We start from the raw sequence: 288,358 nt of genomic DNA, 5'->3' as shown, positions 1-288,358 counted from the left end.
TCTTCCACAATCCTTATAACTCTGTAGTGTTGTTCCCAAGTATTTAAACTCCTCCAACTTCGGCAACTCTACTCCCTGAATCCTCACCATTCCACTGACCTCCCTCTCATTTACACACATGTATTCTGTCTTGTTCCTACTGACCTTCATTCCTCTCCTCTCTAGAGCATATCTCCACCTCTCTGGGGTCTCTTCAACCTGCTCCCTACTATCGCTACAGATCACAATATCATCAGTAAACATCATAGTCCACAGGGACTCCTGTCTAATCTCATCTGTCAACCTGTCCATCAACATTGCAAATAAGAATCCCTGATGTAATCCCACCTCCACCTTGAATGCATCTGTCACTCCTACCGCAGACCTCACCACTGTCACACTTCCCTTGTACTTATCCTGTACAACTCTTACATACTTCTCTGCCACTCCCGACTTCCTCATATAATACCACAACTCCTCTCGAGGCACCCTGTCATTTGCTTTCTCTAGGTCCACAAAGACATAACGCAACTCCTTCTGGCCTTCTCTATATTTCTCCATCAGCACCCTCAGAGCAAACATTGCATCTGTGGTGCTCTTTCTTGGCACAAAACCATACTGCTGCTCACTAATCATCACCTCACTTCTTAACCTAGCTTACACTACTCTTTCCCATAACTTCATGCTGTGGCTCATCAATTTTATTCCCCTATAGTTACTACAGTCCGGCACATCCCCCTTATTCTTAAATATCGGCACCAGTACACCACTTCTCCACTCCTCAGGCATCCTCTCACTTTCCAAGATTCCATTAAACAATCTGGTTACAAACTCCACTGCCATCTCTTTCTCCTAAACACCTCCATGCTTTTACAGGTATGTCATCTGGACCAATGGCTTTTCCATTCTTCATCCTCTTCATAGCTGTCCTTACTTCCTCCTTGGTAATCCATTACGCTTCCTGATTCACTATCTCCACATCATCCAACCTCTTCTCTCTCTCATTCTCTTCATTCATCAGCCTCTCAAAGTACTCTTTCCATCTGCTCAACACACTCTCCTTGCTTATGAGTACATTTCCATCTTTATCCTTTATCACCTGTCACAGATGTACGGGGACACTGCCCGGCCGGGACGCCTGGATAGTCCCCGACGTGGACAATATTACTCCTCGACCACGAGAGGGCAGCCGCCCGGGCCTATTTGGGGGCCACAAGGAGGGACCTGGGACATTTGTGAGAGGAGGTGGCCACCGCCAGGGGGCGCCCGGACAGTGAGGGAATCCTGGATGGCAGCACTTCCACCACACCAGGAAGTGCTGCCGGAAATAATTCCAAGAAGACCTGGAGTGCTTCCAGGTGCTTTCCAGACACTTCCGCCACACCAGGAAGTGACATCAAGGGGAGCACCTGGGGCTCATCCGGGTCATGATAAAAGGGGCCGCCTCCTTCTAGTAGACGAGCCAGAGTTGGGAGGAAGGAGACGAAGCCTGAGAGAGAGAGAAAGAGAGAGAAGAAGAAAAGAGAGTTGGTGAGAGAAGGCATTGTGGTGCAGTGGAAAAATAAAATAAAGGAGTGTGCTTTGGACATCCTGGTGTCAGTCTGTCTGTGTTTGGGGGTACGTTTTCCACACACCCTAACCTGCTACACATCTTTCCCAGCTTGGTCCCTCTGTCTAGCCAATTGGTACAGGTCCTTTTCTCCCTCCTTAGTGTCCAACCTCTCATACAACTCATCATACACCTTTTCTTTAGCCTTCACCACCTCTCTCTTCACCTTGCGCCTTACCTCCTTGTACTCTTGTCTACTTTCTGCATCTCTCTGACTATCCCACTTCTTCTTTGCCATCCTCTTTCTCTGTATACTCTCCTGTACTTTCCCATTCCACCACCAGGTTTCCTTTTCCTTCTTCCTCTTTCCAAATATCATGCCATGCACCCTTCTTGCTGTCACCCTTACTACATCTGCTGTAGTTTCCCAACTGTCTGGTAATTCTTCACTACCACTCAGTGCCTGTCTCACCTTCTCCCTAAACTCAACCTTGCAGTCTTCCTTTGTCAACTTCCACCATTTGATCCTTGGCTCTGCCCTCACTCTCTTCCTCTTCTTGATCTCCAATGTCATCCTACAGACCACCATCCTGTGCTGCTTAACTGCACTTTCCCCTGGCACCACTTTGAAGACTTCAATGTCCTTCAGATCAGCTCTTCAGCATAGGATATAATCTACCTGTGTGCATGTTCCTCCATCTTCTTAAAATACGTATTCACCACAGCCATGTCCATCCTTTTGGCAAAATCCACTATCCTCTGACCTTCTTCATTCCTCTCCTTGACACCATACCTACCCATCACCTCCTTGTCTCCTCTGTTCCCTTCACCAACATGTCCATTGAAATCCACTCCAATCACCACTTTCTGTCCCTTGGGTACACTGTTCATCACTTCATCCAACTCACTCCAGAAATCTTCTTTCTCATCCATTACACACCCAACTTGCAGTGCATATGCACTAACAACATTCATCATCACACCTCCAATTTCCAGCTTCATAATCATTACTCTGTCTGACACTCTTTTCACTTCCAAAACACTCTTGACATACTGTTCCTTCAGAATAACCCCTACCCCATTTCTCCTCCCATCCATACTATGATAAAACAATGTGAATCCACCTCCGATCCACCTGGCCTTACTCCCCTTCCATTTCGTCTCTTGCACACACAATATATAAACCTTCCTTCTCTCCTTCATATCTACTAACTCTCTCCCCTTATCAGTCATACTGCCACCATTCAAAGTTCCTACCCTCAGTTCCACTCTCTTTACTTTCCTCCTCTCCTCCTGCCTCAGGACACGTCCCCCATATTCTCTTTCTTCTTCTTCTTCAGCCAACAGTAGCCCAATTTCCGCCAGCACCCTGTTGACTAACAGTACTGGTGGCGGTCATTGTTAACTCAGGGCTCGACCGATCTGGTATGGAAATTTGTATTGTTGTCCGCATATTGATATGGCAAAATTTTACACCGGATGCCCTTCCTGACGTAACCCTCCCCATTTATCTGGGCTTGGGACCGGCACAAAGAAACACATTGGTTTATCTTTAGTCAAGTGAGAAGTCTTTTTCTTCTGTTTTTGTAATTCTATTGTGTGTATGTGATGGATGTTATTGTTGTTATATTATTTCTAGAATTTCTGTTAAAGCTAAATTTCCCCTTGAGACAAATAAAGTACTATCTATCTATTATGAAATGCCTGCTGACTCAGCGATTCAGTCATCTCTCGGCTAATGCAACTTGTCCAAGGCGTTTCAATGCCTTCATATTTGTGTTAACTCCATCTTTCATTCTGTGTTACCATTGCATTTCAAAGGAACTGAGTTGATATTCAAACTGCAAAGTGGTGAGACTGACAATTCTTTCATAGTGAGTTACTGCTTTCAGAAAATGAGTCTGTGATCTTAAACAGGTTCAGTATAAATTAGTGCAGACCTGTGAGTTTGCCATATGATTGTCTGGCATTACATTCAGGGTTTGTTCTAGCTTTGTTCTGCTGAATGATGACACAATAGGTTTCTGCTCTTCTCATGCCTGAACTGCAGTAAGTGGAATCAGAATGTGTGGATGGATGTCTTGTAGCGAGAGGCTGAAGAATGGGAATCAGCCCATTACCGATGAATGCTGGTGAGTGGCCATAAAAAGGACCGTTGGAATCATAAGCAGCTGCTTCCACCAAACTGCTTAGGTGTTCTGCCACTCCATGCACTCCCAGCTGCCTCTATCCATTACCTGCTCATACACGATACCCAGCTCTGCTTCACTCTGTTCATCTGGGGTGAAAGCCAACGTGTATGCCATTCTTTTCCTCAACTCTGTGTGCCAACCAAAGGCCAGAGTCCACATTTGAGACTCACTGGTGGCCACACATCAAAGCTGATGGATGTTAACAGCAGGGGCACGTGTCCAAAGTGCTCTGTGAGTGTTGTATCTAAATGCTGCTCATCAAGCTGCTTTTATGCCATATTCTCCAGGTATTCACACCCCATCAGACAGTCCACAGATACCTGAAGAGTGTTTCCCTCTCAGTTCCAGACCCAGGGGCGCTACACTGTCCTCTTCTCAGAGCCTTCATCCTCAAGGGTAACAGGGACTTGAATAACCTGAACATCTGAGGAGTGCAAGTTGCTCTGGTCTGCCGTACATGAAGAGAGCCATTGTCAGCATAACTGAGAGGTCCACTAGTGTTAGTGCTAAACCAGTCCTTTCTCTTGGGGTCATTAGTTGTTTTTTCTTCCATTCACTACCACCAGCGTAACAAGCAGAGGGATGTGAGAGTTGGAGGAATAGCATTATCCCCTTAACAGCAAATGCTGGTGAGTTGCTGTAAAAAGAACTGTTGACGCCTTCAGTGGCCACTTCCGCCATGCCGCTCAGGTGTTCTGTGACTCCATGCATCCCCAGCCACTTCAGTCCTTTGCCTGCTCAAACACTCTGCCCAGGTCCGCCTCATGCTGCTCATCTAGGGTCAGAGCGAACCCATATGCCAAACATCTACCCGGCTCCAGAATGGAAAATGTACATTTGGGAAATGTGTGCACTCTGTTTTGCAAAAAGCACCAGTAGATACAACTTATATTATACGGCAATGCTGTCTTTTTGTAGATTCTGAGTTTGATGGCATGTCTCTTTGAATGCTGTTAGCTAGAAGACTCCTGCACAATAATAACAATACATTTTATTCATATAGTGCCTTTCCCACACTCGGAGTACTTCACAGAAATTGAAAATGAACAACATTTTCATTCAAATGATGTAGCTCAAAGTGCTTTACTATCTATCTATCTAATGAAGAAAGAGAAAAAAGACAAAATAAATAAGAAAATAGAATTAGGGAACACTAAATAACATAGAATAAAACAATGTGGCATATACGACATTTGCCACAAAACATCCTGTGAAGCCCAGGGGTGTCTACAGCCACCCAAACCCGACACAGACAGGCACAGACATGAGTTTGCCACACAGCACATGTTTATTCACGTGGGAAGCGCTTTTTCTCTGCCCCCACAGCACAGTACAGAAAGCACCTAACACAGACCAGCACTAAAGCCTTTCGTGCTTCTTCTTCATTTTCTTCGACATCCTCCACTTCTCTCACTACAAGCTTCATCCGCTTCCTCACGACTCTAGCTTTCAGAGTAGTGGCCGCTGGCCCCTTTTATAAGGCATTTGGAGGGGCTCCAGGTGCTCACTGACTTGCTTCCGGCAGCACTTCCGGGTGTGGTGGACGTGCTGCAAACAAGGGCTCAGCAGTTCTCCAGGCGCCCCCTGGTGGAGGCCATGGGCCCAGGAGGGTTGAGCTTCAATGTTCCAAATCCGTGGCACTGCTGCATGCCAGGGGGCTACCCTCTAGCGCTCCGAGGGAGGTAATGGTCCAGAACACAGTCATCTCCTCCTGTCCTTCAGGAGCTACAGGAGCGTCCTGGCTGAGCAAGGGTTCTGGCCGTCTGTCACAATCCCCATTAAATACTGTGAACGGCACCCGGGCACAGACAGGCGGACATGTTGTTATCACACCACCACACGTTTATTTACCAAATATTTACAATTATTATGGTCACCAAGACCCCAGTCCATTGGTTACAAAGACCCCAGTTCACTGGTCACAAAGACCTAGTCACGTGCACAAAACCCCAAATACTCAATGTCCTGGCCACAATGCCTTTCTTCGGGCCGCCTCCACTCTCCACTGCTTCGTCCTCCTTCCACCCGACTCCAGCTCTGAATGAAGGAGGCGGCCCTTTATGGAGGACCGGATGAGCCCCAGGTGTTCCCGGCAATCTTCTGGCCACGCCCAAGTGTGGCGGAAATGCCGGCTGTCCTCCCGGCTGCTCTCCGGGCGCCGTCATAAATCTTCCCCCCAGCACTTCCTGGTGTGGCGGGAGTGCTGGGGAAACAAGTCCCAAGGCATTGGGCGCCTCCTGGCGGTGGCCACGGGCCCCTACAGGCAAGAGCTTCCAAGCCCGCGACCCGTGGCTCCCAAAGCAACCGGAAGGCGAACCCCACGTGGTCCAGGCAGGGCTCTGACCCTCTTCCGGTCCCTCCTGGCGTCCCGGCCGGGTCATGGCCCCTGGCATCCCTGACAGTGCCCCACAGCCAGCGAAGACCACTCGTGGGTAAGAGCGACCCGTCCCCGAGGGCAGCAGAGCCCAAGCGGGTCCCACTCGAGGATAGCCGGGTCCGGCCCGCACTCCTAGCAGGGACAGGGGCGGAGACACAATCTGAGCACCAACCCATGGTGCATCCCTGTGCCTCGCACAGGTTGTGCTCCCCCCTTTTACCGGCACCCGGGGCCTCCTCGGTCGGCACCCCCTCCGAGACCTCCACGCCCCTTTGTTCTGAGGCACTCGTTCCCCCGTTGGCTCCTCCAGCTGTGAGCGCACCTGCGCACCGACAGAGAGATCATTCTGCAGACGGCCCGACATCAGAGGGCTGTTCCGCCACGAAGGGGTTCCTTCAGCTCGCCCGGGGTCCGTCCCTACAAAAGAGAATACAGGGGCAGAACCGCTGCCAAAGCACCCAGCTCGTGCCACGCACGGGCAGCGTTCCCCCTCAACGGCACCCGGCACTTGCCTGATCGCCACCCTCTCCGCGGCTTCCGTGTCCCTCTCGATGATGGAATCGTCGGCACCGCCCGCTCTCTCTCCGCCGGCCTCAGGGATTCCCTCTGCTCTCCCAGAGGGCAGCCAGCCGCTGCGCGTGCACCCAGCAACGCTGCCTCACCTTATTGGAGGAATCGGCACCCAGCCTCTTAATCCTCCCTTTACTTTGGACGCCTTGGCGATATGCGGCTCCGTATTAATCAACACGAGCCCCTTTCCCGTCTGCGTCCGTAACATATCGGAGGAATCGGCACCCAGCCTCTTATTCCTCCCTTCACTCTGGGACGCCATGACGGTTTGAGACTCCTTATGGAATAAAAGGCGCCTCTGTCCCGTCTGCGTCCCTATAGTCGGCGCAAGACCCAGCCGACTCGGGCGGGCGCTAGGACCCGGGCACTTAGCAGCCCGTGTCCATTCGCGTCCTCGGACTCCCCTCGCCCAGCGCATACAGTCCGGCGCCGCACTCCTGTCGGAGGGCTGCTTACTCGGAACTGATCATTGTCATCACAGCCTTTTTCAGCAGCCCCTCCCATATGCTTTACAGAGTCGGCTGTACTCACCGTCTCCGCCGTACCTCTCCGGCTGGAGATTCCAGCGTCGCGCCGTCCCGTTGTCGATTGAAACGTTCTCAGCGCCCGCGCCTTCCTCTCCAGTACCAGCACCTCAGCCCGGAGGGCACATAGCACTACAACACACGCTGCCCGCGGGCTGAAGGGACGCCTCCAGCTCCGCCAAAGCAGCCGGCAAAGACAGGAAGTTAACCGACGCGAGCCTACCTGACTGTCGGCCTCCGGCGCCGCCACTTCCTGTGGGCCTTCTCCTCCGCCCAATCGGGTCTCCCCTGCCCGTGATGGACATTCCTTGGTCCCGCCTCTCTGCAGTCATCGGCGGGCACACAAGACACACCGTCCAATCGCGTGCCTGTCCGGGGAGGGACTTCTGGTCCGCGGCCATCTTGGCTCTCCTTCTGCGGCGGCGACGTGCTTGCCGGCAGCTTTGCTGTTGCCAGCACCTTTCGAGCTGCAGCGTCTCTTCCTCCGCAGCCCTCGCGGCTGCCGCCACGCTGCCGGAGCCCGCAGACCAGCATGCGCCCGCCACTGACGCGGATCCGGGAGGTCCCTGCCTGGAAAACAAAACACACGCCCGGCCCCCAAGGGCCGGCTGCCGATAGGCAGGGAACTCACCTCCCAGGTCCCGTCAAACCGAGGAAACGTCCTCGGCGGGGCCTCTCTGGCCGCCATGCCGTCCCGGCGCCTCCAGCAGCGGCGCGATCGGGAGCCCGCTGCACTCCTCCAATGCACGCCGCCCGCCCGCTTCAGGGAATAACGGCCCTCCTGCGGACCCCTGGCGGTCCGTGGGGTTCCTTTACCCCGCGGGACTGTGTGCACGCAGCACCCGCGGTACGTGGGTGGGGTCCCCTGCTGCACCGGGTCGTCCACAACAAATTGTTTAATAACAGGTCTCCGCCTTGAAACAGGCGGAGCATCCTGCCGACTACGCCAGATGTGAACGGCACCCGGGCACAGACAGGCGGACATGTTGTTATCACACCACCACACGTTTATTTACCAAATATTTACAATTATTATGGTCACCAAGACCCCAGTCCATTGGTTACAAAGACCCCAGTTCACTGGTCACAAAGACCTAGTCACGTGCACAAAACCCCAAATACTCAATGTCCTGGCCACAATGCCTTTCTTCGGGCCGCCTCCACTCTCCACTGCTTCGTCCTCCTTCCACCCGACTCCAGCTCTGAATGAAGGGAGACGGCCCCTTTTATGGAGGACCCCGATGAGCCCCAGGTGTTCCGGCAATCTTCTGGCCACAAGTGTGGCGGAAATGCCGGCTGTCCTCCCGGCTGCTCTCCGGGCGCCGTCATAAATCTTCCCCCCAGCACTTCCTGGTGTGGCGGGAGTGCTGGGGAAACAAGTCCCCAAGGCATTGGGGCGCCTCCTGGCGGTGGCCACGGGCCCCTACAGGGAAGAGCTTCCAAGCCCTTGACCCGTGGCTCCCAAAGCAACCGAAGGCGAACCCCCGTGGTCAGGCAGGGCTCTGACCCTCTTCCGGTCCCTCCTGGCGTCCCGGCCGGGTCATGGCCCCTGGCATCCCTGACAATACTAAATAAAGATAAATACAGGATACAAAAACCTTTGAATTAGAATAAAAGACAATAGCCGAGAATAAAAATACAAAATATACAGGGTGTCTCACTCGGGAGTACAACTTTAAAAATGTGAATTACTCGCGAACGTATAGGGGAGCTGTTAGAACTGAACAAACCTGTTGTGGCAGTAGGGGGCGCTAGTGCTCCCTTGAACCCTCAGGGATGACTCCAAACACCAGGTAAACGTCCAAGACCTTTTATTTTCTTTTAACACAAATGTGCACCAAACACCCTCCACACTAGTCATAAACAATCCACTACTAATAAACTCTCCTCCTCGCCCAGACACTTTGCTCCTCCACCTCCCAACTCAGCTCAGCGTCTGGACTGGCCCAGCGTCCTTTAATAGCCCCTGATCCAGAGGCGTTCCTGTCCAATCAGACCACAGTTCCTTATTCCTTCCGGGTCAGGGCAAATAGTCCTGTTCTTCATCCCGGGAGCACGTCGTTCCTTCCCGACGTAGTCTCGGGTTATATGGCACACCAGAGCCCATGAGCCCCCCTACAGCGACTCTCGGTGGTCCCCAAGGTATCCAGCAGGGCTGTGTAAAAACACTACATAGTCCATAAGGCCCTGCTGGAACTCGGGGCACGATCCTGCTGTCGTGAGAGCTCCTCCTGGCGGCCTGGGGGTGAGGGCCAGAGCACGAAGCCGGCAGTCCTCCACACTGTATTTAGTGGAAAACAAGTCCACATTACAAAAGGTGCTGAAAATGTCCTCCCCCAACTTCTGCACACAAGGAAACACGACGCTCCATATTTGAGAATGTCCTCTGCAACATGTCACCGTCGATGGCAGCAATTTCACGCTCGATGTTTGCTTTCAGTTGTTCGATGGTCCTGGGTTTGCTTGCATAAAGCTTGCCCTTTAAATATCCCCATAGAAAAAAATCTGGGGGAGTTAAATCGGGCGATCGAGGTGGCCACAAACCTTTCGAGATCACCCTGTTTCCAAGAAACGATCAGATCTCTTCCATACTGGCATGAGAGGTACGGCACGTTGCCCCATCCTGTTGGAAGTAACCTTCTTGAAGTATTGCATGCTTGTTTTCGTCACTCTGCAGGGTTGGTGTCTGGGGCTAGACGGCTGTCTGCGCCTCGGCCGCTGCCACATCTGGGGCCACCGCTTTAGTGCCCTGCCTCTTTATGACACAGAATCAATTCTTCATTAAATAAGGAATATTTTGAATCTTGTTGCATGATGATACATGCATGCATTGCAGAGTAATTCGCATTTTTAAAGTTGTACTCTCGAGTGGGACACCCTGCACAAATTACTACAAGAAAACCTTGAACCAATAACATAATATGTGATGCAAACATAAAACATCCAGAGCACCTGGACAGACAGGGCCAACTGAAAGAAGGGCCAGAGAGTCACCCAGAACAAATGAGTTTTAAGCTGTTTTTTCAAAGAGTGATTTGAGTCGGCTTATCTAATTAATTTAGGGTGGTCATTCCAAAATCTGGGCGCTATACAGCTGAGTCACTCATAGCACAGGTTAGCTTTGGGCACGAGGACATTACCAAAATCTGTGGACCTTAGTGGGCAGACAAGAGCATAGTGATCGATGATGGTACTGATGTAGTCTGGTGCCAGGCCATTTAAATCCTTATAGGTTAGTAATAGAATGTTATATACAAGACAGAGGGAACCGATAAAGGCACAGCAGGATGGCTGTTATATTGTATGCTTGCTGTTGCAGGTCTGTATAAGGTAAGGACTCTTGAAGAAGAGTTTTGAACCAACTGGAGCTGTGATAACAGATTAGAAGGGACACCCATCAGGAGAGAGTTACAGTAGTCAATGCAGGATGAATGGCTCCTGGTATCCGGGAGGTTGCTGGTTCGAATCCTCATTACTGCCAAAAGAGACCCTACTTTGCTGGGCCCCTGAGCAAGGCCTTTAACCTGCAATTGCTCCAGGGGCAGGTGCTGTCCAATGGCTGGCCCTGTGGTGTGGCCCGAAGGGGTATGCAAAAAAACTAACAAATTCCTGACACAAGAAATTGTATAAGGCAAAATAAAGAACAAATAAAAAAGCAATAATAAAAGCATGGACAATTTACCCCCAGCATTAAAAAAGGAGAATGTGACCAGCGGCAAGGATGCAGGCCTAACACTGCAAACCTTTGGGGCACCACCCCAATAACCCAGTTTATTTCTAAGTTAATAAGGAAAATGTTAACAGAAATACTCCATAAGATTAAATAACACAGGATCAAAGTTTGGATTGGATTTACTTTACTGTCATTCAAACCATACAGCAAGGAGTGCACAGCTGACCGAAATTGTGTTTCTCCAGGCTCAATGTATGAACACAATCATAAAGACAAGTGCATGTCATACAACAACAGACAGATATAACAGTCAGCTTTAACAGACAGAATATACGTATAATCCAATAGATGCTTTGACGAATAGTTGAAAAAGAATGAAATGGCAACAAATTATTCAAAGCTAAACCATGTAGCGTTTGTCTGAGCTCCTCTTTCGTCGGTGGTCCTCTCAAGAACAATGCTACCTTCCCGAGATTCTGCTTCTCACAGCACCGTGAGCAGAAGGAACAGGACTTCCAGTGGACCTTACTGCTGTGTTAGGTTGCCCTCACTGGCTTTCAAGGCAGCTCACTTTGACTGTAGAAGGGGCCTGAGCTGCCACAAAAGCCTGGACATTGTAATCCAGCGTTTTTCAACCTTTAAGTATTTGAGACCCGAGTTTTCATAACAGTTTTAATCGCGCCCCCCAACATTGTTTTGAAATGTAGATGCATATTTTATTATACCTGCTTAACTTTTATCGACATTTATCTAACTCTATATTTATTATTCTAGTATCAGAATGTAGTTCATTAGGGTTAGGGTTCATTTGTTTTGGTTTCAACTGATGTTTTTTTTCATATTTTTGATTCTTGTTTTCTTTTTTTCACATCTTCACGCCCCCCTTTTTGTTACTTCGCACCCCCCTAGGGGGGCTCGCCCACCACAGGTTGAGAACCAATGTTGTAATCTATTCAGTTAGTCAATAAAAGGTGTCATTTTTGCTTCACTTCTCATTAAGATCACTTCAGTTTTTTTATGTCCAGTGCTTCCTGTCTCACTGACTTACATAAAGTTCACCTTGTCTTGATGGCTCCCTCCTATTTTAAACCCTCTAGATTAGATTAGATGAACTTTATTCATCCCAAGGGAAAATTCAGATGCATACAGCAGCAGAAACATAAAAAACAAACACAAATAATAGCCAATCAATCAATCAACTGATATGTTAAATAAAATTTTTCAGTATTTCAAAATAAAACTTAATGAATACCGCAGGAGGAAATGCCTGACAGCAGTGGGCAGAAAACACCCCCCAGAGGCCCTACTTAGCACACTGTGGTGGAATGAGCCTTTGACTAAAAGTGCTCCAAGAAAAGCAGCACCTCCTGGGTAAGAAAACTCCTACATTTTAGGCCTGTGTAGGAATTTACACCCTTATGATGAAGAGTAAGCCAGAAGATGTCTTCAGCAAAAATGGTCAGAAGGAGTTGAAGTTATGCATGTCATATCAACAGACACCAGGGGTTCACACCCAAATGAGATACAAGGAGTCAAAATACCTTCTTTTCACAAAGTTTTGAAAAACCTTTGCCAAAATGTAAATTGATCTTTTTATGCTATTTCGACTGCGGTGGGTTGGCACCCTGCCCGGGATTGATTCCTGCCTTGTGCCCTGTGTTGGCTGGGATTGGCTCCAGCAGACCCCCGTGACCCTGTGTTCGGATTCAGCGGGTTAGAAAATGGATGGATGGATGGATGGATGCTATTTCGAGGTTGCTGATCACAATGATATTATTTTTGATATTTGATAATTAATCTGTGGTCCTAGCCCTTTGGGACCCACTCCCAGAATGTTAAAAACGACAAATTTAAAACATAAGCACGCAGGGTATCGTTGTAGAGTATTTCACAGTCAGTGATTACAAATATGATGCTATTTTTAATCCTTCACTTGGGATCTGTCCCACTATGAACTTCTATCAGAGGGTGAAAAATGACAAATTTCTATTACAATCGAGAATATCTTAACTTTAAACATTTTAATTGAGGCAAGTGTCTACTGTATGAGAAGGTGTTTTCAAATAATAATAATAATAATAATAGTGTAATTCAATACAAAATAATGATTACAATTAAAATTAAATGGTTATATAAGTATCATACAGGTTAGCAGTAAATGAAAAAATGTTCAGATTAGGGATGTTTTATTCTAAACATATTTAATATAAAATAATTATAAATAACTTAAAACACTTAACACATGACAGAAATAAAAGCTTTTAATTACATTAAATATCTTCGGCTAGGTATAATTGAAAAAATGAAAGCAAATTGTGTTGCTTCCGGTCATTGTAAAAGACAATATTTTGGTAACTTTTTATTTATTTCTCAAAAATAATAGGTTATAATGACTATGGTCTTTTCTGTGTTTTATTTCATCATTCTAAGATACATTATTAAAATTCCCCCCAATCCAGCTATACTCGTAAACATTTTTATTCACATGATAGATAATCCAGTACGTAAATTGTAATCAAATTGTGCTCATCTGTCATGAACCAACCGCACTGATGAAGATCACAGTGTTTACCCAGACCCTCGTTTCTGGTTCAAGGTTCAGCGCCTTAAAATGTTACTTCACCACTATTCTGCATAATACGGCAGAAAACTCCGCTGTTCTCCTCTGCTCCAAAGAGAAGAGTTGTCTCCAAAAGCTATCAGCAGCCTTTCTGGATTCGCCGCTATTCGGAGTAATAAGGTATACCTACACGCATGCTCATTTAGGTAACTGGCGTACTACTGAGTCACGTGCCTTAACGTTCTATTGACATGTTCCCGGTGCTATTAGAATATCACTATTGGATGTTTTAAATTTATGTAGCACAAAGCTGCACGTTGGTGTATAGTGTATATATTACTGTGTATGAAAGTACAAACCAGCGCTTACAGAAGTCACCGACATTTTTAAGAAAGGGAGATCTGTGTTACCGATGTGTCTGCCGCCCTAGGAAGCTTATAAAAGAATCTTGCTAACACAAATAGCAGCGTTGTTTAAATTTATCCTTGTACACGGCGAAATAAACTTTCCAAGGAGTTTCATTATAAGCCCTTTCGGCGTGTGTGCACACACTACTTGTTTGCATTATCAAAAGTACAAGCTCACTTATTTCCTGTTTTTTTATGACTTAAGAGTTGCTTGGAGATCCTGTTATTTGTCAGCTGACTGCCGCCACGCACAGAGGAAAGGAATACCGCTCTGGGTATGGCACCTTCTCTGGGGCTCTGCGTGCTCCTCTTCGCCACCACGGCTTGTTTGGGCCGGGAAGCTGCCTTAAAGAAGCCACCGAAACTCGTTGAGTCCAAGTATGGCTCGGTGTGGCCCGTCCCTCAAGCGATCCAGATTTCGGAAGTGTCCTTCGGGCTGCACAGCTCCAACTTCGAGATCACTCACTCCGCCAAGTCTTCCGCGGGGCCCAGGTGCTATCTACTGCAGGATGCTTTCCGCAGGTGAGAACTGCTTGGTGACAATAGGGGGGTGTGGGGTTGGTCGCGGAGAAGGTCGATTACAAGAACAGTAAATAGAGTATACGAGAAAATTGTTTATTTGTAAATGCCAGGGCTACTTCGTATATGTGTGATCGCCTTTCATTGTGTAATTCTTTTAGAAAGAATTGTTTCAGTCCTGCCGATTGAATTTTTTTCGTTTTAAAAAGGAAACGATTCCCACAGTAATCAAGGATTTAATGTGTAAATCGCCAAATGTGTAATTTTTTAAATGGAGCACCAGTCCATATATGGATGTGTAATTTGAAGTCACTAGTTTTAAGTGTGCAATTTGAAAAAATAAAAGAAACTGGCGCAGGTAGCACTGGTTCGGGTCATTTTGATTACTTTTTAAAGTTGTTTCTCTCTTATCAATGACTTTTTGAAATGCTGTTATTTCGTTACTGTAATGTTGCATTAAGGCAACAAGGCATAATGCAAACTTGCAGATTCTTTTTAAACTGTAGTGACAGTCACATGCTCTACCTTTTTTTGTCACATGCCTTTTCGATCATCATGTGAAAGCAGGTTTGCTAGTGTCCTGCAGGGGGAGCGCAGCGCAGCACAGCACAGCATCGCTGTAGCACCACAGGGCTCCCTGGAATGTGACGTTTCTGCCGTTATCAGCACATCGGTTTTATGAGTTCATTTCTTAGGAGAGTTTGTGGATTCAGCATAATAGATGTAAAAATAAAACGCATCTAAATAGGGACAACGGCCATCATTCTTTGGTCTCTTTATCACCACTTAACTTGTCAACTACTTGTTTTGGACAGCAAGGACAAAATCCTTTCGTGTGGCTTTATTATTGTGAAGTGTACAGAGTACAGTGGAATTCTTATTGGAATGAAATGAAAGACCGCTCCCATCTTCATCGTGGGGGGATTCAAATGAGAGTGTAGGAAATGGATTTATTAAAGACTTGTTGCAATCTAACCAAATACTGTACAGTACATACATAAAGTGATGTGTGCTTGCACTGGGGGAAAACAATATGAAACTCAGTTGATGCACTAAGCGTGCTGTCATCTCACCTTTGTAACCAAAAATGTGTGGGTTTTAGAGTCACAGGAACAGTGGTATCTGTGAGTAACAAAAAGGACCTTGTACTTTCTGCATTTTCAAAGGTTATTGAAACTTACAGTCCGTAATACAAATGTTAACACTTTCACAGTGACTTTATGTCAAATTTTGGCCATTTAATTCCCAGCTTATCATATTTTTCAATTACATAGCAGCTATACAGCAGCTAAATGTGAGCCTTTGCCTCTTTAATTTTTAGGTGAGTCACTGGATTTATGAAACTTGCTCAATACTAGCTCATTATGACCATCATAAGTCATGAACAGGAACTAAATTATGAGAAGTAGAAAGCTCTAAATCACAAGCCTGAAATACCACTGATCTAGCATTGTAAATATAACACTTAATCATAAGAGGGTGATACTTTTGAAAACATTTTTTCTGAAAATTGAATCTGGTTGCTGTTTGCTTTTGTAGGCCAAAGAAAAGTCACTGGGCGATGTGTCTTATGGTGCAGATAAATGGCAGAATAGTGAATGCAATTCCCCATTAGTTACAGAGTGACATATTTTTTAAAACAATTATTTTGTCTGTGAATAACAACGAAGACTTTGATGAGAATACCCATCCAGCACCCAAAATTAAAAAAAATTTCAGAGATACACCAGGCGATTTTAGTAACATTTCAGAGCCTTTACATTCCAGGGCATGATGTCAGCATATTTGAATTTCCCCTTGGAATTAATAAAGTATGTATCTATCTATCTATCTATCTATCTATCTATCTATCTATCTATCTATCTATCTATCTATCTATCGTATAGTGCCTGTCTATCTATCTATCTATTATATAATCTATCTATCTATCTATCTATCTATCTATCTAGATGAAAGTCTCATGGCTTATAAGGGCAGACTGTCATGCATACAGTACATCACATCAAAAAGTGCAAGATGTGGCATAAAACTTTTATGAGTTTTATGAATCTAAAAGAGTATACATTTGGAATTTGGTTCTGTACACAAGGAAAGGGATAATGTTTGAGCCAAAATACAATCAGTACGGCGTTGGTACGTCATCAGTGCCGACTTTGATAGATGCTCTTCTGGATCAATGTTACTGTGTAACCATGGACAATTTTTTTTTTTTAATTTTATTGTAATCATTCCATACAAATCGATCAATTTTTACAAAAAATAGGACTGAAAACAAGGCGACCCCCACCCCTGACAGAGAGAGCATGGCCAACAGAGTAAAACTTAAGGCTTTTAAACATACCTAAATTGATGAGTTTAATAGGCCAATAGAGATGAATGGAGAAGAAAAAGAAATGCGGAGATAATTGCTTCCTCTGTGCTTTAAGAGCTTATTCTAAAATATTATTGATTAGATCCTGTCAGGTTTTGAAAAAATTCTATACTGATCCTCTAACTGAATATTTGCTTTTTTCCAATTTCAAACAGTATAAAACATCAGTTTCCCACTGACTTAAAAGAGGAGAGTCAGGATTCTTCCAGTTTATCAAAATAAGTCTGCGTGCCAATAGTGTAGTGAAGGCAATCACAGTTTGTTTGTCCTTCTCCACTTTAAACCCATTTGGAAGATCACCAAAAACGTGAACAATTTATATACTTCGCCTGAGCTATTTGATATCTTGCTGCAAAGAAAGACTGACACATATGGAACAGTGTATCCCAACCATCATGGCATGCCTGAAGACTTTGGCAGAGCTAAATTACGGCGAGGTGCGCTATTAGCTTGGTCAAAAGTTAAGTGCTTGTGCTGAAATGGAAGGACAAGAAAGATGTTTGTCTTCTTAGCGCTCGCTGTACATAATGCGGCTACAGTCACTGTACAGGCAACAGTGGAATAGCACATTAGGAGTGCATTCGTGTTATACAAAAAAAAATGCTGCCAAAAATGTATCTCATGCAAACTTTCCATGCCAGCTTGTAGAACAACTCATTGCTGCACATCCACTGTCCACACTACCGCTAAAGAGACGCGGTTGACCCGGCACATCGCCGACCAATCCAGAGCGTCTTATTGGTAGACATTTCATTATAATTTGTACCTGTGCAATGTGCTGTTCAAAAACTGGAAAATCTGAAAAGAAATGAGCTATTAGTGTCCCGACTGTGATGCTGGATTGTGTCTCTCACTGTGCTTTAAGAGGATCCATTTTGAGATTTTATACTGCTTTGGCATCACTGGTAGTATTATTATTATAGTTATTATTGTTCATTTCATATTATTTTTATTCATCATTACTATTATTATTTGTATCATTATTATACTTTTAAGATTTAATAAAAATATAATTTTGTCATGCCAAAATTTGGAGTAAAATGCAATGCTAAGGAGGTTAAATTACATTTAGAGTGACATTTATTATTCTGATTAGGGTTGTCATGTCCAATTATTTTGTCAATTGAGTAATCTATTAAATGAAACATTTAAAATTGACGTAACAAAATGTTACACGTGATGAGCAGGATTTTACCTTTAAAACACCATATTCCACTCATTTCTGGTGTCGCTCCTTTGTCTTTGTAGCTTTCCCAAACAGCTGGGGCTCAGCTGGAAGGGAAGATGGAGTTTCCACTGAATAACTGACAGTAAAAAATGGGTAATGTTTAGCTTTCAGGTCCAAGTAAAAGAATTTGTGACAGCTTTTTACTGATTCTGTTGCTTGTTTTCACATTAAACTGAAAGTTGTTATTTCCCAATTATATATCTCAAATCTGACCTTGGCCTTCATCTGTTGCAACAGTCAAAATAAATGTGCTTTGTGATAAAGGGCCTTCTGTGCAAAAGCAGATTTATACTCTTGTTTACAGGGTCATTATTGTTACATATAAAGAGAAATTCTTCCTTGCATGTGCTAATCAACATGCCACACTTCACCACTCTCTGACACCATAGCTAATGAATATAATACTTCGGTTATTGATTTACCTAGAAAAACCCATATTACTTACCTGAAAAGTGTCAGAATATTTTATTATACATACTGTAAGTGATCAACATGATTCATGATAAGAATTGCAGCTTGTGAGAGTTAATGCACGTATGATGACAAGGGGACGGGTACATGCTGTTATTATCACTTTGTGAACTTGAACTGTATAGTGTAGCCTCGTAAATATAAGTAAAGCTGTGAGCAACAAAACAACAGTATGCAGCACTTGTTCTGTATGGTATTGTAAAGTATGGTGGAAACAAAATTGCAATATGAATTTATTTGTCCATCTGAAAGGGCTGCTCCACAAACTTCACAGTTCACAGCTAAAGAGGAAAATCCCATGTTTTTTGCAGCACGGCTTTCTCTTCTTTTTTTCTCCTGAGCTGTTATTTGAAATATGAATGCATTCAATCAAGAGAGTCTGAAATATTCTTTGCTATGATACACCATGTTTCAGTTTTGAACAAAGCAAAATTAACACAAAATGAGTCAGAGTGTGCATTAATTTGGTTTGATTTATTCTTGAAGCTAAAATGATTGAACATAAATATTGATGGTTTCATTTAGTAACAGTTCATAGCAACAGTTACAGGTAAGTCTAATAAAGTGCTAACATTTTTAACAAAATGTTGAGAAATCCTGAACATGAAAGGTGCAGTGGTTTTTACAAGGGACAAAATATGCCTCTTGTACTAAAATATGGGATTTAGAAGTGTTTAGCACTTGTAGCTTTTAATTTGAGCTTGTTATATAAAAACAAGTCAATATGGAAACTAACACTGGAAGTGCTTTTTTTTTTTCCTTTAAAAATTCTATGAATGTCTAACGCTAGAGAGCAGTACGCCCTTGGAGATTCGTTCTTGCATAGTCCGCTTTCACCAGGACTGGTCCTCTATATACGCAACAGGTGCTGCAGGGCCACTTGCGAGCCTTTCACATTTAGTGTTCGAAGGTGAAGCACGAACTAGTCATTAGTTTGAATTTGGAGAAATTTTAAGAAAGGTTTCTTAATTCAGAATAAAACCTGGAGAAATTAGTATAGGGCGGCACGGTGGCGCAGTGGTAGCGCTGCTGCCTCGCAGTTAGGAGACCCGGGTTCGCTTCCTGGGTCCTCCCTGCGTGGAGTTTGCATGTTCTCCCCGTGTCTGCGTGGGTTTCCTCCGGGCACTCCGGTTTCCTCCAACAAACCAAAGACATGCAAGTTAGGTGGATTGGCGATTCTAAATTGGCCCTAGTGTGTGCTTGGTGTGTGGGTGAGTGTGTCCTGCGGTTCATTGGCACCCTGCCCAGGATTGGTTCCTGCCTTGTGCCCTGTGTTGGCTGGGATTGGCTCCAGCAGACCCCCGTGACCCTGTATTTGGATTCAGCGGGTTAGAAAATGGATGGATGGAAGTTAGTATAACCCACAGTCAAAACAATGTAGGCATGGTGATTGTTCAGTGCTACAAAAAGTCAAGGCAAAAGCCAATGCGAGCATAACCATGAAAAGATTTTTATGATGGTAAAGTTTAATCCACTTTTAAAGGCCTAACTAGTCAGTATTTGACTGATTGGCTTTGGTCTTTTTTTAACAGTCCATTCAGGAGAATGTAGCAAAGAAAGTTGTCAATTATCCCTCTTCATCTTCATAGCAACATCTCATTCAAAGCTGCACAGGTTGCAAAGATACAGAACTCTGGACCTACAGAGATGCCAGACCCATGCTGTTCTCTAGACCAGGCACAGTTTACATCATGGGACACATCATTTCAATGAGATGTCAAATGAGCTACGGAGCAGCTGTTGCACAGGCGAGATTATTTTTGTAGAAATCCTTTGTGAATGTTATAGCAAATCATATCTAGTGTTTATGGTGACTACCTTGAGAGTAAAGCTTCTTTGTTTTTACTGGCATTTCTCTTAATAGGTCAGGATCAAAACCTTTAGAAGTGTATGTTATGTGTATGAAGTAGCTGTTTGTCTCAAATACCAGAACAGCTGATGCTTACTTTGACTATGATGTTTGGTATGTTACTGTTCAGCAATGCATTTTCCTTAACTTCTGTCTTTACTGGCATTAACTTAGGTATAGGGACAATATTTAATCAGTAACAAACCTGTTTTCTTCACAGGTATTTTGAATATATATTTAAGTTGCCTAACGCAAGGGAAGGAAACCTGAAGAAGCCCTACTCAAATGCAATAGCCTCCCAATTGCAGGTGTTAATCACATCTTCTGATCCAGAGTGCGATGGCTATCCAAACTTCAAGTCTGATGAGTCCTGTAAGTGATCAACATGAGTAACGTATTTTAATTTTGTATATACATATTTTCTTGTTACTTCCAGGGTTACTCCTGTGTTGTACCCAGTGCTGCTGGGATAGGCTTTAGCTCCCCATGATCTTGTACTAGAAAGGGTCAGTTCAGAAAATAAGTGAGTGTATTTGGAATAGATTTATATAAGTTGTAATTGTGATTTGGTACCAGAATAAAATAAAATTGAAAGTGGTCCTTTTATTATTCTTTATTTAGCAGATGCTTTTATTCAAGACAATTAAAAAGAAAATCGAATGACTTGCGTTTTAACTTATGATGATGATCATGTTATTCAAGTGAATTTTATCAAAAAGACATTTTATTACCCCCTGAACATGTTTGTGTTTTAGAGACCTTTACATTTAGGTAACATCTGCATATTAAACTGTATTTTATGTGTGGTGTCTCTCTACTATAGGTAACCTTTTACCATTCTGCAGTCTTTGCTTGAGTGCAGCTAGCTCCGGTTTAATAAGTCAAGACTCCCTTTATTTAAGTCTGTATTTGATAAATGTTCGTCATGTCTGGACAGTTCTTACGTGCTAATGTTACCTGAGTAGACAAGTTGCAAGGGGACACATTGCCTGTTTGTCCAGGTTTTTTCTTTTTAGTATTGTAAATTGATGCATACATTTACATAGACACCCTCTGTCTTTAAATATTCTGATTCACAAATTTCATTAAATTGAAAAAAATGTGTTTTGCTCGAGCTTGTTTTTGCTGTTGAACAGTAGAGTTTTTTTTCTCTTTTATATACAGTGGTGTGAAAAACTATTTGCCCCCTTCCTGATTTCTTATTCTTTTGCATGTTTGTCACACAAAATGTTTCTGATCATCAAACACATTTAAACATTAGTCAAATATAACACAAGTAAACACAGAATGCAGTTTTTAAATGATGGTTTTTATTATTTAGGGAGAAAAAAAATCCAAACCTACATGGCCCTGTGTGAAAAGTAATTGCCCCCTGTTAAAAAATAACCTAACTGTGGTGTATCACACCTGAGTTCAATTTCCGTAGCCACCCCCAGGCCTGATTATTGCCACACCTGTTTCAATCAAGAAATCACTTAAATAGGAGCTGCCTGACACAGAGAAGTAGACCAAAAGCTCCTCAAAAGCTAGACATCATGCCAAGATCCAAAGAAATTCAGGAACAAATGAGAACAGAAGTAACTGAGATCTATCAGTCTGGTAAAGGTTATAAAGCCGTTTCTAAAGCTTTGGGACTCCAGCGAACCACAGTGAGAGCCATTATCCACAAATGGCAAAACATGGAACAGTGGTGAACCTTCCCAGGAGTGGCCGGCCGACCAAAATTACCCCAAGAGCGCAGAGACAACTCATCCGAAAGGTCACAAAAGACCCCAGGACAACGTCTAAAGAACTGCAGGCCTCACTTGCCTCAATTAAGGTCAGTGTTCACGACTCCACCATAAGAAAGAGACTGGGCAAAACGGCCTGCATGGCAGATTTCCAAGACGCAAACCACTGTTAAGCAAAAAGAACATTAGGGCTCATCTCAATTTTGCTAAGAAACATCTCAATGATTGCCAAGACTTTTGGGAAAATACCTTGTGGACTGATGAGACAAAAGTTGAACTTTTTGGAAGGCAAATGTCCCGTTACATCTGGCATAAAAGGAACACAGCATTTCAGAAAAAGAACATCATACCAACAGTAAAATATGGTGATGGTAGTGTGATGGTCTGGGGTTGTTTTGCTGCTTTAGGACCTGGTAGGCTTGCTATGATAGATGGAACCATAAATTCTACTGTCTACCAAAAAATCCTGAAGGAGAATGTCCGGCCATCTGTTCGTCAACTCAAGCTGAAGCGATCTTGGGTGCTGCAACAGGACAATGACCCAAAACACACCAGCAAATCCACCTCTGAATGGCTGAAGAAAAACAAAATGAAGACTTTGGAGTGGCCTAGTCAAAGTCCTGACCTGAATCCAATTGAGATGCTATGGCATGACCTTAAAAAGGCGGTTCATGCTAGAAAACGATCAAATAAAGCTGAATTACAACAATTCTGCAAAGATGAGTGGGCCAAAATTCCTCCAGAGCGCTGTAAAAGACTCATTGCAAGTTATCGCAAACGCTTGATTGCAGTTATTGCTGCTAAGGGTGGCCCAACCAGTTATTAGGTTCAGGGGGCAATTACTTTTTCACACAGGGCCATGTAGGTTTGGATTTTTTCTCCTAAATAATAAAAACCATCATTTAAAAACTGCATTTTGTGTTTACTTGTGTTATATTTGACTAATGGTTAAATGTGTTTTGTGTGACAAACATGCAAAAGAATAAGAAATCAGGAAGGGGGCAAATAGTTTTTCACACCACTGTAAATATATACATACCTTGTCTAAGTTTTGGTACTGCATATTTTGTTTTGTTTTATGTAACCCTAGCTGTGCCCTGCAGCTCTGCCCACATAGAAGAGAAACACGACAGCGAGGGGGGTCCTGCCTGGCTCCTCACTCCTGACGTCATGCTTCCCCTTGGCCCTCAGCCTCTGTCTTGGATTAGCGCAAATATATCGCTCCTGCAAGTGAACTGTGATTCTTAGCGCAATGAGAGAAGTAGCAAAATCAACTGGAATGTTCAAGCAAATTCTAGAAAAAAAAAAAAAAAATCTAAATCCGTTAAGTAGTTCTCTTTTTCGCTAGCTAAGCGAATGTAAGATACACCCTGAGGCTGGTGTGTGGGGGGTGTCTGTGTGCTGTGTCTTTCTTGGATTTGAACAAATAAATCGGGAACCACAAGTGAACTATGATACTTGGTGCGATGAAATCAACCAGAATGTTGAAGCAAATTATAGAAAAAAGCCCGATCTGAATCTGTTAAGTAGTTCTCTCATGAAAGACAGACAGACGTACGTTGGATTTTATATATATAGAGCTAATTCTTAACAATTTCATACACTATTAAATTGTGACAGTAAATCTCTGAAGCCTTTCTTGGCAGAACGTATTCTACAGTCTAACAATTTAACCCTGTATCTTTTTTCTGAGCAATATGTACTACAGATTTGTTTTTTGTAGCTTCTTACAAAAGTGCTACAACCCTTTCTAGATATTGCTAGGGCATTGAGCGGTTTAAAGGAATACTTCATCCAAGATGATAATGTTTCTATCTTTTACTTGCATTCCATTTTTTGTAGTGATGACAAAAGAGAAAAGCTTTTAATTTAATGTTTTCTTGGATAATGGAGATTCTTCAGTCTCAGTCCAGCCTGAGCAATTACAAACAATTTCAAAACACCCATTAAACAAAAAGTCTCAGATTACTTGTGTTGCATAATGGATATGTCAGGTATCCAGGTGTATGCTCACAACGTTCCAGGCATATGTACAGTTCTGGACTGTACAGTTTGGACAACCCTAGCCAAATTTATATTATGTTGACTTTTGAAGTAAAACAAATAGTAAATACAGCTTTATTTTAGTTTGTTTGCTGTCAGTGACATTGTTTTTCTGAAAATGTACAATTATAATTTAATTTGATTAACTTAAAAAAAAAAAGACCTGCCTCCTCCTCCTCCATTCATTGGCCAGAGGTTTTGCTCTGTATTAGTTCATTTAATGGCTACCGTGATGTATCATATGATATCAACATTTACAGAGCCTGGTCTGAGAGAGGTGTACACATAAAGGTTAAAAGAAAATCATATCTAAACATTATCAGGTGGAAAGTATGCCTTGTTTGGTCATATCCAAGGTGTTTCAGCAAGCAGAAGGTAAATTCATTGGTGCGGTTTCACAAACTTGTGATGAAAAACCCAAAAGTTCTGTAGTTTAGCCTTATGACCAATAAATGAGTAAATAGTTCAGTCTGCATTTCAAAAGCTCAGTCCTATAAGAATGTGATTCTCACTCCTGTAATGGAGCATTTTCTAGAAATTGATCATTTTGCAATAGTTTTCAGCCATTGCTATAAACAATACAGGGTACGTAAGAAGTTTAAAACAAAGTAAAACCATTTTTGGTAGAGTATTCCTTTAAGAAACTTGGCTGATTATGTCTAAAGATTTTATTTTGTACTCAAAACATTTTGGCCTTCTTAGCTCACCTTGCACATTGCCAAAGTGGATGATATCATTATAAAGCTTAAAACTCGTATAGCTCTTCTGAAGGGTTTTTACTGAAGTTAGCCATACAGTTAACCTTATACTAGCACACTGTTCACCTTTTTGAGGCAAAGCCCCTAATTAATAAAAGATAACAGTAGACTAAAAGTTACAGATTTTAAATTAATCCTGCAATCATTATTTCCTTCTAAAAACAGAAGGCTGAGGTTAGCCGGTCATGCTAGCTTTTTCATAACAAATCACATTAATAAGTGCATTGTTTGGTCACTTTTAGTGCTCTTGTGAAGAGTGTAGTTAGCACTGAGCTTGGCATTACTCCATTAAAGCTCTTTACAGACCTCTTTTTATATTTAGAATGTAGGTGCAGGAATTTGGTACATTATTAGTCTGAATGGTTCTTAAGTACAGTACAACACATTCTGTGCATAGATAACTTTTTCTTTTGCTTTCCAAAGATACCCTTGTTGTTGATCAACCAGTATCTCTTCTGACTGCTGCCAATGTCTGGGGTGCTCTAAGAGGTAACATTTTTATTTTTGTTTTTAAATGTGATGAATTATGGAAGGAACATTGCTACAATACCTGGGTTACAACTCCATCCATATCACTGTCCAAGTGGTGTTGCATGTTGTACTTTGTGTTTGTGGATTTTTGTCAGGTGCTCCTGTACCCCCACATCCCCAAAGTTATATATTAGATTAAATGGAAACTAGAGATTGGTGTGATGGACTAATACCCATCCTATTTTGGAACTGGTGTAGGCTTTGGTCCCCATTTTCTAGAAATGCATATAGAGATATATCTGCTTTTTGCAGATGATGTTGTCCTGTTTGCTTCATCAGGCCGTGATCTTCAGCTCTCTCTGAATCGGTTCGCAGCTGAGTGTGAAGCGGCTGGGATGGGAATTGGCACCTCCAAATCCGAGACCATGGTCCTCAGCCAGAAAAGGGTGGAGTGCCCTCTCAGGGTTGAGAGCGAGATCCTGCCCCAAGTGGAGGAGTTCAAGTATCTCGGGGTCTTGTTCACAAGTGAGGAAAGAATGGAGCGTGAGATCGACAGGCGGATCGGTGTGGCATCCGCAGTGATGCAGGTTCTGCATCGGTCTGTCGTGGTGAAAAAGGAGCTGAGCCATAAGGCAAAGCTCTCAATTTACCAGTCGATCTACATTGCTACCCTCACCTATGGTCATGAGCTATGGGTAGTGACTGAAAGAACGAGATCACGAATACAAGTGGCTGAAATGAGTTTCCTCTGCAGGGTCTCTGTGCTTTCCCTTAAAGACAGAGTGAGAAGCTCAGTCATCCGGGAGGGGCTCAGAGTAGAGCCGCTGCTCCTCTGCATCGAGAGGAGTCAGATGAGGTGGCTTGGGCGTCTGATCAGGATGCCTCCCTGGCGAGGTATTCCTGGCATGTCCAACCGGGAGGAGGCCCCGAGGAAGACCCAGGACATGCTGGAGGGCCTATGTCTCCCGGCTGGCCTGGGAACGCCTCGGGATTTCCCCGGAAGAGCTAGAAGAAGTGGCCGGGGAGAAGGAAGTCTGGGCATCTCTGCTCAAGCTGCTGCCCCCGCGACCCGATCTCAGATAAGCGGAAGAGGATAGATGGATGGATATAGAGACTACAAATGGATGTATTAACGGATATATCTAATAATTAAGGGTGGCATTATGATGCTGTGGGTGATGTCACAGCTCTGGGATGCTGATTGGAATGATGTCTGGTGTCACTGAGTTAAGCTGAGTTCAGTGTTATCTTCTTTTCCTTACCATTTGGTATCAAGGATTATCCTGCTGAAAAATTCTGTTGACTGGTGGTTCAACTGAAGCCATAAAGGCATTTAACAGAAAAATATGATTAATTAGTTTTTTGTTTACCCTGTTACTTGTAAAATAGAATTTCAGCTATTTGTTTAAGAGTAAGTAACATGTCCACTACAGACTGTACCTGTAGACTTACTAGTCGGCACCAGGACCCCTCTCGTATTTTGACAGTAACTGAATGAGCTACAGGTGATTTAAAATTCTGGACAGACAAACGAACAGCCACGGTAGCGTATTATATATGAAGATCATTTTTTTTAGCTTATCATTAAAATGTTTTATCACGAAATACAGACGAAGAATTTCATTCGGTATCCTGGATCATCTGCCATATTGCCCATTACTACATATAATTATCCAGAGTAAACTATATCATACATTAAGTTTAATAAAGCTTGACTGTTCAGAAGACATTTGAAGTGTTTTAAGGGTCTATTTTTTAATCTGTGTATGGCAAGCAGTAGTACTATACTTTCTCAAACAAGCTCAATCCAATTCAGGGTTGTGGGGATATGAACCCAACCCAGGAAGAATTGAGCGCACATCAGGAAAAAGTGTTTGAAGGGATGTTAGTATATCTCAGGGTAAATACCTACACTCACAAAAATAGAAACCAAACTGTCCACAATAAACAGAAATGTGTAAGACTTGCAGCAGAACTTTATCAGTAGGATGCATTTGACTTCCTGCATATTGGCTTAGAAATATTGTTCTTCTGTTGTTACTATTGTCTTCTGAATGAAGTAAAGATGTCTTTGATATTGAACCCTCATGTTATGTAATGTGAACTATTTTTGTAGTGGAGTGCAGATTATTGAATAAATTGAATAAATAATTAATGAATGAATTGAATAAATACTAGATGTATTTAATGGGACTAGATTTGATTATTTACTTTACATTTAAATTGTACATTAAATTTGGTGCAGCTGGAATTATTTTAGTTTTATATATTTAGTATTGTTACTTCTTTAAAACATAGTTTTTTTTTTTTTTACGTTTTTTGTAACAGGACTTGAAACATTTAGCCAGCTTGTTTACCAAGATGAGAATGGAATGGTATGATAATTAAGCATTTATTGACTTTTCTCTATGTTACAGTAAAACTGTATAACCTTTGTACAATTATGTTTTTAAGGACTGTTTTTCATGCTTTTTGTTTTCTATTTACCTTTTTTGAATTTGACCTATTGTATTGTAAACTATCCATTCAAGATAACGTGGTATAGTGTATTTGAACTTCACAATAAGATAACAGTGGGTAACAAGAATCATGAATATGGGTCATTTCCTTTGGACACTGACACATTTCTTTTTAAAGCTGCTTTGTAAAAGTGTTTGAAGGAATACTCCACCCAAAAGTGTTTTTTTAATGTTGCTTAACTCATGTCCTTTGTATCGGTGACAGAGAAAAAAATTGAATGCCATGTTTTCATACAGAATAGAGAGAGAGAAGTCTATGACATAATAGAAGTTAATAGTGACCAATGCTGCACATCAGCAAATGACACATAACATGTTAGTAGAAAGAAAAAAAAAAAAAACTTGTTTTACTCATGTTGCATAATCCAAGTGTTATCTAGTTGTGTGCTCAAAATGTGCAAAACACATGCGTCTTTACAGCTAAAATATTCTTAAATAGTTCCAGAATAATCAGCAGACATCATAAACAGGGTGCCTAAAGCATCCTAGGAAGGTCTTTTTTAATAAACGAAGTTAATGATATACTGTTGTGCATGATATCTAGAAGTGATGACTGTCAACTAGTTCCCTGTTATCTCCATCATATTTCCTTTCTTGAAATTTGCTTTGTCCCTCTTCATGTTAATATGAATGAACTCAAAGGAGATATGATGGAGCTGCTTTTTTCGGCATATAGTGATGTGAAAATTGCTGCACGAGAACTGTGGCTTAGATAAAAAAAGGCTAATGTCAAAAAAATCACCAAGATGGCATATATCCTGTAGTGCTTAAGGAGGTTAGTAAGTACAAATAGAAACAGTTGATGCATTTTTTCAGAGATCACTGCACAATGTAAAATTGCAAGATGGCTAATGTTTCCCATCACATTAATGTGATTAGGCTGGTCGAACTAACTATAGTCCTAAAAACTGAACATGCATTATGAGTAAATTAATTAAAGCATTTCTTAAGAAATGTCAGCGTGGGTTCAGATGGTGAAGATCAAGTTTCACTGCTATGCTGGAATTCTATGAGGATTCAACAAAATGATGCAATCATATTATGTGTCCTGCTTTTCAGAAGGCTTTTAATAAAACCTCATGTGAGAGGCTAGTGATCAAACTGAAACAAGTGGGGATTACATGGGTGCAAAATTGGGTTAAACACTGGATGTATAGGGTTATAGTATGAGGAACTTCACAAATGCGCTGTCCATTCATCCATCCATCCATCTATCTAGTGTAGAAGATCTCACTGGTCATTGCAGAGTTTTATAAGATGTGAAGGATGTCACTGCCCATATTAATGATTAAGTAAAAAAAAAAAAAAGCCAAACTTACATGTAACATCCAGAATCATTAACCTTTGTTCAAGTAACATTGAATATTTACTTATTTTGAATTGAAATGTTCAAACCTTTTTTTTTGGCTAATATGATAGCACCAGTCTTTACTGAGGAATACTCTTGAGTCAAATATTACTAGTTTGCATATTTATTTTTCAAAAATTTTACTATGTACCTACAAATTGATTTAATATTAACAGCTTCTTTTTTGTTTTATGTTTTGTTTTTCCTACCAAATTATGGAAACAGCATCAGATCAACAAGACTGACATAAAGGATTTTCCAAGGTTCCAACATCGTGGGATTTTGTTAGATTCATCACGTCATTTCCTGCCACTTAAAGTCATTCTTGCTAACTTGGTGAGGAAACGTTAACATGATATTTTGATGAGATTCCATCAGTAGTTTCTTGGATTTTTTCATATTTGAACATGTTTTTGTTAGTTTCTTCATTTATTAAGAGTGTTGACTTCACAAACTATAACAATGCACTATGCTACAAGAAGTTTATTGCCTGTGTTAAATGTAGAATTGGGCTCAACTGGCAATTTCAAATTTTGTGGATACTGAAACGCACTTTTGAGTATAAAATAGGTACAGACTGCTGCTTTAAATGCTACAGATTTCACAAAGCAGCTACATGTACTCTACATATACAGTTTGCACATCCCTTGTGCTTTCTGAATAGAATTTCAGAATTACAACAACATGGGCGTTTGAAATACAGCAATTTAAGAAAGATCAAAGAAAGACAGGAGTATGAACTGCACAATGTTGAAGATTAAAAAACACAATTGGACTTGGTATGGCCTGAGGTGCTTCTAGTGTTAACCCAATGTGAGCTGCTTTTAGTGGGGATCTAAATAAGGCAGCAGTGAGTTTAAGTAGAAAGGCACATTGGAGAAGGGATACACTTGAGCCCACACAATAGCAGTTTTTACACACCAGTTGGTGCTGTTAAACTAGTTGTATCTAATATTAGCTGGAACTTATGCTACCTTTACTTTCTTTACATTTAATAAAAGATATAGAATTCTTTATACAGTCAATTCCTGTTAATCAGACCACATCGGGACGCGACCATTTTGGTCCTGATAACCGGCTGGTCCAATTACATGAACGTGCCCTATACATGTGCAACCAAGATGGGACGTGCTATAAGTAACATATTGAAATGTCATTATGACTTTTATTGTGCTGCACACGCGTATGGCAAACGTACAAACAAGAACTACGTACATTTACATGTATGGTTGCTTACAACTTTGTTTATTGAAAAAGAAATCTACAAATTCTACGAAACGATTTACACGATAACAGCATAAATTCTTCTGGAGAGCCCAGGGATCCTCCCGATGTCGCTGACCCGCTTTACATCTGCTTTCTGCGGGCGACTTGTGGCTTCTTTTTCTTATTCTCTGTCATGTTCTTTGGTCCAATTAAACAGAATTTTGGTCCAAATAAGCGAACAATATTAGGCTTATGTAATATGATCTGTTTCGGTTCTTTAGGATTCGGTCCGAATAAGCGGCTGGTCCGATTAACCGGTGGTCCAATTAACCGGAATCGACTGTATATTTAATTATATTTGTGTGTATCATTTGTTAGGTTATACTTTACTGTTAATGTTGTCTGTAAATCTGCTTAAGCCCTGTGAGCCTCTCCTCAGTAAAGAAAAACTTTGAAACAGAATTATTTGAAAACTGAACCAAATCCACAGACAGCTTTATAATGTAACATCCCTGCGAACTAAGCCACCATGATGGCCCAATCAGTCTTCCATCATATGTCACTTTTCACTGCATTTAGCTCATCCTACGTTTCTAGATTCCTAAAGAAGCTGTCTTAAATTATGATGCTCGTTCAGATTTCTTTTTAATGTAAAAACATTTTTACATATAGATGAATGCTCTTTGTTTAACTTGATTTTCCTGTGTCTCATGTGCAGTTCCTCCTTCCTTCCTTCCCTAAAAGACTGTAAAATACCTCTGCCAATTTCAATGCATAAGAAATAGAAATAGATGGCACATAAACTCCAATAATGTCAAAAAGTAGTTTCACTTTAACTGTAAATTAGTATTCAAACCGTGATTAACATCGTCTACAACATATTCTGCAGGATGTTATGGCTATGAACAAGTTTAATGTATTTCACTGGCACATTGTGGATGACCCGTCTTTCCCCTATCAAAGCACAGCATTCCCAGATTTGAGTGAAAAGGTATGTAAAGTTTATTATAACAGAACTTTTTTTGATGTGATTTCTTGTTTTTTCCCTTTAAAAGATCTTCTGGACTGTAACATTTTATGTGACTGTTTGCAAACAAATTATTGTACATTTCTGTAATAGAAGTGAAATGTGTGAGACTGTTATTAGTTGTATATTTTATAGACAAAGCATATTGAATTTTTAAAGTTATTTATTATGTAAGAACAATGATACACAGAAACATCGTCAATTTTTAGTCCTTCATTCATTTTAATCCTTATCTTTGTTTAACTGCTGGCTGATCTCTGGTAGAAGAATGTTTAAAGAGAGTACTATGGCTTAAAAAAGTTAAAGAATAAAAAAAAGAAAGTGAGAACAACACTATTTATACAATAAATATATATATATATATATATATATATATATATAATGCATACTGTATCTCGTCTTTATCATCTGGCAAAGGGGAAAGGAACAACATTATACATTTGTAGATCTGGAATAGACATTTGACGGGATGTCACGAGACAAGATGAGGTGGGCAGTGAGAGAATAAGTTGTGGGGAAATATTTAGTGTGTACAATCATGTCATTTTATTAAGAAGCATGAACAATGGCCAGAGCAGCAATTGACAATAATTAAAAGCTTTGAGGTGAAGGTAGGGATGCACTAGGGATCTGCTGATGATCTTATTTTGATGGCAAAAAGTGAAGCAGAATTAAAAGAGAAGAATTAAATGGAAAATGAATTCAATGTGGAAGGTCTCAAGATGAATGCAAGAAGACCAAAAAGTTGGTTGGAGACAAAGGGGCAGTAGGTATGATAGAGGTCAGTATATGGCTGTATGGCATGTGTGTTAAGTATGTTTGGGTTCAACTAAATCTAGTACATGTTTTGGCAGAAGTGGTTGTGTAAGAAAGATGGTCTACAGGCAGAAAGCACAATTTTTTTTTTGCAGGAAGTGTGCAAGAGTAATGCTCACATAGGACATGCACATTTAGATACTGGCAATGGAGGTGTTGTAGAGACAGCAGGGAAGTGCAGCTACTTTGTTTGACACTGAGTGCAGACAAAGGTTAAGGCATAGCAGTCACAGTCAGGGCAACAAGTGAGTTGAAGGAATTCTCACAGCTGTCCCTCATTCTCACTTCTAAAGATGTTTCTGTGGCACAGAAGGGTAAAGTTTACTGTTCTGAGGAGTAGTATGCTCAATGGAAGTGAGACATGGCCAATGAGAATGTAACATGAAGCAAACCTGGCAAGTGCAGAGATGAGAATGACCAGGTGGATGTGTGGAATATCAAAGGTGAATGCTGTGGAGGTGTGAGGTATGCTGACGAGAGGGTAGGTTTGTATGTAGGGGTAAAAAGCAAAGGAAGATTTGTTTGAAGAGGAACAACAAGAGTGAAATAGAGGGGATGAGGCCAACATGTAGTCCAAAGAAGATGTGGTTGTAAGAGGTGTTTGATGATATGAAAAAATGGGTTAACCACCCCCAAAGGATGTCCAAGAGCATAGACAGTGAAGGAAAAAAGTTTAGAGGTGATAGACTGACCTAGGTAAACCTGGAAAAATGGCTGTTCAAATTGGGGTGGTGGTGAAAAATATATGTCTAGTTTTAAGTAGCACTTAATTCAGTATTCACATGATTGCATATGTAAATGATACCGGATTTGCAGTCGATGATAGATAGTCACTCGGGTTATATCAACCACGGACACTATCGGACAAGATGTGGACTTCACAAAATCCTGATTTAATAAAGAAAAGGCACTAATGTATTGGTACTTCCACAACCACAATGGGATGGTGTGCAACACCAGTACAGTGGCCTCCTATGAACTACTAGTCTTCATTTATCCATAACCATAATACAGAAGATGCATCAATGAAGAAAGCATCTGGGACCACTAGAGAAAACTTAGGGAGTACAAACCCAGGGGCCTCTGCACGGCACCAGCACTTCAGAGGTGATTTGTGTGCCATGCCTGGAAGATATAAATAACCAGGACTTAAAAGCCCCTTGTGTCAAGGGCCTATTGAGCTAGGTGTTGGTCAGGTAAATTATTGGCAAGAGCTCAGTTGGCAGGAAGAAGAAAAGGCCAGAGTGTGGAGAAGGTTTTTGAACGATTAGTGAAAGGTGAGCAGGGAGTGCTTTGAGAGTACTAGTGGATGACTGGGCCGGTCAGCTCATTTGATAGTCATTTTCAACCACTTGCATAGTCCGAACCTGTGTAAGTCATGCTTTTTATTTTTATTTTGTATTCTCTTTCTAGTGTTAAACTTGTCTTAAAATTATTAAAACCCTTTTTGCTTTTTACATATTTAGTTTGGGGATAACTTGCCCGAAGCCACTATTCTGAATTATAGCTTTTAACAGTAACTTCAAACCCATTATTATTAAGTTATATTGCTACATCAGTGTTTAGTTTTATTCCATTAATACAGGTTTTTTGTTGATTTTTTGGATGCTCTGATTGATGACAAGGTGATCATCTGTTTAAAAAAAAAGTATGCCATAGTTCAAATTGGAAATTGTTTTATTGCCATTAAGGATCATTCCGTTTTATTTTAAAAAAAAAGAGAACAGATGTAGGTTGGTGAGGCAGTTTTCTGCCCTTTTTGGTGAAGTTTGCACAATTTTCCCTTGCATGTGTGGGTTATTCTTCAAGGACCCTGCTTTTCCTTCCACATCTGTAAAGACATACATATATGTGTTTGTATGGGGATGCCAATAACTTGACCAGTGGTAGTTATGTGTGAGTGGCTCTGCAGTGGATTGGCACCGTGTCCGTGGCTGGCTTCTACCTTGCACCCAGTTCATCTTGGATAGGCAGTGTCTACCTACAGGCCTTACCTGAATTAAGTAAGTATGAGAATATCTGAATATGTACATACATCTGTAAATTTAATCAAAGCATTGCTTTTGTAGGAATACCTACCCTGTAAATGAAGATTAATCTTCTTATGGGAGGAACCTCATGTGATGATGAAATTTGAAAAAACTAATTTAAAGAAATAGAAAAATATGTTCTCAGTGCAGCACTTGAAAATTAAAATAAAGTGTGAGTTGTGTACTTTGTCATTTCACAAAGCTGTTTACATGATGCATTTATTTTATTTCTTGGATGGATTTTCCACAGGGCTCATACCACCCATACACTCATGTGTACACACATATGGATGTGAAGATTGTAATTGAATATGCTCGATTACGTGGAATCAGAGTTATTCCAGAATTTGACACACCTGGTCACACTCAGTCCTGGGGCTTTGGTAAGTATACAGTCATATGATGCCTTTCTCCTCAGAAGGTCTTTCACATGTGATATGAAACCTAATTTTTGACAGTTTTCAAAGTCAACATAATGCTGCAATGAGAAAACGCATCCACATCTCCTTATAGGCACATTAACATTTTCACTTTAATTATCTAAACATAAAATATGTAAACAATCCTTTAAAGAGAAGAGATTTTTTTACACGCGTGTTTGATTTAAGTAAATGAGCTATCTTTATTTTATTATTTCCTAATTTAGCAGTTACCCAGAAATACATGTATGAACACAGAATAAAAATGAGACCTTGGATGAATCTTTTTTAAAATGGAAATGCAGGTATGAAAATACAGAGAATGAAAGTGAGATGTCAGATGAAAATGAGGCTTGATTCCCAATGCTTTCGCTATGTCATTTTTCTTCATTTTGGAATTAGCTTTATCCAGGATTGTAAATTTTTCTTTCAGTATAAACGGACACCGCTCCTCTCTTTTTTTTTTTTTGATCATCTCAAAGAAAACCTTGAGAACTACTATGAAACTTGAACAGTATAGTATTCACACACAACAGATCTACCCACGCAGATGCTAGGTGGAGCACTGACTAAGAATTCAGTTATGTGTATGATGTCACGCCTATACTCTCGCCGAGACCAGAAATTTCACAACAGATTCACTTTTTCTTTGAAAAAGCCTGTTGCAGAGTTCCTGACACTCAACATGGAATAGGCGCGGCATTAAGTATTGTTTGCACCACATTATTATCTCCAGTGACAATTTTTGGTCAAAAAAATTTACATTTTGTTTAAACGAAATTTGTTAAACATGATGTTGTATGAATGTTTGTTTGGGCCAACAAAACTGTTTGTTATTCTTAAAATTTCATTACTTTGGTATTCACTATAATGGGATTTAACCTATATATATGTGTGTGTGTATATATATATATATATATATATATATATATATATATATATATATATATATAATACAGTATATAATATATATTGTGGCGGATGGCCCTCTGAGTCTGGGACCAGGGGAGCAGCCATGGGATGCACACTGTGTCCCCTGGAACGTATGGGGCCAGCCCTCATGGGTTATATTGGGGCCACAGGCATGGGATTTCAGGGCTCCGACCTGTTGGGCTCCATGGCCACCACCGGGAGGAGCTGCACGGCTTAATGAGCCCCTGTGGGCGGGAATGCAGCCACACCCCGAAGTGCAGCCTAATTAGGCCAATTACCACCTGGAGCACTTCCGGGAGGGCTATAAAAGGAGTCTGCAGCCACTACTCAAGGTGCCAGAGTTGGGAGGAGGAGGACAAAACTGCCTGGGAGGAGTAGAGGAGAAAGAAGATTGTTTTTGGGTGTTTTTGGGACTGTGTAGGGCCTGTGGGACATGGGGAAGACATGCCCCACGGCTGAAGGTAAAATAAAATCTTTTCGTTTATTTTTACCTGTGCCTCCGTTGTCAGTCTGTGTCGAGTCAACGCCTATATAGCGCCTTTGCCACTATATATATATATATATATATATATATATATATATATGTACATATGTGTATGTGTGTATATGTATATTTCCACATAATCAAGCAAACAGTAAATTAGCTGTATAACTCATAGATTAAATACTTCATTTATTATAGAGATTTATAAATTCAAATATTCAACCAATAGGATAATTGAAAACCTCTTAACTACAAGTGTGCTGTCTTTTTTTTTTTATTATTGGTGTAATATTTTTAGATAATAATGTATTATTAATTACAGAGTTCCAACACCCATCTGCTTGTATAAATTGCTCTCCCTGTTGATCCCCATATGCGTGTCTGTCAGGTTATTTGGAGGCGCTATATTTTCCCAGTATTAGTAAATGTGTTTGTGAGTGTGCAACAGAGTGATATCTCTATTCACTCTTCACTTGTGCCCAGTGCCGGTAGACAGAATATATGGCTCAACATGAGGCCCTGAGTTGGATAAGCAAAAGATAAAAATGAAAGGAAGGGTGGATGTTTTCCACTTTATTTTGGGAATTGGCTGCGCAGTTTTACCAAATTTCATTCTTAAATGTCCAAATTATAATCTGTCTTCAGTATTAAGGTTTCTTCCACAGCATTTATAATGGCAACAGTCTGTTTATCTGGATTTAGTAGGTAGGTTGGTTGTGCCCAGATCTGTTTCCTACACTGTTTTTTTTTGTGATGGTCGTGTTCACATTCATCAATCATGTCCACCAAAGTGTGTGTTTCACCTCCATACTTACCTTACAACATTCACCACCATCAGAATTCACAGCAAATGTATCCTTAAAAACAAATAAATCAGCAACACAACTACAGTGTGCAGACACATGCGTGCAGTGACAGATACACTCACATCCATGGTATCATCTTGCTGTTTCTAACAATTCATGTTTGCCAGAGTGTGTTTTATACAAAACTGTCTTCTCAGCAGCACTGCTACTGGTTTCCATTTCCCATCTCTTACAGTGGCTGTAGAAAAAATGGGCCAGTGGACACATACAAAAATGACAGAAAGGTTCGCCTGCACGTTAAAATGTTATTAGCTTAAAGTTTCATGTGATGGCGATGGTGTGTCGGCTGTTTTTGACGAGATTGTGGATATTTCCCTTCAATAGAAATATAAAGAAATGTATAGATTAAAGGAATACCCCACCCAAAAATATTTTTTTAATATGTTACTTAGCCCTTTGTAGGGGTGGCCAAGAAAAAAATGTAATCTCATGTTTCCATACAAAATGGAGGGAAAAAAGTGTATGACCTAACAGAAACCAATAGTGACCAATGCTGTACAAAGGCAAACAATGAGAAAACATCCAAGGAAAAAAAAATCTTGCATTGCTTGCGTTTCATAATATAATCCACATGTCATTTATCCAGTCATTTGCACAAAACACACAAAATGCATTTTTTGGATAAAATATTGGTAAATAAATATGTCCGGATTTATCAGCGCACACAATCATAAACCAGAAACCCAAACCCTCATGGGAGTGACTTTTTGTCTGCAGATGATTTCAGAAGTGTTTATTTAACAATACATTTGCAGAAAAGCAATTTTGCATATGACTGGATAACTGACAGAAAGATTATGCGACAAGTGGAATATTCCTTTAATTACTATCTGCAACAGTTAATACCTAGCATATGGACAGGTGCTGCTGTTCAGCTGTTTGTAAGGAATTGCATGTGATGTTATAAATTACACAGTATAAGAATCCTTTTATTTACATGGCTTTGTGTTTTCCTTACGTTTTATATATAGTGTTGCTGCTCATATTATATGCTTTGTTTTGCTACATTTTCTTTTTTTTCTGTTATTTTCAGCTTTATCTGAAAGGCTTATATACTATAATTTAAATAATTTTATGTACTGTATATGTAATTTAGAAATTATTAACAGAGGAGGTTTATCTTGTTATTAACATACGAGTTTTAATGATGCACAAATAAATCCTATTTAAAGAAATCATTCAGTGCTTGTTACCTGCACACATAACCTTTTTTAACTCTTATGATGGTCAAAGTAAAGTTGTTAGCAGACTGTTAATATTTTCAGTTGTTTTTATTAGTTAAGTTGTAATACATATCATTTTTTATCTGTATAGTAAATAGGGCAAACAAAGCCTTTCTGCTGTCTCGGAAACTGAATGGTTTAAAATACACTGTATACAGTAGGTTATACTGTACATTAATGGGGTACTTGCAGGGAAGTCAATGGAGGCTCTGATCGGGGCGCTTGAGTGAAAAGTCTGAGTGTCTGGGCCTTTAATGACCTCTTGGGCACAGCCATCAGCAGTGTGTCTGTCTGCGGAGAGAGTGTCAACCTTGTCAAGAGATTTACTTACCTTGGCAGTGACATTCATGGGGGGTTCATGACGTCACTGGAAAGGTGTGTATGGGGCTCCCGATATCTATGCAAAAGGATGAAGGTCCAAGTCTTTAAAGTCCTGGTGCTTCCTGTCTTGCTATATGGTTGCAAGACATGGACGCTATCCAGTGATCTGAGACAAAGACTGGACTCCTTTGGTACTGTGTCTCTCCGGAAAGTCCTTGGCAACCGTTGGTTTGACTTTGTGTTGAATGAGCAGTTTCTCATGGAGTCCCAAATGAGGCACATTACCTGCACTGTGAGGGAGTGTCAGTTACGGCACTACGGCCATGTGGCGCGTTTCCCCGAGGGTGATCCAGCTCGTAGGATCCTCATTGTTGGGGACCCGAGTAGCTGGACCAGGCCAAGGGGTCGCCCACTAAACACCTGGCTGCGGCAGATAGAGGGTCATTTCTGGAGGGTGGGACTGGACCGCGTGTCTGCCTGGGGGATTGCAAACTGGGATCCCAAGCTGTTTCGTCGTGTGGTGGGTGGGGCAACGCACTGTACCAGTGCATGACCCCCAACTTGACTTGTGGGGAATAGTGGATTCAGCTGCATTAAGAGCCCTATCAGTGTTTCTAATTTTGTTTAATGTTAAAACGTTTTAACAGTTACCTTCAATCAACTTATTACAGTTGTACAACATAATATGCATTTTTCCTGTCCCATTCAGGTCAGAAAGACCTTCTGACAACTTGCTATTCTGGGGTTGCACCATCTGGAACCTATGGCCCAGTGAATCCCATCCTGAACACCACCTATGACTTCATGTCTGTTCTCTTTAAAGAGGTTAGCTCCGTATTCCCAGATGCCTATGTCCACCTAGGAGGTGATGAAGTGGATTTCAGCTGCTGGTAAGTCATGTCTTTAAAATGTTGTGTTTTTAAAATTCCTCCAAAGACAGGAAAATTTTAGTTTTGAAAATTAGACAAGGAAACATTTTACAGTAGACACTGCCATTCAGCCTGAAAATGAAGGGTGTAAGAAATGAAAAAGCAGGATTTTTTATTAATTTAAGTTCAGAAGCATTAAATAGAATGACCATGTTATTCTAAGAGAACCGGAATACATATTAATGGTAAAAATAACTATGCCTGCATCTTTGTACATGTGTACAAGGAAGATATCAGTCAAATCATAATTCTCTTTCTGTGCAGTTGAAACGTAAACCTGATTTTGCTTGGTTAAATACCTTGGCATGGTGGTGGGACTAGGATGCCCCAGAGATTACTAGCCAGAGGTTTTGGACTTCTGTTAGAGTTGCTCTTGCCAGTGTGGTCTAAGTAGAAAGGCTGGACAGAGTTATTTACAAGTCCTTGAAAGTGCGTTTTGCAGTTTGAATGGAGGTCCACCTCAGTGTAAGTCTGTGTGGCAGTGCGGACTGTTGATTTTCTGTTTGAGCTTACTGTCTTGTACTGGAACTTCCTTAAAGACACTTCAACGAGTATTTCAGCTGACTTTTACATTTTTTGGAGAGACTAAAATTGTTGCATAATTGCAATGATTAGTCCTTTTGTTAGATGGTCAACTGAACACCTACCCCTGGCTGGGTATTTTACAAATATTATAGCTACATGTAGAGAAGTTTAATAAAAAATCTAATGAGGAATTTAAATCCCTTCACGCTTAGATTCCAAGGCTTCTAATATCTCTCTCTCTCTATTTTTAATGTTGAAGAGTTAATAGCTTGGCTTTACAAAAATGACAACAAGTGCCACAACAGGATACTGAGGAGAGAAGAAGAACAGTGAGGGGTCAGTAGCAGTTTATAGCTGCTATGCTTGTATTTTTGTGCAAGTGACAAATCCTGAAATCATTACCAAACTGACATCCTAACATTTTATTGTCTTTTATTGATTGCTAAGTAAGTACTGTAAGGCCTGCCTAGGCCACATGAGGAACATTGTTTAGAAATCATCCCTAAACATAAGTGGAAGCCAGTGCAAGGAACTGAGGACAGCAGTTATATGGTAATACTTCTTAGCTGTATTGCTTTTTGAATGAATAAACTGAAGGATATGGAAAGACTGTCAATAGCACATTGGGCAAACTATTCTTTTATATACAAAATACTTTAATCTTGTTTTTCCCCATGGGATTAGTAAAGTTTACCTAATTGAATCCTTTTATATTATTAAAATGAAAAAAGCAGGTTTTGGACAATGATATAATGTGTGTATTAAGAAAGAAGGCCATAATTGCATTCCAGCCGCTTTTAAAACTTTGTAAACATTATTGTAATAGCAATCAAGCAGCAATAAATCCTTTAAAAAGCATGGCTAGCATTTCAATTCATTATTGCTTTTCTTTGTTGTCACCCTGTAGTCACACCACTGTGTTAAAAAGCACACACATACAATTCGCTGTCAAAAATGACTGAATTCACCATTATACATGAACAGTTTAGAAATAGTCACATGCTTTTTTGTGACATTTTAAAATAAACTGTGAAAAGGAAGTATAAAGAGCCTTTGTTATTCATTATAGGCGGAAATATCTACTCATTGTTGAAGTTGGCACTTCTGTTGTACCCACTGCAAAGGGTGTTTAACTGGAAATTTAATAAGAATTACCTAGAATGTAAACTTTTTATTTTTAAAGACTAACACTAAAGGGGCTCTGCTAAGCTAGTCTGTCAATAAGTGACTTTATTTGCTTCATTTCATTTATACAACTCACAGTCCATATAGTAGATTTCACCAATGCTGGTATCCAGAAACTGGAAGTGGTACTTTAACTTTAATACTTTAGCAAACTTTCAAGTAAACAATGGTTATAATTACAGATGGATGATTCAAATTTTGTATAGATATTTATAATAATAAAAAGCAAACAGATATGAAATTTGAGAAAAATTACTCAATCAGAACTAGTATTTTATTTAAACAACCATCCGAATTTTTTGTATCACGAAAATATAAATGCGTACATGATATTAAAAACTGTATTCAATATAATGCATATTCTTTCAATACCTATTATCTTCCTTTATACATCGTCAGTTTAACAATAACGTGTAAACGTTGAACATGCCATGTAAATATAAAGACGTAATTTGAACAATAAGCTGCTACGTCCCTGTTGTGTTCCTGGTAATACATTTAATTTTTATTTATTTATTTTTTTAAATTTCCGCCATCATTATCATAATTAAATGTTGCTAAATGCAGTTTAACCTATTGCAACAAAGATTATATAATACTAATACTTTTTCTATGCTTAGGTGACTATAATTCTTTTTACTTAATCACATAATCTAGGTAATGTATATGTGATCATGAAAAAAATTCGACCTCTCTGAGAAAATATCATTTTAATATAAAGTTTAAATATAAATAGAAGTAAATGATTATTTATTTATATTATCAATTAGTTATAATATGAAACAAAGACATATATTTGAGAAATATTGTGCAACTGGAAGACCTTTTCCTCTATCTCAGTATACGAGAAAGTCGTGGGGAGCACACACCCAATGTTTTTTCTTTTATATAAATTAAATTTACTGTGTGTTTAACCTGCTTTTTGTGTTTTTGTACATAATGCATGTATTCTTTAACGTTTTCTGCTATTCATCATAGTTTTAAACTTGTGCAAATGCACTTAGTCTTTTATTCATGAATTATTCAAAAATCAAACTGAAATATATTTATCTTTGATTAATAAAATGAAAAACCTATAAACCTGTACATTTTTTCCCATAAGGAATTGGTTGTTTACCATCGAATTTGTCAGACTTAATTAATGAGTTGATTTTAAGAATGGTTATAAAAGCAGAAGAAACTTTAACCTAATTTACGTTATCTGTCTATGCTTTTCATAGGAAGTCAAACCCTGATATTCAAACGTTTATGGATAAACAAGGATTTGGGAAAGATTACAGCAAGCTGGAGTCATTCTACATCGCCAAGTAAGAATAACCAAATTTCTAAAATCTGAAAGTTCTTATGTTAAGCTTTCCCTTCATGCTTCCATTCTCTTAAATACTCAGGTTGTTTGTTAAACTAGGATAAGATTTGCTCCCTTTGTGTTTTTTACATTTTTCTATCCACCCATTTCCTTAGCCCACTGTTCTCCATTACAGCGTCTATTCCAGTTGTGTTCACACACCCGGGACAGCATGACAGTCCATCAAAGGGCGTACATTCTCACACTTGTTCACAGTCACACACATTGGGGAAATTCACCTGACATCTACATTTTAGGCTGTGAAAGGAAACCAAACTACCTAGAGAAATATTGTAAGGTCAAAGAGGAGAACATGAAAACTCAACAGAGACAACCAGAAGACACACTGAAGCTTTGTAGAAGCGGCTCTTTGACTACTGTCACTTTGACTTGTTTTTTGTTACGGAACCAAAAAAGTAAATGTTTTACTTTTTAAAATACACAGACTTTAAGGTTACTTTTTGATTCTGCCAAAATAACATTTACAGAAATACTCAAGATAGGAGATCACTGTAGAAATTTTGTGACTTAAACTATATGGTATTCATTGTAAGCTTTTTTTATGCATTTTGTTTATATACTTTATCATTGATCATGTCTATATAATTTTGCTCCTGGAAGCCAGTGAAGGGAAGACAAAACCGAGGTAATGTGCTCATGCTTCCTTGTGCCAGTTAAAAACCAAACAGAGGCATTTTGCACCAGCTGTAGGCGAGCAATCGAAGCCTATAATCTAGACAAAAGATTATAAAAGCACATATCACTGTTTCAAGGTTGCGTTTAGACAAAACAGGCTTGATTTTTGGCAGCCGCCTCAACTGGAAAAAGAAAGACTTTAACACTGCATTCACATGGCTATCAAGCTTTTACTTAAATTTGTGATCATGGATTTCTCATATTGAGCCACAGTCGAAGCAGGGAGTCCCGCTGGTGCCATTGGGTCTAAATAGCATGACTTTATAGAAAATTGAATGCCATCTAACTCCTTATGTCAGCAAGGCAATCAAGCTGGGGCTGGACAGAGCATGGACCAGGCTGTTTCTGAGGGAAATAAACCTGACAGTCGTCCGCATAAAGATGAAAGGAAATACTGTGTTTCTGGAAAATACTTTATAATGAAAGATACTGAAATTGCTTCTAATTCTATTGCTTTTAATTCCGAAAACCCTTTATACAATACTATACTGTAGATTATGGTGTTCATAGAAGCCAAATAAGTCAGAAACTGGGGTTGACAATTTATGCAACAGCATATTTTAGTTTTTCTAACCACAATATTTAAATGCGATAACTGAACTTTCAGTGAAATAGTCAGACTGTGCTTAAATGTAAATCACATGACCACATTTTTTTCTTAATTCCTGCACTTCAAACTCTTTTTGTACAGATATTTAAATATGTTACTTTACAGTCTCGTCTACAAGGAGGCATCGTGTAGCCTGCTAACTACTGTTATGTCTGTTGATATTAGGATTTTGGACATTGTTGCCCAAACTGGAAAAGGATATATGGTTTGGCAAGAAGTGTTTGATAATAATGTAAAGGTAAGTGAGCTTGCTTCTATAATGATTAAAATGTGTCTTTTATTTCATTCATCTAAATAATTGCATGATTTACTTTCCAGATTTTATAATCTTTTGGTACATCTCCTGGTCATGATTTTCTTCAGATTTCTGGCTCTGTTCCAGTAGGCTTGAAATCATTTACTCATCTAATCTATTTAAAATGCTTTCAGCTTCATTACCATTCATTATATTTTTCTTCTTTAAAGATATAAACAGTATAGATTTTGAGTGCTCCTCATCATTCCAAAGCAGCAGCTACACAAAGTAATTTTATTAAAGTCGTAGAATTACAGGCAGTCAAATTGGTTTGATTAGATTTTTGGGCATTGAACCTTGCGTAGTTAAGGTTTGCAGTCTAGCCATACGTTAGCCATGAGACGACACAATGACAAGGTGGCTTTTATTTTATTATCATGCTCTAACAGTTTTGGGAAATAAATAGAGAGTTACGCGTAGCTCCATCGTGTAATCCATGGATTTCCGTTGCTTTCCAGATGTGTCTGATTTACGGCTGCAGGTCATTTACAAACATAGCTCCACTCTCCTTTGTGAAACCAAACCGGGGTGAATTTGGCTAACTGCATGTCACCACAGAGCTGTATAATTAACACAGTAACATTGGCCACTGTTATGTTTCCAGTACTGCCTCCTTTGAGGAGAGTGGATCCACTGCAGCTCCTCAAAGCCTTCTTTCCCCAGTCATTTATCTCCACGATCAAGATCAACATTTCTTCAGCTTCTTTGAGAACAGTTTGATATTATGCCTGCCTTGCTTGAGTCATTGAATAGCTTGCCAAACCCTCTTAGACGCAGTCTAAACCTTATAGATTTACCTAACTCCCACACTGATGTGGTGATCACTGGCCCCTGCTGCACTTATCACCTTCTTGGCTAGTCTCTGCATTACAAGTAATATCAGGATGCTATCCTGTAAACTGTGAAGTCCTTTCTTAAACTTGGCAGCTTCTGGTATCACTGATTTCCACCATAAAATCCTAGGATCACTTCCATGACAGGGACTGACCACTATTGAACAAATACCACATAGAGTCCATATCCCTGATCTTTCTCATTGTCGATGTGCTGCCTGAGTACACTGGCATATCAGGTAAAGTGCTGAGCAACATTATGTTGTTAACACTATGCAGAAAAAAGGCAACCAAGTGCACCCCAGTACTAAAGGACATGCCCTGTTCTGACAGAGAACTAAACCTTTCTAGTTTTGAGAAGAGAGGGCTGTGTGTTAATCTAATCCAAGTCACCAGAATTCTCAAAGATACAGGCAGTCCCCGGGTTACGTACGAGATAGGGACTGTAGGTTTGTACTTAAGTTGAGTTTGTATGTAAGTCAGAACAGGTACATTATTTTAATAAATGCTATTGTTGACCGACTGTAACCAAGTGCTCTGCCAATGAATGATGGAGTTTCACCTCTGTCTGACCTTTTTACTATTTCTACTTTATTTTCAATGGTGATGGGTTTTCTCTTCTTTACTATATCACCAGCTCTTGCATCAGATTTGTGTTTCAGAGACATTGTTGAAGGGTGAAGACAAAAGGCTAGGGTGAGCTCTTCAGACCAGCGCTGTACACGTTACCACAGCAGGAAGGCACCTGTCATCAACACATCTGATGTACTTACAAGAGACAACTTGCTGCTATGTGCGCAACAGTACAAGCAGGCTTGCTATTGAGAATGAGTTGGTGCGGTGAGGGGGGGTTCATCACTCGGCCCAACACACAGTCACCTCCACTACAATATGCTGCCTGCAGCGTCCACCCACCGAGAACGAACACAGTGTGGCCAAAGGTGTGTAGTGGATCTCCCAACCCCAGTTCAACAGACAGCCATCCGAGGCACACTACAATGCTACACCCGCTGCTCCATTCACCCTCAGTGGCCTCCGTTCAGCCACAGCCAGGTCAACGCTTGCAGCAGTACCAGCCATGTGTGCTGGGTGGGCAGTAAAACACCCCCCTCTCCTCCATCCAGCCTGCGTCCAGTCAGGAGCAGTAGCTGCGGTGGCGTAGTGGGCGGGCAGCGAACCATCGTCCTGCACATGAGCGATAGCTGTGGTCCTGGTGACTATGGACCATGGATCACCGCTTGCCGCCGGGAGCCGCCTGAGGGACACTACACTGCGCAAGCAGCGAAATCACTCCCCTCCCACCATCGTTTGCAGCATCCCCAGGCCGAAGATGATGGAGCGGCAGTTACTGAGGCGCATGCGTCGCAGATGTGGATTTGTTCGTAAGTCGTAGCTTGGATGTCTGTAACCTGGGGACTACCTGTATTGGTAAAGTTGATCCAGCAGAATTCTTTCGCTTAAACAATAAATACCATACTCAAAGACAGTGATGTAAATTAAGGGGAAGTGCATTTAAGGCCGAAGGTGGGAAACACACACAGGGTTTTGGGAATCTGGAACGGACTACCAAATCCTGCTGTTGAAGCAGAAACATTAACAACATTTAAAAAATATATCCCAATGAGGTATTAGAACAGCTTCGCTATTAGCTAACCAAACCCACCCACTGATGAAATGAATGACCTCCTGTTGTTCAGGAAACGTCTTATGCTCTAGCATGGCAGTTCTTATGGACATTCTAGTCCAGAACTCTCCCAGTGGTAGCATGGTTATAAGAAAGTACTCTTTCAATTGCCAGACCCTTTATTTCTAAAAATGCTGAATATTTTAAATAAGTGTTGAACTTCTCTCCTCTGTAACTCAGATTCACATTGCATTGACTATCTTTTCCACCCGTAAAAATAACAAAAAGAAAAAATTCCCACCGAATAGCACCTAATATGGGACAGTTAATATACTGGCACTTGGGGGCCCCCACATGGGTGCAAACTCAAGAGCAGAAGAACATGACCACTGCCAATCAAGAGTTGCTGTATGTCGAGGCGAGTGTGACTGTATCATATAGATGCACTGTATGGGCAAAAGTATTAGGCCACCTGACCATTACACCAACAAGGACTTTGCATAGACTTTAATATGCAGTTGGTCCACCCTTTGCAGCTATAACAACTTACATTCTTCTTGGAAAGCTTTCCACAAGATTTTGGAGTGTTCCTGTGTGAATTTGTGCCCATTCATTCTGTAGAGCATTTATGAGGTCAGGTAGTGATATTGGACGAGAAGGCCTGACTCACAATCTCCATTCCAGTTCATCCCAAAGGAGAGACATTAAAATAAACTATGGGAACCACAGGTAGAAACTCACCCAGCTCTTACTGAGCAGTTAGTAAAAGGTAACTTTTTAATTTTTGTTATATGCTAGATTTGAAAGCCATCTCAAGTGATGGAAGTTACTTATTGTTTCTTTGAACAACACTAAGTCATCGAAAAAGAAAAAAAGAAAAATGAGTAGGAGGTTAATCATAGAGGGATATGTGTATAACATGACGGACTTGAGAAGGTGGACATCATTGTCTTTTTTTTATTAATTAAGTTTTAAATAAAAATGTGTTGTCCTTTAGGGCAGGAAGAGTTTAAATTTGGAACATATCAGATTTTTAAAATATCTGTTAACCCTGAAATTGGCTATAGCTGTTAAAAAAATATAATATACTCAAGTGTAACCACATAGTTTCCTAATTTAAGTGCCGCGCAATCATTACTGTAATGTAGTAGTACCTCCTGCCTTCTAATCTTTGCAGCTCAGACCTGATGCCGTAGTTGAAGTTTGGATGGAAAACAAAGTTGAGGAAGAGCTCAATAAGGTGACGTCAGCTGGGTTTCCCACCATCCTGTCGGCACCCTGGTACCTAGATTACATTAGCTATGGGCAGGACTGGCAGAAATACTACAGAGTTGAGCCTCTTAAATTTAATGGTTAGTAGATTTGCTTTATCGTTGTACTTGAAATGTAAATTGAACACCTAATAGTATGAAAGTTTTATATTTGTATAGAAATGCACACAATAATTGTGTGTTTTCAATAAATCAACTCAAAAATGTTGAATGGCACACAAAATATAACACAAAATCCATTTTGTCTTTTCCTTAAACAGTAAAAGTTACCTTTGATTAGGCTATCACAGCAAATGTCTTATTGCAAACCTCCACTAAATCAGGAAACATCTGTTATAACTGGACATAAATTTATTAAAGCTGACCACTGAAACATTAAAAATAAAATCTCGTATGCAGTGCTTTTATTTAAATCGTGTTAGATCTTTTCCTCGCTGTTGTACCAATACTTAATAGTAAAGTTTTAGTTTCAAGTTCATTTTAAAGAAGTTATTTAATATACATCTGTTTTTTCATACCTATTCGGCTTCCTCATTTTTCATTTTACTTTGTGTCGAGGGTTGATGATCTTATCCTTTGACCAGGAGTTACTTAAATTAACATTTACTCTGTCAGACCCACTAGTGTCGTCAGTAGTAAAAAACTGTTTAAGTAACTAGAAAAGTTGAAAAATCAAAATGGAAATCATGTTGCCTTTAAGTATTTACATAATAATTAAGACTAAAAGAGGGGAAAAAATACAATTCCGATGTAACACACTTACTGTACATGCTAGCCACATTGCAATTTAAATTTAGCAAACCCAGTTTTATCATTTCTGTATTAGCACCCAACATAGAATCTGTAGAATAGCGGCTTACTTAATTAAGGTAAGAGACGAGAATATGCAGCCACAGTGGGCTGGACAGCACAGGACTGAACTTGAAATGCACGACTTTAAGAGTACGAGTCGTCTTGCATCTGTTCTGTGCTTCCACTTAAAGGATAAATTCACTCTTTCACTACTGGGACACATTCCAAAGTCAAACCACAACAGGCGAAGCACAATCTAATCAAACGTGTATAGCATTTCGTAAAATGAACATGCAATAAAAACAGTCCAAAGTTACCAGGCAACGCCAGTCCGGTTCAGAGAGCCACAGAGATCAGCGAGTTGTTGATTTTTTTTTCTTTTCTTTGAAAGATTTTATTTGTCAAAACTCTCACATTTTCTGTTTAGACTTTTAAATGTTCTATAGGAAATAGACAAATATTAGTGCAATTCTCTGAGTGTGGCCATATTTTCAGGAGGAAACCTTTCTGTGTTGCTGTCCAGTAAGATGCTTTAATTGTTTGTCTCCTTTTTACTGTTTTTACAAACAAACCAGTTCACTTGTTAAAAAAAACAAAGCTTCATTTAAATGGGACCTCTGATTTGGAGATTCCCAGAGTAAACATATTGTATTCTCGTCTGTAACACTTTTTATGATTGGGATTGACTACCATGTTCTTCTTCCCTTTGTAAAGTCACACAATCTTAAGCATCATTGAAGCAGCAGGGAAAATCATTCAGCATTTCATCCTTAGGCCAGCTGTGGGGGGACACTTGCATTCACATCCTTCTGTTAGTCCATTCCTTTTTCAAACCTGCTTAGCATTGAGTACTGATGGTGGAGGTGGCAATGTTATATGTCACGAGTATTATTATCTTTTAGCTATTTCTACGTATATTTCAGATACAAGCGTTTGTTTTAAGACTGTTTTAAAGCCAGGATTTGTTCTTATCTTCTCTTAGTGTCATCATTTTCTGCATGGCATTCTGCATGACGGGACTAACTCTCATTTCTTAGGTTCTTTTCATGATATCATTTGGCTCTTGATATGCTGATTATACATTCTTGTATATGGCATTGTACCATCTACCTTACAGACTTGTCCACCTCAGTAAATTTTTGGAATGAACTTGGCAGTGGCTGTTAGTAATCTTTAATTTTATGTATGAATCTTATTTATTAAAGTTGGCTGGTGAAGTTCTATCAAATTTACTTGTTAACTGAAAACATTATGCTCATCCTGTCACTCACTCTGTTGACCACCATTGCTCACAGTGCAGGAGTTGAGTTATATTCAGATGTTGTGGTTGAGGCTCGTATAAAATCAGGTAATACCAGTGGAAAGGATAAATCAGCCGCTCTTCATTACACAGAAGAGCAGTGCATGGCAGTTCTGTATCAGTTTATTTACTGATTGTGCCTCAAACCATCTGAATTCATAAACTTCAGAGCTGCCCTCTGTCGTCCCGGGGGAAGTTTTGCCCTGTGCAAGCTCCTTCCCTTGGTTCTTCCCTCACGGAGGTGTCCTGGCTGCCCATTATATACAACCTATATGTGCCAATGGGAAAAAAGTGAGGCAAAATGATCCCTGGTAGATATACTGTAACATGTGACAGATGTTAAAGGGAATGAGCTGTCAGTATTTTAAATGTGTATTTGTTTCTGTTAAAGTTTAAGAATGTTAGACTGTTTTACGTCCAGGATAGCCTGAAGATGGGACAAGCATCTCTAGGACAGTTCATCAGCACACTTAGCTAGCAAGTCATTTCGTGGAACAACAGTTAATGGAGTCCCCTTCGCATGTTTTACATTATGTCTGCACCCACCTCCCTGTATTATCTCACACAGCCCTCAACATCTCAGCTGGTTTACCAAGTTTAAAGTCCAGCATGAAAACATACGCAATAAAAAAACACATTTGACATGTTAGCTGAATATGTGCTCCTTGTGCAGTGACTAGGAACATTTTTCTTTCTATCAGTGTACATTCACTGCACCTGCACATTATGTGATCCACCATGACGTGGGCTTCCTCCAGACTTTCTTCCAAGAGTCTCCAGTCTCCCTTCGACCAGTAAAAAACCTACCATTGCATGGAGACATTTGGGGGCTGCATGTTTCACTGAACATTTAAATGACAAGAAGTTGGCACAATCATTTATATTTATTTGGCAGATACCTTTATCTAAGAATATGTATGTCTCCTTAGTTAATATTTATTTTCTGAATTTAACAGAATGGGGAAAAAAATAAAGCCATGAACCATGTGACTTGTGCAAACGTTTGGGCATCCTGTGAATCAGTATTAGGTAACTCCTCTTTGGGCAGGAACTGCAGATTAGCAAGCTTCCTTGTAGTCCGCTAACAATTTGGTTGTTCATACTTTAGAAATGTATACTCACTTACAACATGTATATTCTTAGTTGTTCAGAAATGAAAGCTGTGCAGGCCATTCTAAAATGTTAAAATGAACTTTAAAATACTTCTGAAAAGAATTTGAAGTTCTGTTTTAGCTCATAGGCTTAATAAAATATCCAAACTCTCTTTTAGCTTTATCTTCTTCACTGAATATTAGCTTCTTGGGTATAGATACATGTAGTTGATTTCAGTCTTTCTTCTATTTGCACAATATCCCTTTTCTCACAGTCTCTATGACACAACCCCAACATATACAGTAAATCCCCCAGCCCTTGTGTGTAACAGCTATTGGTCCACAACAATTTGTTCTGAAGTGTTTCCATAAATAAACTTTGATGTTTGAGATCCTCAGGATAATTCTTTAATGCAGCAGAGCACATCTGGGTAAACCGCACTGTAATTGAGATGTGTGGACCATGACTACGGGGGCAACCAAACCTGTCTACAGACCATCTGTCATAATGTATAGGTTTTCCCTTTCATGTCGGCTGAGTTTCCATGCAGTTTTATCAGAGTGTGTGTCTACCTCAGTATGGACAGTGTGGTGCTGTGACTGAGGCCCTCGACTGTAAGCCACAAGGCTGCCAGCTTCCCAATTCCACCTCATTGTGTGACTGTAAAAATATCTGTAAGTAGTTGGAACGTCCTTTTGTTGTAAAGCTGGCATTGCAGAACACAACTTCAGAGACCATGCCATGCTTAACAACTGCTGCCTTGAAGACATCTAATTATAGTGCTGTTAGAAAGTTTCTGCCCCCTTCTGATAATCCTCTGTTTTCAGATATTTGTTAAAATGAATGGCTTCAGATTTTCATGCAAAAATATTAGCTAAAGGGAACCAGAGTAAACATATGACATGTTTTTAAATTACTACTTAACATATTTAAGTAACAAAGTTATCCAAGTTGTTATTGTCTTTGTGAAAAGGTACTTGCTGTCTTAGTTACTTTACTCACTGAAACAGCTGGCCTAAGTCAAATAATAACTGAACTGTCGGAACAAAGCTTACATGTTTGTAGTCGGCCCTGTTGAATCTAAACCTCACCAAATACTGACCCTTACCATCAGAGTAACGTCACCACAAGGCTTCTAGAACGGGGTGGGCAATGTTGGTCCTGGAGGGCCGCAGTGGCTACAGGTTTTTGTTCCAACCAAGTTTCTTAATTGCTGATGAAGCTCCTATTGCTTAAGTGACATTTTGATGCTTCATTTTAGTGGTCTCACTTGTTAAGGTTCCCAATCCTTAACTGCTTATTTCAATCTTAAACAGCTGCATTCACTATTTTAATGGCTCCTTATTAGAAATAAGATGTAAATGAGAAAGCAGCCAGCAGTTCTCCATCTATCTTATTTCGATTTACATCTCAGTGTTCATCATGCACTGTTTGATTTATTAAAACACTTAATAGAAAATGTGACAAACTGAAAATGATCCATTTTAGGCTTCAAGTCATTTTGATGATATCCTTGTAAAGGAAAAAAATCTACGATATAAGAACCTACTATTGCAGACTAACCAGACATAAAATTAAATAAGGTCTGAGATTGGCAAGGATTGGTTTATAATTAAGCAAAAGGGTTGGAATGAAAACCTGCAGCCACTATGGCTCTCCAGGACCAACATTGCCCACCCCTGTTCTAGAAGAACACTATGTCTTGATCAAAGGAAATTCTAGAAGAAATAAGAAAAAAGATGGTTAAAACTTAACCAATCAGGAAAGGTTTGCAAAGCCATTTCTAAGGCCCTGGAACTTGACTGCACACGAGTGAGAGCCATTCACTCCAACTGGAGAACATTTGTCAAATCCCAGGACTGACAGAATGTCTTCCTTTGTAAAGATTTTGTACAGAACTTGTCTGTCAGTCCAAGGGTTTGTGGTTTGTCTCCTTTGTGGGGCATTTGTGTACATTTTGGGACATGTAAGATATATTTTGAAATTTTAAGGTAAGGCCCCCTTTCTACCTGTGAAGTTTGGGGTGAGGCTGCCTGGGGTGAGGCCTGGTTTGTGTTTGAATGCACTCATTTCATAACACCCTTCAAATGCTGCATTTTATCTGATGCCATTCATTATGTAAAATATGCAAAGACAGAGAATGGAAGGACTGAGGCAATTACACAACACCCTTTCAGTTTCTCAGCATAGTTTCAAATTTCCTATTGTACCAAAAAAGTTTGGCAAACAATCACCTTGGAACTCACAAGAATAAGAATTAATTCATTGCATGAGCGCAAATAAAACAATATTGAGACTTCTTTAATATAACCAGGCAGTATCTGCTGCCATCCTTGTGATCTCTGCTTTCGTTTGCACTGGTGTGGAAAAAAGAATGTTCTTTGTAAAGCTTGTAGCTGTTTGTCGTGGACAACAGAGATGCATGTGTTGTACTTTCGGCCCAGCGCTCATTGGTAGTCAACTCTTGCAGACTCGGAAGCCTACTTCTACAACCTGCAGTTTTTTGTCATGAAGACAGATTGCAGATTACAATGGCTGAGTTGCTGAGGATGTCGCACTGCATGACTGGAAATCAAAGGTAAGCCATGACTACCCATGGCTCACTAAGATTTTGTTAAAGAAGCCTACTGTGGATAAAAAGCAGGAGCCACATATGCAGTCATCTTTCTGGTCTTTCATATCTTGTCTTGACCTCAACAGTTCTACTTCCATTTCTTAATGATGTCCAATTTGTATAATCAGACACCTTTTTGTATTTGTTTCCCACTTTGCTTATCTTTATGTTCAAAGCCATGGTCAGCTGTTAATAGGAGCCTTTGGTTCATTGAGTGGTTAGGATCCAAGAATTTAGTTGGCAATGGAATTGTTCTCCTGTTAATTTATGGCCTAACAAGTCAATCAGGTATTAATGATTCAACTGGACGGATGCCTAAACTTTTGTGCATGCTGCATTCATGGTTTTATTTTTCAGTCAGTTAAATTCAGTCAATAAATCTGTTTTAATCAATCAAAGTTTTCACTGGCTTCTTTTTAGTTAGACACACAATACAGCATGGACTTTGCAACATGGATGAAATAGAAATCACAAACATGTTGTTTGCATCACCAGTTATGGAGGGAGTCCTGTTCTGGTTGGAAGTATTTTTTAACTCTTAATGCTTTTTAATGTCACCAGTTCAGTGGAGTCACAAGGCCAAATGGGAGATGACCGGAAGGACTGATTGAAGTGCAAGCATTTAATTTTGGATTGAAATGACGACACATGGCTTGATCTGTCATGAAAAAACTTGCCTTTCATAACAAGTGCACATAATCCCCATTGTTCACTTTCTGTCTCTAGTTAAAGTTAGACACAGTTGTTCATGTATGGAAGGGCAGCGGGGACCAACAGTACAAGATGGAAATGGCAGCTGTTACTGCTGCTGGCTTTCAAACTCTTCTTTCATCTCCTTGGTACCTGAACGTCATCTCTTATGGGCAAGACTGGCAGCAGATCTACAAAGTTGATCCACGCAGTTTCAACGGTGTGTTGGGTTTGTCTTTTTTTATTCCTCTGTTACAAGCTGCTTTAGCCTTAGAAGAGCTCATAGTTACGCAAGTAGAACTGTCATGAGAACACTGCTCTGCTTAAAGTGTCACCCGTAAACTCGGAAGCAGTTCTTTTAAACATTTAGCTCTTCTCTCTCCTCAGCCTTCTAAATCTGATAACAGTCAGCACATCAGGCCTCCTCGCAGAAAGCCATGCATTGGCAAACACAGACAGACAGTTATGGTCTCTCTTGTTGATGCAACAGTGGAAGGCAGCAGAAAACCAAAAAACTCCAGCTGGCAGAAAGCTGGAGAAAATAAACCTCTACAGCAGGGAGGTCAAACTCCGGTCCTAGTGAGTAGCCCATTACTGCTGAGGTTGACAGCCATGTTGTAAGAAACTCCAAGGCCAAAAGACAAGAGAGCCCCTGTGGGCATTTTACAGCATTTAAATGTACTCCAGTGATCCAGTATGGTTTTGATTGGCCATCCTGGAAGATTTGAATGCAGCAGGACTCATCAGTAGCAGTTGCAGTCATCACTAGCTCAGCAACAAACAAAGCGCTGAGTGCTCTGACCAGGTGGCACTGGCACTGGATGCCACCACAGAAAACCAGCAAAAAAACCAACAGTGATATGCAGAAATCTTTGAAGTATCTGACAGCGCAGTACCAGTTATAGTCTACAGTGCAGTCCATAAGTGGCACAACTGCTAATAGTGTGGCTCGACTGGCCAAGCATACTGGTTTTGAAATGAAACTAAGAGCTTTTAGCATTAAATTGAGGGTATTTACATAAAAAATGGAGTTGTCTTAACCGTCTTATTTAAACTAAATATTATTTAAATTAAATCTCCTAAAAAGCAGGTCACTTGCAATTAAGGCAGTTAGCAGCAAACGCTGCTCACGGATTAAGGCTCGGAATGAAAACCTCCAGTGCAGACCTCCAGATGCATGTCTTTATTTTTGTTTTTGCTTGTTTTGTTTTTTGTCTTGATGTACCTGTGCTAATTATATGTTTGTAACTTTTATTGTCTCTTTCTTGCCTTTTATACTGTATATAAATCACTTTGGTTAACATGTTTTAAAACATCCATTATCCAACCCGCTATATCCTAACTACAGGGTCACGGGGGTCTGCTGGAGCCAATCCCAGCTAACACAGGGCGCAAGGCAGGAAACAAATCCCGGGCAGGGCGCCAGCCCACCGCAGGGCACACACACCAAGCACACACTAGGGACAATTTAGGATCGCCAATGCACCTAACCTGCATGTCTTTGGACCGTGGGAGGAAACCCATGTAGACACGGGGAGAACATGCAAGCTCCACGCAGGGAGAACCTGGGAAGTGAACCCGGGTCTCCTAACTGCGAGGCGGCAGCGCTACCCACCGTGCCACCCTGTTTTAAAACATGCTTTATAAATACAATTTGGAAGTGTGCACATGCACTTAGGTTAGGGGTCTCCAACTCCAGTCCTGGAGGACTACTGTGGCTGCAGGTTTTCATTCTAACCCTTTTCTTAATTAGTGACCACATTTTACTTCTAAATAACTCTTTGCCTTAATTTTAATTGCTGCACAACTTAAGACTCAGGCCCCTTAATTATTTTTTTTCCTTAATTAGCAACCAAACAATATTAAGATACAAAATAAAGCAACATATAAACAACAACCCGCGTCCATCACATAGTAACTGAAAATAAAGAAAGGTGAAGGCCTCAGTAATGTTGATTTGCTCAAGTGCACAAAACATTTCGACAGCACTCTTAAAAAATAAAAGCAACAGTTCTGAAAATGTCTGCCATGGCAGAATGAGCGGCATGGAATTAAATAACGGTTTATTTAAGAATAGGAATTGGCTTCAAATTAAGAAAGTGAATGAAGGTTGGAGTTTGAGGCCCCAACTTAGTTGGTCATCTGTTGGCTCACTTCACATCAAATTTATATTTAGGTGCCATTTACGGAAAAAAGAATCAATTCAGTGGCCAGAGTCTCAAGAAAAGTCAATTAAATAAACGGACATAGCAGCAAAAACTGGTCATTAATTAAGAAAAGAGCTCTCCGGGACTAGAGTTGGAGACTCTGACTTGGACTATGTTCACACAAATACATTTACATTTAAAACCGCAGACATTAGTCTTCATTGTTGCCTTTCACTACCCTGCCCTGTTTAACCCCAAAACACAGAGACTTTTGAAACCGCTTTCCCAAGTCGTGTATTTCTGTAAACGGCCATTTGCTGTTGCTATGGTGAAAACATCGTTTTGAAAAGGCAGACTCTAATTGTGCTCTGATTTGTTGAAGCTTATTACAACAGCAACCTTTATTTCTATAGCACATTTTCATACAAATAATGTAGCTCAAAGTGCTTTACATGATGAAGAAAGAGAAAAAAGACAAAGTAAGAATTAAAATAAGATTACACTAATTAACATAGAATCAAAGTAAGGTCCGATGGCCAGGTAGGACAGAAAAAACAAAAAATTCCAGACGGCTGGAGAAAAAATAAAATCTGCAGTGGTTCCAGGCCACGAGACCGCCCAGTCCCCTCTTAGCATTCTACCTGACATTACGTGGCCCTCCTCTGATTGGATCCTGGTCATCATAACATCTCATTCTGATTGGCCACACTCCTTGACAGAAAACCAGATTCCAATGTAGTGTACATAAAGGAGTTCATTTTCAGGCTGTTTGTTGTGTTGCTTACCTTTAGGCATCAGAATTGCATTTTATGCAGTTGAAATGTGACACACGTGCACAAAAGGCAAATAATTTACTGGCAACTATGGTTTTGTGATAAATACCATGACTCGCGGCGTAATCATTCCTGTTTTGGCTAAAGCACACATGCCCAGGGTGTCTTATACAGCAGCTACATCTTATGCATTTTAAGCCATTTTACTTTAGGTGAAGATACTTTGAAAATGATGCGAAAACATGAGTGTAGACAGAGATGGTTTTTATTGTATAACTACTTTTTAATAAAAATGTAATACTGGGGATGTAGCCTTAGACACTGTGTGTGGAAAAGTTGCAGCTCCGCATTGTTCCTCTGATCTCCATCTTTCTTTAATCTGTGCACTGGTCAAGGCTTCCTTCCATCAACCCCTGCTGGGAATTGTCACACTGCCACGGGTTCGTCCCAATAAAGGACCTGCTTACTGAACAGCAACAGCCAGCAAGACTTTACTCTCAAATAGCCGAGTGACAGCAGTGATTTCACTTTTATGCGGGCCACGAAAAACCACGAATATGAAGCGGAGACGAGACTTGGCTAACTTCACACTGCGCCTAACCTGAACAGTGACAGTATTAGCAATCACCATCACACTCCTCATCATCACTGAGGTGACCCCTCATTGTGGGGCTCCAATTTGTTTTCTATGAAGCCCTCCACCCTTTTTCTCGAAATTCTCCTCATTTTAAAGGATGCGCTCTGCTTCCTAGCTATACGGTCATAGAACATTTGTGGTGCAAATGTGTTCGTCTGATGTGCTAGAGTGACAAATGAATGAAGAAAAATAAAAGCACTGCATAGGTGCCATTTATAAACACCTTTTTTTTTTAAATCCAGCCAGTAGTTCATTCGATTAAATGGTTTGCTTTCACCAAAAGTCAAAATGACTGGTCCTTTATAAAGTGTTGACAGTATTCATGTCTTCCATTCTCAGACATCTCCTTTTTTAACTGCTGTGTTCCTAAATTTCAAACCATAGGGACGGATGAGCAGAAGAAGCTGGTGATTGGAGGAGAGGCCTGTCTCTGGGGGGAGTATGTGGACGCCACCAACCTCATGCCAAGGCTCTGGTACTGTTGTCTTCTCTTTTCATAATTGTCTTTCAGTCAAATAGAAATGTCAGTTTGCTATTAGGCCTTGTAATTTGATGTCAAAATCCCGTATATTAAACAACCTGACTGTGGAACATTATGGCCCCAGTCCCATCTACACTCTCTGCTGTCATCTTGAGGATAATTTCATTTATTTCTCATGTAAACTCGCTCAAACTCGGCTCCAAAGTCCAGCCTTTCAGAAATGTGCGCTCTTGCAGTTTTGTGGGTGCCTTTCTGTGTGTGGTGGATTCTCTATCTGCTATTCCAGCTACAAAAAAGGCTTCAAGTGGGACAAAGGCTTTACTTCAAAGATCACCCCAGCAGAGTTGATGTTAATATTTACATTCATTATGAGAAGAAAGGCAGTGAGCCGCACTCGGTCTTTAGCAGTTGTTTGTTCACATCAGCAGGAGTAGTCACAGATATATTAATAAGCAGATGAGGAATTGCTAAGGCACGGCCAATCAACAGGCCTTCTGATGACATGATAGCTCCATGAATGGACCAGGCACGATGATGGGAAATGCACTCTGGAGAAGGGTTTCATCACCTCAAAGCCATACCATCAAACACCAATCACACCACAAATAATTATTTTATACCAACCTTCTAGGAAAACTCCATTGGTATTCAGCAGAACAAACACGAGGGCAAGCAGGGACTAGAACAATATAGAGTACTAATGTATTAAACAATCGATGAAAGTAGGTGAAACAATTGAGAGATAGAATTTATATATGTAATTCAATGTAACAACACTAGAGAAGAAATACAGTATATATAATGATAATCACATGAAAAACAAAGTACATTACAATGAAAATCCGATAACACCAGAAATATAAATCCTGATGCGCTGATCCGGCCAACGTGTTTTGAGGATTCACTTCTTCCTCATGTTACGTGATTCTCAACTTTATGATATAATTTCTATTATTGTGGACTGATTTGCTTCATTTGTGGCTCACCCTTTTATGTTTATCTGTATTATAGTGATCTTTCAGGTCATATTGACCTTGTGTGATATTTTGACTCTCGACTCATCATTTTCATTGGAATGTACTTTTCTATTCCTGTGATTATTATTATATATTAGGTAAAATTACCCAGCATTGCCCTTGAGAAAATTGATTGAGAAAAATATAATTAAAAAAAAAAAAAACTTTAAAAATAAATTAACAAACAATGAAGACTTACTAATGTCCTTGTCTTGTGGTCTTGTATGTATGTTATCATCCAGTTGACGCTCAGGACTTGCCAACTGTATTTAATCTGAAAAACAACAGGCGGGCGCGGTGGGCTCAGACATAAAGAATGCTGGCAGTCACCTCCAGTTCGCCCTCTGGTGGTCGTTCTGAGTGTCACCTGGGTGATAACATGCATACAAGACCACAAGATCACCCCCCAACCTTCCCAGAAGGGGGTGGGTTAGGGTTGACTTCACCCTACAGTATTTTTAGTCGACCAGTGAGGAACATGTCTACCAAGTTTCATGAAAATCGCAATAGCTATTCGGAAGTGATGGTGGAACATACATACGTACACACACACACATAGATTTTATATATATATATATATATATATATATATATATATATATATAAATAGAGAGAGAGAGAGAGAGATCTTTTCTTTAATGTTGTTATGCTGCCTTTGTAAATTGAATTACATATATAAATAGTATTTCATTGATTGTTTAAAACATAGTACAGTATATTGTTCTAGTGTCTCTATTACCATTACACTGCTTGATGTAAAGGTGTATGCACATGTGGATTTATTTTTAAACTCTCAGCATACTGCCTGGTTACCAGCAGAGTGTGCCTAGCATGACAGGCACAGCTCGCACAGAGTTTTCCCATCATGCACAGTTTGTGCTGTGGTCAGCTCACATTCATATCTCATGTGAACAGCTCCAGTGTTTGCTTGATACTGAAGGATATCGAGGTCAGTGTGGTTGCTGTCATCACAGTTATGCGTCCTAAACAAACCGAATGGATTAGGAAGGAAATGCTTTTAGGTTTATTATCTAATCGGTGTTTGACTGGGGACTAAACCTCTGGTAACATTGAGCAACCCACAAGAAGTGCTTTCTCACAAACTGATACAACAAAAGAAAAAAGCAAGAATTTTTATAATAAAAGAAAAAGAAAGCAGTTTAAACTTATAAGGGGAAATAATAAAATATTGTCTAAGAATATAATCAGTTTCTGTCTAGAAGTGCAAAGCCTATTAAATGCATTGACCACACATATCCTATTGACTGCTTACATATCTGTCATTGACGGCTCTTACTTCTTAGAGTTACACACATTTGAAGTGTTGTTAGTCACATGGCACATCAATGAAGCACTCATGTTCAGTCCTCAGTGTGCCAACCACAAACCTTGAAACAGTAACCAGACCTCTCAGAGCGGCTTGTCATAGCCCCAGTCTCTATCCTGAGTGAGATACTAGGTGAGATACGGTGTCATGCACAATGGTGATATTTGTTCAGTAAACTCCCAAACTTGTTTTATTAATAACAAACGTTTTTTTGTTTGTTTTTAAAGGCCACGGGCCAGTGCTGTTGCTGAAAGGCTGTGGAGTTCTGAGAACATAAAAGACCTCGGTGATGCATACAGTCGCCTGACTCTTCACCGCTGCCGCATGGTCAAGTAGGTGTTCATTTGCTGCCATTAATGAGCAAATAGAAAATTTACAAATCTGCCAGCTACTTGTAGTCTTAGTGATGTTTTAATGAAGCTTTATAAGCACAACTGGACACACTCCGAGTTGTGCCACAGGGCCAGTTTGACTTATTTGTAGACTACTTCACTTTGTGACATGTGCCATCTTTATACATTTATGTTATTTGCTGTATATGTCATGGCGGGTCAGGCACAAGTCACTAAATGTTAGCTGCTCTTCAACTGTAAAGATTAATTACGTCTGCTTTAAGTTACACAGCAGTCCTTTAAAAGTATTTGTTTGCCGGTACTCAAGCAAGGACAGCACTGAGTAATCAAGCTTATGCAGGGCATGTCTGGATAGCAGTGGCACGTATGTGGAGACCATGCTGATGTATCTCGTACGTCTGTCACAGCATGTACAGGCTGCGGAGCGCACGTGTGTATCTAATATGGAACTGAGTTCAGACAGCACTGGTGCTCAACCATGGAACTTTGGGTTGTTTTTACTTAATTTTATTTGCCCTCACCAATTGGAGTGTCCTTGGAGTCCATTGAGAACTGGTCCACTCAACAATGAAACCTTCTGGGATTTGTTGCCCACTGACGTCACAGTTACAGCACATTTGGGTTCAGTCGGTGGTGTGATTCCTACCTCTGTTGCCAAATTATTGGTTTACTTGAGGTGGGACGAGTGGTCATGCTGTGGGGTTTCTAACTTTTCTCATTTTCAACTGGCCCTTTTTATACCCGTTTACATTCCTTGATTGAAAACATTCATTACAAAAAAAGAAAAAAATAATAATAATCAGCCCCTTGGACTTTTAAAATGACTTACTTGTCTTAAGCCCCATTTGGACAGGGTTGGTCCAGATGGTAGGATAAAGTCATTATGACAGGCGGACATTGGCAATTTTAGTCCCAGCTGAATCGATCATGTCAATAACTCTTTATGGGCTGCGCTAAAGCGTCTGTAAAAGCTAAGCGCAGGTTAAACTGGTCCTGTGCAAATCCTTTCCTGTGGTGGACGAGTTTGTGGACAAAGGAGCTCCACACACAGATTTCCTATCAGAGGGTTCAAGCTTGCAGCTTTGGTAGGTTAACAACCTGCTTGAGTCTTCTTGGTCTAGATAATGTTTTAACAATTAAACAATAAATGCATACTGATTGCCTGACTTCAAGGTAAGTTTATAGTTGGTGAGCTAGAAGCTAACGCCAACGATACATTCTCATCGTTTTGTCCAGCCTCTTAAAGACTCTGTGACAGAAGGACATTTATTGCACAACTCCTTAACTGTGCCCTCCCATCCCAAATGGCTATGTTAGGTGAAGATAAGGCACAGAGTTTCAGCACTGCTCCACATGCAGATCTTCCTAACCCTGGTTGCCACCAATAGTTATGTAGCTACACCACATGAGGCTGTTTTAATGTGACAATAGCCATAGGAGGTATGCTTATCTTTGTAATTTTTTCCATGCATATCCCACACATATTGATGTTTAAAAATTCCTGACATTTTGTGGTAACAGCGACTTTACAGACATACGTCCTGAAGTCTGATCCTATCTGAACAGGGCTTTAGAAAACAAAATAAAGAACTTGAACAGACTGAACAGACCCCCTGATATGATGGCTTCTGGTTGAGGATAACAGTAATGGCTTGTTATCCATAATCAGACGGTACTGATTTATTAAGCGCCATCTTATTGAATAATGATTACATCTTTTGTTTTCCCTACAGGCGCGGTGTAAGAGCTGAACCCCTCTTTGTAGGGCACTGCGACTACGAGTATGAAGGTTTGTAGTGAATCTCCGGAGCGCCTCACAACAAAAGGGAGCACTGCACAGCCATTAGCCCATGCTTGCACTTTTCAGATGATGACAACATTTAAACAAGTCACTATGTTTACTGTGAAATGTTAAATTACAAATAAGTGTATCTAATGTGTAATGATTTCATGCAGATCAGGGTTTTTTGTTTCAAAATAAAAATGAATATGATTTCTGTATTATAAAGTAATCGGATGTCTCTTTTATTTACTCAATTACAGCTTTTTTGAAGACAGTGTAGAATAAGATAAGATTAGTACAGTTAAGTGCCTTTTAGCACTACTGTTGATCACATTTACAGTAAACATAGAAAACCATCCATTCATATCTTACACCCCTGCCCAATATCCCAAGTTCAGAGCTATGGGAAGCAGGAATTTGACAGCAGCATTGGGCACAAGGCAGGAACCAGCCTGGAATGGCCATTGTAATCAAGTCCAGTTCATTTAAGATCACAATTTACAAAACACACACACACCTGAGCTCCGAGTCCTAGTTAGTGCAGTGCAAAATAAAAGAAAACTCAGCCAGTCCAGTGCGAGGTACGGACTTCTCAGTGCCTCACTCTGTTCAGAAGGGCACTCTGGTCCTGCGACGTCATCACCTCATAGCTGGACAGCTCCAGCGTGAACGTGGCTGTCCCACTGGTTAATGTCCGGAGAACAGTTGAATAACCCTAGAAAATGGAGAAGGAGCCAAAAACATTAAGGCAATGGATTACACTCGGTGATGACACATCAGGGGACACGGTTATAAAGCGGACTTCAGACAAAGAACCACAGACGCATGGAATAAACAACCAAGTAGTGTGGTTGGAGAGCAGGACTTCAGGGACCTTCACCTCAAAACTTGATTTTATTGAGTGGATTTGCACCACTACTGATGTTTTTGCTATAGTTTTTAATCAATTTAAAATGGTAGGTTGGTTCAAAACAAAAGTAATCAATTTCTATCAAAAACAATTTTTGGGTGACTCCAAACTTAGTAACGCTGGTCTATTTCTGCATTTTATACTGGAAATGTAGGTTTGTCTTTATATGACAGATTGCACCTCATCCATCTCTAATCCCCAGTTTCATTTGGCTTGCTTCATTGTCAGTGAACAACAGTGTAAAATAAAATGTCAAGTTAAAGCTGTGATTCAAATTGAACACTCAGGTTACTAAGCTTTATATAATAAATAGGGCATGTTAAAAGATAAGTAAATAACCTAACACATCCTAAGACAAAATGAGATTATTTAGCACCATGGGGTGCCTCTACCACGGAGATGTTCTCCTTATTGTTACCAGGCTTATTCAAAAGGAGGGCTCAGTTATGGGACGCACTCTGGACCCCCAAATCTGTGCGCCATTATGAACAATGCTGCACATCCTCTCTCTGACACCGTAACACTGAGGACTTCCAGCCAGCAGTGTGTCAGTAAACACAAGGGGGGCTCCTTTATACCAACAGCAATACGTCTGCATAGAGCCTCACTGGGACTGTCTTTAGTCATTCTGGTGTATAGCTGAGAGGGACTTGTTGTTTGTCATTATAAAGTCATTATTTATGGAGATTATTTCCTCCTGAGGACAACTAACGTTCTATCAATCAATCAATCAATCACACACATTTCAAATCAAGAAATTCAGTGACAGCAAAAGCCTTTCTTAATGTTATACAGGGTGAGTCAAAATGATGTTAACATTTGAATGGCGGAAACAATCTATGTTCAACACGTAGCATATGCGGCACATAAATTCTGTAAGTATATACATAGCAGTACCATTAGTGTTAACATCATTTTGACTCATCCTGTGTTTAAAAATGACACGTGGCACAACAGTATGCAGTGAACAGGACGTCACGTATTGCTGATGGACAAAAAAAAAACCTAATACGAATACCTCCATGTCATTACTAGACAGCACCTACCATCATATTAGCGAGGGGCACAGATGCGGACACCACCTTGTTGTCTTGATAGCTTTGGACTTCTTGAATGTTGCCCCTTCTCTGCGACAGATCCCCCAGCACCAGGCCCAGATAGTCCTCATCCACGGTAATCGCCAAACTCATCAGTGGCTCTAAGATCTGACATCCAGCTTGTTTCAATGCCTGTACGCCAGAGTGGAAAATAAAACTATCTACTATAAATGCATGGTGGCTAGATTAAAATCCTTTAATTTTGGGTAAATGTGAATTTTTAAACTAATACAGTAAAACCTTGGATTGCTAGTGTTTTGCAAGACAAACAAATATTTTTAATAAATTTTAACTTGATAAATGATCAAGGTCTTGCAATGCGAGTATTACGTATACGCTTTGTCTGCCGAGCGTCACGTGATCACAACTGAGCCAATGGTGGTTCTCTCTCTCACTGCAGGATTGTGGGTAATTGTCTCCCATGCTCGGTCTCAGTCGGCGTGCCTCACTCATATAGTCAACATCCGTATGAACGTATACGGTTTACTATAGCATTGTGACCACATGTGCGTAAAGCATTTTTTTATTTTGTGTGCGAGTGATGAATCTGTTTAACGACAATGCAATGTCACATTTCCGCGAAATCCTCAAAAGGAGGCATTTGCACCCGTCATTGGATAGTCGCAAAAAAAGATTCCAGTGAGGCAGCACTGTCCTACACCATAAAATAATATTTTTGGGTTGTGGAACTAATCATCTGAGTTTCCATTATTTCTTATGGGGAAATTCGCTTTGATATACGAGTGCTTTGGATTACAAGCACATTTCCAGAATGAATTATGCTCACAAACCGAGGCACAACTGTACTCTTTACAGCCTAAATCAAAACACCTCTCTCCTAACTGGCTATTAACACTCAGCTGCTTTTTTCTTTTTTGTGTTTCCCCGAGTTCCAAATTTCAAAAACAGACACCTCCAGGAAAACCTGCTGTGCTTGGTCTTTTAAAATACAGGAAACTGCCTGAACAAGTTGATAAGAATGCATTACGAGGTACTTTGGGTATCCAAACACTGCAACAGCACGTCCACAGTTAGAAGTTGGGCAGTACTGCGTGTACGACTGATTTAATAAGACACAAATATACCAAAGTGCTAATAAATCGTCAGGTTTGGTGAGACTCTCACGACTTTCCGAGTAGAAATCTGACTTGTGTGGAGTTCTAGTTGGAACTCAGAAATGTTAACTTCCCGGTTCAAATGGAACGCAGCATAAGCACTGGACGCGTAACACTGGACGCGTAACACTTCCTGGTGATGTCAACTGAGCTCTCCCCTCAGTCCCCTCCACTCTACGATGTCGAGCATGGGTTTAAGACTGTGTGTGATTTTGGAAAAAAAAAAATTGTACCTTGTGTGTGCAGCGGGAAGAGCAGGCAGAAATCATGGCCAAAGACGTTCCTGGCTCTGCTGCCACGGAGAGCACTGTGACCTGCACGCCTTGCACTGGGAAGCCCAAAAGGGGACCTGGAAGACACAGCACATCGTCATTTAAAAATGTCTTTGTTTATTGGCACACACAATCTACCACTGGTCCCTGCTTGCTCTTTCATTTTCTATAATCTCTTTATAATCACCCAGTATCAGAACAACAGAAAACTTGTATCAAAAAATTGAAATGACAGTGCTGATTGCTTGCCAGTGGGCTTCACCATTGCTTGTCTATTAAAATAAAAGAGCATCAAAGTACCCCCCTTGGTGTAACTGCAGATTAGCACGGACCTTGAAGACATGAAGAGTGCATTCCGTTCTCCACAGCGTTCTTCATATCTTGTGCCAGTGCTGCTTCCTGTACACTTTCTGCATAGCTGATCACTGGGGTAGAAACTGACGCCTCCTGCTGCCAGGGTGACACCGTAAGCTGCACGTTCACCAAGTGTCTCTTCCCTCCGATCATTCTGTCCAGTGTGTCTGCTCAGAAAAGAAACATTGCATCATTTTACATCCTCATAAAATGTATTGTACTGGCTATAAAGAATGCAAAAAGAAATTAAAAGGGGCTTTTCTGGGTAGATGTGGCCTACTAGCTAAAGCAGGAGGTCAAACTCAGTTTTCTTGAGGGCCAAAATACCTAATGCAGGTCAGGAAATATCAACAGGCCGCTGTCTTATTAGCTTTACAAACGAGACTCATGGGTACCTGCATGCTCACCACAATCGTGATGTCTCTTGAAACGGCCTCCTCTTTTTATCAGCTTTTATTTTTCTTAGACATTGCAGTGGGTTAGGGAAACTACCAGCAGGCGTGGAATCAAAATCAACACGGAGTGAGAAAGTTATCTCAGTGCATAAAGTCAAATGAGAGCTGCTGTTGGGAGATCAAACAAAATATACTCAATTACACCTGCATTAACACACGCCAGTCTGGTGGCACCTGACTTTAAACATTAAAAAAAATATTTCTAAACACACTGGTGAGGATTCACACAGACCACATCTGGAGCTGCTCAGAAACAGCAATTACATTTAACTACTTCTTCTTTTTTTAGTTACTCCAGTTAGGGGTTGCCACAGCGGAAAATCTTTTTCCACATGCAATCGCATTTAACACGACCTGAAATTCAAATGTGTTTTCTATCCTCATGCAACACTCAAGTCAGCAGGAAAGACAAAAGCATCACGTAGGACGGTGGCAGCAGCCAGGCAAGTCTCAGAAAGGTGGCCTGCCCTGACACTGTGCAGCTTTAAAAAGTGAGCGGAGTGGAGTGTGTGTGAAGGTGAGCTATTGGCATCACGCTGTGCCCTGCCCTCTGCCACGGGTGCCCTGCTCGAGTCCACCGTCAGATTGACGCCATTCCAGTTGGCTTTGTTTACTGAAGCTAGTTGGGACAGACGAGCAAATCAAGAACACAGAATGACGTGTGAAATCCTTAGATACAAACTCACAAGATGTATTTAAACATTAAATTACATATTCGTTTCATATACAGGGTGGTCTAGATCTAATTATGCAATTTTCATTACGCTATAAATGATTAAGTTTATTACTCCAAGCCTGTATCCAACTGAATGGATGACAAGTGGGACATCGCATGGAAAATCAGTGAATTAATTCAATGCAAGTCCATTTTCGTTTATTACAAGATATTTTGAACAATTCTTTTGTCTTGTATTGTTTTCCTGCATTGCATTAAAAGTTGCATTATTAGATCTGGACCACCCTATACATAAAAATAAATAACATTCAAATGAATAGCAAACATCCTCTGTACATATTCTGGCACAGCTAATAAGAAAGTACTCTTGAATGCAATGAAAGCTTCCATAACAAGGCAAGTACAGAAATGTTTTAAATATTCCACTAAGAATGTTTAAATAGTTGTTTAACAGTCTCTCAATTATGCATGAATTTAAAGAAATAAACATTGGTGAAACGTTTCTACATTCAAAATGCCTTCAAAAGCCAAACTGAACTGAGGGTTTAAAGCTGGAGGCGCGAGACAAAAGTTTGCTCTCTGCCTGCATCAATGGGCTCAGCTCAATGACACCATTAATTAAAGTGAAAATGTGAAACGTCACCACTAGATGGTGCTAATCTATGACTTTAGTAATATCAACTCAAATAGTGTTCATCAGAATCACGCAGGCCAAAAACACTTAAGTTCTTTGTGGCAGTGTGGTGTGTCACCTTCTTGTCTTGTCACTTGTACAAGCCGTCAGTTTCCATTCTCTGCCCAGGTCAGGTGCAGTGTGGCACGCATAAGCAGACACTGGAGACGACTTTTAATTCTAAGAGTAAATGTCATCTGGCTAAATTACACATGGATACAATCTCTATATAAAATGGACGACATGGTAAAGGTGTGTTTTGTTTTGTTTTTTTTTTTGTTGAAAACAAGCTGTCACTGTGAGGCCTTAGGTAACGTATTTTGAATATTGATAAAGCAGGCTGCTTTGTAAAATGGAGAAGGGTCAGATCTGGCCTGCAGGTCTTGAGTTTGACACCCTTGAACTAAGACCTCTGACAAGGAAGCAAGTGTTTTATGTTTAATGACAACCCAGTGCATGTCACTTAAGTTTCATTTGCTCAAAGGTTTATCTCTTTGAGGTGCCGTTCACCATTAAAAATGCTAAGTCAAACAAAGTGTGCTTTTCCGTCAGAAATCAGCTTTAGCCAAAGTGTCTAGAGCCTCCGACATCCAGACTTAAACTGATACACTTAACCTTTTGAAAATAAATAAATGTGCTGAACATGGTCACTCTGGATGACGAGGGTTAAATTAAGTTGTGACAGCACTGGTTTAGTGAAGTGTTCACCCCATGGGTCAAAGTCTTTATGTGCACTTAAAGAAACATCTATATATATATATATATATATATATATATAATTCACTAAGGCAAGACACCCATGGAAAGCGGCATGGATTCACTAAGCCGCCTACAAGTAAGACACCTATGGCGCATGCAGGGAGGAGCCACGCCCACCAACTCCAAGACCATTGGATACGACGACAACTCGCAGAGCCACACCCACCAACTCGGACGCGACGACACAGAAAGAACGGCATCATTTATGCTCGTCTGTCGTGGAGGCCTCATGTACCTCCAAGCCACCTTGACTGTTCATAGAGGCATGTTTCTCGCTGAGGTGAGTCGCCATATGCAGCGTGTAAAACAGTTTGCGAGGGGTATCCCATGGGATCCTTAAAACAATCCTTTACAACTGAGGTTAAAACACAATGAAGTAAGCAGTCTTTAAAAACTGAGTTTTTGGTTACGACGCACGACCGCGTGCACCATAGCAAACTGTTTTACACGCTACATACAGCAATTCGCATCCGTGACAAACGTGCGTTTTCTTCACTCACGGACAATTATATGTTGCTCTCTCCAGAGTTCCATCTTTTCATTCACTTTCTGTTGTATCCTCAAACCCTCCCTTTTTAGACAACTGTGTCTTTCCAGAAGTGTTTAGCATTCAATAAATAATTATGCATGAGACTGAGCGTGTGTCTACCCGGCGCAGAGAGGCGTGGGTAAGCTGTTGAACCCCATTCGGGCTGCAAACCATGGAATTCCCCCTAAGTGCGACTCATACGTTCTCAATGGTTACGTCCCTACCCTTTGTACACACCTCCCTCACACCTCGCTACTACCGTGGTCGGGTGTCTTGGAGGATTATATATAGAAAAGCAGCCAAAACTGCACAGTGCAATGAAACATCTACGTGAGTCACAGGTGCATCTGGACTGTGTAAAGACGACAACGACTCAAGTGAAAAGTTGGAGGTGGGCACACGAGCGGGCAGTGCATACTGGATGAGAAATCAGCAGACTAGCATGACGGAGGGAGCTGAATGGACGTCCTTCTCCTCTCCTCCCATTCCACACTCTGCGACTGAGCGCCGTGCAAACCCATCCCTCCGTCTGGCAGGTGAAGGCGCGATTGCGGTCCGCCAGTTTTCAGTCACGGACGATTGTGTGTTGGTTCGTTCCGAGCATTGTTACAAAGTTGCTTTTCTTGCTGATTTATTACATTACTGATTTTTCAAATGTTAATTTTCGCCCTGTGCTTAAGAATCATTAAAAAAAACGGCCTGATTATGCACCGTATGGTATGCCGCGGGTTGGCTAGTTCACTTAAAATGGAAAAGAAAAAGAATTCAAAGATATATGGTAGCTCTGGCAATGGAGACGTCTTCAAACTTGACAAACCTCATTAAGACCCAAAACCCAAACAGTGAGCCCATTCAGTTTTCAACACAAGATTAATTGTATTTTATCCTCCTCTTTGCTTCTGCAATTGCATATCAATGTGACTCATTTTGAGACTCAAAACTAAAGATGAAGGTGTTGAGTCTATGCACATGCTAAAGCAATACAGCAGCTTTAAATTCCGAGTTCTACATCATCAGGCTGTTATCAGCAAGCTAAAACTCATGAAATACGCAACAAATACAACTTGATTCTGCTTCTCAAGATAGAACTGAAAACATTTGTTTTTTGGATAAATTTTACTTACTACTTTTATAAAAGCACAGAATTGCTGTGCAAACCGCTAATCATCAATCTAATACTTGGAGTTTCAGTCATTTACACACATTACAACAAAGAACTAAGCAAGTGTAGTAATGGCTCTCGTGAAACTCAAATTATTCTGCTGTTCAATTAAAAACATACAGATCAAACCACAAATGCATGAACTACGTGTCACTTTGGAGTTTGGTCCTTGATAGTCAGAAGCTATGCTTTCTACCTGGTGTGTCACAGTGTTCATGACAGCTGCTTCAGTACACCACCTCAGTGCTCTGTGTCAGGCCTGTGTGCTCACGCCCTGCGGGTGATTTTTCCCACAGGTTTTCACCCCCATTACACAGACACGCTAGGTTAACTGAAAGTTCTTAATTGATGAGTAAATGTAGACCTGTGTGTGTAATGTCTTGGCATCCTACTGTATATAGGGTTGGTCATTCTTCTTCTTCATCTGTTTAATCTGAAGAAAGCAAAATACAACTGAACTTTTCCATTTTTTAAAACAGAGACTCCACTTACAATGTCTTCATTTCCACTAGTCCATCCATTTATCAAACTTGCTTTATCCTGAGCAGGGTCATGGAGAAGCTGAAACCTATCCCAGCAGGAGCAGGGCATCATTGGACAGGGTGCCAGTCGATCTCAGGGTGAACTCACACACACAAACGGGTTAGTTTAGCAACTCCAATCCACCTAACCTGCACGTGTTTGGAGTGTGGGAGCAAACAGAAGCACCATGGCTTAATGTCATTTGGCCAGACCTGCTGTATCTGTTGCAGTGTTGCAGAAAGTTCATGAACAATTCAAGACCCTGTCACATACCTGAGGCAGTAGCCGCATTCATAATGGTTTCTCTGTATGCCACTTGCAGTGGCCCAAGGTCGGCCTCAATCCCAAACTCCCTTTTAATTCTGTCATGGATAATCTCAATGTGCAGCTCTCCCATTCCACACAGAACAGTCTAAAATGAAACCAGCAAACAAACAGACAAACAAACAAACAAATACATAAGCATTTCAAATATATGTAAATGCAATATTTATGTGTTTTGTCAAGTTTAAATTGCATCTGTACCTTAAACAAATTCATCTTAATACATTTATTATTCTTTTATGTTTTAAAAAATGGGCAAGCTTTGGCTCCTCGGCTAGAAACTGTAGGTTTTTCAAACTGAACAGACATCACAGATAAATAGTGTTAACATTCCTACACATTAAGGGGTCTTCCTGCTCACACACACCTGTGGCACAATGTGACATGATGGCAGGTTTTTTTTCCCAGCTGCACCTAATACTTGTCACTACTGCACAATTGTTCTGCTTTGGTTACTATGAAATGTTACTCAATTTGTTATGTTATGTTGTTATGTTATTGTTATGTTTTTTATATTACTATTATTTAAAGTACATTCTGCTGATTTGCAATATACTATAACAGATGGAGAGAATTCCAGTTACATTTAAAGCATGAGCTCAAAGATTTACACTCCACTTGCCTGTCCAGAGTCTGGATCTATTTTGACAATTAGGCTGGGATCTTCCCTCTGTAAACAGTTTAAGGCATGGTCCAATTCTGAAAGAAACGAATTTACAAGATTTCATTACATCCCAAAGATAAATCTATATTAACCAAAGACAAGCATTTTTTAGATAAATAGATAGATAGATAGATAGATAGATAGATACAGTGGTGTGAAAAACTATCTATTTGCCCCCTTCCTGATTTCTTATTCTTTTGCATGTTTGTCACACAAAATGTTTCTGATCATCAAACACATTTAACCATTAGTCAAATATAACAAAAGTAAACACAAAATGCAGTTTTTAAATTATGATTTTTATTATTTAGGGAGAAAAAAAAATCCAAACCTACATGGCCCTGTGTGAAAAAGTAATTGCCCCCTGAACCTAATAACTGGTTGGGCCACCCTTAGCAGCCATAACTGCAATCAAGCGTTTGCGATAACTTGCAATGAGTCTTTTACAGCGCTCTGGAGGAATTTTGGCCCACTCATCTTTGCAGAATTGTTGTAATTCAGCTTTATTTGAGGGTTTTCTAGCATGAACTGCCTTTTTAAGGTCATGCCATAGCATCTCAATTGGATTCAGGTCAGGACCTTGACTAGGCCACTCCAAAGTCTTCATTTTATTTTTCTTCAGCCATTCAGAGGTGGATTTGCTGGTGTGTTTTGGGTCATTGTCCTGTTGCAGCACCCAAGATCGCTTCAGCTTGAGTTGACAAACAGATGGCCGGACATTCTCCTTCAGGATTTTTTGGTAGACAGTAGAATTCATGGTTCCATCTATCACAGCAAGCCTTCCAGGTCCTAAAGCAGCAAAACAACCCCAGACCATCACACTACCACCACCATATTTTACTGTTGTTATGATGTTCTTTTTCTGAAATGCTGTGTTCCTTTTATGCCAGATGTAACGGGACATTTGCCTTCCAAAAAGTTCAACTTTTGTCTCATCGGTCCACAAGGTATTTTCCCAAAAGTCTTGGCAATCATTGAGATGTTTCTTAGCAAAATTGAGACGAGCCCTAATGTTCTTTTTGCTTAACAGTGGTGTGCGTCTGGAAATCTGCCATGCAGGCCGTTTTGCCCAGTCTCTTTCTTATGGTGGAGTCGTGAACACTGACCTTAATTGAGGCAAGTGAGGCCTGCAGTTCTTTAGACGTTGTCCTGGGGTCTTTGTGACCTCTCGGATGAGTCGTCTCTGCGCTCTTGGGGTAATTTTGGTCGGCCGGCCACTCCTGGGAAGGTTCACCACTATTCCATGTTTTTGCCATTTGTGGATAATGGCTCTCACTGTGGTTCGCTGGAGTCCCAAAGCTTTAGAAATGGCTTTATAACCTTTACCGGACTGATAGATCTCAATTACTTCTGTTCTCATTTGTTCCTGAATTTCTTTGGATCTTGGCATGATGTCTAGCTTTTGAGGTGCTTTTGGTCTACTTCTCTGTGTCAGGCAGCTCCTATTTAAGTGATTTCTTGATTGAAACAGGTGTGGCAGTAATCAGGCCTGGGGGTGGCTACGAAAATTGAACTCAGGTGTTATACACCACAGTTAGGTTATTTTTTAACAAGGGGGCAATTACTTTTTGACACAGGGCCATGTAGGTTTGGATTTTTTTTCTCCCTAAATAATAAAAACCATCATTTAAAAACTGCATTTTGTGTTTACTTGTGTTATATTTGACTAATGGTTAAATGTGTTTGATGATCAGAAACATTTTGTGTGACAAACATGCAAAAGAATAAGAAATCCGGAAGGGGGCAAATAGTTTTTCACACCACTGTAGATAGATAGATAGATAGATAGATAGATAGATAGATAGATAGATAGATAGATAGATAGATAGATAGATAGATACTTTATTAATCCCAAGGGGAAATTCACATACTCCAGCAGCAGCGTACATAAAGAACAATATTAAATTAGAGTGATAACAATGCAGGTATAACAGACAATAACTTTGTATAATGTTACTGTTTAACCCCATGGGTGGAATTTGTAGTCAACTGCAGGACATGTCCAATAAAAATGCACATGAACAGTGGAGCATGATACAGATTCTCCAAAACACATGAACTGTAGCCATCCCAGCCATTTTCTAAAGGCATGGCTTACCCTGATAGCGTTAGACACATCACTAGGGCTAAACCCGGACAAGACGGCAGTCCATTAAAAGGGCACACGCAACCACTCACACTGAGAGGGGCAGCAATCAAGAAGTTTAATAAAATGATTGTTCATCTAGGTCAGGGGTCTCCAATTCCAGTCCTGGTGGGCTCCAGTGGCTGCAGCTTTTCATTCTGACCCTATTCTTAATTAGAGACCAGTTTTTACTGCTAATTAACTTATTTTAAATTAATTTTAATTGACTTGTTTGTTACGATTTATTCTAGTGAATTTCTTAATCGTTCCTCTGAATTGCTTCATTTCTGTCCTTAAATGGCACCCAAACCAAAATGAAATGTGAAGCGAGGGAGCCAACATAAGACCAACTAAGTAAAGGACTCAAACTCCAACCAATTTCACTCCAACCAGTTGCTTAATTAGGTGGCGAGTCTTGTCGTTAATTAAACCCATTCTTTAATTCTGTGGCTTGCTGTTGCTCTTATTTGTCAATGGCAGACATTTTTGAAACTGTTGATTTTCTCTTTTCTAAGAGCAACTATTAAAATGTTTTGGGGATCTGAGCAGATCAGCATTCAGGAGACCTTCACCTTTCTTTATTTTCAGATAACTGTAGGATCGATATCGTTTGCTGGTCATGTTTTGGCTCATTTTGTATCTCAGTGTTGTTTGGCTTCTAATTAGGAAAAAGAAATAATTAAGGGGTCTGAGTCTTCAAGCGCAAGTCAATTACAATTAATTCAAAAGAAGTTCATTAGCAGCAGAAACAGGTCACTAATTAAGAAAAGGGTTAGAATGAAAACCTGTAGCCACTGAAGCCCTCCAGGACCGGAGTTGGGGACCCCTGATCTAGGTAATGTGAATAACAGTCAATGGAAAACAAGTTACAACTGAGCTTAGCAGATCAGTAAATTGCAGTCATAGAACAATAGTTTTACTGTTAGTGTATATAACAACTATCTGAGCTTTTATTCTTTTTTTCCAAGCAATGCTGGTGTGGCAGTCATTGCAAAATAACATCAGCTGTGTGCTGGCATTCATGCTCCCCTGTGAAATAAATGCTGTCCTCTTAGCAGAAAATGTCTGACCAGTAAAAGGAATACAGAACTCATGTCACAAAGAACATTACACCATGTGTTAAAAGAGTTTTTTGGTAAAAGTTGAAAAATCAGCCTCTGCCTGACTGGAGCTTCATTATCACAATTTAGCCTTCCTGAAAACACAGGCCTAAGAAAAGCCATAACTTGAACAGAAAAGCTTTACACAACGTTTATATTGACACTACTAGTCCATAAAACTAAACTAAGATTTTCTAAAACCATTAACTGGAGTTTATGTTGCAGTAAAAGTCTTCTTACATGGTGTACTTTGTGATGAACCCAGTATTTATTAAAGGATCTTACCTGCTTGCTTGGCCATTGACGGGGGCTCAATGGTACAAAAGAAGACGGGTTGTGGGACTTCAACTCCAGCGAGCATCAGCCTTTCCCTGTCTTGGTTTTTTCCCTGATCCTTCTCTGCTCTTCGGGCTGCAGCAGCTACAGATGACTTTGCTGAAACAACTGTATCTCCAGTGGCAGTCTAATGGTGACAAGAGAAAACATTAATGCTCCAAGGAGAGGTGCAATGTGCAAGTTAGACTCTGCATCTGTATCTTTGTTATAATAATGCACAAATTAGAAATTAATAAGGTTATCAAAATTTTGTAAAGAGATATACTTATAATGGTGAAACAATAGGTGTGAAAAAGATAATCACCACTATAATCCAACACAGCATAAAAATGGACAGACAGAATGGAAGTTGAAGATCTACCAGCTAAGACACAGAAGCAAAGCACAAATCTGCAAGTTAAATCTCCACTGAAGACTCAATGTATAATTCTAAGAAACTGATTAATGTGCAAGTGCAATTCTAGAAATACTTATATGTTTATTTTTATTGTATGTGTGAAGCATATTGAGACTGTGGTCAGTATGAAAAAGTACTATATAAAATGAGGTTTTGAAGTTTACTAGATCAATTACTTAACACTAGAATTACCAGAGCCTACGAAAAAACTCGTAATTCCGTCCCACCTTAAACTGCTTCTTAAATCCCTTCACACCTCTCCGCCAGCGCCCTTTGTCTTCTAAATGTGCTGATAAAGAGAAGCCGGCTATTCCATCCCCCCACCAATTTAGAACGTGCACGAACTTCTCTCAGCTCATGCCTTGATTGAGTATCTGGGAGTGAAGTGGAGTTTTAGAGTGGAAATAATAGATCGTTGTTTGGAACACACGCATTTCATGTCTGTTCCGTTTCTACAGTAATCTGTGTCAACACATTGTTAAAACAGAAACTTTTTTATATTCTAGTAGTAGATGACAAAATGTAGGCATAAACTATATAATGTATGAAGCCTGAAGTCCAAATAGCAAAGAAACATTTTCACAAGAATAACACAATTGCACTTTTATTCAAACATATAACTGCAGAAACAAAAAGCCGCCTTAACATGCGACATTGACACCAGTTTACTGTAACTGACTCCGTGGCTCAATAGACTCAGCCCCCGCTTGGGAATCAAGGGTCGCGGGTTCGATCCTCGCCCTCCGCTTTGAGAAGTAAACTGCTCTTGTCTTACTGTTTTAGAATAAAAGCATACATTTGATTTCAGTCTGTAACAGCCGGTGCAATTTATGATCCTTGTAAAGGTTAGCTTTTTTTTTTATTCACTTTTCATTCTCTCAGTCGTTCAGAATCAATCCATACAACCCCATCTGACACGGCTGTTTTCACTAAAGACGCGCTATAGCTCTGCAGTGTACCACGATGCATACTAACGCTACCAAGGTTTCTGACACACAAACGCTGGCGAAGCTGCCTTCTTCGTATCTCACCGTCACTTGCTTTTCGTTTTATTGAGTGTTCCTGCCAGTCCCGCATGTTGCTGTATGCTTTTTCTTTTGTACTACAGGACATGCAGAGGAAAGAATGGTAAAGACCAGTAACTTCGGCGCTATATGCAATCATCAGACACTCCCCATCTGCCCGTGTCGGTCAAGCACAGGAACATATATTGGTGTAAAAGTATAACAAAAGTGCACTTTTATTCAAGTGCACTTTTTCCATCGCCTTTTCCTGTAAGAAGCAATGTCTCTCTATGCTGTGGTTTCTATTACACACCTGAAAGAAAGAGACAATATATGTGAAAATATAATCGCACTAATGCAATATTATTTGAAAACGAACAGCGTCAGATCGGGTGTTAATTTATGCAGGAACTGGAAATTCTCTGATGCGGACCTTCCCCAGGGAAGAAAGTACAGTGTCAGGTGCTCATTCAGTGTAATAGAAACCATAGCACAGAGAGGTGTGTACACGGCAACAAGTACACGTGTCGTAAATGTAGGAAGGACGGTCCTTGGGTGTGTGGGAACTGTTAATATTTGAATGTGATGATTTCATATAGCACGGAATGAAAATCTGCACTTCTTAGCATTGCACCATGCAAGGTGTCGTATCAATCGCCTACTGTAACTTGCTTTCTTTTTTCTTCGGTTATACAGGTAGTTTTGAATAAAAGTGCACTTGTTTTGTTTTGAAATGAAGTGTCTGCGTGCACTTTTCGTGGCATTACACGTGTATTTTTTGAGCATGCCAGTTTGAGCAGTATAAAAAGTATTGAAAAGTATAACAAAACAACGGGCAGATGGGGAGTGTCTGATGATTGCATATAGCGCCGAACTTACTGCTCTTTACTATTCTCTCCTCTGCGCCCTCGAGTACAAAAGAAACAGAATACAGACGCGCTATAGCTCTGCGTTGTACCACGATGCATACTAACGCCCCCCCACCTGGTTCTGACACACAGACGCTGGCGAAGCTGCCTTCTTCGTATCTCACCGTCACTTGATTTTCTTTTTATTCAGTTTTATTGAGTGTTCCTGCCAGTCCCCGCATGTTGCTGTATGCTGGATAGAGAGAAGTGTGTACACTGCTTCTTACAGGAAAAGCGATGGAAAAAGTGCACTTGAATAAAAGTGCACTTTTGTTATACTTTTACACCAATATATGTTCCTGTGCTTGAACGACACGGGCAGATGGGGAGTGTCTGATGATTGCATATAGCGCGAAGTTACTGGTCTTTACCATTCTTTCCTCTGCATGTCCTGTAGTACAAAAGAAAAAGCATACAGCAACATGCGGGGACTGGCAGGAACACTCAATAAAACGAAAAGCAAGTGACGGTGAGATACGAAGAAGGCAGCTTCGCCAGCGTTTGTGTGTCAGAAACCTTGGTAGCGTTAGTATGCATCGTGGTACACTGCAGAGCTATAGCCGTCTTTAGTGAAAACAGCCGTGTCAGATGGGGTTGTATGGATTGATTCTGAACGCGACTGAGAGAGTGAAAAGTGAATAAAAAAAAAAAAAGCTAACCTTTACAAGGATCATAAACTGCACTGGCTGTTACAGACTGAAATCAAATGTATGCTTTTATTCTAAAACAGTAAGACAAGAGCAGTTTACTTCTCAAAACGGAGGGGTGCAGGATCGAACCCGCGACCCCTTGATTCCCAAGCGGGGGCTGAGTCTATTGAGCCACGGAGTCAGTTACAGTAAACTGGTGTCAATGTCGCATGTTAAGGCGGCTTTTGTTTCTGCAGTTATATGTTTGAATAAAAGTGCAATTGTGTTATTCTTGTGAAAATGTTTCTTTGCTATTTGGACTTCAGGCTTCATACATTATATAGTTTATGCCTACATTTTGTCATCTACTACTAGAATATAAAAAAGTTTCTGTTTTAACAATGTGTTGACACAGATTACTGTAGAAACGGAACAGACATGAAATGCGTGTGTTCCAAACAACGATCTATTATTTCACTCTAAAACTCCACTTCACTCCCAGATACTCAATCAAGGCATAAGCAGAGAGAAGTTCGTGCACGTTCTAAATTGGTGGGGGGATGGAATAGCCGGCTTCTCTTTATCAGCACATTTAGAAGACAAAGGGCGCTGGCGGAGAGGTGTGAAGGGATTTAAGAAGCAGTTTAAGGTGGGACGGAATTACGAGCTTTTTCGTAGGCTCTGGTAATTCTAGTGTTAAGATGAATTAACCTCAATAACCTGCATATAAATCACAGTAGCTTCAGAATATCTAAAAAAAGAAAGTTCACCACCACAGTGCCCATGATAATCCGTTTATAAGCAAAAACTGTATACAGACTCATAACATACCATTCCCAGACTTGAGTCTTCTAATTTAGAGTCGCCTCGGGGTGAAGTATATCCTGGCAGTACTGGGAAAACCAGAGTACCAGGAGGAAATCTCCACATAAACAACAACCAAGCATGGGATTAGAGCCACAACATCAGATCTGCTCTCCCATGGCACCTAACTTGTACAGACTGTCCAAAAATCTATTTACCTGCTTGAGTCCCACAGTAAGTGCAATATTTCCACTGGTCAGAGAAGAAATTTCTACATGCTGGTCAGCAAAGGGGAGAAGCAGACGACTCATTCTCTCTCTGAAAAGATACGTAAAAAAGCATCTTGAATACTATCACCAATATGTCTCTAACAGGTAATTCCCTTTCACAGGAAATTAATTTACTCTTATCTAGAGAGAGCTACCCGAGAATGTAAGAACATAACATTCTCAAAGCTGTTTAATACAATTCAGGGTTGGGGTTTGGGGCTGGGGGTGGTTGGACCTGTAAATTAGGGACCAGCCAGAAAAGGACACCATCCATCAGAGAGCTCACTCATTCTCACCTGGGCCTATCTGGACCTACCGATTAAACTCACATGCTCGTCTTTGGTCATGTGGAAGGAATAACAGAGTACCCTGGGTAAGGCCACATAAAAACTGGAAGAATGTGCAAATGTGACAATAGAGCTTTAGAGCTACTTATTTCAGAAATTTAAATCAGCATTTAAACTTATATTTATTCTCTAGTGTGCAAGCACTTTTTTTCCTCTTCCATCCATATGGAGGAGTGTGGAGATATTTTTGGACTAGTATTAGGCCCAAGGTAAAATAATCTACTTTTCTGAGAGTGTGTTTGTCGCCTGCAAAATAAGTTACAAAAACAACCAGCCAGGACTTAACAAATTTTGTGATGTGAATTAAGTTACGTAGTTGTGTAGTGCACTCACGACCATTCTAGGTGCTTTATTAAAAATCTTGGTTGTGAACACATACATCACAAGTACCATCTCAGCTGGATGTAGACCTGCTTCTTGGCATTGGTTAACCCTGGTACACAAGTGCGATGAGACAGGCAGTAGGTTATTTCAGACGTTTCTTCTTTTCTGCTTGTTATTGTCATAGGGTATTTCTATTGTTAATTATACAGATTTTTCCATCTTTTTATTGTTTAAGGTTATATACTGAATATGATACGAAAACACAATGACTGCAATCAAGTCCTAGTGGTTAAAAAAGGCAGCAATCGTCTGTTCTTGATGTTGCATTATATAAAATGTAGAAGGTTATGCTTTCAGGAAATAAAGTGTGTTTATAGGAAACAAACCACGGAGTACTAAAATGCACATTCTGCTTTTTTATTAAAAGAGACAGCTGTTGGGTAAGTACGCAGAAGTGGACAAATTTGCTAGTACCCCTCCATGGGAAAAAAAAGAACTCACAATTGCCTCTGAAATCAGCACCCATCATTGATTATTCTGTATCTAACAAAAATCAGACTTTGCTTTACTGTTTGGATTCAACAGAATATTTTAAATAATAACACAGATGAAAATGGTGTGGACAAAAATGATGGGACCCAAATATTTTGTTGCACAACCTTTACAGGCAATCGCTGCAAACAAGCAATACCTGGAGCTCTCCATGAGACTACTGCACCTGTCCACAGATAGTTCGGCCCACTTGTCCTGAGCAAACTGCTCCAGCTGTGTCAGGTGTGAAGGGGTCTTCTCCAGACTGAATGTTTCAGTTATTTCCATAGATGTTGGATGGGATTCAAATCAGGGCTCATAGAAGGCCACTTCAGAATAGTCCAATGTTTTGTTCTTAGCCATTCCTTTAGCTGTGTGTTTTGGCTCATTATCCTGTTGGTGGATCCATGACCTGCGACTGAGACAGAGCTTTCTGACACTGGGCAGTACATTTTCAGCAGGACTCAAGGCCCCCTGTGTCAGAGGTAGTTTCAAAACATAACAGAGCCTCCTCCATGTTTTACAGTAGTTATGGTGCTTTTTTCTTTGAAAGCTTAATTTTTTATCTGTGTATAGAGAGCTGACGTGTATTGCCAAAGAGCTTCAATCAAATTCCAGTCTGTTTTTTTAATGTTTTTCTTTCAACAATGGAGTCCTCCTGGATCTTCTTCCATTGAGCACACTGTCACTCAAAAAGTGACAGATGATGCGATCAGACACTGACGGACCCTGACCTTGGAGTCCAGCTTGTATCTCTTTGGAAGTTGTCCTTGGCTTTTTGTCTACCATTCCCACTATCCTTTTTTCCATTCTGGGGTCGATTTTCTCTTGCTGACGTAATCCAGTGAGGCTGACTTCTTAATAATATTTGCAATCGTTGTTGTAGGAACATCACACTGCTTGGAGATGATCTCATAGCCTTTGCCTTTAACATGACTGCATATAATTTTTGTTCTGATCTCCTCAGACAATTCTCTCCTTTGCTTTCTCTTGTTCATGTTCAGTGTGGGATACACAATGATACCAAAAAACAAGTTCTCCACATTCATCAATTAAATGACTGATTGCACAACCGGAAACGTGTGATACTGATGGGGGAGAAAAAAAAACAGCTATTTTGAAAAATCACTCCAATCTTCTCTAGGGGTAAGAACAAATGTGTATATCTTTGTAGAATAAGCAATACTTGATCTCTTTTCACATTTGCTTTGCTTTACTCAATGACATCAAAGGTATCCAGGTATATATTGGACAAGTGCTTTTCAATAACACTTTTTAATGAGCTGTAGGGGTACCAACAAATTTGCATTTTTCTAACGCAAGAAAAATAAAAAACACTTATATAGTGTATGTAGTAAAATGTCCACACTTTGTTTTGATCCACTAAAATCAAAAATCTTTTCTATATACAGTGGTACCTCGGTATACGTCCTTAATCCGTTCCAGATCCTTTGACTTATACCAAACAGGACGTATACCAAACAAATTTTTCCCATAAGAAATAATGGGAAAATGATTAATCCGTTCCCATGAAAAAAAATCCTATTGTTAATGGCATATTATACATTGACGGGGTTGTATAAAATAATTTAAACACTGCTTAATACTAAAATACATAAATACAAAAGCAATTAGATGAAATAAATGAAAATTAAACCTCACTTTACTTTTTAATAACGTCTTTGTTTTTCACAATCGTAGATACTGTCGGTCTCAGCAAACGGTATGCAGCAGCCATGTCCCGGATACGCATGCCACCTTCATACTTTTCAACAATCAATTCAAATTTACGTGAAAAAACACAAAATCACGTTGTGACGATGCGGGTTTGCTGTATGCTCCCATCTGCTGCCAGGGAGCCCTTGAATCCTACACTGTCGGTAATGTGCCTCACTGCTAAGCTCATCGGTAAGAACAAAGCAAGGGGATGGTGAAAAAGTGCAAAGTGCTTTTATTAAAACAATCAACAAAACAAGGTGTTCAAATTAAAGTGCAGTCTCCAAAGTTCCAATAAATAATCCATAAAATCAGAAGTGAAACGTGGAGGTTAAAAACAATAGAAAAAAGTCTTAAAAAAACAAAAACAACAAGGTTAAAATAGAGCAGGAAGCATTCCTAAAAAAAAAACAAGAAGAAGCCTGGAGCCTTTTTACCTGGCGACTCCCCTGCTTCCCAACCGTAACTCTGCCTACTTCAGCTGTTTCATACACACGCTCTCTTTCTTTCTTTCTTTCTTTCTCTTTCCCATCTGTTCTTTCTTTTTCCTCCCCTTCTAGCCGACTCGCGCTTCTATTTATCAAGATAAGCATCCCCAGGAACAATCACAAATGCGGATGGTCTCTCACCTGTGCACTTAGGTGAGAAATGCCCACATCACGAATCGCCCTGACAACCTTCAGCCACATAACCACCACGCCCCCTCACCAAGCCGCGAGCGGTGATTATTTATTTTAAAGATGGCCTTTGACAGGAGCTGTGGACCCGCTATACCACACACGTGAAAATTCACAGAGAGTTATAGCGCGGGTTGCTCACTGAATGCTAGCAACTGGCGCACTGATGCTCGTGGGAAGTCGTGGCTTTGTCTCGAGAGAGGTAAACAAGGGTAGCTTGTGAGTCGTATTCCAAACAAAGGTCGTATACCAAGCAAAGTTTTTCGTGTCCAAACAGGACGTATACCAAGTTGGACTTATTCCAAAGCAGACGTATACCAAGGTACCACTGTATTTGGTATATAGTATAGTATAGTACAGTACGATTCCTTGCCAAACACTACCCAGTGTTGACAATGCTTAACTATATGCTGCAAAGTAAAAAGTATCAAGTAAAAAGCAGTTTTGGTACATACGTGATGTTTTTGTTAATATTGTAGATGGAAGACTGTGGCTTCATAGTTCCTGAATAAATGCGGACGAATACTAATGGACCACGCTGTTTATCATGTAGGACTTTAAATGCCAGGGCACACAATTCATCTCCATAGTGCTTCCTACATGAAGATTAAAAAAAAGGAGAAACACATGTTAATGCAGCATTGGCAGTCGGTCAGACCAGCATGTTTTTAAAACTACTGAAATAAGGTACCATGTACTTTACACAAACAGCCCTGTCATGGCATAGATTTTATGGATCTACTTTTGGAAGGCAGGATTGAAATAAAGAGGTGTAGATTTGGATGCTCTTCTTCCATACACACACAAAAAACGGAATTATCTATCTGATCAGGAAAAAAAAGTAAAAGCCCACCGTTCTCGATAAAAAGACAAAGTGATAACTACTTGTACTTCTAATAAAGCAATAAGGATAAACAGAGCAGTAGAAAGAAACACTTGATATAGGCGGCCAAATTAACATTTATAGATTTAAAAATGCATTTTATGATATCTGACAGTGAATTACACTGTAGACATCTGAGAATATAAGTCTATTTCAAGCTAATTTAAATGTATTTTTTTCAGAATCCTCAATTGCATTTCAAGCTATCCTAAAATGATATTCTAGTCACTTTCAGTTTTATTAAGTCTCAGATATTTTTTCAGGTATCTTGAATTATGTTCTCATGCAATTTAAGAAATTCTTATTTTAAGATGTTTTGAAATGCATTTCAAAGACAGCTTTACATTGACTCACTTTTAAGATATCAAAATGGGTTTCTGCACCACTTAAGACATTGTCGTACTGTATGTACTTTAAGATATTTATAAAAAGACAAATGTTACTTCATGATATTAGAATGTTCATCTCCAGATATTGAAAATATAGTTAAAGATTTCTGTTTCCATTTATTTCAAAACAACGTTCTTTTCATTTTCTGATATCTGAAATATACTTCCCAATATCTCAAAATAGCTTCCTGTACAGTTTGAGATATCTGAAAATGATCAGAAGTGCTACTGAATAACTAGGAGAGTTTAAATTAAAGAGTGTAAATTAAAAATCTTTTAAATAGATATTTTGTCAGCACAGGCATTCAGGCCAGTGTAAAATGTATCAAACAGACACGCCTCTGTGTCAGTGGAATGTGGGAGAAACCCAAGGTTACTGTAAGAACACACACTCAGGCACATGGAAAATATTTAAACTCCACACAGGCAGCAAGTGGGACAGTATCTGAACCAAGAATTGTACAACAGTTCTACAAAAATTTGCCACCACTGCACCCTAAATTCAAATAGACAAATAAAAGGCAGCACTGATGAGCACAAAATGAATGTCACAAATCAGACAAAATATACAACATAAACCTACAAAGAAAGGCTACAAGGCATGTGATAGACAAAGTAAAAGTTGGGAATTGATTGATAACAAATTTCCAAAAACAGGTGTAACTTTGAAAGTAATCATTTTAATTTAATATTAGTACACAATCCAATTATGCAATATTATTACTGGGAACAGGAGGACCTACAGAAACAATTATAAAGCAAGTAAATTTCACAAAGAAGAGGCACAGACCATAAATACATTTGCACAGTTGCACAGAGGTGGGTGTGGCAAAGTGCTACCAGTGCATGCTGCCTGCCAACCAGCCAGCCAACCCACAGAATATCTCTGGGACAGCAGTGTGGCCACTGTTAGAATATCTTGGCTGCCTAACAGGTTTACATAGTGCGAGCAGCAGAGATAGTACTCTGGAGTGGTGAGAAAAAAATAGCTCTATTAGCTAGTAGTCCTGTTTTATAAACTTTTTTTTATTATGAACACAAAAGAAAGGCCAAGAGATATAATCTTACACTCTTTGATGTGGGGCTAGCTTCACAGAGATATCAGGCTCCAGAGAAGAACTTTACCACTAAAGAAAACATGTTCCCCAAATGACATATAAAACTAAAGTCCTTCTAAAATCCAGTAATATGATGTCCAAATAATAATAAAGAGACTGACCTCTTACAGCAAATCTATACTTTTGGTGCAATCTTCTTTTCCTTTTTTTGTGAGCATAACACAAAGTGTGAACAGAAGACTCTATAATGGCAAATATTGTAACGATGCCTAAATTATAAGCTTTGTAAAAAGCACACATGCTGTAGGTTCTAACCTGCTTCATCCTGAGCAGGGTCATGGGGGATCTGGAGCCAATTCCACAAACATAGGGAACAAGACAGGAACAAAGGAACAATTCCTGGATGGGGTGCCAGTGAATTGGAGGATGAACACACTCACCACCAATTTAGCATCCCCAATCCACCTAAGGTGCATGTCTTTGGACTGTGGGAGAAACTGGAGAATGTGGTGGAAACCCATGCAGACATACGGATAACAAGCAAATACCACACAGGAAACACCTGGGATTTGAACCCTGGACAGGAAACAGTGCTACCACTGCACCACTATACACAATGAAGAAAAAGACAGGGCCTGTAAGCTTCATTTATATTTCAAGTTGTTCATAGATTTTGTTTTATTATTTCAAGTCTGCCATTATGTCATCTTTCAAAATGAATCTACCTTCAATATAAATGTCAATGTGGATACATCCATCTTCAGATTACCTGCCTTAACAAAATAAAATGAAGTAAAATGGACTTTTTTTTGTTCAAATAGGTAGGAAGTTAACTGGACATGCTATGTGAGCTTTTTCAACTATTGTTTCCATAAACGTCCAAGTAGATCTCTCCTTCTGACAACACTGAATTACAGATTCAAAGAAATACCTACAACAACTCCTGGTTCCGCTCATTTGGAGCAGGCAAATACAAGGTGATGGCATCTAACAAGGGCTGAATTCCTTTATTTTTTAAGGCACTTCCACATAGGACAGGCACAGCTTTATGGGCCAGTGTGACTCTACGAATTGCAGCCTGGAGCTAAGTGAAAAACAAAAAAAAAAAAAAAAAAAAGAAGAAAAGTCAGAACTTCTGTTTTAATAAAAGAATAAAATAAGGAATGTAAGCCTACTTTATACTGAAATAATATACCAGTGTTATTAGATATGGGCTCTTTGCATGTAAGAAACAGAAAAGTGTAAATCATAATAGGTTAGGCAAAGTAGGAAATAGTCCTAGACAGGACATCAGCCCATGCTGGGGGCCACAGACAAGCGCAGGCAAAATTCTGAGTTGCCAATTCACCCAAATGGCTCAACTTTAGACATCTGGTAGGAAATTCACACAGACACAGGAACAACATGCAAATTCCACAAGGAAGATAGGGTATGGTGTTCAAACCCACCATGCTAGATCCATGAGACTGGGCAGCTACACCCTATCCCAGCAATCACAGGGCACAAGACAGAAACACTCCACAGGGCAATTTGTCAATGCCAATTCACATGACTTTCATGTCCTTTGACTATGAGCGGAAACCCACATGGACATGGGGAGAATATGCAAACCATACAAGGAGCACCCCAGTTTCCTCACTGCGAGGCAGGATCACTACAACTGTATCACAATGCCACCCAATACTTTTTATTTCTACAGTACACAATCAAATGCATTTCAGTGTGCTTATGCCATATCTAGTCTCTGATTAATAGAAAAAAAATCTAGACATAAAATTACATCAATCAGCCCTGGTTTGCACAATGGCACAACAATTATGTTTGCCACATTACAGCATAACATAACTCAAATCTGGCAATAATTATTTAAATGGAGAGTTAACATAAGTTGAAAGTGATCACACCAGTTTCCTCCCTCAGTGTAGATGAGGGACACACTGTTTGAGTGAGCGGTTAAGTGTGCCATCTAAAAAAAATGATGTGCCATTTAAAGTAAGTCGCTGCTTTTCACTGAGAGATGTTCTATTCTACAGCTGCCATTACCCCGTGAGGAAAAAGGTCTAAAAAGAAAACTGTACATAAAAACATTGTTTATTTCTATCATTCTAAATTTTCGTTTAATCTTCTTACTGTACACACAATGGAGAAAGGAAAAAAAAAAAAAAACAACTATTTCGAGGTGGGTAAAGTTTCTGAATTCATACTGCTGTCCAAGGACACATTTTTTAGGTTAGTAAAATGGTAAACACCAGCTTTATAAACTGTATTTCATACGAATGAAATATGTGTTCTTAATTTTAAAAAGTGTATTAGCCTAATAAAGCAGACTACTACTTCTATAATCAGTCTGTGAATTAAAAAGACTCATATGCTGCTGTCTTTAAACTTAATACAAACCTGTAAAGATGGCACTGCATCAATATTTTCACATAGGTCTCCCAAAATTACCTCGGCAAATTCATCATCAAGGTCAGCAACCTGATAAAAAAAAAATTAAACCTTATTTATACTATTGTCATTGACGGGGTTTTGAAGCTATGCCATGACCCTTCAAAATGCTGGTGCAAAAACAGTAATGCTAATGTGGTTTCTTGCAATCGGGTCACGGGGGTCTGCTGGAGCCAATCCCAGCCAACACAGGGCACAAGGCAGGAACCAATCCCAGGCAGGGTGCCAACCCACCACAGGACACACACACCCACACTCCAAGCACACACTAGGGACAATTTAGAATCGCCAATCCACCTAACCGGCATGTCTTTGGACTGTGGGAGGGAACCGGAGCGCCCGGAGGAAACCCATGCAGACACGGGGAGAACATGCAAACTCCACACAGGGAGGACCCGGGAAGTGAACCTGGGTCTCCTAACTGCGAGGCAGCAGCGCTACCACTGCGCCACCGTGCCGCCCCTTTATTCTATACAGCATATCAGAATTGCTTTTAATGCTTAAGCTGATTTTAAAAATTTGCATGAGTTCTTCTCAAGACAACAAACAATGACGACCATAAATTAATGTGATAAAGTTACCCATTAATGATCTGAGTGATAATCTTTTTGGAAAGTACCAGGAAATGCATGGCAACAGCTGCTCTTTAAAGACTGAAACAAAGATCTGATCATCTTAACAAAAGTCTGTGCTGACCCAATTAAAAACATTGTTGGCTTATTTGAGCAGAGCTTTCTGTGTCTCTAGGATATTCATTTGATGCAACAGAATCTCACTCTATTGAGGACTGTTTTTTTCCAGAATTTAAGAAATTAATTGTGTCACAAAGTTAATGAAAAGAATACTAATGCACAGTTATTCGGTGATATCCGATTTTTCTTCAGCTGCACACCAACTCAGTCATTCCAGAACTCCAAGTTATTTAGTATAAAATATCACTATATAGGTCCACATGTAGTCCTCCCAATGACAGAGCATTACAATGAACAGACAAGGCAGTGGATAAGAGAGCTGAGAAAAAGCCAGTACATTAGAGGGCAAAATGGTGGCCTGGATGCACATCACTAGTGATATTACTTCACAATAAGGAGACCAGATTTCACGCCCCAGGTGCTCCCTGAGTATTAGTAAAACACCTGGCAGAAATTATGATAAGCTTCAAAGTATGACTGTGCTTACGTTTAAGAATATTCATATGTTGAATTAGTAGTACACATTCAACACGCTTTGTAACTTTGTAAGCCACAGAGGAAATTCTCCAAACGCTGCAAGTAAGAACTTTAGTGAACTTTTTAAAAAAAAAAGTCACAGGAAGAGTTTCTCTTTTAATGTACGCAGCCCCGATCTAAGCAAGTTACTACGCTTTTCTCAAGTCTTATTTAAAAATGAAACCTTAAAAGAGACACAAAACAGTTGTTACAAATTATAAACTGGTTACCTGTTCTATTAAATTATTTCTGGCATCTTTGGCTTCCTTTAGAAGGGCAGGGTTATCTTTTGACGTCAAAGGTTTCCTTTCAAATACTCTTCCATCATCTTCATTGGAATTTGATTCCCATGTAACTTTTTCATTAGTAATAAGATCAACAACTCCTTTAAAGTTTTTACCTGTTCCAATAGGAACCTAAAGAAGACACACAATAGGAAGAAACGTACAACAGAGCATTCTCACATCACCTTAATGCAACTTTGGGTCATGGGGCTAGATCCACTCCCAGCATCACTTCAAAAACTAAAATTATTTTATTTTAAACAAACTGGAAATCATTTTCTTTTGTTTTATGTGTGTGGCATTTGTGCTGTTAGGAAAAGGCCTTTCCTGAGGTTTCTTCCATTTTTTCCCTACTGGGGTTTTTTTGGGAGTTTTTCCTTGTCTTTTTAGAGAGTCAAGGCTGGGGTGCTGTCAATAGGCTGGGCCTGTTAAAGCCCATTGCGGCAGTCCTTGTGTGATATTGGACTATACAAAAATAAATTGTATTGTAAGATACTACATATTAAAATTTCCTTTCCAAATTAGCTACACTGGGCTATATAATAGGAAAAGAACTGTCAACAAATATCAACCTTTGTATATCTGCATTTATGCCCTGTTAAGAATTGTTTATATTATTTATTAATGAATGTTAACGATGGTCTCTGCATGGAAAAGAATTTATAGAGTATTTGGAACATTGGGAGTACAGACAGGGGCATCACACCCAATATAGTATCTTATACTAGCAGTTACTGTTAGGTGTGAGAAAAGAAGACATCAATATAAAAGGAACACATCTAGACCAACTCTCTTTAATTAACATTTTCGACTGACTGTAAAAGTGCTAGTTAAAGGTGTTTAATATAGTCAAGTAGAGAGAGAAATACTAAAGAAGAATGGTATGGGGTGGGGAAGGATGATTTGAATGTGACTGCTGGACAGAAAACTACACAACTGTACTTAGAAAACATAACACTCTTAAACTGTCTTAGACGGTTTACCTAATTCTAACATGCATCATATCCTTTTGTTTATTTTCCATATTAATATAAGTGTGTAAAAATTACCTGTAGAACAAGGGGCTTGGTATGCAGTTTTTTCTTGATGCTCTCAACAGAGTAGGTAAAACTAAGCATAAAAAAATATAGTGACATTTCTGTGAGGGCAAAAAAAGCAACACATTAAATAACTGTTTGAAGAAGCCATCTAATCTGATGAGTTTAAATATGACGGCTTACAATATATGCTTGGAAACAGCTGAAAACCCTCCATAATTTCTCTCGATATTCAATTTGCAAAAAGGAAGTTGTAACAAAATATCACACATTAAAATGTAAAATAAAAAATATTTTTAGTATGAGTGTTAAAGAGAATGTGTTTGGCTACCTTGATCCAATTTTGTCCATTTTGTTAAGAAAGCAGATCCTTGGCACATGGTGTTTATCTGCCTGTCTCCACACAGTCATTGTCTGTGCCTAAAGAAAAATGGGAATCTGTTCAGTAGGCTCGAAAAATATAAATACTAGGACAAATCATAGCAATGTCTAAGCTCTTCCCACATGAAAAGGGCTAATAACTTCTCCTTTCTATATTGTACATAAAAGCTTCTGTATAATAAAAACTTTTGAAGCAGTTTAAAATAATTGACATCTAGAAATGTTTTATGAAATTTACGTGTAGCCAAGTAATTCACATAATAAACAAGTAAACCAGGACAGACTGTATAATATGCTAAATAAGGCATCTTAAACATTTTGAATTATTAATGCATTCTTATTGAATACTGCTGACACACGTTATATCTAGCGATCTGTTGATGTCCAAACCCAAAGAAGATGCCTCTTTTAAGTTAATTTTAGACAATGAGTCTTTAATCTATCAATTTATATTTATAAATTCATTTGTATTTACAAATCTGTTGTAGTTTACTCATCATTTAAGGTTTTCTTTTTTTATTAGAAGCAAAACATTCACTAGAATAACTAAAATATTCACTAAGAACACTAAATATATGACTTCAAGGTCTTGTGTAAAACATTATTTTTTAGTAGGCCTTTGCAATAAATAATTTGTTATAATTTTTTTAAGTTTAATTTACCATTACTAACATGAAGACGAGAACAGCAAGATAGATAAAATGTATCTACAATTTTAGTACAGCCCATACAGTTTCATAGATCTTCCACCAAAAAAAACATAAAGAAAAAAATTAAAACACCACACACTGGTGAAAACATTAATAGATGTTACCGGACTATTCCATAATGGAGTACACCACTGTAAAAAGAGATATCACGATTTCCTCCTGATCTTAATAAATTCTCTTTGCCCCTGTGGCTACAGGTTTTCAATCCAAGTTGTTTCACAGATCAATGGCCCAGTCTTACTTGTAATTCACCCAATTGCTTACTTAACTGGCCTTTTCTTTTTCTCATATTTTTATACAGAAAAGTGTACTAGTATGATATTTAAATGTAAAAAAAACAAAAGTATTGTCCATTTTTTTCCTCATTGCTTTTAATGTTTAGTGTTCTTTTACTATATTTGTTTTGTGGACTTTACTCCCTTAATTGTATCCAAATACAATTATTGATAAAAAGTGCAGATATATGTGCAAATGACAACGAATGCTAAAGACTTAAATTACTAGAACATGAATTAAGAAGAAAACAGTAAAAGGAAGTTAAGTATTTAAAGGCAAAAAATACTAATTTCTGATTTTTTTTCTAAACGTTACTATCATAGTAGGCCAGATAATTGAACAATTAGATCAACTAGATATAACAGTGACACATTTGTTATGAAATGTTTTGTAATGCTTTTTATTTTCTTCAAACTATTGTCAAAAGGGAGATGGGACAATACACCAGACAAAATGTACCACCATTTCATTGTGGATCAAGGATGCCAAAAACCCATCCAAACATGGCAAAAATACCTAAACATTACACACAGGTGAAAATATAAACTGATGTTAACAAACTATAGTTGAGCAGTTGTGGAAATTACATCACTGGTTTCTTTCTGATCTCAAAATATTGTTGATATTCAAGAAATGTATACTTCCTGAAAATAAGCTCCATTGTTCTATATGATTAGGACTAAATAACTCTATAATTCACTAAAACAAACAATCAAACGTAAAAATGATCCCACCTCAACTCCTGCTGATGAATCAAAAACTGTTACAGCTCCATCCAGCACTCTCAATGCTCGTTCCACTTCAACTGTGAAATCTACATGACCTGTCATGCAATGACATAATCATTTGTGAAAAACTGCAAAAATATTCTCATTTCACTTCAGTTCATTTTTGAATAGTGTTTTCCATGGAGTGCAGGCTGAGAACATTGTAACAAGTTCACAGGGGAAAAATGCAACGACCACTTTGCAAATTACTAATTACAGATTTGTATAAAAACAGCAAAAACAAAGCAGTTCCAAACTGATCACCTTAAAGGAAACCTATCAGTCTCTGTCCATTAAATTTATAATGGAATTATGGCTAGTTGACAATAGAGGAGAGGAAAACAAAAACTCCACTCAACAGCATACATTATCACATCAGTACTTTCTTCAGCCTAATTAGTTTTTATTACACTGAATCAAGGAGTGTATTAGGGTCTGGAGAGCTCAGAAACTGATATTATTTACACAAAATTTGATAACAACTTGAACTGTCATATTTGAAAAACAAAATTAATGCTAGAATCACATTTTTTATACTGTGCTAAAGTTAAAGAAACCAATTATTAAACACCTTGGTATCCGATTTCTACCTGGTGTGTCAATCAAATTAATGCGATGGTTATTCCAGTCAAAGGTTACTGCAGCAGACTGAATAGTGATGCCTCTTTCTCTCTCTTGCACCATGAAGTCTGTGACTGTGTCTCCATCATCCACATCTAAATAAATTAAAAAATACTGTTAAAAGGAATCTCAAATGACGTATTTAAATATGACAGGCAGAGTTTTGCTCTTATGTACTAAGAAAATCTAAGTGCACCTCTTTAGCTGTTAAGAAGCACATTTCAAATGAAAAAATAAATTAAGAAAAACCTCACTCCATAACATGCAAATAAGCACACACTGAAGAGAGGGGCAGATCAATACACTATTTAAAAAGAATTGAACTTTTTGAATGTGGCATGCTGTCAATATAATAATTATCACCTCCAAATGCCCTAATATATCCGGAATAGTAAAGGATTCTCTCTGTAGTTGTAGTCTTTCCAGCATCAATGTGTGCCATGATACCTATATTACGAATTCTGTCAAAATGGAAAAAAAAATAAATAAAATTAATTATACACATTCAGTTTATGAGTAAAATAATTACAAAAGAAAAAAAATTCTGTATAACCAACAAGTGAAACCTGGCTTTGAATTTATTGATAATTTTTCAGAAACCTTCCATAAAATTATATAGCACTTACATTATTACATATCTTGCCTGTATGTGCTTTTCTGCAAAGTGTAAACTTACAATTATTTACACAGATTTTTTAATATAATATCCATCTTGTTTGCATTAACTCCATGCACTTTTAAAAGAAAAGTACCTTGGGTACTTTAAGGCTGTATGAGTTAATGCACATCTTGGAAACTCTGTGATAAGAGAGGAATTCACACTATTATGCAGCATTAGTGTCATCTCTCCTTTTTTATTACTTATTTAAAAGCATTCAGTAAAGCCACACACAAATTAACTTAACTATAAATAATAATATAACTTAATATAAATATAGCTCCTTCAGGTTTTGATTATAAAATTACATTTATGTCAATATAATGAATTATTTGTAATAAAAAGGTCAAATAGCAAATACAGAGTGGCACACCGATTAGAATTGCTGCATCACAGCCCCAGGAAAGTGGGTTTGAATTCAGGCCTGGGAACCATCTGCATAAATGTTGCACTTTATCCCGAGGCCATTTTTCTTTCAGGTACTCCTGTTTCCATTACACTTCTCTAAGATATAGATGTGGGACTGACAGGTAAATCTAAATTAGTCCAATATGCATGTATGTGGGTGTGTGCCCTAGTGTCCCGTGTCACAGGCTATGACCATGATTGTTTGATCCTCGATTACTTTCATGTTTCCAGCACAGCCAGCACAGGCTGTAGGTCCCTGTGACTATGAAAGTTAAAAAGGTTTCATGCATTTTGAAAGCTCACTGCACGTTAAGTGTGAAGCTTCACATGAATAACATGGACGAAATTAACATCATGCTAATATACAATTTCAAATAACATAACTGATTATAGTGTCCCTTTCAGTTTGTATTTTTAACCATGTGCTGAAAATGTAAATAGTTTACTTAACATACTGAGGAAAAAAAATTAAATAGTTAAGGTAAAGGGAGACAGCACTGTTCACTCAGATTTTATAACTAAATTTACAGTTTTTCTCAATTGCTAAAACACTAAAACCCACTAGCTGAAGAACGTTCTCAGTTAGCTGACCTCATTTAGCTAAGTGTGCAGTCTGTTGTCAATACCTTAAACCATTTCACATGGTAAAACACAATATGCAGATCTTACTTAGACTTTTCAGCAAAACTCTAAACACATTCTCATTCTCAAAACACATTCTACACTCTAATGCACACGTCATCCATACTGGTAAACACAAGTAGCAACGCTCAAATACAATTAGAGAAAACATGTCATTGATTGAACACAGCCACTCAAAATTGATGTCACCTGTTTCAAATGATGTGACACAACCAATATAAGCCAGTTCAGAGAGCAAACAGGTTGTTGAAGGTAGAAAGGAGAAAGTCTGAGCATGGATAGAAGAAACAATGTGAGAGGACGAGTACATATGCGAGGTGGGCGACGAGGAGGAGGAGGACGACAAGAAAGAGGAAGAGGGTGAGGAAGAGGAAGAAGAGGAGGAGGGCGGCAAGGAAGAGGAGGAGGAAGACAAAGAGTGGAAATATCTGATGAAATTCGAGCAACAGTCATAGACCATGTTCTTGTCCATGGACTGACAATGAGGGAAGTAAGACTAAGAGTGCAACCCAATTTGAGCCGATTTTCTGTGTCCACCATAGTAGGAACGTTCAGAGAAGAGAACAGGTACAGTATACTACTCCATTTTTGTTATTGCAAGTTTACTGTACTACACTATATGCAACTGCTTCAATAGACATTTGTAAAGTTCATCACTGTATGTATAGTACTGCATGAATATTTGTTGTAACTGCACATCTACTTTTTGTAGAATTGCGAGGCTGCCACATGCAGGTGAAAGGACGGCTTTATTCACTCAAGAGCAAGAGGCCGTTATAGTGGGCATGGTTCTTCAAGATAATGTAATACGACTCAGAGAAATCCAGGAACGAGTGATACAAGACAACACACACTTCCAGGGAATCAACAGTTTTCCGATTTCCACAATTGACCGTGTCCTCCATCATAACAGGATGCGAATGAAACAAGTATACAAAGTACCCTTTGAGCGCAACTCACCAAGGGTGAAAGAACTGCGAGCTCAGTATGTGCAAGTAAGTGCACATTCAGAAACATTTACTGTAATCCAGATTTTCTACAGTACTAACACATACTATGTGAATGCCATTACTCTTAAGTACATATAATGTATGTGAATCAGAAGTGCATACAGTAGGCTTAATTGTACTCTACAGTATAGCACTGTCTCTGTATGACTTGCAAAATTCTAAATGCAGTATACTGTATTTCTACACAGACAATATTTGACATGGAATCCTTGGACAGACCCCAGGACTTCATCTTTGTAGATGAAGCAGGCTTCAATCTAACAAAGAGGAGACGGAGAGGCCGAAACATCATTGGACAGCGGGCCATTGTTGAAGTCCCTGGTCAACGAGGTGGCAATGTCACTATCTGTGCTGCTATTAGCAACCATGGTGTTCAACATTACCATGTTACACTCGGGCCATATAACACCCAGCACCTTCTAAGATTTATTGCCAATCTAAGAGAGATTTTATTTGAGCTGCAGGTTCAATACCATCAGGGTCAAGAGCTAAATGAGAATCCCATTCCCACCTATGTGATAGTGTGGGACAATGTCAGTTTCCACCGAGCTGCTCCGGTAAGGGAATGGTTTAACATCAATGAGCAGTTTATGAACTTGTACCTACCTCTATACTCGTCTTTCCTGAATCCGATTGAGGAGTTTTTCTCCTCTTGGAGATGGAAAGTGTATAATAGACAACTCTACACCAGAGTAAGTCTTCTGCAAGCCATGGATTTGCTTGTGGTGATATGGGTGAGGAATCATGTCAGGGCTGGATACGGCACACAAGAGGCTTCTTCCCTCATTGCCTCAGGAGGGACAATATTGCTTGTGATGTTGACGAAGTGCTCTGGCCTAACCCAGCCCAAAGACGAGAAGAAGCAAATTGATCACGTTTACTCCTTTGATTTTTGTCCCTTTTAGTATTGTATACTGTAGTACAGTGCATTGTATGCTGTTTACTGTACAATGAACAAATTGTATGGCCCAAAACATTGAGATTAAAATTTGCTTCTCCCTGAGAACTATATGTTTTGAACAATGTGTTTTCTGTTTTTTGTTGTATTGTTTACTGACTGCTTGATAGTGTATATCATTTTGATCACTTTGTTTTTGATTTGAGAGCAGTGCTTGATTTTGAACACAGGTAAAACTGTTTTTAGGAGAAAGTTTCATTTTGCAAGAGGAGTCAGAGGTTTTGTAAATAGTGCTTGAAGATAAGATTTTGCATTTAATGGTTTCAGAAAATGGAGCAAGGTTTCAGAAATTGTGTTTTAGCAATTGAGAAAAACTGTAATACAAAGCCAATAATTAAATTCCTGAATTGTACTCACTTAGATATATGTGGATTAACAACTGCTCTCACAGATTTGACTTGATCACCTGCAAATAGAATATCAGAGTATTAAATAAAACAAATTCATCTGCAAATAGAATATCAGGCTATTAAATAAAACTAATCTAAACTCCATATTCTTGTATAGCAGTTTCTTCAAAATGCTAGTCCAGATTACTTAAGTGTACAAAACTGTAGATTTTAAGAACTTTAAAATGATGTTCTTGCATAATTAAGGAAGCCAGATCAACAAGAAAAAGCAACAATTAATGCTGAAATAATACCTGGACATGTACTGTAATATTTTATTTCTTGAAGATTCCATCTGAAGCTTGATTTCAGGAACTACAAATAAAAAAATGAACAATAATAAACTATTTAAGTGCTCACACTTGCCAGAGTACTTTATATTAGCTCAACTTGTATGTGTGTGTGTGTGTGTATAAAATGAAATATCTTTAAAACAAATCCACACTGCTGAGCCGATCACTGCCAAAGGTTTCACAACTCACTAATGTGATCGGGGAAGACCACAGACTATGTCACAGTCCAAATTTTGGACCTGATACATCAGTACTTTGGGGTCTATATTGTAGCTATGCAAATGTAAACTGACTGTGCTGCACTAGGAGGGGAGTTTTTGCAAATTAAGTTGATACAACAAACAATTAACAGGCCACATGACAGCACCACTGTCTAAGAGTGTGCACAGATGAATGAAGACGGGTCAGGGCCCTGGACAGTGGTAAGTGGGGTGTTAAATGGAAGGAGAAAGGTTGGTAAAGCTCAAAGAAATACAAATTTAGCAAGAGTGCTTTAAAGCTTCTTAAGTACGGCTGCCAGAAGCTGTGACTGTGAGCTTTGATGTTGCTTCACTAGAATTAAAAAGAAAGCTAAGGAAGACCAGAAGAAAAAGTATTGTCCTCAGATCCCACATAAGCAGGGACTAACGGCATCTGTTTTAAGTTTACTGGACTACCACAAACTACTGCACTGAAATTTATGCCTAGATGCTGCTTGGCAGGACGTTTACAGTATAAAACACACACATTCAAACCTTCCTGAATAAATTAAATTATATCACACAACACCCTTGCTTAATACACTACTTAAAAAATATAACTGGTTTTCAGAAGGCTACTTTTAAAATACACATTAGTGTAAAGATAAACTTGGTCCAAAACTTACACTTGAAACTTTGGAAATTTGCGGTTTGCAGATTCTTAACAGCATCTTGTGTTCTCTGTAGATCATCACCACTATGAAAGTAAAAACAAAAAAAATCTCTAGTTAGTGGCTAATTACAGCGTACTGCTCAAGGTAAGTGGATTTGAAAATGGGTGGGTGGGTAGATGTTAAGAAGATAAATAATACTCAAAAAGAGACTTCTCCATATGTTTTAAACCAACCTAAACTTATAAATTAATCTTTGCCAAAAACACTTCCAAGTTTATTTTTATAATCTGTTATTATTCTACTGTTAAGTAGCCTCTTAAGTGCTATGTGCGTCCCTGGAAAAACAAGTCAAAAATGTTTAATTTTTTTTTTTAAACAAGAAATAATGTTATTATGTGTAACAAACATGAAGATATCAAAACGTTAACATAAGTAAAGTAGGCAAGGTTATGTCTAGTGCCCACTGCTGTACTGATCTATATTTTATACAAGCTCTTTTTGTGGCATATTTTGAAACAGTCACACACAGCCCAATATCATAATCAGGACAGCACAAGTGTGTTTCTCTGAACACTTTTCTTGTAAATTTTTTTTTGTTGCTCGAACAAGAGAGGGTAGAATGTCAGTGCCTGAACCTTATCATCAATATAACCCACTGTGTTATATTAGGCAACCATAGCACAAGGCTTATAGACTTGCTTATTTTCCCCTCCCGAGACAAATAACAAATAATTACTACATTGTGAGAAGTGCTTAGAGGGCTAACGTTTTTCTTTGTCCTTCTGCTTGATCACAATTATTTACCTTTTTGCCATGCACCTACTTACACCACGGTGTACCTCCAGGTGACCAAATTCACAAGTCCAATTTCGTCAGCTCAATCGTACAGGGCCATGTGCCCCAGTTTCACTATCCATGTAAAGGTCTTATGACCAATTCATATTGTTATCACTATCACGTGATTCATCTGAAGCTGACTTTACACCTTCTCATGCACACACCATTGTGTTTGGTTGAGGGCTCCGCCCCATTGAATATTGATGAGTTATCTTAGAGTAACAAAATACATAGAAATATTCATGACTTTTTTTTGCAGCATTGTGTTATTTTATTCACTAGATGGCTGCAGAATACTGAAAACACTGCTTAAGCAGATCATTACCATCACCCTCAGTCCAAGTTGCAAATAACCGTAATTAGACAGAATTTCATCTATCTAATTAATGCCAAGAAAGTAAACAGTTAGCTACTCCATTATACTATATATGCAGTATTGCTTTACCCAAGAGCAGTGAAATTAGTTCAATTCAGTGCTCTTTAAAGCTAGTGTTGTATTATATATTTTTTCCACATTTGTCGGTTACAACCATAATCTCTGTTTAATATTGCAATATGGACAAATCAGAGTTTAAAGTAAAAAAAAAAAAAGAAAAAATTCCATCCTAAAGTATCACTAAGCAAGTATTCAAACAAAAATGCAGTTTAAGTCTAATTATACAATTGGTTGTCATGAAAGACAGTATATAGTCTATGATTTAGAAGTATAACTGAACAGAAAAACAAATGAAACGGAAGATTTAAAAAAATTAGATTTCCCACTACCGGCCTATAAAAATAGGCAGTTGGTTGTTATTAAAAATCCAATGCTATTGTTAAAATTTAGTTGAAAAAATTACATTCAACGGTTTTTAAACAGTCATTTCAACAAGTCTTTAAACTAGCAGGTACTGTATTATTACTTTAGGTGGAATATACATCCCTCCATTTAAAATATGATTTAAGAGGCAATATGGATACCTCTTTTAGTTTTATATCATCTTTTGCCATGGACAATTAAATATATATACATATATATACTGTGAGATGTGGCCGGCTTGTCATCCCGGCTAATACCCCCAGGCCACCAGATGGAGTCCTCCCTGCAGTATGGAGGTGCCCCGAAGACCAGCAGGGACTCATGGGACATGCAGTTTTTATACAAGACCCTGCTGGATATCACAGGGGCCACAAGAGGGAGCTGCAGGCAGGGAGGACCGAAGACCTATTTGTGCCCTTTAACCTGGAAGTTCGTCAAAGGAAGAGCGACGGGCTTCCAGGGTGAAAAGAACAGACTTGTACCTGACCCGGAAGTGATTGAGAATCACATAGACTGTGGATTGGAACACTTCCGTGTCAGGAAATATAAAAGGACTATGGGAGCTCCCAGACTGCGAGCTGAGCTGGGTGGAAGGGTGGCAACGCGTCTGGGAGTCGGAGGATTGTATTATTGTTAGTATTGTGATTGATTTATATGAGTATAGTGGAGGAGAGGGTGTTTTGTGCACTGTGGTGATTTAATAAAGTCAACTTGTTGACTTTTACCTGGTGTCTGGAGTCGTGGACAAGGGTTCAAGGGAGCGAGAGCGCCCCCTCTCTGTCACAAAACATATATATACACACATATATACATATACAGTATATATACACACACACATATATATATATATATATATATATAAACATATATATCTATACTAATAAAAGGCAAAGCCCTCACTCACTCACTCACTCACTCACTCACTCATCACTAATTCTCCAACTTCCCGTGTGGGTGGAAGGCTGAAATTTGGCAGGTTCATTCCTTACAGCTTCCTTACAAAAGTTGAGCAGGTTTCATTTCGAAATTCTAGGCGTAATGGTCATAACTGGAAGCTGTTTTTCTCCATTTACTGTAATGGAGATGAGCTTGAACGCCGTGGGGGCGGAGTTTCGTGTGACATCATCACGCTGCCCACGTAATCACGCAGTACATAGAAAACCAGGAAGACCTCCAAAAAGCGCTGAAGAAAACATGCATTATATAATTGAGAAGGCAGCGAAACAATAAGAAGCGGCGAGTGACATATACAACCATATTCATGAGTTCTGCTACTGAAAAAGCACGTGTAAACCTACACTTTAAATTAAGTTCATAGACAGGCTGCCGCTGGCGTTTGTAATTTAGTGCCTGCCCATATAAGGCCGTCCGTCAGCGGCAATCCAATAGCAAACTCCCACTAAATATTCACGGGTGAAGGACTGTGTTTATGCAGAGGAAGATGAGATGGTCAGGGTGGTGTTTGACACAAACTCAGCGAAACTGCAAGAGAAAGTTTTAAGTGCCAGGACTAAGGTAACATTAAATACAGCCATGGACATAGCACGAAATAGCACCAGCACAGCTGGGAACCTTCGATGCATGTACACCGAGCGGCTCACGTGAACTGACGCAGTGCACAGATAAAAAGCAACAGTTCCAAAGAGCTGAACAAAAACCGAATTACACAATTGAAAAGGCAGCAAAAAATATGAAGCGTCTGATACATACTAGCATATTCATAAATCCAGCTACTGCGGAAACAAAGCACACGGTGGAAAAAGTCAATGTCCCGCTAAAGGAAGACAGTGTAAAAAACGTGCATGCAGTGTGTCAGGTCTCAGATAAAGAAGAAGACGAGCTGTTTATTGATGCAGTAAGAAACAAATCGATGAATGAAACCTGTCATCTTTACAACGATTGACAAACACGGAATGTAACTTGAACACAACACATCCTACAAATACGAACCTGATTGAAAGATATAATGATAATCAAATCCTTGATGACAGCAACACTCATTAACACTCACAAAACAAATACTGTATATTGACAGTCATGTTACGTTATTTTTAAAATGTTCCCTTTTCTTTTTCATAGCTTTTTTAACACACTACTTTTCCGCTGCGATACGCGGGTATATATATATATATATATATATATATATATATATATATATATATATATATATATATATATATATATATATATATATATATCCCGATCTACATACTCGAATAATGGATACTTTACTCGCCATCAATGATTGTTTTGGTAAAGCCATACTCAGTGTATTCATTAGATGAACGGTAAAAAGTAAGAGCGAGGGGAGGATGACTTATTGAGGCATGCAGGCTGTAGTGCTTGCGTCAACTCTATCTGAATTGTGCGATCACATTTGAAAAAATATATCTTTTCAAGTTCTATTTAGTCCATATGTGTCAAACTCAAGGGCGTATACATATATATACATATATACATATATATATATATATATATATATATATATATATATATACTATATATATATTAGTGCTGGGCGGTATACCGGTTCATACCGAAAACATTTTTTTTTTTTATTTTTTTTATGATATGGATTTCTCTTATACCGCAACACCGGTTTAAATTGCCTAAATGACGTTCGGAAAGTGGCACAGCGGGAAACTGCTTGAGTGGGGACCTTTTTCACTGCTACACCACTAAACACAGATTTGTTGCACTAGCGCCTTTTTCACTGCTACACCACCAAATAGTGGGCGGTAGCATAGGTATGCCGCGCAGTGAAAATGGACAGAGAGCATTCCGAAACCGAACTAAAAGTAAAGTTGAACATGATGAACAGAAGAACTTTTGCCGAAAAAAAGGAGTCACGTCCATCGCCTGGAGATAACTTTAGTTTTAAAAGGTCAGATGTGTAAATACTGTTTCTATACTACTGGATAATACTGCAAGCCAGTTGTACTTGTTTTATTTGTTTTCAATACAGTGTAATGTACCTGGATACTGTGTAATAGTGTGATGACATATTGACTTTATTTTCGTAATTTGACATTAAAGTAGACCATTGTAAACTAAACTTCATCGTAAAGTGAATATTTAATTTACTAGATTTTCTCAAACCCCGTCATAAGTTATATAGCACATTAAATGCTTTGTGTTAAGTGATTCTTAAACTGATTTCTTCATGCACTAAGAGGAGGCGCCGGCAGCGATCGCCGCACAGAATACATTCACTTCATGATCTTCCTGCTCTCTGAACATTTAGAATGCTAAGATAAATACTTAATATAATTTTCATGGTGAAATGCATTAAAGCATGCATTAATCACATGGGGGCACGGCGGCGTGCCTGCCTTGCATTTGCATGTTTTTCTGGTGGGTTTACTCGGCGTGCTTCAGTTTCCTTTTAAAGTCATGTAGGATGTGGGATTTTGTTGTGCTATATTGACCCTGCTGGTGTATGTTTTGCTTGTATTCATCCTGCGATGTGCTGGCGACTCGTTCAGAGATGGGCACAACTCTGAATGGTTGGCATAATTAAACATGTATAACGAAGATATTTTTAAAGTTCTGAACACTCCGTGGGCTAAGTTTATAACTAGTTTTAATTTCACAAAGACATTTATTGTGTGGTGATTGGTTATGTGGTGAAAGAAAAAGGAAGGAAAAAGGAACTGGGGTTTTGGTACGTCAGATAGAGACAGCATGCATGCAATAAAGATAGCCCGCTCAGAAGAACATGCATTGAATTCTGTGTTTGTGTCTCCGACCAGCAGATCAGAAACCCAACATTTGCACAATATTTAAGTTAAACCTGTGCGATAGCTATTCATACATCCAGTTTTTTGGAGCCTCGTCACACCTGCCATAAAGTTCTCTACACTGAACATACACCTGGGGACCCCTTACTGCGAGGGAGCAGCACTACCGCCTCACTACCGTGCATGTGTAATACCTGCTTTAATGCATTTCATCATGAAAATGATATCAAGTATTTATCTTAGCATTCTAAATTTTCAGAAAGCAGGAATATCATGAAGTGAATTAATTCTGTATGGTGATTGCTGTCTTCTCTTAGTGCGGAGGAAGTCAGTTTAAGAAGCGTAGTGATTAACCACTGGGTCGGGGAACATAACACAAAGCATTTAATGTGCTGCATTAATCTATGACGGGGTAAATTAAGTAATTGATTAAACATTGATTTTAGGAAGAAGTTTAGTTTACGACATTCTACTTTAATTATAAAGTAAACTATGAGAATAAAGTGGAAATGTCGACTTTAATCTCAACATAAACGGCGAGAATAAAGTGGAAATGTTGACTTTGTTCTCGACATATAGTTTGTTTTTTCTTCCCAGTATAGCTTAGTTTGAAGCAAGGTCCATATTAATGTAGTTTGACTAAATGATGGTTCAGTTGGTAAAGATGTCATCACCAAGTTGCACTTGTTTTATTTTATTTTAATTTGGTGAATACTGTGTAATGCACCTGGGCTTGAAGTCTTGAAGTAATAGTGCAACTATCAGTAATAATACTATTATTTATTTTATTGTAATTATTTATTAGTTTAAATATTATGCAGTTAAATGATGATAAAGTTGTTTAAAACGTCACTTTAATGTGTCAGTGGACAGAAGTTGTTAACATTAACAGGAAGTGTAGTTGGTTTACAAAAAGTATTTACTACTTATTCCTTTTCTAAGACATATTCGGTGCAATACAATTTTTGACAAGCACTTCTAAATGCCTCTTTGTATGGTTGAAAATATGTTGTCAAAATTATAGTTTGTATTTGCAAAATTTGTTCAATAAAAAGGTTCTATATTTTGACTGCATCTGTCATGCAATGTGATACCTTCTCCATTAGTGCCACCCCCTTGAAAACTATCACTTTATGGGGCAATGCAAAGCTGTATTAATACTTGTGTGCACATTAAAATGTTTTTTTTGTACAATACTCTTGACACTGGAATAGGTTATTCTTAGCCAGTAATTGCAGTGGAAAATGTGGTTAACATCCACTCATGCATGGGGAAAACAAATACCATTGAATACCGTGAAACTGGGATAATTTAGAAAAATATCGTTGATATAGAATTTTGGTCATACCGCCCACCCCTAATATATATACACACACACACATAAAAAACGCCACCAACATTCTAACGCTAGTGGCACACTACGCGACTTCTAGTCAGAGGGAATAAAACCCTGATAATTCCAATTGCTGATCTTTTCGCCTGAGGAGGTCAGATAACATGGCCAGTTATTGGAAGGAATGATAAATTAGACAATTCTGTGATGATTTTCCAACACTGCTTCACATTTCTAAAATTTACCAGCTCATCCCTCTTCCTTAAAACCAATAATGTGCTGCCCGACAGTGCCAGTGCTGTGTGAATGCTTTTGAAGTACGGCAGCTTCAGCCACAATGTCAGTCTTTTTTTTTTTTTTTTGCTTTTTACCCATAATGCTGTGGTACATGACGCAAAAAAAGATGGAAATCCTTTCTATTTGCAGAGTCCAATAAACCTATGTTCCTTACTCCTCAAAGATGGATTATATGAATTACACTTCAAAGTTAAGGCACATCGGACACATAAGCCACCACTACAGCTTAAGAAAAGCAAACCTGTTTGATATTGACAGGGAAGGCCACAAATAGTTTGCACTGAGTTGCTGGGGATGTCAGGTCATCTGAGCCATACATGAGGGCTTAGTTTATGGAGATTTTCAAATATGAAATTATAATAAAAAAATAACAAATCTGAATTTCTGAGAAGCTCCTTCAGACTTCTTAGACAGTAAAACTTTCTTAACCTATGCCTAAATCTAACACTAACACTACAGGATAAAATGACTGCTAATGAGCAACTAAATTTTTATAATCTAAGACCCTTCATTGAATAACTACTTCAACGTCTAACTAAAAGAACAAATTAGTAATTCATTCCAGATTCTTAGTGTTTTATAAATACCTGAAGAAACATGAAATCAGGAACCAGAAGATGGCGCTACTTCAGAGGCTCTCAAACGTGGTACTTTTGTGCCTACAGATTTTTGATCTCAGCAAACGTCATAATCAGTAAGTCTCGCATGCATTTATTTCAGCTCCTTGTTCTTCACCTTTTTCTGCTCTCATTCTACAGTCAGAAAAATAAACCATTTCGCAATTTACTTTTGCAAGAAAGTTTTGTATTTTTTCTTACAGCATTAAACAGAAAAGACACTCTACATATTGTATTACTTTGATTCCATTTTTTGCAGACTTTGCTTCTTTACTTAAATCCACAAAGTGAGGATGAACAAAGAGTGACAGGTGTAAATGCCAAAAAATGATATGGGTTACCACATAGTTCAACAGACATGATATGTAGAGTGGGGGAAATAAATATTTGATTCACTGCTGAATTTGTAAGTTGGTCACTTACATAGAAATGAACAGTCTCTAATTGCTATGGTAGTTTCATTTTACTGAAGAGAGACAGAATACAAACCAAAAATCCAGAAAAAACACATTCTATAAAAGTTATAAATTGATTTGCATATCATTGAGAGAAATAAGTATCTGATCGCCCTACAACTGCCCTGTGGTGGGCTGGCGCCCTGCCCGGGGTTTATTTCTTGCCTTGTGTTGGCTAGGATTGGCACCATCAGACCTCCGTGACCCTGTAATTAGGATAGGTTGGAGGCAGGTTGGATAATGGATGGATGATCCCCTACAACCCAGCCAGACTTCTGGCTCCCACAGATTGGCTGTGTGCTGACTGACCAAACACCACCCATTGATTGGATCACTCTAACTGACTATGACCGTCTCAGTACTCTGACTGATTGAATGAACCAGTATGCCCCTACTGGTCTGGAGCAGGGCCGTTCTTAGCAGTTTGGGGACCCTACGCGGTTCAGAAATCTGCAGGCCCCGGAAGGGGGAGGGGGGGGTCCAGGGAAGCTCAGGAAGGTGTTCTAATAAAAAAAGGTCTTAGATGACCAGTAGGCCTACATGTACGCTTGTGTGTATGCAGAGTGGTCAAATATTGATTTTGTTCTGGATCTGGTGAAGGCCGGTAATATTGGGATATTTCATGATTTTACGGGGATCTTTCTGAATGAATCTGAAATGAATCTCTAAAATTAACGCTTGCTATAGTGTATTTGACAAAGTTACAACGGCGTGACAATATTATTAGAGATTTAGGTGAAGATTACAATTATATATGGATAATAAATTACCATTGTTAATAAGACTAATAGATGCACTGAACTGAATTTCCTGAAGACTTTAATGTAAGAAATCTACTTTTCGCACTTTCATCCTGATGAAAACCTTAATCAGTTCCAAATAATCAAGGGTTTGGCCAACATCTTGCTCAATTGATATTAATGCCAAACCATTCAGTCGCTCTTGGGTCATGTGTGACACATGAAGTGAGGGACTGGCACAGACGGCTGCAGTGCCAGGGGACCCGGGTCCACAGCCCGACAAAAAAAAAAATTGTAAGTCGGGGGCAGGTAGGGGGCCTCCTTCATGGTCGGGGCCCTACGTGGATGTGTAGTTCGCTTATGCCTAAGAACGTCCCTGTCTGGAGAACCATTGCAAGTTTGTGTACTGAACTGCAGACAAGAGACTTGCAGTACACTGAATCTCAGTTCAGTTCAATGATGATATTTATGTATGGGAGATTGCTTCAGAAAGGACGGGATTGTGGGAGATTAATCCAAAACTGAAATCAGTTTAATTTAGTCATATTTCAATGTTCTCACAGTTTTATTGTTATATATGTGGTTCTATTTGTATAACTATTTTTTTTCTATTTATTGTTAAAATTCAACAGATGATTATTATTATGTGTGAATTACTTATTTTGTTGCTTGCTTTTATATTGTTTTTATTGTTTGGTGGTTAAAGTTGTTACACTATTATGATACTATTCTAGATTTAATAGCTTCTTCTTGTTTTTGAAGTGAACTAATCAGCAATTCAAAGATTCAAATCATTTTGGTGAAATGAACGAAATGAATCGGATCACTAAAAAGAATCGTGTGGTCAGCCAAACCTGGGACGACTGGTCTCCAAACTGAAAAAACAAAAGAAATGTAACCAAGTGTAAGTTGCCTTTGAATTAAAGGCGTCCGCCAAATAAGTAATACAAAAGAAGAATCACTCCCACAATTGGTCATACTGGAATAATTAACAGTTGCCAACCAAAATACTGCAGTTCATACTTAAATCTGCATGACTGAAAAACGTTAAAGAAACGTATCAAGTCCGAATAAGCACCTGATTAAAAGCCTGGTCGTAAAACAAATAAGCGCCCCGTCACTCTGGTGCGCAAATTAAGCGACTTTCAGACTGCTGTTCTATGTAATCACGGTTTGCTTTCTTTCCTTAGCTTTGAACTGTTTTGACGAGAACACTGCATTTAGCCCAACACTGCATGTATTTTCCTATTCAGCTAATATTTGCAAAATCGTATTACACCGAAATCTACAGAGCGCTAACGTGCTATTAACTTGGTCTTCTGTCCCGCGTTACCGATACCTCTGAATAAAAGTCCATCTTCTAGCAAAATAATGGGACACATCACTCTAACTTTATCACATTGACAGAGATGAACAGACAGTGATGCCAGATGGACCTTTAGCGGTCAGCTTACTGCTGGCGGGACACAACACTAAACAAGTCACAAATCCGACCGCCAGTCACTGGAGATCCGCCACTCATCTTACCTGCACTACGCTCCACTACGCTCTTTCATCTCTTGTTAAATTCACCAGTCAGGTCGGTAATTACTATCCAGCTGTTACACTGAAACTATTTTTTCCATTAACTGCGATGCGTTTAATTACATTTCCACTGTTTGGTGTAACTTACGTTATCATTACAGTAAAATCCGCAGAAAGCAATCATACTCTATGACAGTGGGAGGACACGTGTTGTGTAGCTGTAAAATAAGTCCCCTCGGCAGTAACACAAACTGACAGTCGCTGGTTCCGTTGTAATACATTAGCATCCTAGAGAAGAGTTGAACAGAAACTTCATATAGACTATATGTTTTAAAATGTTTATTGATTATAATTAAATCAATACAAATTAAAATTACACGTTGTATAAATTATTTATGGCATATAAGAGTAGCAAATAAAAACAAGAAGGAAAAATAGAATGTCAAAGAACATAACCTAAACTAATGCCACAGGAGGAACCTAGGATTTAACTTAAACCATCCATCCATTTTCCAACCCGTTGAATCTGAACACAGGGTCACGGAGGTCTACTGGAGCCAATCCCAGTCAACACTGGGCACAAGGCAGGAAACAATCCTGGGCAGGGCGCCAACCCACCGCAGGACACACTCACACACACACTAGGGACAATTTAGGATCGCCAATGCACCTAACCTGCATGTCTTTGGACTGTGGGAGGAAACCAAAGTACCCGGAGGAAACCCATGCAGACACGGGGAGAACATGCAAACTCCACACAGGGAGGACCCGGGAAGCAAACCCGAGTCTCCTAACTGCATGGCAGCAACGCTACCACTGTGCCACCCCTTAACTTAAACCATTGCATTAGAAAACATTTTTCTCTAGTGAAACGTTAGTGTTAAATAAGAGTACAGGGATAGATAGATAGATAGATAGATAGATAGATAGATAGATAGATAGATAGATAGATAGATAGATAGATAGATATGCACTGTTGTCTAAACACACAACAGAATGACTGTAAAGGAAGGAAATTTTAAAAAGAAAGAAAACTTCTGACTTGGCAATCCCAGTCCCAGTGAGGCACTATGCTGTATTGCTGTTGGTATAAAGAAGACCCCATAGCGTTTCTTGACACACTTCTGCTGCTTTATTGTCTGAATGTGCTCAGTGTTAGTGTGTCAGAGAGAGGATCTGCAGTATTGTTCATAATGGCACACAGTTTTGTTTAAACTCTCTCCTTTACTACGACCTCCAGGGGGTCCAGCATGTGCCCTATAACCGAGCGTTCCCTTTCATTTTATTTATTTGTCCTTGAAGGAAAATGTGGCTTTTTACAGAAGCTCAATGAATACATGTTATCATATTATAAGAAACAATAAACCCCCTTCTCCCAGAATGACAAAAAGGGAAAAAAGTAAACTTCTGATTTGGCTAAAGATAAAAATAGCAACCCCAGTAACGGTGAGGCATCATAAAGGGATATGGCTATAAATATGAAGGAGCAGACCTTGTATAGCAGATAGTCAATTGCAATTTCCACTCCAATCTTTGTCCGATAGGCAGACTGCAGTGGGTCCAGGTGGTCCACCACAAGAGGTCTCATATAGTCCAGGATCAGTCTCTCAAAGGTCTTCATGATGTGAGACACTGGTCTGCAGTGATTAGGTGAAGAGACGCCTGTCTTCTTTGGAACAAAACAATGAGGGATGAACTTTCTGAAACATTAGGGACAGACTGAGCAGGTGACAGAGGACACCAAAAAGTTGGTCAGCAAAGGCCTTAAGAACTCCAGGACTGACTCCATCTGGTACTGCAGCTTTTCATGAGTGTAGCCTCCACATTTCACTCTACACTTGCTCATCAGTGACGGACAGTCCATCCTGATAGTTAGTGGTGTACTCATCACTGGCTGTTCCCCTTCAAATGGTAGGAGTTGTTTATGGGTGGATGGTCATTGAAAGAAAATGTTGGTGGTGGAAGGACGGCTACTGTTTTGGCAGCGGCATTATCTCTTGCTATATTTATACCCAGGCAGCAAACTCTTACCCACATCACACTTACATTTTGTGACAGTCTGTAGTTTCTACAATAGAAAACCTTTAACTCCATTGATAATTCAGAGTAAATCGAGGGTGATCATACTGGCAGTGGCACATGAACTCTGGCTTAGCAACACTTTTTATCTTTTTCAACCCTAGACATTAAGTGATGTGACAAAGAAGGCCCTCGCAGAAGAGGTTTAAGCTAACAAAAGCTTCAAATCTTGAGGATGCACGTTGTTTGCATGTCCACATTCGTGAAGAAGTGATACTAATGATGATGATGAAGCTGTCTGGCCAAACAGTCCTGGTTGAATAACAAGTACTTCAAGTGGGTTGAGCACACTACCCTGAGGAGAGCCTGTGTTGATCAGTGCACAAGGGTCTTCCAGTTAAGCAGTTCTAAATCCAGTTGTAGAAATGCGATAATCAGGCTTGAGGAGTATTAAATTCTAAGCTGCAGAAAACTACAAGGATTCGGTTATGGCAGTTTGTCTTATGCAGCGGTCCCACAATAGTATGAAGAGCAATGGATATGGCATCCTCTGTGGACCAGTCGTGAACATATGCAACCTGGAAGTGTTTCTGCAATATTTTTCCATAATCATGGCAGAACATGCTAAGTTATCTGTAGTCACTGACTTTTCTTTAAAGTCAAAAGAGAATTAACAAATTATCTCTGACAGGCAATACAATTGCCATTAAAATGTCAGCTAAATGATGGGTAAAGGTTGTCAAAACACCCCCAGACAATTTTGTTTGACTTGACTCATGGATATAGCCAGGGTCAGATTTCCCATAAGGTCAACCTCGGCCATGGCCTAGGGCGCAGCAGTCGGGGGGGGCGTATATACAGAAGAAATAACAACCAAATATTTACAGATTTTTCAGTATTATTTTGAAAAGGCCATATAAAATGCTGTTTTTTAAATTTACATCCATATACTGTACATTGAATAAATTGAGTGGTACATTTACGTTGCCAAGACTTCTCCTGAACTTGAAGTAGAGGGAAGAAACCTGCTTTTGATTTTCATAGATGATCTGGAACCCACTCTTGTCCATCTGAAATCTCACATAACTGATTGCAACGTTGGGACTAAAAACCCTTTTAGCACTTTGCATGTGGCTACGAGAAAAAAGACTACAAACAGTTTATCCAAACGTTGACATTTTATTGAGAATGCTTGTCTGCACACCAGTGACAAATTCCTAGGCTAAAGGGTCTTTTTCTTCTCTGAAAAGAATCGAGGATCATTTAAGACCTACGATGCAGCAAAATAAGCTGGATGTCCTTGCACTTCTTTGCATTGAAGCAGATTTAACAGGATATGTCGACTTCAATAAAACGATTGAAGCCTTTTCATGGACAAAAGAGCGAAAAAAGAAATTCTAGTAGATATTTAAGACGGGCGGCACGGTGGCGCAGTGGTAGTGCTGCTGCCTCGCAGTTAGGAGACCCGGGTTCGCTTCCCGGGTTCTCCCTGCGTGGAGTTTGCATGTTCTCCCCGTGTCTGCGTGGGTTTCCTCCGGGCACTCCGGTTTCCTCCCACAATCCAAAAGACATGCAGGTTAGGTGGATTGGCGATTCTAAATTGGCCCTAGTGTGTGCTTGGTGTGTGGGTGTGTTTGTGTGTGTCCTGCGGTGGGTTGGCACCCTGCCCGGGATTGGTTCCTGCCTTGTGCCCTGTGTTGGCTGGGATTGGCTCCAGCGGACCCCCGTGACCCTGTATTCGGATTCAGCGGGTTAGAAAATGGATGGATGGATATTTAAGACGACTTGAAGAAATTCAATGGAAAGTTTTTTTTTAGGTGTTAATGTTATGTAATTTCATAAGTACAGTAGAGTAGTTTTGAATTAAAAATACAATGTGGTTCAAAGATTATAAAGATTGTATTAAGTGCTTATATGTTTAAAAAATAAACTATTACATATTAAATTGAAAATTATAAATCAACTTTTTGAGGGGGGGGTGCAGAATCATGTGCTTTGGGCTAGGGCGTAGAAATGTGTAAAACTGGCCCCATATATAGCTATGAAATAATGTGTTCATTTTCTGAATTACGTGTCTTAAAAGTTGTCACACCATTTTTACGACTCCTCACACAGCCACTCAATGGTCATGTGTGTGCGCTTAGGCTTTCATTTTGTTTGTAAAACATTTTTTTTTAACCAAATGTAGTTTAGATCTTGAAATGACCCGGTCAAACGTTACTTGCTGATAAACAGTCACTGGTTTCTGAAAAGGATTTCTATTTTTTGAACCCTTTACCAAACAAAGTTAAAGAAATACACTTCAAAACTACACATTTTACCCAATTAAATCATAAGTATAATATTAATTTAAGCACAAAGTGTACTTTCTGTACATAAAAAGAATATCTCTGACACTTTTTTTTTTTATTTCTGCACCTATTCTAAAATATTTTGGAATGGTATATTTGTATTGGGCAGCACGGTGGCGCACTGGTAGCGCTGCTGCCTCGCAGTTAGGAGACCCGGGATCACTTCCCAGGTCCTCCCTGCGTGGAGTTTGCATGTTCTCCCCGTGTCTACGTGGGTTTCCTCCAACAGTCCAAAGACATGCAGGTTAGGTGCATTGACGATCCTAAATTGTCCCGTGTGTGTGTGTGTGTGCGCCCTGTGGTTGGCTGGCGTCCTGCCCGGGGTTTGTTTCCTGCCTTGTGCCCTGTGCTAGCTGGGATTGGCTCCAGCAGACCCCCGCGACCCTGTAGTTAGGAAATAGCGGGTTGGATATTTGTATTACTTTCTAGAATTAACAAAAAACCTATCCTAGTCTGATTTTTGTTTATAAATCCAAAGATAAATTGATAGAAAATAAAATACATATGCTTTATGAACTTTGTAAACATAATATACATATCAGATGGAGAACTTTAGTTTCTTGGGGCAGAAGGAATTGGCTGCAACTAAACATCAGCTAAACCAAGTACTTGGGGTCCACATCAGTGGCAGGTTGGACTGCTCTCAGAACATGGAGGAACTATAGAAGAAAGGGCAGAGCAGATTATTTTTCCTTAGAGAGCTGCAATCCTTTAATGTGGGAAGTGACATCCTTCACATCTTCTATAACTCTGTCATGGCTGGTGCGGTTTTCAATTCTGAGGTGTGCTGAACTGTAATGTCACTTCCAGGGAGGCCCACCAAATCAACAAGCTAATTAAAAGGGCAGGCTCAGTTATGGGACTCCTTGGAGGTCATAGCAAAGGAGAAAATTGAAACAAAACTGAGTGCCATAATGAACAATTCTGCACATCCCCTCTTTGACACACAAACACTGAGGACTATAGAAGAGAAAAATGTCTATATTAGCATAAATATCATATTAACATAGCCATAAAAAGTAATTAAAAGCTTCTAAAACATTAGATTAAGTATAAATTAGAATGTTAAGCAAATAAGATAGGTCAAGCAAATAGTTAACTAAAAAATCAGGCATATTATATTTTCTAGTATAAAAGGAAAATTACCAGTAAGGATAGAACAGGACTCAGAATGACGCACAGAAACTACCCGAGGACAGCATAAGGAGGAATGAGAACACCTGTGTTCAAGGCTGGGAAGCTGAGGGACGATACCACAGAAAAAAATGGCTCTGGTAGGCACGTAAGAAACCAGCTGGATTGGTGAATCAGCAAAAAGGCAGCAAAAGGCTTTTGCTGTAAGTAAGGTCACAATGATGTAATGAATGAAAGAAAAATTAGTATATTCAGGCATTAGCAAATAAATATAGAAGAATATATTAGAAATTAACTTTAGCATAGAAATTAAGGCAAATTAAGCATGCCAAGCAAATGATTAAATAAATGCATACACCATATTTCTTTTTAATTAAAGCTTAGCTTCAGGCCACCATTATAACATAGTTTGAAAGGCTTAGAAAAGGAAATGACACCATAAAAGCCCAAAGATGGAAAAAGGAAAACATCTGCCCGGCCAAAGACCAATCAGAAATAAGCAAAACAGAAACTAGAGATGAACAATGGACAGTAAGAACAGGTGCTGAATGAGCTAATTGAACGAGGTCAAAGTGATAAGAAACGATATATAAGCTTTGGGTTTTGAACTGTTCCGGGCTCAGTTCAATTTGGCTGTATTGGGTTGAGTCCGTGTTATTATTTGTGTTGTTTTATTGCAATAAAGCTTTAAAACTCTGTTTGCCTATCCTGAGTCCTAATAGCCGTCATTTTCAGGTAAAAAGCCTTCTGGTGACAATTTTTCGCCACGACAAGACTTTCAGCCAAACAAATCATTCAGCAGAAGCGTGTCAAGAAACAGTATGGGGGGCTTCTTTTGTCCACTGTCAATACACCTGCATAATGCCTCACTGAGACTGCCACATCTTAACATATGGGCACTGGCTGGGGGCCCCAAAAGCATAGGGGTCTACAAGGTTTCTGATGCCTATGTATATTTCTGTTTTGCTGTCAAAACAGGGGTCCCAGCATATTACTTTATGTGGGGGCCTATGATGCTGTTATGACAGCCCTGCTGCCAAGTCAGAAGTTTTCTTTCTTTTTAATTTTCTTCCTTTTTAGTTATGCTGGTTTCTGTTCATGTGTATAAATATTTATTTTATTTAAATGGCTTCTGTAAAAGGCCAAATGTCTCACTGCAGACAAGCAAAGTCCTATCTATCAGTAAATATGCAAAAATTTCACAATGCTAGACCTTCTATTGTACTTTTCTGTATAGATATTAAAATGTTAGAAATGGCGCTAAGAAAAACTAGTAAAAATGTTTCTAATGTTCGTATGTGAATAGATAAATTATATTACTAATGCATTTGTAATTCTGACATAATAAGGTGTGATTTTAAAAAAAAAATGCTAAATTAACTTTCTCGACACAAAAAAATGTTGAAGTCGATAGTCTGGATTTGCGCTGGACTTTGATTTTAGCGACGGCGTTCCCATCTCTGCAACTACTAATTCAACGAACAACCCCGAAATTATGTTTAAATAAAAACAAGAAACACGTTTTTCAAGAGTTAACCACATAATTTGCAAAAACGTTTCTCGTAAAATACCTGGTTAAACCACTTTCTCCCATTATTTTTTTCTACACTGTCATTCTTTAGTAACAGTGCATACTGCGTTTCTTCTGACGGACCTCATTCGAGGTTGCAATGCACCGACGTTTTCATTTTCTTGTCGGACTCTTGCATCGGACCACTAGCTTCCAGTCGGAGGGATTTTACAAGCGTGCTTCCTTTTCAGTGAGGTTGCGGGGAGAGAAACAAGAATTAAAAATCCCTGAAAGGAAACATCGATTTAAAAGTCAAGTACCCTCCCCCAGCTCAGGCTTTTTTTAAGACGGTGATACGTGTAGGTGACCACATTAAACATGGTAAGTGTTCGGTACATTTCGGTAATACGTTTTTAAGTATTGGGTAAATGACACGTGCTGAAAGTTTACTTAAGAAACGGTGGTGCGAATACAGCGAAAATGACTTGCATTACCAAAGATAACACAGTTGTTAGAGTGTTAAACCGAGGCACGGTGGAAAATTTTGTCATGGAAACGAGTTACGAGGTTTCGGTGGCTATTTATTTGTTTATAAATGCAGCTGTGGAAAAGTAAACACCGTCATGGTGGGTGTCGGAGAGTCAGCTGTTAGTGTTTGGAGGTTAGCATTGGCGTGTCATCGGGTTCGAGTAGAACAGTTGAAACTTAATTTAATCAGCAATACCTAACGTCAAGAAAATCGGCAACATCACGTAATGTTCAATACAAATGATGAAAGGCAACCATCACGGATATTAACTTAAAAGTGTTGCTACGTGAAGCCAGCGTAGTCATCAGGAGAAAGGAGTGGAGTGACATGTACCCGCCTCAAATGGTTTACCCCCTGAGGTGCCACTGCCTTTTGAATCCTCTCTACCCGCTTGGAGACACATGCCGGTGTACAGCCCGCAGAGAGCTGCAGTAGTCCAGCCGGGACAAGAACAAAGTCTAAACTTGCGTTTGTTGCATAGGACAGACAAGACAGCGCTGTACATCCTCTCTTGCTGCCCATGAATTATTCTGCAGAAACGCTACTTGGGGCTCCTTCATAAAGTTTGATTTGATATACTTGGTTAATACGCGATTATAGTTTCTCACTCTTGACTGTTTTTATCTTTAGCCAACTCAGACGTTTTTCTTTCTTTTTAAGTATTCTGGTGTGGATTTGAGAGAGGGCTGTTACTTGTTCAAGTAGTATTTATATATTGTGAATCTGTAAGTAAATCCCACAAACGCCCCCCTTACATACACCCCATCCCACACGAGCAAATAAACAACTATCCATGTTAGGTCAGTTATTCCACCAAACACTTCAACACTAATAATATAGGGGCCCCGAATTAGGCCACAAGCTGCTTTTTCATTTTAGGTGGATGCAAATGCCATTTTCAAGCTAATTCAGAATGTAATCTTTATTTTGTATCCTAATTATTATTACTACTACTACCCGGAGTAATTTTTCATCATTAGTGTAATTATAATTAGTACGTTGCTGTCAAATGATTTCAGCACGGCCATGTGCCAAGCCTTCTACATCTTATAATTATGTTTGGCATTTGCTTCATTTACCTTTTGTTTTTATATCAGTTTTTTCTCCCCATTGGTGGTCTGTGGTTTATATCATTGTCCCGAGTTTGATTCCAGGTCAGCTTGATTGATGACATGTTATTTAGAAGAAGAGGAATGAGAATAATTTAACATCATGGATTTCTTTTTAACTGTCAAAAGTTTTTACAAAATCTTCACCTTTCCATAAGAAAATACTACATTGATTTTAGAAGAAAATATTCAAGCCAGAATGATGACATTTGTTGAGGTGTAGGATACGCTTCAATAGTAATTTGAAGAAAACGAAACCTAGGTCTCTGAAGACTTACTCCACATGAGGCATATTTTAAGATGGCGATTTTCAGTAAGAAGAGCATTGTAAATGTTTTTGGTTTTTGAAAAACCTGTAATAGCGTGAAAGTTAAAACTGAAAAAAGTAACCATTTTAATTTATGTACATTGTTTCTTAATCTTCAAAAAATTTGAAATGTCTCATTTTAGGAAAATACTGGGAACATTTAAAAAAAAATAAATGAAATCAAGCTGTAAAAGTGAAATGTTTCTGAAACTGAATATAGAAATGGATACATTTAAGAAAAGCATAACATGAGCTGGAAGAACTGTGAATTAATAATTCATAATGTAGCCCTTTATAGAAAGATTAAGAAATACTAAATCCAGAATAATTCTGTGAAAGTGCCAGCTAGCATACATTCAATTATTCATTTCCACCACTTATCTGGAACTGGATTGCAGGCGCAGCAGTCTTAGCAGTGAGACCCATACATCCCTTTTCCCCCGCCACACTTGCATACTCATGCTGTGGGATCCCAAGGCATTCCCAGGCCAAATCCTTCCAGCAGGCCCTACATCTTCCCTGGGGTCTCCTTCCAGTCTGAGAGGCATCCCTATCAGATGCCCAAACCACCACAGTTGGCTGTTCTCAGTGCAGAAGTTCAGCGGCTGTACTGTTAGCCTCTCCCAGCTGTCTGTATTTCTCGCCTTGTCTCTAAGGGGGAGCCTAGCCACCCTGCAGAGAAAGCTCATTGCAGCCACTTGTACCCAGAATCTTGACCCTCTCAGTCATGACCATAGGTGAAGGTCAGACCTAAATCGACTGGTAGATTGAGATCATTGCCTTCCAGCTCAGCTCCTTAGCTAACCTCAACAATCAAACAAAACCTCCATATTTGTAGAATGCAAGTAACCAGCAACTACTAGTATTTATAGATACTTTATTCATGCAGTGTTATCATTATTCTCTTATTCAGCCAAAGTGGCATTGTTGATGATTCTTACAATCAGAGTATCCTTGTAAACTTAATGTAGAGTGAACTGTCAAGTTCTCCACATCTGCACATCTTCACTTTCTAGCAGCAACATTCCTGGTATCCCTTTGGAAAGTTGAGTTACAGACTCTCATATAGGGTGACAAAGGGGGCGAAAGTTTTATCTCTCTATTATAATAAAAAAAAAAAAATCATGGGATGAGACGAGACTTTATCAGAGAGATACTTTCACGTTCCGCAAGATGAGACTTTGTACTTTAGATGGCAAAGTAGAACTTCGTAAAGAATTCAAAAACGTTTTCATGATACACATGCAGAGCAGGTTAGAGATAATGAAAGTACTACAATTCGAAAGTCTCAAAAAAATGATAGTAAAGATTGCATTAGCGCAAACAAATGAAAATTAGTACTCCGTGAAAGAACGGAACAGCGAAAAGAGATCGAATATCTTGTTCGGATTTAAACTTTACGTCAGAGACTTGTAGACTGTCTAATTCGTGTTGCCATCAGGGAAAAGTAGTGTTTCTTCCCAATGAAGAGGCGTATCCACGAGAATTAAAAGATTTGTTGTTTGGTGAAAGTGAAATCCATATATGCGAGTGGCAGAGACGTGAAGTGGGAGGTGCGTAGCGAGTTTTAAAATGTTTTTCTAGGTTTTAAAATGTTTAACTGTATTTTAAAATTACTTGTTTCAGCCACAGAACGATTACATTGAGTTACACCGTAAAAGGCATGGTTATCGCCTGGACTACCATGAAAAGAAGAGAAAGAAGGAGAGCCGAGAGGCTCATGAACGCTCTCATAAGGCCAGGAAAATGATAGGTTTGAAAGCCAAACTGTATCACAAACAGCGTCATGCAGAAAAGATACAGATGAAGAAGACGTAAGTATCAAAATCTGCACTCTGTTTGAATGTTGTAGTCCTCTTGTTTTAATGGAAGTTTCTTTAGTAAATTAGAAACTACATATGAGTGGCAGAGTGATGTAAAGAAAGTTGTTTTGGGAGAGTGAGGCTCCTTAAAATGATTGAATCCAAAAAGACTGTTTATCCATTATGAACTAAAGAGCTTTTTCAATTTCTTAGCATTAAAATGCATGAACAGAGAAACACAAAGAAAAAGGATGATGAGAAGACACCAGAGGGAGCAGTGCCAGCTTACCTTCTGGACAGAGAAGGTCAGTCACGTGCCAAAGTGCTATCCAACATGATCAAGCAAAAAAGGAAAGAAAAAGCTGTAAGTATAGCTATTTAGTCAGTTGTTTGAACATTAAGTCAAGGCTGTTCTGTTAATTAAAGTTGTACCCAAAATATTATTTAATACTGTCTTTTTTTTTTTCTGGTAAGCAAAGATGTTTTAGGAATATGCATACTAGATTTGTATATTTTAATATTTTCTCAGGGTAAATGGGAAGTTCCACTTCCTAAAGTTCGTGCCCAAGGTGAAACAGAGGTCTTAAAGGTAATTCGCACAGGAAAGCGACAGAAGAAAGCCTGGAAGAGAATGGTTACAAAAGTTTGTTTTGTTGGCGATGGATTTACTCGGAAACCTCCAAAATATGAAAGGTTCATCAGACCAATGGTAAGATATATAAAGCCACATGAATCTCTTTTTCATAAGATGGAACAGTGCCTTTATCATTTAGTTAATCAGCGTTTTCTTTTAGTTATTTTCTTTGATTACTAGGTGGGATTATGGATTTTTGTTACATCCTGTTGCTTTCCTTGTTCACAACTTAATTGGAAAAGAAAAGCTTCCCAGTATCAGTACATTTTAACTGTAGTAGTCTAGAATAGCCCCTTACAAGTTTGGTAACAGCTGCCAAAGAACAAATTTAATAGGATGGGAACTGCAAAGGCACAGTGAGCACTGCTATTAGCACTCATTTCTTGAGGCAGTTTTGATTCCTGAATGGAGTGCCTTCAGTTTGGACTTTGCATGTGCTGTCAGCTGTGGGAGGGTTTCATTTGGTGTCTTTACTGGCCTGTCTCTCTTGGTTGGCCCGGCTGATTGTGCACCCCGGTGATCTAGTGCAGTGATGGCGAATGTTTTGGGCTCAGCATGTCAAAAATTCTGAAAATGCCTAACTTGACTCTGCTGCCCTGCTAAGCAAAAGAGAAACAATTCTTTACATTTATTTATTTATTTAAAAAAACAGGCAAGTCGCCTGTTTGTATTATAAAAGTAAAAGAAAAATCAGTGACTTACAATAGAGAAAATGATATGTGCACTGGTAATTGTGCACTAAAATATTACCCTGCTTTTAATAGTAATTTTGAATTGAACTGAAAAAATATGGAACACATGGTATTTGATTTGACATGATTCATGAATTGATTTTGTTGCCAAGTTTTAGTAGATAAGTCTGAAATTGATGGTAGGTACTTTGTGCACTTCAAGCCCAAGCAAGCAGCACTAACTTCATCTGTCAGTCTTTTTTTTTTTTTTGTCCAATTTATTGTTGTTTAGAACTGAAAGTATAAATCAGAAAATAAGCCAATTTTAGGAGGAATTGAGAGGAACAGTTGAGATAAATGTAAAACAGTAGAAGTTTAGAAATGAAGACTACTTATACTTTGCAGAAGTGTAACGACAAAGAGAAAACAATGTCAGCACTTGACTTTGCAGACTTTTATCAAGACAGTATATCGAAATAGCCATTGAGGTTAATAACTTCCTTACCTCTGCACCAGTGCTTGTTTTATGGAAGCTCTGAATCACACAATCAAAAAACATTATAGGATAACCCTTATATCGTACATATCCATTTTAAACTCTGGGTGGTGTAGGGTTTCAGATGTCGTATATATATTTCTCTTCTGGTTCGTCCTGCTTCCATTTCAAAACCGGTCCCGCCCACACGGCATTTCTCAACAAGCCACTGAAGTACACTTACAAAATAAAGCAAACCCTGCAGTGAAAATGTACTTCTCCAGCTAGATTCCATGCTCAGAACCATCAACCCCTTCACTAAATCATTAAAACACATGCATGAAATCGCTCAGTCCAATTCAACAGCATCTGTATGAATGGTTTAAGGAACACCCTAGGCAGGATTTACAACGATACAATGCCCCGGACATGTCACACCAATGTTGCAGCGATTTTCATCGGAGAAGATGGCGAACCACCTGCCGAAAGGGACTTTTGCATCTACCCCATAGGCAACTCCTGTAGACAGATTTCCACGCTCACTATGAGTTGCGATCCTATGGTTTACCCACATTTATTCCCTTACAGAGACATTAGCTGGCACAAAGATTTACAACATGTTCCTGATTAAAGAACAGCCAAGCGAATAAGGCTTACTCAGTGCCAATTTTACGCGTACAGATTAGCAATGAGGAATACATTTAGTATTTTGCACTCCAGCGGCAAACTATTCCAACAGTACGTTGTAGATACGTATGTTAAAACAGAGGGTGCATGTCTCAACTATCTCAGATTAGATTAACAAGATCTGCGTGTGGAACAATACAAAGGACTATCAGACACACTGCAAGCAAACGCTGAAAATAACAATGTACATGTAGGCAAAATGATCATAATTACCGTCCACATTTCCATGAAATCCAAGATGCGTGCAACAAAACTATCAGGATGCCATGGCCATAGTACGTAAATTTGAAAAGCCTCATTTATTTATCACTTTCACATGTAATCCTGCTTGGCCGGAAATTCTACATGCACTGTCCGATACCCAAGGACCAGAGCACAGACCTGATATTGTAGTACGAGTCTTTTGGATTAAGCTGCAGGAATTACTTAGAGACATTCTACAACAACATCTTTTTGGGGCTGTTATTGATTATATTTACGTAATCGAATTTAAGAAGCGCTGCCTTCCTCATGCCCACATGGTTTTTATTCTTCATAATAATTCTAATAAGTCTTTAACCCCGGTCAATTGTACGTGGCTTTTTCTAGGGTTAGATCTTTCGACTCATTAGATAGATACTTTATTAATCCCAAGGGGAAATTCACATACTCCAGCAGCAGCATACTGATAAAAAACAATATTAAAGAGTTATAACAATGCAGGTATAACAGACATACAATATCTTTGTATAATGTTAACGTTTACCCCCCACCACCACCGGTGGAATTGAAGAGTCGCATAGTGTGGGGGAGGAATGATCTCCTCAGTCTGCCAGTGGAGCAGGACAGTGACAGCAGTCTGTCGCTGAAGCTGCTACTTTGTCTGTAGATGATCCTGTTCAGTGGATTCTCCATGATTGACAGGAGCCTTATCTGTCATCTCCACCAAAACACCTATTCACAACTGCGTCTTTCAAGAAGCATTTATTTCTTCTTGATTTCTGAATTCCTTCCTTGACGTTTTCCGTTCCTATTCTTACACTGCCGTATGCTACGGGCGTCGGCTAATTTCTTATATTTGGGTTTGTTCAGGTTATTTGGTAACTCTGGTCCAGAATGTTGTGGCCTTTCACCTTTGACACCCAGGTCATAGGTTCACCATCAGTGATCTAGTATCTTCACCAAGGGTTAGTTCCCCTGCCCTAAATTACACATATGCTCTGGCTCTCTGCAAACCAGCATTGACAAAAGCAGTTTCAGAAAACAGATCTGTTCTTCATATTGGTTCAACATTAAGAATTAGTTTATGACTGGCCAATAAAGCATACCATGTGGAATGCTGGGATTGAGCATTTGGAGAAATCATTCTAAACATATTGTGTGTTGAAGTAAAATCTTTATAAATATGTACAGCCTTGAATCATATCTCTGCTACAGAAATAATTTTCTTTTTCCTTTACTTTCCAAGGGCTTGCGCTTTAAGAAAGCACATGTGACGCATCCAGAACTAAAAGCCACATTCTGCTTGCCAATTCTTGGTGTAAAAAAGAACCCTTCATCCCCACTGTACACCTCTCTTGGAGTAATAACAAAGGGTACAGTCATTGAGGTCAACGTCAGTGAACTCGGTCTGGTCACACAAGGAGGCAAAGTAATATGGGGTAAGTAAGTGTGCTGTTTTAAACACAAGATGTTGTAGATAGATGTAAATACAAATACGCATTGCAGCCAACAACACATCAGTCGGTCCGTTCTAGAATAGTGACAAGACTTAAACTGATACTTAATCATAGGAGGCTACAGACTAGGCTTTGTTTATTTACTTACCTGTTTTTTAATTGCTCTCACTCCTAATACCTTTGCAATTAGAAATGTATGGCAGAATAATTGCTTATAAAATATATAATTGCTTCCAAAACCATTACAGCTCATTTTGTGGAAGTGGGGCATACACAAACATATCCTGTATTAATTATTTATGGGGTTGTGCGTGTTTTTAGCTTGATTTATACAGAAACGCGGTCTGATTTAGAGCTGATTAATTAATATCTGGAAGCATGTATACTGAGTACTGAAATATCTGAGGTGAAGTGGACATGGGAAGTATGATGTAGGTTGGAACTATGCATTCACTCTAAGTGGTACTATTACAGTGGGAAACTATAAAAGCACAAATGATGATGGGCTGAAATATGCTTATTACATCCTTGGGTACTCCAGCATGGATATACAAGTTAAAAATATTTATACACCTGTTATAACATGGAAAGATCTGTCATGGCAAAGCTTGACGATAGCAATTATATGGAGAAACAAATAATGGCAGATGACTCGGTTAAATGGCCTGTGTCCTATGTATTAGAAAAAAGTTGACGCTACAATTTTCTCAGTGAAATGAACCCTTGAATGATGTTATTTGATCAACATTAAGGGGATGTTTTTGTGGCACTCGGTATTAATCTAATAATTGCCAGTAAGTCCTTGGATGGAAAAATGTAAAACGTTAAAAAGTTGGCTGGAGGATCGAGATGAATCCTATTCCGATGGGATTAAATCACTGAAGGCAAAGTGGACTGAGTGGGTTGAAGTCAATGTAGATTACACTGGAAAGTAAATTACTGAAAAAATCAATTACTGAAGACCTCTCATACTAGAACTGATTTTGTCGACGGTTCTATTTGTCCACTACAAAATGAAATTAGAAAAATCTTCAGGCAAAGATGTTAAACCAAAAAGGCAGACATTAACTTGGCAGTAATAACTTTCACATTTAGGTGTCCATCATACTCCACACGTTCCAGTTGGAGAGCTTGTCGCTGTGCCTGTTGTATCTTTCTCTTTCACGGTATGACAAAGGTGTTAATCCAGGCTCCACAAACCTCGCCTTTGTTTGTACAGACCACAACACCCATTTGTCTTTGTTTCTTGAGGTTGTCATTACTTTTCTCTATTCTTCTTCTTGTAGATTTGATTGGGCTTTTTTTTACTTTTAATATTGTATGTATTGTCTTTCCAACCGAACGCTCATTGGATGTCAACTCTCTCACATGCACAGGAGCCCACCTCTACAACTTTTGTAACATTGAGTCACAGAGTACTCTGACTTGACTTAGTGGAGATGTCACACTACACAACTAGCAGTCATTGGGACACTGCGACTGACCACGATTTGCAAACACGTCAATGAACGCTACAACAGAAAAAGTTGAAAAAATATTTTGATGTGTTGAGGGGCTTTGGTGGTCTTAAGATGAAAACATATATGAAAGTATAATTGTTCTTTCTCCTGATTTGGGAACCAACATATTAAACCTTTTTCCCTAGTAACCAAAATAATTGATGTGGGCTTTTAAATATTGTCACCAAGTCTAGCTTTGCATCCTTATTTACCTTGATATTTTTTTTGTCTTGCAGGAAAATATGCCCAAGTTACCAACAACCCTGAAAATGATGGATGCATTAATGCAGTTTTGCTGGTTTAAAAACATCAAAGCTGTGTTTGAGGAACTGACCCGGACTTTTAGACCTTGGTTTTCACTGGGAACTGTGCTATTATCTGTCTGAAGCAGACTTGTGAATCATTTGAGAACATCAACAGTAAGATCGCTCATTGGAAGCCCCTTCCTTACAATACATATTATTATTGGTTAATTTCCAATAGTTATGTAATAAATGCAATCTTTTTTTCAGACATTGGTAATTGTTTGGTCTTTTCTGGTACTTAAGTGTTTACCACTTTCCTTTATATCTGCTTGCTTAAACAGTAATCCGTCACAACTATATACCAGTTCAGTATCATTATCATATATTTGACAGACCCCTTTATCAGAGTTGGTATACAAGGCTAAGAAACATTAAATCTGTTCACAGGCGTGTCACCAGCAGGAACTGAAATGCCATTCTTACAGTTTATTATTTATTCCATATGTCTCTGCCTTTAACAAGTGTCCATCTGTAACAGCTGGCATCTACTGTACTAATTCCCTTCAAAATGTGAACAGTTCGATCAGGTCATCGGTTAATCACCATTTGCTTAAACTAAAAATGTTCAGTTCCTCGTCTTCATCCTGGAGCCCGCCTAGTCGCTCTTCTCTGTACTTTCTCTAACACTGATATGAAGCGTTGTGTAATGTTTAGACCACAACTGTACTCCAGGTGAGGCCTCACTAGTTTGCTTATATAACTAAAGCTTGACCTCCTTTGAAGTACCTACACATCAGGCTGGATAACAATGTCTCGCTAGCCTACTTCTTGGCTTCTATATGCTGTCTGGACGTAGATTGCGATGAGTCCACTATGACTTCTAGGTCCTCCTCCTCCTCCTAAGGTGTATTTTCAAGTTTCAGACCTTCCATTGTGCATTTAAATCAAAAATTTGTACTTTTTGTGTAATACTTTAACTTACATTAAATTTCATCTGCCCAATCCTGCATTTTGTTCAGTTTCCTGGATAATGATCCACCTTATTCCAGATTCCCATTTCACCTGGTGTGGCATCATCTGCAAAGTCAACCGTCTTATGAACTATATTCTTATAAAAATCAAGTCAGGGAAAACCAGAAACCCCAGCGCTGACTGAGGGCCAACACTTTCAACAACACCTAATTCTGAACAAGTTCCTCGGACCATAACCCTTTTCCTCCGGCATTTAAGCCAATTTTCTATCTATATACACAATGCACCTTGAATTTGTACTTTTTAGCTTAATATCAAGCCTCTCATGCTGTCTTTTAATGCGGGGATCCTCAATCACAGTCCTGGAAGGCCGCAGTGGCTATGGACTTTCAATCCAACCTTAACTTTTTCTACATGTGGAGCTTACACATCATATGGCTACTGAAAAAATAATCTACCATTTAGGTGGAATGAGTTAAACTGATGAGTTAAGGATCTCACTTTTTCTTCCATGCATAGGTAGAGAGAATAAGAGTTGGCTACAGTTTTTATAAGAACATGTTAGTTGAGAACAGGGCCCCTTAGCACAGTATGGACTGTCCATTCCTCTTGAGTAAAGTGTCCAAAGCAACACTTTGAAGGATTACGCTATGCTGCTTTTACCATTTTTATAATCTGCACCATTTATCTAGAGTCCCTGAGATTTGTCAACTTTATTTTTTTTTATGATGGAAGTGTTTAAAACAATGAGAAAAATTAGTACAGGGGATAAAGACTGTTAGTTTAAAATGACTACAAGAAGGACACAGTGGGAAACTTGTTAAAACTTCCTCATGCGGAATTTCCCTATATCTTCACACAGAGCACCATAAACAAATGGAGTAAGTTACCAAGTAGTGTGGTAGAGAGCAGGGTTCTTCACCTCAACTAACAGTATGAAAGATCACAAAGTTTTTTTCCTTCTCTCAATCAGTATTCTACAGAGCCCTGTACGTGTTGAGCAAAAAAAAAAAAAACTGAACGAGATTTTTTGAACAGATTATTTAAAAAAAAAAAACTTATTTTAGTAGCTTATTTATTTTTCTTGGAATGCAGTTTAGTGAACAGGAACAGTATAGCGAGCCAATAATTTCAATCTATTCTACGCTGATCAGTGCCACTATCAACTAGATTTTAAACTTACCTTTTCTTCTATTAACCACTGACTCTGGAATATCATGTTCTTGGAGAAAATTCCATAAATCCATTCTCGTAACTACATTTGAAACTCATTTCTGGACTCCTCAAAAGAACCATTTCATCTACGGTGGCCTTACAACTAGTACCTCTTTCAGTTCACTGATGTTAACACACACCTTACAGTTCACCAAACGGTATACCATGAAAACTATGGAGCTCCATAATAACAACTGGTCTGCAAGGGGGAAAAATAAATTTTGTTTGGAACAAATTAATATCCACATTCAGACCACATGGTAAGCCACCCCCTGATGGCCTCACTAACACCTCTTCCAGCAAAAACCCAAGCTTTCATAGATGATCTCCCATCCAACTACTGGCCGGGCCTGAACATGCTTAGCTTCAGGTGGATGACCTCTTCTGAAGCACATGTGGTATGTTTTGCCTTTCTAAGACAATGTGTGTTGGACAGAAAGCAGTTTTTGTGTTAGTAATGTTCTCAGCCAATGTCACCACTTCACCAACCTCCACATCGACAAGTGGTCCTGAGCTGAACAGGAACTTTGCAAAGGTGTTGTACAACCACTAAATATGAACTCCATTGCACACCTGTAGAAATTTGAGGTAAGTGCAGGTGTCTTTACCTTCTCTGTGACACCCAAGAAAGTTGTTGGTAAACTTCCATGATAATAGCCAAGATGAGGTGTGTCCACTTGAGCTCAATTGTGTTGGTGACTCCAAGGAAATTAAAGTGACAAACCCTAACCACAGGATCCCATCCCACATATTGTGGTCTTCCTTCTGCTTCCTGATGTCTATGATCACCACTTTGGCTTTGTGGACATTAAAGCCAATGATCTTTTTCCTGGTACTGTAAGCCATCAAATCATTTTTGGTGCAAGCCTGTGCTGTTTTATGAGCAAACTTGATTAGTTTGGAGAAGGTGATGATACCAATCAATATATGCTGGGATCTGCCAAACTAAGTCCAAAACCCAGTGTGAGAAAGTTGTATAAATCCTAAAGATAAGGAAGAGGTTCTTCATTCCAGTCTAGTTAGTGCAACAGGTTGCATATCATTTTTTACAATTTGATCACAAAAATGCTATTTCTGGCAGACATTTTATTGCGTCACAACTCGGCTAATACAAGTAGCATTGCTGTCTTTTGATTTCCCATCTGTCCCACAGTATGTGAACGCAACATAAAATGAAAAAATGGAAAGAAAGTGTAAAGTCACCTGAGCCAGTGATCAACTCTTCTGAGGCTGTTACAGTAAGTGGATGTTTGTCAGCTCAGTTTTCTACCATTTTTAAATTTGGGGAGATGAAGTTGAACACCCATGCAGCAATACACCCTGAACATGGTGGCACTCAAGATTACAATACACACAACTGCACTCAAATATAATATTCCAGGACAACTGCCGAGTTTCCAGCTGACCAGCCTAGTTATGTCTCTGTGCTGTGAACAGAATTTAGTAATCTGAAAGAAACACGGATATGGAGACCAAAGAGGGAAGAAAGCCTAATTAAGAGCTGAAGTTGAACCCTGGGAGCTGAAGCGCAGCAAAGTGGCGCTGTTACTCGTAGAACAATTTTGAAATCTGGTTATTTCTACTGTACACTAGAAGAGTACACCAGTGACCAAATGAGTACATTAACTTGAGCTACATGTTTTATACTAGTGCAAGAAATGCCTGCTTTAGCTATGAAGTTAAAGAAATAAAGGAAAGAATTTTGTTTGTCAAGAAAAAAATTTAATCACTTCTATTTGGTGTTACAAATTACAGCATTTAGGGAGGAAGGGTAATTTTGTAAACACTGTTCAAATAGCACGGTCGTAGCTATGAAACAGTCTTTAATACGAAGGATGTTGTTGTTACTATTTTTGCAGAGATAAAAAAAATCAGTTTTTTTAACAGATCATGTCTGCATGTAAAACATGAAAAAAGAAAGGAACAGAGAGGATGAGTAGTTTGGCTCAACCGTTAATTCTCACACTCTACTCACATAATAAAAGGAAAATGAAGCAACAAAATGTCATTTTTAATGGAACTGTAGGTTTGCTTGTTTGCACACAGAATTGGTAAAAAAACGCATCACAGTGCTGATAAAAAAAGGACAGCATACAAAGGTGAAAGACACGACCTACAGTAGCTTCATCTGCTCTTACAACTGACTTTAGGGAATGGCTCAACAGTGAAAACGACTACGTGAATGAACACCTTACTAAAATGAAGCCATCAGCGTTACATTTACAGGGAAGTAACAACAGTGAGATCAATCATTCTTGTTTGTCAAACCATAGTCTCCCCACTCTCCTAATTATTAACTTCCTTTGTGGGAGGAAAAAAAAGACATGAAGTGTATTATTCCATTATTTTGGGGTTTATTTCCCATTAAGCACCTTCTTCAATTCAACCGCAGTTCTTTTGGAATGACAATGAAGTATCATCCGTCTTTAAAAGACTTGCTCAAGGGCCAGTCATTGTTCTTCCACTTATGATTAGCCCCATTTGTATTTAATTTTTGAGTTTTTTTTTTTGTTTTTACTGTTTTACAGATAACATTTTCCAATTTTTTGACTAGAAAAGGTTATGCAGGAAATAATAAATATCTCAAGCACACTGTTAACACAAACGGTTAGGCCTATGTGTTTAAAGTTCACTGCAGGGAGGAATTCCTACAGATTGTGAAAATTTCATTTTTTGTAACACTATGGAAGCACTAATGAGAACATACTCACTTTGTCTTTCAAGTTAACAAAATAACACTTTGTATAGCTCGTATATATTCAGCTATCCGTCACCTTTTTTTGACTGAAATGTAATTGAGTTTAACTGAAAGCTTTAATTATACTGGTCTGCAAAACGTTTTGGTGTTCTTTAAAACTGGAGATTTGGACTGTGCAACCTCAAATCTGTAAAGAGATGAAGATACAAAACGTTGTCACTTGGTACTTTCATCCCTCTTATAATCCAATGAGGGCGTTTCACTGTGGAATGACCAGCAGATTTCTGCTAACATGGACTCACTCCACTTTCCACTATAACAACTCTTTATTTGGGAGATCTCCCCTTTTTCTTCAAGGACCACTTCCACGGTCATGGAGAAAAATTCCAAACGAAAGTACAGGAAATTAATCTTTAAGGACCTGTTACACCCAAGTGCTAGGTATGAAGAGAGAAGTTCCTCACCTAGTTCTTCATAGTTTTTCACTTTTCTGTTCACAAGAAAATTGTAGCACATGATTCCAAATGTCTTTTTTCCCCTTTTCCACAGCTTGGATCTGAGATGTGTATTCTTGAAAAGCGCCCAGATTTGAGGTCCAACAAAGATACCTTCATTTATTTTTATTTTTCATGTATATATTTTGCTAATGCAAGGAAACTTCTGCCTGAGGTACCTCAATCCTTTCTTCCATACTTATCTGTTACCTGGTCAAGATAACGGATGGATCAGTAAAAACTATTAAACAGCAACATTCTCTCTTCTGGACGATAAAAAGGTATCTTCTAAAAAATACATTCCTGGGTATTTTAAAGTAATAAGGAGAAAGAAAACTACAGATTAAGAGCAAAAAGTGCATAGTAAAAACTTGACTTTCAGTTATTTCCACCTCAACTAACATTAACAATTAGGAAGACGGCCATTTATTAGCTCAAATTATACTTCAAATAATATTCTGAACATGAACAATATATAGGCCATAAAGCAAACAACATGTTTTTAAAAATAAATTTAGCTTTTTTGGTAGAGAAATTCAGAAATGTACTCAGTTCTTGTAAATCTATAAAGTACTCTGATTTTTTTTTTGCTGACCAGTGTAATATCAATCCAGTCACTGACATGTTCACTCTTTTTATAAACACAAACACAACTTTGTCCAACTGGAAGATCATAACTTTTCCAGAAACAAGAATAATGCCAACACATACCAGAATTTACGGTCCTCAGTGCACCCAGGCGCAAATGTAAGTATACAGTGGTTGTGCACTACAAACATGCACCTTCCATTAGGAGGTCTCCTTTACTTTCCCCTTTAAGCTGGCCTCCAGCCAGGCTGACCACCGGTGCAGCGCACCAAGAAAATAAAATGAATAAAAGTAAGCAAATAGTTATTTCTGAAGTCAAATTGATATTGCAGTGGTATAAATAAGTTATCGCTTACATTTACTTAATGTATGTGTTTCACAGAATTGATAAGATTTTACAGTTTAGGCTCTCCAAGTAATATAATGTCAGATGATGATGCTATATAAAGTAAAAATATCACTTCTGAAAAATATATTTTATGCATATAGAGTATATAAACAGCAATAAAGCCATGGCTCACACACACCCTGTACTCAAGTTATTTCACATTCAATATTTAATAAAAAATGCATCTTAAACAAAACCCCAGCCAGACACAGCTGCAAACAACATTATGGCTTACGCACCTTAGCTGTTACTTCTTGCCACAATCTGTAGCTGTCCTCCCTTGCAGTCATCTAAGCCTCTAGTCTGTAATTATGTTAGTATAAAAAAGGAGAAAGTTGAAGACAATGTATCAGTCTTTTCAATATAAAAGCAGATCAAAACCTCAGTCCTCATGATGCAAACACTAATCTCCAATAATAAAGACTTGTTAAAGAAATTTTCAGTTATTCTGAAAGAAATGCAGCTGATTGCATTTCAATGATAAAAAAAAATGATGAAAAGTAATCTCATATTCTTGATTAAACAATATCAGGAAGCAATTGACATTTTCATTGACTTATTTAAGGACATTGGATAACCAAGAACCCAGAAATAACCCTGACATAATATCTATGCATCACTTTTTTAACTTGCTCTTCCAGTTCAGGCACACATACTGTTGATGTTAATCATGTCAGCTTTGGAAGAAATGAGAGAAACCAATCCTGGAAGAGCTGAGTCCTGCAGGGCACACTCGCACACACCATACTCGGCCAATATGAGATATAGCAATTAATCTAACACACACTTTTTATGATGTGGACAGTGAAGGTGTAATGTTTTACATTAACATGTTTCACTGTAGGCCAAAGTGTAGACTCTTCAGTCCAAAGGCCATACTCTGAAATTCAGCACAATCAGGAGGAATACGGTATTTACCCAAGACACATTGATATAACAAAAGAAGCACCTTTAACTAACAGTTATAAACTGATTAACCCAAGTGCCATAGGATGTCCACAAATTTTAAACACTGATGCATTCAATGCTGTCTTAGTTCAGCCTGAAACTTGCTTAGGGTAATAGTGCTGGGCTCCCATTGGTACCTTGGCATAAATAAAGGAACCTTCAAATGATCCAGGTTTTCGATTAATTATTTAATGATGAGAAAATCCCTAACAATAGAAAACCACAGTACACACAAACATGAGGCCAATTTTTATAAAGTTCAAACAGGGAATGCCAGGGCAAAGCAGGAAAAAACATTAAAATGGTACCCTTTTCTTTATTATTTCACTTCTGAATTACCTCACTGTACTAACTCTGTGGCATCCTGATCTTCCATTCTTCTTTACATTTTTTTTCCCAAACTACAGGTATCTCATTTTCAATGCAGATTTCATGATGGCACTGTGGTGCTCTAGTGATAGACCTTTCAAAATAAATCTTTCATAGCATATCCGCTGCATCACTGATACTGACAATGGAACTCCCAAGATCCCACATTATTCCGGTTTATGAAATTACACCTGCATCACCACAGGAATGAAATGACCAAAGAAAGAGCTTGGAAAGAACAAACTACAATTGTTTTTGCAACATGTTATAGGTACTGGCCATGATGCATTTAGTGCTTTCATTTTGTGTTACTATCTTAAGTGTCAAACAATAATACCTTTTCATTTGTTCAGCTATTTAACGCTGCTCAAACAGAGATCAATTCCTATCAACATGTTAGTTTTATGTTTACTGTGCAATTTCTCTTTAAATGATTTTACTCACTTGTCTAAACATGTATGTGTTTATATCTATCTCTTTACATATACTCCACTATATAGAGTAGATTTACACATCCCTACTATATACTTTATTAACTTATAAAGTTTATGCATTGATTCACATCTCTTTGTAGTTTTGAAGGTTATATAATTGTAATATTTGTTTATTATGTACACTTCTCTTTTATAGAATCAGTCTCATAAAAATCAGGATCCTTTAACAGAAAATCTCCCTATCAGATTGATGCTTACACATGTTACCACCTGATAATCAAAAGAAGCAATGGCAGTTAATAAAATAACAAAACTGTTTATACATCCCAATTTTATTCCCTACCTTTCTTTCAGCATTCTGTAAAGTGCAGCAGTCAACAACCATTTCCATCTGAAATAATTGCTTATGTCTGTTTAAAACTCAGTACTCTTGACAAGGAGTGTGACTGGTATGCACAGTAAGTAATATATACTGTACAGGTGTGGCTTAACTCAACATTTTTGTGCTTGTTTAAATCTTAGTAAAAATGTAAAGAACGAACTGTGCCAATAAAAATACTTAAGTCCTTCAAAAATTAATTCTTTTTGTACTCAAGTGTGAAAAGAAAGACGAATATACATAAGAAATATTTCAGCTACACAAACAAAGCTGTCTAGTCCTGATCTGGACAGCATGCAATATTTAATTGTCAGGCTGTTCAAATCATTCTGGTTCCATCCCACAGATACTTCATTATTGTGCAGCAAGATTATCACCAGAGACAGAAAATGAGACTGTATATATATGTTTACAGCTGATTTTAAAATGCTTCTCACATATAAAGTCACAAATGGCTTTACCACCCTTACAAAACATAATAATGATATTAATTAGGCAGAGTGGTGGTCTCTGAGGCTAAGGATCTGTGCTGGTATCCCGAAGGTTGCCGGTTCGAATCCCCGTCACTGCCAACAGATATCCTACTCTGCTGGGCCCTTGAGCAAGGCCCTTAACCTGTAATTGCTCCTGGGGCGCTGTACAATGGCTGACCCTCTGCTCTGACCCCAAGGGGTATGCGAAAACTAACAAATTCCTAATATGAGAAATTGTATTAGGCGAAATAAATAACCAAATAAAAAAAAAAAACACACACACTCAAGATGAAAGCCTGCTTAAACTTCAAGGATACATAAAATTACTGTGCGAGGCAAAGGGTTTACAAACTGTAAAACTATCTACCTGCCAATGTTGCCTTATCCATTACTACATTTAAATCAACATTTCAGGCCAACATTTTTGCATAGCATACTCCTATTAGACTTGTTGCTGTGCCGGTTCAAACTGCTTTATGTTCTGTCCATTTATTTTGTGTCAACCAGTGTTTGAAAACGGTGCTCTTTCACAGTGGATTTAGATTTTGATTCAAATGGTTACCATTTATTTGAGGTCAGCTCATTGTTAATTCGACTGCTAGATTAATCAGACCAACTGTTTCATACAGTATCTTGGTGTACAATTTGAAGTTAATCAAAATTTTTACTGTTTTCACATAATTCAGTAATTCAGTACATACAGTCAAAAAATTGTACGCAAATTTTTGCTTCTGTAATGATGAGGTACAAATAAAATGGAGGCCAATAGCTAACCCAGTACTCTTTGCTTCACTGATTACTACACATTTTCACTCTCAAGAAAAAAAATCTGACACCTGAATACATTTTAGTATACTGCAGTCCACGGTACATTTTGTTAATTTTCTAAAACAAGAACTAAGCAATATTGGCATTAAAATTTTCAGCCACCGAGGCCAGTATAGACTAGTGCTACACTAAACATTAACAATGACAAGTACCACCATAAGTAGTTTATACAGCCTCTCCTCCAAGTTATCATGTGATGCTTCACATTAAATTCTCTCTGAGATAAACCTCCTGGCTTTGGAAAGGAACCTGACAATGATGGTTGACAATGAGAGCACCTGTGACTTTATATGCGTTCAGTAAATGCTCATCTGTTAGCTTGCACAGTAGTTGTAAGAGGTAATGAAAATGAGACTTTGGGTTTCCTAAGGAGTATCCGCAGTCCCCAGGCAGTTTTGTTTTTTTCTGCTATCTGCCTTTACCTCACTTTAGTCTACCTTAACCTAACTTTCACCATCAACTTTAAAAACATAAAAGACTACAAAAACTTCAACAGTACAGTAATGACTATGCATAGATATATAGCATACAATATGTGTATGAATATATTGCATGATATTTTGTCTTTTCATTGATATATATTTGTAACTTCATTCACCCTAATGAAGCTGCTTCAAGGGAAGGCTGCTATATAAGAACAAAAAGAACAGAATGTATATATCATGTGCTGTGAAAAAAATATATATATATATTCCTCACTTATTCATCCAATTTACAAAATTCACCAATACTGAGACAGCTTCACCTTGGCTCAAATCTGTTTCCCAATCAGTGCCGCCTGCTCATCTTAACTGTACTGTATATTTGTGAAAAGAAGTGTTTAGGTTCTGCAATTAAAAACATAACATTATCCAAATACAACATATACATTTCCATTATTTAACACCGAATTACAGCTCATTAAAATACCTTGATTTATTAAATACTTCAATTGTCAGATTTACTCAAAATATAAAATGACTTTTTGAAAGGGAATACTTTTTCACATTAAAGTCCCTTTTTAAACATCTAGTTAAAAATCAATTTATTTAAAAAAAGTTATTTTGGAGTTATATAAATGAAATAACAAAAAATATCTCTGGCAAATTTTGCCGTATGTTACTCTTTCTTGTTTCAGCTTCTTATGGATTTTATTTAGGAGGCAATCTTGCCTCTTTTTTTAGCTGGACCTCGGGCCACTTTAGATTTTCTCCTTAAATTTCTACGGTCTACAACAGGAGGCTCAATTTCAGCTTCTTCTGAGCTACTCTCAATAGTTTTTTTCTTTATGGGCAACTCCATTTCCTGAAGGGGTAACTCCTCTTGCTCCTCAGCAGATTCTTCTGGTTGGCTCTTCTCTTCTTCCAGCAATGGCTGAAAAGACACATCTTTTATCTCTACCAACAACAAGGTATTTTGACTGAGGTCCTGAATTAATTCTTGTTCTGTATCACTGGATTGCAAGTCAACTCCAATTAAGCTTGGTTTACTGTTAGGTTTTGTCTCTGTAGAAGGTATATTTTCTGCAGCATCTTCAGGTTCAGATTTATCCATCAAGTTCATAAGCTGTTCCTCAGTGGATTTGCCACAGGGTTCTGATGCAACATCAGCAGAGCTTTGTGGAGGGGCATGTTCAACAGTTCCCTGTATTTCATTTTCAACAACAGTTAATGATTCTTCTCCAAGTGCAACCAGATTGTCAGACTCCTGTATCTCTTCAGTTTCAGCAGTACTTGCAGTACCCTAAAAAATACATATAGTTACTTATTAAAGACACATACAAACTCACTATTTTTTTCAGATTTGTATAATATTTCTACCAAAAAGTGTTCTTAAATATTCCAGTCAGAATATAACAAATTTCTGATGATCACTGCCTTAACATTTTCCTCCAAATAATCCTACTACATCTCTAATTGTAATAGTGGGGAGTGACTTCTGTCTCTCTATATTTGTATAAATATATACATATATAAATATTATATATGTATGTATGTATATATCTCCATCTGTATACATGCACACATTGCTATTTAGATCTACTACCTAGTTTCCCTTCTGTGATCGCTGCCAAAAAGCCTTTATGCACACTGTTCACTACCATTTCCCCAGATTCTACCATTCTACCAAACCCCTCTATTTTCAGTAATTAAATACTCGGTTTTCTGTGTGAGCTTGTTCTGTCTACTTTGTCCCTATCATTTTCCAACTGCCACTAGCTTTTTTCAACTATATTTCATCTACTGCATTCATCTTTTTGAACTCAGAATTAGGAGTTCTGCACAGAACTTGCTTAAGCCCTACCTATCTGATCAATCTTTTCCGTATTCTATGGGACAGCACCCTGTTTTTAAATCAGAAGTCTCTACTTGTGTTGTTAAACAATCAATCTTGAGACCTCTTTGATCTGCATTGATGTTTTTCCTCTAAGTAATTTTAATTTTTCACATTTTCTGTTATGACTTCTATATAGAACTTTTCTTGTTTTACCATTCTTCTTTTACAGGTTTCAAGTCCAGCTCCAACTCCCTTCTGACCAGCTCCTCATAGACTCCTCTTTATTAAGTATTAGAATGACTATGTGGATATATGTGGATCCTCATGTACAAATCTACATAGCCATTTTTGGTCTGTTCTACCCCTCTACTTTACAAAAGATTGGCAGAAAATGCTAGAAATCCAATCTGCTCTCAACATACTGTTGACTAATTTATGAACATGATTAGTGAGAACTACAGCACTAAAACTTCTGCACATTACCAACCCTGTTACATTCTGGTAAATGTTAACTTTATTCTGTTTTACCAAATAAAAGCATTAGCCAAACAAACAATAATAAATAATATAGTGCTTTCTACCTTAAACGGTAACTTCTTTTGAAAAAATAAATGCTTAGTATAAACTTATTAAATGTATGATATTCTCTGATATACAGTTCAGTAGTAGAATCATGAAATATATTGTTAGCATTCCAAGTGTTTAAAAGAAGTGCAAAAAAGCAAATTAATTACTGGCATTTTTCTCAAAAACTAAGCATTTTTAGCACAGAAATACTAATGAGCTATAAACCCCAGAGGAAAACTATAATTGCACACCTTTTCTTCTGCATCATCTTCTAGCAGATCATTAGCAGTCTCTTTGTCAAGGACAACAGCAATATCTGTGAGACTATTATCAGATTGAATATTTGTCTCTGTATGTGATACTTCAATAGCTGATCTCTCAGCCACCAGAGACGTCTGGGTCAAGTCATCTGTCAGTTCACCATTAACTGGTTCCATATCAGAATTTTTAAATACCTCTGGTTCCTAAAATTTGAATAAATAGTACAAAATACATATATTAGAAAAGCAGGTAAAGTGTGTTTTAGATTAGATAAACTTTATTAATCCCAAGGGGAAATTCAGTTGCACACAGCAGCAGAAACATAAAAACAAGGATAAATAATAATGGGCAATCAATCAAACATGATATGCTTTTTTCAAAGCTACTAAAATATTAAAGTCACTCTATCAAGCATAAGTCATGTACCATATATTTTGCTGATCAACAATGAAAATAAGTATACACACATATGTATAAAGCACACATGTATTATGCAACTCTAGTTAAAAGCATTTCAGCACTGGAACGGCATCAAATCATACACGCTAAAAAGCATGCAGAGTTTGCCTGACTCATATACTAAGCTACTGTAATTTAGTTTTACATAGTTCACTGCACTCCATCCAATTAACCACAAAAAAGTATTGAAAGTTTTATGTTCAAGACATTCAAGACATGGTTCTTCCCTGATCCCCCCATTAAAACTGCTTCTCGTCTTCTTTGTGTTCCTTTCAATATTCTTCATTGGTTTCTGGTATTTTTATAACCTTGTTCTGTTAAATTATTATTTGACTAATCATGAAATACCTGTAAATGTTATTCAGTAACACATCAGTTTAAGTACTGCAAAAAGGCATTGTTTACTCTTAAGTAATAAGACTTTAAAAAAGATTTCACTTACACTTTCAAAGCATCAGTCAAGTGTTTATTCATCTCTGCAATGTGACCTACTAACAAAATTTCACTTTGGAGTGGTCTGAGGTGGCTTAACAGAGGACACATTTCTCTTGATATTACATATTTTGTAGAAGACCTGTGAATCCTTCATATTAACAAGTAATTTTATCATCATGTCAATACGCCACTCTGCACAGAGATGAATAGCTGATCTACTGATGTTTTATAAGCGTAATGAAGACGAAAAAAGAAGACTTTGTTAAGGTCTTGTTGCATAAGAGTAAATGAGTAATAGATGCATTTTTGCAATACCTAAACTAAAGTGTTACCTTTTACTCCAGTTAGCTTTTATGCTAATATGTGTAAAATATCACTGATATTCCCTTTATTTTGTGGGTGTCATGTCTCAGCCAGAGCCAATACTCCTTGGCTAGAGATAAATTCATGTTTTATGTCTCTTTTGTTCATTCTTGATTCTTTAAGTTATGTTGATTATGTGCATCATTCTTTATTTTTGGTTTTGTCTATGTGTATAAACTGTCTTTGTTATGTTTCATGTGTTTTGTGGGTGGTTCCCCTAGAAGTGGGGCCACATGTCAATCACCAGCATGAACTGCTTTCTGCCCTGTAAATCTGGAGGGTCATCCACACTTCCTGGCACTTTGTCAAATTTGCTTAGGAGTGGCGAATTCTTGTATTTTTTGTAAGTTCAATCTGCTTTGTCATTTTCTGGATTTTTTCGACTTGCTGCTCTCTGTTTTGAGTTTGCTATTGGAATCTGTATTGAGACTTGTTTGATTTGAATTACCTGCTTGTTATAGGCAATTCCATTTTACGTTTGTGCTCCACAGAGCATTATTGTCACAGATTTCTGTTTTTTGTATTGGGACTTGTTTGCTATGCATTGCCTTTTAGGCAATAACTTTTTCCTCTTGTTTTCTGTTATTTTTTTGAGAATTTTGTTATTTTTGCAATTTTTGTTAATAAATCCTCTTTTAAAAAGATTCTGGTGGGACATTGTCTCTTTATAAGCCAGAGTTTCACAGTATTTCCTCTTGTGTATTTGGAGAGTGACACCATTTTCATAATTTTGGCTCTATACACCACCACAATGGATTTGAAACAAAGCAATCATTATGTGACTTTAGTGTAGACTTTCAGCTTTAATTTAAGGGGTTTACTAAAATTATTGTATGAGCCGTTTTGGAATGACAGCCATTTCTCAGCATATCACTATCCAAATACTTATAGACCTAACTGTAGTTGGGTAATAAAAAAAATGTCAAGACACCAGCTGCAGCTGAGAACCAGAAGTCAAACAATAATTAACCACAAACAAATTCTCAAGAGGCTATCATGTAATTCAAAATACAATGGAATCTATAAAGTAAGCACACACAAAAAGCCTTTTGAAAGTATTGTCAAAGTTGAACATTGTTTGATGTGCAATGTCAGTTTAAACACCGTCATGGTGGTGAACTCAAGCAATGCAATTTCTGGGGGCATGTCCTTGATGAAAGATATTTACTGTACATCTTGATAAGTCACCCAAAAAATGTATTAAACTCAGAAAAAATGTAAAGATTATACATCGTAATAATGGATTCAAAGTTTTTAATTACATAAAAGAAACAATACATTTCCTTACATAAGTCATAATGTCTGTGCTATTAACAAATGCAAACAGTGGCAAATCAAAATAAGGTATGCAGTACGTAATGAATCAGAACTAGATATTAAAACCATTATTTTATTTTGCTAAAGAATAAATCCAAACTAAGAATAAACTCTTACTTTTCTTAGATTACAGCCATTTGCTTACCATGCTTTGATTCTGTTCATGATCATCAACCTGTGATTCCTCGTGTTCAAGTTCACTTTCGTTTATTTGAGGTACATCTTCCAATATGGGGATTTCAGTTGCATCTTCCCTAATATCAACCTCTGACCTTGGTAAAAACACCATTTAGTAGTAGCAATAATTACACTGGTCATTACACTGTTACAAAAATATAATACTTATTATAATACAATGTGCAGTTATACAAAAATAAGTAATGCTATACATTAGCTCTATTTCATTCTAGGAGTCATGTTAGCTACATGTATATAATTAAGTGGAACAAAACACCTATTTAAACAATATTACTAATGAAATACTGACAAGTACAAGCCTCTATTACAATATTGTAAAATTAATTAACTTCCCTTGGGGACAAATATGTACAGTACAGTAAATCACTATTAAGTCTACCAAGAGCATATTATCACACTCAATACTAGAGTTGACTAATCAAATAATCAATCAATTTTGCAATACAAACAAACAAACAATTTTGCAATAACTCCAGGTTAATTTCAATGGATCTAAACATTTTCCGACATCCAACACATTAACTCTCTGAAAAACATGGCACAAAGTTTATCTACTTGTGAATTCGGGAAAAGTGCACAAATATACAACTGAAAACTGTTAGAAGAGCTACAAACACAAAATATGACTGAGATATACCCTGGAAAGGGAAGTCAAATTTGGAGTTATTCTGCAGAAATGGCAGATGTCATATTTTGCACAAACTAAACACTTCTCCTGAATCGAAGAACTTCCTAATAGCTGTAAAGCTTATGCAAAGAAACTCCATGGTTTGGAGATGTTTTATGGTTTTGGGTTCTGGAAGCTTGTTGTCATTCAGTCAACAATACATCCCACTAAGTACCACAGAATACTTGAGTAGAATGCAGGAGTGCCTTTAAGAGGATAACGATTCAAAAACACACAAAACAAAAGTCAAGCTGCTATTTCTCTGCAATGTTCTTGTATTTTGCTCATTTCTATTTGCTCTTAGGTTTGTGTGGTGTGTTTTGGGCTGTCATTTAGTGGAGAAATAAAAAAAATGTACTTTTCAGGGAGCATGTGCACCCTAAAAAACTTGTACCTGCTCTCTAGCAGAATACCAATTGAGTTTTTTTCCTGTCTCTGAGAAAAACAATAGTTTCATTACACTGATTCACAATGTCATTTTTTTTAATTCTTTGTTACCTGTTTATAGCATTTAAAACTGGTGAATGGTGTACAGTTATTTCAGGAATCTCTTCATCCACTTCTGGCACCGGTTCTCTCAGTTTTTTACGCTTATACTGATTGCTCCTTGTACGTCTAGAAACTGGTATGTCCTCAGGTTTGGCTAAAAAGTAAAAAAAAAAAAAAAAAAGTTTATTTAAAATATACAGTATATATATAAAGCAATCTTACAGTATTCACAATATGAAAAGACTGTAAAAAACTGTTGCAGTGGAAAATGGTGGAATAATCACCTATCACTACTCAAACAGCAGGCTCAATAACAAAATTACCATATATAATTTGCTTCATCATACACCTTTGTGTTACTTGAATTTAGATAGATAGAACTTTATTTGTCCCCCAGGGCAATTTGGCTTATTACAGAAGCTCTTTAAATAAATAAATAAATACATAAATAGATAGTTAACTAACTAAATAAATACACACACACTTTGGTCTGAACATACACTGAAATGACTATAAAGCAAGAAAATGCAAAAGAAAGAAATCTTCTGACTTGACAATCCCTGTCACACTGAGGCATTATGCAGGTGCATTGCTGTTGGTGTGAAGAAGCCCCTGTACTGTTTCTTGATACACTTCTGCTGTATAAGTTGGCTGAAAATATTCAGTGTTAGTGTGTCTCAGAGAGGATGTACACAATTGTTCATAATGGCACTCCATTTTGTTTTAGTTCCCTCCTTCACTACCACTCCCAAGGGCCCAGAGCGTGTTCTATAACTGAGCCTGCCTTTTTAAATTAGCCTGTTGATTCGGTGGGCCTTTCTAGGATTCATGTTACCAGCCCAGCACTCTACAGCATAGAAAATTGAACTGGCCATCACAGAGTTATAGAAGATTTCAAGGATAGGCTCATCCACCTGCATATCTCTTAGTTTACCCCTTAAGAGAGATGGCTGGATGGTATTGGAAAAAAACATAATCCACCCCGCAAAAACAACATTTATTTGTATAGCACGTTTTCATACAAATGATGTGGCTCAAAGTGCTTTACAAGATGACAAAAGAAAAAAACATAAAAATTAGGCAATACGAATTAACAAAGAATAAAGTCCGGATTGATGGCCAGGGAGAACAGAAAAAAAAAAAAAAACTCCAGCAGGCAGGAGAAAAAAATCTACAGGGGTTCCAGGGCCATGAAACAGCCCAGCACCCACCTTTGTCCAAGTGAGAATAAACCTCATGGAACAGCCAAATAATTGCATCCTCCACTCCAATATTTGTCCAATAGGCAAACTACAGTGGGACCAGGTGGTCTACAAGAGGACTTGTATAGTCTAGGACCAAGCTTATGTGAGATGCAAGTGCAGGCGCCTGCCTTCTTTTGAACAGGAGCCATGTAGGATATTTACACAGCAGTGGCACTTTCTGAAGCCTTAGAGACAGATTGAACAAGTGACAGAGGACACTACAAAGTTGGTCTACACAGGCTCTAAGAACTCAAAGACTGACTCCATTTGCTACCGCAGCTTTTCCTGTGTGTAGCCTCCTCTGTTGTCTCCTTACTTGGTCTTCAGTTATGGACAGTCCACACTGACGGTTAATTGATGGTTAACACTAAACCTGTCACTTGTCAATGAAGGGAGGATATGAAAGGAGATTTATACAGATTAGTGAAAGTAGAAGGTAAAAGATCAAAATGAGTGCAGATCAAGGTCCCTTTCAGCAGGTGCGTCACTTGCACAAGAACCTCCTTGTCCCACCAGTCAGACACCTAAGGAAGTTGCTGCAGCATATGTACAACTAGCCAGTCCCTTAAGGCACCTCTTTGTGTTTGCTATTTTAAATAGTTGATACCTTTCTGAACTAGTTTACCTATTGAATTCATCTGTAACAGCAAGAAGCACAAAAAGAACCTACTACAGAAGGTGGATTTGTTTTTCAAGCAGATAGTGCTAGTTCTATTAGCTGCTACCTCTATAAAAGAATGAAAAAAATAAATATTATATATATAATGATAAATATGTTAAAATTTAGGACTACTTTAACCTACATTTCAATGAGGAAATATGCTTCTTGCCATCTGCTACAAGAGGTTTGCCAAATACAACTTGGTAAGATTCACCTTCAAGAATAGAAAGTACAGGTAAATGTTCGTTACAACGAACTCCCAGGGACCTAAAAAATATTTTGTTGTAACGAAAATTTAATTGTAATGAGATTCTGTATTTGTTACTATAGTGCTTTCTTTAACTTGCGCCCAAGCATTTGCAATCATTTCAATAGCTTCTTTCGAGTTAATTTTAATCTCTTCCTGCCTACAAGTTATGCGGACGAGAATTTTTCTCAGCATTTCCTTGTCGTAATACACTTTCAGGGTGCGAATAATGCCCAAATCCAATGGCTGAAGCACTGCTGTACAATTGGGTGGGAGGAATTCAACACGAACATTAGTTAAATGTGGAAGCATGTTGCAGGCAGCACAGTTATCAATCAGGAGCTGAATCATCCTTTTTGTTCTTCACATTGTGAGGTTTCTGAACTCTTTTGAGACCCCCCCTCACTCCCCACCCAATGGGAACAACACACTGAAGTGCGTCCCGAAGCGCGATTGCAGCGTCTGTGGAAGACTGTTTGTCCGTTGCTGGGGCAGGGCAAAAACAGGCTCATAGCATTGCAGTGAATTGCCACAGAAGCAAATCATAAAAGATCGGGGTCACACTAGAAGTCTCTTACTTGCACCCCCAAAACACAAGTCTGAGTCTCAGTACTTTAGCAAAACCAGCTTTATTCAGCTTGAAACAGGAACGGCACACTTATTTATTGTAGCGTGATCTGCCACTCTACTATACACAGACGTAGCAGTCAGGCAGGGTCGTGGCCAGATCAGTAATCAAGTAATCCTGTTGCCTGCATTGAGAAACGTTCCTTGCATATCACCCATCGATATCTTTTCTGTTTGCTTTGGTGGGCAGCATAGCTGAGAGACTCAGCACAACTTTGAGCTGGCTGTTGCTCCGGCAACAGATAAACAGTCTTCCACAGATGCAGAGTTTGGACTTCAGGACGCTTTTCAGCATGCTGTCTAGTTGGGGGAGGTCCCAAGAGAGTTTACAAACCTCACATTTTCTTGAATGAGTGCTGCATTAATAGGAATGTTTCTTGAGCATCACTGAACCACATAAAACTGCTAGCTCGACGTCTTCAAATGCAGCAGTTCACATATGTTGACATATGAAAGTTGACAGCGTCGATGGCGAAATTCCAAATTCACCAGCAACGTCTTTTTTCTTTTGGCCGCAGTCAAGAGCTGCAAAAATGTAAAGTTTTTTTTTTTCTAATATGAACAGTTATCGTTTTTTCGTGTCTGCCGTTTCTATAGGAGGGTGACAATGAGTTAAATTCCAATGGATGTTTTTCAAATGTTGATGAGCAATAAGCAAAAGGTATCACTGAAAACTGCAAGAAACAAAAAGTCAAAACAGTACGAGGAAAGTCTGAAGAAACAAAAAAAAAATTACAATGTTTCTGTTTGGGGGATCGTTGTGCACAACTGAGCTGCGGCCATAGAACTAACTGCTCTGTGGATAATTCATTCAGGCATTTCAAGGTCTTTTAGGCACTTTGTTGTAATGAAAGTATCTGCTGAATGTACATCGTACATACTGGCGTCATATGGGGAAATTGTCGGGACCATAAAAATACTTCGTTGTAATGAAAATTTTGTTTTACTTATATATCCTTCTTACACATTATATTTGAAAAAATCGAAATACTTCTATATATTGGGGACATATAAATTTTAAAAACTAGGGGGCTATGCACCCTGCTCCCTTCGATCTCCCACCTACTCACACCCTGGGGCGCACTGTGTGCCAGCCACTTCGTGTCTCTGCTGCTCCTGTTGTGAAAACTGGGGGTTGAATGCACGCTAAGGAGATGCAGTCAGATCAGCTGCTGTCTTGCTGCTGCTGCTGCTGCCTTGCTGTATGTTCTGCTTGTTGCACTGCGTGTCGATCATTTAAAAGCCTGTGCAGCAGCTATCCTTTTGTCTCACTGCCTTGTCTCGCATGGGACATTAAAGTGTCTCTGAGAAAATCACGTATCATCTCCTTTGAAGCCTTTCAAGATTTTTTTTTATAATAGAGAGACAATAAAAATATTTATCTGACTAGCCCAAGCCACCTTAATAAGACAGCAGCAAAAAAAAGCCAGTCAGTCATGTTTGGGATGTTGTGCGCATATATGACTGAATGACTTGACATGCAACATGAGTAACATCCCATTTTTTCATGGACATTTTTAATACTATTAGCTGTTGTTCACTGTTGGTCACCATAGACCCCTATTATATCAAAAAACACGCTATCTCCATTCTGAATAAAAACACGAAAATAAAAAATTTTCTTGACCATCACTACAAACAACATGGAGTAAGAAACATACAAAAATGAAAAACATAATTTTAGGGTTGAATATTCCTTTAAAGAAGAGGTAAGATCCTTCTTTCTCAGAGAGAATAAAACAGATGCAGTATCCTTCAATAATTAACAATGCCATGGTCCAAAGCAATCATAAGAGAAGCATAGCTCAAAACTCCTGAGATAACCATATATCTGATTTGAGGTTTCTAAGTTAAAATGGGCATATCCATAATGATTAAAATCTACACTTTAGCATTTTCTGTTGCAGTTTTTTTTTTTTTTTTAAATGAACAGGCATAATCAGAAAGCTGACCAACTAACAATACAGGCACGAAGGCTCTTAAAAATGAGGCCACCATTATAACTAAAGAAACCTTGAAATTGTATAGTAACTCTTTTAAATATTAAAAAACTGTGGTTACCCATCTCTTGTACACAAAAGGCTACAGATTAAGTAACCTATTTAGCTGTTGACCTTACTTGTGCATTGTACTAATGCAAAAATCAACACAGGCAACTGCACTTCTCGTTATGGTTTATTTCAGTATGCTATAGGTTTCTAATTTTATTTTTTCTTTACTAGTATCTGCAAAGTCTGATGATTTGTTCAAGTTTCCTTTTAAATCCAATGCAGTTTTTCACAGTTAAGTCTTGTATTTTCTGATATCGTTTGGATTCAGCAGCTTACAAATGCTATAATCAATTGCTGGAGAGGGTTAATATATATTCAGGGCACTGCTGAATATACATAAAGTAAAATATTCATATTAACAGTCTGAAATCAAACCTTTTCCCTGTATAATTTATATTTGGCTAAATAATTCTAAACACTTACCCTCCTCATCTGTTTTTTCTAAGTCTTTTTGTTCTTGCTCCATTATTGCCTTTTCCTGAAAATGTAAGACACAGTTAAATAAAATAATGCATAAAAAATAGGGGACATTAGCAGGCAAGTTGCAATTACAAAGAACTTACCAACTTAAAGCTGTTAGTTTACAGCAATAATACTGTAAACAGAACGGACAGCGTGTCAAGTACATTGCAGGGCCCTCTCTGGAACTTACCCTTAATACACACACACACTGACACTAGGATAACTTGGACTCATCAATTAACCCAATATGCACATTTTTGGGAATATAGGAGAGAAGACCAGAGGACACAGGGGAAAACAGGATCTATGATATAGCCATGCTAACATCACTGTGCCACCCTACAGAATATTCAGTGAATGCCAAAAGTCTACTGACTCTTACTGACATTCTAGCTGTTTGATGTAAAAGCTAAAATCAATGCAAATCAAGTTAGACCTTCCAACTTTAGTAGAACCTTTTAACCAAACAACCTTTAAGTAAAGAACTGATCATATTTAGAAAGAATAATAATACTAATAATAAAACCCTCAGAATTAATCCTTATACATCCTGTATGTATGAGGACTTTTGGATAAGTCTGTGTTATCTTTGCAAATGACTTCAACCTGAGTAAAATTACAAGGGAATCTCGTGTCTACAGGCCACTTTGGGCAAGACCATTTTGTACAGGAATGAGTTTCAGACTCTTGACTGAGCTATTTCAAGAAATTGATCTTATTTTTCAAGTTATTCCTTGGAATGAGTATTGAAATGTAAACTTCAGTTTTTGAGAAAATGGCAACAGAATCTGCTCTAAAATATATATTTTACACTCTATACCAGGGGTTCTCAAGTTCACCCCTGGCTATAGATTTTTTGTTCTGTGCTTATGTAGGGACAAAAACCTGAAGACAGTGCTACTTTCCATGGCTGAAATTGAAAACCCCCTATGTATATGGACTAGGGTCCCTATTCTTCACTGAAGAGGACCAGCCCCACATCATCATCATGCCGTGATGATCGATAGAAACAACTTTGTTCTTAGGGCGACAAGCTGTTTTGGCTTTATACTGTACAAGCAAATCAATTAGCTCATTCATGCAAGAGTTTCAGAGCACTCTGTCTGTATCTGTAAGAATATTAACCCATGACATATGACCTATCTTTTGGAATTACTGACAAAAAGGTCTACCTTGGTCTCATCAGACCACAAGGAAGTTCCATGCATCGTTTTTTTTTTTATATATACTGCATATGTAAAGTTCTACCTTATTCCTTTACCTTTCAACAATAAAATCCTATACATCTTTAGGTAGCTCACAGTGAAACGATTACCTCTGCACCTTGCATTGAAAAAAACTTCAAGATTTACTTGGGGCTAATAGGGCTAATCAGAATCACTTCAGCTAATGTCAGGTTATGGAAAATTAGCTTTGTAAATTAGCTTTGTAAATGATCTGGAATTTGATTTGTTAAATCTAAACCCACATACAGTGCATCCGGAAAGTATTCACAGCGCATCACTTTTTCCACATTTTGTTATGTTACAGCCTTATTCCAAAATGGATTAAATTCAATAGTTTTCCTCAGAATTCTACACACAACATACCATAATGACAACATGAAAAAAGTTTGAGGTTTTTGCAAATTTATTAAAAATAAAAAAACTGAGAAAGCACATGTACATAAGCATTCACAGTCTTTGCCATGAAGCTCAAAATTGAGCTCAGGTGCATCCTGTTTTCCCTGATCATCCTTGAGATGCTTCTGCAGCTTAGTTGGAGTCCACCTGTGGTAAATTCAGTGGATTGGACATGATTTGGAAAGGCACACAACTGTCTATATAAGGTCCCACGGTTGACAGTTCATGTCAGAGCACAAACCAAGCATGAAGTCAAAGGAATTATCTGTAGACCTCCGAGACAGGATTGTCTTGTGGCACAAATCTGGGGAAGGTTACAGAAAAATTTCTGCTGCTTTGAAGGTCCCATTAAGCACAGTGGCCTCCAACATCTATAAGTGGAAGAAATTAGAAACCACCAGGACTCTTCCTAGAGCTGGCCGGCCATCTAAACTGAGCGATCGGGGGAGAAGGGCCTTAGTCAGGGAGGTGACCAAGAACCCGATGGTCACTCTAGAGCTCCAGAGGTCCTCTGTGGAGAGAGGAGAACATTCTAGAAGGACAACCATCTCTGCAGCAATCCACCAATCAGGCCTGTATGGTAGAGTGGCCAGACCGAAGCCACTCCTTAGTAAAAGGCACATGGCAGCCCGCGTGGAGTTTGCCAAAAGGCACCTGAAGGACTCTCAGACCATGAGAAACAAAATTCTCTGGTTTAATGAGACAAAGATTGAACTCTTTGGTGTGAATGCCAGGCGTCACGTTTGGAGGAAACCAGGCACCACTCATCACCAGGCCAATACCATCCCTACAGTGAAGCATGGTGGTGGCAACATCATGCTGTGGGGATGTTTTTTAGCGGCAGGAACTGGGAGACTAGTCAGGATAAAGGGAAAGATGACTGCAGCAAGGTACAGAGACATAATGGATGAAAATCTGCTCCAGAGCGCTCTTGACCTCAGACTGGGGCGACGGTTCATCTTTCAGCAGGACAAGCAAGGACCCTAAGCACACAGCCAATATATCAAAGGAGTGGCTTCAGAACAACTCTGTGAATGTCCTTGAGTGGCCCAGTCAGAGCCCAGACTTGAATCCGATTGAACATCTCTGGAGAGATCTTAAAATGGCTGTGCACCGACGCTTCCCATCCAACCTGATAGAGCTTGAGAGGTGCTGAAAAGAGGAATGGGCGAAACTGGCCAAGGATAGGTGTGCCAAGCTTGTGGCATCATATTCAAAAAGACTTGAGGCTGTAATTGCTGCCAAAGGTGCATCAACAAAGTATTGAGCAAAGGCTGTGAATACTTGTGTACATGTGATTTCTCAGTTTTTTTATTTTTAATAAATTTGCAAAAACCTTAAGTAAACTTTTTTCACGTTGTCATTATGGGGTGTTGTGTGTAGAATTCTGAGGAAAAAAATGAATTTAAGCCATTTTGGAATAAGGCTGTAACATAACAAAATGTGGAAAAAGTGATGTGCTATGAATACTTTCTGGATGCACTGTACAATAACCATTATAAAGGAGAAGCACAATTACACCAACATTCAAAAATTTGGATTTACATACACATTTTTATATTTTTGATATATTTTGATATTTTCATCAAGGTACGATTACATTAATTTAAAAATGTTTTGTTTTGTTCATTTTTGAACCTCAAATTAAACTTTAAGCTTGCCAGTATGTTGAATCCCAAATAAAGACAATTTGCTTGCTTTATTCAACAGAATAACCAATTTCACCTGAGCTAACATACTGTAATTGCAAAAGGTTTCTCTAAATAACAATCAGCATTTAAATGTGATTAATTAAGGATGTCTGAGCTTGCTTACCTGACCATTCTATCCTCAGCAACATTCTCCAATAACTCCTGGGGAATTTCCAGGCACTCCAAGGTCAGTAGAAAAACAATCTATCCAAGGTGTCCTGGGTCTGATCTGGCTCTTCCGCCATTAAGCTATGCCTTGTACAACTCCAACAGGAGATATCAATGAAGCATTCTAGTATGCATGAACTTAGACAAAAGGGTCCTCTAAGTTCAGAAGCAGCTGTATACTAGGATCCTCACACATTGCTTGCTTCATGCTGTTGTGTGAGGCAAGCCCCCCTTTGTAGAAACCTAATTTCAGCACCTTGTATTTTTTCAGTCACTATCCAGATCTAATGTCCACAAGTGAGAATGGGGATGTAGACTGGCCAGTAAACTGAAAGCTTTGTTCAAGGACTTTGTTCACCATGGCCAAGCAAAACTACCACTTCTTTGATTCATTGGTTTATCTTACAATCACCTATTACCTTACTTGTAAACAAAACCCTTAATTGCTTGAACTCTTTCTTTTCTGGTGGCTGCTCACAGTTTATCTGAGGAGCAAAGGGCAATCATTTCCAAACAATTACCATGAAATTAGATTTGAAGGTACTGATTCACATTTCAACTGCATCACACTCAGTTGCAGACTATTCCAGCGCACATTAGAAATTAATCTGATAAAGCCAAGAGGATAACTTCATTTGCAAATAACAAAGATGTCATCCTTGGGTTACCAAACTGGATATTCTCCAATTCTTGGCAGCGGTTTGGTATCCTGTCCATGAAAATCATGAACACAAAAGAAACAAACCACTCTTAACAAAGTACAATGCTTAAAATAAACAAACTCAGTTTAATGCCACATTTGCAAACAATGATGTCATTTTATAAACACAAAGAACAAATGGTATGCGGTAGTGGCCACAGAAACTCATATACTTCAGACACCTTTGACAAAATACTGTGGGGTACACTGTTATAAGCTTTGTGCAAACTAACCTAGAGCATAAAAACAGGATTAGCAGATTCTCATGATCCCTCAAATATCAGTGTAAGAAGAAAGGGTTGGTCCACTGTTGAAGTGGATGGAATCTGTATTGTTCCTAATATGTGACAGAGTCTTTGTTCTAGTAACCCAGTATATCATTACCTAAGAAAGCTGAAGAGTGTGATGCCTTGGTGAGTGAACACACCATTTTTGAAAGTTCTTATAAAAAAAATGACGATTACCAATGTAGTTTCACAATCAGGAGGCACTGTCTCCACCTTCCATGCAACACTGAGGAGGCATGTGAGCTAGAACACCTCCTCAGTGTCCAGTGCATTTAGGATTTTACTCATATCACATCCAACACTGCAGTATTGCCATTATATAGTTTGTCAATTACTGCAGTGATCTCAGCCATTGGGATGAAGAGCCCTGACCAGTTTTCTCAAAATACCTCCTCCAAGAAAGGCACACACTCCGATTTTAGGAGTTGTCAAAATTTACCTTCCATCACTCTTCTACATTTCTCCTACCCATTCTGAGATATCAATGGTTTCCCAAAAAGCTGTTTCCAAGTTATTCTTCATGGTTGCACCTTAGTCTTCAGCCATTGGTTTAACTACTGCACTTAGGCTTGCTAGTACCTCTCAGTGAAATATTGAGATCCTCCTACTAACACTGCACAGAACTTAACAGCTTCCCTTACTGCTGGTGTAGGAAAAGTTAGCATTGCCCATTCTGATAGACTTTAGTCGTACACCAGGCCTGTTAAAACAACAGATTTAACAAGGATGAAGACATCCAGCTGTACCAAACCCCTACTTACATTCCAAACTAAGTGACTGAACTCTTCATACCAGTACTAGCTTGTAATTCTTCTGAAAACAAAGGTGTATATAGGGTTGTACTGACATCTTTACAAAGTCCTCTTTACAGAGACTCTTTCAGGTTAGAAGGCAAAAAATACACACCCAAGAAAAAAAGTTATAATTCAACAAATGATAATTCTAATAGACAAAATAATCTGCCACAGACAAGGCACTGGCTTTGTAACTGGAAGTGACTTTAATTAGGGCTGGGCTATGTGGAAAAAAATCTTAAGATAACTTTTTTCATATTAGTCAATATCTATATATATCATGATATAAATCTAATCACTATGAATTTCCCCTTGGGATTAATAAAGTATCTATCTATCTAGATATTGTGGCTTGTGCCTCCTCCAGACACAGAGGGGGCGTCCGCCCTGGTTATGTTGGGGGCCTCGGGTAAAGGGCTTGGAAGCCCAACCATGTAGGGACCAGTGGCCACCACCAGGCGGCGCCCCGGTGCATGGATATCCCTGGAGCCCAGCACTTCCGCCACACCAGGAAGTGCTGGGGGGAAGACGACAGGGGACACCCGGACGGCTTCCGGGTGCGCAGCCGGCACTTCTGCCACACTGGGGTGTGGCTACGGAGGAATGCCGGGAAGCAGCTGGAGCCCATCCGGGTTCCTATTTAAGGGGTGGAAGAGAGACGGAGCTGGAGAGAGGACTGGAGGCGGCCAGGAGAGAGAGGCATTTTGACTGTGTGGCCTGGACATTGGGGGAACGGTGCAAGAGGCACTGGGGAGTGCACTGTAAATAATTGAAAATAAACGTGTGTTGGGTGAACTTACGATGTCCGCCTGTCTGTGTCCGGGTTCAAGTCCACAATATCTATTTCTGTCAAGTTTAATGGTCCCTTTTTACTCCTAAGTGAGATGTGAAGGTACAAGGTTAATTCTGGTTTAAATATTATTTATTTTCTGACAGAGGTTGAACATGACAAATGTACCATAGAACATCATACAACTGTATTTCAAATAGACAAAATAGGTATATATAATAAACTAAAATATTACTGGTGATTAGTTAAAAGTTTCAAGTTTTACAGGAGAACATAAACAAAATGCACAACTACATTCCAGATAAATGAAAAGGGTAATACAAAATAAAAAGTCTCAATGCTTTTTTTTACAAAACACACTAAATTTTTTGGTCAACTCAAAATAAATAATATAAATTTTTAATTCTAAATTTTTAAATTCTTAAGTCTAAAACTAAAATCTTAAAGTTTTAAAATATCTTTCAAATTTTACAGGAGAACACAAAGTAAATTAATTTGTCAGTTTCAAATAAAGTAGGTCTTAATACAAAGTAAAATTTCAAATAAACTAAATGTATACTGTATTCTTTCTTTTGTATAGATTCAAACTGTTTTAAATGGTTGGAAAACAAACCCATAAATAAATAGATAAAAAAAAAACATTCTATATATATTCTCAGTACAAATTCAAGCAGCTTTTAAATGTAAACGAAACACAACACAAACAAAATTGACATATTCACTCAACTGTGGTCAGTTTATGCCCCAAGGCAGATAGATGTCTGCACTCATGGGACCCAATGCAGTCACTTGCAACATGGTACTGATTTTCAGTATTGCGGGTGGCAGTGGGTGGTCAACACCCATGTACAGACGAGAGCTAGAGTCTGTGAAATTAAAATTAAATTTAAAACAGAACTTATATTCATTCTAATATACTGTATATATATTGTATATATATATATATATATAGTATATATATATATATATATATAGTATATATATATATATATATATATATATATATATATATATATAGTATATATATATATATATATATATATATATATATATATATATATATATATATATATATATATATATATATATATAATTCAGGAATTCATATAATTAATTTGCTTAAGCAGTTAGTACACATGCATATACTGTCTCACACACAGCCTTCTGAAGATTACAGAGCCTGGAGACAGCCTTACATCCATAGTGGACAGCATTAAAATTGGACAGTACAAGACTACAAAACTCAGTAAAGGGAAGTCTGACATTTGACAGATATTTTCAATTGTTATTGATGTCAATGGCAGACAAGTGCCATTTACTTGCTGCGATAAATTTGCTAACATACAGTGGACACAAGTCAGGAACCTCAGGTTTAAAATGCCACGTGCGTGCAGTAGCAAAGGGTCAAACTAAACTGACATTTTTGCCAAACCTGTTAAAAGTAATAACTAACACTAAAGGCGAAGCAGAGGTTAAATGTGCAGATTTTATTTGCAAGGATTATAGGGCTTTAACAACACAGTATCTGGTGAGGGCTATATTCAACTTGAGTAGTACCTGGTTGACATAACAACCAAAACTGGATCTAAAACTTTGAGAAAACCTCTTTCATATCTGCTACCATCCATTATGTTAAAGAGAGTTACAATCTTATGTCAAGGGTGCTTTTGCAACACCGTTTGAAGAAAAGCACAATTAAAATGGCTGAAAATATTCACGCTTTATTGTTTAAAGAGTTTTTGGAATTGACTATTACTAACCAATGTGCAAACACAATCATTGCCTTGCGCAGCTATACCAGATTAAACTGTAGTGCCTATAATTCTTAACATGATTCTTTCAAGTGCTTTTACACCAACAGTGATAGAGAAACCATCAGAAGTTGCAGAGCTTCTGGCTAGTGTAAACAAGTTAGTCAGATATTTTAAACATACTGGACAACAAAGCAAGCTTATGAGGTCACTCAAACAGGTCTGTGTAGACAAGGTATAGTGCTGAATTCAATGTTGCAGCTATTTGACAATTGGCAGCATCAACAAAAAGATACAACTATGGCCTCTTCTCTGAAACCATTCAAAGATGTGACAACTGATTTAGAATCAGGTATTACTGAAAGGACCTGTCAACAAACTGTTTAGCACCCTTATATACATGCTCTACAAAGTAGCAAAATTTCTCAGCCCAAAGCTTCTGCTTCTATATATTTCATTTAAAAGGATCGCAAGATGAGATTTGTAATAACTTGTAATAACTGTAACTGAATGCAATTGCACTAAAGCAAAGAGTGCAGTGAAATTCACTGGTCAGTTTTAGTAACTCTTTCTCAGAGCTTGTGAGCAGACAAGGAGATGCCAGTATGTTCACAGTGCTTTGCTTGGTTACAGTGTGCTTGTATTGATAAGCAAAAAGTACTGTGAGAAAGAGTGTTTGTTAAGCTACCAGTAATATGCCGACTAGAAAAGAATGTTTAAAGCTTAGACTTACATGTGCAACTTGTACATAGACAGCACCTACATTCTTTCTCCATTCCACATTTATGTGATGTAACAATCACCTTATAAGAAGTGCAATCGCTACACTTCACCACCCAAGAGGGAAGTGGACGATGTTCAAAAGGTTTATTAGCATTAAAGAAAATTCGGTCCTTGAACACTCTTCCCCCCTTTCCACTTCCACCAATACTTGAAAAAAAAAATACCCAGATGGTAGTTAGATTGATTAAATAAGCAAGTGTATTGTAATCCAGGATCCAATGTTTATGCATTTACATGAAAGGTGACTGGGTGCTCATTAGTGATCTCTTTTTCCCTGGACACCCTCCCCAGCTTCCCTATCCCCCAGAACCCAAATCTTAATCCCCAGTATGAAACATACACAAAAGAAAAGGAAATCAAAAAGAGGAGGATTCAGTGTGAAACGGCAATGAATCCAGTTGTACAGTTCTCATTGCAGGATGTAGGAAAAAAACAGACCTCAGGCGAATATGGCTGCCTTCTTGCTATCCTGAAGAATTTAAAAACATGAGTCAGACTCACTAACGGGAGCACCCGGAGAATCACAGATCCATATACCAAAACCCTTGCCTCTTCTTAGGGATTCGCCTCACTGTTTCTATCTTCTGGGTGGCCACCCACAAATACCAGACATCCCTGGGTGAAATCTGATCGCGCTGTATTCTTAGGCGTAGATAGCTGAGCTGCTTGCCTTCTGCTTCTCTCCCTTTTTTTTCTTCTTGGTTAGCCATCCCCTTTAAAAAGAAAAGTTTCCCATGGAAACATCCATTTCCTGCTTAGGTCATCATAGCAACATAATGCCTGCTATAGGCAGCTGGAATCCTTATCGGGCGGGGTCCTCCCAGACTTAGTCGTCAACAATTAAGCCAGAAGGGATATTTCTTTATCATCCAGACCCTATAAATATAGTGAAGGCAGTCCAGAAAGCAAACCCTTTGGCTTGCTACAGTGTAATGAACAGCAATTATTAACATAGATTGTATTTTATTTCAATATAGAATAGTAATTGGTTGCCTACTTACAAAGCTTTAATAAGACATGTTGCTTACACTGCTTTTTTTTTATCCTGTGGAAAAGACGTCCAAACTTGTGCTGAGAAATTATTAAATTAAGTCCCATCAGAAGATCAGTATTAAATACAAATGAAGGAGAATCATCGCAAAAAAGTGAAAAGGTCAACTGGGCCAAAGAGGGGAAACCTTCAGCCACCTCCTTGTGCAAGATCATGTTAAATAGGATCGTCAACCATACATGACTTTTTTCCTTAATGGAAGCAATATGTTTTTTGCAGGCGGGAGCGAGCAAGCTTGGTAAAGTGTATTGTGGGAGCAGAAGACCTCCACTCAAAGGCAAAAAAGAAAGAAAGGCACAAGAAATCCCCATTAGTGCAGCACATGCTTGGGTCTGAAACTGTAAAGTCTTGCATTATGCGTACTGTAAAGGATGGCACCTGTCTTTGTGATGACATGGTTTTAACACAAATTTCAGTGCACGCTACTCTGCTTCTTGTCAGTCTTTAAATAACCAAAATATCTCCACACTACCGAATTCCTTTGACCCTTCTTTTCAACAATGTTGTTGTCCTTTGATCCTTGGGCTGTGTCCGTTGGGGTGCCGACTTCTGTAACACTTAGCTGTAAAAGTATTCCACCCACACAACTGGTTTCGAACAGTGCTATTTTCATTATAATTGGCTTTCAGTGTTGTCTGTCATAACATGGATGGAATGAGTGTTACCGACTTTCTATCAGCCATGTCTTATATTTCTATCGAGGAAATGTTATTTCGCAATAATTATCTTTATGGTTTTATCACCCAGCCCTAACTTTAATCCAATCCCAAAAAGCTAATTCCTTCAAAATCTAACTAAACTATACATTCTTTGGAAACTCCCTGGTGTACACACAGGGATACTCTACTCTCACATTCTCCAAATTGACCTCTTACACCCTCTGAAACCTGCTCTCTGAAACCAAAAAGCTGAAGAGCTGCACCCCCTCTTGGCAGTAGCTTGTATTTTTCAACCAAATTCACAAAGTCTCTCTTTCTTTCTCTCACTATAAATGTTATGAGCCAGTTTCCACTGCAACAGTCTAGTATGCCTGGATCTGTCTCAATCTTGTGTGTTGCCCAACTGGTATTACACCTGACTGGGATACTTGGACAAGATTCTGTTTCATTTAATCAAGACTATTATGAGGGCCATTGATGGAAGGATCTTTGGAATAGGAAGAGGGGCAGACAAATGGCCTTTGGTAATGAGGAGCATACATCCGTAGACAACTCCTACTACTGCCACTTTTATTTCAAGTAAATACTATTGGTAATAAAATTTTATTAGATATGAATAAAGATCTGATATATTCTGTTAGTTTCACCATTTTATCACATACCGTAAGTTGGAATTTGAAAAAGAATATGTAGACAGTTGATATCCACTGTTAATATTTTATCAATAAACTCCTTGAGCACTTTTATGTAAAAGTTTTTGGGCCTTAAAGTTTTTTTTACTTCAGCTATTTTAATTCTCTCAGTACTTCTCTCATTGCATGTGCAGCTCATTTAAAAAATTATTTACATTCTTTTTAACTATATGGTGGTTTCCAACTATGTTGTATTTGAATTGAAAGTATCTGCTATTTCCTTTTCTGTTTATTGTATTCCACTTCGTGTTCTTAAACACATGACCTCCTCTTTGATCTAGGTATTATTGTAAAAATGGCGAAAGAACATCCTGGGGTTGAATTATGTACTTTCAGCAATATTCTTCTCTAACTGCCTTTTGGCATTTCTAATTTCCTTTATAACTGCTGCTCTCATGTGCTCATAAGCCCCACAGATACAGCTGGAGTGATTTGATTTTCATTAAACAACTCCTTTTTTCTTCTGCAGTTTACTTCATAACTCCTTATTTATTCTATTAGGATTTTTTAATACTGCACCCAAATTTTGGAATTAACAAGTATAGTATTATAAAGTATACCTTTAAAAACTACTCCAATGGTGCATCTTGGCGCAACGTCTACCTGACTAAAATTAAATTTTAAAGAGTTTAAGCTTTTTTTTTAATATGCAATGTGAAACACATTGATCAGTCACAATATTAAAACCACTTGCCTAATACTGTGTTAAGTCTCCCTCATGCTGGAGGTGATATGTTTCAAAAGTAACATCCACATTGATGCCAAGATCCAAGGTTTCTCATCAGCAGAGCATTGCTCAGAGCATCACAATGCCTCTGTTAGGTTGCCTTTATCCCCCCCACAGAGGATTCCGGCAACCATCACTTCCCCAGGTAAACAACACACACACACACACACACACACACACACACACACACGCACACAACTAGCCATCCATGTGATCTTAAAGAAAACGTGATTCTTCAGACTTTCTTCAGACCTTCTTCCATTGTTCCGTGGTCCAGTTCTGATGCTTACGTGCCCATTGTAGACGCTGTTGGCAATTGATAGGGCACTCTGACCCGTCTGTGGCTATGCAACCCCATACATGGCAAGCTGCAATACACTGAGTGTTCTGATACCTTCCTCTCATGGCCAGAATTATGTTTTTGAGTAATTGATTCTATAGTAACTCTTCTGTGGGATCAGACAAGATGGGCTAGCCTTCACTCCCCACATGCATCAATGAGCCTTGTGTGCCCATTACTTGGTTGCCAGTTCACCAGTTGTCCTTCCTCCAACCACTTTTGATAGGGAGTAACCACTGCATACCGGGAACACCCCACAAGACCTGCTGTTTTGGAGATGCTCAGACACAGTCGTCTAGCCATCACAATTTGGCTCTTGTAAAGTCACTCAGATTCTTATGCTTGCCCATTTTCTTTCTCCTTCCAACACATTGCTTTCAAAACCGACTGTTCACTTGCTGCCCATTGACAGGGGCCATTGCAGCAAAGTAATCAATGTTATTCACTTTACCTGTCAGTGGTTTTAATGTTGTGGCTGATGGGTTTATGACATTCTGATTCAGAAAAATAATGCTGCTGGGAAAAAAAAAACTATGTCTATTATCTTAACAATTCAGTTCCTTACTATCACTACTTCCATCTCTGTGTCAATGTTTTTTTTTTTATTGTGCAGATATCAAAGTAGCATTCCAGCTCAGCAAATTGATAAAAAATTTTTGGATAGTGTGCACATCACACCCGGAAGGTTTGCTCGGACTACTACTCCAGAGTCACAAAACAACAATAACCAATAATTTTTATTTAACCTAACACAAAAGAAATCAAATGTGGCTTTCACAATACCACCTAATATTACTAGGAATGCATTTATTGATTTCACTAATAGTAAACCTAAAAGCATAACGTAAGATTCCGGACTAAACTTGGAGACCCTCTAGGCTCAAGCTGACTTAAAACCCCCAAACAGATTCACTTCATAGGTTCTCCCCAAGACAGGGGATATCACACTTCACATCATATACTGGAAATTTATGTAGAATCAGTAAAAGCACAATAAGATTAGGTGTACATAATATTATTTACCAAAATTTTTCAGAAGGCTTTAGGTAAAATACCACCTGAAAGGCTAGCTATCAAATTAAAAGAACCTGAAACTTGGATGTTGTGTGTAGGTGGGTACAAAATTGTTTAAAACACTGTAAACAGAAGGTTGTGGTGAAATAGCTTCAGTGCTAACATTGTCCTATTTCTTCTGGTCAGGAACCATATGCTAGAAGAAAATAATTAACAATTGATTTTCCTCACTACATGCAGCTGTTAATATTGATCTAAAAACCTGTGAGTTGCTTACCAACGATTTACCATTTACATTTGGGGCCAGTGTTTCCCTTGAATTTCTACACTACAACACCTACAGGCACAGTCAAATAACATTTGCAAAATAAAACATCCAAGCAGAAACAACAGGCAAAAACTTTATAGAACAGTTATCCTGCTGAATATGAAAAATCAGTGTTACTCTATTTTATCACCATTACAATGAATTGAAGAACATTTTTAAAAAATGAAAAAGAAAAAAAAAATTTTAATATCAAAAAGGTTGGGGCACTTTCGGTGCTTGTCCCAACAACAAGGAAAATGCTGGTAATAAACTAACATTGAAGAAGCTTTATTAAGGTTTCTCCAAGAATAAAATAAGCAGTTCCTAGCCACAAGCAAATTTCCCAAGTAAAACTTTCAGCCTTTGGGTATCAATGGAAGGCACTCTGGTTGCAATGCTAAATTAAAGAAAAAATACTCCATTTAAGAAGAAAATAACAATGGTGAAAGAAACACAAAATGAAAGCTTACAGGTTCCTTGTACATTTAAATTTCTACTATTTTTTCCCCATCAGTACAGAGTTAAATTATGTGTAAATTGTTTTTTTTTATTAGTGAACAAAATTATATTTGTACAATGCACTTATCTTAAAAATGTGAAACTTATCCTGGAATGTGTAATATAGCCGCTTGGAAATAGCAACTGAGTTAGAACTATGATCTCTATAGCAAAATGGAATTAGTAAACTTACTGTTGTTTTACTGAACTGCTGCTCAGCGTCTACTTCCATGTCATCTTCCAAAACTATTACTGTTTCTGTTTTAGTTGATGCCTGGGGCAATGGATTATCTAAGGTTTCTGTATAATTGCCTTAAAAACAAGAAACAAATTAACAATAATATTTTAATTATAACAAATATTAAATTACTCTTAGTAAGTGAGTAAAAAGAATCAATTATCATTAATTATCAAGTTTTATTAAAAGTGAAAAAGAAGTTTTTAGATAGCTTTAATGGCTTGAATTACTAATATTACATTGAGATAAAATATCTTTCAAGGAACAAAATTCATGCACCTGTAGCACTCCAATGCGATAATTTATTTACAGGTCTAAACCAGTGTAATAAATACTACTTGGCTTAAAATATTTTATAGTAACACTGATAAGCCTGAAACAGAGACATGCAAATAGAAAACAGACATACTGTCCAGAACCCATTTACTGACCTTTAGTTATTAAGAAGTAGAACTGGTGAACAAAATAAAACATTGTAATATTTTACTTAGTGGAATGGCTAAAAGTGTGGTACAAAGTAAACTTTCACTTATATAGCAATTTAGTAGTTTTTAAAAATTACAAAGTAAATTTCCAAATTGTAGTCAGTTTTGTCAATTTATCAACAGCCTAATAATAATCTGGATATTAACCAAAACCTTTTTTCTAAAATGCAGTACAAGAAATTCAGTTAAAGAAATTCTGTCATTTGTCTATAAACCAGGTTAATACATGTAGATTTCTTTGCGAGCAACCCGGTGATTTGGCCATGTACAACCTCAACTGGTTACAGTTAAGGATTTTGTAGTCTGCACATGACCACTACACTTTGTTCGCCTGCTTAGCTTTGTACATGCTTCCAGCAGCCATGGACAGAAGCGTCCAGAAGATAAACGTCCTGAGGCAAATGCTCTGGAGATATTATTCCTGCTCCTGGTTGAAGTAATCTGCCTCAACATTTCAGAAATTGATAAAATTTATATTGATACGTTGTACATGCAGTGCTAAGCTCAGCAGCACAATCTCAGGAGCAGTACTGCATTAAGAGTAACTTGTGTTACTTTAATAAGTAACCCAACACAATACTTATTATCGAAGTAAAAATACCTGTGTTGTTTTTATTCCAGTAGCACTGGGTGTAAGACAAGAATCACACATACCAGTGTGTTGATCCTTTGTAGGTGTCAATCATTCAGTCAAGCAGAAAAGAGTGTGCTGTATGTATTTCAGTAACAAAAACCCAGGTCAAGGATGTAAAAAGGGAATGGATGTTATTAACTTTACAGCACATAAAGGACTAAATAAATGTATGAAACAAAAAATATATATATATCACAAGCTTCATGCTTGTTTTCGAATTCACAGTGGCTGATTATGATATTTAACTCCTTTTTGTGCAGTTTAACGATGCTTTACAAGTGTACTTGTGCATATAAACAAAGGTTTTTAAGAAACCACTTTTCTATCTTAACTGGGTCACACACCTTATCCCGGATTTGTGTGTGCATATAAACACAATCAATGATTTCTGTTTCCAAGTAATGTATTCTCCTTTCTTGATTTTTTTTTTCAGGCTTATCCAAGTGAGTTTCTACTTAAACTATTTTTCCAAATTCACTGTATTAATGGCTTTGCCAGTTTAAAACTGTATAGTAATTTTATTTGCTCTGTTAACTGCCTTGTAATGATGCAAGCTATAATAATGTTATATAAAATAATGTAATGATTAATTGATTAAGTGTTAAAAGCCATTTTATTAACTTTTGATTGACTCTCATCTGCATTAAACATTCATACTTCTAACTGTTATGGAGCTCTGCCTTATCATTTTTTTTCCAGATCTTATGAATTTCCAAAACACAGCATAGTATTGGCTTCAACAATACAGGTTCTTTTTCTTTAGTCCATATTGTACTTTCAGCTAACAAAAAGTGGTTACCTTTCAAAACACCAGATTCTATTTTTTTGGCTATGCTGGCCCTCTGAAAAAGGCTTCCAACTCCTTCAACTTCCCACAAAAGATCCTGGTCTCCTGGATATTTGTCTAAGTAATGCTTGCATACTAAGGAAAACAAATAATAAAATTAAGTTTCCTTTTTCTTAGAGAAAAAAAATATTCCAATTTCATATTATTCAAACATTCAGTAAAATGTATTTTGCCTTATTTTTCAAGCCGGCATGAACAGTATTTACAAGTATGTACTTCCAAGCTGAATTCATTAAAACACTGTATAAAACTTATAAACCACTGATAAAAGCAAAAGAAAAAAGAAAAATATTCTTTAGGTGTCTCAATAGAATAAAAACACTACAATTTAATTTCAAAATAATGTACTCATTTTATGAATTGCAAGCAACAATGAAGACAAGGGACTTGGGGCTACTTATAAACATTAGGATGTATAACAACAGAATTTTGCTAAGACCGGAAAAGCCAACAGCTATCACAATTGAAATTTGAAGGATAAGACACTAAAAATACATAGTGTGAGAAAAATGAAAATGATGTGGGTAAACTGAAATAAGTTGAATAGGCATTAATGTTTAAAAGTAGAGAATTAGTATAAGTGAACCATGGGTGTATGCAGTACCAAACAAGCACAAGTTCACAAACAATCTCTAATTATGAACATAAAATTCCATCAATTCCTTTATTCAGGCAACTTAATCTAATTTCTGGGAAGGGGTTATAAAACAATACTTGAAACTCCAGCATACCACTATGACACTCATCATCTCCAAATGGAGAAAACTTAGAACAAAAGGTAAACCTGACCAAGAGTAGCCAGTCTAGCAAAATTACTCCAAACGTGTATAGAAAACCCATCCAGAAATTCACAGGAGTCAGACAAACATTTAAAAAACTGCAGGTCCCTCTCTGCTCAGCTGATGTCAGTATTCATGATTCTAGTATTATAAAGACACTTGGACAAAAATGGCATTCATGAAAAAGTTGAAAGGCAAAAACCATAAGTAAACAACAACAACATAAAGGCTTGTTTAACATTTGCCAGAAAACACTTTGATTACCCCCCAAAACCTTTGGGTTAATGTTCTGTGGACTTATGAGTCAAAAGTGGAACTTACTGGAAGACATGGGTCCCGTTACATCTGGTGTAAAGCTAAAACAGATTTACACAATTAACACTAGAATTACCAGCACCTACGAGAAAACTCGTAAATCCAGCTCACCTTAAATCCATTTGCACCTTTCCGTCAGTGTCTTTTGTCCTGTAAATGTGCCGATTAAGACAAGCAGCAAGCAGCCTGCTATTCCATCTCCCCAACGTCGCAGAACGTTCACAAACTTCTCCCACCTCATGCCTTGTTTGATTATCTGGGAGTGAAGTGCTGGAGTTTTAGAGTGGAAGTAATAGATCATTATTTGGAACACATGCATTTCATGTGTGTTCCGTTTCTACAGTAATCTGTGAAAACACATTGTTAAAAACAGAAACTTTTTCATATTTTAGTAATAAATGTTACAAAATGTAGGCATAAACTATAGAATGTGTGAAGCCTGAAGTCCAAAGATCAAATAAACACTTTCACAAAAGGTTCAAGGATGATACAACAGCTTTCGTGGCGTAGCGGTAAGATATGCTGACTTGTAATCATGAGTCCTGGGTTCAATCCCCACTGCCTCCTGTATTTGCCGTTTTCAGTAGTCAGCTGCTCTTATTGTTAATACTATACAGTACACACATACATTTGGTTTGCGTCTGTAACAGACCGTGTACATTTATAGTACTGTACTTGTAAAAGTTACCGTTTTTTTTTTTCCACTTCACGATCACGATACATACTACCGCCCTAGGGATCGGACGCTGTTAGTTTTTATTTGAAACTGGGAGTAACTGTAGATGTGAGTGGTGTTTTGAGGCAATGGAACTGGACATTCTCTGATCTGGAGGATAAAAGCTGACACACAAACGCTGGTGAATCTGCCTTCTTCGTATCTAACCGTCACTTTATTTTTTTTTTTATTTAGTTTTATTGAGTGTTCCTGCTCACGCAGAATTAGTATGCACCTTAGGGGTTATGATGTCAAAAAAAAAAAAAACAGACACGTAGGTATATATGATATTTGGAATTATTCATTTTATGACCTTTTATGAGGTCAGTTCAGCGCTATATGCAATCATCAAATTCAAATGTTAACAATTCACACACACGCAAGGACAGTGTTTCCTACATTTATGACATGTGTACCTGTTGTAATGCTGTGGTTTCTATTATACACCTGAAAGAAACAGACAATATATGTGACATTTTGAAGAAATCATTTTATGACCTGAATAGTACCAATCAGAAAACATCATTGCACTAATGCAATATTATTTGAAAATGAACAGCGTCAGAGCAGGTGTGAATTTATGTTGGCACTGTTCATAAGAGCCAGATCCGGATGGGGGTGGCAGTGGGCGGGGTTGTGTTAAAGAGTGTGATCGTCATTGAGAGAATAAGGACGGTTCTTGCAGCACGGAGAAAAAAAAATAAAGACAAATATATGGGACATTGGGAATAAATTTATGGTACTTGTAAAAGTTAGCTTTTTTCAGTTTTATCCTCTCAATGACGATCACGCTCTAACAACAACCCCCCAACCCTCCCCCCGCCTCTCTTGATGTGCCAGCATAAATTCACACCCAATCTGACGCTGTTCATTTTCAAATAATATTGCATTAGTGTAATGATGTTTTCTGATTGGTACTATTCAGGTCATAAAATGATTTCTTCAAAATGTCACATATATTTTTTTTTCTTTTAGGTGTTTAATAGAAACCACAGCATACAAAGAAGTGTGCGCATTGCAACAGGTACACATGTCATAAATGTAGGAAAGACGGTCTTTTTTTTTTTTTTGGACATCATAAACCATAAGGTGCATACTAATTCTGCATGAGCAGGAACACTCAGTAAAACTGAATACAAATAAAGTGACAGTGAGATACGAATAAGGCAGATTCACCAGTGTTTGTGTGTCAGCTTTTATCCCTCCAGATCAGAGAATATCCAGTTCCATTGCCTTAAAACACCCTTCACATCTACAGTTATTCCCAATTTCAAATAAAAACTAACACCGTCAAATCCATAGGGCGGTAGTATGTGTCGTGATAGTAACTGAGAGAATAAAAGTGAAAAAAAAAACCGCCACACCACGAAAGATGTTGTATTGTCCTTGAACCTTTTGTGAAAGTGTTTATTTGATCTTTGGACTTCAGGCTTCGCACATTCTATCGTTTATGCCTACATTTTGTAACATTTATTACTAAAATATGAAAAAGTTTCTGTTTTAAAAATGTGTTTTCACAGATTACTGTAGAAACGGAACACACATGAAATGCATGTGTCCCAAATAACGATCTATTATTTCCAATCTAAAACTCCAGCACTTCACTCTGAGATAATCAAACAAGGCAAAAGCTGGGAGAAGTTTGTGAACGTTATGAGACGATAGGGGGATGGAATAGCAGGCTGCTTGCTGCTTGTCGTAATCGGCACATTTACAGGACAAAAGACACTGATGGAGAGGTGCGAACGGATTTAAGGTAGGCCGGATTTACAAGTTTTCTCGTAGGCTCTGGTAATTCTAGTGTTAACAACATCATGCCAACCGTTCAACATGGTGGTGGTAGTGTGATGGTGATGCTGCTTCAGGGTTTTTGGGAAATGACACAATTTAGGGAAGCATGAATTCAGTTCTCTACAGAAAATACTGAAGGAGAATGTCTGGTCATCAGTTTATGATCTGAAGCTGAAATGAAATAGGGTTATACAGCAGGACAACAATCTGTAGCACCTGAGCAAGTCCACCTCTGAATGGCTAAAAAATAAAATTATGGTTCTGGAGTGGCCTAATCAAAGTCCTGACTTGAACCCCATTGAGATGTTGTGTTTACTCTGGTTTGACTTTTGTATTATGCTCAATTTGTTTAGAGATTAGAAACAATTAAGATATCAGGAGGGGGCAACTACTTTTTCATGGCACTGTAAATACATGTCTGGCACTGTAAATACATGTCAATTTAAAGTAATCATACACTATAAACATCATAGAAGGGCCATTAAAGAGAAAAAATTAAAAATTGGGACTGATGAAGAAAGAAAGATTTACATAATTTTTCCAAAGAGCAAAAACAAAGAAGTTTGAGAACCTGATGAGGAGTAATGAACATAAAAAACAGATTAAAATGATTACTGCAAACAATGCGATAAAAAACAAAAAAACGTATAAAGAAGATACTGCATTTGTACAGTGGATGAATCATGATATACAGTTACACATGCTAAACTGACAGATCTGACACATCTTTTATTAATATTTAATATCAGAGGAAAGCAGTATAGTTTATCTTTTCAGACTAGCAATTAGAACATGTACATTTACCAGGGACTTATGCTGCATTCCATTTGCCTTTATTTCCATTATTACAGGAGAGGAAAAAAAAGAGTTCAGTAGACTATCTATAGGAGTTTAGAAACAATGCATTTTGTTATGCAACATCCTAAGCTGACAAAGAAAAATAATACCCTTAAATGCAAAAAAGCTGCTAATTTTTAAAACAAAAATAAAATATCACAAATTAAATTCATAAGAGGAAACATTCTGTGGAACTTTCATTAGTGGGTTCTTGCAGTAAAGCTGAACATTGCATAAGGATCATGCATAACAATATTTCTGACCTCTGCTCAAAGTCATCAGTATAGTGTTAAAGTAAACACTTTTTTTGGAAGCAAAGAAATATTTTGTGAAAACAAACAAAGACAGAATAATGTTTTTTTTCATAATGGTTCCATAGTGGTGAAGGCACATTAGTGGTAACTTTCTTTCAGTCCCATTTTTCATAATAGAGATGAACAGTGCAATGTTCAGTTCAGAGCTTAAGGCAGAAAGACATTAGAATGCCCAAAACACTGCAATGCCATTAACAGCAAGCATAGTACTTTTCATTCAACAGCATCTGCAGAACACACAAGTCAAATAATAACCAAAAACCAGAACCCAAGTGGCAGAAGAAGAAAATAAAAAAAAAAACAGAAAAAGGTGGAATACTTAGTTTTACCTTTGTACATAGCTGGCGAAAGTGGAAATCGCAGACCCAAGGCATTCCCAGAGAAAGAGTCAACAAAATCTTCCAGAATTTGAAGGCCATATCCTTTGCCACGGTGTTGTTTCTTTAGAAATATGGAATTCATCACAGGGAGTTGGTAGCACTGTGTCAAATATTTATAGCATAGGGTCCCTATAATAAAGAGACAGCAATCATAAACAGTGACTTTAGAGTTGAAGCAATTATTAACTTTCTAACCAAAAACAATTTGTGTCTGACCTGCATAATACTTCAATAAACCCAAAAAAAATTGGATGTTCAGGTCAGCAACATCTCTGTAAATTGCAAATTACTGAACTTTTGAATTGCATTTAGCTTGGGGCAACGTGCAACAAAATTTAAGAGATCACAGTTGTAAAGTCAAAAGCAAGAATTCTACAAGTCTAAGTTGTCTGCCAATAGACCTATTCCCTAGCTCTCAATTTATTACAACAAAGAATAGTACCCATTTAAAAATTAATAATTTTTCTTGGCCACCAATTCAAACTATATGGGGTAACATAAAAAAATCCAATTTTGGATAGATAGATAGATGCAGTGCAAGTTAAAAAATGCAAAGTGGAGAGTGCGAGGCGGGTATAACAGACAATAATTTTGTATAATATTAACGTTTAATCCCCCCGGGTGGAAATGAAGAGTCGCATAGTGTGGGGGAGGAACGATCTCCTCAGTCTGTCAGTGGAGCAGGACAGTGACAGCAGACTGTCGCTGAAGCTGCTCCTCTGTCTGGAGATGATCCTGTTCAGTGGATGCAGTGGGTTTTCAATTATTTACAGGAGCCTGCTCAGTGCCTGTCGCTGATATCAAACTGTCCAGCTCTGTGTTTACAATAGAGCCTGCCTTCCTCACCAGTTTGTCCAGATGTGGTGTCCCTCTTCTTTATGCTGCCTCCCTAGCATACCACCGCGAAAATGAGGGCACTTGCCACAACCGTCTGATAGAACATCTGCAGCATCTTATTGCAGATGTTGAAGGATGCCAGCCTTCTAAGGAAGTATAGTCGGCTCTGTCCTTTCTTACACAGAGCATCAGTATTGGCAGTCCAGTCCAATTTATCATGCAGCTGCACTCCCAGGTATTTATAGGTATGCACCCTCTGCACACAGTCACCTCTGATGATCACGGGGTTCATGAGGGGCCTGGGTCTCCTAAAATCCACCATCAGCTCCTTGGTTTTGCTGGTGTTCAGTTGTAGGTGGTTTCAGTCGCACCATTTAACAATGTCCTTGATTAGTTTCCTATACTACTCCTCCTCCTGCCCACTCCGGATGCAGCCCACGATAGCAGTGTTGTCTGCAAACTTTTGCACGTGGCAGGACTCGGAGTTGTATTGGAAGTCCAATGTATATAGGCTGAACAGGACCAGAGAAAGTACAGTCCCCTGCGGCGCTCCTGTGTTGCTGACCACAATGTCAGACTTGCAGTTCCCGCGATGCACATACTGAGGTCTGTCTTTAAGATAATCCACTATCCATGCTACCAGGTATGAATCTACTCCCATCTCTGTCAGCTTGTCCCTAAGGAGCAGAGGTTGGATGGTGTTGAAGGCGCTAGAGAAGTCCAGAAACATAATTCTTACAGCACCACTGCCTCTGTCCAAGTGGGAGAGGGATCGGTGTAGCATATACTGTAGATGAAACAGCAGCCGCTCCATGGTCTTCATCACATGTGACGTCAGAGCAACAAGCCGGAAGTCGTTCAGCTCACTAGGACGTGATACCTTTGGGACTGGGGTGATGCAAGATGTTTTCCAAAGCCTCTGGACTCTCCCCTGTTCCAGGCTCAGGTTACAGATGCGCTGTAGAGGACTCCCAGCTCCAACGCACAGGCCTTCAGCAGTCGTGGCGATACTCCATCTGGACCCGCTGCTTTGCTGGCACAAAGTCTCCTCAGCTCTCTGCTTACTTGGGCTGCTGTAATTGTGGGTTGAGAGAAGTTCTCTCCTATGCTGGTATCAGCAGAAGGATGGGTGGAGGGTGCAGTACTCTGAGGTGAGAGTGAGTTAGGGTGGTCAAACCTGTTGAAGTTGTTCATCTGGTTTGCTCTCTCCACGTCTCTCTCAATGGTGGCACCCCGCTTCGAGCTGCAGCCAGTGATGATTTTCATCCCATCCCACACTTTCTTCATGCTGTTATTCTGTAACTTCTGCTCCAGCTTTCTCCTGTACTGTTCCTTCGCCGCCCTGAGCTGGACTTGGAGTTCCTTCTGCATTATTCCTTTATGTCTCCAACAACAGTTCATGTCATTCCCCTAAATTAGCACAAGTTTTGGCAGTGGAAAGGGATAAAAACAAGTCCCATATAAAATATATATATTAAACTGATAAATACTTGATTTACAGTTGTCAGATGTTTACATAAACTTAGGGTAAATTCTGTAAAACTTTATAAACCTTCTAGAGATTTTATACTAACAAACTATAAATTTGGCATATCTTTTAAGACATGTACTTGGTGCATGGCAAAAAGTAATTTTTTTCCAACAATGTTCACAGACCGAGTATTTCACATTTTATTGACTATATCACAATTCCAGTGGGTCACAAGTTTACATATACTTTGGTTAAAATTTGGTAACACTGCCTTAAATTTTTTAACTGGCGCAAAACATTTTGGGTAGCCTTACATAAGCTTCTTACAATTAAATTACTGGAATTTTGGCCCATTCCCTCAGGCAGAACTGGTGTAACTGTGACAGGTTCGTAGGCCTCCATGCTCGCACACACTATTTTAGTTCTGTCCACAAATTTTCAACTGTTGTTCTTAAACCACTTTACCAAAAATTTGGTGGTATGCTTGGGGACACATTTGCAAAGGAGCTTCAACTTCTTTGCTGAACTCTTGAGATGTAGCTGCAATATATAATATAATTTATATATAATACTATACCTTTATGATGTCATCTATTTTGTGATGTGCATCAGTCCCTCCTTTAGCAAAGCACCCCCACCACATGATGCTCCCACCCCCAATGCTTGACAGTTTGGGATGGTGTTCTTTGGCTTGTAAGCTTCAGCCTTTTTCCTCCAAACAGAATGATGGCCATTATGGCCAAATAGTTCGATCTTGGATTCATCAGACCAGAGGACATTTGTTCAGATGCAGGCAGTGTGGTGTAGTGGTTAAGGCATTAGACTTCAAACCCTAAAGTCGTGGGTTCAAATCCCGCTACTGACACTGTGTGACATTGAGCAAGTAACTTGACCTGCCTGTGCTCCAATTGGAAAACCAAAAGAAATGTAACCAATTGTATCATAAATGTTATAAGTCACCTAGGATAAAGGTATCAGCTAAATATGTAAATGTTCAGAAGGTAAGATCTTTGTCTCCATGTGCCACTGCCATCTGCAGTCTGGCTTTTTCTATGATGGCTTTGCAGCAGTGGCTTCTTCCTTGCTGAGCAGCCTTTCAGGTTTTGTTGATAAGACTTGTTTAACTGTGGATATAGATAAATATCTACTTGTTTCCTCCAGCATCTTCACAAGGTCCTTTGCTGTTGTTCTGGGATTGATTTGAACTTTTTGTGCCAAAGTACGTTCTTCTCTAGGAGACAGAATGCATCTCCTTCCTGAATAGTATGACAGCTGTGTGGTCTCATGGTATTTATACTTGTGTATTATTGTTTGTACAGATGAACATGGAACATTTGGGTGTCTGGAAATTGTTCCCAAGGATGAACCAGATTTGTGCAGGTTTGTAATATTTTTTCTGAGGTCTTGGCCGATTTCTTTTGATTTTCCCATTATGTCAAGCAAAGAGGCAGTGAGTCCGATTGTAAGCTTTAACATAAATCCAAATGTTGACACCAACTAGGCAAATTGGCTATCAGAATTTTCTGGAATTTTCCAAGCTGTTTAAAGGCCCAGTTAACAAAGTGTATGTAAACGTGTGACCCATTGGAATTGTGATATAGTCAATAAAAAGTGAAATAAACTCTCTGTGAATATTGTTGGAAAAAATTCCTTTTGCCCCTGCACAAAGTAGATGTCTTAAACTATATGCCAAATTTGTAGTATGTTAGTATACAATCTGTGGAGGGTTTATAAAGTGAGTTTTAAAGAAATCACTAAGGATTATGTTAACGTCTGACTTCAAATGTATTAAGCTGCACAACTTTACTTGGGCATATGTTGCTGCTGAACAAATAGGCCTTTAAGGTAGTATCATTGAGATTTACTTACCAAATTCTTTTGTGTACAATTGACTTACATTGATAATGCTTAGGCTTGTTCACTTGACCCAAAAAACAACTATGAAGATGACCAATTTATTTCAAGTATTACTAAGTACTTCAGTGGTGCTGCAGTAATATTTCTGTTTTACCTGTGGGTTTGACAGAATAAAATCCAATGGCTTCTCCATGTTGCCATAGAATTTTGGCAAAATCAGTTTCACTGTGGCAAAGAAAGGGCACCTCTGTGGGACTCCTCTCTTGGGCTCGATAAACAATGCGATTCAAAACATACAGAACAATCTTCTCTCCAAGGGATTCTACCTAAAACCAAAATAAATATACAGTCCTAACAATAAGCATTAGATATATGAATGTGCTAAAGCTAAACCTCTTATAATGAATTCTTCAGTAAAGATGATATCACTTGATTTCAACCTCTTTTTTAACTGCAGTTGCTTTATCCTAGCATTGTAAACAACACTTAATAGCCAAGAATTACAAAGTAAAAACTGGATTTTAGGAATTTCTGCAAATATATTAAAAATAAAAACCTGAAATATTATATTGACAAAAGTTTTCAGGCCCTTAGTTCTGGCATATGGCTCAGGTGTACCCCATTTTATTTATTATCACTTGAGATGTTTCTAAACCTTGTTTGGAGTCGGCCTGTGATCAATTGACTAAACATGACTAGGAATGGCACACACCTCTGTTGAAATTGTGTATCAGAGCAAAGCTGCCTATAGAGCTTAGAGTCACATTTGTGTCAAGGCACAGATCTGAGGAAGGTTAAAAAAAATTCTGCGTTGTTTAAAGTGGCCTCAATAATTCTTAAATGGAATAAGTTTGTAACAACCATGACTCTTTGTAGACAAGATGCACAGCAAAACTGAGAAATTAGTGGACAAGTGAAGTGGATAGAAAAGTGACCAAAAACCCAATGGTTGTTCTGGCTGAGTTCCAGAAAAATGGTACAGTAATGTGAAAAACTTCCAAAAGGACAGCCACCACTACCTCATTCCACTAATCTGGGATTTACGGAAGAGTTGCCAAAAGACACATAAAAACATCACTTTGAGCTTGCAAAAAGGCACCAAAAGGACTCTGAAACTATGAGAAACAAGATTTTTCAGGCCCGATAAAACAAACCTACAAATATTTGGGCACAATTGTAACTGTCACATCTGGAGAAAACCAGGTATAGCTCATCACCTGTGCAATAACAGTGAAGCATGGTGGTGGGAACATTATTAGGTCCTTTTTCTTATTTTTAGTAGCAGAGACTGGGAGGCTAGTCAGGGTTGAGGGAAAGCATAATGGAGTACTCTGGACCTCAGAATTGGCCAAAGAATCACCGTCCAACAGGATAATGATCGTAAGAACAAAGCAAATAAAACAAAGGAGTGACTTTGGGTCAACACTATAAATGTTCTTAAGTGGTCCAGGCCCAAGGAAAGACTTGAGCCCAACTGAATGTCTCTTGAGCGATCAGCAAGTAGATGCCCCCTGATGGTTTCTATACAACATAACAGAGCTTGAGAGCATCGGCAGAGAAGAATGGCAGGTGTTTGAAACTTGTTGCATCATACCCAAGAAGAGTTCTTGCTATAATCACTGCCAAAGGTAAATTAACAAAGTTCCGAGTAAATGGTCTGAATATTTGTGTCAATGTGATATTTCATTATTTTTTTTTAAATACATTTACAAAAAAATCCTAAAATCATGCAATAATAAATCTCTTCCTCAATCCTAAGTAAGTACAGTGCTCAAAAAATTAAAAGAACACTTTTTAATCAGAGTATAGCATCAAGTCAATGAAACTTCAGGGATGTTGATCTGGTCAGTTAAGTAGCAAAGGGCATTGTTGATCAGTTTCAGCTGCTTTGGTGTTAATGAAAATAACAACAGATGCACTAGAGGGGCAACAATGAGATGACCCCCAAAACAGGAATGGTTTAACAGCAGGAGGCCACCGACATTTTTCCCTCCTTATCTTTCTGACTGTTTTTTCACTAGTTTTGAATTTGAGTATGGTCAGTGTCACTACTGGTAGCATGAGGCGATACCTGGACCCTACAGAGGTTGCACAGGTAGTCCAACTTCTCCAGGATGGCACATCAATACAAGCCATTGCCAGAAGGTTTGCTGTGTCTCCCAGTATAGTCTCAAGGGCATGGAGGAGATTCCAAGAGACAAGTAGTTACTCTAGGATAGATGGACAGGGCCGTAGAAGGTCCTTAACCCATCAGCAGGTCTGGTATCTGCTCCTTTGGGCGAGTAGGAACAGGATGAACACTGCCACAGCCCTACAAAATGACCTGCAGCAGGCCACTGGTGTGAATGTCCCTGACCAAACAATCAGAAACAGACTTCATGAGGGTAGCCTGAGGGCCCAACGTCCTCTAGATGGCCCTGTGCTTATTGCCTGGCATCATGGAGCTCGCTTGGCATTTGCCATAGAATACCAGAATTGGAAGGTCCACCACTGGCACCCCTGTGTTTTTCACAAATGAGAGCAGGTTCATGCTGAGCACGTGACAGATGTGAAAGGGGTCTGGAAAAGCCGTGGAGAATGTTATACTGCCTGTAACATTGTTTAGCATGCCCAGTTTGGTGGTGGGTCAATGATGGTCTGAGGAGGCATATCCATGGAGGGACGCACAGACCTCTAAAGGCTAGACAATGGCACCTTGACTGCCATTAGATATCGGGATGAAATCCTTGGACCATTGTCAGACCCTATGCTGGTCCAGTGGGTCCTGGGTTCCTCCTGGTACACAACAATGCCCGACATGTGGCAAGACATTGTAGGCAGTTCCTGGAGGATGAAGGAATTGATACCATTGACTGTCCCCCACGCTCGCCTGACCTAAATCCAATAGAACACCTCTGGGACATTATGCTTCTGTCCATCCAATGAGGCCACGTTGCACCTCAGACTGTCCAGGAGATCACTGATGCCTTGGTCCAGATCTGGAAGGTGATCCTCCAGGGCACCATCTGTTGTCTCATTATGAGCATGCCCCGATGTTGTCAGGCATGCATACAAGCACATGGGGGCCATACAAACTACTGAGTACGATTTTTATTTGCTGCAATGAAATTTCGGCAAAAGGAACTAGCCTGCCGCAGCATTTTTCATGTTGATTTTCGGGATGTTTTTGAATTCAGTCCTCTGTAGGTTGATAATTTTCATTTCCATCAAAAAATGTGGCATCCTTTCACTCCTAACACTTTACCCAGTCCATATCAATATAGATATCCAGCATGAATTTTTCCCCCATTGAGATCTGATGTGTTTTCAAAGTGATCCTTTAATTTTTTTGAGCAGTTTATTTAAAATTATACTCAAATATTTTAAAATGTATAGCCATGCAACATCAATAAGATATTATAAACTAAAATGTAAAAAAATTAAATTAATAAAGGCTAAAACAGGAAAGCAGTCAACAAGATAGGTAAAAGGTAAAGATACATTTCACAACTAACCACTACACATTTAAAGTATTATGTTTTCCTAGATTTAAGGCTTAAATAGCTGCAGACTCTCACCTTTAATAGCCCGTCTCGAGTAGAATCAGAGGTTTTAAGGATATCCTGCACAGCCCACCACTGATCACCCAGGAAGAGGGCAACAGCTTTAGAAGAAATGGAAGAAAAATCGAATTATTTGGAAGTTCATGTGGTGTAATACCACAACACACTTCCCAGAGCAGTAGTACATAAAATGCATCAAGGCTTACCCCATTGGTTTCCTTAGTAAATTTATAAAATTATTTAGATATGAATGTTGGATATTAAATCAAGGTTTTTATATATACAAGCCAACCCAAGGCGTACCATACGCCGCATAATCAGGCCGGTTTTTTAATGATTTTTAAGCACAGGGAGAAAATTAACATTTGAAAAATCGGTAATGTAATAAATCAGCAAGAAAAGCAACATTGTAACAATGAACGGAACGAACTAACACACAATCGTCCGTGACTGAAAACTGGCGGACCGCCATTGCTCATGTGCCCACCTCCAACTCGTCACTTGAGTCTTTGTCGTCTTTGCACAGTCCAGATGCACCTGTAACTCACGTAGACTTTCCATGTTCCTGCAGGAGCATCTAAGAAGACGCATGTTTGTCGCGGATGAGAATTGCTGTATGTAGCGTGTAAAACAGTTTGCTATGGTGTCATGCATCGCAACCGAAAACTCTGTTTTTAAAGACTGTTTACTTCATTGTGTTTTAACCTCAGTTGTAAAGGATTGTTTTAAGGAAACCATGGGATACCCCTCGCAAACCGTTTTACACACTGCATATGGCGATTCACCTCCGGCATGGCTCCTTCCTGCGTGCGCCATAGGTGTCTTACTTGTCGGCGGCTTAGTGAATCCACGCCCCTTCTGGCATGCTTTCCATGGGTGTCTTGCCTTAGTGAATTATATATATATATTTATATATATATATATATATTTATATATATATATATATATATATATATATATTTATATATATATATATATTTATATATATATATATATATATATATATATATATATATATATATAGACACAGCGACTGGAAGCCCGATCGAATCAGGCTACAAATTCTACCTTTATGAAGTCCATAATTTCTCTGCAAAGAATTATTTATTTTTTTAAGTCCTTGAAATGATTTTGTTATGACACTGATATGTGCTTAATAAATAATAATAATTCATTACATTTATATAGCGCTTTTCTCAGTACTCAAAGCGCTATCCACACAGGGAGGAACCGGGAAGCGAAGCCACAGTCTTCCACAGTCTCCTTACTGCAAAGCAGCAGCACTATCACTGCACCACCTTTTCGGCCAATGTAATGAAGAGCTTCCTGTTTAAACGGGGCTGTGAGACGTGAACTCAGCTTTTCAGCGCACCTCATTTGATTTTTTCCGGCAAACAAATTTTCAAAACAAACCGTATTTTACGACTCTAATCATAGTTGGAGTAATAATTATGTTGGTGTGGTCATTTTAGATCTGAGATCGGCTAAAATTGAAACAATGACCATTGTTAATACCCAGCCGTCATTACACAGTTTGCCATTAGATGTCAGAAGGACGGATGCCAAAACCGAACTGCCCAAAGATAGATTTCAACGTACCAAGCAAATGGCAATACGTTCTAAATTACTTACGGTTCCGGAGCTATTGAAGGGTTTAAGTCAGTCGACGATGTTAGTCCTGGAAAGTACGCTTTTGAAGAGAGACAGAGACACTTTCACATCCCATGATACGGTCAAATCACATCATACTTACTGGCTCTGCAAGCAAGTTCCTTGATACACACGCAGAGCAGGTTAGAGATAATGGAAATAGGAAAATTTGAAAGTTTCAAGAAAAGGAGAGCAAAGATCGCATTTGCACAAACAAACGAAAAATATTACTTGATGAAATAACAGAACAGCAAAAAGAGATTAGTGTTTGAGGGTGTCTGGGGGAGAATAAAGACGAAATGCAGATCACGCGGCCCAGCAGAAGCAGCAAGATAGCAACTGATCAAGCAATGACAAGGTAAAAAAACTACTGTTATTTGTTTACCATTGCATCACCGTTTAAGAGGGGTTTTGGAGGAATGACCACGTCTCTATGAACTTGTGGATTTGCCTGCGAGTATTTAGCAACAGCGTGTTTATTAACTTGTGGATTTTTCTGCGAGTATTTGGCGGCAGCATCACGAACTTGTTTCCGTCTAGCTATATCAGAAAATGTACCACGACGTCTGACACGCCTCCTTTTTAATGTTTTCTCACAGTTTGGATTGCTGCTGTCATAATCGGTTTAAGTTTCAAGGTATGTTTCAATTACGTTAGTATTTGCAGGACTTGTGTTGAAGTGACATTCGGCATCTGTCAAGCATTGTAAGCATACAACTGGCTTCATCGATAACTTCTCTTCCAACTTTTGAGAGTTGAAACATTCATAAACATCAAAGTGTCCACTACTCAAATCGTCACCTGTGAATCTAAGATGTTTAAGAGGCATTGGCGGTTCTCCAAACGTGTAAAATATTTGGCCATTTTGGTACACTTGAAAGTGACTACTGAACAATTCAGCGGCAGCCATCAACTCACATGCAGAAGCATAGGTGAAGGGCTTAAGCATTTCACTCTTACAGTGCTCCTGTGTAGTATAATTATCTCCTGTACCGTCCACAATCCACACCTTGAACCTGTCCCAGTCATTCAATACATAAGACACAATGTTCCTCTGGATATCAAGATTTAGCCTGATACAGCCGTGCAATATGTAACACAGAGAATGTAAAAGGCAGGCGGCATCTCCGGGCATGGAAACCACTCGGTAAGTGACAGTTTCTTTGATCGATGGTGATCACCTCGATAGACATGTTAATGGAGGTACAGCTGGAACGGTAAAAGAAATGGGTACCTGAACAATGTAAACTAAGTCTAAAATACCTACACAATAACTATAAGCATAATAAATGAAAAATAAAACAGCGGAGAAGCTGTGGATTAAATAAAAAGGCCGCAGTTATCAGCACAATAAAACAGCGGAGAAGCCGTGGATTAAATAAAAAGGCTGCAGTTAGCAAGGAGACATGAATACTGTGGCGAAGCAAGGAAGGGAATGAAGAGACATGAGCAACGGACAACCTTATATGGGCAGGCAGCCAATTACGTGGGAGGCGTGGGGATGGGGACGCAATATAGGCAGGCAGCCAACTACATGGGAGGCGTGGGGATGGGGGACGCAACTCCGCCTCACACAGCGACCGAGCTGCAGGCTATGGACGTATATATATATATGTATGTAAGTAGGATTCAGTTATGCCCGTTACGCGTAGAATTTTGAAATGAAACCTGCTTAACTTTTGTAAGGAATGAGCCTGCCAAATTTCAGCCTTCTACCTAAACGGGAAGTTGGAGAATTAGTGATGAGTGAGTCAGTGAGGGCTTTGCCTTTTATTAGTATAGATGTAATTATTATTCCCACACATGCCTGTCATCTGAATGGAATTATACCTTACCAACATTATTTGACTTTCTACACTGTGCTGGTCTTAAGTGTTTAAGTTCCAACACAATCACAAGACCTGCCACCAGGAATAGGTCTTTCTATTCATATTTCATGACAGAATGACGAACTTAACAGAACAAGAGCATACCGGTTTAGAACTGCTGCTTTCCTGGATCAAGAGGAGCTAACTCAAGTGGTTCTGATATCTAGTGGAAATGTTCTACAAATAGGAGGACATAGGGAAAGAACCTGGACATATTAAAAGAATTATGACTAAGAGATCTGAAGGAGTGTTGTGGGAGACACGTGGTCTAGGCTGATCAACTCAGTGTGTCAACACCAGGACCCACACTGGAACAAGCAGATTGTGAATGACAAGTTCACACATTACCTTATGCAATTAACATAACTTGAGCATGGGTAAGGCACTATATAAAAAAAATGTATTATTATTGTTACTACAATAAAAACATAAAAAAACTGAAAGAGAATGATGCATTTACTTTACTCTACAGATAATCAATGACTATTAAATAAACAAGATAGGAAAAAAAACAAGTAAGTATAAATAGATTTTCCTGCATTAATCAGGCAGTCTTGTTACATTAATTGACAGCTTTTACTACATATTTTCTTGTAGGGAACTAGCATGTGGTGTTTTTCCTGTTGCAGGTATTTTTTACGTTGTATAATTGATTTTTAGTCACATTGGTTATGACTCCTGGTATTCTGCCAGCTTTATCTCTTTCAAATTGCTTCCTCGATTCAAATACTTTAGCCATCAGGATATATTTTTGCATTTCATTTTTACAATGCTGATGCTTTGAAAGAGAGACATTGTGTATATGCTTGCATTTTTACCATTCACTTTGTGTACTGTGCTTTAAATAGAGGTAATGCAAAACAGACAAAGGCAAAATCAGATCTTTTGTACAAAAGGTCTATTAAAAACTTTGAAATTAAGGTAAGGCCTAAAAAGAAAATTGCCAAATTACTATATTTCTAACCAAAGTAGAATCATAAAAACATGGTAATATAAGAAACATGGCAAGTAATTTTTATGGTCTCACCTGTAGACTGGTCCTCGGGTATAAACAGTCCTAGAACTTTGTGTGTGGCATCTACTCCATACAGTGGAACACTGCCAACTGTAGCAAGGCTGAGAGGAACCTGCAATTTATACACATTGGCCACAAATTAGAGAAATGAGATGGTGTAGACAAAAGCTATAGAATGCAGTTTTCTTAATTGGGTTTAATGAAAAGAATAATACAAAATAATTCATAAAAAAAACAAAGATTTACTTAACAAATTTCAAATCGTCTATAGTCAGGATTTTGATTTTAATGGGGGAATTTCTTTTTGTGGGATAACCATTTGCTTCTATACCTGCTGTTTCAGACATGGGAATAATTTTAAATAAAGTCTTATTAGCTACAACCGAGTTACCTCTGTTGTAAATCCAGTTGTTAAGAAAATCATCTCTTATTTGAGAATTTCCCTTTTGTCAGATTTCAAACAACTGATCTGCTTATTACAAAAAAAATCTACATTCAATGTAACTGGTGAACATTTAAAACAAAGGACTCTTCATAAATTGCAACAATCTACAATTGAATAAGAACCTTGAAAATTTGGAAACCAAATGCTGGATGACAGTAGAGGATGTTTTTCAGGAAGTATGTTACTTAGAATACCTTCTTTGAAGCATACTGTCTTTGTTTAAAGCTTTCCAAGTTATAAAATTTGATTTACCCCCAATTCAATATTTATCACATTCTTAAATTAATCACACAATACACAACTACACTTAAATAACAGCACCTTAATCGGCATACATTTTTGGCAATTACAGTACCATTTGCTTTTATTTTAATCTTTTCCAGAATACTCTCCTTGTTGTAGTTTACATTAGTGAATCTGTTTATACTTTAGTCCATCTACATAATGCAAGGTTGCTGGGTGCAGATGATTGGGTTTTCAATATCCTTGTATTCACTAGGTGTGATCTGATGTTTAATTTTGCATATGACCCGTGTTCTTAACACACAGACTCAAAAAAGTATTAAAAGGTGTCAAAAGGTAGGTATGCTGTTAGATAGACAGAGAGCTTTATGCCATTTCAGTGATGTATACAGGAGTGTGGTTTTACAAGTGAGAATGCTTTAAGATGAGCAAACATCCCATCCACAGTTCAACTGCAAGCTGGCTGTTGCCTTACTTCACTTACTACCAGGATATGTTTCAGTTCCCAGCATTCACACACTATCAATGTGGCGGGAACTGGGAGACTAGTCAGGATAAAGGGAAAGATGATTGCAGCCATGTACAGAGACATCCTAGATGAAAACCTGCTCCAGAGCGCTTCTGACCTCAGAATGGGGCGACAGTTCATTTTTCAGCAGGACAACGACCTTAAGCACACAGCCAAGATATCAAAGGAGTGGCTTCAGGACAACTCTGTGAATCTCCTTGCGTGGCTCAGCCAGAGCCCAGACTTGAATCCGATTAAACATCTCTGGAGAGATCTTAAAATGGCTGTGCACAGACGCTTCCCATCAAACCTAATGGAGCTTGAGAGATGCTACAAAGAGGAATGGGCAAAACTGGCCAAGGATAGGTGGCATCATATTCAAAAAGACTTGAGGCTGTAATTGCTGCCAAAGGTGCATCAACACTGTATTGAGCAAAGGCTGTGAATACTTATGTAAATGTGATTTCTCAGTTTTTTTATTTTTAATAAATTTGCAAAAACCTCAAGTAAACTTTTTCACATTGTCATTATGGGGTGTTGTGTATAGAATTCTGAGGAAAAAAAATTAATTGAATCCATTTTGGAATAAGGCTGTAACATAACAAAATGTGGAAAAAGTGATGCGCTGTGAACACTTTCCGGATGCACTGTACATCAACGCAACGTATAACTGCCCGTGATTGAATTTCATTTATTTCTATCTATTAAATAAAACAATTTTTTTAGAATGTGTGGCTCTGAGATTTGTTAGGGTTAACTGTTAACGTTTTAATACAAATGGCATATCAAGATCTCCTTTGTTTTCTAATGTTATCCGCGGAAGATGTACTACAATACCTTTCTTGGATCCTTCTTTCTACAGTAATTCATGCATTGTAAGACTGGACGTTGTTAACGGTTGTAGATATTCTTTGTGATATTGTAAGCTGTTGTTTTCATCTTCCGCACGATCACCACCAACTATTTCAGCATAGTCTATTGATATGCATGTAACCAATCTGCCGTGTAACCATTCTACGTTTTTGACGTCAATTTGTTTTTTCTTCCTCGTTTCTCAGTGCTAGAATAGCGTGTGTACTCATTTTTTCTTTTGATAATCCATCATGATGAAATTCTTCAATAAGATTTGGACAGAATACGTCTTCTTTAATTGGGAACTTAAAGTGAGGAAAACATTAAAATTCAGAAGAGCTGAGAGCGCAGGAAGTGTGTCTGACAAAAGCTTTCACATGAATGAGAGCTGAGAGGACCATGGTCTTGTTTGAAAATGTTTGAAAGAATGGCGTTACTTGAAAAAAATCTCAAGGCAAAAGTCTCATCTCGCGGGACTTGAAAAAATCTCTCTTCCAAAAACTCTTGTCGCGTTCATACACACATACATGTGAATAATGTTTAAGGTTATTTCAACGCTCAAAAGAAAAGGAGGTATAACATCTCATCTCTTTCTGTGTTGTTACAGCCAAACAAAATATAATTCACGTGGTTTGGAGGGCTGATTACTGAATTTGTCTAAATATAGCTAAATACTTTATTTATTAACAATGCATATTTGTTCTAATGTTTGGCAGGATAAAAGCAAAAACAATGCTAAGCAACTATAGGACAGACCATATACAAATATTTTCTATATACAGTGATCCCACTCTATATCGCGCTTCGACTTTCGCGGTTTCACTCCATCGCGGATTTTAAATGTAAGCATCTATACTAATAAGAGGCAAAGCCCTCACTCACTCACTCACTCATCACTAATTCTCCAACTTCCCGTGTAGGTGGAAGGCTGAAATTTGGCAGGCTCATTCCTTACAGCTTACTTGCAAAAGTTAAGCAGGTTTCATTTCGAAATTCTACGCGAAATGGTCATAACTGGAACCTATTTTCGACAATATATATGGCCATGGCCGGTGGCTCGGTCGCCGTGTGAGGCGGAGTTACGCGGGCAGCGTGATGATGCAGGACGCAAGTACGTAGAGAACAAGGAAGAGCTCCAAAGAGAACTGAAGGAAAAACGCATTTCACAATTGAGAAGGCAGCAAAAGATTATCAAGCGAGTGACGCATACAAGCATATTCATAAGTGCACCTACTGCGGAAACAAAGCTTGGTGTGAACCGTAAGTTTAAATTAAGTTCATAGACACACTGCAGCTGGCGTTTGTCATGCCCACGACACATACGATATTCGCAAGATACAAGTTTAATGAGAAGACGCAGGGTATAAACGAGACTTTGGATCACATTGTAACAGAGTTAAAATTGCTGTAGCGAGAAACTTTTAAGTGCTGGGTCTTAGCTAACATTAAATAAAGCCGTGGACATCGCGAGATCGCAAGAGCACAGCTGAGAAGCTCACGTCAACTGACTTTGCAGGACTGGAAAAGATTAAATTAAGTTCATACACACGCTACCGCTACATATTCGCAGGCAAATCAACAACTTAATACCGGGAATGCCTGTTGAACATCTTACATTCACGAGTACCGATTTGGGTGGTGAACACTTCAATGAATAAAAGCTGTTATCTTTACAACGGTTGACAAACACGGAATATAACTTGAACACAACACATCCTCCAAATACAAACTTGATTGAAAGAAATAATGATAATCAAATCCTTGATGACAACAACACTCATAACGGTCACAAGACTATTACATTGACAATTATGTTACGTTATTTTTAAAATGTTTCCCTTTCTTAGCACAAGCACAGCTGAGAGGCTTCGATGCATGTACTCCATAACGCGTTAAAAAAAATAACGCATTTAATCACACTTTGCATTCCAAGCAAAGGGGAACTTTTGTCAATACATGATTTCCTGGTACACCGATTACATTGATGCACACACACAGAGTCGGAAGAAAGCGCGTTGCCAGGACTGATCAGAGGCTAATTTCATTTCAAAAGACTACCTGGCGGAAGCCTTAATAAAAGCGTGGTTTTGTGCAAACTGTGCAAAAAGGAGTTTGCATACCACTGAGGCACTTCAACCTTACAGTACCATCTAAATGCAAAACATGTTACAGCGAGCATAGAAACTGTGTATGCTGTTAGCACTAGCAGTACGAGTTCGAGTACCAACAAAACGTGTCGGCAGTCCAAACCTGATGAAATGACTGGCTTCAGGACCAAAATTAGTAAGTCAACATCGGTAAAACTTACAAATTCTCTCGCAAAATGGATTGCTTTGGACAGTACACCACTAACAGTGGTGGAAGATAGGGGGTTAGAAAATGTGCAACAGTTAGCGTTAGGTGATCCAACTTTCCAACTGCCGTGCCGAAAGACTATTTCAAGTAAAATTCAACAGCTTTATGACACTGAAAAGCAAGCAAAATTACATGCATTACAGAAAGCGGACTTTGTGGCTCTTACTGGGGATCATTGGACTTCCGTGACCGTTAGTAATTCTAATTACATCAAATTACAAAATGTTCAATGATCACATTGTTTTAGGCTAATGTACAAAATAATTTTAGCTAAGGCTACTCAGAATTTAAAGGTGAAGCTGGTCAAATTACCTTTTATGTTTCTGCCTTATTCTTTTAAGATGAAAAACTGCACTTTATGTTGAAATTTTTGTTATTATTATTTAAAAAAAAATACCATTCTGAAACAGTACTTAAAGTACTTAAAATACCACTTTATTTTTAAGTCTGCCCAATTTTAGCCAGGGATGATATTTTTGTTTCTGTTTTGAATTGAAATGCGGTTTAAATGCATTTTTTTTATCAGAAATTAAAAGAGCTTGAGTTTACAATATTCATCTCCATGTATATTATTTCATTCTGTCACCCACTAAAACCCTTTTAAATTAAAAAAAACATTTGCGCTTTGAGGCAAATTTTCTTGTGCGATTACATACGATTAATCAAGATTAATTAATTACAAAGCCTCTAATTAATTAGATTAATTTTTTTAATCCAGTCCCAACCCTAATATATATATATACATATATATACACCTATATATACATATATACACATATATATATACACACATATATATACATATATACACACATATATATACATATATACACACATATATACATATATACACATATATATATACACATATATATATACACATATATATATACACATATATACATATCTATACTAATAAAAGGCAAAGCCCTCACTCACTCACTCACTCACTCATCACTAATTCTCCAACTTCCCGTGTGGGTGGAAGGCTGAAATTTGGCAGGTTCATTCCTTACAGCTTCCTTACAAAAGTTGGGCAGGTTTTATATCGAAATTCTACGCGTAATGGTCATAACTGGAAGCAGTTTTCTCCATTTACTGTAATGGAGATGAGCTTCAACGCCGGGGCGGAGTTTCGTGTGACATCATCACGCCTCCCACGTAATCACGCAGTACATAGAAAACCAGGAAGACCTCAAAAAGCACTGAAGAAAACATGCATTATATAATTGAGAAGGCAGCGAAACAATAAGAAGCGGCGAGTGACATATACAACCATATTCATGAGTTCTGCTACTTCGGAAACAAAGCACGATGTAAACCTACACTTTAAATTAAGTTCATAGACAGGCTGCCGCTGGCGTTTGTAATTTAGTGCCTGCCCATATAAGGCCGTCCGTCAGCGGCAATCCAATAGCAAACTGCCACGGGTAAATATTCACGGGTGAAGGACTGTGCTTATGGAGAGGAAGATGAAATGGTCAGGGTGGTGTTTGACACAAACTCAGCGAAACTGCGAGAGAAAGTTTTAAGTGCCAGGACTAAGGTAACATTAAATACAGCCACGGACATAGCACCAGATGGCACCAGCACAGCTGGGAACCTTCGATGCATGTACACCGAGCGGCTCACGTGAACTGACGCAGTGCACAGATAAAAGGCAACAGTTCCAAAGAGCTGAACAAAACCGAATTACACAATTGAAAAGGCAGCAAAAAATATGAAGCGTATCATACATACAAGCATATTCATAAATCCAACTACTGCGGAAACAAAGCACACGTTGGAAAAAGTCAATGTCCCGCTAAAGGAAGACAGTGTAAAAACCCGTGCATGCAGTGTGTCAGGTCTCAGATAAAGAAGAAGACGAGCTGTTTATTGATGCAGTAAGAAACGAATAGATGAATGAAACCTGTTATCTTTACAACGATTGACAAACACGGAATGTAACTTGAACACAACACATCCTACAAATACGAACCTGATTGAAAGAAATAATGATAATCAAATCCTTGATGACAGCAACACTCAGTAACACTCACAAAACAAATACTGTATATTGACAGTCATGTTACGTTATTTTTAAAATGTTTCCTTTTCTTTTCTAGCTTTTTAACACACTACTTCTCGCTGCGATACGCTGGTATATATATATGTATATATATATAACCCGATCTACATACTCGAATAATGGATACTTTATTCGCCATCAGTGATTGTTTTGGTAAAGCCATACTCAGTGTATTCATTAGATGAACGGTAAAAAAGTAAGGGCAAGGGGAGGATGACTTATTGAGGCATGCAGGCTGTAGTGCGCGTCAACTCTATCTGAATTGCGATCACATTTGAAAAATATATCTTTTCAAGTTCTATTTAGTCCATATGTGTCAAACTCAAGGGGCGGGCCACATCCGCCCGGCGTGTAATTATATCCGCTCGCGAGATCATTTTATATACTGTATTATTGTTATTAAAGCCGGGTATATGAAGCGCTGGTAACACAATAAACTACAGATCCCATAATGCAGCGCTTCAGCTGCCTTGCCGAACAGTTACCGCGTTAATCAAGTCTACCTTAAGATGCTGCAAGTTATTGCGAAGCTAGCTCACACGATGCTGAAGAGAAAAGTTGATTACCAAGTAATGTTAAACCAAGTCGTCACTACGGTGTTCCCAAATACGCACTTTGCTGATAAACTGAGCGCACTGCGCACTGAGTTTGCACGGCGCTTTGGTGACTTTGAAGAACAAAAAAAGTCCGTCTACATGCGGCTCGAACCTTGTGCATGTTTGGTAGCACATATCTGTGTGAGAAGCTCTTCACAGTGATAAAGACTAACAAAACAGCACACAGGAGTCGCCTCACTGATGAGCACCTGCAATCCATCCTGAGAATCTCCACAACACAGAACCTCACACCAAACATAAACGAACCTGTGGCCAAAAATAGATGCTAGGCGTCCAGCTCTAAAATGACATATGAGCAAAGACAACTGAATAATTTGATATGTTATTGCTGAAAGGAACACATTTTATTTATATTTCCAGGTTTTGTTATGCAGCATGTTCATATTTGAATTTGTATAATTTTGACAGGATATATTTTTATGGAGAGCAAAATCTTTTGGGATATTTAAAATCTAAGTTTATTTTTTATAAAATATAAAATTACATAAGAGTAAAGAAATTTGAATGTTTGTTCTTTTAATGTTTACTTTATTTCTAACTTGTATAATTTAGACAGGATATATTTTTATGGAGAGCAAAATATTATAAGTTGTTTAAGGTTTGAGTTGATTTATTCAGGAATAATATTCCTGTCTGTTTTTACCATTCCTACCAAAGATATTTCTGTCGACTAAATAAAAATTCCTTCTATTTAAAATTTAAATAGAACTTGAACAAATCTGATAGTTCATAATATCCACGCAGACTTGCACGTAAGAGTGGGTGTCATCCGTTTTAACAAACAGCGTATTGCACTGATACGAAATAGCTGTGTGTGTATATATGTAGATATGTACTGTATGTATATGTATATATATGTTTATATATGTGTGTGTGTATGTATATATATATATATGTATTTGTGTGTATATATGTGTGTGTATGTATGTGTGTATGTATATGTATGTGTATATGTATAGATATGTATATATATATGTTTGTGTGTGTGTGTATATATATATATATATATATATATATATATATATATATATATATATATATATATATATATATATATGACAACAACACTCATCACTCACAACAGTGACAAAACAATAACATTGACAATCATGTTACGTTATTTTCAAAATGTTTCCTTTTCTTTTTCATTGCTTCTTTAACACACTACTTCTCCGATGCGAAGCGCGGGTATTTTTACTAGTACATATATATACCTATACATATATATACCTATATATACATATATACACATATATACACATACATATATACACATATATATATACATATATACACATACATATATATATATACACATATATACACATATATATATATATATATATACATATATACACATATATATATATACATATATACACATATATATATATACATATATACACATATGTCTGCATTTATATATATATACATTTATGTGGATGTGTGTATATATATATATATATATATATATATATATATATATATATATATATATATATGTAAAGTATATATAAAGTATAATGGGTGTTTTAATTTATGGTACATGCTTCCTGTTTGTTTGCCCAGTTGATTTCATACAAGGGACGCTATTGGCGGATGGCATAGAAGCTACCCAATCGGAGCATGCATTACGTATTAACTAAAACTCCTCAATGATATACGATGTGCGGGGCTCTAATAATGTTAACAGTGTAGGAGAGTTTATAAGGGCTTAAAATATATAAAAATAACCATACAAACATATGGTTTCAACTTCGAGGATTTTCATCTATCGCGGGGGGTTCTGGAACACAACCCCCGTGATCGAGGAGGGATTACTGTATAGTATTATTATATATATATATATATATATAATATAACATCCCGAAAAAACTGGTTCAGACATTTAATGAAAAGGTAAGAGCCTAAACTAAACTCTGTGACACAGGATGGAGAACAGAAAAAACCTCTTTGCATACAGGTTGATGGGTGCGTGGAGAAGTTTCCATTCTCACTTAAGCACAGACGATGCCATTGTTTTAGGAAATGCCTACACAAAATTCTAAGAGAAAATAGCTAGTGTCTATGCAAATAAAATGGATGAGCAGCTATTTTTAAATTGGACGGCCTTATGAGATACAGTATTTTTGTGAGCTAGTATCCACAAACTTTGCTGACTGGTGATGATTACTCACAGTGGCAAAAATAAACTTTTCCATGATCAACTTGGTTGGGTCTGGAGCATCCAGTTTGGCTTAGGTCATTAGCTCCTGAAAGACAGCAGCAGCAGCCTGACTGACAATCGATGGAGCAATGTAAACAAGGCCCACATACTTTTAATTGGGGGGGTGGCATCTAAACAGTTTTTTTCTGCTCTGGTTTTTCTCATTTCTTATCAAAATTCTTTAGTCTAATGATCTTGTTTTTGCAGTAGTCAAATGTTAATTCTTAAAGTTCTGTAAAAAGAGATCTATCAGTACTTCTCTTGCGTATACCTGTGTATCACAGATCCAAGATGCCAAGGATAAAAAATGCAATCAGTTCAAATATTCCTTCGTCACAACTGTTAGTAATCTTCTAATAAGCTGCATTTTAACAAACATCCACAGACTTAAATTGTGGGATGGATATTTTCATTTATCATTAATCAAGTATTGATGTTGGTTTAATATTTTAGTTGTAATATGCAGAATCTGATGTAACATCATAAGAATTACTGCTATTCTGAAAAAGTTCCCTTCATTACTCTTTGCTTTCTGTGTCTGAGATAATTTAGTGCCCCATTACAGAACGTGCCCTGAATTCCCACTTCTTTTAGTATAATCTCTACTATAAGGGGATATTTGCTAGCCTCCAGTTTTTAGGAATAGGAGATTTTCAAAAAGATTGGGCCAAAGCTTTATATATGTACTCACTAACCTCCTTAAGCAGTGAAGCATAAATATTATCTGGTCATCGTGATTTGTTAGATTTCAGCAAATTTACATCAAGCAGAACTTCTCTGTCTACTATTTCTAATTCATTAAGTACCTCCTTAGTAGCCCCTGTTACTTTATCAGCTTCATCTGAAGTATAAAGGTCACTAGATGTTTATGGTTCAAACACTCCTACCTATTTAATCCTATCCCAATTATATTATATATATATATATATATATATATATATATATATATATATATATATATATATATATATATATATATATATATATGTATGTATGTATGTATATGTATATACAGTCCCGATCAAAAGTTTAAAACTTCAGTTTAATCGGTGTTTTCATTAAATTGCATGCTCAAAAAATGTTTTGTCTCACTCCCATTTCTTCTTGTTGCATGTTGAAGCTCTGCTTGGAACCTTGTTAAGATCCAACCATGCAAAATATGATTTTTTGCCATTTTTCAAGTGGTCTTAAACTTTTGATCAGGACTGTATATGTATATGTATATGTATATATATATGTGTATATATATATATATATATATATATATGTGTGTGTATATATATATATATATATATATGTGTATATATGTGCATAAAGTTACATTAAAACCAAGCACACCATTGTTTTTCTTGTGCAATTCCCAATAAGTTTGATGTGTCACATGACCCTCTTCCTATTGAAAAAACAAAAGTTGGATCCAAAATGGCCGACTTCCAAATGGCCACCATGGTCACCACCCATCTTGAAAAGTTTCCCCTCACATATACTAATGTGCCACAAACAGGAAGTTAATATCAACAACCATTCCCATTTTATTAAGGTGTATCCATATAAATGGCCCACACTGTATGTATATATATATATATATATATATATATATATATATATATATATATACTAGCAGAATACCAGCTGAGCGGAGAAGTAGTGTGTTAAAGAAGTTATGAAAAGAAAAGCAAACATTTTAAAAATAACGTAAGATGATTGTTAATGTAATTGTTTTGTCATTGATATGAGTGTTGTTGTCATATCTATCTATTTATATATATATATACATATATATATATATATATATATATATTGTCAACGACACCCGAGCACAGACAGGCAGACATCTTGTTTTTCACAACCACCACACGTTTATTTACACTATTTACAGTTCTTTGGTCACAAAGACCCCAAATAATGGTCACAAAGACCCCAAATAATGGTCACAAAGACCCCAAATAATGGTCACAAAGACCCAGTTCAGTGCACAAACCCCAAATAACACAAAGTCCTGGCCACAATGCCTTTCTTGGCGCCTCCACTCTCCACTGCTTGTCCTCCTTCCACCCGACTCCAGCTCTGAATGAAGGAGACGGCCTTTATAGCTGACCGGATGAGCACCTGGTGTTCCCGGCATTCCTTCGTTAGCCGCCCCAGCGTGGCGGAAGTGCCGGCTGTCCTCCCGGCTGCTCTCCGGGCAGCGTTATAAATCTTCCCCCCAGCACTTCCTGGTGTGGCGGGAGTGCTGGGGAAACAAGTCCCCAAGGCATTGGGGCCTCCTGGCGGTGACCACGGGCTCCTACAGGGAAAGGCTTCCATGCCCTTGACCCGTGGTCCCCAAAGCGACCCGGAAGGCGAACCCCACGTGATCCAGGCAGGGCTCTGACCCTCTTCCGGTCCCTCCTGGCGTCCCGGCCGGGTCATGGCCCCTGGCATCCCTGACAATATATATATATATATATATATAGCAAAATAGCTGCGATTGGCAGCGGAGAAGTAAAAAGAAAAGGAAACATTTTAATAATAACGTAACATGATTGACAATGTAATTGTTTTGTAATTGTCATGAGTGTTGCTGGCATATATATATATATATATATATATATATATATATATATATATATATATATATATATATATATATACACACACAGAGACACATATATAAACATATATATACATATAAACATATATATATATATATATATATATATATACACATTTATACACATATATATAGTTATATATATATATAGTATATATATATATATATATATATACATATACACACATACATATATATACACATACTGTATATATACACACACACATATATACATACTGTATATACAACATATACATATCTACATATATACTGTATATACACATATATATACAAATCTACATATATATATCTACATATATATATTAGGTGGGACTCGATTAAAAAATTAATCCAATTAATTAGAGGCTGTGTAAGAATTAATCTTGATTAATCGTATGTAATCGACACGTAAATTTGCCCCAAATCGCAAATGTTTTTTTTTTTTATTTAAAACGGTTTTAGTGGGCTTACAGAATCAAATAATAGACATGGACATGAATATTGTAAACTGAAGCTGTTTTAATTTCTGAAAAAAGCTTTTAAACTGCATTTGAATTCAAAACAGAAACAAAAATATCATCCCTGGTTAAAATTGGGCAGACTTAAAAATAAAGTGGTAGTTTAAGTACTTTAAGTACATTTTCAGAATAGTATTGTCTTTAAATAATAATAACCAAAATTTCACCATAAAGTGCAGTTTTTCTTCTTAAAAAAATAAGTCAGAAACATAAAAGGTAATTTGACCAGCTTACTCTTTAAACTCTGAGTAACATTAGCCAAAATTATTTTGTACATTAGGCTAAAACAGTGTGATCATTGAACATTTTGTAATTAGATGTATTTAGAATTACTAACGGTCACGGAAGTCCAATGATCCCCAGTAAGAGCCACAAAGTCCGCTTTCTGTAATGCATCTAATTTTGCTTGCTTTTCAGTGTGCACAAAACCATGCTTTTATCAAGGCTTCTCGGGTAGTCGAAATGATCAGTCGTAGGAACGCGCTTTATTCCGACTCTAACATTTTTGTAGCTGTGATGTGTGCATCAGTGTAATGGATGTACCAGGAAATCATGCATTGACAAAAGTTCCCGTTTGCTTGGAATTGAAAGTGTGATTAAATGCGTTATTTTTTAACGCGTTATGGAGTACATGCATCGAAGCTTCTCAACTGTGCTTGTGCTAAGAAAGGGAAAATTTTAAAAATAACGTAACATGATTCTGCGTTAACCTAATATTTTTCATACGTCCCAAACCAAGGAGATGGGAAGGTAAAATGAATCGGTAGCGCATACATAGTCAGTACATCCCTCTCGGGAATCGAACCTCGAATGTCGGCGTTAGAGGCTTAAGACTCTACAATTGCGCCACCGCTTGTCTATGCTAAAGTATATATTGTAGATCGGGCTATAGATATACATTTATATATATACCCGTATCGCAGTGGAGAAGTAGAAGTTATGAAAAGAAAAGGGAACATTTTAAAAATAACGTAACATGATTGTCAATATACAGTAATTGTTTTGTGAGTGTTATTGAATGTTGCTGTCATCAAGGATTTGATTATCATTATTTCTTTCAATCAGGCTCGTATTTGTACGATGTGTTCAAGTTACATTCCGTGTTTGTCAATCGTTGTAAAGATAAGAGGTTTCATTCATCGATTAGTTCCTTACTGCATCAATAAACAGCTCGTCTTCCTTTTTATCTGTGATGTGACAAACTGCATGCACGGGTTTTTTTTTACGCTGTCTTCCTTTAGCGGGACATTGACTTTTTCCACCGTGTGCTTTGTTTCCACAGTAGCTGCATTTATGAATATGCTTATCAGACGCTTCATATTTTTTGCTGCCTTTTCAATTGTGTAATTCGGTTTTGTTCAGCTCTTTGGAACTGTTGCTTTTATCTGTGCACTGCATCAGTTCACGTGAGCCACTCGGTGTACTTGCATCGAAGGTTCCCAGCTGTGCTGGTGCCATCTCGTGCTATGTCCATAGCTTTATTTAATGTTACCTTAGTCCTGGCACTTAAAACTTTCTCTGGCAGTTTCGCTGAGTTTGTGTCAAACACCACCCTGACCATCTCATCTTCCTCTCCATAAGCACAGTCCTTCACCCGTGAATATTTACCCGTGGCAGTTTGCTATTGGATTGCCGCTGACGGATGGCCTTATATGGGCAGGCACTAAATTACAAACGCCAGCGGCAGCCTGTCTATGAACTTAATTTAAAGTGTAGGTTTACATCGTGCTTTGTTTCCGAAGTAGCAGAACTCGCTTCTTATTGTTTCGCTGCCTTCTCAATTATATAATGCATGTTTTCTTCAGCGCTTTTTTGAGGTCTTCCTGGTTTTCTATGTACTGCGTGATTACGTGGGAGGCGTGATGATGTCACACGAAACTCCGCCCACGGCGTTGAAGCTCATCTCCATTACAGTAAATGGAGAAAAACTGCTTCCAGTTATGACCATTACGCGTAGAATTTCGATATAAAACCTGTCCAACTTTTGTAAGGAAGCTGTAAGGAATCAACCTGCCAAATTTCAGCCTTCCACCCACACAGGAAGTTGGAGAATTAGTGATGAGTCAGTGAGTGAGTGAGTGAGTGAGTGAGTGAGTGAGTCAGTGAGTGAATGAGTGAGTGAGTGAGGGCTTTGCCTTTTATTAGTATAGATAAAGTCAATGTGTGTATGTATGTTCCAGCATCACGTCTGAACGGCTGGAGTGATTTTCATGAAACTTGGTACACATGTTCCTCATTGGTCGACTAAAAATACTGTAGGGTGAAATCGGCCGTAACCCATCACCTTCTGGGTAGGGTGGGGGTGATCTTGCGGTCTTGTATGCATGTTATAATCCAGCTGACACTCGGAACGACCACCAGAGGGCGAACTGGAGGCAACTGCCAGCATTCTATATGTTTGAACACCACTGCACCCCTGTTGCTTTTGAAATTAAATAGAGTTCTACGCGTTTAAGTGTGTGTGTCTGTCCATCCCGGAAGTGAGACGTAGAGTCAGGGTGAGGGCTCCAGCTCCGAGGATACACAAGCAAGGCCAGTACACCGGCAAAAGGAAACCTCCTAAGAAAGACAATCACTTAGCTGCTAAGCACTTTGGCAACATGAATCTTTTCGAGCAGAGAGATGCCCAGAGTAGTTCTGACGATTTAAATACTTTCTAAGATCCCATGCTGGCTTACACAGTTAGTATATACTGCAGGCGACTGCCAGCATTCTTTATTTTTGAGCAGCACCGCGCCCCTGTTGCTTTTTAAATTAAATAAAGTTGGCCGGTTCCGAGCATCAACTAGATGATAACACACATACAAGACCGCAAGACAAGGACATTAGTGAGTCTTTATATCCATATATCCATTATCCAACCTGCTATATCCTAAATACAGGGTTATCGGGGTCTGCTGGAGCCAATCCCAGCCAACATAGGGTGCAAGGCAGGAAACAAACCCCGGACAGGGTGCCAGCCCACCGCAAAAAACCCACGCAGACATGGGGAGAACACACAAACTCCACGCAGGGAGGACCTGGGAAGTGAACCCAGGTTTATTGTTTGTTAATTTATTTTTATTTTTAAATTATGTTTTTCTCAAACAATTAAAAAAAAAAACAATTTTCCTCCTGGGCAACGCTGGGTATTTCAGCTAGTTACATAATACAAAACCTAGACAATGTTTGTGCTTTAACATACTGTGTTAAAAAACAGTCACTGATTACATCTAAAAACTCATGTTGTTGTGCTCCACTATTTGTAAGGTAAGCCGAGTTAAAATTTAGGTAATTAATGTCCGCAATAACTGTAATACCATCTTATAAACTTACCTTTTTATACTGCTAATATGAGGCCTTGATCACTAATGCGGTCTAGTCAAACCCAAACACTCTCACTAAGCTGTGGTACACTGTCTAATTGAAGAAGTCTTGTATATAAATTCTGTTTTACATAAATGGCGCCTCCCTCATCTTTTTGTTTTTGCCTGTGTTTCCTGAATAATGCCTGCCCATCTGTGTTAAATTCCTGCACGTATCGTAATTTAGCCTAGCTTCTGTTAATTCTATTATATTAAAGTTATGCACAGTTACATACAATTTCAAGCTATTTATTTTATTCTTAATGCTCCTAGAATAAAGGTAAGCAATTTAAATGTATTAGTTACCCTACTATGACACTTTAGGCTATAATTTAAGTTACCCTGTGTATTTTACATTAATGTTCAGCACTTGATGTGAAGTTCTAAGGTGACCTATCTTAAAATCCCTGCCCCTGTTCTATAGCTTAAACAATCCTCAACTAACCTATGCATAACTCCTCCCCAATACATTGGTACCCCATTTGTTTAAATGCAACCCGTCATAGCGGAACAAGATTCATTGATTCCAGAAAGATTCCCAATGCCTCATAAACCTATGCCCCTCTATCCTACACCAAGACATGAGCCACATGTTAAGCCTTCTAATCTCCTCAGTTTTATCTAAACTGGTACACAGCCCAGGCAGAACTACAGAGAAGACTACCTGGTTAGTGTTACTCCTCAATTTGGCACCCAAGTCTTTAAACTTGGATTGCAGAACTGAAAGGCTGCATGGACAATGACAACGGAATCTGCCCCGACTCCAGTCAAAAGCCTATCCACCCTTCAGGGATGCCCCTCACCTTTGCACCTGGAAGACAACACACTGCACAGATTCCTCAAACCTGCATCTCAATCTCCCTAATAATTGAGTACCACATTATCATTACTTCTCTCTTTTTAGAGACTGATTTTCAGGTGAGCAGTTTGAGCTTCCCACCCCAACCTATCCCCTCAGTGTTATCAGAACAACTGTCTATCTCCATAAGGTTCTAAAAATGGTTGGAAATCCCAAACTGTAGGGTTGATTCCCTTGGAGAATGTGTGTCTCTTACCTTGTGCTTACATTCGACTGTGACCCACCTATTTTTATATCTCTTTCTAGAGATCACTTTGGGATTATATACTATATCCCTAAAGGATGTCTAGGCAAAATCCTCCAATTGTTTACTACAACACAGGCTAGCCACGTTGCCCTCAAGTTCAGCGATTCCTGAGTTTGGTGGTCTGGATCAGCTGACATCTCTAGCAGATGCAAGAATCCTAAAAGCAGATTTCATCAAAGTCAGCTACCAAAAAATCCAGCATCATTCGGGACTTTCATTGTACTGGCGTTATGATTAAAATTGATTTGGGTGACAAGCCATTTTAAAATTATAATATTAAATTATGAGTTTAACAAGCTACAGTGCATGTTTAATAATTAATGACCATCTCTAAGCCTGTGTATTATTAATGTAATTATTTTACGTGCTCTCATTACGAAATGCTTTCTGCTCTCTCTCTTTTGCAGTCACACTTTAAAGTTTCCTGAAAGTGTTTTTATTTCTTACTAGAGGTTTCCTTAAGACTGCTTGAAATAAAGACTTTGAAAAAGTACCTACCTAATCTTTTTGTGGAAACCAAAAGTTTTAGGAGCAAACACTGTATTAATCAAGTTTCACACACACACACACGAAATGTAGCATTAGTCACTACAATCCACCAGCCTTTTTGACTTCAGCATGCACTACACACACTGTACAGCAGTAAAGCAACAGATGAATTGAGTGAGTATTAATTATTGTGAGAGAACAAAGGTTAATGATCAAGGAGTAATATAGTTATTGTGCACGAAGTGTTGTGGTAGGCAGTGCACATTAAAAAAAATGTATAGCATCTGTCTTAAAAACAACATAAACAGAATGGCTGAAATGACTAAGTAAACAACCAGAGTCTTCTAGGTGGTTTGAGAAATTGGCTGATGTCATGTTCTTTCATGTACTCAGTAAGACTTGACAGTTGTCATGTACACAGTTTTCCATAAAAGAATAGGAGCTGAACACAAGAGATATTTGGAAGAACAAGGCTGTAATAGAATACAGACTTTAATTTTGGGTATGTAAGCTGGCTACACTCTCTGCTGAGAACATCTCATGTCTTTTGAAAATGTTAGGCTTGTGAATCAATCAAAGTAAATGTCAAAGCAATAATTCAGCACTCTTATGTACTGTAAATTCAGGAATCTATACGTATGAGGCTCTGTCTTTGCTCTGTGATTATTCCTTGACATCTCTGCTCAGGGTATTATCCCTTAGCAGACTGCTGTACTAGGGTGCTACCTCTTCATGAATAGAAGTTAAAGATGCACGAAAAAGCTTCCTCCTGACTGGTTTCTGACTTAAAGGTCTTAGTGAGGGCAAATGTCTTTAATTACTGTAATTCCAATGTATTTCTTCCACACTATTACTGGACTTAACCAGTGTAGCTAAATGTTTAAAACATTTCAGCTAGGAAAGTAGTTAAAAGTTTAAATAAAAACAGTTTTCATTCAAAGAATTCAGAAAAACAAAAAAGGATGAGGAACACACAAACAGAAGCATGCCATCACCCCAATATTTTCAAATAATAATATTTTGTATTTATATACTTCCTTTCCCATGTATAAAACACGTTAAAGATATTCAAACAGACAAATAAGTTTAGAAAAGCCTTAATAAATTAGCACTGAGTAGAAATTAGTATCAAAGCATTAAAACCCAAATAAGTGCAGAAAAACCTAAATTCTGGGTTAGCATCAGAAATTAATAAACAGGAATACATTACAAAGTGAAAACAATAAACAAATAACATGGTTAGTGATAAAGAATACAATAATCAGGACTTGGACATATGAGTTGAATTAAGAAAAGGCAAAAAAGTTGTTATTGTAAGTTAAATGCTTTCCTGACTAGATATTCTTCAAAGTGCTTCTTAAAAGAATGATGCATTGTTTCAAGATTACATCAAGTTAAGCTTAAAATGAATTCATATTATGCTCAAGTAAAAGACACTTATTTACATAAATTACATACTGTATGTGATAATCTTGCCAGGCAGGAAAAATATGCATCTTTTGAAGTTGAAAATAAACTGTTCATTAACATCTTGATACATTATACTAAATCTATCTTAACATATTGATCTCATCAAAGGAATACAAGCACACTCGGGGCAATTTAAGCACAACCAGTTCTCGACAATAAAGAATTATACTTCTACTGTACCGTTCTTCCAGTGGGCAAAATGAAATAATCCAGATTGTCTGGATCACTGTGCAGGAGGCCAGATGTGTATCTTTTGGCTGAAAGCTCAAGGTCTTCATGACGCAACGATCCCAAGAAATCCACAGGGAATTCCATCCCTTTGAAAATTAAACAAGAAAAGTTTTGTCACAGATTGAACTATTCTGCACAGTTGAAAATGATTACCTTTACCATTCTTTGTTTGTATATGTTTTTGAACATTTTGCAGCACAGTATAATTGCTGGAGACTCAAATTCAAAAAAAATAAACAATAAGGTGCGGATTACTGAATAGTGGCGTGAAATTACAAACAATAAATGAATGAACATTTCCTTTATGTTAACATTATATAACTAAGACTGGCCTCTGAGAAGATACAGTATAAGTTTAAATATTATGTCAAGTGAGGCACAGATTTGATAGGATTCATTACAAAGTAGTTTAAACCAACATAACATAGCATGCACTGTACTCAACTCCAATATATATTCACCATGATGCTAAGAAAACAAATACAGTAGAGTCTCGCTTATCCAACAATCCATATTATTCGACGTCCGAAAGCAAAAAAAAAAAATACGCATCAATCGGCAACAAGAACTGCAAGTTGTGAGCATAGTCTACAGTATATTTTGTTGCTCCTGACTCTGCTGCAGCTAATTATAGTGGAACCTCGGTTTGCGAGCATAATTCGTTCTGGAAATGTGCTTGCAGTCCAAAGCACTCGTACAGTATATCGATGCGAATTTCCTCATAAGAAATAATAGAAACTCAGATGATTCGTTCCACAACCCAAAACTATTCATATAAAAATCATTAATACAAAATATAAAGTAAAATTACATAAAGAAAATTAACCTGCACTTTCCCTTTGAAAAGAATCACGGCTGGTGTGAGTGAGTTTCTAAACTCTTGTTGGATTCCACCCAACGGGACGACACGCGGAAGAGTATCCCAAAGCAATCGCAGTCTCGCAGCGCTGCAGCAAATCGATGTAAAAGCCAATCTGAAAAGATCGCAGACATGCGATAAGCGCCTGCCGTTGATGGGTGATACAAGGAACAAGGGACATTATAAATGTGCAGGGCACAGTATTAGTTTCCCCCTGACCCTGCCTGACTGCTGTGTCTGTGTATAGGAGAATGAAAGATCCCGCTACATTAAATAACCTCGCTGTTGCTGTTTCAAGCTTAATAAAGCTGGTGTTGCTAAAAGTACTGAGACTCAGCTTCGAGTTTTCGGGTGCAAGACAGCAACTCGTAGGTCACAGCATAAATACACACACGCAGTCACAATGCTGTAGTAAACAGTATACGCTCGTACGGATGTTGACTATATTAGTGACGGAGTTAAGGCTAGAAACTACAATTATTTACATTGAGCAACAAGAACAAGCTACAGGAATCGACATAATGATGCTGCAAAGATGGCAAGACTTCACAGAGAAGAAACGGCACTCATCAGGAAAGCAGACTATGATCAAAAATGTCTTTAAATCATCACAGGACTAAACATTTTAAGTACAGTACATATTGTATTTAACGTCAGACAATTCTGTAACTGTAAGTTCATTTTTTCAGTTAATTTATTCTGTTGTTTTGTTGTAAAACATGATTATTAGGTTCGTAATGTGTAAAATTATAACACAGTTTGACGTTTAACAGGTTTTTTTCTTAACACCTGTCATTATCCAACATTTTCACTTATCTGAAATTCGGCCGGCCCATTTATGTCGGATAAGCGAGACTCTACTGTACTGGCAAAAATGAAAAAAATGTACCAATTCAAAAATTGACCATATATTCATAATCAATAAACACAGTACAGTGCTCCCTGTAAAACATGGGTCAACAAGCAGAAACACCTGAGGAAATTACATCGCATGTGTTTTTTTTAGGTGCCTTACTATGTAATGCAAAAAGCACCTACTGTGATAGAGATGTCTGTCTGTCTGTCTGTCTGTCCACATTAAAACAACTCCGCTACTATGAACCAATTTTATTCTATTATTATTATTCTTCAAAGACATCTATCTGTTAAGACAGTTCAATTTTCATTGAGATACCTAAGACAGGTTGAGCCGTACATAGTTTTGAAATTTTTATTATGAAGCATTGGTGAATGTGCAAACTTATTTGTCTTAAAACAAAGGAATATTCTATGTGACTTCAACTGCAAATTAGTTCACTGTTTCAATTATACCTTAACAGCGGTTACATAAAGTGGTATATTTGTACATTTTCCTCTTCTTTACTTATCTGCAACTGCATGAATGTCCAATAAAATGCCAGCTGTCATGCTGCTTTAGGTATGTTAACCATAAAACACTAAAAAAAAGTTACTTCTCTAGAAGTGAATGAATGAAAAGAGAAATTATGTGAACATACAGTATGACTGAATGTTTAACTGAATTAATTTCAACTACAGTTTTATTACTGTCAAAAATTGATCTTATTAACCTACAGCTAAATGGTGTTTAAACCAATTCATGCAGGAAAGATGCCGCTATCTTAAGTAATATAAACATAGGATGGGCTTAGAAAGAAGACTGCAGTTGATCTACGTGCAGAATGCTGAAGCCGCTAAGCCTGCAACAACGGCTGTGCTGTACTGTACAGTTTCTACAGTGCACAAAGAGGCAGGCTGATTGTGCCACAAATCGCAGAGACAGGGCAGGATTACAGTTTGCACCGTGTTGAAAGGATGATTTAGTGGTAAAATACATGACAAAGCCTGATTTGGGGTTACAATTTATCAGTACCTGAAGAGGCACTTTTGGCTCCTTGTAAAAATCTTTAAGATAATTGTTACCATTGGCATTCCTGTTATGCAATACAGTAATCCCTCCTCGATCGCGGGGGTTGCGTTCCAGAATCCCCCGCGATAGATGAAAATCCGCGAAGTAGAAACCATATGTTTGTATGGTTATTTTTATATATTTTAAGCCCTTATAAACTCTTCCACACTGTTAACATTATTAGAGCCCTCTAGACATGAAATAACACCCTTTAGTCAAAAGTTTAAACTGTGCTCCATGACAAGACAGAGATGACAGTTCTTTCTCACAATTAAAAGAATACAAATATATCTTCTCTTCAAAGGAATGCGTGTCAGGAGCAGAGAATGTCAGAGAGAGAGAGCGAGAGAAAAGCAAACAATCAAAAAATCAATACATGCTTTTGGGCTTTTAAGTATGCCGAAGCACCGCGATAAAGCGCCATTATTTAGAGGAGCGTCCGTATCCTCTAGGCAAACAGCCTCTGTGCAACAGCCCCTCTGCTCACACTCTCTCTGTCGGGCGCAGAGAATGTCAGAGAGAGTGAGAGAGACAGAGAAAAGCAAACAATCAAGCACCGCGCGGGAAGCATATCGTATATCATTGAGGAGTTTTAGTTAATACGTAATACATGCTCTGATTGGGTAGCATCGAAGCCATCCGCCAATAGCGTCTGTTGTATGAAATCAACTGGGCAAACAAACTGAGGAAGCATGTACCATAAATTAAAAGACCCATTGTCCGCAGAAATCCGTGAAGCAGCGAAAAATCCGTGATATATATTTAGATATGCTTACATTTAAAATCCGCGATGGAGTGAAGCCGAGTAAGTCGAAGCGCGATATAGCGAGGGATCACTGTAAACCAAATCTTCTCCAGGTTCCTAGTTACATACATAATTTTAATGAATTGCAGAGTTTTAACTAGGTTCCTAGTTACATACATAATTTTAATGAATTACAGAGTTTTAACTATTAATAGGTAGATAGGGAAATTATTTTGGTTGCTTTTCGTCTTTAATAGGGTAATAATGACAGTGATTTTTTTATCATCATTGGTCATTCTGCATTAATAGTTATTTGTATTTTGGTAATTATTGGGTATTACTCAATTGAGTATACTTTCAAAAATGTTATGTTTAAGAAAATTGAACAATTAAGTTACAGATCCACCGCCACTAACACACATTAATAGATACCAATTCTGACATTATACAAATTGGAATCTGCTGTGTATTAAAGTTACTGATCCACCAAAAGCCAATTTGGGCTGTATTTTTAACTATAAATTGCAATGGCATTCTACTATTGTCACCACTGAATATGAGTCAATGTTACAAAACTATATAATAAACAAAAATGTGACAACTGACTCTTGGATGAAGTATCAAAAAAAATGTGAAATGCTTTCTTATCAGTAACCTTAGTCATTGAATGCCCCTGAATGTTACCTTGTGCATACATTTTCTAACTTGTTTTATGATGCAATGGCCTTGCATTCATGAACTCTGCTGCTTTCTGAAAAAATATTGTTGGGGTCACCCAATTCTAACCAAGGCAAAGTGAGCAATGAAAATAGATATGTATTTATAAATGTGAAGGCAAACCTTTTTCCACAATTTTTGTTTAATATGTTGCTATTAATGATGTTTTTGGAATAAAAATTCTGGTGAAGCTGACCTGAATGTTCCTTTATGTGTGCACTACAGACTTCTCTAAAGATAATATTAACTTGCTCATTTAAATTCTGTCCCTCTATTGCCAATGACAAGTGAAATGTGTATGTTCATACACTGTTCGCATCATGAATAAACTAATCAAACAATAGGATGCTTGTGCCAAGTATGTTTTGATTGGCAACAGATCAGTGTGATATGATGTATCTGATAGAATACAACTATATAGATTTGAACTGAAAGCATTGCAACCACCTGGTTGCCAGGAAAATATTTTAACTATGGAATGCATAAATTGAAAACAGCAACCCCTAAAATCACACTATACCAAATCTTTACACAAAAGGACTCTGAACTTCTTTGAAACAAGGACATCAAACTTCTGACTTCATTTTAACTGAATGAAAGGACTTTTCCTCTCTTTTTACAGGCTTGTACAGTTTAGCCTTGACTAGAAAAAACCTGAACCAGAAGAGTGACCATGAAATTTCAAAAAGGCGATCTTCATTTTAGTGGTGAAAATAAGGGGGTCTAACATTCAAACTGAATTGCTAAACTAGAAAGTTCAGTTTGCACATACACACACCTAAAGGTAAATCTAGAACACTATATGTTCCATAAGCCTGAAACAGACTTATAGCACCTGGCACAAACACAATTTTGCATACTACAAAAAGCAATGTTTTTCTAGATAAGAAATTACATTCAGCCTATAATGAAAAGAATACTTAAAAAGACAAAGCTGAGGGATGCTATAAACAACCCTCGGTGCTGGGCCATACAGAACATTAAAGCAGAAACACCGTTAATAGTCATGACACATATACATTAGTTATCATTTTTGAGTTGCAATTATTATTTGGGTCTCTTAGGCCGACTGGACCTTTGACCCTATAATTTATAATTTGCTCATGTTTAATTTGCTATAAATTGAACAGATTTTCACAGGATGTAAATAGTTTGTTTATTGTAATGAGAAAAGGAGCTTTTTTAGCTGAAGAGGGATATTCTGTAAAGAAGAAAAAACAGAAACAGACAGAGAGAAAACTGGAGAAAAGCAGAATATGACACATGGCAGTTGTTGTTCCCATTGTTGTTATACTCTCCAGAACTGTATTTATTTGTATGCTGGAATCCTACACATGAAAGATGAAAATAGTCAGTGTATGTACCTATTCCAACCCCAAATCATCTGTCTTCCCATAACCATATAACACATGGTGTCTAAACATAAACAAATGACAGGATCAAGTATTGTTTATATTATAACTCTTTAAAGGATAACCGGGCTCATAATAAATGATGGAAAAAATTAAAGATGGGATGATTCTACAAAAGGGTGCTACATAATTTTTCAATATAATGTAAGATATTTTTGTCCATCCCGTGATGTGAAAAGCTTGCATAGAACTGTTTAATGCATTTCTTTTTAATCACTGCCCTCAGGAGTAAGGCTCCACCTTGTTAAAAAAAGATCACACTTCCCTGACTGCAAAAATGCTTACTAGCTGCCAAACCACTGTTACATCTTAAAGCCTTTCCATGTCAACCAAACAAAGTCCTGTTGTGCTTGATGAATTTTTGTAAACCCAACCCCTTTATTATACTTTAATTAAATGTACTGTAGAATCCAATTAAAATAAAAGTACTGATACATTGCTATTAACAACTTCTAAAACACTAAATTGTGAAAGTGATTCTGTTTTTGCATGGATTTACTCTTCCAATGGCTCCTTTTTGCATCAACCAAATCATTTATTAAGGAAAAAATGTAACTATTTAAAACCAAAGAACGCAAAGTCTGGTTTTGAACACCCATCCATATAACTTGCAAATGAGAGGCAATACAAAAAAACCCAGTAGTTGAGTCCTGTGTCGAATTGAAATTATTTTCATTTAATACCAAGATACCAAAGACTAGCACACAGTTTACCAGTTTAGACTTGCTTGATTCAAATTAATAAAATTATATTTAAAAAGCACGACTGATTACATTGTCATTTAACTATAATGAAAACTTCTTTTGGTCTTTATAAAATGATACGTTTCTAAACTGCACTTTCAGTGCAACTTTTAGAACCATGCCACTTCTAAGCATACTATTGAGTAAAAGGTATTTTCATTTAACAGAAAAAGTATTATAAATCATTTATCAATTCAACTATTTCAATAATAAAGACCACTAAACATGATGTATACACAGGATAAATATGACCAGAGGCAAGCTACTGCTCTAGAATCATTATGCATGTCAGTGGAAGAAACTGAACTAGCATATTTATTTTTATAGTCCTCATATTCTTGATAAGCAGTGTTCTATATTTCATTATAATGCAGGTCTTCATTTACACAGTACTAACTTTGAGCCTAAACACACAATTTGTGGTGTAATTGTAAACCCTGAGTCTACACTAGAGATATTTGGTATATCTACTCTTCTCTGAAACAGCAGAAAATCAGGTTTTATAGGCTTCAGTTTCACAATGGGGAAAAGTGGATTATTTGTCAGTATTATACTCAAGGCAATAACATTAGGCACTCCATTTCACCAAAAATTAATATAAAATAGAAATGTAATGATTCAAAGAGAGTATGGTTGGGTTTGAAACCTGTTTTTTGGTTAATTTCAGTCTGTGTTTTCATTCATAAAAAGAAGTAAAGTTTTAAACTCCTTTTCTAGAACAAAAGTATTTTGTTTTAAAACTAAACAATGGGGAAAAAATTCTGGCATTTGCTAGATGTAGTTACAAATTATAATCATCTTTGATTTGGGATATACCATCTATCTTCAATAGCCTGAACAATGTGTTGGTGCTTAGGTTTCTCAATCACTTCTAACTACATCTGAATGAATGCATTCGTCATACATTATCTCCTCCCTGACTACTCAAACTCACTACAACACCACTGCCACAATCCTTTCTAGATATCCTATACTCTTGGCTTAAACAACAAAACTAAATACAAAGATGCATTGGCTTATTTTATCCTACTTTATTTTTCTCATTTTATCTTTCTGTACAAAGTTTTTATGCTTTTATTTTCAGTTGAAGCCCTGTGCCCCATAAGCTCAATCTAAAACACCAGGACTGGCTACGTACTTTAAATTTATATGAAATGCCTTTAGAACACAATTTCATATGGTTAATGCATATATACCACATTTGTGAAGAAATAAATTTGACTTGAAAACTAACAAACTTATCCTTTAAATAAATTGATCAACAACAATAAATACCTGTGAACATTTATCTATATTATTGAATGAATTCTACATTTATTAGATTGTCTTAAGTAAAATGCATGTTTTAGGTTGTTTGTCTTTACATATTAAAAAAAATATTTACCATATGTTACCATAATCTTGATTGCAAAAAGAAATGTAGACATATTATTTAAATTGCCACAAAACTGGAAATGTTTACATTCACAAATAAATTATATTAAAACATTATGTAAAAAATATTTATATCTCATCGGCTTTAACAAATCACAACCCAACAAAGAGGGCGGCATGGTTGTGCAGTGGTAGCGCTGCTGCCTCATAGTTAGGACCCCTGGGTTCGCTTCCAGGGTCCTCCCTACGTGGAGTTTGCATGTTCTCCCCGTGTCTGTATGGGTTTCCTCCGGGCGCTCCGGTTTCCTCCCACAGTCCAAAGACATACTGGTTAGGTGGACTGGCGATTCTAAATTGGCCCTAGTGTGTGCTTGGTGTATTTGTGTGTGTCCTGCAGTGGGTTGGCACCCTGCCCAGAATTGGTTCCTGCCTTGTGCCCTGTGTTGGCTGGGATTGGCTCCAGCAGACCCCCATGACCCTGTGTTCGGATTCAGCGGGTTGGAAAATGGATGGATGGATGGAACCCAACAAAGACATTTCTTCTTTCGATGCATGCACTGAAATGGATTTCTGGCATTAGCTCTGTGTTTGTAGCAGCCCAAGTGAGAATGGCATCGTTTTTAAAAGCAAAATGAGAAAATGAGATAATAAAATTTAAGGCTGTAGTTGTAGTAAATAAATTTGTACATATTACTTTTCCATATGTTAATGCATATTACAATTTATAAATTATATGCCCCTGTGCCAGGCAACTTGCTTGCAGGTTCCTAGCTAAAAGTAATTTTTACTTAATAAAAATGAATATATACAATAATAAAAGACAGCAGTAGTAATAATGCTAATAATGTAAGCACTTTGAGGTAGGGCTTAGTATGAAAAGCACATAAAAAAAATAAAGACAAACTGATAAGAGCTATTAAAAAAAATAAAGACAAACTGATAAGAGCTATTTTGTAAGAAGGATGGATGACTATAACTTCATTAAAATGTAATAGCACATTTAAGTCTTTTTTATATTATTATATTCCTCATCGTTCTCTTACAGCACATTCAATATTAATACTTTCAAACATGACATAAAATGTTTAGACTAAGCACAGGACTAGGGTGTTTAGCTCTGAAATTATGAAATGGTGCTGTTTGTCACCTTAATGGTATTATTTTAAAATAAATGGCACTCCCTAGACAATGTATACTGATGGCAAGTTTGCATTTTCCCATAATGCAAATTAAAATGTATTATAAACTGCAGCTAGTCGCTGAGCTGCAGGCATTAAGCCTCCACACATCTTGCATGACTGGAGCTGTTACATCGAGTTCATATCAAAAGTCCTTTAAATGTTCATTGTATCGTGCTGCACTGGCAGCCTGCACATATTGGTTCTAGTATTCCGGATATAACTGGTTACAGTCTTACTGCCTGGAGCAGAGCAAAACAGGAAAGCAGCTGTGAAAAAGCATATGGCAAAAAGATATAACAGCAGAACTATATGCCTATTCAGTTGAAACTTTGTCTTCAACATTTCCATTTTAGTGTGGAAATAACATTTAATTTTTTTTCCTTAGCAGTAGCAGCACATTACAGTCTTCCATCATGCTATAACACTGTTCTAAATGTACCTAGAAAATTGTAGCTAATGCTATTAACATTGTCATTTTTATTTTAATTATGTTTTTATAAGAATCACAAATTCAGGTTAGCTTATTTTTTGTGCCTGTGGTATCATCTACAGTTCAAAAGACTTGTTCTGTGTACAGTTCCATTTTTAAGCCTACCAGTGATCACTAATAATGACCGGATCTCCATTTAGTTGCAATACTGTACATTTCTGCCACTGTTTGCCATGATCGTTTCTCTTACAAATCTGCTTCTAATGCCCCCTTAGCAAATGATAGAAAATATTTTACACCTTACTATGTGAAAGAACATTCCAAAAAATCTCTAGAGATATTATCACCCCATCTTACAAAAAGCAAACACGCAGAACTTTCTTGCATCCCCTAAATTGAAGTTTTGAAGTAAAAGGCATTTCACCTCTGCCATCAATATAATTAAACAAAGTCCAGTTAGCACCTGCACAAAATAAAGGGTATTGTACTGTATGATGCTTCTTAATACAATGTAATACAGAATATATATATATATATATATATATATATATATATATATACATATATATATATATATATATACATATATATATATATATATATATATATATATATATACATATATATATTGTGGCCCCGGCCGGGGACGGGGCCAGGAGGGCGTGAGGAGGGCTTGTGCCTCCTCCAGACCGCGAGGCGTCCGTCCTGGTTCTGTTGGGGCCACGGGTTGAGGCATGGAAGCCCTTCCCTGTAGAGGCCCGTGGTCACCGCCAGGCGGGCCCCGATGCCGGTTTATCCCGTGCGGTTGCCGGTTGGGGCTGGAGCCCCGCCGGACGCTTGGAGGACGGAGGAGGGCGAGTGCCTCCTCCAGACAGAGTGGGGCGTCCGTCCTGGTTAGGCAGGGGCCTCGGGTACAGGGCTTTGAAGCCCAGCCCTGTAGGGACCCGTGGCCACCGCCAGGCCGCGCCCGGTGCCTAATTATCCGGGAGCCCGGCACTTCCGCCACACCAGGAAGTGCGGGAGAAGACTTTGTGTGGCACCGGAGAGCTGCCAGGAAGACAGCCGACACTTCCGCCACGCTTGGCGTGGCCAAAGACGGAACACCTGGGGCTCATCCGGGAGCCTTATTTAAGGGGCCGCCTCCCTCCAGTCATTGGTGGAAGTCGGGAGGAAGTAGACGGAACTGGAGAGAAAGGGCGGAGGCGGCCAGGAAGGCACAAGAGACTGTGGGCCTGGACATGGGAAATCGGTGCAAGAAGGCACTGGGGTGCACGTGGCGAACTTGTAAATAGTGTAAATAAAAGTGTGTTGGGTGCAAAAATGTTGTCCGTCTGTCTGTGCCGGGGCCAGGTGTCACAGTGGCGTAGCCGGCAGGATACTCCGCCTGGTTCAAGGCGGGACCTGTGTTGTTAAAACAAAATATTTCTGTGAACGGCCCGGCGCAGCAGCGGACCCCACACACTGGCCGCGGGAGCGGCCGTGCAACCCAGCGGGCGTTTACCCGAAATCGCCGCCCGGACTGAAGAGAGGCCATCCCCGGGTGCGGAGGAGGAGCGGGCCTCGCTGGAGACGCGCTGTTGAGATGGACAGCCAGGCCGGCGTTGCTTCGCTGAAGGCCAAACCGAGGCAGGGGCCTCGGCACGACGGGATTCGGGAGGTGAGTACCCTGCCCTGCGGGGTTGGATGTACCTTGTTCTCCGCAGGGAGGGGCGAACGGATCGCGTCTGTGGCAGGAGCACGCCGGGCCACGGGCTGTCGGCAGCGCCGGCGGCCGCTGAGGAGGCCGCGAAATCGAAGCCGCAGCTGCGGTGCGGCGAAGAGGCACGTCTTCGCAGCCAGAACAGGGGAGACAAGATGGCCGCGGGCCGGAGGTCCCGCCCGCTGACAGGCACGGGATTGGCCGGTGTGTCTTGTGTGCCCGCCGATGATTGGATAGAGGCGGGCCCAAGGAATGCCAGTCTCATGTCAGAGAAGAACCCGATTGGGCCAGAGGAGTGGCCCAGAGGAGGCAGGCATCGCGTGGAGCTGATGAACAGGTAAGCCCACCGGCGTCTGTCTCTCTCTCCACCAGCGGCTCGGCGTGTGTCGGAGGAGTCCCGCCCGCCAAGCCGTCCTAGAGGAGCTGCTACGTGTTCGCCGCTCAGTGTGAGCAGCTGATGGAGATGGCGGTGCGTCGAGAAAGACACCGAGTGAGGCGGAGGATCGGCGCGGCGCTGGAACCGAGGCAGGCAGAACACGGCGGGAGTGATGAGTGTTGCCGTTCCGTAGAGCAAGTGGGGAGGTTTGCGAACATGGCTGTGACCGTTCACGGGACGATCAGCTCAAGTAAGCAACCTCCGACAGCAGGCGCCGCGGTGCAGGCGGCTAGCGGCGGAGCTCGAATATGCAGGGGCTGGTAGGATCGGGGCTGCTGAGTGCCCTGGGTCCAGCGCCCTGCGCTCAAGCCTGCAGCTGTCTCCTGTCGCTCTGCCTGGGCGCAGACGGGGCTGGATTTGAGCTTCGCTGTGCTCAGACCCAGACCGTCCAGCGTCCAAGAAAGAAGGAGGAACCGAAGGGTGAATGCGGTTCCTCCGATAGGAGAGGACGGCGCTGGGTGCGTAGCGTCGGAGAAGGCCGTCCTCTGTGCGGGCAGAGGAGATCCCCTGGGCGGATGGGCGAGCTGCCTGCGAGGCGGTGCCGAGGCCGGCGGGCGCGGGCATGGAACCTGCGGCGGAGGACTTCAGCAGGCAAGTTGGGGGCTGTCGGAGGGGGCAGGAGCACGGTCGTCTGGAGACCGGCGGCGCTCGGGATGAGTGTCCTGGCTGTGCTTCTGGCCCTCTTTTCCTTTATTTTACAGGCCCGAAGCCCGGCGGCGCTGAGGCCGGCGTCGGCGGGGACCTGCCCGCCTGGAGCGGGCGCTCAGCGGAGTGCTCCGCCGGGAGGCCTACAGTGACCCGCTGGGGAACAGCGAGGCGAGGCGGCGCAGACCACAGGGGCGTTTGCGCGGCGAGGGTGCCGAAGACAGATGTCCCAGGGTGCCGTGTTGGACCCTGGGGACATAGTAGGACCCTCGCTGGGGACGTGCTGCCCTTTCGGGTTGTGCCGTTCGGACCCACGTGTCCTCGCTAGCGGTGGGGCACTGTGTACATATATATATACATATATATATACATATATATATATATATATATATACACACATATATATATATATATATACACACATATATATATATATATATACACACATATATATATATATATATACACATATATATATATATACACACATATATATATATATATATACACATATATATATATATATATACATATATATATATATATATATATATATATATATATATATATATATATATATATACATATATATATATATACATATATATATATATATATATATATATATATAGTGCATCCGAAAGTATTCACAGCGCATCACTTTTTCCACATTTTGTTATGTTACAGCCTTATTACAAAATGGATTAAATTCATTTTTTTCATCAGAATTCTACACACAACACCCCATAATGACAACGTGAAAAAAGTTTACTTGAGGTTTTTGCAAATTTATTAAAAATAAAAAAAACTGAGAAATCTCATGCACATAAATATTCACAGCCTTTGCTCAATACTTTGTCGATGGACCTTTGGCAGCAATTACAGCCTCAAGTCTTTTTGAATATGATGCCACAAGCTTGGCACTCCTATCCTTGGCCAGTTTCGGCCATTTATCTTTGCAGCACTTCTCAAGCTTCATCAGGTTGGATGGGAAGCGTCGTTGCACAGCCATTTTAAGATCTCTCCAGAGATGTTCAATCTGATTCAAGTCTGGGCTCTGACTGGGCCACTCAAGGACATTCACAGCGTTGTCCTGAAGCCACTCCTTTGATATCTTGGCTGTGTGCTTAAGGTCGTTGTCCTGCTGAAAAATGAACCGTTGCCCCAGTCTGATGTTTTCATCCAGGATGTCTCTGTACATTGCTGCAGTCATCTTTCCCTTTATCCTGACTAGTCTCCCAGTTCCCGCCGCTGAAAAACATCCCCACAGCATGATGTTGCCACCACCATGCTTCATTGTAGGGATGGTATTGGCCTGGTGATGAGAAGTGCCTGGTTGTCTCCACACATACCACTTAGAATTAAGGCCAAAAACTCCAATCTTGGTCTCATCAGACCAGAGAATCTTATTTCTCACCGTCTCAGAGTCCTTCAGGTGTCTTTTAGCAAACTCCATGCGGGCTGTCATGTGTCTTGCCTCTCCTCAGTGTGTGGAGACAACCAGGCACTGCTCATCACTTGTCCAATACAGTCCCCACAGTGAAGCATGGCGGTGGCAGCATCATGCTGAGGGGGTGTTTTTCAGCTGCAGGGACAGGACGACTGGTTGCAATCGAGGGAAAGATGAATACGGCCAAGTACAGAGATATCCTACACAAAAACCTTCTCCAGAGTGCTAAGGACCTCAGACTGGGCCGAAGGTTTACCTTCCAACAAGACAATGACCGTAAGCACACAGCTAAAAAAACGAAGGAGTGGCTTCACAACAACTCTGTGACTGTTCTTGAATGGCCCAGCCAGAGCCCCCTGACTTAAACCCAATTGAGCATCTCTGGAGAGACCTAAAAATGGCTGTCCACCAACGTTTACCATCCAACCTGACAGAACTGGAGAGGATCTGCAAGGAGGAATGGCAGAGGATCCCCAAATCCAGGTGTGAAAAACTTGTTGCATCTTTCCAAAGAAGACTCATGGCTGTATTAGCTCAAAAGGGTGCTTCTACTAAATACTGAGCAAAGGGTCTGAATACTTAAGACCATGTGATATTTCAGTTTTTCTGTTTTTAATAAATCTGCAACAATTTCAAAAATTCTTTTTTTTTGTCTGTCAATATGGGGTGCTGTGTGTAAATTAATGATGAAAAGAATTAATTTAAATGATTTTAGCAAATGGCTGCAATATAACAAAGAGTGAAAAATTGAAGGGGGTCTGAATACTTTCCGTACCCACTGTATATATATATATATATATATATATATATATATATATATATATATATATATATATATATATATATATATATATATGTATATATATATATATATATATATATATATATATATATATATATATATATATATATATATATATATATATATATATATATATATATATATATATATATATATATATATATATATTTAAAAGCACAAAAGCACATGTATTGATTTTTTGATTGTTGCTTTAATCTCGCTCTCTCTCTCTGACGTTCTCTGCGCCTGACGGAGGAGATGTGAGCAGAGGGGCTGTTTGCACAGAGGCTGTTTGCTTAGAAGATCCTGACGCTCCTCTAAAAATGCCGCGGCAAACTTAAAAGCACAAGTATGTTTGCTTTTCTTTGCGAGCTCTCTCTCTCTCTCCCTCTGAAATTCTCTGCTCCTGAAGAGAAGATCTATTTGCATTCTTTTAATTGTGAGAAAGAACTGTCATCTCTGTCTTGTCATGGAGGACAGTTTAAACTTTTGACTAAAGGGTGTTATTTCATGTCTAGAGGGCTCTAATAATGTTAACAGTGTGGGAGAGTTTATAAGGGCTTAAAATATATAAAAATAACTACACAACTACGCGATCGAGGAGGGATTACTGTATGTATGTATATATATATATATATATATATATATATACACACACACACACACACACACACACACACACACACACACACACATATATATATATATATATATACATATACATACATATACATATATACATATACATATATACACATACATATATATACATATATGTGTGTGTGTGTGTGTGTGTATCAATACTAATAAAAGGCAAACTCACTCACTCATCATTAATTCTCCAACTTCCCGTGTAGGTAGAAGGCTGAAATTTGGCAGGCTCATTCCTTACAGCTTACTTACAAAAGTTGGGCAGGTTTCATTTCGAAATTCTATGCGTAATGTTCATAACTAGAAGCTATTTTTCTCCATTTACTGTAATGGAGTTGAGCACGAGTGCCGTGGGGGCGGAGTTTCGTGTGACATCATCACACCTCCCACGTAATCACGCAGTACGTAGAAAACCAGGAAGAGCTCCAAAAACTGCTGAAGAAAACATACATTATATAATTAAGAAGGCAGCGAAACAATTAGAAGCGAGCAAGTGACATATAAAACCATATTCAGCGGCTCACGTGAACTGACACAGTGCGCAGACAAAAAGCAACAGTTCCAAAGAGTGCTGAACAAAAACCGAATTACACTGCTACGCTCAAATAGACAAACCACACGCCGTGGCACAATAGTAGAGGTTTCGCCTCTAGTGCCGGCTTCCGAGGTTCAATTCCCGAGAGGGGATGCACTGAGTATGTACGCATGCTTCCCGATACATTTTAGCCTCGCATCCCCTTGGTTTGAAGCATATGAAAAAATATGCGGTTAACGCAGGAAGACAGATCACCAATTGAAGCTTTATGAATAATGGATACTTTATTCGCGATCAATGATTGTTTTGGTAAAGCCATACTCAGTGTATTCATTAGATGAACGGTAAAAAAGTAAGAGCGAGGGGAGGATGACTTATTGAGGCACACAGGCAAAACCACAATAGCACACGGGCTCGATGTACTGTAGTGCGCGTCAACTCGATCTGAATTGCGCGATCACATTCGAAAAAATATATCTTTTCAAGTTCTAATTAGTCCATATGTGTCAAACAAGGCCCCTAGGCCACATCCGGCCCGGCGTGTAATTATATCAGGCCCGCGAGATCATTTTATATATTATTGTTATTAATGGCCCGGGGATATGAAGCGCTGGTAACACAATAAACTACAGATCCCATAATGCAGCGCTTCAGCTGCCTTGCGAACACTTACGCGTTAATCAAGTCTAGCTTATGATGCTGCAAGTTATTGCGAAGCTAGCCCACACGATGCCGAAGAGAAAAGGTGATTCTGAACATAGAGCCTTTAAAAACCGATGGAAGGCTGAGTATATGTTTACTGACATTGCCGGTAAACCCGTGTGTCTCATTTGTGGAGCTAATGTGGCTGTTACAGAATTTAATCTAATACGGCACTATGAGACAAAACATCAAGATAACCTGAAAGACCTGAATGCAATGCATAAGATACAAAAAGCAGAAGAGTTAAAGAAGAATCTGACACTTCAGCAGATGTTTTTACCCGTGCAAAATCACAAACTGATTTCAAGTGAAGCTACTTTTATGGGAGACACAAATGCACCAGTGCAACTTGCCCCACTTTCCCTGTTGCCAAGTAATGTTGAACCAAGTCGGCACAACGGTGTTCCCAAATACGCACTTTGCTGATGAACTGAGCACACTGCGCAATGAGTTCGCACGGCGCTTTGGTGACTTTGAAGAACAAAAAAAGAATTTTGAGTTGTTTCGTAACCCATTTGCTGTCGATGTGGAAACTGCACCTGTGCAGATTCAGATGGAGGTGATTGAGCTGCAGTGTAATGGCACACTGAAGGCAAAGTACGATACTGCAGGGCCTGCACAGTTTATTCACTCCATTTCCGCAAAAATGCTCCAGCTCCATCTACATGCGGCTCGAACCTTGTGCATGTTTGGTAGCACATATCTGTGTGAGAAGCTCTTCTCAGTCATGAAGACTAACAAAACAGCACACAGGAGTCGCCTCACTGATGAGCACCTGCAGTCCATCCTGAGAATCTCCACAACACAGAACCTCACACCAAACATAAACGAACTTGTTGCCAAAAAAAGATGCCAGGCGTCCAGCTCTGATAAAATTAGGTTTGAGTCATACTATAGTTTAATTTTAAGTATAAACAGTGTGCAATAAGAAATTAAAGAATGACTGACAGACTTTCTGAACAGAAAAGGATGTAGTAATGCAGGGAGTGGAATCCCGTCCAGGACTGAACAAGGACTTTTACCCAAATGGGAGACCAGTACAATGGAAGGACCGGGGGAGACCAGCACAGATAAATATTTTCTCTCCTAATCTGCTAGATGGAGGCCTCCCTGTGTTAGGATTCCCACATGGACACCCGAAGGGCATGCTTGGACCTGTAGTCCCAGGGGGTGGCCCTGTTGGTTCCCATTTGGTCCACCAGGGGGAGAGGATGAAATTCACAATCCTTACATTTTGGGACTTCTGCATGTCCCAGAAGTACTTCCATCGGGCTATATATACCCTAGCTCTGGAAGTCCAAGATAAAACAGACTACTCGACTTCATCCAGGCAAGCAGGGTGTGTGAGGATGAAGCCAGCTTGGAGGAGTGGAAGGAGGATATGAAAAAAGAAAGTGAAGAATTATATTTGGCTTATGCTGCTTTTGAAACCTTTGCAGAAGGTATACTTGTTAATAAACCTTTTATTTATATTGGGACTCATGTCTGTGAGGTTGTATCTGGGGTTTGGGGTGCTGCAATGTTCCCTGGCGGTCACACTGTGAAAGGGATTACTAATGATCCACTGAGACTACTCTAACTGAAAGATTTAAGAGTTTATTATTTAGTTACAACATACTGTTTTCTGATGCAACTTTTAATCTATTTTTTATATTATTTTCCAACATTCAATTAAATTTTCAGTGAGAGGTTTTCCCAGTAAGGAAAAGACTACACCCTTGTTGTATACTGTATATTTGTATATTTCTTTTTTATTTTTTTTTTTTTTTTTTTTTTAAAAGAACACACCATTTGATAAGCAACTTTTGTTTTAATATTTAATGTATATCTACTGCCTATTTAGTGTTTGTGAAGGATAAATCCTACTTTATTATATATCGCATAGAACTTTTTATAAATGCTACTTATTTCTACACATTGCCATCACGTTGGCATCAGAAGTGGTGGCAAAATATATTCTAGAAAATATTTGCATTTCTCTTTTTATACCTACAAAGCACCTTTTCATAGGAAATACATAGGGTTCTCTATGTGTATTTGGCACAATGGAAGTGGAAAACAAATCAGCATTTTTAGTTGGAAAATTAAGTACCAACTTTCTGAAACTGCAAAAAAAATTTCTTTAAAGAGGAATATTTCTGTATTTTATATTTGTAAAAATTAGTAGGAGAGAAAGGTACAGAAATAGCAGAGGTTATGGTTGTGACTTGCTTGTGACTTAAAGTATACATTTGTTATTTTTCAAGTAAAAGTTTTTTCTTTACAGGCATGGTATACATACATTTGCCATATGAAATTATGTTCTAAAGTTAAGTACTTTCCATAAATAAATTTAAAAAAATGCCCACACTAGAGCTTTACAAAGGAGGCTATGTGGCATGGAACACTACTGGAAAACAAAAGCTTAATCAAAAACTTACAGATGAAGTGGCAAAAGATTTGATATACAAAAACATGCCTTCTGTGCTTCTGACACATGTCTGAGACAACAAAAGGGACCTGGAAATAATTTTAACACATATTCCTAGTACTATTTTTCTTAAGGTAAGGATATGTTTTCTATTAACTTGTTCGAGTTCTCACATAAATATAGAAGTCAAAACAAAACCTAATAAACATGGAAGAAAAAGTTTACTGTGATTTGGTCTTTCGACAGGAACTCACACCCCAGGGAAGTGAAAAGTTGTTGAATATATTTGGCAAGTTTTTAAGCGTTCCCTCCATGCCCTATAGTATCCACTACAAAGCGTCAGTGCAGGCAGGATATTTTTTTACATTTATAAAAATCTCATAGCATTAGAACATAATTTCACATAGCAAATATATATTACCTTGTGTATATACCTTGTTTATGAAGAAATAACTTTGCCTTGAAAAATTCCAAATGTATCCTTTAAAATCTGTCATTCCACTGACCATGCAAGGTATGCACAGAGAAACTCTGAGAAGATGCACCAAGCACAATGATACAATCTATTAAACTGGCAAAGACCATCAATTACAAAACAGTTTAAAACATTTACTGAACCATTAGTTGGTTCTGTTTTGGTTAATGTATTGTATCATTAGTTAACATGCTCAGGCTCATCTTTTTAGTATCAAATCAGTGGCCTTGCACTGCTACGGCAAGGGTTATCTTCACAGAAAAACTCTATAAGAACATACAGTCTTTTATCAATCAGTGCTCAATACTTGAAAACATGTGGAAATATATTAAGCCAGCACAAAAATAGCTGTCCACACTGCCTAGAAGCTGATATACACAGATGAACCTGGATATGGCAATTAATCAGGTAAATCAATTATAATTTTTAAAATATCATTCTCAAAACTTCTTAATCCAGTTCAGGTCCACAGGAGGTCAAAGCCTACTCCAATAATGGCTAGAGCTAAGCAGGGAGCAACAGGATATCAGTCTATCTCAGGGCCCACTCATGCATGTTAGCCTAACATGCTCGTCTTTGGGGAAGTGGTACGAAAACCCATTATAACACAGGGGCAACATGCAAACACCAAACCGAAAAAGAATGGGAGCAGGATGCCCAAGACAGAAGTGCTAACCAGTTTTCCACCATGCTGCCCAATTTTATTACACAGCAATATATACTTTTACATATTTATTTATGTTGTATGTGTGTGTATTGTATATTTTATATATGTATATATATATACACACACACACACACACACACACACACACACACATACATACATACATACATACACACACACACACACACACACACACAGTATATTGCCACATGTTCATAAATGCAGTCACAAATAACAAACAAATACTTGTAAAATAAGGAAGGACAGAAAACACAAAAAAAGGAGGGTAGATTAACAGCCTATTCTGTTGTGTAAATAAGCAGTAAAACAACTGTCATATTATTTAATACTAGATAACATCTTCAATATTTTCCTATACTTACTGCCAGGCCCTTCTTTGCACCAACAACTCCTTTGCAGGTGGTGTCACGTTTGTGTGCAATAGTTCCTACAAACTCAACCAGTTTCTCAGATGGAGGGGCTGGACATCAACTGATGTAACCTGATATCAGCCAGAGTGAGATCATAAAAAGGCAGAAGAGTGAAACTCGACTGAACCTCATTCTGTTGTGCAGACATTCATGTACTTCTGATATTTAATTATGTGTGAGTTTATAATTAACAAGGAATCTTTTCTAAAGATACTTTGTTGCAATTACAGAACAATTAACCCATAATGTTAAGAGCTCCTAAGTGCCCTGAAGAACTTATATTGAGTTGTGCTTATTTACCATTTTTTGGTTTGCAATTTAAACATGTATGTTTATGATGTTGCTATGATGAAGGGCAATGCATACTTAATAAAAAATAAATACATAACCTTCCGCTGGTTTGGATGAAACTAATTCCCACTCATGGAAATCTTCTGAGTTTTTTCGTAGGCTTTGGTAATTTTAGTGTTTAAAAAAAATGCTTCAACCTTTCATTGATAGACATTTATTCATACCCATTTTATAATGAGGTGGTAGATCCAATGTTAGAATTTCATGCCAATACAGCATCATGAATTGCAGCAATTTTAAACGAACTTGGAACAAATCGCATTTGAATCATCATAACATTACCAAATGCCACTATATTTGCTGAATTGTACTAATCTGTAAGACAACAAAATGACTGTGTCCCATGCTAAAATGCCTATGGAATCCTTCATTATCCCACCGCTTCCTCCCCTGGGGCAATATTACCACTTATTTTGAAATCATGTTTTGAAATTTCGATTTGATAATGTGAACTTTAAAGGCACCGCATAGCTCAATTATGTACAATGCAAATTAGTTCACATACTGAAATTACATATTGGTAACTCTAACTAACTAACCAGAAAATAGAGGCTCTCATTCCATACCTTTGCAAATATAGAGCTATAATTACAGACTGTAGAATGTATTGTAAAGTTCTTAGGGAAAGCTAAAAGATGCTTGGCACCTGACTGTCAACATATTATCACATTAAGATAAAAGTAGCTTTACTGACAAGTAACAAAGACCATTAGAAATTATTTGCTGTCCAACTTAAGAAGATGCAACTATTGCTAAATCTGTTATTGTCAGCCACCAAGGTACTCTATAAAGGAAAAGATTTTTGAAGCATGTTTAAGGGACATCACAAGAAAAGACAGAGAAACATAGGAAACATCAAGAGGGACAATTCTTTGACATCTCTGTTAGCTTAGCCACCTACATAATCAAGAAAATGTAATGTTTTGCACTGAAAAGCCATTTTAAGTATCTGGTACAAAGGTTGCTCTATGGACTTTGGTCTGAATCATTCAGGTCGTAGGATTTCTTCCGTTTTTACTTATAATGTTTGATATACACGGTTTCTCTGAAAATAAACAAGCTTAAATTTAAATAAAGTTTGGTGTTATCTCTTGGAAACTGCTTTGTTGTTTACAGACACTAGCAATCACCAGAGGGTTGGAGGTCCTATAGGATGCGGGATCAAGATAGTTATCCAGGCCCTGTAGCATTCTAACCTAGGTTTTAAGTGTTAAAAGTTTCAGCAACATAACTAACTGTGCTTGTTCAGGTTAAATCCTTTCAGAGGTAGTAAAATGGGAGTAGAAAGTGGTCTGTGATTCCAGCAAGATCAGGCTCTTAGCCGTTGTGAGGGTATGTAGTGCAATCCTTCCAGGTTGGCCAGTCCCTGGCAGGAACTCTTCAGCCCTTGCAGGGATGGAAACTGGGAACATGATTGGTTGCAGCAAATGTTGGGTTAGGGTATTTAGAGGTTCAGTGTTAAATCCTTTCAGGTGTGAAAAACTGGAAACAAAATTAGTCTCGAGAGGGTGTCCTTGTTAAGGAGTCTAGAGATAAGTATTGTATGGTGTATGTGTTAAACAAGGTCAGTAAGATCAGGAACATTATTTAGCCATTTCTATCATTACCTTGTGCACCAACAGAAAAAATAACCTTAAGAGACTAAAGTGCTTTTTGGGGACACTTTCACGATAAAACAACCTACTTTGCAGGATAGGGTTGTGGGTAGATGGAACCTATCTTAGCAATTATCGGGTGCAAGGTAGGAATAACACCTGCAAAGGGTATTAGCCCATCACAATGTAAACAAACACACACACACAGTCTAGTTCAGCTACACCAGTTCACCTAACCTGTGTTGGTCTTTTGTCTGCAAAAGGAAATCAGGAAACATGCAGGAAAGCCACACGGACACAGGGAAGATGCTCCATGCTGGAACACCTGAACCCTAGTCTCCTTATTGCACCACCATGCTGCCCTGTTTACAATTCATCATTCCCTATCTAGTAACTACAGTATATAGAAATGCCAGATATTACTTTCATTCCTTTTAATATTATTTTTCAGAGTACTGTCAAACTTGGAACCCTTGGCAATAAGAAATTCACTATTAATTATTTTATTATTTCATCACACTTGATATTTTTTTTAATCCTAAAGTACAAAACACTAGGTCAAAAATGTATCTTACTCAAGTACGTTTTTAACAATGACAAACATTTCTACAAAACAAGACTACTTCTTTCTAGAACTTCTTCCATTGTTTTATTTATAAATACATTGCCCATTTAACTCAGGAATTATCTCAGTACCATGAGAATGTTTTTAATAGGAAATTCTGTGGTTCTAGCTAAACTGTATTATTATTCATTCATGCTTTTGTTCACATGATCTGCCTTGTCACTGAAAATAAAGACATTGCCCTAAGACCCTAAGCCCACCTTATGCAAAATCAATTAGTCCTTGAAAAGTATGTTTGTGATTACAGGGTTTTCATTTACACTTACTTTTGAAGCTAAAGAATAGGTCAAGTGTTAATTTTTTTTTCTAACTAAGGGAAGTACAGTTTGTACATAAAGCAGTACCAGGTTAGGTTTTTAACCCATGTTCTCGACTTATACTAGCTGATCCAATTAGAGATTATCTGGTAAGCTAGAAATTACATAGTTCAATGTGTGACACATGACAAATGTAAAAAGGGATAAAACAGAGGTGCTTATTTACGGTACAAAGAGCAGACCTCCTTTGGCCCATTCTGAAGTCATTGTTTTTGTAAGTGCATAATTTTAGAAAGGGTAGTCTGAGCAGCTAAAGAACTGTGGCCACAAAGCTGGCGTAAATTCTATAACACAAATCATGTTTTATTTGTACCCTGAGATATAACAGGAACTGGTTGTGTTGGCTGGGATTGGCTCCAGCAGACCCCCCATGACCCTGTGTTCGGATTCAACGGGTTGGAAAATGGATGGATGGATGGTTCCGAGCCAGACAAAAATCTGTGAATAAGTCCAAATACTGACAGTATTTGTGAGCAACAGCAGCACGGTGGCACAGTTGGTAGCACTGCTGCCTTGCAGTTAGGAGGCCCAGGTTTGTTTCCCGGGTCCTCCCTGCAAGGAGTTTGCATGTTCTCCCCATGTCTGCGTGGGTTTCCTCTGGGTGCTCCGGTTTCCTCCCACAGTCCAAAGACATGCAGGTTGGCGATTCTAAATTGTCCCTAGTGTGTGCTTGGTGTGTGTGTGTGTGCACTCTGCGGTGGTTTTGTTTCCTGCCTTGTTCCCTGTGTTGGATGGGATTGGCTCCAGCAGACCCCTGTGACCCTGTTTAGGATATAGCAGGTTGGATAATGGATGGATAGGATACATGGATTTGTCAGTAACACAAGAATGCTATACTAGAAACAGGTGTACAGCTTACCTGTCATGTCATGTAATATGTGAACATGCTTAAAGTGTCAAAGCCTGCACCCTGAGAGAGAAGTTTAGAACCATATCCATTATGCACTAAGTAATGTAGAGCCTGTGATGGCTTATGCAGATATGCCTTTCAAAGATAGTTACAGCTAGCCAGACATCATTTCATCTTTGTAACCTAGAAACAAATGGTCACCTATCAGGGAGAGGAACAAGGAATATTGGAAATCTCCTTTCAAGATTCCCACCTTCAGGGATCAAATTTAAGAGTTAGAAGAAATAATCTATTTCATGACTTTAAACAATCTTCTTTATGTCAAAAAATGTGTGTGTATATAAATTATTTGCAGTTTTGTTTCCCCTCAAGATATACTGTAAGACACCAGACAATAAATATTTCTACATCTTTCATAATTAAAAACTGCATATTAATAATTTCATTTTGTTTTGCATGATTTATTTAGAGGTATAATTTTTGCATTATTATTACATTATTGCTTTATTCCAGCTGTAAATGTTTTGTAAATCAATAGCCCTGTATTCTGTAGCATTCTATTGTTTTGAGAAATAAATGACATACTGAGCAATTGATTGTTTGCTTAAATGTAAATGTATGATTGACATTTATTGTTATACTGTTTTACATACAAACTGAACTAAAATATCAAAAATAATAAAAAATCAACTTAAATTGATTACATGGAATGATTTATAAACATTGTCCTCTATAAGCAATTCAGTGCATTTATGAAAAGAACCACACACACAGTGGCTTATCCTACACATTTTAATTTATTTATTGCATTCTTTGAGTTTAGCAAGCACACTTGGCTATATGAAATGTTCTGAAAAGGGATACAGATGAAGACCAGTATTTCTGAGCTCTGTTATTCACGATAAATGGTCACAAATAGGGGAAAAGGTTAAAAAAAAACACCCCGCATCTCACAAAATATGTCCTGACTAGCTGACATTCTCCCCTAACAGTAGGTTTATAGAAAAGAACAAATATTTCTATTGACAAGCATATAGCATTTATTTTAGTTAAGTCAGGACTTGCTTTATTCCTTTTAAACAAGGGCTGAAGGTAATTACACTGAAGAACTAGTTCAATAAATGGAATCACATTCCATGAAATCATTTTATTCACCTTCAACAAACAGACACATACATAAAATTAAATTACTTTAACTGCAAAGCAACCCTGTAAACAGCCTAGAGGAGACAAATGTCACCCTGACAAAAAAGGAGGAAGAATTCTTTACATGAGTCTTTTTGAGAATACCTGAAGGGAGCCAAGTCTAGTCCCAAATAATTATGCATGCCAAATTGATGGATAATACCAATTCTGCTCATAGAAAATATGAGTTGCACCAAATCTTTCTGCCATTAAACACTGATCATCATAAACCAGATCATGACAGACATTATTTAAGTGCAATATCTAAAGATATAAATTAATGAATTTTATTACATTTTTACCATGCGTCTCCAAAACACAAAGATGGGACACATAAAATATCCACTCATTATATTTTGCATTATGTTCAGCTGATTTCAGATCATAGAATTAGGGCAAAACACGTGTCGCGTAGTCTTTGCATTGTTTGACAGTAAAAACTATTTTAACATTTCTATGATCTGCTTCTCGTAACTGAAGAGGGCACCATGGCGGATGTTAGCCGAGTTGCTGACCAACCACAAGCATTACCTGGTAGGTAACCACCCATACAATCTGATTGTGATTCAGACTACGAATGCTATGAAGGCAACTACACCAATCTACATGCTGTCAAATGAACGAACCACACGCCGTGGCGCAACGTTAGAGACTTCGCCTCTAGCGCTGACATCCGAGGTTCGATTACCCGAGAAGGGGGTGCAGTAGAGTGTCTACGCCTGATGAGCCCAGAATTGGGGCGAAACACGTGTTGCATACTCTTTGCATTATTTGACAGTAAAAGCTATTTCAACCATATATATATATATATATATTATATATATATAAAGAGAAACCAGTAAAACAAATGACACAAAAATATTATACTTGGCCATTTATTTATTGACGAAAATGATCAAATATAGCTTGTTAAATTGTTAAATCTTAGACCATTCAGAAACTATTTGCTAAATTTCTTTACTTTTTCCCCAAATAAAGAGGAGACTGCAGAAGAAACTTAAAAGTAACCTTCATTTGCAAAAAGTATAAAAGTTACCTTTCATCTGTAAAGAAAGAAAAAGTAAGCATATATATTGGCACAACTACACAAACACAAATCGCAGGTTAAAAGAACTTTATTTTAAAGACAAAACCTTTACAGCCTTCTATAAAGAAGCACACACACACACGATGCACCAATCTTTTCCTTTCTTCCTTCCTCCAAACTTCCCCAGTTGAGCTATGCCCTGCTCTCCTGTCTCCTACACCCGGAACGAGGTGAAGCGGCTACTTGTATGCCATACCCAAGGGTACTACTGTCAGTGTCATGATATTACACTGAGGAAGCACTTTCAGGGAATTGGCAAACCAATTCTTGGCAGCTTCCTATTCTGCACCCACAAGTCCCAGCAGGTCTGCCCAATAGGACTACAATTTCCCAGGTCACTCTGCTGGGTATATGCATGACTGATCCAGCCAAGGGATTCTACCAACTAATAAACTGGAGAAGTGTATATAGCCCATATAGGCTGCCCCAAACCTGTCCTCCCATTTCATGGTCCCATCTGGGATTAGAAAACAATCCATCTATCTGCACCCTCCATCCAATACATCGGCCCTTTGGCCAGACAAGACACTATCCATCCCTGCCTTCCTTTAGAATATAAATGTTTTATTAGGCAGTCTATCTTAACAGCCATATTCTAAACACAAATGACTAATTATTTCTTCATCAGGGACAGACAACTCAGAAAACTGAGCTCACCTGAGACAGTCTCCATACAGGTTTAGCATCAAAAACATGTAAAATTGGTGGCATCACTGCACATTTCTTCCACAATGATGGCATTATAGTGACACCACAAGCAAATAGTGGAAAAAAATAAAAAGAATTAAGGAAGAAACTTTTAATAATTTGCTGAATTGTGGCAATTTCAACTGTCAACTGTCATCTGTCACATGACAGCCTAGGAGAACTCCATAAGACTCCAAAAGCCTTGTACTTATTAGTCAACTAGCAAAATACCTGCGCTTCGCAGCGGCGAAGTACTGCCTTAAAATTTTTATTAAGAAGAGAATTGAACCTTTTTCAAACTGAGGGAAACTATACCAATAATTATTTGTTAAGGATCTCTTTGTATACCACATTGTCAGTTCGACAATACAGTTGGCCACGTGAACAGTAATCTTGTTTCAAATCTCACAGTTTGGATTGCTGCTGTCATAATTGGTTTGAGTTTCATGGTTTGTTTCAATTACAACAGTATTTGTGTTGAAGTGACATTCGGCCTCTGTCAAGCGTTGTAAACATACAACCGGTTTCATCAATAACTTTGCATCCAGCTTTTGAGAGTTGAAACATTCATAAATATCAAAGTGTCCACTACTGAAATCGTCACCTGTGAATCTAAGATGTTTAAGAGGCATTGGCGGTTGTCCAAAGGTGTAAAATACACTTGAAAGCGACAACCGAACAATTCAGCGGCAGCAATCAACTCACATGCAGAATCATAGGTGGAGGGCTTAAGCATTTCACTCTTATAGTGCTCCTATGTAGTATAATTATCTCTTGTACCGTCATCAGTCCACACCTTGAAACTGTCCCAGCCATTCAATACATAAGACAGAATGTTCCTCCGGATATCAAGAGTGTGCCTGATATGGCCGTGCAATATGTAACAAAGAGAATGGAAAAGATAGGTGCCATCTCCGGGCATGGAAACCACTCAGTAAGTGACAGTTCTTTGATCGATGGTGATCACCTCGATAGACATGTTAATGGGGGTACGGTTGGAACGATAAAGGAAATGGGTACCTGAACAATGTAAAGTAAGTCTAAAATACCTACACAATAACTATAATCATAATAAACGAACAATAAAGCAGCGGAGAAGCCGTGGATTAAATGAAAAGGCTGTAATTATCAGCAGGGAGACGTGAATCCCGTGGCGAAGCAAGGAAGGGAATGTAGAGACCGGAGCGACCGACGGCCTTATACAGGCAGGCAGCCAACAATGTGGGAGGCGTTGGGATGGGGGACCCAACGCAGCCTCACACGGTGACCGAGCTGCAGGCTATGGACGTATATATGTACATAAGTAGGATTCAGTTAGCGTTGGGAACCCACGTACCAAATTTCTTGAAGATGGGCCCATAAGTAACAAAGACCATTGGAAAGTACCATTATGACCGTTACACGTAGAATTTCAAAATAAAACCAGCTTAACTTTTTTAAGTAAGCTGTAAGGAATGAACCTGCCAAATTTCAGCCTTCTACCTACACGGGAAGTTGGAGAATTAGTGATGTGTGAGTGAGTGAGTCAGTCAGTAAGGGCTTTGCCTTTTATTAGTATAGATGAGCCAGACACACTGTTGATCGACCAGGCTGCATGTACTCTAATTCTCTGGTTAGATAGCAACTGTACTCTCTCCATCTGTTTGCTCTACTGCTCCAATATCATTCTCTTCTGGGACAACCTGCATGACAGGATTTTACCCCTTGCAGCCCTGTCTTTTTATATTGGCATAGAGAGTTTTCTTACTATTACTGTGGGTTTCTCTCTCCTCAGGTTTCCTATAGGATATTTACACAATATATTCCCCTATCAACCATTTGCAAACAAGGTTCCCCCTTTACAATATACAGGTATATATACATATTGTCAGTAAGGCATGAGCAAATTAATTAAAATACAGTTTCAGTATGAGATAAAAGTTATAATAATTACTAAACTACTTTTTTCAAAACTTTCTATCTATCTAGATAGATCTGTATTTAACCCCAAGGGAAAATTTGCCTTTCCTACAACTTGCCCAAAGAAGGGGCTTGAGCTGCCTGTTCAGTTAGCCAATAAAAGGTGTCATTTTATTTTAGATCTCAATGCATCCGTAATGGCTAATATGGTATAATACCCTACTATTACAGAAGCTCTTTAAAAAATACATAAATAAGTAAATAAATAAACAAACAAACAAACATACAAATGCACATTGGTCTGAACATTCACTAGAATGACTTATAAAGCAAATAAAATTAAAAAGAAATAAAACTCTGAATTGGCTGTCATAGTCACAATGAGGCATTATGTAGATGTATTGCTGATGGTATAAAGGAGCAATTGCATTGTTTCTTGACACACTTCTGCTGAATAATTTGTAGGCTAAAAGTACTCAGTGTTATTGTGTCAGAGAGAAGATGTGCAGCATTGTTCATAATGGCACTCAGTTTTGTTTTAATTCTTTCCTTTGCTATTACCCGCAGGGGGTCCAGAGTGTGTCCTATAACTGAGCTTGCCGATTCAGTGTGCCTCTCTTGAAATGATGTTACCAGCCCAGGACATCACAACATAGTAAATCGTAAGGCGGCTCCTGCCATCTTTGGAACAGGAACAACACAGGATGTTTTCTACAGCCTTGCCTTGCTTTTACTCTTGCGCCAGCACCCCATGCTCTCCATCTGTGGAGAAACAACTCCTGTGGTAAAGTGAAACTTGGCTGCTTAGGAGCTAATGATTGCTGTGCAACTACCCGATTACGGGAGTATTTAATACACCTTGCTTCATTCAATGTTAGCTCTCATCTTTACTGAAGAAAGCGTGTGTCTTAGGAAAGACAAAAATGTGAAAGTCAGATTTTAAATTCGCGACCACATGCAAAGCACATTATAATACCAAAATATAATAAGCAGAAACAAATCATAACACAATTCTGCAGTAAGAAAACTCACTCAATCCAAATAAAATTAAAACTAAACTAAAAGGAGTGAAATGGTACAAAAGCTATCTGATGAAGAGAAACATGTAAAGAAAAATGTTTGCTTGTAAATAAAACAAAAAAAAGTTAAAATTCATGACAATCACACCGTATCATTTTGTAGAAAGCACAAAGATATGCACTTAGATATGTATTTTAACACAATAACATGCAGTGAATAGCATTCATAGTATTCAAACTCTTTCACTGTATGTTTAGCATTCATTTGCTCAGAGGTTGCTGTGCTTGCTGCCTCCTGAGCAGCGCTCATTTTCTCCACCCTAGCGACCCACTTCTTCGCTTCTTTTATTGGCATCTTTTCGTGTTAAACCTGATTAAGTCAGTGTTTATCTTGCAATTTCTTAGTACATTTTCCTTAATTTTTCACTTAAGTCTTCTATCTGCCTCAAGAATTAAGATATGAAGAGGTAGGAGAAGTGACAGCGAAGGAGGTAGGGATGAGAACGGTGCCCGTACGCATGCACTGCACAGCACAGCCACCCTGCTGGACGCTGCTGAGAGTTGATTCTACAATAAAATAAAATAAAAATAAAAAAAGGAATAACCTTGGAGGTCAATCATCACCCGGAAAGCAGATAGTAGACATAACGTAGTATATGTGTACCAAATTTCAGATCAATAGGTCAAATGGTTTGTGAGCTACAGGTGATTTAAAATCCTGGACAGACAAACGAATTGCCACAGTAGCGTATTATATATAAAGATACAATGTTACATCAAAAACTGTTGTGATTTATTAATAACTGCATCTGCTACTTGTGTTTTAAAAATGTGTCCTGGTTAACACCAGTGTGTCAACACTTTCACACTAGTGCTCCAAGCTAGACTTGTCCACCAGCCAGGGCTAAGGAGTCTGAGTGATGGAGTAGAAATCTCAAATTCTTATTCAAATTTAAAATATAATAATAATAATTATTATTTGCATTTATATAGCGCTTTTCTTACTACTCAAAGTGCTCAGCGATTGCAGGTTAAGGGCCTTGCTTAAGGGCCCAACAGAGCAGAGTCCCTTTTTGGCATTTACAGGATTCGAATCGGCAACCTTCCGATTGCCAGTGCAGATCCCTAGCCTCAGAGCCACCACTCCGCCAAAATATCTATAAGCAGCTGAGTTTTTATTATCTAACAGGCTAATTAAAACAAAATGATGCATGAAATTCAAATATAATTTGATTTGAATATAATTCAATAATGTTGCTAGGGTGCTACATTTGTATTTGAACACAATATGATTTAAGTAACATGCAAATACAGTAACAGAGCAACATGGAGTAGTCACTGCAACTCAAGGATGTATGCATGTTATATACATATTAGAGGCGTGTGCACCTCTAATAAAAATTAAATAATTAAATCTAATTAAATTATATTCCCCACAGATACTTCTGTCCTTTACATTCACATTAACTCAGTCCTATCACCCTAAAAAATAAATACTGTATAAAAACTGTTAAGAGAGAATCTATTTAATGATAAAAAATACATTATTTTTTAGCTGTGTTATTGAAGTACTAGCAGAATACCCACGCTTCGCAGCAGAGAAGTAGTGTGTTGAAGTAAAGAAAAAGAAAAGGAAACATTTTGAAAATAACGTAACATGATTGTCAATGTAATTGTTTTGTCACTGTTATGAGTGTTGCTGTCATATATATATATATATATATATATATATATATATATATATATATATATATATAGCAAAATACCTGCGCTTTGTAGCGAAGTCGTGTGTTAAAGAAGTTATGAAAAAGAAAAGGAAACATTTTAAAAATAACGTAACATGATTGTCAAAGTAATTGTTTTGTTTAAATTTTAAATAGAAGGAATTTTTATTTAGTCGACAGAAATATCTTTGGTAGAAATGGTAAAAACAGACAGGAATATTATTCCTGAATAAATCAACTCAAACCTTAAATAACTTACAATATTTTGCTCTCCATAAAAATATATCCTGTCTAAATTATACAAGTTAGAAATAAAGTAAACATTAAAAGAACAAACATTCAAATTTCTTTACTCTTATGTAATTTTATATAAAAATAAACTTAGATTTTAAATATCCCAAAAGATTTTGCTCTCCATAAAAATATATCCTGTCAAAATGATACAAATTCAAATATGAACATGCTGCATAACAAAACCTAGAAATATAAATAAAATGTGTTCCTTTCAGCAATAACAAATCAAATCATTCAGTTGTCTTTGCTCATATGTCATTTTAGAGCTGGACGCCTGGCATCTTTTTGGCCACAGGTTCGTTTCTGTTTGGTGTGAGGTTCTGTGTTGTGGAGATTCTCAGGATGGATTGCAGGTGCTCATCAGTGAGGCGACTCCTGTGTGCTGTTTTGTTAGTCTTTATCACTGAGAAGAGCTTCTCACACAGATATGTGCTACCAAACATGCATAAGGTTCGAGCCGCATGTAGACGGACTTTTTGTTCTTCGAAGTCACCAAAGCGCCGTGCAAACTCAGTGCGCTCAGTTTATCAGCAAAGTGCGTATTTGGGAACACCGTAGTGACGACTTGGTTTAACATTACTTGGCAACAGGGAAAGTGAGGCAAGGTGCACTGGTGCATTTGTGTCTCCCATAAAAGCAGCTTCACTTGAAATCACTTTGTGATTGTGCACGGGTTAAAACGTCCGCTGAAGTGTCAGATTCTTATTTAATTATGCTGCTTTCTGTATCTTCTGCATTGCATTCAGGTTAACCTGATGTTTTGTCTCATAGTGCCGTCTTAGATTAAATTCTGTAATTACAGCCACATTAGCTCCACAAATGAGACACACAGGTTTAGTAAACATATACTCAGCCTCCCATCGGTTTTTAAAGGCTCTATTTTCAGAATCAACTTTTCTCTTCAGCATCGTGTGAGCTAGCTTCGCAATAACTTGATTAACTTCGGTAAGTGTTCGGCAAGGCAGCTGAAGCGCTGCATTATGGGATCTGTAGTTTATTGTGTTACCAGCGCTTCATATACCGGGCTTTAATAACAATAATACAGTATATAAAATGATCTCGGGCGGATATAATTACGCCGGGCGGATGTGGCTATGACCCTTGAGTTTGACACATATGGACTAAATAGAACTTGAAAAGATATATTTTTCAAATGTGATCGCGCAATTCAGATAGAGTTGATGCGCACTACAGCCTGCATGCCTCAATAAGTCATCCTCCCTCGCTCTTACTTTTTTACCGTTCATCTAATGAATACACTGAGTATGGCTTTACCAAAACAATCATTGATGGCGAATAAAGTATCCATTATTGAGTATGTAGATCGGTTATATATATATATATATATATATATATATATATATATATATATATATATATATATATATATATATATATATATATATATATATATATATATATATCGCATAGCGAGAAGTAGTGTGTTAAAAAGCTATGAAAAGAAAAGGGAACATTTTAAAAATAACGTAACATGACTGTCAATATACAGTATTTGTTTTGTGAGTGTTACTGAGTGTTGCTGTCATCAAGGATTTGATTATCATTATTTCTTTCAATCAGGTTCGTATTTGTAGGATGTGTTGTGTTCAAGTTACATTCCGTGTTTGTCAATCGTTGTAAAGATGACAGGTTTCATTCATCGATTCGTTTCTTACTGCATCAATAAACAGCTCGTCTTCTTCTTTATCTGAGACCTGACACACTGCATGCACGTTTTTTACACTGTCTTCCTTTAGTGGGACATTGACTTTTTCCAACGTGTGCTTTGTTTTGGATTTATGAATATGCTTGTATGTATCAAGCGCTTCATATTTTTGCTGCCTTTTCAATTGTGTAATTTGGTTTTGTTCAGTGCTCTTTGGAACTGTTGCTTTTATCTGTGCACTCGTCAGTTCCGTGAGCGCTTGGTGTACATGCATCGAAGTTTCCCAGCTGTGCTGGTGCCATCTCGTGCTATGTCCATGGCTGTATTTAATGTTACCTTAGTCCTGGCACTTAAAACTTTCTCTCGCAGTTTTGCTGAGTTTGTACCAAACACCACCCTGACCATCTCATCTTCCTCTGCATAAGCACAGTCCTTAACCCGTGAATATTTAGTGGGAGTTTGCTATTGGATTGCGCTGACGGACTGACCTTATATGGGCAGGCACTAAATTACAAGCGCCAGCGTAACCTGTCTATGAACTTAATTTAAAGTGTAGGTTTACATCGTGCTTTGTTTCAGTAGCAGAAGTCATGAATATGGTTGTATATGTCACTTTCGCTCGCTTCTTATTGTTTAGCTGCCTTCTCAATTATATAATGCATGTTTTCTTCAGCGCTTTTTAGGTCTTCCTGGTTTTCTATGTACTGCGTGATTACGTGGGAGGCGTGATGATGTCACGAAACTCGCCCCCGGCGTTAAAGCTCATCTCCATTACAGTAAATGGAAAAACTGCTTCCAGTTATGACCATTCGCGTAGAATTTCGATATAAAACCTGCCCAACTTTTGTAAGGAAGCTGTAAGGAATGAACCTGCCAAATTTCAGCCTTCCACCCACGGGAAGTTGGAGAATTAGTGATGAGTCAGTGAGTGAGTGAGTGAGTGAGTGAGTGAGTGCTTTGCCTTTTATTAGTATAGAGATATATATATATATATATATATATATACACACATACATACATACATATATATATACATATATATATATATATATATATACACACATATATATATATACACATACACACATATATACATATATATATATATATATATATATATATATATACACATACACACATACATACATATATATCTATACTAATAAAAGGCAAAGCCCTCACTCACTCACTCACTGACTCACTCACTGACTCATCACTAATTCTCCAACTTCCCGTGTAGGTAGAAGGCTGAAATTTGGCAGGCTTATTCCTTACAGCTTACTTACAAAAGTTGGGCAGGTTTCATTTCGAAATTCCACGCATAAGGGTCATAACTGGAAGCTATTTTCCCCATATAATGTAATGGAGTCTTGAGTTGGAGATGGCCGTGGGGGCGGAGTTTCGTGTGACATCATCACGCCTCCTACGTAAATGCGTAGAGAACAAGGAAGAACTCCAAACAGCGATGAGCACAAAGCGCCATTTCACAATTGAGAAGGCAGAAAAACATTATGAAGCAAATGATGCATACAAGCATATTCATAAGTACAGCTACTGCGGAAACAAAGCACGGCGTGAACCGTAAGTTTATATTAAATTAAGTTCATAGACAGGCTGCCACTAGAATTTGTAATTTAGTGCCTGCCCATATAAGGCCGTCCATCAGCGGCAATCCAATACAAACACTGCCGGTAAATGTTCATGGGTGAAGGACTGCGCTTATGCAGAGGAAGATGAGATGGTCAGGGTGGTGTTTGGCACAAACTCATTGAAACTGCGAGAGAAACTTTTAAGTGCCGGGTCTTAGCTGACATTACACAAGAATGCACCAGTACAGCTGGGAACCTTCGATGCAAGAACACCAAGCGGCTCACGTGAACTGACGCAATGCGCAGACAAAAAGCAACAGTTCCAAAGAGTGCTGAACAAAAACCGAATTACACAATTGAGAAGGCAGCAAAAAAATATGAAGCATCTTATACATACAATCATATTCATAAGTGCAGCTACTGCGGAAACAAAGCACACGGTGGAAAAAGTGAATGTCCTGCTAAAGGAAGACAGCGTAAAAAAAAAACGTGCATGCAGTTTGTCACGTCTCAAGATATACATATATATATATACATATATATATATATATATATATATATATACATATATATATATATACATATATATATATATATATATATATATATATATATATATATATATATACACACACACACACACACACACACACACACACATACATACATACATACCACATAGTGTATATATATATGTGTATATATATGCATGTGTCTATATGTGTCTGTGTATAGCTTTGGTCACTGAGTTCAAGGGAAAAATAATAAAATGTAGTCTATAAGTTATTAAACAGTAAAACATTAACGTTTTAAGAAGTAAAGTTACATTGAGCATTCCTGGAGTGGTTTCGGGTAAACTACATTTTAAAGACAGTGTAACACAGCAGGCAAATAGTACTAACAGCAGCTAAAATGTATATGGATGATCTCTCGGTAGTAGATCCCTTTTGAAAGGCGCTACACGACGGCTGTGGTATAGAAATTACATTTTCTATGTGAACGTCCAAATTTCTGCCTCTGGTAATGTTCCTTACCGGCATTACCAGCAATTAAAGAAAATCATTTTTGTGTCCTCTGCAGTGTTAAGAGAGAAAGGCTTTGGTTGGGGATAAAATGAAAAAAAGTGTAAAGAAAGGAAACTTGCCTTTTTCTTTAATATAGTGTAGAGAGAGGTCTTCGCTGACAATATGAGCGTCGCGGTGGGTCTTGTGTAGACTGGTGAGACGTCCCTGCCATTAACTGTCCGGAATGGCACTGTCGGTCCTCCACTCCTGTGCGTGTCTTCATAATCCGACCTGACGACCTCATAATCTTATACGTGTAAAAGAAAGTGCGAAGTGCCTTAATATTAGTTTGCCGCAGTCTAGAAATGAGATTCCCGTGGTTACAGTTGTCTGGGCTATAGCTCATGGGAAGGGGGAAAAAAATTAAAAGTGTTTACTTTCACTTAAGGCAGAAGCGCAGTCAGCGTCTCAAAGGCCGACACAGCTACGCAGGCGCGCACGCGCACCGGCTGCCCGAATTTTGTAGTATTTTTGCAGTGCAGGAAACGCCAATTTTGCAGACACGTTTACTTTCACTTAAGGCAGAAGTGCAGTCAGCGTCTCAAAGGCCGGCACAGCTACGCACGCGCGCACCAGCTGCCCGACTTTTGTAGTATTTTTGCAGTGCAGGAAACGCCACTTTTTGCAGACACGTTCACGTGAGCAAAACTCTCCACGCTCTTTAGAGGTCTTGCTCTCTCTGCGTTCATAGTCAGTTCACATGAGTACATGCATCGAAGCATCTGAGCTGTGCCTGCGCTATCTTGTGCGATCTCGCGATGTCCACGGCGTTATTTAATGTTAGCTAAGACCCAGCACTTAAAAGTTTCTCGCTACAGCAATTTTAACTCTGTCACAAAGTGATCCAAAGTCTTGTTTATACCTTGTGTCTTCTCATTAAACTTGTATCTCGCGAATAAAGTATTCGCCATTTTCTTCAGCGCTCTTTGGGGGCTCTTCCTTCTTTTCTACGTACTGCGGTCACAATCAATTCACGTGATTACATGGGAGGCATGATGATGTCACACGTATCTCCGCCCCCCACGGCCATCGGGCTAACATCCATTACAGTATATGGAGCAAAACAGGTTCCAGTTATGACCATTACGCGTAGAATTTCGAAATGAAACCTGCCCAACTTTTGTAAGTAAGCTGTAAGGAATGAGCCTGCCACATTTCAGCCTTCTACCTACACGGGAAGTTGGAGAATTAGTGATGAGTGAGTGAGTTAATGAGTCAGTCAGGGCTTTGCAAACAGCCCTTACTAGCTACAAAAAAAAAAAAATCACAAGGACAAATGTTGTCACACAAATTTCAATACAATTTATTTTTTTCTCGCTTAATGCTAGTAGGCAGCAAATCTTACTTCACTCTAAATCAAAACGTGGTATGGCTGAAGACAGGTCAGCTCCTTTACATCTGAATCTAAAATAAGTCAAAAAACTGTTCAAAATGCTTGATTTTATAACATGCTGGCCAGTGCGGATTACCCTTTGCACATCCGCCTGCTCCATTTTCTTAATATTAGGGATGCACCGATACCGATACCAGTATCTGGTATCGTCCTCGATACCACATTTTCTAAAGTACTTGTACCGATACCGGGGACCGATACCACGGTCTGAGAAATGTCTATGTTTGAGCGGGCGTGTAAGGGGTTAATCACAGGTGCCGAATGCCCGCCCCCAGGCCCCGGCTGCAGCTCAGAGCGGGGAGAAGGCGAGGCGAGTCATGTCAGCCGTGTGGAACTATTTCAAAGTGAATGAAGACGACAAAACAAAGGCGGACTGCAAATTGTGCTCAGCAAAATTGTCCAGAGGAGGCTCAAAAGGTAGCGCATTTAACACAAGTAATTTAATCAAGCACCTAAAATCCCAACACGACAACGAGTACAAAGAGTTTACCCACGCTTGCAAACCAACACAACCCACGCTGCAGCAAACTCTTGCAAGACGAGAGAAAATGTCCAGAGACAATCCACGTGCTGTGAAAATAACACAGGCAATTATCGAGTACATTGCATTGAGTGACCAGCCACTCTCGGAGGTAGAAAATGTGGGATTCCTGCGTCTCCTCCATGTTCTGGAGCACAGATATGATGTCCCAAGCCGCTGCTACATGACTGACACGGAGCTGCCTAAACTACACGACTCCATGAAAAAACATATCCACAGCCTACTGCAAGCCTCCTGTGCGTTTAGTTTCACAGCGGATATTTGGACAAGCAGTGTTAGCCCCGTGTCTCTAATTAGCCTAACCTCACAGTGGATAGACGAGAGTTTCACGCCGCAACGAGCCATATTACATGCAAAACAATTCCGCGGCTCGCACACCAGCCAGGCTGTAGCGCATGTGTTTTAGGAAATGCTCCAGACATAGGGTATACCTAAAACATCAGTACATGTTGTGCTTCGTGACAATGCCAAAAACATGATTAAAGCCATGAATGACGCAGGGCTCCCAAGTCTGCCGTGTGTCGCGCACACGCTCCAACTGGCTGTTCACGAGGGCTTATTAGCACAGAGGAGCATAGCTGATGCTATAGCAGTGGGGTGGAAAATAGTTGGGCATTTTAAACATTCCGCCTTAGCCTACTCCAGCCTCGAGGACATTCAGGGACAGCTCAACCAGCCAATAAAGAGACTGCAGCAGGACGTACAGACACGCTGGAATAGCACGTATTACATGCTCCAGTCCCTCATTGAGCAAAAGCGAGTGCTGGGGGTGTATGTGTCCGAGCATGAACTCCATGACTATCTCACCGCTCACCAATGGGCTCTTATGGAGAAGACTGTTGCCATCCTCGCCCCCTTTGAGGAACTAACTAAAAAAGTGAGCAGCTACGACGCACTAGCCTCCGATGTCATCCCAGCTGTGACTGTGCTAGTGAGACTTCTAAACAGAGAAACAGACGAGGACCACGGCGTCAAGACAATGAAAGCAACCTTACTGGCAGCTGTCAAGAAGAGCTTCAGTGACGTAGAGACCAACCCACTGTACTTCATCTCCACCATACTTGACTCAAAGTAAAGTCTGTGTGCTATAGGTATTCAATGATAAACTACAGTACTAAATGTAAGATTAATTTCCATCTGAAATATTATATTATATTTTTGTAACTAAAATACACAAATACAAATGTATGCAATATATATAATATGAAATATATTTCCCTTATTACTACCAGAAAGCCAAATGGCTGGCATTTGTGACAGTGGTTTAGGGGAAACTAAAATCAGTCCTATTTTTCCACATATTAATACACTAGCAAAATACCGTGTGTTAAAGAAGCAATGAAAAAGAAAAGGAAACATTTTGAAAATAACGTAACATGATTGTCAATGTTATTGTTTTGTCACTGTTGTGAGTGATGAGTGCTGCTGTCATATATATATATATATATATATATATATATATATATATATATATATATATATATATATATATATGCATACATACAAACACATATATACACATATATATATATACATACACACACACATATATAAACATATATATACATATACATACATATCTACATATATACACACACAGCTATTTCAGTATCAGTGCAATACGCTGTTTGTTAAAACGGATGACTCCGCTCTTACGTGCAAGTCTGCGTGGATATTATGAACTATCGTATTTGTTCAAGTTCTATTTAAATTTTAAATAGAAGGAATTTTTATTTAGTCGACAGAAATATCTTTGGTAGGAATGGTAAAAACAGACAGGAATATTATTCCTGAATAAATCAACTCAAACCTTAAACAACTTATAATATTTTGCTCTCCATAAAAATATATCCTGTCTAAATTATACAAGTTAGAAATAAAGTAAACATTAAAAGAACAAACATTCAAATTTCTTTACTCTTATGTAATTTTATATTTTATAAAAAATAAACTTAGATTTTAAATATCCCAAAAGATTTTGCTCTCCATAAAAATATATCCTGTCAAAATTATACAAATTCAAATATGAACATGCTGCATAACAAAACCTGGAAATATAAATAAAATGTGTTCCTTTCAGCAATAACAAATCAAATCATTCAGTTGTCTTTGCTCATATGTCATTTTAGAGCTGGACGCCTGGCATCTTTTTTTGGCCACAAGTTCGTTTCTGTTTGGTGTGAGGTTCTGTGTTGTGGAGATTCTCAGGATGGATTGCAGGTGCTCATCAGTGAGGCGACTCCTGTGTGCTGTTTTGTTAGTCTTTATCACTGAGAAGAGCTTCTCACACAGATATGTGCTACCAAACATGCACAAGGTTCGAGCCGCATGTAGACGGACTTTTTTTGTTCTTCAAAGTCACCAAAGCGCCGTGCAAACTCAGTGCGCTCAGTTTATCAGCAAAGTGCGATTTGGGAACACCGTAGTGACGACTTGGTTTAACATTACTTGGCAACAGGGAAAGTGGGGCAAGTGGTTGTGTCTCCCATAAAAGCAGCCTCAATTGAAATCACTTTGTGATTGTGCACGGGTAAAAACGTCCGCTGAAGTGTCAGATTCTTATTTAATTCTTCTGCTTTCTGTATCTTCTGCATTGCATTCAGGTCTTTCAGGTTACCCTGATGTTTTGTTTTATAGTGCCGTCTTAGATTAAATTCTGTAATTACAGCCACATTAGCTCCACAAATGAGACACACGGGTTCAGTAAACATATACTCAGCCTCCCATCGGTTTTAAAGGCTCTATTTTCAGAATCAACTTTTCTCTTCAGCATCGTGTGAGCTAGCTTCGCAATAACTTGCAGCATCTTAAGGTAGACTTGATTAACGCGTAAGCGTTCGCAAGGCAGCTGAAGCGCTGCATTATGGGATCTGTAGTTTATTGTGTTACCAGCCTTCATATACCGGGCTTTAATAACAATAATACAGTATATAAAATGATCTCGGGCGGATATAATTACGCCGGGCGGATGTGGCCCTGCCCTTGAGTTTGACACATATGGACTAAATAGAACTTGAAAAGATATATTTTTCAAATGTGATCGCGCAATTCAGATAGAGTTGATGCGCACTACAGCCTGCATGCCTCAATAAGTCATCCTCCCTCGCTCTTACTTTTTTACCGTTCATCTAATGAATACACTGAGTATGGCTTTACCAAAACAATCATTGATGGCGAATAAAGTATCCATTATTCGAGTATGTAGATCGGGTTATATATATATATATATATATATATATATATATATATATATATATATATATATATATATATATATATATATATATATATATATATATCATCGATATATGAGAAGTAGTGTGTTAAAAAGCTATGAAAAAGAAAAGGGAACATTTTAAAAATAACGTAACATGACTGTCAATATACAGTATTTGTTTTGTGAGTGTTACTGAGTGTTGCTGTCATCAAGGATTTGATTATCATTATTTCTTTCAATCAGGTTCGTATTTGTAGGATGTGTTGTGTTCAAGTTACATTCCGTGTTTGTCAATCGTTGTAAAGATGACAGGTTTCATTCAACGATTCGTTTCTTACTGCATCAATAAACAGCTCGTCTTCTTCTTTATCTGAGACCTGACACACTGCATGCACGGTTTTTTTTTACACTGTCTTCCTTTAGTGGGACATTGACTTTTTCCAACGTGTGCTTTGTTTTGGATTTATGAATATGCTTGTATGTATCAAACGCTTCATATTTTTTGCTGCCTTTTCAATTGTGTAATTTGGTTTTTTGTTCAGTGCTCTTTGGAACTGTTGCTTTTTATCTGTGCACTGCGTCAGTTCACGTGAGCCGCTTGGTGTACATGTATCGAAGTTTCCCAGCTGTGCTGGTGCCATCTCGTACTATGTCCATGGCTGTATTTAATGTTACCTTAGTCCTGGCACTTAAAACTTTCTCTCGCAGTTTTGCTGAGTTTGTACCAAACACCACCCTGACCATCTCATCTTCCTCTGCATAAGCACAGTCCTTAACCCGTGAATATTTAGTGGGAGTTTGCTATTGGATTGCCGCTGACGGACGGCCTTATATGGGCAGGCACTAAATTACAAACGCCAGCGGCAGCCTGTCTATGAACTTAATTTAAAGTGTAGGTTTACATCGTGCTTTGTTTCCGAAGTAGCAGAACTCATGAATATGGTTGTATATGTCACTCGCTCGCTTCTTATTGTTTCGCTGCCTTCTCAATTATATAATGCATGTTTTCTTCAGCGCTTTTTGAGGTCTTCCTGGTTTTCTATGTACTGCGTGATTACGTGGGAGGCGTGATGATGTCACACGAAACTCCGCCCCCACGGCGTTGAAGCTCATCTCCATTACAGTAAATGGAGAAAAACTGCTTCCAGTTATGACCATTACGCGTAGAATTTCGATATAAAACCTGCCCAACTTTTGTAAGGAAGCTGTAAGGAATGAACCTGCCAAATTTCAGCCTTCCACCCACACGGGAAGTTGGAGAATTAGTGATGAGTGAGTGAGTGAGTGAGGGCTTTGCCTTTTATTAGTATAGATTCATGAATTTTGTTCAGGTATAAAGATCACTTCTTCTCCAACAACACTGCTCCGGACGCCAAGCTGCACCTGAAGCAGGAGCTGCAGATGATGTCCAGAGCTGAGGCAGAGGGGAGTCGGGCAGAAGCTGCAGAACCTCCTGCTAAACTGTTCCTCAAGGCCCAGGCCAGCACTAGCAGCAGTCTGGACACTGTATAAGGAGCAGCCCCAGGCTGCTGGTTGTTGGTTTTTAAATAAAGTTCGGATTTGTTCAAATATTCCTTCCCACTAACCATGCTTAGAACTCATTAAAATAAGGTGTTTATACAGCGATCGGCTTGCAAGGCTATAGCGCGAACTGCTGCAATGTTACAGAGAGGGAGAGAGAGCGCATGCTGCTAAGAGAGAGAGAGAGAGAGAGAGAGAGAGAGAGAGCACGCGCACGGGCTTGCATGCTGCTGAGAGAGAGAGGGTGCGTGCTGCTGAGAGAGAGAGCGAGCCTGCCCGTGCAATTGAGCAGGGAGCCTGGGTGTTTTGTGTCAGTGTTATTCAATGTTTTTACATTAGTTTACTATTACACTGTGCATTCTATGGTTTAATTAACTATATTTGTGCTTAATCTTTAAAAAATATATATTTACATACAGTTCATATGGTCTGGAACAGATTAATTGTATTTACATACAATCCTATGGGGGAAATTGATTCGGTTCACGACCAAATTGGTTTACGACCAGAGGTTTGGAACGAATTATGGTCGTGAAGCGAGGTTCCACTGTACTATAAATTAATAATTATAAACAATTAGAACAATAATTAAATACATTTATATAGTGCTTTTCTAACAATTCAAAATGTGTGACTTTGACCAGTGGGAGCCACTTCAACCACCACCAATATGCAGCACCCACCTGGATGATTCAACAGTAGTGTTTACTGCACCAGTAGGCTTACCACACATTAGCTATTATGTGGTGAATTCAACTCAAAGTCAAAGTGAACTTTATTGTCATCTCAACCATATACTGTACAAGTATACAGATAGATGAAATTGTGAAGCTTAGGGTCCACAGTATAACAACATGAAGTGCAAATAAAACATTAAAATCCATCCATTATCCAAATTTAAAATAGACTTCAAATTTAAATTTAAAATTAAAATTAAAACACAAACAAGACAAGACATTGTGGAAAGACAACAAAGAAGTAAGTGAAAAGATCCTGACCCTCAACTTTTCTGTCGAGTCTAGAAGGATCCAAGTTAGAGGTATAGTACAACCGGATTCCAAAAAAGTTGGGACCTATACAAATCGTGAATAAAAACTGAATGCAATGATGTGGAGGTGCCAACTTCTAATATTTTATTCAGAATAGAACATAAATCACGGAACAAAAGTTTAAACTGAGAAAATGTATCATTTTAAGGGAAAAATATGTTGAATCGTCTTGGGCCTTCTTTGTCGCACCTTCCTCTTTATGATGCGCCAAATGTTCTCTATAGATGAAAGATCTGGACTGCAGACTAGGGCTGTTCGATATAACGATATATATCGGATGACAATATGAAAACGTCTATCGCTGCACATTACGCTATCGTTTGTTTCGTGGTGTCGCAAAATAAACTGTTTACGGCAATATTTTTTTCATTGTTTTGATGGCCACCACGTGGATGCAGACACACTAGCATAGCTGATGAAGACAAGGCAACACCAGGTAGCTCCACACAGAAGGACCTTGTTCCTAAACGAGGGGCTACCTCTGTAGTATGGAGATGGTTTGGATTTGAAGAGTCTGACACGGACCAGAAAACGGTACTGTGCAAATTATGCTGCAAACCGATCTGTACCACAGACTCCAACACGACAAACCTCTTCTACCACCTCTGCAAAAAGCACGTGAGCGAGCATGCAGATAGTTTACAACTGAGAGGCAGGCCACGTAGGATATTACAGTTGTAAAGGTACTATTTAAACGAGCATGTTAAAAGCTTGGAAGATTAATTTCTACCAAAACAATTTGCTTAAGGCATAATTTTCCCTGCAGCGTTTGCTGTCAGCGTTAATCTTGTTAAAATTACTGTAGCGTCTTCCAGACGTAATGACGATCCGAGACGGTCACTTGGTTAGTTCCCTCTTTATTAAACACAAACAAAAAAAATGGTTGCTGTTGGCCACAACCACGCCGAACAGACAGCAATCCAAAAACAAACTCTCTTAGCTAGGGGCGACAAGATCGTCGTCCACTCCACCTTTTTCACAGCGCTTTCCCCCCGCCTGCCTCGGCTCCACCCCCATCCCTCCGGAACCTCCTTTACCTTCCACTCTATTACAGTCCATCAGAAATAACAGGGACAACAGAATAAATTAACTGAGAGGGATGTAAATCACAGAACACAAACTGCAGAACAGAACTCTACAATAAAGAACAGAAAGCTACATTACGTTTACGCCACAACTGCATTAACACGGCAAATCTCCGTTAGCGAGTTACCGCGGATCGCCCCGTGCTTGGGGCTGGACGGCATCAACACTTTAGCGCCGTCCAGTCCCACGCACGGGGCGATCAGCTGTAATTCATTAACGGAGATTTGCCACACTACGATGTGCAAATTAACATTTTACTAGAATGTAGCCTAAAAATATTATATTTAATATTATATATTTAATATATTTTTGTCGTAAGCCTTATTGCTGCTACAGTTTGAAGTACAATGTTTACATTTGGTTTTGACAGTTAATGTTAGACTTGTATTTATTTTGTTTAAAGGGTTTATTGGCCTTATATACTTTAGTTGTTAGTGCTTTGATCCTTTTATATTTAATATATGTTGTGAGAGTTATTGCTGCTACAGTTCACATTTTGTTTATGTCAGGCATTTTATATAGAAGTATTTTATATTGGGCCTTTAGTAATTTGTTTTTGAAAAGTGTTTTATATTTGATACATTAACATTTTATGTTTACATTCTAAGTCAAACATTTGCTCAAATGTTCTAAATAAAAGAACAGAAATAATTACAAGTTGAGTACTTCTCATTTTTGATTTTTTTAATTTAAATGAAAAAAAGGAGTGGTGATTATATAAACTATTCACTGAATACAAAGAAAATGTACTATATCGTGATATCGGGATATGAAATGAAATATCGGGATATAAGATTTTGGTCATATCGCACAGCCCTAATGCAGACTGGCCATTTCAGTACCCGGATCCTTCTCCTACGCAGCCATGATGTTGTGATTGATGCAGAATCTGGTCTGGCATTATCTTGTTGAAAAATGCAGGGTCTTCCCTGAAAGAGATGACGTCTGGATGGGAGCATATGTTGTTCTAGAACCTGAATATATTTTTCTGCATTGATGGTCCCTTTCCAGACATGCAAGCTGCCCATGCCACACGCACTCATGCAACCCCATACCATCAGAGATGCAGGCTTCTGAACTGAGCGTTGATAACAACTTGGGTTGTCCTTGTCCTCTTTGGTCCGGATGACATGGTGTCCCAGATTTCCAAAAAGAACTTCGAATCGTGACTCGTCTGACCACAGAACAGTCTTCCATTTTGCCAAGCTCCATTTTAAATGATCCCTGGCCCAGTGACAACGCCTGAGCTTGTGGATCTTGCTTAGAAATGGCTTCTTCTTTGCACTATAGAGTTTCAGCTTGCAACGGCGGATGGCACGGTGGATTGTGTTCACTGACAATGGTTTCTGGAAGTATTCCTGAGCCCATTCTGTGATTTCCTTTACAGTAGCATTCCTGGTTGTGGTGCAGTGTCGTTTAAGGGCCCGGAGATCACGGGCATCCAGTATGGTTTTACGGCCTTGACCCTTACGCACAGAGATTGTTCCAGATTCTCTGAATCTTCGGATGATGTTATGCACAGTTGATGATGATAGATGCAAAGTCTTTGCAATTTTTCGCTGGGTAACACCTTTCTGATATTGCTCCACTATCTTTCTGCGCAACATTGTGGGAATTGGTGATCCTCTACCCATCTTGGCTTCTGAGAGACACTGCCACTCTGAGAAGCTCTTTTTATACCCAATCATGTTGCCAATTGACCTAATTAGTGCTCGTCGTTATGCTCAAATGTACTTTTTCCATCCTCTTATTGCTACTTGTCCCAACTTTTTTGGGATTTGTTGACACCGTGAAATTTTGAATCAACATATTTTTCCTTTAAAATGATACATTTACTTGGATTAAACGTTTGATCTGTCATCTACGTTCTATTACAAATAAAATATTGACATTTGCCATCTCCACATCATTGCATTCAGTTTTTATTCACAATTTGTTTAGTGTCCCAACTTTTTTGGAATCCGGTTTGTAAATTAGAGATAGGGGTTGGTTAAGGCGCCGGAATAGACAAGCCCACAATAGGGCAATTTAGCCAGGATATGCGGATAGACGCTACTCTTTTCTCTTTTTGAAAGATGCCCAGGGATCTTTTATGATCACAGAGAGTCAGTACCCCAGTTTTATATCCTTTCCAAAGGGCAATACCATTCTTTCAGCACAGTGATCTTGACCTGGAGAACTGAGATCCACACACAGACCATAGGGTAAACTTAGACTTGGGAGTCTAAGGGGGCAGAAATTCCAAAATATAGGATGGGGCAAGATTTAAAGCGTTGTAAACCATTAGTAGTATTTTACAGTCAATTCTGAATGACATACTGTAGATAACCAATGTAACAACGCTAAAACTGGTGAAATGTGCTCAGATTTTCTTTGTTATTTTTTTATTATTAGGATTCTTGCTGCTGCATTTTGCATTTTGTAATCGAATGATGTCTTTTTAGGTAGTCCTGTAAGGCGTGCATTACAGTAATCTAGTCAACTGAAAACAAAAATGTGAACTTATTTTTCGACATCTTGCAAAGTTATGAGAAATCTAACGTTAGCTATGTTCCTTAAGTGAAAAAATGCTCTCTTAGTAATCTGATTAACATGTGATTTAAAATTTAGGTCAGAGTCCATAGTTACCCTTAAATTCTTTATCTCCAACTTGACTTTTAAGCCTAAGGGATCAAGTTTATTTCTAATAACCTCACTAAATCAATTTTTGCCAATCACCAAGATTTCTGTTTTCTCCTAATTTAGTTTGAGAAATGTACTGCTCATCCATTTGGAAATACAAGACACAGGATCAGACATCCTCATTTATCCTGAAAATTTTCAAACTTAAAAGAACTTTCTAAACTGTACATGTCAAAAGAAAGATTTTAAAATTAGCCCCAAACTTTTCTGGAAGCAAATGTGGTCGTTTTTAGAGCTAGATTTATTCATCATTACTTTCTACTGCTAGTTCTAGTGCCTTGGTACACCATGTTTCAAACTAAATTGACAAGTACTAATTAAACATTTTAAACAACCCAAAAATGAAGCATTATAATATTGAAACCCACTTAAAATAAAGTACTCCCTTCTCTATATTCTACATTTAAATTGCATTGCATAATAAAAGGTAAAAATCAGATGTTAAAATGTACAGCAAATATGAGGATAATGTCCAACTTTGATGTGGCACCAGCAAAACTAAAGTTCAAACCCCACAAATTAACAGTTATCAGTATTTTAGGGCATTATTGATGTTAGTCTGCCAGTATGAGGCTAGTATTCTTTCAGTCTGAGAATTTTTACACTATTAGTAGTAAGAAAGTTTTTTAATTTTTTAAATTTAACATTATTAACAAGAAAACTAAATTTCCATTTTTATTAATACCATAAGCACCTTATAGAATTTTCCTTGATCAACTGGGAGGGGGGTGACATGGCAAAATCACACGAGAAATAGGGCGAGACTTGCAGTTTGCTTATGCTGGTGCTTTTGCCTAGCTACAAGAAGCAGCTCTCTCAGCTTTAATCTGACAGATGAGCTCCAAATAATCTTCTTTGGCATCTGATTTTAAAAACTCAACTGCTGCAACCTGGTGGGTCTCATTTTTGTGCCTGTAGCTTCATTTACAAACCTTAACTGTTCATTTTCAAAGGATTGGAATTGCAGGGAGATTCACTTAAAAGGGGCCCTGAATATTCTGTAATAACACTCGCTAGGAGCTAGGACGAAGCAATCTGAACAAAACAACATGCAATGTGCTCCTCAGTATATGGACCTTCGAACAAACCGGGATGCCCCTGCGTCAGAGCGATGAGGTAGGCACCAGACAGCCGTTGCAATGTTTAAGCTCCATTTGCAACTTCAGGGTGCATACCACCCATGCCCCTTCACTCAGTCACTCAACTTCTCATCAGGATGGTGGTGTACAGTATTGAGCAGCATGCCTTCATGATGCAAACCTATTGGGTCACCAATTTATTTAAACAATGTCAGAATCAACTGGATGATTGTGAGTTAACAGAAGGTTACTTCCAGAAAGATGGAGCTACATGTCACTCATCAGCAAGAAGCATGGAAGAAATTGAGTCCTTCTTCAGCAACAGGGTAATTTCAAAGGGGCATTGGCCACCACGGTCTTCGGATCTGACAACACCAGACTTCTTCCTTTGGGGTATGCTCAAAGGAAACGTATATCGGAACAAGCCTCGCACTTTGGAAGAGTTGAGGGAAAACATCCAACGTGAAAGTGCTGCTGTTCCCCTCCCTGAAACACTTGCCGATATGTTCAGGAACATGGAGCACCACATCGAAATGTGTCTGGCAGAAAACGGAAACCACTTCCAGCATCACATGTAATGCAATCGATTACACATACGTCAAGGTATATAGCGTATTTTTTTGGTTCAGCTTGCTTCATCCTAACAGGAGTTACAACAGAATATCCAGGACCTCCTTCAAGTAAATCTCCCCGTACTATAACAAGATGCACTTGTGACGCCTGTACTGTAGCAGTGACACCATAATCTCATTTTAAGAAAAACTGATTTTTTTTCATGAATTTAAGAAAATAACTAAGCAACAAGCAGCTGAAGACGACAAATTAAACTAGAATGGACTTGTATGACATAGGTTTTTCAAGTTTGCATGTTTGTTTTGTCAGTGAAAGTACTTTTAAGGTAACTAGCTTCACTGTTTTAAATTTGAGACGATTTTGCGATAAAACAATTTTTTTTTTTTAACAAATGTTTAAAATATTTTTTTAAACACGAAGTAAATACTAATCGAAAACATGCAATTTTAGTATTCTTTAAATGCATGAACATTTGGCAGGTACCTACAGCATTTCAGCTGAAGTTGCCATTTTATCGTAAATTCAAAGCTGTATAATGGTCAGCGAGAATTATGATGGAGCCAGGCATGGTCTGTGCATCTCTTAAACGATAACGTTTTCAGTAATCAATTCATACAAAAAGTCACAAACAGTTGCAAAAATTCTATTCTGCTCCTAAAACAACAAAAAAAAATTATTACAAATATTTTAAAAAGCACTGTGGGAAATCCTTCCCCAAACTAATAAATGCTAAACCTTTTCTTAAACTATACATTTTTCAGGGAAAATTTTGAAACAGAGGTACAAGCAAATTATATGAGTAGATTATAATCATAAAATGAAATGAGGCATTAGAACTCATGGCTTGACAGATTCAAACCTAGGTTTTTAGCCGAAACTCCCCACAGTATAATACCTAAAATATTAAAAGATAAAAGGCAACCATGTCAAAAGGGAATCAAACTTTTAAAAGATAACCTAAATTCAGCAATAAGAGGTACACATTTAAAAAGAAGAAAAACAAATTTAAAGCAACCATTACTGATTCTGAAGGCAAGAACTACACGATGAAATCACACAAAACAATTTCAAGAAGAATCTGGAAGAATAATCATTTCTAGAATAGGGTATTAATATGGAAAATGTTTTGCTTTTCACAATGACCCTAACCTTTAGGTTCTTTGTTATGTGGGAGCATATACTACAAGCTACAGTATAGTATAACACCTTAATATGGAGAAATCACAGGCAGAATAGCAGTGAAGGCAAAACAGGCAGATATACTACATAAAGTATACAACTCCAAGAGTTGTTTACATAATGTATACAACTCTTGCAGGTGCAGTAGTTTAAAGATAGTCTTTCATGTCAGATGGCATGATTCTTCATTACAGAGTCTGTCTACAAGCACACAGCAGCTTATGTCATTCGCAAAGACTCTCTCACTAGGTTGTTTTGGTTTTATGTCTTCTATGAGGTATGCCCATCCCGTAAGTGCTGAGCCATATCTCCTTGTTATTCTTTAAAACGGTACAGTAAATAATTCAAATACAAATATACCATTGAATGATCATAATCATTTGTCATGCATAAAATCAATGAATTCTTAAACCTTAACCTAATCAAAGAAGAATGCTAAAGCAAAGACAAGCTGTCAAACCTTAACAAAATCAAGCTCAGCACATCAATTTGTTAGTCTGTTTACTGCAAAGTACATGTAATTCATCCCGTCAGTGTGTATCTGTCATTAGAATGGCACAATTCATTTGCAAATCATGAAAACTTTATAAGTTTCAAAAGCTCCACTCACCTATCACAAGGCAGCACTATTCTTGATCAAAGCCAACAATAAATAGAGTTATACTTTTTAACTGCAGTATCAAGCAATCAGTGTACATGAGAATAGTTCAGAATACTTGCACACAGGAAAACATAAAATCAGATCATGTAAATCAACAGCAAAAGTAGGACATATGCTGGTACTGGAGAAATTAATTTAATCAATAAAAGTGACTACTCACTCCGAAATACAACAAAGTATCATTATCTTGCCTTATTTATATCAGAGCATTTATGATTTTGCTTACATTTGTCTCCTGACAGTTAAAGCATGTGTCAGTTTCACAACATGTCAAACCAAATGTCTTTGCTCCTTTGATGTATTCTCTTGGGCTCTATGGCTAAAACATATACTTTCCAGCAAACAGTATAGTCAGGCTTTCACATCTTCATTTTTGAATAAGCTATAAAAAACCCTCATCAGTCTTCAGGGTGAGGGTATCAGTCATAGTATAAAGCAGCATCTTATATAACAACTGTTATTTGAAAGCAACATTGGAAATAATAAAAATGCCACCAAATTAAATAATTTTTTCTCTTAATCCACAAGTAGAGGGGTAAAAAATGCGTGAAGAATTGTGCCTAGTGTCAGTTATAATTTAATTGGTATAATGGTCACTATCATACTAAAATGTGAATTTGAAAGTCTGATTACATGCAACATTAAGCTTTTTACAGCTTTTCCATGCTCCCACTTCATGTGCCGACTCCTCAGTCACTCTCATTTGCTAAACCCATTGTTTAACCGGTTACTGCGAACCTACTTCAAGCACAAAAGACAACACCCAAAAACTATTACACAGGTACCAACCATTGAAATGTGGAAATTACATTGGCTCAAAATAGAAATCTGTGCTTATAACTAATGTATTGCAAGATTTGCAGAATTTTCCCTCAACAAGTGCTTCTAGCAATTTTTGAAGGGAAGGGCAGCACAAACATAAAAAATATGTGGCTTTCATTGGTGACACTAATCAGTCAAGCATTAAATGCCTGCACACAGTAAGTGATAGTTAATCTTTCTGATAATTGTTCATGAATGGATTAATTTAGATGCCATTTAGGCTGGCCAATGTCCCCCCAAAATATTAAAATAGCAAACAAGGTTGGGAAATTATATCAGTAGTTCTCAAAGCATGTTCCATGGGCTGCCTATGGTCCACAAGCTTCAGTCAAATAGATTGTGTCACATTAGAGCAAAGTTAAGTGTTTAATCTCTCAGATACCTCAATCCATTCTAAACACATTTATTTATGATGAATAGGTTGTTTCCCAACATCCACACCACTAAATGATCAGTGCTAAGAACACCTTTGCCATAATTAGCCATTGGAATTCACAATAAACCTACAAGATTCATGAAAAAGAACAAGAAAGAATTTTACTAATGCCGCCTTATTCATTTTTTTTTTTTAAACACACAAGCATCTAGGCATGTTCCTGGGCCCACACTACTCTACCATAATTCTTTTAATAGCCTTCACACTACTTTATTTCTAGCAGCATACGGCATCTGCAAGCTACAAGATAAACTACTACAGGGTTGCCAATCTCACATCCTGGAGAGCAACAGTGGCTCCTGCCTTTCATTCAAGCCACTTTCGTAATTAATAACCAATTCCTATTTCCTACTGAAATAAATTTTCCTTAACTGGCAGCAAAAACAAAGTCAGATAACATTAACATCTAACCTCGGGAAATCAAACTCTTGAGAGTTCTAGGGGGTCAACTTTTTATTTTCTCCATCCTAATTCTTAAATTAGAAGGCAATTCTTATTATTAATGAAACACATTATTTAATTCTATAACTCAGTGCTACTATCATTCTGTCACATTTTCAAAATTGCTGATTTTCTCTTTTCTGAGCGAGCCATCAAAATGTTTTGTGGGCCACAGTAGATCAATATATCTGAGACCATCAATTTTCTCTTTTCAAATATTTCATTGTAACAGATACTTGTTTGAGGGGCACATAAGTACAAATGAGACCAAGTAACCAGTCATTTGTTGGCTCATTTTGCATCTCACTATCACCTGGCTGCCAACAAAGGAAAATAAAAAAAAAACAATTGAGGGGTCTAAATATAAAATGTAAGCTAATTTTAAGGCAAAAGAAGTATATTCCTTTTGCAGCAGTAATAATAAAGCAACTGGTTACTAATACAAAAGTGGTTGAAAGGATAGCCTGCAGCCAATGTAGTCCTCCAGGCTTTGAGTCTGTATTCCAGTAACAACTTGTTACAGGGCTGTTTCTTCCTGCTCTGTTCCTGTTGATTTGCTGTGATAATTGCCTCTCCTTCCCTTGCTCAATACTTTTTCTCAGTCCATCTTCAGTCAAACATTAATAAGTCACTATTTAGGTTTCTGCCTTAAACTTGCTTTGATGCAATCTAATCTGTGACAACTGCAATTATTTAATTCCATGTGGCCGGTTACATGTGCCACTTGGCTGCATAAGTGTTGTCAGGCTACCTCTTCATCGCTTAGGGCTTGTTAAGGATGACCCTGATACATACAGGTATTGATACTGCTACTGAATAGCACTAAGCAAAAATGGATAAACAGATGAATGAATGGCTCTTTTAATTTTTTCAACTTTAAATCTGGGTCCATTAATTGCGCTTTGTGGTATATTCTGTAAATTGAATGCATTGTTAGTTACTGTATATTCATTAGTTAAAGTTATTTTTTGTCATAAAGTAATGTGATGGACTGTCTTCAATTGAGGAACTACATCACTGTACTTCTGTTACAACAGAGTAACAGCTTATGAAGGTCCCACTGCCTTTTTTCTGTCCTAAAATTAAAAATGATCTTGCACTGCCTATGCCTATCCAATAGCCATTGTTCATCAATATATATGAGCAAAAACGAATACTGGTTAGATGAGATCAAGTAGACACTGGCACATTTTGAATATATAGGAGGTTTCTACTGATTTGGTTAAGAAGCCACAGTAGCCTGGTGGTTCTTACAAGACAGCTGACTACTTCCAAGTGTGTGGTTTATTCCAAACTACTGCTCTCTCCATGCAACAATCTTTCCTGTTATTTCACATCTCAAATACTTGTCATCAACTTCAAATGTGTATTACTTTTACTGAGGTAGAGAAAACCAGCTAGAGTCTTACACTTTTTGAATTCATTCACACAGAGTGTGCTTTTCATTCTTCCTCTAACAAGGCAATGTAACAGTTCAGCTGCCTCATGAATCCTGCTTTCTGAGTTAATATGAAAACTAATACCTGTTCATCATTTGTGTAGATTCTGCATGCCCCTTAAGTCTGCATGTGTTTTCTTTTTCTTTTTTTTATTTTATTGAAATTACCATCCATACAAATAAATAATTTTTTATAAAAATAAAATCAAAAACAACTCTGAAGACATGCAGATTTGGTTAACTGGCAAGTGTAAACCAACATTTACATATGCAAGACTATAACTTTGAATAGTTCAGTTTAACTGAATAAAAACAAAAGTTTGTAACTTTGAGTAGTTTTATTTATTTGAAAGGAAATAAAGTTTCATTTTTTGGATACTTTTGTGTAGTACCAGGGTGTTGTACTGTGTTAGCTATTATGAATGTAGTGAGAAGTTAAGAAAAATGACACCTTTAATTGGCTAACTAAAAAAGATTACAATATGCAAGCTTTCAAGGCAACTCAGGCCCAGTTGCCTCGAAAGCTTGCATATTGTAATCTTTTTTTAGTTAGCCAATAAAGGTATCATTTTACTTAATTTCTCACTGGATACTTGTAATTGTTAAATTCCATCAAGTTTAGGTGCTTCACTGTTGGTCTCTTCCAGTTTTATCAAAAAATATACAGTAATTCATTGCTACTGTACAGAGATGTCTACCTCATTAGAAATTCACCAATTTGTAATGCCTTTTAGTGGATGTGGGACTGCCTGTCCATGGTCTACCACTGTAGTAGAGTAGTTTGTGTATAGTGTCTTGCTTATATTGTTTACACAATTTAACAAAAGACCACTGCATCTTTTCACTCATCTACCATATAATAAAATGATATGGTCTTTGTGTGTGTCCAGTCCATCATAGCAATCTGATTGGTCAGGTTGGCTTTAGTGACACAATCAAAAGATGAAGTGTTAAGGAGGTTAAGACAAAAAAATGAGAAGAAAAGGTGCAGGAGGTACACTGGGAGTCATCTTTACAGATGTGAGGTACAACAAGCCACCTCAAACTGACAGAGTCTGAGAAGCAGGTTTTACAGGAAAGTGCTTAAGAGAGGGAGCACCAGTCAGAGATTCAGACACACGAGAATGCAGGACAAATGTGATGAATATACATGCATGGCAGGAGATAACAAATATTTTAAACTTATTCTATTACCCTTGATGGTTTAAGTTACCATATATCAATTCCTCTTAGGATAGTCATCTAGGTGCGATAGAGTGGCTTATGTGCACCGTTCATTCTTAGAGCCATGTTGTTTGCCAGCTTTTCTTTTTTTTTTTTTTACGGCTTTCCTTAGAAAAAATTACTCTACAAGAGAGGACTAGGAAAGGGCAAGTCAAAAAATTTAATCTCATGATAATGTAGAGTAAAACAAAGTGAACCTTCCCTGGAACTATGGCTGAGTGATGCATCACGTTCTTAAGATGTTACATATACTCAGCAAAAAAAGAAACGTCCTCTGACTTTCAACTGTTTTTACTTTCAGTAAGCTTAATGTGTAAATATTTGTTTGAACAGTAAAAGAGTCAACACCATAAGACATAAACTAAAAATGTTTCACAATGTGTCCCTGAATGAAGGGAGGCTCAAAATCAAAAGTACCAGTCAGTATCTGGTGTGGCCACCAGCTGCTTGAAGTACTGCAGTGCATCTCCTCCTCATGGACTGGACCAGATTTGTCAGTTCTTGCTGTGAGATGTTACCCCACTCTTCCACCAAGGCACCTGCAAGTTCCTGGACATTTCTGGGGAATGGCCCTAGCCCTCACCCTGCGATCCAACAGGTCCCAGACGTACTCAATGGGATTGAGATCCGGGCTCTTCCACTGCGAGGATGATCAGCTGTCCTTCCTGTCTCCCTGTAGCGCTGTCTTAGGCGTCTCACAGTGCGGACATGGCAATTTATTGCCCTAGCCACATCAGCAGTCCTCATGCCTCCCTGCAGCATGCCTAATGCACGTTCACACAGATGAGCAGGGACCCAGGGCATCTTTCTTTGGGTGTTTTTCACAGTCGGTAGACAAGTCTCTCTAGTGTCCTGCGTTTTTAGAACTGTTAAGGTCTTAACGACCATTCCACAGGTGCATGTTAATTAACTGATTATGGTTAATTGAACAAGCGTGGAAAACATTGTTTAAACCCTTTACAATGAAGATCTGTAAAGTTATTTGGATTTTTAAAACATTATTGTTGAAATACACAGTCCTGAAAAAGGGACATTTCTTTTTTTGCTGAGTATACTTTTAGAATGAATTATCCTAATTCTTTATCACTAATATCAAGTTCTCATTTTTGTGGTTTTGTCTGAATACCTTGTTAAAAACCAAGTGTAACAGCAAAAAAAAGGTTGTTCTTAAAACTTATTATCTTATTACAGTTCTAACCAAAAGGGTGGCTATGTATCAGTTATTTTCTATTGCTCAGTCCTAGTGCCATTTAAGGAGTTAATACAAGATGATATGGTCAAACTAACAGTCACATTGATAAAATTCTAAATGTCTGTGGGAGTAAATGCATGCACGTCATTCAGTGTCCATGGTGTACCTTTAGAATTATCACTCTTGTGGAAAATATGCACTTCAAATCTGAATAGCTATTGATTGTCTACTAGTTTTAAGTTTATCAACAAATTCTGAAAGCATCAATATATGTTAATTTACTAACTTGTACAAGTTTACATAGATGTGCACTGCTGGACAAATTGACTTTGATAAACAGCATAATAATAAATGTTTGTTTTGGGTGAGGCTTGGGGCCTTTTTAATACAAACCCTAGTACTGTATTAAGTGGGATCAGAAAATGGACTGATGAAATTTAATAAGACAGTGCATCCATCTGTAATTTCATGAAATATACGGACTGTACCTGGGTAAATTATGTAGACATCTTTACTACTTAAAGTACTTCTGAATGTAAATACTACTGCTTGACTACATTATTTAATACAGATTTTACTTTGTTTCTTTTAAAAACACAGAACATTACAAATGAAATTTAATTTATTGGCAATATGCAAAGAAATGAGTATATAGATGGCCAATCTAAAGAAGCCATGTAAAAATTGTAAATGGTACGATATCCATAATAATAATACATTTTATTTATATAGCCCCTTTCCCATGCTCAAGAGCACTTCAAATAATTTTAAAATGAACAAAAGGGAATATACAAAATTGGATACAAATATAATATTGCATGAACACAAAATAAAGAGAAGTGCAGAAAATACACACTTTTGAATTTGAATAAGAGACAATAAACCAAAACAGAAATACAAAATATACAAAAATACTACAAGAAATTCCTGAACAAATAACATTGCAAATGTTACATAAAACAACCACATTACATCTTCCCTAAAGAAGGAGCCTGAGTTGCCTTGAAAGCTTGCATATTGCTTTTTAGTTAGCCAACAAAAGGTGTCATTTTGCTTGACTTCTCACTATAAAACATCCACTTAATCTAATGCAATATCATATGGGGTCTTAGCCTATTTCAGAAGCACTAGGCACAAGGAGGAAATCAGACTTGAATGCGGTATCTCTCCACTGCTAGGCCCATTCACCTATGTAGCCCATTAAAATATTCATAAATCTAAATTTAAATCTATCAGTCTTTTTAAGGGTACCTCATTTTTTTTTCCCTAAAAAGTAATAAAGCAATGCTGCTTGAAAGTGTGGGTAAAGGTAAGGGCATGCTAGAGGAAAGCATATTTGGTATGCTGTATCACTGTATTTTTTGTAAAAGGACAGCATGATGGAGCTCATAGCCTCAGCACACTAAATTTCTACCCTGGCCTGGGCAAAGCCTGTGTAGAGTCCATACTTTGTAAGCCTGTGTAGAGTCCATACATTGTTTCCATGTCTCCATGGGTATTTCAGTATTTCTCCACTATCCCAATGAAATTCCGTGCACGTGCTGCTCTGAGGTTGATTGGGATGCTTAACTGATTGTGCACTCACGTGCATATGTAAAGGGGTCAGTCGGGTGCTTCATTCACACCTCGGCGAGTGGGGAGGACAAAACCTGCACGCAACTGGCACAAAGGAGAGATCAGATCAATGAGAAAAAGAAATGAGAAAGAGAGAAAGAAACAGGACTGGTGAGGAGCCCGTGAGGCAAACAGCGGAAGGGTGGTCTGGAGTATGCCCCCAAGGAAGCGAGTAGCAGGACTGCGTTCAAGTGTGGGACTGGAGAAAAGGTGCTCCTTAGAACGCCAAGGAGCAGGAGTGGCTCTGTTGTGCAGCATCTCCCTGCCTATGGATGACGACAGACTTTCAGAAACTGGGATTAATGGAACACTGTACCTGTCAACGGGCATCTCCTCATGCTGCAAGGATCTGTTGGGATAAGCTGAGATGCCAGATTTTATAGAAAGGCAAAAATGTAATTTTTTGTTTTATGACATTATTTAGGTTTTAACCACCACTTGACAACTTTGATATTTTACGGATTTATTTATTTATTGAAGAGCTTACACTGTACTTTTGGATCGTTATTTGTCTTGTTTTAAATAAAAGCACTTCAATCAGTTTGCACCAACCCCTTGCTGATGGTGTGTGTGTGTGTGTGTGTGTCTCCTCATTTGCCTGTCTCAATCTTGGGTAACTTACTGATGATTCCAGCTTCAAGAGTCTCCCGGAAGCAGCAAGGAAGCACGGAGTCTGACCTGGACCATCACACATTCATATTCTCTCTCAAAACATACAGCTGAAGGATCAGACTTAGTCTTTAGTGTTCGACGTGCCATACTGTACTTGGACGGCTGTCAAGTACAATTCTAAGCTTTGGTGTTGCATTCTCTGCCCCAACCCCAAATCACTCATACTCTCAGATTGCTGTTTCTGTAGTTTTGCTGCTATACATTCACCAACCTCAAACACTTGAACTACTTTCTGTTTATATGTACTGCCTATTCAAGTTTAGTTTTCCCAAAGTCACTCCAGAATGCACATGAGATTCCCTGGGAAGGGAGAAAGCACCATCCATCCAAACGTGGGACCATCGCCCCGTATCCCAGCAGGTGTTTATTGTCATTATGGTATGGGTCATTGCAGTCTTTCTCCGGCCTCCCCTGTGGCCTTTGGTTCAACAGCTGGCGAAGCAGTAGCGCTACTGCCTCAAAGTAAAGAGATCATGGGTTTGCATCCCGGGTCCTTGCTATGTGGTAGTGCTTTGAGCAGTGAGAAAAGCACTATATAAATGTAATGAATTATTAAGTTTAGATGACTCCCAAGTTTTGTCCTTACAGATTACCTTTTTCATTGCTTTCCTTCATAAAACCTATGTGGGACTCAAAACAATGGTTCATCCCCAGAATCCCTCTACCGCCTTAGTCTGCTCCTGGGTAAATGTATTCAGCTTTAATTAAGGAATAGCGAATATAACAAAAGTTAAAAACTGTTTAAAAATAAAGTGTGTTGTTTACAACTATCTAAATGCCTCACATATTGAGGTTTCTTGGCAAAATAAAATGTATAAAAATTATGTATCACGTGTAATTTTTATGGGGGGCAATAAACCACCAAAATAAGTAGAAAGTGAAGGTAAGGTCTAATATCTGAAAGAAGCAACTTTAACTTAATGCAAAACGATTATGGTGACCGGACGGCCAAACTGACAGACGGGCGCAAATTCTATAGGCAGCTCCTACCTACGCACATTAAAAAAGATGACACGGAATTTTAAAGATCATAAGCAATGACCTAACGCCGAATACACAAGTAATTTACGTGCAAACCGACTGCTGATCTGAAACGGCTTGTTTGTTTTCAATAAGGCGTTATAAACCCACCTTCAGCCACGCCATGTAAAAAAGCAGACACTGGAAACGCTAGCAACTGCAGACCCATTTGTGTGATAAAAAGGCACACGCCCGCACTTGCTGTACTAAATAAAAAAATGCAAACGCTGCCGACGTGCTCGCGCTACTCTCAAATCTCACATTATTTGCTAAACGAATGAATGGACGAATGAATGAATGGGCGATCACGCCGCAACAGCATCCTTTTAAATCCCCCTTCATTGACTGACACATCACGGGAACGTCGTCCACCGCGGATCAGCCCGCAGTTTGGTATCGGCCGCTAATGCCGTATTGTTGGGCCCCAGCCCGGGGTGTTACGAGGCTGAGATACTCAAATGACAACGCAAATTGCGCGCACCTAGCAGTGCAAAGCAAAAAAACCCTTGGTCGTCCGCTCACCTCCGCCCGCCGTGTTCTTCAATGAGCTGTCGCCTCGCTCCGATGCTGGATGGCCTTCTCCGTCACTGGACGACGCGCTCCTCGTAGCGAACCCTGGCAGCTGAGGTTCTGACGCAGATTCACGGAGAGTGCAGTGCAGTAACAGCGCAGCCCCCCGGGAAGCCGCTGTCTCCGAGTGTGCACAGTACACGCGTGTTATGCAACAGCTTTCCGCGTGCAACATCCGAGCGGCTAGCAAGCTATCCGGGTCACCGGAGGAATTCGTCACTGTGAGAAATCACCTGAGTAATGCAAATTACAGAGGGCAGGGCAGGACAAAGTCCGACGTTCTGGAAAGCTCTTGAAAAAAAACGAGCACCACAACTGAGTGGTCCGTACGTACGGAATGGTCAGGCCAATGCAAATGACCTACGTGGGCAATAATCCCAGATTCAGACGCCAAGCACAAACTGTCTTTTGTCCGTATTCTCATTCTGATCCACACCCACCTGAAATAATTCCACCTTTTGGCAACATACCACCCATACAGACCAGCTGTCAGCTATGAACAGGTAAGATGAAGACTGGGAATTTGGGCTAGCACATATTTAACACTATCCTGGTTTGAGACTTAAAGAATCTAAGTTTAGTTAATAGTATAATAATAGTAAAATAAAAGTTTAGTTAACCAACCAAGAACGGCATATAGGGGTGGCAAGTGGGGCGACTGCCCCAGGCCCCGCACCCTAAGGGGGCCCCGCTTTTGAGGTCCGCATGTCCTGTTCAAGCGGATTTGTTAAGTTGCATTCTCCAGTATATATACAATATATTTGAGATATTTCTAAGAGGAACCCTTTTAAAATCCCTCTTCAAGGTCATATTCCGTAAATGAACATCTTTGAAAACACTCCACAGTCCAAATATCAATGCACAAAAACATGTATCGCTAATGATAACCGACTGACATGACATCAATGTGAGTTATGACTATGACATCCTTTTTATATGAAAAAGTACACATTTGACTTACTGTTGAATACTGTGCAGGTGTTTGTGTATGGCATACATTGATGTGTGTGAACCTGCAGTTGAACTGCCATATTCTTCCATGTTCTGCACAGCATTCCGGTGTCTGTCTCCCTAAAAGAGAACATGGACAGTCTCGACACTCATCTTTGTTGAAATTGATAGATGATATGGCACAAATTTTAAACTGCTCGAAAGTGATCACTTTATACCTAAATCATAAGTCAGTGGATTTTTCAGAATCACAAAGGCACTGAAGACAAACCAAAAGCAGACGGTTTTATATATTTTGCAAACAGAACTACCCACAATGCTGCTTGTGGCAGAATAAAGTACAGGTGCAGTCACTAGACTAACCAAAATTTCACTGACTAAACCCCACCTGTGTTTTCTTCCCTGTGCCAGGTCCTAAAAAATGCCCCCTAGGGGTGCTATACTAATGAAGTACAGGTGCAGTCATTAAAATTTCTCAAAGTAAAAAAATATTTGCAACAAACCATAGCCTGTGGTTTTCCCCTGTTCAAATTGGGAATCTGTGCAAAATTTAGGGGAGATAGGTTCAATGGTGTGTATTTGCATACCTGACAAATACACAACACATTCAGTTTTACATATTAGATTTGTATTATGTGAATATGATTTTTTTATTTATTTATAATTGTTATTGTAATTCTTTCCTTTACTCCTTTGAAAGCACTCTGAACTGCACATTTTGTATGGAAATGTGCTATATAATTAAACAGTGTTGTCCTCGTAGCTAATAAAATAATGAGGGTTCACTGTTATGGAGCTGTAATTGAGTCAATACTATGCTACGGCCTACCTCCAGGAGTGGTGACTGGAAACTGTGCTTCTAAGTATGGATTCTAAAGCAAGGTAAGCTTTATTTTTTCTACTTTTGCTTTTTGGTCAGCGTTGCCAACAAGTGTTAAAGGCAATATGGTGTAGCAGCTAAGATACTGGACTTTGAGCCCAAAGGATGGTGTTTCAACACTGTCACTGTGTAACCTGGAGCTAGTTTCTTAAACAGCCTGTGTTAAAAGAAAAAAACTGTGAAAACAAATGTAACATATCCTAAAAAAGTAAGTTGTCTTAAATAAACCCATCTGCCAAATGTTAAATAATAACAATATGACTTGGATAAAGGTGTCTACTAAATACATTAACATCAAGCCAACCTTGTTTGTTGTCTACTCAATACATGTAGAAGTGTAGTGTACCTCATTGTGCTAGACTTAGGAGAAAATAAAGCTGCTGTGAAATTTCATAATATATCTTGTTAATACATTTGTGACATATGCCACATAAGCACTATAGTCCCAAGTCTAAACATTTACTTCTAACTGAGATCGAATGCACTATTGCCTTTAAAACTGTTGTCTAATATTCCTGCTAATACACCTGAAAAAAAGTAGCTGGACTACACTTTTTTTTTTTTTTACACTTGCCCTCCTAGGTTTCCAGATATACAGTCAAGCTCATAAGTATTTGGCCAGTGACACAATTTTCATAAATTTTGCTGTGTACGCCATGAAAATTGTGCCACTGTCCAAATATTTATGGGCCTGACTGTATGCAGTCAGTAGTTGTAGGTGGCATACGTCAACCCCTATAGCCATTCTCCTCGAGTGTCCCTAAAGATTTGGTGTTTGGACCAGTTTTGTTCAATACCAATTAGTTGCCATTGGGGTATTTCATTTACCAACCTGGAAATTGTAACCCACTTGTGTACTGACAGTATGAAGATCGCTCTCGCATGCATGCAGTGGTACTAAAAGAAGATTTTGGTTGAGTGATGTATACACATTTACTTTCTTTCTATAAATTATGTAGTGAATTGGAAAGTAGTGTAATGGGGTAGATGGAATTTTTGACATTTTTTTTCTCTGATTTAGTAGGTCTTTGGACACAAAATGGTCTTTTCACTGTCTACATCCAGACAGAGTAGAAAGGCTCTTAAAAAGGTTAATAAGACATGGTGTTACAAGCCTGCCATGTTGAGTATACGTCAATGTTCTTATGCATTGTCACGCAGGCATGCCAGGAGACACCAAGGGGCCCGGTCACTAACTCTTCTGTCTCTTTTTCCATCCAAAGCAGGGTATTCCTGGAAGAAGGCGTCCCATTCAGGAGGTGAGCCACCCATGTTACAGAGCTCCAGCCCTGAAGCCTGACAGCTCACTAGAGCCTTTAAAATTCAGCCTATGGTACATTTTGCTTTTATGTACTTAGAGAGCCATCAAGCACTTGTTAATTTTAGCCAGTGTATACATGGGTCCCAATCCAGGTGGTTCGTCGTGTGGTGGGTGCAGCAACTCGCTATCAGCATATGCTCAATATTACTTTGAGTGAACAGGATTGCCTGGTTAGCACCCCAACATTTAATGTCGACCCCTGTCTTGCCTCAACCAACAATTGTTTTTAATGTAAAATGAATGTTGTGTGCAGTTTAGTTCTAGATATTACCAAAAGGCAAAATAGCAATACAGATACTCCAGCGATAAGCTGATAGACTTATTCTATAAATATGGAGTTTTAGCTATTAGGAAGGATTTGAGCTGAATCGCTTCTGGTTTACCAAACACAATTAAATTGTAACATGGTAGAAGATGAATTAGTAGGATAATTGTCAGCTATTACTTTAAAATGAGTTCTTTATATAGAATAAGGTAGTGGGAGGGTGTGATGTGGATGGACAGGATTAGAAGTGAGTACATTAGAGGGTCAGCTCAGGTTGGATGGTTTGGAGACAAAGTCAGAGAGGCGAGATTGTGTTGGTTTGGATATGTGCAGAGGAGAGATGCTGGGTATATTGGTAGAAGGATGCTAAGGATAATGCTGCCAGGCAATAGGAGGTTTATGGATGTGGTGAGAAAGGACATGCAGGTGATGGGTGTAACAGAGCAAGATGCAGAGGTCAGGAAGACATGGAACAAGATGATCTGCTGTGGCAACCCCTAATGGGAGCAGCCAAAAGAAGAAGAAGTGGGAATGAATACTGCATAACTATAAATTTCACACTAACATTACAAAGTATTTTTTCCCACTGAGAACCATAGACACATGGAATAAGTTACCAAGTAGTTCTGCAGGCAGTAGCACTTTGGGGACAGTGAAATTAATTATTAATAATAATAATTCTGTACATTTATATAGCGCTTTTCTCACTACTCAAAGCACTCTCTACGCAGGGAGGTCCCAGGAAGGAAATTCACAATCTCCTTACTGCAAACCAGCAGCTCTACCACTGTGCCACCTGCATGGATTCCAACTTACAAACTTAATACCAATGAGTGCCATGTGAATGTCAGAACATGCCGAGGCATTACTGTTTAGGTTGCTGTTTGAAACTTCCATTGGAATAATGCACCAAGTCACAAAGTTTATTTTATGTTATTTCCACAAAAATGATAGTGACTTCAGTTTACTTCAATGCTGTGCACAGGTCCTAGGTTTCAACACAGTAAAGAATCTTTGGGATGATGTTCAATGAGATTTTTACAATCTGAATGTGTGACTGAAAAAACATGAATGAACTGCCTGATACTATGAAGTTATTGTGAACCAGAATCCTTCAGGATTGATTCCAGCACCTTGTTAAATGCATGCTTCGAACATTTCAGGCTGCTCTAGCAACAAAAGGCTATTCTTTCCAGTTCTAGATAAATAAACCTAATAAAGTGGCCACTGAGTGCCAGCCTCCAGTATGTTTTCTGATTATTCCCCCTTCAATTAAAGATTTGTTCCACTTGCCAATGCCAGTTTGCTTGGTTTAGGTCTGGTTTGTCTGAATCTGTCTCGCGCACACTATACAGATAGGTATAGCACATAAAGCCTACCTTGCATGTAATGAGCTCACATTGATTGTTTTGAGCTGAGCTCAATTGGATGTTGGGGTAATTCAGGCCTTCATAATAAGGACCATCTCCAGGCCAAGATATGAGGTGCAACCACGCATCCAAGCATGTTACTCTAGAAATTACTTTTTTCCATTATTGTTTGTCTGGCTTCTAACCTTTGACCATTTAGCTAAAGGCAAGAAGCTCTAGAATCCTTAAAATGTAACTGTAAAGATCTGTGGGGTAAGCAAGCCATTTCACCGTGATCCTAGTAGGGGAGCATATTCTTTATGAAATGAGAAATTTGAGTAAGATAGAGCTGTTTAGTTTACACTGGCACACTTTCTAGTCCATTTTATGTTTACAGCTGTCCCAGACTCTGCATGTATGTAGTTAGAATTCCAGTGTTCTCCCCTTGAAAAGTGCGAGGTTTCTGTGGATATATTGGTATCCTCCCAAATTTGAACATTTCGAGAACATCTGAACAACATCTTAAACATATGTATGCTATTTTGATTGTCAACTCTTGCCAACTCTTGCACCTAAAGCTGGCATGATATATGCTCTAGCAACCCAACCCTGTGACAGAATAACTAACATATTTTTATAACAGTGGGCTGTGTCCTATTCTTGAAGCATTAGATGCAGTTCTAGAAGCACATCGATCTCTCACAGGGCTCGCTAACACACACACACACACGGCCAATTCTTAATTGCTCACCAACCGAACATATGTGTCTTTTAGATGTGGAAGGAAAAATCAACAACAACATTTATTTATATACTGTAGCACATCTTTATATAAATGAACCAAAGCAACCAGACAAATCCTATAGATATGAAAAGACATTCAAAGTTCATAAATATAGGGACAAATATGTAGTTTAAAAAGAGGATTTTAAATCTGTGGTGACTACTGTGCCACTAATGCCCCCCTGTACTGGTAGAACAGAGTGAGGAAATTAACCAATGAATGATGAACTTATGCTGAATGGTTTGAATAAAGGCCCTAGGTAAAGTCTGCACATTCTGTTGATGACTGTGTGGGCCTATCCCAAGTCCTCCAGACATGCATGTTAGATAAATTGGTAACCATAAATTATCCTTATATGATGTCTACAGTAATTAGTTGGTTAGGTCCAGCTCCCAGCAACCCTGTGATGGGTACGGCTGGTTTGAAAAATGAATGAATGGAAAGCTGTTTGGCATGCACTCGCTCTCTTCCCATGCATGAATCACTTGGGAAAAAAACTAATAATAACAATAAGATAATTAAACATAGTCTTGACATTTTAAATGTACTCATGTGTTTGAAATATATATTCAGTTAAAGCTAAAAATATTACAGATGCATTTATGATGGTAGAAAAGTATGTGTTTAACATAAGATAACATTCTCAGACCTGCTTAATCCTTCAGTATGCCATATGGAATAATTAGTGTTGAATGTTCAGCGCTATTGTACTAAGCTACAATCCGTTTTATTTGCACAGTAAGCGGTTTGCTGTTCACTGGAGCTTTAACATGATTCAGAAGCCAAAGAGACATGAGAACAATGGAGAAAACCATTGCTTCCAGCTAAAACTGCTGCAGCCCAAGTTGTTTTATCTGTTTGTTTTGTTTTTTATGTTGTTGGTTTTCACAATCTTTACGCCAATGGAAGTCAAAGACAGGTTTTATTAACTTATATTTGCTTTATTATCAGGTTTGTTTTATCTAATAATATTTTGTATATTTTTTCCTAAATCCAGTGTCACAGATTTGTAATACAGTTTTGGGTCTGGGGGGGGGGCACTGGTGCAAAGATTTTATTCTCTTGTTCTCACGGCAGCACAGAGAACACGCCCAGTGAGGGGAGCTGACTCCGGCCCTTCAGTTCCCCGATCTATAAATCCCACTACTGACAGGAGAAGTGGTTCAGTCTTGCACCAATCCAAGACAGGATGGAGGTCTTTCCTGAGAACTTTGCAATTACATAGCCTGATGGCAATCTTCTGTAGAAGTTTTTCTGTTGACGCACACAGCAGCCCTAATTTTTGTTTGTTCTATAGTGAATATTTTGTTGGAATTAAACAGGGATGACCGGTTTGGCGCCCCAATAGTTGCCAGTGGCATTTCCTTCACTAAGCCACACCATCCATTTCCTACATTCATCCTGCCTCTTTCATTATGCGGCAGTGAGATGAGATGAGCATCTCTTATTGGCAGCGGGTACATGGCAGGACTCAACGATAGTTGACATGCCAGTTCCTCACAAGGCAAAACCCACACACACATACTGGACCACTTTAGATTTACAAATCAACTTGTAATGTTGAGGGAAACTGGACTTCCTGAATGTAACAAAGCAAAAGACATGTTCTGTAAGTGCCACATAGTTGGTAATCAAGTCTAGGAACTGAACATGAATGTCATGATCCATACTAACATGCCACCATATTAGCATTCAAGTTTTATTTTATACAGAGCCTTTTTATATTTATTTTTTTATATTTATTTTATGACACATTTTTACAACTAGCCAACATACAGCATCGTGGCGCAGTGGTTAGTGTCCCTTCGTTAGAGCTCTAGGGAGCCGGTAGCAACACATGACTGTGAATGTTGGATCATAAGAAAAGAGCAGGGAGGAAAAGATTCTCTGGGGGAGATTACTGCTAACACCTTGGACTGGAAGATGGACAGACCAGTCCAATATGGAACACAACACAATCATTTATAGTTAAGAAAAAGCAAAAGTTTTTTGAGCACTTTGTGTGAAAATCCTCTCAGGATGGCAATAGGGGTTTGACACTCGGAAGTTCTTTCATTGATCAAAGCAGATTATCCAAGACTAGTCAGATATGTCACTTGTGACTTGTCACTATAATAAGGTGCCGAAACATTCAGCACCAATAAAAGCAAATACCCTGGCTTTGTGTGAAGAATTACTACTGCCGTGATTGAAAATCTATTGATATCTTTAGAAAACAATAGACTTTTTCTCAGTTACTTCTGGGAAAGGCAGTATTCACCGTAGACAGGAATAGTGTTGTTTTTTTTCCTCTACAAGTTGTGTAATATATATGCTTAATAAATGTATTCTCAAATCTTATATGTATAAAAGACATACAGTAACATCAAACTCATTTAATTCAATTCTTGGTCACAAAGGGCTTGAGCCTATCCTAGCAACACTGCATAGAAAAGCAGGAAACAGTCCTGAATAAGGCTGCAGTCCATTTTAGTAGCCCAGTTACACAACAACACACACACACACACTGTGTTACCAGTTCGGCTCATATGCAGATCTGTTTGGGATTTGAATCCAGGATGCTGGGTCCATAAAGCAGCACCACTAATAACTGAACCACAAATAACAAAACAGTCAAAATGCAGTCAATATTTCAATTAACCTCTTCACACATATTCTTTGACTTACATCAGGCTTTGTAGAGATGTAGATTCACCCATGGCAGGCATGCTTTGGGATGTTGAAGAAAACTGGAGATCCTGGAAAAAATCGCCAAGGCATGGAGTGAGCATAAAAAATCCATATGGATGACAAGCAAGCTGTAATTCCAAATTCCAAAGGCACAAGATCTAAGAACTGTACCACTGTGCCATCGCAGACACAAAACAATTTAAAACCAGATCCCCAGATCTGTAAAACAGTGTACACTAAAGCAATTTTTCCTTTTCAACTGAGACAAAACCCCAGATGATGATTAAGGATTTTTACATGCTCGCAGCATCTGGCTTTCATTTTTTTCTCAGTTAATTCTTGGAAATTTGGCACTCCTTATAAATGTAAAAATGCATTTCCATAATTCTGTACTTTTTAATAGAAGACAGGACTCATGACCAATGAATGAAGGACAGAGGCAGGCCTTTTTATTTCTAGGGCTAAATGTTTAGAATTCTGCTCCTTGCAAGGATGCTACTGAATTCTGAATTATTATTTTTGTGTACTGTTAAAGGTAATTATTCTTTGTACAAATCTTATGTGTGTGTGTATACAATAACACTAGTTATCAGTTTTTGTGGCTTATTTTCTTATAACTATGTAACAATGCCTTATTTTTTACTTTATTCCTGTAAACAAAATTCCCTCTGGGATAATAAAATCTACCTATCCTATCCTGTCCTGCCTAAGGTGGTACATTGATTACTTTATAACTCATCATGTACAGCAAACACAACACACATTCATGAATAACACAACATGGTTCAAGCAGATGGCTTTGTTTTTATCAGTGTGGTTTAGTGAATAAGGTTTCTGGATCAGTTTCTGTTGCCAACCCACTGTGTGACCCTAAAAATGAAGCTTGGTATGTACACTCGTAAAGACCGTCACAAATGCATTTTGGAGGACCTCCTTACAGGCTCTGTCAAGGTATGTAATAACCTTCTGGGATGAGAGGGGGTGCTATTGCTAACAGAGCAGCAGGGTCAAGAAACTGCCCAGTGAGGGCACACTAACCAGCCTAAGTACTTTGTTTTGTTTTTTTTTCCCTGGTTTGTGGGACACACCAAATAATGTTGATTTTTGTTTTGTGCTGGACAATAAACGGGATGACCTAGTTGGTGACCCACATTTTTCCAGCTCGTGAAGCTGTCACTCCTGCAGCTGGCCAGAAGGCCTTGTAATGGTGTTCACTGTTGAACTGTGCTACATAAAACAAACATTTCTTTTGTGTCTTTGAGGCAGCTAGAACATGTCTATTTTGTATTATTTGTAGGAAAAGTGACCAAAAATATGTTACAAGCACATTAGGAATTCATTGTACTACCATAAAAGTCTATGGCACAACAGTAATTATATAATAATTAGGTACTTAATAAATGGAGCATGAATATTTGGATAAATGTCATTCTCAATGGATGATTTCATGCTGTTTCCCTTTCTATTTGTACAGTTCACCTATCTGGCCAGCAACTACACATTCTAAACATCTTCAGCTGAAAATAAGGGCCAGTGCAGTGAACTCACATGCTCTCAATTGTAGGGGCGGATTAGGGTAAAGCACGGTTTCCATGACAACAGAAACTAGTGCTGCTTGGAGGGTATTGTCATGCAGCAAGATGCAATGGAGTGTCTATGGAGTCTTATCTGTGGTTAGACTGGATAAATGCATATACTGTATGCTGTAAATCCATTTATTTTTCTTCTTCAATTCTTTCGGCTGCTCCTGTTAGGGGTCACCACAGCTGATCATCTTCTTCCATATCTTTCTGTCCTCTGCATCTTGTTCTTTAACACTCATCACCTGCATGTCCTCTCTCACCACATCCATAAACCTTCTCTTAGGCCTTCTTCTTTTACTCTTGCCTGGCAGCTCTATCTTTAGCATCCTTTTCCCAATATGCCCAGCATTTCTCCTCTGCACATGTCCAAACCAACGCAATCTTGCCTCTCTTTCTTTGTCTCCCAATCGTCCAACTTGAGCTGACCCACTAATGTACTCATTTCTAATCCAATCCATCCTCGTCACACCGAGTGCAAATCTTAGCTAAAATCCCTTTAATCATTATAGTATTAAGGGAATCTAGTGTTTCTTTCAGGATCAATGTTCAGGTGGGCGACATTGTGGCGCAGTGGGTAGCGCTGCTGCCTCACAGTAAGGAGACCTGGGTTCGCTTCCCGGGTCCTCCCTGCGTGGAGTTTGCATGTTCTCCCCGTGTCTGTGTGGGTTTCCTCTCACAGTCCAAAGACATGCAGGTTAGGTGCACTGGCGATTCTAAATCATCCCTAGTGTGTACTTTCTGTGTGTGTATCCTGTGGTGGGCTGGTGCCCTGCCCGTGGTTTGTTTCCTGCCTTGTGCCCTGTATTGGCTGGGATTGGCTCCAGCAGACCCCCGTGACCCTGTAGTTAGGATATAGCGGGTTGGATAATGGATGGATGGCAATGTTCAGGAATTTCAACGAACTCAGAGAAATACATTTAAGTCGATAGAGAAGGAGAAGCTGAACTAGTTGTGAGTACATTACACTGTTCCAATGGTCTTTGAAGTGCCAGTGAAGGCTAACAAATCATCTGCCAACTATGATGGACTGATTATTGTGGCCAAAATGTGACCTAAGCTGTGAGGCAGCCATGCTAACCACTGAGCCACCGTGGTTCCCTGAGATATAATTATACTCTGAGTCCACAATACTCTAAGCAGATGTGAATGAAAAATCTTTAAATAACACATTTCAGGTAAGCTTGCTTATTTTTAATATAGGTGATACGCTACAGGAGGACTGTTTTATACATTGTATAGGGGCAGATGATGAGGCAGGTCAAAAGCCAAATGGTTGGGGTGCCAGCCAGGCAAAACCCTGTTTAATGCCAACAAAAAAATAAGAAATGTAATGAAAAATACCCACTTGCAGGCACTTTGTTAGGGACAATTCCATTAAATCAGTGTTCTCTTCAGTGCTGCACTTTCTCTTTTACTTCCTTCATCTCTTGAGCAATTCAGCTTACACTTCAGGTCCTTGGACCTAACAAGCAGAAACCTATTGAACTGAAAACTAAACTATAAAACAAAGTACTATTAAAAAGAAAAGTCTAAAAGAACAAGTTTTTATTTTGAAGATCTTTTTATCTCCAGTCCCTCACATGAAATATAGAAAATCTACTGCCATTAAGCATCACAAAACACCTCATACATCTCTTTAGCCAGTTAAAAAAAAGTCTTCACTGGATGAAATATAGCGATTTGGACTACTGTTAAGTAGTAACTAAACATAAAATTTTCCAACCCACATAATATAATTTTTCATTGGGGAGACACAGTTTACAATGAGATTTCAATCCATTGTAAGGCATACTCGGACACATACACATAAAAGTTTTATGTCAATATGTTAATTCTGAAATATGCATAATATATGATACAGTTTATAGGGTTTTTATTTGTCACAAGTACAGAGTACAGTGAAATTGCTACTTGCATGTGTTAATCAACATGCAACACATCACCAAGGTTAATAAGTATTAATACCTTACTTCAGAACTTCTGTCTGCCTTACCTGAAGAATCTCAGAAAAATAATATTTAAATAAATCCGCATAAATACTGCGGATGAGCAAAGGCATATAGGAAGACTAAGGAACTGTTGGGGTGCCATCCAGTTCGCACCCTTAAATTCAATGTCCAGACTAAACAAAACAAATGCTCAAGGGCGCAAAACAAAAAACAATACAGAACTTAAAAAGCACCACCTTCTTGGCTTCAAAAGTTGAGAGGCTCGGTAGAGCGGGTCTTGACTTTGGAACTCTGCTCATGAGCAAGTACAGGTCCAAATGAGGTGCCTCCTTTCAGGGACGTCCTGGTCTTATAGTGCTCTGACCAGAAGAGGTCGAGTCAGTTGCCCTCATTGGGCGTTTTCTCAGTGTTGTGGATGAGAAAAGAGACAAAACCATTAGCAATAGTACACCCTTTCTCCCTGGTTTGATATTAATTACCTCCGATGAGCCTGGGAGGTGGTCTTTTAACGTGCATGTGTGACAATGCTTTAAACACTGCTGTTGCTCAGTAGGTGTGAAATATTTTCATTATCTTCTTCTGCTTTGTAGTTTTTGTTCTACAAGTTGAGTCAGCATATGCTGAAATAATGTGTTCTCAATTTATATTTATAAATGACAACAACAACAATATTTATTTCTATAGCACATTTTTATACAAAGAATGTAGCTCAAAGTGCTTTACAAGATATCAAGGAGAAAGTTACAAGAAAAGTTAAAACAAATCAGATTAGCTAAGGAATAATAATGTTTAAGTAACAAAGAAAGAAAAATACATATGATCTTATAAAACATGGATACATAATTAGTAGAAGAGTGGGGTCCTTAACATTCTCAAACCCATTTAATTCAATTCATGGTCGCAGTGAGCTACATTCTTAAAAGTAAAGGCGCCAAAGTGGTTCTTCAGAGCAATGCCATAGGGGAACCATTTTTGGTTCTCAAAAGATCCATCCACGTGACGGTCCCCCTTTTATTTAGATGCTTAACAAGCTCCTTACAGTCAATAACCATGAATAGATGCTAACAGATTTTTTACAGACTCATGCTACAAACAATACCACTGGCTCAAGTTCAGGTTTTCTTAATTTGTTAGTGTTCCGCTAGGTAGGCTACCAAACATTTAAGATTTCAGGTCTTTTTTTACATACAGGAGGGTCCTCAGATTACGACACAGTTCTGTTCCTACAACAGTGATGTAACCCGAATTTTGTTGTAAGTCGAAACACAACCTAGCCTAAGTCACTTACCTGTCCTAACACATTTGCAAAATCATAATCTAGAACATAAAAACACAACTAAGTGACAGATAAAGGAAAAGCAGATAAATGTACTGTATACTGTACTGTAGTAACAGAAAAAAATGACAATGAGTGTAAAAAAAAATCCTTACCTTTATTCCTTCTCATGTCTCAATTTTTTTAAGTTTTTATGGGAGTGAGATTTGTAAACTCAAAACATTGTATGTCGAGATGTCGTAATCCGAGGACCCCCTGTATTAGCAAGTTTTTCAAAGCACGAAGAACCAACTTCATATGCAAAGAACCCCTCACAGAATGAAATGGTGTTTTGTCAAGCAAAGCTTCAAAGTGAAACCACATAACTCAGTAAAGATCCATCCATCCATCCATCCTCTTCCGCTTATCCGAGGTCGGGTCGCGGGGGCAGCAGTATAGCAGAGAGGCCCAGACTTCCCACTTCTTCCAGCTCTTCCGGGAGAATCCCAAGGCGTTCCCAGGCCAGCCGGGAGACATAGTCCCTCCAGCGTGTCCTGGGTCTTCCCCGGGCCTCATCCCGGTTGGACGTGCCCAGAACACCTCACCAGGGAGGCGTCCAGGAGGCATCCTGATCAGATGCCCGAGCCACCTCATCTGACTCCTCTCGATGCGGAGGAGCAGCGGCTCTACTCTGAGCCCCTCCCGGATGACTGAGCTTCTCACCCTATCTTTAAGGGAAAGCCCAGACACCCTGCGGAGGAAACTCATTTCAGCCGCTTGTATTCGCGATCTCGTTCTTTCGGTCACTACCCATAGCTCATGACCATAGGTGAGGGTAGGAGCGTAGATCGACTGGTAAATTGAGAGCTTTGCCTTACGGCTCAGCTCCTTTTCACCACACAGACCATGCAGAGCCCGCATCACTGCGGATGCCGCACCGATCCGCCTGTCGATCTCACGCTCCATTCTTCCCTCACTCGTGAACAAGACCCCGAGATACTTGAACTCCTCCACTTGGGGCAGGATCTCTCCCCAACCCTGAGAGGGCACTCCACCCTTTTCCGGCTGAGGACCATGCTCTCGGATTTGGAGGTGCTGATTCTCATCCCAGCAGCTTCACACTCAGCTGCAAACCGATCCAGAGAGAGCTGAAGATCACGGCCTGATGAAGCAAACAGGACAACATCATCTGCAAAAAGCAGTGACCCAATCCTGAGTCCACCAAACCGGACCCCTTCAACACCCTGGCTGCGCCTAGAAATTCTGTCCATAAAAGTTAGACAAAGGGCAGCCCTGGCGGAGTCCAACTCTCACTGGAAACGGGCTCGACTTACTCCCAGCAATGCAGACCAAGCTCTGACACCGGTTGTACAGAGACCGAACAGCTCTTATCAGGGGTCCGTACCCCATACTCCCGAGCACCCCCACAGGATTCCCGAGGGACACGGTCCAATGCCTTTTCCAAGTCCACAAAACACATGTAGACCGGTCGGGCAAACTCCCATGCACCCTCCAGGACTCTGCTAAGGGTGAAGAGCTGGTCCACTGTTCGCGACCAGGACGAAAACCACACTGTTCCTCCTGAATCCGAGGTTCGACTATCCGACGGACCCTCCTCTCCAGAACCCCGAATAGACTTTTCCAGGGAGGCTGAGGAGTGTGATCCCTCTATAGTTGGAACACACCCTCCGGTCCCCCTTTTTAAAGAGGGGGACCACCACCCCGGTCTGCCAATCCAGAGGCACTGTCCCGATGTCCATGCGATGTTGCAGAGGCGTGTCAACCAAGACAGTCCTACAACATCCAGAGCCTTAAGGAACTCCGGGCGTATCTCATCCACCCGGGGCCCTGCCACCAAGGAGTTTTTTGACCACCTCGGTGACTTCAGTCCCAGAGATGGGAGAGCCCACCTCAGAGTCCCCAGGCTCTGCTTCCTCATTGGAAGGCATGTTAGTGGGATTGAGGAGGTCTTCGAAGTACTCCTCCCACCGACCCTAACGTCAGTGAGGTCAGCAGCGCACCATCCCCACTATATACGGTGTTGACACTGCACTGCTTCCCCCTCCTGAGACGCCGGACGGTGGACCAGAATCTCCTCAAGCCGTCCAAAGTCGTTCTCCATGGCCTCTCCAAACTCCTCCCATGCCCGAGTTTTGCCTCAGCAACAACCGAAGCCGCGTTCGCTTGGCCTGCGGTACCTATCAGCTGCCTCCAGAGACCCACAGGACAAAAAGTCCTATAGGACTCCTTCTTCAGCTTGACGGCATCCCTCACGCGGTGTCCACCAACGGGTTCGGGATTGCCGCCACGACAGGCACCAGCCACCTTGCAGCCACAGCTCTGGTCAGCCGCCTCAACAATAGAGGCACGGAACATGGCCCATTCGACTCAATGTCCCCCACCTCCCTCGGGACGTGGTTGAAGTTCTGCCGGAGGTGGGAGTTGAAGCTACTTCTGACAGGGGACTCTGCCAGCCGTTCCCAGCAGACCCTCACAACACGCTTGGGCCTACCAGGTCTGACCGGCATCTTCCCCCACCATCGAAGCCAACTCACCACCAGGTGGTGATCAGTTGACAGCTCCGCCCCTCTCTTCACCCGAGTGTCCAAGACATATGGCCGCAAGTCCGACGACACGACCACAAAGTCGATCATCGACCTGAGGCCTAGGGTGTCCTGGTGCCAAGTGCACATATGAACACCCTTATGCTTGAACATGGTGTTCGTTATGGACAATCCATGATGAGCACAGAAGTCCAATAACAAAACACCGCTCGGGTTCAGATCGGGGGGGCCATTCCTCCCAATCATGCCCTTCCAGGTCTCACTGTCATTGCCCACGTGAGCATTGAAGTCTCCCAGCAAAAAGAGGGAATCCCCAGAAGGTATGCCCTCTAGCAACCCCTCCAGAGACTCCAAAAAGGGTGGATACTCCAAACTGCTGTTCGGTGCATACGCACAAACAACAGTCAGGACCCTTCCCTTCCCTTGTAGAGTAGCAAATTCATCCTTTGGAGGCATGGAGAGAACATGAAACATCCATATAGAAAATGACCAAGCTGGAATTCTAAACTAATTCCAAAGGCACCAGAGCTAAGAACTGTACCACTGTGAAACATCCCAGAGAGGGCACAGCCAGCACAATTTAAAAATATATAAAACAATTTTTGTAAGTAAAATGATTTTATTTACTTTAGTTATAAATGCACTAAAAAGCAAAAAATAAATTTTCCTTTAACCACAATTTTCATGGTTATACTGTATGTGACTATATCAGATCATGGAGCGCACATAAATTACTTGATTCAAACAATTTTTGAAACTTGTTTAGCATGGTTAGGAATTACAATGTTGTTGTTTTTTGTTATATTTTATGATGAAAGTAGCTGTTCTATTAATTGATTGAATTAATTTATGTGTGCCCCACGTTTGTATTTAGTCACATATAACAATGAAAATTGCGGTTAAAGAAAGTTTTATTTTTTACTTTTTAGTTTTTGAGTATTTTGCAAATGATTTTTCTTTAATCATTTTTCAATAACGGGAAGCTTCTTTAAAAGTCTTACATAGTATATTTTCTTTGCGGAATTATCTGAACACTAAAAAGGATTATATTTTGGTCTCTATTTTTCTGTTTGGGCATTTCTGGGATTAGCACTCGGTCTCTACAAAAAAAAAATATCAATGACAAAACAGCAAGCTTACGCTAATACTTCCTCTCCGTGATCATCAGGGCTACTCTTTCACAGGTGTAAACAAGTAAAGTCGGCACACATACAGTATTTACCCACTCCACTCACTAGAAGAGGCAAGTGGGAGCAATCCAATGCTCCCATATCTCACTGTATCCTCTCTCTGCCATTGCTGCGTGTGCGTTAATTGGAATCGCATAACCATTGATTACGGCAAAATCTGCTACGTAATTGCATCGGTTTTGATGGATTATTGTATTGTCATCGATACTGAACATTTATGCAAAAAAGAAATTCACTTCGCCAAAAGTGAGTTTAAAATCAGTTGCAAGATTTGACCCAGACAAACAAACAGACAGAGGAGTCAAGTTAGATAAAATTGTTTATTAATAATAATAATAATAATAATAATAATAATAATAACAAAAACAGTCCCCTAGAGCTGTAAAACAGAATAAACTAATGCTACTTATCCTTTTCAATTCAGGAAAACTGCCAGAAGATGACATGTTTGCTGCATCAATGATGATTTGACATCAGAGTGAAGAAGCAGATCTTCTTATATAATACGCTACCGTGGCTGTCCATTTGTCTGTCCAGAATTTTAAATCACCTGTAGATCACAAATCGTTTGACTTATTGACCTGAAATTTGGTACACATATACTACGTGACGTCTACTCTCCACTTTTGGGGTGGTGATTGACCTGCAAGGTTATTCCTCTTTTTATTTTTATTTTATTTTATTGTAGAATCAACTCTTGGCAGCGGCCAGCAGGGCGGCCACACGCCGTTCTCATCCCTACCGCTTTCGCCTTCACATCCCCTACCTCTTCATATCTTAAATCATTCTTGAGGCAGATTGAAGACTTAAGTGCCAGCTTAAGTGAAAAATTAAAGAAAACGTACTAAGTGATTAAGTCAGTGTTTGTGTTGCAATTAGTTTTAACACAAAAAGATGCAGATGAAAGAAGAGAAGAAACGGGCTGCTAGGGTGGAGAAAAGAAGAGTTGCTCAGGAAGCAGCAAGCGCATCAACCTCTGAGCAAACGAATGCTAAACGTACAGAGAAAGAGTTTGACTTCTGAATGCTCAAGTCAAGTGTATTCACTGCACGTTATTGTGTTAAAATGCATATCTGTTGCAGGTGCTGTTACTGGTCTAAAATATTTTCAGACAGTAAGACGGTTATGTTCACAGAGGCAACAGGGCACTTATTCTTATAAAAAATAGCTGAGCTGAAAAATAGAAAATGGTCTGTTTCCATCTAGCATCAAATCTGACCAATCCAGTTTGGGGTCAGGGAAAGCTGGAAAATAACTTGGCAGCATCATGTGCAATGCACCAGACTATCAAGTGGCACAAAATCCCAAACACACACTCACACAGGGTCAATTTAAGGCCACATTTAAATCTGTTACATACGGCAGTATGACATAGTGCTTAAGGCTTTCGACTTCAGACCCTGAGGCCGTGGGTTTAAATCTTTTTACTGACACCATGTGACCATGAGCAAGGCACTCTACCTGCCTGTGCACTAATTGGAGGAACAGTCAGTCAGTCAGTCAGTCATTATCCAACCCTATACCCTAACACAGGGTCACGGGGGTCTGCTGGAGGTAATCCCAGCCAGCACAGGGCGCAAGGCAGGAACAAACCCCGGCAGGGCACCAGCCCACCTCAGGGCACACACACACCCATACACCAAGCAAACACTAGGGACAATTTACCTAACCTGCATGTCTTTGGACTGTGGGAGGAAACCCGCACATACACAGGGAGAACATGCAAACTCCACGCAGGGAGGACCCGTGAAGCGAACCCAGGTCTCCTTACTGCGAGGCAGTAGTGCTACCACTGCGCCACCATGCTTGAAGGAACAAAAGAAATGTAATCAATTGCATCACAAATGCTGTAAGCCACCCCAGATACAGGTGTCAGCCAAGAATCTTTAAGATGTGGGGAAAAACACACATATCGAGAGTGTGCCAGTCAGAATTTGAACCCAGGACTGCAGAAGTATGACAAAGCAAATCTAATTTACCCCCTTAGGCTAGGCAAGTTTTGAATAAGAGAAAAAAGGAAATATAAGACAGTTCAGTTCTATAAGATTTTCCTCAAGCAAGACAAGCAAGTGTGCTGATCAGTCAGGGCCAAAGAACATGAAGCAGAATTTCTTTGGACACACTGTAAGAGGACAAAGTTTGGTGAGAGAATAACCAGAGGACAAATCACACAGAGAGTGACCAGGAAATATGTTATTAAACAACCAAATAAGGAAGAGAAGCATAAAGTGATGAATCATGGAGAGAAAAAAATAGAAAACTTAACAACTTCAAACACCTTATGAAAGGTACTAATAAAAAAGCAATATATACAGTGTCACACACGTGCGCATGGGAAACAGCTAAAGGGCCTAAATAATGGCAATTCTTCGCCAGACCAGGGGGCTGTGGAGTGTCTCACTCAGTCTCTTCCAGACCATTCTTGGGAAATCCCACTTGGTTCTGGCGCAGACAACAACAACACTTCCGGTCATGAAGATGTCACGTTCCAGTTCCGGCGCTAATAACATCATTTCCCATCCTAACTGTTAAAACTGCCATGTTGTCTCAATGCAAGTCAGTTCTGTTTTGGACTCTGTTCTGTGAACATACTGTACAGTAGCTCATAAAAAATCAACTTTTGCAGCCGGGAAAACAATATACGGGTGGCTGCCCCAAATCTTCATGATGTCTATGACTCATTTGTTTGACAACAGTATCCAGTGCAACAACAACAACATTTATTTATATATCACATTTTCATACAAATAATGTAGCTCAATGTGTTTTACATGATGAAGAAAGAAACAAAAAGACAAAATAAATAATTAAAATTAGGGAACACTAATTAACATAGAATAAAAGTAAGGTCCAATGGCCAGGGAGAACAGAAAAAAAAAAAAAAAAAAACTCCAGACAGCTGGAGAAAAAATAAAATCTGCAGGGGTTCCAGGCCATGAGACCACCCAGCCCCCTCTAGGCATTCTACCTTACATAAATGACCTCAATCAGCCCTGATTGTATTCAGGGTTCTCATGGAAGAATTTAATGATGATGGTCATGTGGACTTCTGGACTTCAATCAATGTAAGGACATCACGGTGCTTTAATCAGGTGGTGGTGGCGCAGATCACCACCACAGAAAACCAAAAAAAGAACAGAAGAGAAAGTAGGGGTTAGTACAGATTTTGGAGACACCATGAACAATAATGATAATTAATTGAATATATAGAGCATCAGGATTTAACTAAGATGAAGCTATGAGAAAGCCATGTTAAAGTAATGTGTTTTCAGCAGTTTTTTAAAGTGCTCCACTGTATTAGCCTGACGAATTCCTATTGGCAGGCTATTCCAGATTTTAGGTGCATAACAGCAGAAGGCCGCCTCACCACTTCTTTTAAGTTTAGCTCTTGGAATTCTAAGTAGACACACATTTGAAGATCTAAGGTTAGGATTTGGAGTGTAAGGTGTAAGACATTCCGATATATAAGATGGAGAGAGATTATTTAAGGCTTTGTAAACCATAAGCAGTATTTTAAAGTCAATTCTAAATGACACAGGTAACCAGAGTAGTGACATCAAAACTGGGATGATGTGCTCGGATTTTTGTTTCCTAGTTAAGATTCTAGCAGCTGCATTCTGCACTCGTTGCAATCGATTGACGTCTTTTTTGCGTAGACCTGAGAGGAGTGCGTTACAGTAATCTAGTCGACTGAAAACAAAAGCATGAACTAAGTTTTCAGCATCTTGCAATGTTATAAGAGGTCTAACAGTGCATACCAGCTAACTCCCATAAGCTATTGTAACTGCATTCTTATTTTGAACGTTTTCTTTTCTTCTGTGTGGAGGGTCCTGGCCAGGACGCCTCTTCTTTATATGGTCCGGGGGAACAAGCATGGACAGAACAGTACCTCCCCCCGGGACACTAGATGGCAGCCCGCATGGGTGACAGTGGTGTCTCAGATTCCCACAGGGCTCCATTGGAGATGGAGTTCTCAACAACCCTGTTGGGATCCAGGGGTGCCACCAGGGGGTGCTGCAGTTGTTCCTGAGCCTGTGTGGGCGGTTCTTCCACCACACCCTGAAGTGCAGCCAGAAACAGGTCATCAAACACCTGGAGCACTTTCAGGTGGGCTATAAAAGGAGACAGCAGCCACTACTCCGGGAGCCAAAGTTGGGAGGAGGGAGACAAAGCTTGATGGAGCGGAATGGAGGAGAAAGAAGTAAAAGAGAAGTATTGTGATAGTGCTTATTGGGACTGTGTTGGGCCTGTGGGAACGGGGAAGACAAAAGTACATAAGAACTTGTGTTTTTATAAGTCTGCCTCCCATGTCTCTCTATATCAGGTTAACACTGGTATAGCGCTATCTACAGTCATAGCTGATATGAAAGAGAGTAAGACAGATTAGCTCCCATTTTAATACTTTGTAATAGAAAGGGACAATGATTCAATGGCCAGCAAACTGTTTTTGTGGGGTTTGCACATTCTCCCCATATCAGAATGTCCACTCTAGATATTCTGGCTCTGTCCCAATTCCCAAAGAAGTGCATGTTAAATTAATTGGGAACTGTGGTATGAGTGAATGTGGACTAACATCTCATCATGCGTTAATTCCTGGTTGGTTGGCACATTTTATTTATTCATTTATTTATTGTAATATTGACAACTGTTCTGAGGAGTCATGGGAGTAACAGCTTAATTATTCTATCTATACATGATAGTAAGCTTCACTTGACTTGACTGACTAATAATGATTAGCAAACTCACGTGAATTTGCTTCACCCCAATTCAGTATAATCCACGACCTTGGCAAAATGCAGTGAAGTCGAAAGAAAAGAAGAAACCAAATTAGTTTTGTGTTTTTTATATTAGGGATATTGTCCTTTAAGTATCTCTGAGTGCTAGAGTAGCATCTGCCAAATATGCTGGACTGATTATTGTGAGCAAAAATGTGCCCTGAGCTGTAAGGCAGAAATGCTAACAACTGTGCCACCATGCCCCCCAGTCCACTAAGTCAAAGACAAAGCAAACTTTATTGTCATCTCAACCATATACGTATACAGACAGATGAAATTGCGAAGCTCAGGGTCTACAGTGTAACAACATGAAGTGCAAATAAAAATTAAATTAAAAATAGAATTAAAATTTAAATTTAAATTTAAAATTTAAAATCAAAATTAAAACACAAACAAGACAAAACATTGTGCAAAGACAAGATTGATGCAATGTATGGTATGCAATCTAGATACATAAATATAGTCAATAAATATGTAATATAATAAATAAATAATAGATATAGGTAATACAGAAATTATCAGTGTATGATAATAGTTGTTTAAGACATATGTAACCAATGACAGGTCAGAATGTTTCACAGCAAAAAGATATCAAAGAATGTCAAAGTGCAGTGTCAAAATACTTAAAGGTCAGTATGAGATTTTCAGTTCTTTTCTACATGCACACTCGTCTTTGCAGGAAAGTGACTTGCATGTATAAAGTTCTGTTTTTAGAGGTGGTTGAGACAGTGTAGAAGATCCCATGGGGCAGCAAGGTGTTAAGGAGTCTGACAGCTTGGGGGTAAAAACTATCCGGCAGCCTGGCAGATCTGGCTCTGATGCTGCAGTATCTTCTCTTGGATTGCTGAAGTGTGAAAAGTCCATCTGAAGGGTGTAAGGGGTCCTGCACAATGCTGCAGGCCTTGCGGACACTCTGTTTGTAAAATATGACCTGTAGTGAAGGGAGAGGCACCCCAATAATGTTCTCTGCTGCCTTCACTATCCTTTGCAGGCGCTTGTGGTCGGATATGTTGCAGTTGCCATACCAGACAGTGATGCAGCTGGTCAGAACACTCTCAATGGTGTCTCTGACTTCAACCACCTCAGGAAGTGTAGTCTCTGCTGGGTTTTCTTGATCAGTGATGAAGTGTTATGCGCCCACGTAAATTCCTCAGTTATGTGCACACCGAGGGACTTGATACTCCTAACAGTCTCCACATCTAAATCGTTGATGCTGACTGGGATGTGGGCAGGATGTGATTTTCTGAAGTCCACAATTATCTCTTTTGTCTTGTCAACATTGAGTGATAGATTGTTGTCTTCACACCATGCAGACAGCCGTTTCACCTCATCTCTGCTGTTTCATCATCCATGCTTATCAGTCCCAGCACCGTCATATCATCTGCAAACTTGATGTTGTGGTTGGTGTTGTGCGTGGCTGTGCAGTCGTGAGTCAGCAGGGTGAAGAGCACTAGACTAAGCACGCAGCCCTGCTGCGCTCCAGTGCTCAGTGTGATGATGCTCCAAGTCCTTTACCTCTCTCTGTGTCTCCCAAGTTAACTTCACTACAACTAACTAACAGCCACAGCGCATGTAATGCATGGGATCAGAGTTATATACTCAGGGGGCTATTAATGTCACTACCTGTATAGTGAAGAGCACAGCAGGCTTAATATAGCAGTGAAGACATACAGTGAATCTATGCAGAACTGCAAAGTATACTTTCATAATTATCTCCTTATGGTCACACAACACCATCCAGGCATCCCTGTTAAGCGGTAAGCTCACAGATAGATAGAGAGATAGATAGATAGATAGATAGATAGATAGATAGATAGATAGATAGATAGATAGATAGATAGATAGATAGATAGATAGATAGATAGATAGAACAGGCACTACATGATAGATAGAATGGAGGAGGTTGGGAGCATGCACTGATATAGTGCTTTGCCACACCCACCACGCGACAGACCACCTAGATTGGGACCTGAGTGCAGCCACGCAATGGGTGTCACCTCAGCGCCACACTGAAACAGTGTGAGTTTTTTTACAGTGGCTGGAGTGCCAATTCTGCCATGAACCCTCTTGGAGGACCTGCTTGCAGGGCTGAATGCAGATTAACATCACACCCAGGATGCAGTAATTGCGGGTTAAGGTCTTTGCTCAAGACCCCAATGAAGTAGAGTCACTTCTGGTGTTTACGGAATTCTAACTGGCACAGATCCCTAGCCTCACAGCCACCACTCCACCCAGATAGGAAAGATAAGAAAGGCACTATATAACAGGTAGATAGATAGATAGATAGATAGATAGATAGATAGATAGATAGATAGATAGATAGATAGATAGATAGATAGATAGGAAAGGCATTTGTGATATTTGGCCGGCTTATCATCCTGGCCAATACCCCCAGGCCGTCAGATGGAGCCCTCCCTGCAGTATGGTGGTGCCCCGAAGACCAGCAGGGAATCATGGACGATGTAGTTTTTATTCTCAGCTCTGCTGGATACCTCACGGGCCGCAAGAAGGTGCTGCAGGGAGGACCGAGGACTCATTTGTGCCCTATGAAGCTCGTCATAGGAAGAGCGACGGACTTCCGGGGTGAAGAAAAAAACTTTTACCTGACCCGGAAGTGATTGAGGATCACATGGACTGGGGATTGAGAACACTTCCGGGTCAGGGAATATAAAAGGACTGTGGGAGCTCCCAGACGGAGAGCTGAGCTGGGTGGAAGGGTGGCAACGCGTCTGGGAGCTGGAGGATTGTTTATTGAATTATTGTGTGTATTTAATGAGTATTGTGGTGAAGAGTGAGCTTTGTGCACTGTGGCAACAAAATAAAGTCAACAATTGGACTTTTACCTGGTGTTTGGAGTCATGGACAGGGGTTCAAGTATCTACCACACACTATATAATAGATAGATAGATAGATAGATAGATAGATAGATAGATAGATAGATAGATAGATAGATAGATAGAGGTACATTACAACTTTACACATATTTGTTTAGAATGGAGCATACGCAACTCACCTAGATTGACACATTTATTCAAATGCGGGACATAAATGGCAACATTGCTAATTAAAGACCAACACCCTAGACATTTGATCTGACTTTAAGAATACATATTCCACATTATAGAGCATCTGTATTTACTAAACACTGCACAAAAACAAAATGCAAGTACTGAGTCTCGTCATAATCTATGAATGATCAGAAGCCCATCACAGGGCACCTCATGCACACTCATATGGGGCCAATTCTGAACTTCTATAATATGTAACTTAATGTATAATAATTCAAGATATGCAGAAAACCTATGCTAATGATAGCAAAGTCCCTCACTGACACAGCGACAACATCCATACTCCACCTTCACAGAGATGAGCCAGAATTTGAAAACTCTCCACTGACTGCAACACCAACATATTTAAACCAGACAGCTTTTACAGTATATGTAGTGTTTTTACAACAAATGCTATGAAAATCCACTAATGAAAGTGTCTGAGCTGAAAGTATCACCGACATTTAGAAACATACATCATATTAAATGTGAATTTACAGCTTGCAGTACTTCTGATTTTAATTTCCTTAATGTTTGTAAGATGTGTGGCTGCCTGGATTTAGAGGCGTAGAGAAGAGTTTATTACAAAATACCAGTTGTCGCTTACAGATTCCGGAAACCAAAACAAGAAAATATTCAGTCACTACGGAAATGAGAATGAAAGATTCAATAACAAGGAGATTTTTTGGAATGCAGCAGATATTTTGGAATAGGCTTTATGGAATAGAGAATACTGGAAAACTTGCTGTAAATTATTTGAATGACAGTAGAAAGGAAATGGAGACTCTGAACAAGTCATATTCTGTGCTCATATTCCTTTCTAATGCACGTGCCATTGAAGAAATATTTTGAATGTCTGTCTTTCTCTTAATTCTGTGATTTCAAGTAATGGTTAGCATGCCGCCCAGTGAAGCTCTCAGAGGAAGATAGCTTTCACCCATCAATGTACTTTTATAAATTCAGGGATTTAATCACTGTGGTGACAAACCTGGAGGAACTTGAATCCAATGGCAAATGCTTATCCGGCAGTCTGTGCCAATGGGTGTATTTAAAGTTTATTTTTAGGTTTATCCAATTAAACAGATCATTAATACACTAAGATCTCTAAATCATTTATAATACTCACTTGAAAGGCATCCTAATGGCTAAGGAGATGGACTAAAAACTACAAAGAGGTTTGATTAAGTCCAGTCTGTGGCTCGTTGTTAAACACAATTTCAATTCAGTTTTATTTCTTCTAAATATCTGTCCACTGTACCATGCACATTAATGGATGTCCCACATTAACAAGATATCTAAAATTAAAATTTAAAATTAAAATTAAATGACATTAAAAAGCTGTATTTTTTATTAGTTTTATTTTAACAATGTATCATTTATAATGGACTCTGGATCTTAAAACTAGTAAATCCTGATAAAGAAGTTACTTACTGAGAAAACAAACCTATTAATATACTGAACTTTCAATTACTTATTGTTGAAAATATTTAAAATTAGATGCATTCAAATGATAACCAAGGATCAAAAACAAAGGTGCACTTACTTGTGAAAGAAGGCAGCTTAATGTTATTAGGTAGAGTAGCTATAAATGTGACATCCTGTATACTTGCATTAACATCAGTGTCCACTCTGTAATGGACTGATTTTAATTAATCCTTTTAAAAACAATTAACTCAAGTTCAGTTTTTCAACGGTTATTTTTAGACAGTTTAAACTTTGTGATGGGCTTTAAACTAAGGAGTTTAGCTGTTAATGTCAACCCTGCTTTAGATTTGGAGGCAGCGTGTGTCTATCTATCTATCTATCTATCTATCTATCTATCTATCTATCTATCTATCTATCTATCTATCTATCTATCTATCTATCTAAGTGAAGAGCCGAATAACGGCAGCAGTTACATGGCAATCAGGAGATTAGTTATTATTACACATTATGAGTTTTGGCTTTCGGGGGGGTTTAGGCGCTATAGTAGGACTTCACCTGAGTGTTAGGGTTTGGCCAAGGCTTCCTCCCTGACTCTAGTTTCTTTTCCTTTAAATTTACTAGGGGCTTTGCCCTCAGCTCGCTTCACTCGCCAACCCCCTTGCCTGAGCCATGCAATAGCCTCTTTGCAGGTCTTTCGCTCAGGGATGCGTTTGTACAATTTAAACAGATCTTTATTTTCATGGAAATTGTTACATATGCATAATAGAACTATTTTACATTACAGTGAGTAATTAACCATATTAAAAAAGAGTAAAACATAATAATTTCAAATTAAATTATGTTTCATGTTGCATTAAAGTTTTTCGTTGCATAATACGATTTTGTTCTGTTTGGCTTTGAAACTGAAATGCAAATACTTTTAAAACTTACTCTTTTACTGTAAATCTTCAGTAAAAACAATTTTTTGAATTAAATTTTCATCAGTATCTTATTGAATTTTGATACTGTGTTTGGACTTTCATCGTGACAACACAACATATAACTGCCTGTGAGTGAATTTCATTTCTTTCCCTCTATTAAATGAAACTACTTTTTCAAATGTTTGACTCTGAGATTTGTTAATTGTCTTTGCAAAAGCTATTCTAATGGGAAACTGTTAATATTTTAATCGAATGGCATATGTTATCCCCTGAAGATGTACTACATTACCTTTCTTGGATAAATCCTTCTTTCTATAGTAATTCAGCAGGTGGAAGACCAGACGGTGTTAATAGTTGTAGATATTCTACATATTGTAAATTGATGTTTTGATCTTCCGCACGATCACCGCCAACTGTTTCAGCATACTGTATTGATACACATTTAACCAGTTTGCCATGTAACAGCGTTAATTCGTTTGACTTCATTGTTTCTTGTTGCTAGGATT

The 288,358-nt window shown here is 38.8% G+C and overlaps 4 protein-coding genes across 10 annotated transcripts; 2 read left to right on the top strand and 2 right to left on the bottom strand.

The window, feature by feature from the left end:
• Positions 1-13,652: 13,652 nt before the first annotated feature.
• Positions 13,653-63,002, top strand: hexb (hexosaminidase B (beta polypeptide)). 2 transcript variants are annotated; one of them, XM_039758439.1, is made up of 14 exons: positions 13,653-14,353; positions 20,490-20,641; positions 25,224-25,289; positions 27,600-27,646; positions 29,364-29,474; positions 31,234-31,335; positions 34,468-34,600; positions 39,173-39,353; positions 42,323-42,409; positions 43,919-43,991; positions 47,683-47,857; positions 58,206-58,296; positions 60,873-60,977; positions 62,732-63,002. In XM_039758439.1, the coding sequence occupies exons 1-14, from the start codon at positions 14,109-14,111 to the stop codon at positions 62,793-62,795; spliced, it is 1,632 nt and encodes a 543-aa protein (XP_039614373.1). In that variant the 5' UTR covers positions 13,653-14,108; the 3' UTR covers positions 62,796-63,002. The 2 variants fall into 2 exon arrangements, with proteins under 2 accessions (XP_039614373.1, XP_039614372.1); XM_039758438.1 differs by lacking the exon at positions 47,683-47,857 and adding an exon at positions 54,301-54,484 and having other exon boundaries at positions 13,654-14,353; positions 62,732-62,999.
• Positions 63,003-63,006: 4 nt separating this feature from the next.
• gfm2 (GTP dependent ribosome recycling factor mitochondrial 2) lies at positions 63,007-109,310 on the bottom strand. Of its 4 annotated transcripts, none has more exons than XM_039758434.1 (22): positions 109,224-109,310; positions 106,327-106,491; positions 98,746-98,816; positions 97,842-97,902; positions 97,556-97,604; positions 93,886-93,983; positions 93,492-93,617; positions 92,869-92,957; positions 91,099-91,187; positions 90,780-90,840; positions 89,677-89,862; positions 88,188-88,268; positions 86,726-86,874; positions 83,916-84,056; positions 79,815-79,914; positions 75,804-75,981; positions 72,252-72,328; positions 71,579-71,717; positions 66,508-66,696; positions 66,137-66,252; positions 64,738-64,920; positions 63,007-63,496 (listed from the first exon to the last, which is right to left on the bottom strand). In XM_039758434.1, the coding sequence occupies exons 3-22, from the start codon at positions 98,809-98,811 to the stop codon at positions 63,374-63,376; spliced, it is 2,301 nt and encodes a 766-aa protein (XP_039614368.1). In that variant the 5' UTR covers positions 98,812-98,816; positions 106,327-106,491; positions 109,224-109,310; the 3' UTR covers positions 63,007-63,373. The 4 variants fall into 4 exon arrangements, with proteins under 4 accessions (XP_039614368.1, XP_039614369.1, XP_039614371.1 ...); XM_039758435.1 differs by having other exon boundaries at positions 109,079-109,290; XM_039758437.1 differs by lacking the exon at positions 106,327-106,491 and having other exon boundaries at positions 109,224-109,294.
• Positions 109,311-116,314: 7,004 nt separating this feature from the next.
• nsa2 (NSA2 ribosome biogenesis homolog (S. cerevisiae)) lies at positions 116,315-125,973 on the top strand. Its single transcript, XM_039758441.1, has 6 exons — positions 116,315-116,470; positions 119,661-119,848; positions 120,050-120,200; positions 120,366-120,545; positions 123,751-123,943; positions 125,697-125,973. The coding sequence occupies exons 1-6, from the start codon at positions 116,468-116,470 to the stop codon at positions 125,762-125,764; spliced, it is 783 nt and encodes a 260-aa protein (XP_039614375.1). The 5' UTR covers positions 116,315-116,467; the 3' UTR covers positions 125,765-125,973.
• A 10,415-nt stretch (positions 125,974-136,388) lies between these two features.
• Positions 136,389-261,279, bottom strand: fam169ab (family with sequence similarity 169 member Ab). 3 transcript variants are annotated; one of them, XM_039758431.1, is made up of 13 exons: positions 260,877-261,279; positions 200,242-200,378; positions 181,257-181,356; positions 176,727-176,812; positions 173,324-173,495; positions 168,954-169,133; positions 163,826-163,948; positions 161,863-161,981; positions 147,757-147,811; positions 142,513-142,657; positions 141,295-141,421; positions 138,566-138,778; positions 136,389-137,213 (listed from the first exon to the last, which is right to left on the bottom strand). In XM_039758431.1, exons 1-13 carry the CDS (start codon positions 261,097-261,099, stop codon positions 136,626-136,628), a joined length of 2,268 nt encoding a protein of 755 aa, XP_039614365.1. In that variant the 5' UTR covers positions 261,100-261,279; the 3' UTR covers positions 136,389-136,625. The 3 variants fall into 3 exon arrangements, with proteins under 3 accessions (XP_039614365.1, XP_039614366.1, XP_039614367.1); XM_039758432.1 differs by lacking the exon at positions 260,877-261,279 and adding an exon at positions 260,466-260,534; XM_039758433.1 differs by lacking the exon at positions 260,877-261,279 and adding an exon at positions 220,515-220,596.
• Between the last annotated feature and the right edge of the window lie 27,079 nt (positions 261,280-288,358).

The sequence above is a fragment of the Polypterus senegalus genome, chromosome 7 (genome assembly GCF_016835505.1).
Source record: "Polypterus senegalus isolate Bchr_013 chromosome 7, ASM1683550v1, whole genome shotgun sequence".
NCBI lineage: Eukaryota > Metazoa > Chordata > Cladistia > Polypteriformes > Polypteridae > Polypterus > Polypterus senegalus.
Note: the sequence above shows the minus strand (reverse complement) of the source record. Positions and strands in the feature narration are given on the sequence as shown.

Coding starts and splice junctions, on each gene's coding strand:
- hexb (XM_039758438.1), top strand. CDS start 14,109: ATGGCACCTTCTCTGGGGCTCTGCGTGCTCCTCTTCGCCACCACGGCT. Junction 27,647..29,363: donor ACCAAGATGAGAATGGAATG/GTATGATAATTA, acceptor TTATGGAAACAG/CATCAGATCAACAAGACTGA. Junction 58,297..60,872: donor AACCTCATGCCAAGGCTCTG/GTACTGTTGTCT, acceptor TTGTTTTTAAAG/GCCACGGGCCAGTGCTGTTG.
- gfm2 (XM_039758434.1), bottom strand. CDS start 98,811: ATGATCTACAGAGAACACAAGATGCTGTTAAGAATCTGCAAACCGCAA. Junction 88,269..89,676: donor GAAATAATTTAATAGAACAG/GTAACCAGTTTA, acceptor TTTTTTTATCAG/GTTGCTGACCTTGATGATGA. Junction 84,057..86,725: donor GAGCGGAACCAGGAGTTGTT/GTAGGTATTTCT, acceptor ATCTTCATGTAG/GAAGCACTATGGAGATGAAT.
- nsa2 (XM_039758441.1), top strand. Junction 120,201..120,365: donor AAAAAAGGAAAGAAAAAGCT/GTAAGTATAGCT, acceptor ATATTTTCTCAG/GGTAAATGGGAAGTTCCACT. Junction 123,944..125,696: donor AGGAGGCAAAGTAATATGGG/GTAAGTAAGTGT, acceptor TTTGTCTTGCAG/GAAAATATGCCCAAGTTACC.
- fam169ab (XM_039758431.1), bottom strand. CDS start 261,099: ATGTTGCACGCGGAAAGCTGTTGCATAACACGCGTGTACTGTGCACAC. Junction 163,949..168,953: donor TTCGCCAGCTATGTACAAAG/GTAAAACTAAGT, acceptor TGTTTTCCTTAG/TATGCAAGCATTACTTAGAC. Junction 142,658..147,756: donor AGAAAAAACAGATGAGGAGG/GTAAGTGTTTAG, acceptor TTTACTTTTTAG/CCAAACCTGAGGACATACCA.